At 32.3% G+C, this 288,358-nt stretch overlaps 1 protein-coding gene across 3 annotated transcripts; it reads right to left on the bottom strand.

Annotated features, from left to right (window-relative positions):
- Positions 1-9,316: 9,316 nt before the first annotated feature.
- LOC118182442 (uncharacterized) lies at positions 9,317-127,629 on the bottom strand. Of its 3 annotated transcripts, XM_035351803.2 has the most exons (11): positions 127,481-127,600; positions 118,646-118,718; positions 78,048-78,181; positions 73,901-73,997; positions 53,265-53,320; positions 51,292-51,339; positions 41,228-41,327; positions 32,553-32,601; positions 31,393-31,491; positions 19,019-19,099; positions 9,317-15,792 (listed from the first exon to the last, which is right to left on the bottom strand). In XM_035351803.2, exons 3-11 carry the CDS (start codon positions 78,157-78,159, stop codon positions 14,035-14,037), a joined length of 2,400 nt encoding a protein of 799 aa, XP_035207694.1. In that variant the 5' UTR covers positions 78,160-78,181; positions 118,646-118,718; positions 127,481-127,600; the 3' UTR covers positions 9,317-14,034. The 3 variants fall into 3 exon arrangements, with proteins under 3 accessions (XP_035207694.1, XP_035207687.1, XP_035207678.1); XM_035351796.2 differs by lacking the exon at positions 118,646-118,718 and having other exon boundaries at positions 127,481-127,629; XM_035351787.2 differs by lacking the exons at positions 118,646-118,718; positions 127,481-127,600 and adding an exon at positions 99,807-100,327.
- Between the last annotated feature and the right edge of the window lie 160,729 nt (positions 127,630-288,358).

Consider the following 288,358-nt stretch of genomic DNA (forward strand, 5'->3'; position numbering starts at 1 on the left):
ATGTTTTTGAACCGCTTTATTTTCTACGACGATGTTTTGTACCACGATGTTTTAGAACTGCGATTATTTCTCTTTGCGATGTTTTCTCCCACGATGTTTTGTAGCACGGCGTTTTCGCCTTGCGTTGTTTTCTCCGCGACATTTTCGTCTGCGATGTTTTCGGCTGTAACCGCGCAAATCCGACAAACGCGCGAGTGAAACTGTCAATTTTTTCACTTGTACTGTAATATACTACTGCAGTTTTAGGTCATTAACTTTAATTTCTAATTTTAAGACGTAGAACAATGAGAAAATTTTAAATAAGTAAAAGACGAAATGACAGCGTCACGTGCAAAGCAAGGAAAATGAACGTTTATATTATAAAAATAATGAGTCGAAAAGTTTTGGTTTTTTTTTTTTTTTTTTTTTTCCCGTGTGTGTGTGTGTGTGTGTGTGTGTCTGTATTGCATTATCTTTATCTATTTTCAGATAAATTGTGTAAAATTTTTTATAATTGTAAAATTATTATAATAAAAAATATCAAAACTGCTAAAATTTTTCGCGATCCCCTGCTGCAGGTTCCACGACCCCCTTGGGTGTCCCGATTCACAGGTTAAGAAATTCTGCTCTCAGGCACCCTAAATCTCTGAAGAATTTATACCTGGAAATGATTGTTATGCTTCTTCCTCACAACACTACCTGCCAAATATAGCCCATGGATCAAACAGTAACAGCTACGTTTAAAAAATATTATAAGAGGATAAAAATGACCATCAAGGCAACTAGATAATAATTATAAGAGGACAGTAATGACCATCAAGAAAGGTGGGTATACAATAAGACATGTTTAGAAGAATATAATATATAGAATGCAATAAACAATATTGGAGACTTGTGAGTTGGGAAAAAAAAAAAAAAGAGTCAACAATGAAAGTTTTCTGGAAACAATTATACTCACAAGTGAATTTTAAAATTCTGAAGAAATTCCGGATACTTTCACAGATGAAATAGTTATCCTAATAAAGAAATAAACTTGGGTGTCAATAAAGATGTTAATGAGATGATTGAATCTCATTCAGTACTTCTGTCAAATGAACGCCTAATTGAGCAAGAAGATTTGAAGAAATCATAATCAAAGTGAAGAAGAAGAAACTGATGGATGGTATTTAACTAACTCTTCCCAATTATCAAAAAAAATACACCTAAAAGCGTTTAAACACCTCTAGTGCTTAATAATGTGTATTGATAAATAAATAAATAGTATTTTTTATAAATAAATATTTTAAAACACAATTTTTGAAAGCTTTCTTTTTTTACATCACTCTACTTACGAACATTCAGCATTTACACGCATTTTGAGGGACTAATTTCGTGAGGAAGCCGTTGGCTGCTTTTACACAGGGGCGCGCTTTTGTCGCTTTCCCTCAGATGAAAAAATATTAAAGCACAGCTTTGCTTTCTAATATATCCAGGGCTCCCAGGGCAGATTCCTTTGCCATAATGAGATTTTACCATGTGTTAGTGTCTAAAAACAAATGTTTCTTACCTAGAATATTTTTACGATATATAACATGGATAGCGAAAGTAGCAGACACATACCTTTATTTATATGAGCATGTAAATACATTTATCCCGGCCAACCATTTCTGCCTGCATACTGCTTTTGTTGAATATAGATTGCGTACGTGTAGCACCTAAAGCGTAGAGAGAAAATTCTGTACAGCATTTTGTTTAAAAAACATCAAAAGAGCGAAGCAACTTAAATAAATTTTTAAAGTAAACGCAAAGATGGCAGAGCGACTACAAGTAAGCAACGTAATACTAAATAATAAAATAAAATAAAAATAAAATAAACGATTACTGTAATAAAATTTCACAAACCGAATCTAACAAAATTTCTTCGCTTTTAAAGAACAAAGATAGAAAAGCTAATACGGTGTCAGCTTGTAAATACAACACGATGCATATTACTGGTGAAAATTCAATGCGTTTGCAAAAATGCAAAGATAAAAAAAATAAGGGGAATACCGGAAGCAACTGCAGGTTCAGGTGTAGGCGACAGAAATAATAATAGTCAGCTAGTCTCTCTAATTCCAGGAAGCAGAAGGTAATCGACCGAGGAGAATCAATGCGTAATCTACCCAGTAGAATATGCATCCAGATTGCATACAGTAATTTAAGAACTAGTCAATTAAGGAGCACCTCATATCAAGAAAGCACAGCTCCAAAATATGCGTATAATTTTGGAAATTTTTCGCGTTTGATATTTAAGGCTTGCGTAAATAACGGTTTACGTAAATACTTAAATTTACGGTTATGATATTTTTTCACTTTTTTTTTAGCTCAAAGGGCGTTAGTCCAGAATTATTAATTTCGTTTTGGTATTTTGCGTAGATTCGCTTTAAACGGCGAATCACTTTTCAAATTGTTGCCACCAAATATTAGGACCCTGTATTATATTTAAAGAAATCAAATAATGAAGAATCTGTTTAAATGTATGTAAGTTTCTCGCATTGTGATAAAACAACGGTACCTACAGCCATCAAATTCTGACTAACGTAATCCTCCTCCGCATATGGGCATCTGGAAGCTCTATTTTGGAGTTTGGAATTCGTTTTATTATCGATTTCATATTTTGTAAAACGAATTTTTGACTAGCAAACTCAAGGATTTCAAAGCGAGCAATGGCAACACTGTACGGGGGGGGAACATTTTTATCTCCAGCGCGCGAGACTGTGTGTCGGAAGCTCTAAAGATATGCTCATTTTAAAACTATTCTGCGATATTGCTGTTGAATTGAATTTCATGTTTTAAGTGCAAAGCACATGATATTTAATAAATAAAAGTAACACACAAAACGTTAAAAAAATCCCTTTGGGCGTAATGTAAAATCTAAAAGCTTTCGAATTTTTTATTTCTTTTTGTTTGTTAGCGTTGTTGTTTTTAAATATTTTCATTTGTGTGTGTGTGTTCGTATGAAAGAAATGGTATCCTTGAAAAATAAAATGGCTCTTTCTTCTCTTTCCTGTTGGGGGTAATGTAAAATCTAAAAGCTTTCAGTTTTTTTTTTTTTTTTTTTTTTTTTTTAAGTTAATAAAATTCAGATAATGTCCCTTTTTCTTTAGCTAAGAGTAAAAGTATAAAAGCAGATAAATTTCTTTCTGTATAAATAAGTCGCTGCGTTGATGTTGAGAAAATTCTTGTTCCTTTCAAGAATCAGCATATTAATTTTTACAGATATGTAGTTTATTTCCTTTACTTTTTATTAAGTAAAATACATTGATATATTACAGGTCCGTAGACGATTAGTCACGGCATCCGAAATAGTTATATTAATTTTTCTTTTGCATATCGTAACATATATTATACGAATTCTAAAAAGACTGGAAAGAAATATATGAGTTAAAAACATCTAGTTATATTTTGGCTTTGTACTGTCCCCATATTCATAAACGTAAAAAAATCTGATGTGTACATCACATGACTTCCTTGTACGGAATATTAAATTATACGCATTTTTTCTTGCATTTCATTTAAACTTATTGGATTGAATTAAATCTACTTCGTCGATAACGCATAAACCACAATAGAATAAGTGCACTCTTTAAAATTCACTATATGTGCTTACTATAGCGACACTCTGGCGCTAGGTTCACTTAACAGCGTTATATTTCGTTCATATTATAACTCAGAATGCACAAAATTTATATCATTTGAAGAATTATCTAATCGTTGACACATGTTCCATACTAATACTATAATAAATCTAGAACGATGTATAAAAGAAATTATGCAAACAAAAAGGAAACAGTTTTTCACTGACGATTGAGTATTTCTTATTCAATTAATTCAGTTCTCACTTCGCGACAAGGCACACATAAAAACTCAAAATATTTATATTAAAAATTACGAAGTAAATCTTGAACACTTATTTCCTCGAAAAAATTCCAGAAAGGATTAAGCATGATTTAATTCGCAATAATAAATGAAGGCGTTATCTTTGTTGTTGCGAAGATTAGTCTCTCTAGATCGGCAACAAATCTGCTATTCTGCTGTTTCAAATGTAAACAAATATGTCCGCCGTGTTATTTAAAAATTAAGCTTAATCGCACTTAAACAGCTTTTAAATTGTTGATAATTGTACAAATGTTGCTTGCAGATTTACTAAAGGCATAAAAACCTTAACAAGAAGATAAGAACAACATAATTCAATCATTTTTAAAGCAAAAAATGTACAATTTACAAACATATAAGAGTAAAGAAACTGAGGTTACTGAGCCGGGTAACAGAGTGGAAATATATATAAATATATTTATATATATTTGATGCGGCCGATTGCAACTAAAATACGAGGTGCATATCTACATGTTATAGCAGTTCTATATACAAAATTTCAACGTTCTGAGGCTACTCGTTTTTGAGTTTTGCGACGTATACGTACGTACAGACGCCACGAAATATTCTCTTCAGAATTTATTTTAAAGCAGTTTTATAATTTTTTGAAGGAAAAGAGTCTTTTATTCTGTCCTTACGTACAGATGTCACGCAAAAACACCGTTAAAATGCATTCGATAGCGGTCAAAATGGATATTTTCGTTGAAATATGCTGCTTGAAACAATACTTCCTTTTTTACTTCGTACAAGGAAGTAAAAAGGAAGAGTATGGAAAAAAAATTAGTATCATTTTCCTTTCATACTCATTCATTCATTATTTCTTTGCTTTAATCAAATGCTTAACATTTTTTTTCCGCCTTTGGAAAAACCCTACAACATTGAAAGTTTAATCCGGAATTTTTCATAAATTTAAACTACCTTAATCATTATTTTAACAATCATATAAATCTAAAATTTACTAATTATTTTTAATATATGGAAGAAATTTATGCACACCAACTTGAGGACGAAGAGCAACTTGAGGACGAAGAATAAAATGAAAACAAGTTATAATGCTCCTAACTACTTCGTTTATGCTAAACGTAGAGGAACCTATTGAACTGTGTAGCTTCCTATCGCTGAGTTCAAGTCCAAAGTAGGGTTAAAATACCCTTTTATTCACTCAAAGAAATAATAACACATGGCTCCTTCTCGGGTTTACAGGAAGGCCTCCACTCGGGCTTTAAATCAAAATAAGAAAATAGGAAACTAATCTATCTAATGTTAAACTAAACTGACTTAGCCGAAGCTTGGCACAATTACTTAACGCAGTTGGCCCTTAATTAAATTAGCCGGCTATTATCAACAGGCACTTTCAATACGGCCAAGCGTAGTTGGCTTATAGTAGCCTGATGGCAAACACGTACCATCAAGAACTTCTAAGCTCTTCTACTGAAGTAAGCTGAACCTTCCTTAAGTACTCCTTCTACCTCATTTATATGCAACGTGATAATATAAAACTCATTCTAGTAGAGAATTGTAAGTGAGGAAGAAGAATTTAAAGGAAACGGTTTCAAAATTAAAAATAACTGTTATAAAATTAAAATAAACCTTACAAAGTTTTAGAGAGATTATCTTCTACTATTATCGTTCCATCGGAAAGAAATCTCCTTTTAAGTGGCAACCATGAGAAGTTTGAAAATCCACACCTTTTAAAAGTATTTTAGTGTATTTAAAACACACAGAAATGTTAAATAATAAACACTAAAAAACAAGCTAGTAATTTTTTAAACCCATAGTCGTTTTAATATCAGATATTTAACGCTTTCGTGATTGATTAGTTCATTCATTCAGTTGCCCTTTGCCTTTATGAACGCAGCAATTGAAAAAACCTTTTGGTAAACATTTTTTTTTTTAAACATAATAGAAAAGTTGCCACCTGTTTGAAGAGTCAACATATGGAGCCTGACCTATTTTTTACCTTCAGTAGTATTCCGTGTCTCTAAACAATCATGGTTTTCTAATCTGTTCCCATTTACAGTAGAAGTACATGTTGAAATAAAAGAAAGTATTGACAGCCTGAAGTTAGAAGGAACTCGAACTTATGTTATATACCATAGTTAACAGCCGGTGTAAATGACAGACTTTGGGGTTATCTGAATCCACATAAATATGGCAAACATAACAATGTGAGCGGGGAAAAAAAAAAAAAAAAAAACCTTTAGCACTTGTTAACTTGTTAATACTTTCACATTAATGTTTTCGCATAATCATTCTAAAATCATTTTTTGCGTGAGGTTACATTTAATACGCCATGCTACCAGAGCATTTATTGTACATGCGACTTGTGTTACCATTTCAGAATCTGTAAGATCATTCAGAAGGTTTGACAAATTGCTGCTTCTGTACAGCAGTGGCGTTCATATTTTGTTGACTCACAAAATCGGTAAAATTACAGTTTTCTTTTTGCGAAACCGTTACCGTTACCATCTTCAAAGAAAGTTTTTGGGAATTGGTAACTATTGTAAAGAAAATAAAAATAATAATGTTTTTTGATTACATCTTTCATCGAGCAATTTGAGCCCAAGTTTATGATGTGTAATTATTAATTTATTATTTACAGTTGCTTGGAAACCAGTATCGGTCTGAAATTCCTTTCAAATAGATTGACGCTAGTTCTAAACACCCTTATCAAACTTACGGATGCGAAATGCAATAGGAAAATTTTCCAGGAAACATATTCCTCCAAGAAGTACAAAGAAAGACCTCCTAATAATATACTATATATAAAGCAGAACATTTCCTTGATCGGTTGACCAACGCGAAACAGAGCTGCCAGCTCAATTTTTTCCCCAGGGTTGTAAAATATTGCAGTAACATACATGAAACAGATCTCTAAAAGCAACTACTTTCCAAAAGTTGTAGTTGGAAACCTCTACTTCAAACGAGTGCTGGGAGAAATACGTTTCTCGGTAAAGTTTCTTATTGCATTTTGCGTCGGATAAGGCTATTATTGTTGGCAAAGTGGCTGTCCACTTCATGAGGCATGAGCTGCAAGTAAGCTAGACTAGCTTTTAACCTCTCTTTTAAAGGTTTTTAATCTGCATAACCTTCTGGTCTAAGCGAATGTACATCACGTAAACTATGTAAAAGATACAGAAGTTGTCCAAAATTATGAAAATACCTTAAAAATCGCGAATTATGTATTTAATATGATGAAGGATTTGGTATCGAAAACTGCCCGAATTCTTCTTGAAGTATAAGGTATAGTAGATCTGAATGACAGTAATTGGTATCTTATGCCATTCTTTTAGCGCAGACCATAATGATTCAGCTATATTTAAATCTGCTGATTGTGCAGGCCCTGACAGATGTTAATTTCATGTTCGTTAAACCATTGCTGAATAATTTTGACTTTCGGTGAATATGGCCATAAGCATTTTGAAAAATGCTGTTATCTGCAAAAACCAGTTTCTGCGCCGCTGAATGGATAAGATTGCTTAAAATATTCACATAGTTACAATTATTTATTCTTTCTAGTAAGATTATAAATTAACTATCTGCAAATTACGATATGACTGCATAGCTAAAAGCATAATTAACTGTTACCAGTGATAAACGTAGTTTATGCTACGACGATCATTACGCGTCTATTAAGTGGTTGAAAGCGGTCCAGGGCGTTTCCCAAAGCCCCCTTTAATCTTCGAAAGGGGCTGTAAGACTGGCATCACTTACTATCTTTATCTTTCTCAGACAGAGTTAAAACTAAACTTTCGAATTTTATTGCGTTAAACTGCGCAAAATAAGGTAGTAACTTCACCTGAAACAGCCGGCATTTCTGACCATACATGGTTCCCTTGTATAGCATAACAACGCTCATCCTTACGTGTGACAAAATTTACAGCTAACATTATATAACAGTTATATAAGAAATCCTTCTCCACCCACAGTATTTGCCAAAATTGCTCCTAACAGATTATCACCTCTTCCGCTACCTAAACACCTTCCTGTTCGGTCGGAGGTTTCAGAACCTCAGCCATGTCTGTCAAAGAATTTTTCAGGCTTATAGCCATTACAGTTCTTTAGGCATGTGGTTAACAGTGTGGCGCAGCGGTAGCAGAAATGGCTGAATGCCGAGGGACAAGATCTTATTTCTTCGAGAGCTGAGGGGCACATGCCCCGAACTCCCATATGACCATCTCATAGTTAACCACACATACTCTCGTAGACCCAAACACTGGATGTCACACGCAAACAGTTGAAAGAATTTAGGGGAAGTTTCAAATGGCGTAAGAAAGGCCAACATGGCACCTCACACCACTACCTTGAATCATACTTATTAGAGTTCACGTGGTGGCAATTACTAAAAGAAATGAGTTTTTTTTTTTTCCGAAATGTTTAATTCCATGGCCCTTGTTCAAATTTATATTGTATTTCATTTATAATGTACTTAAAATTTATTAACACTGTTATAATAAAAATGCTTTTTTTTTTTTTTTTTTTTTTTTTTGTGGCCCCCCGTATAACGGAAAAGTACCTTAATTTTAAATCCCTATTAAAATTTCTTTTTCTTGTGTAGACTGTATGTATGTCGGTAACTTCCGGTGATCCTATGCCCTGTCGATTCTATGAATGTAACCCATAATTTGTATCAATAATATTTATGTGTTAAAAATACTGTAGCAATAGGAATCAGCGTAAAATTCCTAAATTCGCAGGACTAGTTTCGAAGATTATATAGAACCTGCTTAGCTTCAGAAAATGACTAAAAAGAAGCATGTGCTCACGCGATAACAACAGATAAAATGTTTGAGAAAGTTCCAGTTAATGAAGAGGAAACAAAACCACTGTCGCCATCTCGTGACAAAAAGTGAAAAGAACTGTGAAATAATTTCTTTAAAAGTTGAAAGTAAAGATGGATTTAAAATAGGACAATCAAGTAGAAACGAATATTTATGAAAGTAAAATGCCTCTAGGAAATCTAATTTACCAACAAAAGATGTTTTTTTGAATAATTTTAGCTGCAGAGAAATAAAAATATGATTTTTTGACCAGCAGTGTTGGCCAATAGAGGATTTTGTTCTTCGACATGTTGTTTTAGTTAATATGGACATCTACTATGTTGAAAAAATTAGAAGAGAGGGCTTCGTAAAAATACGTTTAAGTCTTGCTTCCAATTCTGTAAACGAACTCTGTCGAGAGTGATTGTTTCGACTCAGATGTTCTGCTTTTTGTTAATGTTTTGTGTATGTAAAGATACTGACCTACTAACTTACCTACCGGCCATTTCAAATGCACCAGTCCAACAGCTTTTTGTTTCGCCAGGATATAAAATTCATATAATAAAAATATTGAATTCTTTTCCAGTCTCTAAAACTTGAAATCTTTGTGAAAATAAATGCTTAAAGCAGTAACATAACTTAAGATAAGTGTACAACTAAAAACACACATAGAAAAAAAACAGTTTTTTTTTTAAACAGCACACAATTTTATTTTAAATTTTCTGTACAAATGTTTCATTACAGTAATACATCCAACATTTCCATTGGATACCAAACTGCAATACTTTTTAACAGCAAAATTCAACCGATGAACATAACAGAAAATAATAACACATGACTAAATTTTAACGTATTCATTTTAAGCGATTCGAATTCTAAAATAGCTCATTTTTATATGACAGATGGCATTATATGTACAGTTTATTACAGCAGGTACAGTGTACAATGCGTACGATGAAATTGTGACTGATGTTCTAAGTGAATCTTTGCAAACTTTTCCAGTGGATTTGTATCTCACAAACAGCTATCAGAACGATTAAACTAGGACAAGACCGTGTGGGGGAAAGCATATAGCACTAACTCTTCAATACATTATAGATGATACATTTCAATCGAAGATTTTTTTAATTAGCACATTAAAAAGCAATATATTAGGCGTAAAACAAGATTAAGCATTCTATCTAATTTATAACTTTAACCTTTTAAGGACGGGCTTGGTGAATAAGCAACTCTCTGCTTAGAGCTCTGAGTATTGAGAGTGACTCACTTTGAACTTTGTTATAGACGATGTTTCCGTGCACTTCATACCTACAAAAATTGTAATAAATCTTCGGTAATTTATAGTTTAATTAAAAATAACAATTTGAAATTTGTATTCCATAAAAGTTACAAAATAAGAAAAAAAATTAATTTGAAAAAATGGCACTCAACGGTATCTGCGGCCCACAGCAACCGAACGGTGAACGGGGCTGGCTGCTTGGGCTATTTTGTGGTCTTCTTGTGTAACGTACATACGAGCCGTTTCCCTTAGAAAGTCTTCCACGAAGGCATCCATCCCCTAAGGCAGATACCTCAAAATCCGAAATGTCCAATTAGAAACACGACAGGAGACGTCAAAGAACCTTTAATACCATTTGCTGTGGCAAACGATCTTGGATTTTTATTTTGCCATCTGAGCCAACCTACCAACTGTAAGCTGAAATCTCAAAAATGCTGCGATTAGCTTCATGTTGCTTACAAATATTGTCAAGTCTGATAAGTCTTTACGAGTTGCTGAAAAAGGTTTTAAAAGCCCTCCTGAAAAGGTTAAAAGCCAAAACAGTAAGCTAAAATTAAATTCTGTGATAAAGATAAGCTCTACAAAAGTAAAATGCTACGAGCAATAAAGCACATGTTGTTGATTCGTATAAATTAGTAAGAAAACAAACAAACAAACAAAAAAACAAAAAAAAAAAAAAAACTGAAATGTTTCAGATTTTAAATTACGTCCAAAGGGGCGTTTTTTAACATTTTGTGTGTTACCTTTCTTTATTAAATATCATGTTCCTCGCACTTAAACCATAAGATCCAGTGCAACAGCAATATCGCAAAATAGTTTTAAAACGAGCATATCTTTAGAATTTCCGATACAGAGACTCACGCGCTGGAGATAAAAATGATTTTTCTGCACAACGTTGCCATTGCTCGCTTTGAAATCCTTGAGTTTGTTAATCAAAAATTCGTCAAAGTTTTAAAAAATAGGAAATCGATCATAAAACAAATTTCAAATTTCAAATTTGGTCTTCCACATGCTCATATTCGTTGGAGGATTACGTTATTCAAAATTCGATGACTCTATGTACCGTTGTTTTATCACAATACGAGAAATATACATACATTTATGCAGATTTTTCATTATTTAATTTCTTCAAATATAATGCAGGACTCTAACATTTTGTGGCAACAGTTTGAAAAGTGAACCGACATTTATGAGTCCGACGCAAAATGCCAAAACGAAACTAATAGTCCTTCGGGATTCAAATCCCTTTGGACTAAAAATCTGAAATGTTTCAGATTTTAAATTACGTCCAAAGGGGCGTTTTTTTAACGCTTTGAGTGTTACCTTTATTTATTAAATATCATGTTCTTTGCACTTAAACCATAAAATTCAGTTCAAGAGCAATATCGCAAATTAATGTTAAATTAAGCATATCTTTAGAATTTCCGATATACACAGTCTCGCGAGCTGGAGATAAAAGTTTTTTTTTTTTATATATAACGTTGCCATTTCTCGCTTTTAAAGCATTGAGTTTGTAAATCAAAAATTCGTTAAAGTTTTACAAAATATAAAATCTATAATAAAACAAATTCCAAATTTGGGATTTCAGATGCCCATATTCGCAGTAGGATTTCGTCATTCAAAATTCGATGGCTCTATGTACCATTGTTTTATCACAATGCGAGAAATAGACAATCATTTATGCAGATTTTTCATTATTTAATTTCTTCAAATATAATGCAGGACTCTAACATTTTGTGACAACAGTTTGAAAAGTGAACCGACGTTTATGAGTCCGACGCAAAATCGCAAAACGAAAACAATAGTCCTTCAGGGACAAAGCCCCTTTGGACTAATAATTCTGATCATAAAATAAACTTTTTACTTCAATATTTAAAAAAAAATCATTTCGTTGCTTATCGAGAATAAATTTTTAAATATGAAATATATATTAAATACTTCATTTAATATTTAAAAATTCATTCTCTATAAGTACTGATCACACATTGAAAACTAAATTTAGTTTATTAAGAGAAAAGGAAAACGTTTTACTCAGTCTTAATTTTTGCTTTTTAAAGAATCACATATGAAGATTCTAAATCGCTAAAACAATTGCAGAAAATCGAAATTTTTTGTGGGGGAGGGGACGAAAAAATACTGAAATTTTTGATACGCTCATACGAGAATATTTTACCGTCTCAAAACTTCGAAATTTAAAATTTTAAATTTTTACTAAGCGAATTACAGTTAAATTCAGAACATTAGAAGTAGAATTAAGTGAATTAGAATTTATTAAAACCGATGTTCAGAAATATCCTCTGAGTTACTAAAGTTTTCAGAATTATTCCACGGAAGAAAGTGGTCATAATCTAGTCCTGTTATTTCAAAGTAGCTTAAGTATTTCTAAGGAAAAGCATTTTGAGTGTTTTAAGCGCTCTGTAACTTAAATCACTCACAGTTTATTGCTTGTAAGTTAATTGCATAGACAAAAATTGTGCCAGAGCCATTTATTAGTTTGGAAATACTTTAATCAGGCTGAGCTCGAATTCAAGACCTCATCTCCGCAAACGAAGGATTTCACCAACTCAGCTCTCTGAAATCTCTGACTGGATAATTTATACTTAAAAAAACCATACTCAGACCTGAATGATATTGGAGATTAAGCATCGAAAGAAACAGTTCCGGGAATATTCGCTTTCGGGATTTCTGATTGGTTGATTGACGGGAAAAGCAAATCTTTAAAGGGGAAACTAAACAGGATAAACCTGCTATTGGAAACACATCTTAACCAAACGAAGCATCATTTGTTGGCTTAGAAGTTTCTCTATAATCGCACAATTCTGCAGTTTTTTTTTTTTTTTTTTTTTTTTTTCGAGTAATAGATTACTTAACCTAACTTATACCACACTTTAAGTATAATTTATAAACCTGATAGAAATTTGCAGTTACGCGCATTAAAATAGGGAAAAATGGATTTTTAATTTTGAAAATAAAAAGCAAAAATTGTTTTATCATGTGCAGCAATATCAGTTCAAACTAAATAATCAATTTAATAATTTCAAACTAAATAATCAATAATAAAATAAGAATTTCGTAAAATGTTACAGTTATTACAGTAATATATAAGCATTTCCCTCTTTTTATTTTTTTAATTCTAATTCATACGTGATAAAGATTTAAAATCTTCATTAATTTTGATAATTTATCATAAAAATATAAATAATTTACCACACATTTAAAACATTTTTGATAAACATAACTCAAAATATGAAGCTACAAAAACTTCATTTGTAACATATGCACAAATATTAATACAACATAAAAAACAAAATCAGAATATAAATAACATCAATTTGGAACTAGCTATATTGTACACATAATAAAAACTATAATTTTTTACATCGCAAAAAATTTAATAGATAAAATTTGATTTGATAGCTAAATTATCAAAAAAGAGCAAGATTTTCATGCCAGCGAGAAATTTCTAGCTAAAAAATCAATACACATATATGAATATTTTTTAAAGATGTTTTGTACTCGAACTATTTAATTGAAGTCAACAATTAAAAAATAAATCAAAATCGCGAAATATTTAATTTAATAAGAATTGTATTTGAAATATTAATTGAAATCAACAAATAAAAAAATTTACTTGAACAGTTAAAGAATAATCAAAATACTTAAGTGAGTTTTTTTAAACGAATAATATTTAAGTCAAAAATTAAAATATTTAAGTAAAATCAAAATATTTAAGTGAAATAAAAAATTTTACAGGCTCGAAATACATGAACTTCTTCTTTTTTTTTTTTTTTTTTTTTTTTTTTTTTTTTTTTTTTGGCCCTGATAGCACAAAATATATAGGAGAAATTATTTTCATTTCCAAATCAATAAAAATTTACAAAGGTGATGGGATAGTATAATCAAAGAAGCTTAGTTGGTTCGATGAAGATGTTAACTTTTGCCTAAGAACTAATAAGAAGCAAATCTGAGAGCTTTCAGCTATAGCTAACCAGTTTAGTTGTCTTGATTCGTGATCAACACCAACACATAAGCATGATCTAATAAGCTAGCTTTAGGTACTTGATCATCTTAGAATCATCCTAAGCCGATTCACATTTGTCCTGGAGAAAAGTTAATGCATATTTACATTCTTTGATGATGGTGATGATGATGATGATGATGAAAGCGCTCATGACCACGATCCGGTCTCGGACCTAGATTCCGTATAACAATCTTTGGTATATTGCCATTAGGGTCAGAGTTGATGACAGTCAATGTATTTCCTCGGCACTTAAAATTGCGACTAGTGGTCTCTGGTTTGTTCTTGTACATATTCACATGTGGAAGCACAGCGGGTAACATTTTATAAGACGGATGTTCCGTCCGACAGGGTGTTGTCTGGCGACTGTGTTCTAGCACTGCTGGATTTGCAACCTGTTTGGAACGATGCACAGGTGCGTCGCCTTCATGACACCGTTTCCTACTACAGGTGGACAAGTCCAATACTCCACAGTCACTATTCACATTTGTTGTAGTTGATGAAGAATTGGTGGTAACGGCAATACCATTGCATTTATTTGCCACAACTGTCTTTGTTTCGGTTTCGTTAACAGATGCATTTGTAGAGATAGAAATCGATGGCTGTCGTTCTGAGTCAGGAGTCTTTGGAACCGACTCAGGGGAACCTAAATCTTCATCACCGCACAAAGAACGCGCTTCAGCTCGACTGCTGATATCACTACCTCGACCGCTGTCCACTTCGCCGTCGTCAACGACATCTATTTCCTCATCTTCAGGATCCTCCAATTTCGAATCAGTCTTAGGAGTGATGTCAGGCAGTTTATTCTCGAAATTCTCAGAATCATCTTTGGATATCACGTCCGGTTCCGCAATCACTAATGGTCCTTCAAAAATATCGTTATCCAAATCCATCTTGTCATCGTCAGGGTTACTTTTGGTGTCCTGGTGATTTTCTTCAATTATAGGCCGTTCTTCTTCCACAGGCTTGACAGGCGCAGGTTCCTGCGGTGTGGCACTGTCTTCGTCACTCTCTTTCCTTTCGGCACATTTAGGTTCAGAGGGGACGGATATAACAAGAGGAGCAACACTCTTGATTGAGGCCGACTTCAGTTGGGCAACTTTAGATTCTAATTTGTCACTTGAACCTCTGGATGATTTGGACTTTTTTGAAGAAGATTTCTTAGTTTCTTTGGGCGACATTTGGCGGAGGCACGATTCCAACCGCGAAAATCGCGGTGGCGATAGTTTTAAAGGAGGTACTCGGGGTGGCAATAGATGAGAAGAAATTCTAAAAGGGGGCAAAGTATTTGGGGGCGATTTTTTGATTGAAATACCGGTGTACAACCCATGCGTCACAGTACCAGTCGACACTGTTGTACTCGATGTAGCAAAAGACGTTGAAGTCTTAGTCAAAGGTGCTACAGTCATTACTGCTGGCTTATTTTCAGCACTGGTGCCTGATTTATTCGCACTAGCAGAATGAAATTTAAAAGTTGGTCCCTTCGTTTCCTTCTTATGAGAATTATGTGTGATAGGAGAATTGTCTTTAATATCATCTGCTTCACTCACTGGTGGATTGATCGGAGAAACTTCTGGCTTAGGATCAATTTCAGTTGGTTTTTCCTGGCTGCTTTTGTCTTCACTGACAGTTTCAGGACAAGGAATGCTGTCTTCTTTCTCAGGTATGGAAGGGGTTGTAGGAACTACAGCTTGTGCAGTAGAAATCGCTGTATTTTCCTCCATTGCTACTTCAGATGTGGTGTCCAGCGTCGCTGGAGCTACATTTTCTGTTTCTGATTCTTTAGAAACATATCTATGATGTGTTTTCAATTTTTTCGGAGGTCGTTCGATGATTCTGTAGAAAAACCTCATTGGTCCGCTCTGAAATGGGAAAAAAAGATTTGATTAGCTGTCATATGTTTGCCGAACAACTTATTACTTATTCAGAAGTCAAACAACAAAAATCAGCGTTAATTCACAAAATTTTCACAGGACTAGTTTCGATGGTTTTACCGAACCATCAGCTTCAGCTGCAAAACCGCAAATGAACAAGATAGGAAATAATGTTTAGATAAGATAAGAAAGCCTGGACAAGAATAAGCAAGTGGCGCCATCTGTTGGCGAAACCAGAATTAAAACATAATTTCTCTAAAAGCCGAAGGCAAATTTGGATTGGAATTAGGATCGTTAACTAGAACAGAAAGATTTTTATGAATGTGAAATGCCTCTAGAAAATCCAGTTCTCCAATGGAAGATGTTTTTTGAATAATTTTGGCAGCAGAAAAATTGAAAGTGTGATTTTCGGACCAACAATGTTGAGCAACAGAAGACTTCTGTGTTTCCTTTTTTCTAACATATGCCTCATGTTCTTTGACGCGAAATTTTAAGGCTCTCTTAGTTTGGCCAATGTAAATTAAACCGCACTGGCAAGGAATCCTATAAATACCCCAGGAATTCATATCCGGAATGGGGTCCTTGAGTATAGAAGTTGGAATTTTATTGATTTTATTGAACTTATTACTTATATTACCTATGAGAAAGATACTAAAAATCAATGAAAATTCTAATTAATCAAGGTGAAAGCTAATATTCTATGAGCGGACAATTGAAGATGACGCTAAATGAAAGTTTCTTACATTTATTAGAAAAGAAATCAAAACTAAGAATGCTTTTAAAATGTTAATCATTGTGTTGTCCCCCCCCCGCCCAAACTGTTCACTTTGAATGAATTACTTTACTATTATTCCAGTTACTAAAATGATAAATAGCTGGAAAAGATGTCATTTTTAAACAGATATTTAATGTATATATTTCATCGAATACATTTTATACAAAGTGCATTAATAAACAAAATAAAGTTTAATAAAACATACCGCTCAAACTGTATAAACTTTTAATACTGTAACAATTATTTTGCTATAGTTAGAATAAGAATAATCAAAACAAGTTTTAAATGTAGGCATGAAAAGGTATAAAAGGTCTTTGCTATCAAAATTCTATTATTCTGATTTTGTTACTAACATTTTAGTGCAATGTAGTTACTTTCGTTTTATGAATCTCTTTTAACAAAATCCTCTTAGAAGCGATCCCGATGCCTTTGCTTTTATCTATTCTTTTTATTGCTTCCTTATGAGAAAAACAAAATGCTCTTAAAATTTATCTCCATGCTTTTTCTGCCTTTATCTTTCCTTTCTTTACTTTTATCTGTTGGTGTCTTATGAAAATATGTACATACGCTCCCCACTTTAAGAATTTTCATTTTACGAATTTTCGCAGACAAATCTGTTCTCAAAAAGTGAAACTTGTTTGAAGTCTTTAGTCTCTTTACGGCACTGCCAAGAGGACTGCAGTATTTACCAATTGTGTAAAAAACATCCCTAATGCATGGAAAGATGAAAGAGATGTAAACAATAAGATGTCCGCCAAAAACATCGCGGAGCAAACAGAGCAAGGAGAAAACGTCGTGGTATAAAACATCATGGGAGAAAAGAAAGCGAAGAAAAAATATCGCAATTCTAAAACATCGTGGTACAAAATATCGTGGTCTAATATAATGAGATTCAAAACCTTCGCAGTTTAAAAATATCGTCGTCAAAATATGGTGGTAAAAAATAAAGTACCTACAAATCATCGCATGACGATAACATCGAACACATGCGTTTTCAGGTTTTAAAAGTTGTAAATGCATAATGATTTGGGAGCGGAAAAAGGAAGGAGGGATTCTTTTATTTCTATATTTCATATTTTTTAATGAACTAATAAATTTTGTTGAAAAACTAAGGAGGAAACTTAAGCATTTAAAAATCGAAAATGAAAATAAAATTAATGCATCTTATAGAACTTAATAGAATTTTAAATTGACAGAGTTAATTAACAAAGGTGATTAATAAATTAACCTTTTTTTTTATAAAGTTTTACTCATAATTTTTTTACGAAAAAATAAGAGTCTAAAATTGCTTAGAAAAAAAGAAGATAAATAACTATAACTGCATGAGGTTACCTCTATAGAAATTGCTTAGCTAATTATCGAATTATTTTCTTCCGCATTTGTTAATCTAATATTGTTTTAGTGAAAATTTATATTTTGTTCTGTTACCGTTTATTCTTAAAGTGTCGTTAACATTTTCCTGTATAGCGTGCAATCAATTTTTTAGATGTCGATTTGTTAGTTATGACGAACGTCAGTTACATAATATGCCAATATGAGATTTGAAAAACGCATGTGTTAGATGTTATAATCATGCGATGATTTGTAGGTACTTTATTTTTTACCACCATATTGTCGACGACGATGTTTTTAAACTACGAAGTTTTTGAACCGCTTTATTTTCGACCACGATATTTTCTCATCGCTTTCCTTTCTCCCGCGATGTTTTCGGCTGTAACTTTTACTTCATCAAATTTTTTTTTAAAGTTTAATTTTTTTGAAATAATATTATAAAGTTTCTTAACTAACAAGAAAAGAAACAAAATAATTGCATTTTCACATCGAACAATTTAAGTGTACTAATAACTCTGTAACACAAAAATGAAATAAATTAATTATTTTCTTTTAGAGACTGAGTAGTTACCATATTTCATGCATTATTTTATTTGCGTAAGAGCCGCTCTATGGCCACCCCTATTGTATGCTATCCCTACAGTGATCCTAGGCATTTTCATCTCCTTTTTTGTAATCTCCGTAGAAATTCTGCTTCATTCTAATGCTTTGCGACAGCAATTTTATCCCTCGTTCCGCGATAAAGAAACTTTAAAAAAAAAAAAAAAATGTCCGATTATGCCGGCCTGGTTAATCGGGAGTTGACTGCATTAGCCAGTTCATTGTTCTTTGAAGAAAAATTAGCACAGTTATCAGAAGAATCAGTTTCACTCCATACGTTGACGTTTCATAAATAATAATAATAAATAAATAAATAAAATTAAAAATTAAAAAAGGGAGAGAAAAAATTAAACACTAAATAAAATTTACATCTGTTATATAGTATATTGTTGGGATTTTTTATACGCAATTTCACAAAATACTTAACATAATATGTTTACCTTTTAAAAGTAAATTAATTCTATTTACGCGAGGAAATGCTGCATTTAGAAAATTTTCAAATCTTACCCTTCTCCAAAGAAATATGTATGCTACATCCATTAGAGTATAATCGTCCTGCAGAGATTCCTTATCATACCGCAAATCAACCTGGAAGGGGAAAGAATTCATTCAGTTACTTATTCTTAACAATCGGAAACACAATATATAAAACAGTACATACACATGCAACTATGTTAATGAAAGCTCTTGTCCTTTCTAACAGAATTTTGTACGAACAGTAAAAGTCTGATAGTTGAACTGTAGAGACATTAGGTACTTTTGGAAGCAGGCAAGATGAAAAATTAGCATTTTCTTCGTCGGGAATCGAACCGCAGACCTCTAGAATACGCGCCCAGCGTGCAGACCACCACACCACGAAGGCATGCCAAGGAGGCAGGAGAAAACCTTATATACTCCCCCTTTTAAAGGGCGACTGGGGTTTTTAGAGGACCCATTCGCCAAATCCTGAATGTGGAGAATCATCATCCACCTCCCCTTACCCTTTTAGTTCGGGCGCCACTGTAGAGACGCTAGATTAATTTGAAGCAGGAAAGATGAAAAATGAGCAACGCCTTCGCCGGGAATTGAAACACGGACCTTCGGGAATCGAAACGCGCCCAGCGTGTAGACCACCACACCACGAAGGCATGCCAAGAAGGCGGGAGAAATACCTTATAGAACATGCTCGGGTTTTAGCGATTCAGAATTATCATATATGTCAGATTATCGGTCTAAAATTGTAAAATGCCACAAAACTTCTTTTTTCGCATACTTTAGTGCATTGAATAGATGGGGGTAAATGCCTATAGCAGTGCTTCTCAATCTGTGGTTTTCGAAGCTTGCCCTCGTAGTCCTCTTAGGTTTCCAAACAAATACACAAAATAAAATTCAACTTAACTGCATGTAAATTAACTGTAGTAAACCCTAAAAATTTGGAAATTACACATGGCAAATAATCTATCACTTTTTCTTCAAAGACTAACCATTTTATAAAATTTATTAGGGTTACACTACTTACTGACTTCTCACTCTAATCTTAGCGACAAAAGAGAAATTTACAGCACTATGACTGTGGCGCTTCTTACCAGCGTACATCCAGACACACAATAGCTGTGGAATAATCCACAGGCTCATCCATCTCATTACGATGAGTACCGAGATCAATTTTTAGTTAATAATATAAAGATTATCCAAACTCTAATAGCCTTGAATTACAGAAAACAAATATAAATTTTCTTCTGTTAATTAACTTAATACCAGTATAAAATTAAATGGATTTTAATTAATTGTATTATAAAAATATATTGACAGTAACATATGCTAAACAAATTGCTCTCGAAGAGAACCAGAATAAGGCTGTCCGAAAAACATTCTAATTTATAAATGTGCTGCCCACTTGAAAAAAAGTTTGAGAAGTGTCGGACTATAGTAATTCTCCAAACATATTTTAATTTATTATATTTAATAAGCAAAATTTATTGAAAGTTTATTGATTTTAAAATAGTTTTTGATTATAAATCTGTTCCCAGAAAGTAAGTCTGCTGTGAAGATTTTTCCAAATAAAGTTCGAATGTCTATTTGTTTTATAGATTCTGCTCTCCCCCCCCCAAAAAAAATTATATGAATATTTATCTCTCTAATGTTAATCTCTAATGAAATCTCTCTAATGTTATATTTTGAAATTCCCCCCCGCCAACTTCTTAGATATATTTCATGCTTAAGAGATCGTGGTTGAATCTTCTTCGTCACTTCAATATAGTTCCTTTGTGACTGATGGCTTGAAGGAAGACTTCAAAGCTGTGTTCAATAACTCAAAGTATCGGTTACAGGATCAACAGAATTTCGGGTTTCCTTGATAAAATGTCGCTTCATGACATGTTATCATCAGATCATCAACTTAATAAGCCTTTTGTAATATTTTGTTGTTTGCTTGGTTCCAAGCAACAGCAGTCTGATTCCCCCCCCCCCCGATCTGAACTTGAAAGACATTGATGCTCCAACCAGGGTTTAGTAGTTTTACATAAACGAATTCCTATATTTACATATAAAATTTTGAATGACTTTAATCCATAGTTTAGGCCCACCAGCGGCCGAGCGGTAAAGACGCTGAACACTGGTAGTTCGGTCCGAGGTTCGAATCCCGCGAACGGGCTGGCTGCATGGGCGTTTTCGTGGTTTTCCCCATCTGTTATGTGTATACGAGCCAGTTTCCCTTAAAAAGTCCTCCTCGAAAGGCATCCCTCCCTTTAGGCAGATAGCCCTCGTGTGCTTTGCCATAAATGAATAATCTAATCTAATCCATAGCTTATATTAATGTTATTCATCATCTTATGAACTGTTAAAGTCACACGTTTCCCTTACATTCATTCCCATTACATGTTTCCCTTTAATTTCCTTACCAGTATTTTAAACAAGTTTTGAAAACATTCTAAATAAATAAAGATATATAAACTAAATGATATACGAATGCGAAGTTTTGAACAAAAGACTAACTGAAAATGGGAAAAAAGACGCGAAGAAATTGCAGAGTCATTTTCTTAAAATAAATAAATAAATAAATAAATAAATTTGCTTTAAAATATTCTTGGAAAAAAATTATTCAATATGGTAATTCAAGTAAAGATATGACTTCTTTTTTCAATCTTACGTAACTAGGTAGAGAAATTTGCATTCTTATGATTTTAAAAATACTAACAATTAAAAAATTGTTTAACTCCTTTAAAATATTATTAATTAAATAGTTATTCAAAATATCAATTTTAAATTTATTTTAGCGTAGTTCATATTTTAAACAAACTGAAAGTACGACAATAAAATTAATAATTAGCAATATTAGTAGTAGTAATTAGTAATATCACTAATAAGTTAGTAATATCATAATTGTGCAGCTAAATATGTATGTTTCACATCGTAAATTATTTTTTTTTACGTCTTTCTCATTTATACGTCGTTTGCGAATGGTTCCTTCAAAGACGTATAAACGGTGCTCTATTTACATAATAGGACATAATAAAAATGTGTTTTCTCTCTACATATGTGTATTAACGAAATTTTCTTCATATTCCAGAAGTCCAGAACTCAAATCTTCTAGTTTAGATTTTTCAAAAATGATTTAAGTATAAGAATATTCTAACAATTATAAAAGAAATGTAAGCAATCGTCATTTGCAGAAAAATCTGATATTCCCGAAATTGTAGACAACCCCTAAAATTCGAGAAAGTAAATTGCTGAAACTTGAGGCGCGTGAATGTCCAACCATGTCATCTCGAACCAATACCAATCTTACTATCTTGGAGGGAAAAAAAAAAAAAAAAAAAAAAACATGACACACTTTGTGTTAAGCTTCATATTTACAGACGGCTTTGAAGGTCTGTGATTTGCCATTTCGTCCGAGTTTTTGAGCAAGGCTATCTGCCATTCGAGGTAACAAATGTATTCATTTTTTTAATTATCTAAGGTAGCATGCATTGGGCATTACGCAAGTATCCTAAGTTTTTGGTTTTCCGAGTACCCATATTACGTCGGGATAAACAGCTTCCACCATATAAAAATTTATAGCGAGCATATGTAGCTTAAATCATAAATTTTCGTTGGTGACTGGGGAAATTAATAAATTCACTCATTCAAATTAGAAGCGTGAGTAATTATATAATTGTTCCGTTATGAGTGATGAGTATTCCAGCTGCATGCCTAAAAAAAGCAGCTGCTCTTTAACATTCCACAGCATTCGAAATGGTGCATCTCTGCTTTCCGATTGGCCGGAAGCGGAGGTTTCTCATTCCGATATCGGACCCTGGACCAACGAAGTGGAGGGTCCCGAACGCCAATCATTCCTTTCTAATTGTGGCAGCGGGCCAGTCGGAAGCCGAAATGAGAATACGACGCCTGAAAATATCACCCCCTCCCTTTTTTTTCTTCTTTCTCTCCCGTTCCGACTGGATGGGGGTGCCACTGTGTCACGAGGGCGTGACGACCCTCACTTGCCACATCCATCATGGCCATCCATGGCTGGAAAGCGGGGGGTGGGCGCCATTCGACTTCCGTCAACGGATTCCTTCGGTGGGCCCCCTCGTAGAGTTGGTTTTGGCGTAAAGGGTTGCTGAAACTCTGCGGGTTAGCCATATTTAGATTCTTTTCGCTCGTGCTTTCACAAAAAGAATCTCTTTTTCCTATTTTCAATTCGATACGCATATGAAACTTAGCTGCAAAGAAACGTGTAAACGTAGTATGACTAAAAGCGTCTTTAAAGGAGTCTTTCTGCAATTTTAGCTTGCTATGTCAATAGGCAATGTTGGCCCATATATCTTTCGGCAAAAATGTATTTAAAATTTACATTTGAAGTGTTTTTTCCTTAACGGAAAAAATTCGTCTTTTCTTGCAGCAAAATTGGCAAGGTTATAGGCAACTCATAATGGCACTAATCCAATTCTGTTGGTCACAGATAGGAGCGAGAATTCGGTAAATTTCTCGAGGCGCCGCTGGCTATATGGCGTCGCCTCGTCATTTGGTATGGATGGTCTAAAAACGGAATAACTATTGATCATAACTGTAGGATTCACGCAGCAAAAAACAATAAACTCATTGGAAGAAAAATATTTAATAACACTCTCCTCTCCAAAACATGAAACATAAATTAATGGAAAACATACTAAACCCATCGTCATTAGCTCATTGCAAATTCATGACTTTTCGATCTATTACATCAGAGCATAACAAAATGGAATTTTTATGTCCTAAGACTCCACCGATTTTATAACGATACCCTGTCATAAACACGCCGACACCTATATGCAGACGACTATTTGTCAAGATAAAATCTTTCAGATGGGCGTCCTGCCATCTTGTTGAAGGCAGTATTTTTCGTTATATAACCTGACGTTCATGAGAGTGCCGTCTACCTTTGTGTCTTTATGATTTAAGTGTCTTGATGAACAATGGAAAATGTTCGAAAAGGTGCTATCACTTTTTTTTTTAAACTCACCATGCCAGTCAGACCATCCGCATCCGCTCCTGGTCACAACCGTAGTGTAACCAATTCTTAAAAATTCTAAGGAGTTACAGCGTGGAAGTCGTCGGGTTATGCGGAGAAGCTTCGATTACACTTGTAGTTAAAGCTTGAATTAACTCTGTTTCACTTTGAAAAACGGTTTCCTATTCGAAAGTTGCTAAGCATACTCTTCTAAAATTTGTCGGTAACTACGTAAATAACTGCGTCTACTTTATTGTAAAAGTTTATTACTATTAACTGATTTGCTACCGTATTTACTCGGGTAATAGTTGCACCCCCTTTTTGAAGCAGAAAAAACCGTCAAAAGTGCACAATATTGTGTAGTAGATTATCCCGCATAATAATCGCACCTAGATTTTTTTACAATGAAAAATTGGCAAAAAAAGTGCGACTATTACGTGAGTAAATACAGTAATTATGGCAAATGTACGCGAGGGTATGGCCTTAGATATTTTTAAGACATTTTTAAAGAAAAATGGCTTGTATTCACGTTACATATTAGAAAAAGCATGAAATCTTCATATGATTAGCTCGTTCGCTAGGAATCGAACTCGAGATGGGGGGAAAAAAATTGCGGTTTTATTCACTCTTTCGCTAGAGGGTTTTAACTGTCGTCGGTTTAACGTCGCTGAACTCTTGTCACTACTGTTATTAGATGAATATTCTAAAGAACAATAGTTCTGTAACAAATAATCTGACGCTATAAAGTTTTTCCAATTCTAATCTTCCGATACATTTTTTATTATTTAAGAAGTCTTTTATAAAATATGAGATCTTTTTTATGGAACTATTTACTGTGCTATTTTGAGACAAGTATGCAGCATAAAAAAGAAACGGCAATTCTTTTTTTATTACTGTTTTTTAACTTCTGCCGTTTCTTTTCTATTCCTTTTCATTCATTCTTTTATATCCAAATCTGTTTGAAATCATCGCATATGTGATCGAGATTTTTATACTGAAGAAATACTAAAAGATAAATATCGCTGTGGTGGTATATGATAATAAATCTGAATGTGCATAAAAAGGCAAAGAAAGACTCAGCGGTAAAAAATATCGATTGTCCATTCACATGGGCGGTGGGATTGTTTTCCATTTGCGAACAATGAATTTAACGTGTGCTTTAGAAAATCTACAAGCGGAAAAATAAAATTCTGCAGCTTTCGGAATGAAAGACGTACGGTTATTATCAGATATCAATATTAATCAAGACGTACAGTTATTATCAGATATAAAATCATATTTGTGAGATATGATTTTTGTTTTTCTTTCCCTCATCGAGTGTATTTTAGAATCTCCCCCTCCCAACCCCCCCCCACACACACACAACGGTCCGACACATTTTCCAAATAGCAAATGAATTTCAATTTCTGTAGTGTCTGAGCTAAATTTCAATTTTGAAGTTTTAAAAAAATACCTGAAATTATATGCTTTTGTAAAAAGAAATGCTAACCTGACAAACAAAATGCAAATATTCAAACTTTATTAACATTTCAAACTTAATTATTTTAAAACAAACTTTCAAATTTTAAAAGCATAGCAAGAATTTACAATTATTATTATTATTATTATTATTCATTTAGACTGAAATGCTTCCATTATAGTGACTTAGCGAATTAAAATATTACCAGAAAAATCTCATTATCTGATATTTCAGATTTTCGCCGTGTAGCGGCTGAAGTACACGCAAAACATTAATATTATTATTATGTTGCAAGCTGCATACATTTCGATTGAGTTTGTTTCCCCCCCCCCTCCCATGATCATTTTTGCTGCGAAGTAAAATCTTGAATGCAACATATGGGGAAAAGCACAACAGCTAGTGATGTTCGCCAGAATCGAACACGAGATGAAAATAGCCACCGTTCAGCGTGTTTACTCACTCTGTCACTAGTAACCTTGGCTGTTGTTAAGTTATTAGCTGAATATTCTGAAGAATAATACTTCTTTAACAAATAATCCGAGATATTATCATAGGCTATAAAGTGTTTCCAATTCCAGTCTTTCGCTATTTTTTTAAATGATTAAAAATCCTTTCGTAAGATATGATAATTTTCTTTTCTTTAGTTCCTCACAGCACTGTTACAAGTTCTGTGCAACATAAAAAAGGAAAGCCAAATCATTTCTGCTTCTGTTATTTTTTTCCTAGTCCATTTCTGTTCTATTTTCTATTCTCACATTAATTGAAGGAAACAAATCTTATTTAATAATAACAGAGTTTATTTCGTGGAATACTAACATTCTTTAGTCATTCGCTTTTAAACTTCCAAATAAACTATTAGTAATTCAAATAAGCTATTAGTTTTATTTCAGAGTATCAAATAAGAACAGTGGGCCAAAGGTGACACTTCGCTTCAGGAGCACATTCGATACGGTTGGCCTACGGAGAGAGACTGCTGGGAGCAAAGAGGCTGAAGCAGAATCTGCAGTAAAAATCCCTCCATTTCTACTTAAAGAGAAATCCAAAACTAAAACATGGTATGCGTTCACATTTTTTGAAGGAAAAAAAGGCAATCCTGCAATGTCTGATTACATTATTCTCGGAGTAAGAACCTAATCCTGGGGTAGAAAGCACATGGAAAGAAGTGAAAGTGAACTGGAAAAGAAAACCGGCATCCCCCTCCGCGTGAAATCCAAAAAATCGATACACACGCTTCTCACTTCCCTACAGGAAGTCTCCGTTATTAGGGTCTTAAAAGCGGGGCTGTCAGGTCACGTGACGCCGGAACTCGTCTCTCGGGTACTGTCACCACTCAACGCATATATTGCTCCAACACATCCGTAAAGATAGTGAAATTGGTGTAAAAAAAGGCTTTTCCAAGCACAACTGATACGGTGTTACATCCAGAACGTGGGTGGATTCCAAAGTATGTTCACACGCATGGGGGAAGACGAAGATGAATCGATGTTCCCGAACATGAAGCACCCTGGGTTTTGTAAGATTCGAGAAGTGAAACGTTCTTTTAATACCTAATTTATATTTTATGCATCTTTCTCCAAAAAAAGCTGTAAAGCAGTAATCACAAAGCAGTTTTGAAAGGGAAAAAAATGGGGAGTTGAGAGAAAGCTTCACTATTTACAATTTATGTAATTGGCCAAGAAGTGACATAAAATTAGTCGCTAATAAACACACAAGATATTCATCATTATATATGCCTCTAAACGGAAAATCGCTGGAACCAGTTCAGAAGCGTTAATATGGATTGTCAAATTGAATCTACTAGGAAATGTTGGTAAAGGTCTCCACTTGAATTAACTTTGGAATTCATGGTAGTGGGTTGGTACACTCCAATTTTAACTAATTTTAATGAATTTTCATACTAAGAAATCGTTTACTTTCTTTCTAAATGTCTTCTTCCTTTCTCTTTAAAAGAAAAACAAATATTAAGTAAGATATGCAGCACAAAATCGACTCTGTGTGGGATCGATATCCTCTTTGTTGGCAAAGAATCCCCACAGTGGCCCGAAATTGGTTTCGATGCTGTGCTGACATCGATCTTACGTTAGTATCGATCTTACGCAGCTTCCCTGAAGCGTAACACTTCAGGGAAGAATTTTCACTAATTAGAATTTTCTTTCCCTCTTATGAAACTGTCCTAGTAATAAGATATGTCTAAGTTATGCCAACGTCTACTACATGCCGCTGTTGATTCTATGCAGTATCCATCATAATCCGATGTCGAACCCACATCGCGTCGACCCTATGCAGGATTCTACGACATATCTATCCTAATCCGATGTCGAAACTATGCTGCTTTGATCTTACGCTAGAGTCAATTCTACACTACGTTTATCCTAGTACGGTGTCGGAGTCTTTCAGTGTCCAGCGTGCGTCGCGTCGATACTGTGCCGTTGGTGATTCTTCGATCTACTAGGGTCCGGTGTCGATTCTAGTCCACAGTCAAGCATAAGCTACGTTGGTCCTATGCTGGTGTTCAGTCTACGTTGTGTTGATATTAGTCTGGTGTCCAGCTTTCGCCACTTTGAGTTTTCGCATATTGATCGGTGTTGATTCTATGCCTGCCCATTATAGTTCGGTGTCGATACTCGTCAAACTGATTCTATGCCGGTGTACATTCTGCACTCTGTCGATCCTAGATTTATGCCGAGCCAACGTCCCATCCATTCCTATCTAGATTAGGTTTCTACGTCGTGTCAATCTTATTTCAGGATCGAGAAAACGTCGCGTCGATCCTATATTGGTGTTGATTTTATGCCGTATCCATTCCAGTCTTGTCTCCAGCCTACGCCATGTCGATCGTATACTTTCGTCAATTCTACAGAGTTTGAATCCTATGTCTGCGATGAAGCTTTGAGGATGACAAAAAACAGCATTAATTTTCTTACCCAGTTTTACATCTTTATCAAAATTTCTTTTTAAAACGTCCATCGTCTGCCGGCTTTGATTCAAGCACTGTCGATTCTATGAAATACGGCATTATACGGTCATTTTCCCTTGAGAGTTACGCGGTAACCCCCCACCCACCCAGGTTTCGTATACCTCTGAAAATGCCACGTGCCTTTGAGGATACGCATTATCATGGCTTGAGTTTTTTAACCTGAATACTACAATGCGTACGAGACATATCTGCCTCAAAGGAGGAAGACAATCATAGAGGACCTTTCTAAAGGAAATTGTCTCGTATTCATGTTACACATATGAAAACCAACAACTATGCATACAGCCTCTTCGCCTACAACCGAACCCAGGTCGAACCTCCAGTATTCAGTGGTCCTAACCAGTCGGCGACCTTTATGAGCATCTGCATACAGCAAAGATATGAGAATTTAATCTACATCAATTATTTGACAACCACAGTTTGAGAATCACGAAATAATGAAGAAAATGCTAAGCAGCAACGATGCCATCAAATCAGATTAATCCAGTAACTGCAGCCATGGATAATCATGCCATTGACAAAAAATATTTAGAATGTAAGGATATTAAAAAATATTCAAGAGTCGAAAGTTTCCGTTTTAAAATTGTAACAATACCAAAATCATTATTCCATGTACTGCCATAAAGCAAAATGTACAGGTATGAATACACAGCGCCTTTCATTTATACCTTATTTAGATAATTAAAACATATTCTGCAGAGCAGACCAGATACATGGAACACAGAGGAGTACGCAAATCCTTAATAGCTTGATTTCAGAGTTTTCAAAACAACTGCTTTCTCGTAGTAATCGCAAATGTGGACATAAACACACACGCGCGATCTGGAATTGCTTACGACAAAGCACACAAGAGAAACTCACTCCTGCTCCAAGAAGATTAATTTTCCCAAGGAAGCAATTTCCTTTATGCTTTTTTCTTTAAAGGACTCTGCTTTTAATCACTCTGACTCAATATTATTTACCAAGAAAGGTCAATGAGTGATGAAGTCCGTGACGCAGGGTCTTTCAAAATTCGTTCTGAGGCCAATGAAGCCCGGTTCTGGCAGTTATTTTTTTGAACGAAATGGTTATTCTATACAGAAAGCCCTGACTAAAATGAACTGCGACATTTCGCTATGCAACTAAATCGCAACTATAAACATAAATTTCTGTCATTACTGCAACAACTGTTTCAGCAGTTGCAGTAATGACAGAAATTTATGTTTCAGCAGTTGTTAAAACTGTACTGAATGATTGATGCTTTAGTTTTTCTTCGAAGAGCAAAATATAAAGAGAGCAAAACATGGACAAGCATCTGAGGAACAAATCTCTCTTTCGAAATGTTATCTCTGTGGGACATCACCCTTTTAGTCAAGAAAACTTTAAATAAAATTCAAGCCCAAATAAGGAAGTATTTTATCTGATATCAAAACCTTTCTTTAATTGTCGTATACATTAGCTTCGTTAATTTAGTCGTTTTTCATCTGCTTTCTAACGTGGACCGCTGAATACTGGTAGTTCGATCCAGGTTCGAACCCAAGCAAAAGGGGGGAACGAAAATTACGAAAACCAACCTCGTAGAGGTTACGGGGTTCGTAATTTTTCCTTCGGTAACCAACCAATTTTTATTAGAAAGTCTCCCACAAAGGCATCACTCTCCTTAAGCAGATAATCCTCGTGTGCTTTGCCATCATTCCATTAACCTAACCTTACCTTTCGCTTTTTATTTCATTTCATTGTTTTTAGTTATTCATGTTAAACTGCATTGATTTTAATTTATAATTCTTCTTACTACACTAGTTAATTTATAACAATTTATAAATACTTTTATTTATTCTTTTTTTGCGTATTGTTTCATTTTAATTCTTTTTTATTTATTTTATTTTATTTTCCCTCTTCCATTATGTATTCATTTCTCTTCCATATTCCAGATGGCCTTCCGAGCACTTTTAATTTAGAAATTAAACCCTGCATTCATATGCTTCCATTTTCTACTTCATCATAATTTAATAACAGAAACAAAATCTATTTGGAAATAATTATGTAAAGCACAGTAACATCTCAGTAACAATACCAACGCACACTAAATTAAGTCTTCCCCAGGCCCACCAGTGACCAAGCGGTAAAGTCGCTGAAGACCGGTAGTTCGGTCCGAGGTCCGAATCCCGCGAAAGGGCTGGATGCATGGGCATTTTCGTGCTTTTCCCGACGTGTAACGTGCATTTGATCCAGTTTCCGTTAGAAAGTCCTCCACGAAGGTATCCCTACCCTTAGGCAGATAGCCCTTGAGGCTTTGCCATAATCACATAAATCAAACCAAACCTAAGTTAATTCAAGGATCCGCTATCGGTTTTTTTAAACCAAAATGTAATCTTTGTTAATTTTACTACAAAAATGTAATGACAAAAAAAGTACATTACATGAAAAGGGTCACTGAACTTTTAAGAATCATTAGTTTATTGCTTTCGGATTTGATGTAACTGGATCATTCATTGTAATGGGACTTCTCCTTAACGGTAGCCCGCAACCGAAGTGCTGGTACCTTTGTGCAAATCGAACGCTGTTAATGATAATAATGCTCTGAGGCAAATTTTATAGCCAGTCAGGGTAGCAGTCCTCTTCTGCCGCGTAAAAGTGACCGACCTGCATAAAGGCACTGGCAATTCTGTGGTACCAGCATTTCCGAAAAAACAAGGAAGCTTGATAATTTGCATAACAGTGCGGTCACTTTATGCTAGAACGCTATTTTTCTATGCTAGAACGCTATTAAGTTTTCTACCTATGAGATCACTTACATAAAAAATGCTGCATTTTTATGACAGGCAACTATTACGAAGGCATTCCAATTTAATCTTCATCTTCATCCTTTCATATTTCCAGTTTTATTTATATTTCAAATTTAATTTTAAATTGCTTTGTTCGGATACCTCGGCGATGCAGAGAGTGAAGTTCGGATTAGCAGTATTCTGCTATATAGGCTCAGAGACAAAATAAATAAACTATGAGAATGAACTTACTTCATACGAATTCGGAATTCCATATTTCATTCGGATGAATTTTTTAAGGTGGGCTACGGTCACAGCTGCTGGGCAACGCAGAAATCGCCTTTTTGGCACCTGAGCAGAAAAAAATCGAGAAATTAGTAAACAGTTGGCATCTACAATGTATATATTTCATTAAAAGAAAGAACGAAAAAGAAAAATGAATAGAAATGGTATCTCCATTTATTATATTCTATTATTCTAAGCTTTTTTGGAATTGGAGTTAAATACCAATTTTATTTCAGTATAATATTAGTTTTAATGCTGAAAAAAAAAAAAAAAAAATGAAACATTTCAACGGAAAAAAAAAAAAAAAAAATGTGGAAGAATAAACATGACTAGAGATGAAGAAATTTGGGTTATAATAAATGGTATAACAGAAGCTTAATGGCTGTGTACCCGATATATTTTTACAATTGAGTAGTATACTTTTAATGGATAATTTGATGTTTTTTACATTCCCGATTACGTACAATTAAATTGCGTTGTTGCAAATAAAAACAACTCTTAAATATTAGAACATCTTCTGATAATACGCATTTTTATTTTCTTCTCTGTATTTTCCGTGGACAGTTAGTTCTGTTTTACGCTGACGGTTTGTGACAGTAATTTTTTTATCGTACCTTACTGAAGAAACCTATTTTAGACAAGACTCGGTTAATCCGAAAGCCGGTTAATCGAGATTTCACATTAATTTTGACAATTTTCTGCAATGGTTAATTTCTGGAACTGAAAATTACATCAATTTGTTTCCTTTTTATTTAACTGAAGGGAGAGGCATAGATACGTACTTTAAATTTACAACACAAACTTTTTATTCTTTAATAATTTCTATTTTTTACAGAATAGAAACAGAAAATGTTTATAAATATAAGCAAAGCTGGCTTATCAACCACTTTATGGCATAGTTGTATTCGGTATGATGACTTGATGATGACATTTCTAATCACGGAATTTAAATTAAGTAACGGCATAATTTATGTAATTTCTGTTGACCATCGATATACGGATTGGCCATATTATTTCCCCAAACGATTTTTAACATTAACTGCTACAGAAAATACAGAATAATACAAAGAATAACAAATCAGATCTTCAATAGTAATCCAATTATTTTTAATAAAATTGAAACTTACATTTTCACTAGATTGTTTTGTCGAACTGTCTTGATTTTCATTTTCACTTCTGTTAGGAAAAAAAAATAAAAAAAAAAAAATAAATAAAAATTAAAGCAAATTATGCTGATGAAATATGAAAAAAAAATTTATTCAAACTTGCTTAATTAAAAGTAGTTAATGATTGTAAACTCTACAAAGCAGAAATGGAGTTGAATTTCTCCTGTTACTTTGACTGCACATAAAAATTAAATGATTTCCCCGTACGCTCTGCACATTGCTATAAAATTATTTCCCCACGTATAGTGTGAAAAGGAACCCGTTTCATGAATTTCTTGGCGATGAAATTGATCCCTTTCCCAGTCGGTTTTTGACTTAAGGGAAGAAAAATTAAGTATAAAAGCTTATTTCAGATATGTTGTTCTTGTTGTAACTTATCTCACTTGTCTGCCGGCAACATCAGAACAAGTTCATGAAATTCATCGTGGCAAGGACAAGATGATTGCGCCTGTCGTCGGCGACAGACTTCAGCACCATACAGGTGACAATATGACTTCGCTTAGTTCTGCTCGCAATTTTCATAGAGAGAACCCCGGGGGGACGGGTCCGAGGGTCTCTCACCTCTCTTTCCTTACCATCAACCTCTCGCGAGGACTTTCGGCTCGCCATATATTTAGAGTGCCCCCATGCCGTAAAGACATTATACATTTACAAACATCCATGCCTTCTCCGAAATTTGAACCCGGGCCCTTCGATATCGCAGTAGGCTCCCCTTACCACCTATACCGTCTGGGCGGCTTTTTTTCAGATATTTTAGGAGTAAGTAAAACAATATGAGAAAGTAGTGAATTACGAAAGGCTTTTAAAATATCGAATAGCAATGGAGAATAAAAAGCATAATTTTTAATAAATTTGCCAATGAATACTGTTTATTACTATTATTGCTATTATTATTATTATTGTTATTATTATTATTGCTACTATTATGATTACTGTTGTTTTTGTTATCATTATTTTTTTTATTGTTATCGTTCTTGTCATTATATAGTTCTTCTTCTTCTTCTTATTATTATTATTATTACTACTTTTGTTGTTACTTTATGATTACTGTTGTTGTTTTTGTTATCATTATTTTTTTTATTGTTATCGTTCTTGTCATTATATAGTTCTTCTTCTTCTTCTTATTATTATTATTAGTACTACTTTTGTTGTTACTTTATGATTACTGTTGTTGTTTTTGTTATCATTATTTTTTTTATTGTTATCGTTCTTGTCATTATATAGTTCTTCTTCTTCTTATTATTATTATTATTAGTACTACTTTTGTTGTTACTTTATGATTACTGTTGTTGTTTTTGTTATCATTATTTTTTTTATTGTTATCGTTCTTGTCATTATATAGTTCTTCTTCTTATTATTATTATTATTATTAGTAGTAGTAGTACTACTTTTGTTGTTACTTTATGATTACTCTTGTTGTTTTTGTTATCATTATTTTTTTTATTGTTATCGTTCTTGTCATTATATAGTTCTTCTTCTTATTATTATTAGTACTACTTTTGTTGTTACTTTATGATTACTGTTGTTGCTTTTGTTATCATTATTTTTTTTATTGTTATCGTTCTTGTCATTATATAGTTCTTCTTCTTCTTATTATTATTATTATTAGTACTACTTTTGTTGTTACTTTATGATTACTGTTGTTGTTTTTGTTATCATAATTTTTTTAATGTTATCGTTCTTGTCATTATATAGTTCTTCTTCTTATTATTATTATTATTAGTAGTACTACTTTTGTTGTTACTTTATGATTACTGTTGTTGTTTTTGTTATCATTATTTTTTTATTGTTATCGTTCTTGTCATTATATAGTTCTTCTTATTATTAGTACTACTTTTGTTGTTACTTTATGATTACTGTTGTTGTTTTTGTTATCATTATTTTTTTTATTGTTATCGTTCTAGTCATTATATAGTTCTTCTTCTTCTTCTTATTATTATTATTAGTACTACTTTTGTTGTTACTTTATGATTACTGTTGTTGTTTTTGTTATCATTATTTTTATTATTGTTACTATTCTTATCATTATAGTTGTTCTTCTTATTATTATTGCTGTAATTTTCAGCTGTCTTTCGAAATGTTCAACAGAGTCTCTTGTGAGGTAAAATTTAATTAGTTCAACAAACCAAAATATTTACCTGAAATTACTGAAGTGATCTATCTCTTTAAGAGCTTTCTCTTTTAAGAACAGTCTAATGAACAATATTAAATATAAATAAATTTCAATAGTTAATCAAACTTTACTCTGAAATATTGCTCGCAGACAGGTCGTTAAAATATATTAGTTCAAGAAACGCCGGTTAGGGGACAGCAAACATCGCCTTTCAGTTGCTGTATCTTCCATTATTTTAACATGCATTAGAGAACTGAAAAAGGTAGACTACCAACTTAGCATTATGCGTGATACTAAAGGACTGCCCTGAACATGGCACTGTGTATGCTACTGAAAGATTGAAATAGAGTGACTTTTTACCACGCATTGAAATAAAGCGACTTTTTACAAAAACTTTGTAATTGTTTTCCCCCTTATCAAGGTTTCATGCGATTTTTCCTTCGATGGTCTATCTATCATTATTGTCAACAGACTTAAGGCCTAAAAGACATTAACTCTTTTAACATCGGTGGACAGAGATAATCGTAGCCGTTCAGGGAAGGTAAAGCTGCAGCTGACTCAGCGAAGCCGTCGACTGAATGTCAGTCCGTATTCTCTTCGCTGTGATGGATGGGTTCTTAAACCAGATTGGTATAAAGTTCATCAGTTAGGACATTTACACAAGTTCCTTATACCAGTTTCCGTTACGCATGAAGGTCTAGTTGCTTAGTAACGAAGTTCGGCTTACGCCACTTGTGCCTTGGAAGGTCTTTGCGTAAATGCTCCATAATCTACAAATTTTAAGCCAAAATATTCCTTCAGTACTAATAAGACGTTGAAACTTGGAAAGTTAAATGCTGTTTTCTTCTATTTTATCCTTAGTTTCTGGCAGATACAAGAATTACTTCTACGGATTCTTTAGAATAAAAGGAATTCAAGAAAAATAATATAGAACACAGCATCCCTACTTTCATCAAAGTCAGAAACTGTGCATCAAAAACACAATCTTCCCGTCAAGTACACACTTCACAGATTATGTTGAAAGAAAACTTAGTATTTTTATATTGAAAGGGCTCTCTCATAAACTCTCATTCATTTATTGTGTTTTGAATTTGTCAGCAATAATGGTATTTGCATGTAAATAAAATTTGAAGAACGTATCTACAAGAAACAAGTAGTAACTTAAAAAGTAGCAAACATATAATTATAGGAGACATTTAATTGCACGAATAACGGGTTAAGTTACGTATTATGGCAATACATTCGAAGGCTGTCAGCGCCAGGAAAGATATTTTCATGCAGGGCTTACTATTAACATTAATAAAAGAAAAAAAATCACTTTTGATATCAAAAAATAGAAAATAAAAGACAGATCGATTTCTAAAAATTTATACTGCACAGGTAGTCGTAACATTTCCCACGGATATTTAAGTACATTATTTAATCTTTTTTTAACGATTTTATACTACTTGAATTTTATATCAATAGAAACGCGCTGTAATTTCAAACGTATTAAAAAAACTTGTTACATACAAGGGTGTGAGCTAATCAAAATAATACATAGTGTATGATGTTTATTACGAAAAAAAAAAAAAAAACTGTATGTCATTAGCATTTCCACGAATGTGATCTCCTTGGTCTAAAAACGATCGACTCTAAAGGAGTTACTGATCTTGTGAAGACATGACAAAAATGGTTGGAAAGTTTGCATTTTAGAAATAAACGATGAATACTTTACTTTGAAAAATAGAAAGCTGATTTTCTGGTTAAAAATTGTATTTCTTCATTCTATACTAAGCTCTAAAACGTACATTCCATCAACGATGATTAAATTTATATTTCTTTAGAACTAGAATTCGAAACGTGAGTGAAGTACGATCATATGGCAGACATTATATACCCAAAAAAAATTTATTTATTATTATTATATTAACTAATGCAACATTACCGTGAAATGTCCGACTTGCCGTTATTTAATATTTACTTCTTGAACAAATTTATTAGCAATTAAATTACCTAACTAATCAAGATTTTCAAAAAGCGTTAAATTACTCTTTCATTAAGGAGTGTATTATTTTTAGCAAGGTTTTTCAAAAAGCACCTTAAAAAAATAAAGAATTAAATCGTATTACAAAAGATCTGATTGAAACCATTTACTTGTCAAGTTCCTTTTCAATATATCAGAAAAAAACAGCCTATTTCAAGAAAAACAACAACAAATTTTAAGTGAAATTAAACGTTTTTCACACTTCTCCATTTCCCGTTCGAACAAACCTAACTTTGTTCACCTAATTTGCAGAAGGTCCCCCTGGCTTGGAAAACGAAATTAAAGAAAGTGGCGGAACAAAAAGGGGAAAAAAACCTCTAACCCCCTCTCTTTTGTTCCTTCGCTTAGGAAACAAGAGAAATTTCTATCAATCCATTGCGCGGGAACTACTATAAACAAAACACAGCCAACAAACAATCAACTTCTTAAGCCGGCACCGCAATGGACACGCTTCGCGCAGCAAACACAATCCATCGTTACCATGACAACGCTTGGCGAGAGGCCAAACTAGGATCATTGAAAGAAAAAAAAATTAGCAAAGAAAAAATCTACTAGAAGAGTAAAAAAAGTTCAACTTCCAGTTTTCCGTTTCTTTCTCTGCCCCAACTTTTTTTTTAACTCCTTCCGCTATAGTTTCAAACCATTTTAATTATAATTCCCGGATTTTTCTAATCTGCTATTTGTAGTACTCTTCGTTTTTATATCTTTTCCCATTCTCCTGTTTTTAATTCATTACAAGGAAGATGAGTAAGAAGGGAAAACGCCTAAAAAATTACTTGGAAAAAAAAAGGGGAGGAAAACTATTGGTGATTAAAAAAAAATCTCGCAAAAAATTGGTAACAAATGTTCATTTCATTTCTTTATGAAATCTGAATTTTGGAAAACATAATTAATAATTAATAAATCTTAGGGGTAAAAAGGAAAGAAAGGAAAGCCTGCAGATTTTATATTACGTCCAAAAGGGCTTTTATTTTTTATTTATTTATTTATTTATTTTTTTATTGTTTGATGTGTTATCTTTATTTATTAAATATCACGGTCTTCGCACTTAAAACACATAAAATTGAATTCAACAGCAATATCACAAAATGTTTTAAAACAGAAAAACAGCATATCTTCAGGATTTCCGATACACAGTCTCGTTGGTGATAAAAACGTTTTTTCCGTACAGTGTTGCCATTGCGCGTTTTGAAATCGTTGAGTTTGCTAATCAAAAATTCGTTAAATTTTAACAAAATTTGAAATAGATAATAAAGCTAATTCGAAATTCAAAATTCGGGCTTCCAAGTGCCCATGTTCAGCTGGAAGACTATGTTATTCAAAATCTGATGGCTCTGGGTAGCGTTGTTTTTTCACAATGCCAGAAACATTCATGCAGATTCTTCATTATTTAATTTGTTTAAATATAATACATGGTGATAATATTTGGTGGCAACAGTTTGGAAAACGTGAAGAATTTCTAAAGGAACTTCTAATTAGTGTGCTCAAAAATCATAAAATTCCACATAATTTTATAAAAAAATCAACCCACTGACAGCATTTTTTTTTTTTTTTTTTTTTTTTTTTTTTTTTTTTTTGTCCTTTGTTTGGTTTTGATGAAAGCCACGAGTTCTATTTTCGAAGAAGGAATCCAAACTTTTCCAGCAAGAATATTTGGAGGAATAAATATTTTAGAAGTACATGAACTTCTGTAAATTTCTGATATTTCACCAGATTCCATCTGAATATACTCAATATCATAAATTTAATGGAGGCTCTGATTGAGAACATTTTATCCTAATGGATATTTCGTCACATTTCCCTTAAAATCTGGGAGATCTACTTTGAGATACTTCTATTATACATCTATTTTTGTAGTGTACAGAATAACAGGAAAAATAATAAAAATAGCACATACCGTGTTTACTCGCGTATAGTCTATAGGATTTTGGCTGCCCTGTTCCGAGCACTTAAGCTCACTACAGGTCCACTCTCCCTTTGGGCACGTCGTGGAGGTTCAACCTCCACTAGTACCCTCCAGGAGAGCAGCGCACCACCTGGAGACAGGCCCCAGGCAGCACCGGTCATCAAATGCTCCTACCAGTCGCTTGGGCGAGCCCGTCGCAGCGGGACATTACCCAGCGACCCCGGGGGTTGCCCCCCCCCCGGGTTACTAGAACCACGCTGCGCTAGGACGTGCCAGACTCCGGGGCCGGCCAATAAGTCACCTTTCCCAGAGCCTTCAGAACCACCAAGTTCATAAATTTTATACCCCCGTGGCCGAGACTGCCTAGGTACAGATCCTAACCAGTAGCTTCGCAGAGTTCTCTACGTCGACCCCCGGGGGGGGACTCGCGTATAGTCGCACCTAGACTTTTACAACTGAAAATTGGCAAAAAGAAGTGCGACTCGCGTATAGTCGCACTTCTTTTTGCCAATTTTCAGTTGTAAAAGTCTAGGTGCGACTATTAAGCGAGGTAATCTACTATACAATATTATACACTTTTGACGATGTTTTTCTGCTTCGCTACTGGGGTGCGACTATTACGCAAGTAAGCAGGATACTTTGATTTCATGGTGGAATCTGTAAGCCTTACTTTAAGAAAAATCTGCTTTTATAACGTCCAGAATAGCAGTGTAAAAAGACAGTGCAATTTTGATTTTATGGTGAATCTGGAAATTCTATTTTAAGATACATCTGCTCCTCTAATGTCCAGGCACGGAGCAAAAAAGACAACACAAACTTTGATTTCATGATGTGAAAACTGTACTTACCTCTGCTCCTTTATTGTCCAGAAGTGTAACAAAAGGACAATACAAATTTTGTTTTCCTGGTGGAATCTAGAAGCTCTACTTTTAAGATATCTCTAGTCATCTAGTGCCCAGAATTGCAACAAAGCCAATAAATCGCAAAGCACCAGCATCGCACAAAAAAACAAAACAGCAATAAAAAAGGCAGTACAAACTTTGATTTTATGGTGGAATTTGAAAAACTATATAAAAATCTTTTCTTGGTTTGCTCCTGCGAATGTTGACAAAGGCTGTTGTGAATGTCGACAAGGTACTGAAAAGGTCTTTGATCCAGCTGCACTTCTCAGCTGCTTCAAAGAAATGCTTGTCAGGATGAACAATATGCTGTGATGAATGACCTACGAACATAAACTCCCGGGTCTCGTTCAATTTTGAAGCCATTTTTTTTTCCCCCAGAAAAGCATGTAATGAAGGTGAGCACGTCTCTGAAATCTCCCAGTACACATTCCCCCTTCTGCAGACTGAAATTCAGTGTGATAGCTATAAAACTGTACCCGCTCCAATGTTAGTTTCATAACAGAAGTTCTGTTCAAAATTTTATTTTTAATTTGCCTCCTGAAGCGAAGACTGACATCAACAAAAACAAGCTCTGGAGATTTTTCTTGATTCTCAGACATAATGAATAAATAAATAAATAAATAAATAAAATTAAATAAAAAAAAAATCTGAAATGTTTCAGATTTTAAATTACGTCCAAAGGAGCGTTTTTTAACATTTTGTGTGTTACCTTTCTTTATTAAATATCATGTTCCTCGCACTTAAACCATAAGATCCAGTGCAACTGTAATATCCCAAAATAGTTTTAAAACGAGCATATCTTTAGAATTTCCGATACAGAGACTCACGCGCTGGAGATAAAAATGTTTTTTCTGCACAACGTTGCCATTGCTCGCTTTGAAATCCTTGAGTTTGTTAATCAAAAATTCGTCAAAGTTTTAAAAAATAGGAAATCGATCATAAAACAAATTTCAAATTTCAAATTTGGTCTTCCACATGCTCATATTCGTTGGAGGATTATGTTATTCAAAATTCGATGACTCTATGTACCGTTGTTTTATCACAATACGAGAAATATACATACATTTATGCAGATTTTTCATTATTTAATTTCTTCAAATATAATGCAGGACTCTAACATTTTGTGGCAACAGTTTGAAAAGTGAACCGACATTTATGAGTCCGACGCAAAATGCCAAAACGAAACTAATAGTCCTTCGGGATTCAAATCCCTTTGGACTAAAAATTAAAAAAATACGGAAATTATTCCGTTTTAATCTTTATCCCTATTGAAGCATGATGAGGATATAAAATACAAGCAAGAATTACGAACGGAAAATTGGCCACACTCTTGTTTAACAGGAAGATATTTCAGCTCTTAAAGCGTCAGTTTAAAGATTAGGTAATTTCACAAATTTCCTAATCTTTAAAATTAGGTACAAAGGCAGATGTAGACCGGCACAGATTTTAAATGAAACTATCGATTACGAGGGCGCTCAGACATATAGGTCCCTTTTCATCAAAAGCCACCTCCACCGTTCTCCTAAAAAAGGACTTATATCTGAGTTAAAAATCAGAAGAGTCTTATTCAAAATTTCCGCCAATCTAAGACTATTGCTTTTTTTCCCCATAATTTTAAATTTTACGTTAACGTGGTTCTTTACAGTTAAATATAACTAAGAATGCAAAAGGAAGGTAAAAGGGACTTACCCATATTCCACAGAAAGACTGAAGATCTCGTCTGACGCGTATATGAATTTTTCATCCAGACACTCTCCTCTGTCTTCGGCATCACGTGACTCTTTCAGAGCTGTAAAAAAAATGAAAAATTCCAAAATTCGTAACATTTTTAATTGTACTAACCGTATATTTAATCATATCATTATTTATTCGTCTAAGCAAATATTAATCTAATTATTCTATTATTATTCAATTTATTAATTAAATAACCGTTAGCCTCACTAACTTACAATTAATTACATAGTCTTGCAGAGACATTAGGATTTTTTGGAAGCAGGCAAGATGAAAAATTAGCAACGTTTTCACCGGGAAACGAACCGCGGACCTCTGGAATACGGGCGCAGCGTGCAGACCACTACACCCCGAAGGCATGCCAAGAAAGCGGGAGAAATACCTTATAGCCTAAAGGTATAATTATTAGTCCAGTCGTTTAATTAAAGTCTGAATTTAAAACAAATTATTTCCGCTCAAATTCGAAGGGTTCATTTGGGAGCTCGGATCTTTATTCTGGATTAGTGGTTCCTAAACTGTAGTAATGACCAAGTGGATAAATCCGTCGAACACTGGTAGTTCGATGCGGCTTTGAACCCCGACAAACGAGCTAGCAACATGGGTGTTTTAGAGGTTTTTCTCCACGTGTAACGCAAATACGAGCCAGTTCCCTTAGAAAGTCCTCCATGAAGGCATCTGAGAATCAATCCAATCGCACTGCGTTCGCTAAGCGTTTTGAAATTTCGCTTTATTGTACAATTTAATACATTTTCTTATAAAGTACTGATTATTTTATGCATTTATTAATAATTATTAATTCTGCAAACATTTACTATTATTATTCCATTATTTTCTACCATTTTCCTTTCCCTCTGAAAAATATATACATGTGGATCATGATAAACTGCAACTAAGTTCAAACAGGTCGCGATAAAAAAAGTTTGAAAACCATTGTTCTTCAGGATAAAATTACAGTGAATGCAACATAACTAATTAATTCATTTATTACTGTAATCTTACCGTGTTAGTACCATTGATAATGACAGTGGTTATTATCATATTTATTTAATGTTGAATACACTCCCTACTTTTGAAATTCTCAATAACTTTGCAGGAATTATTTTAATTTCCTAATAGTTATTTTCAAATTTTCTAGCTTTCCTTTATTCTCTTGTTTCCCAGCAGTTGCTAAGTAAGACTGGTACAGAGAAAAAAATAATATAATTACTCTATTACAAGTGTATTTTCACTAACTACAGTATTGTTAACGCAATATATCTCAACGACTCTACGATTGTTCATAAACTTTGATTTAGTTCATTCATGGTGATTATCGCTGTAGTCAACGGTTTGCCATCGATTTTTAAACAACTTACTGAATAGTTACTCAGTTTAAAATTTGTGCTCACACTATTTTTGAATGAAAACACAATGTAGTGAAGCGATGTTTTCAAAATCCAATTTAGATTTTTTTAAATTACTGTTTAAACGATCCCCGCTTTCCATGTCTTCGTTTAATAAACAAACTAAAAATCTCAGAATTTTATTGTTTGCAACATCGGATACAGCGAAAAAAAAATCCTTTAAATGAAACTTGTATGAAATTTTAAACTTAATTTCTAACGTTTTAGCGAGTTTTCGAAAATTGCTCGATTCTTTCGACTATTTGACGTGTATTATTTTAAAATTTCAACATTTAAAAATGTATCGGATAACTACAAAACAAACACTTTTAAAATATGCAATATGTCTTCGTTTAAAATACGAAAATTAAAAAAAAAAAGAATAATTGGGTGATGTTTTACACACACACACACACAAAAAAAAAAAAAAAAAAAAAAAGTCTGAAGCAGAAAGGGGAAAAATCGGTTCTTCCGGCCCTCAGTTGGAAATCAAGGTTAAGCATGCTACTACGTCACAATATTTTTATTGCTTTTCTACAGATTTCTTTGCATTTACAGTTTTATATTATAAATATTAAAGCCTGGGCGCACAAATAACGAAATTTATTACTAAAATTTCACTGTCAAAGGTAAAAGTCGTTATAAATTTATCTTGCTTCTGTTATTCATAGTGTAAAACTGTAGATGAATTCTGTACGCAGAATCATTTAATCTTTTGTTCCCTTGAAACTATATGAGAAATTAATTCCTTCTTAAGTTCGTTAATTATTTCATGAGTTTTTTTTTTTTTTTTTTTAAAAAAAAAAAGCTTATTTTTCAAAAAATATTCCTTTTACCTTACTTTATTCACGATTAAAAATATTACTATGAATGTGAATAGTGAGTCTTGAGGCTGGAACGTAGTTTATAACGAGTCTAATTCATCATATTATTATTACAGTCATTACCTAGTTCATTTGCCTCTACAACATAATTATAGTCATTAGCTTCATATTCTCTACTTCAAACGCATCTGTCATAACACTGTTATAGTTAATAAGCGTATTTCATTCGTATAAATTCATCAAACTGATTATCAAAAATAACTAGATTGCTATACATGGGTAATATAATAATAATTCTTAAGTATCAACGGGGGACATTTGTGCATTGCTCGACGATAATTTGTAATGCGCTTCAAAATAAACGCTGAATGATTAATAACTACTGAATAACATGGCTAAATTAACAAACAACAACAAAAAAAAAAAAAAAAAAAAATCCCAGAACATTTTCCTCCTATCACTTTTGTTTTCCTCATTAGATGGCGTTACAACCACTACTTCCTTTTTAATTCTTTGCACGAAGTAAAGGAAGTACTGTAATCGTTAAAAATTTCAGTTTTCATATTTCAACGGAAATATCCATTTTGACAGCTCCCGAATTCATTTGGACGATTTTTGTATCTGTGCGTGACGTCTGTACGTGAGAACACAATAAAGGACTCCTTTTTCCAAAACGCATTGCAAAATGGATTTAAAGTGGATTCATAAGGAATTTTTATGTGATGTCTGTACCTACATACGTATGTATGTATGTATCTCGCATAATTCAGAAACTATTAGCCGTAGAACGTTGAAATTTTGTATATCGGGCTGCTGTAGCACCTAGTTGTGCACCTCCCTTTTTTATTGCAATGGACAGAACCAAATGTATATAAACCCACCCCTTACCCAGCTTAAAAGTTCTTACCACGCCTTTATTTTCGCAATCGAAGACCGTAGTCATATATTTCAAATTGCAGAAGTTTTTTAAACGACAAGAATATTCATGCTTGGGTGATGCCAAATTTAAAAAATAATAACTTTAATAAAATAACCAAACCTAACTTTTAATGCAGTCTCTCGGTTCATATCTTTGGGAATGTTTTATACTCACTATGAAAAAATTAAATTATAAGAAGTTTGACTCTATACAAAAATTGACCGGGATATTTAATTTCAAAATTTTCAATTTTTGATGTCATTTTCAACTTGCCGTAAGGACTCAGTTAATTAAGTTAAAATAATTCGAGGAAATAAGTTAAAATGAAGCGCAGCAAAAAAGTTTGTATAATTCAATAGGCTGTACAAAAAAGTCATGTGATATCCAAATCAGAATTTTTATTATTAGCACTACTCACATTTTGTTCGCATCAGTTTTCAGATTGTTGCTGCCAAATATTATCGCCATGTGTTATTTGAAAAAAGAAATTAAATAATGAAGCATTTCTATGTATATAGGTATATTCCTCGCAATGTGAAAAAACGACGTCACATAGAACCACAGAATTTTTAATATAGTCCTTCACCGGATCAATGGCACCTCGAAGCTAGAATTTTGAATTCTAAATTTGCTTTTGATTTATGTCATATTTTGTATGAATTTCTGTTTCACAAGCCCAGCGATTTGAAAGTGAGAAGTGGCGGCACTATTCGAAATATGAATAAATATACAGTATTTAACAACTGAAGTCGGTTATAACAAGCATGAGATGACTGGAAAACGTTTCCATGATAACCATTATTCGCTGTTATCCATAATGAGTTAAATATATAAGAGAATTTGCAAGTGTTAAAATATAACTTTTTACCCACTGTAGTTGGGATTTTCTCCTAATCGTTATCCTTATAAACCGAATTCAACTACAATATAAAGTAAAACTCCTTAAACTTTCTTTGTTTCACGCTTAATTATTTATACAATATGCAAGTAAATCTTTCACGAAATCATTCAAAATTTTTTATTCCATTATGTGTAGGCCATTAATTTTATTCCATAGATAAATGGCTAATTTTGCGAGGATGTCGCGGGATTATGCAGTGATAATTCGAGAAAACGTCGCTGTCTTAATATTTACACTAACAATATCGCGATTAAGGATTTACAAGAATGTTTCCAGGGAGAGCCTATAGAAATAAAATAACAGCAAAATTTACTAATTCGCAATTAAATAAACATATATTTCTAATTTAAATTTATTTTTATAAATCACTAAAATTCTGGGAACGTATTCATCTCCATTATTTTATATTAAGATTCTCATTAAATGAACGATTTTTTATGCTTTAAGTTGTACACATTAAGTTTCAAAAAAGGGAGTAAGTTTGTTACAGTAAGTTTCAAAAAAAGGGAGGCATTCAGCATCAAAATTGTTGGCACGAACAAGCAATAGAAGGCGACTTTATGTAACTTCGGGAAACTTACAGGTGAAAAAACTATAGCAAAAAACATCGCCGATAGAAATGCCGCTGAGAAAACAATGCAAGGGCCAAACGGCATCCTAGAAAACATCGTGGGACAAAATAAAGCGTGGGAAAAAACACCGTGGTATAAAAATATGATGGTCGAAAATAAAGTTTTTTTGAATACAAAAGTTTTAAGTGAATTTTTGCGCAATGATTTGTGAGCATAAGAAGAAGCAAAATTTTTACTTTCACATTTCGTATTTTTGTATTAAATAACAATTTTAAATTGAAAAAGCAAGAAGAAATTTAAGCATCCAAAATCTGGAAATTAATAAAAACACTACGTGTAGCTGTTAATATAGCGCATAAAAATATACAATTTAAATATAAAATTTAAATAATATATAATTAAATAAATAATATAAAATAATATAAAATTTAAAGTGCTATTGCTAATCATTGTAAAGACATTATTTAATTAACACTTTTTACAAAGATAATGGATTTTTCATTAGAATATAAAAACGATTCTATTTTTCAGAAAAATGTAGTATAAAAAAATCATGCTATAATTTCTTAAAAACATAGAATAAAGAAGATACTATTAAATACGAAGATAGTCATGTACACGAGTTTACTATTAGCATTAATTTTTACTAATTTACAGATTTTGAATGCTTTTTTGCTTTTTCAGCAAAAATTTATTAGTTAAAAAAAAAAAAAAAGTATTTCATGATGCAGTTATTATACGAAACGTTATTTTTTATGTAAACTCTTTCTTGCAGTTCTGCGGTTTCTTTTACTTTTCATAATTCTTCACTTGAAGGAAAAGCTTTTTACATTACAGTATTAAAAAACTAATATTTTTAATAAGAATTTCTTTAAGAAATTTTTCTTCCGCCATTTTTTTCCCTTCTCAATATTTTCTCACTTTTCCTATTTTCATATCAAAATAAAACCCATCATTCTGAATTAAGCACCTAGTAAGAGCAGACGATTTTTATCCTTATTTTCTTTTCACTACAACCACATTAAAAAAAAAAAAAAAAAAAAATCGTTGAACAGGTTTATCGGATTGTACTCAGCTCTACTCGACTAGCTTCACAAAAGAAAAATACAACCTGCGAACAATGGAATTCTGGATGTTCACGGATAGGCGGCAGGGAAAAGCAGGGATCAATATCAAAGGGGGAGGGTGACATTTTACGAGATATAATGGCTTCCGGACTCAGTACTAAGTAAATAAAAAAAAGATGACAGCGATGAAAAGGGTCCTAAAGTCAGCGGGGGAATTCGAAGGGTAAGAGCACTGTTAAAACCGCGAGAAACGGTCGCCTAGCAACCACGCGGTTGAAGGATATTCGATATCGGCCGAATTCGCAGTTATTTAGGTTATAGGGACGAGGTTATAGACGGTGATGATATAAAGTAGACCCAAAGGGGAAAGTGAATCAATGTGTCGCTTCCGTTTTACTTCTTTTTTCGCTTTCTGCTTCGATTTTAATTTTGCAGCAATTGATCTGTTCATAAAACAGCTTTACCTCTGAAATCTTACGTGCTTATGTTAAGAACTTTGTATAAAAAAAATTGTAAATACAATTTCAGCTCCAGGCATTCGAATTTTTGGGAGGTTTTGGTTCACTTATACGGCGATTTCAAATTCGATTTCAATTTTGGCTGAATTTTTATATCAAAATCTGATCTCTTGGCTTATCCCCGGATAAGCTTATATTCGGAAATGTAAGATAATTAATTATTTTTTCAAAAGCTTTAACAACTGCTTGCTTAAATGTAACAAAAAATATGCAATTACGATTCTGATTATTTTAAAGAATATTAATTTAATTGTAGAAAGAAAAAGGGGACGCAAGTGACAATTTTTATCAAATGAGTTTCCCAAAAATCAAAAATAAACATCTCTTTTCCATTTTGCCACGATCTCTAGGAAGTGGAAATTGGATGAAATTCGAAATAATCACTTCTAGTCTATCTTCTTCCGTTTCTGACTTTTCAAACAGTGTGCAACTTGCATAAAAGTACCATGTCTCAGCATATATCAACATTTATGCAGAATAAAGGTGCTGGCACCTTCATGCTGGGTACCCTCACGAAGGTTTTTGACTTGAACAGTTGTCATAACGATGCTATACCTCAGCTTAACATATCTTTATGAAGACTGATTTTTCATCTGTATGAGACTGCTGGCACCCTTATGCCAGGGCACTCTTATAAAGATTTTTGACTTCTCAAAGTGTTCGACTAGCATAAATGTGACATGTCTAAGCATAAGTTCCTTTACGAAGGCAGTATTTTTATTTTATTTATTCAAAGTTAAAAATTATTTCCATGTGGGTGTTGGTACCTTAATGTCGCAGTACCCTTAGGAAGATTTCTGACTTTTCGAACAGTGCTGGCAGGAAATTTTCAGCTAAAGTATCAAAAGAAGACAAAAAAGGTCGCAAATGACGTCAGATATCACGTGATTTTGTGCCGTCATAGTTACGCATGCTCATATGACCTCTGACGTCATCACAAATTTCGGTAAGATACAGACTGTATTCGATTCTTAGGCGTTTAAGTTACGTATCTTAGCTTTAATGAAAATTTTTAAACTATATTGCTAATTTTCCAGTTGTTTAAATATCCATTCCTTTTGTAATTAATTCTCATTTAATTTAGATTTCTGTTTTTAAATTAATTTGTAAGATATTCCTCAAGTTTAGATTGTTAGAGCTTTCGTACTAAATTTTTTGAGTTGGCAGTTAATTTTTTTAATCCAGTTTTCCGTTCTGAGTGGTGACTTATTTCAGATTCTAATTACTTAAGAAAGCCTTGTTTGTTCTTTCATTGCTAAATTTATTTGTGTTGTTATTTGGAAAAATGCAGTTGCTTTTATTTTTAATTTATTTCTATTCCTTAGCTATATTAGAATCAGGTGAATGAATTTTAGTTCTTTCTCTGTTTCGGTACCCAATATATGGCGCGCAAGCTGCAAGTTCTTTTGTTCGATTCGTCATCACCATAGAACTGAGGGGAAGGGGACTGACTGTCTTAAAAACAAAATTTGTAAAGCACTAAAATCATGAATATTAATTTTAACGTACATAATTCTGTGTTTTACAAAGCATTTTACGATATATATATATATATATAAAAAAAAAAAAAAAAAAATCTTTGAAGTCGCAAAAAGTAGCATAAGAAAATGCTGAAGGTCGCAAAAATTTCGCAAAATCGCAAATACTAAATTTTTAGTAGCACAAGTTTGTCAAAAGTCGCAAATTTGAGAAAAATCGCACGATCTGGCAACACTGTTTTCAAACAGTGTCCGATTTGCATAAAGGTGCCGTGCCTAAACATAAGTCACCTTTATGCAGGCTGCTTTTTCAAAGACAGAAATTTTCTGCACAAGGATGTGAGCACTTTTCTGCCAGGACCTCTTTTCAAACAGTATCAAATTGCATAAAAGTGCCGTGCTTTAACATAAGTCACCTGTATGAAATGTTTTTTTTTTTTTTTTTTTTTTTTTTCCAAAGTAACAAATTATTTGCTTAAAGGTGCCGGGACGCATATTTCACAAGTGCACATCAGCGTAGCCACTGAGGGAGGGGTTTTGAAAATGGACCAATGAGCTTCTATTGCTGTTGTGACGCTAAATCTTCGTGCATGTGAGCGTATGTCGTTTATGTTTTAATGAGTATTTGTTTCGCAGTTATAAATGTGTGGCGTAATAGTAGAAAATCTAGTAGTGCTTTCATTTTGTGAGTTTAATTAATTGCTGACAGTTCACTTTCGCGATATTTTATCACGCATTAATATTTGGATTGATGTTCACGGCATATTATCGCTCTTTACATCAAGAAATCGAGAAAATGACTCCAGCTACAATTAGCCTCGAATAATATGCATTTACCAACACATGTGGATTAAGAGAATTCAAGTATATAGTTTTTTTTTTTTTTTTTTTTTTTTTTTTTTTTTTACTTGAGCTGAAGAGGACTGGAAGTGTGGCAATGAAACCAATGATTTTTATTTCAGTGCTTGCACTCTTTTGATTTTGAATGTGTAAAATTCAGAACACATGTTGTGTATGATCTGATTATATCCATCGTTAACATTAAGATATATGTAAATAAATTGAATATATTCGTTGCGAATAAGATAAATTAATTCTGTTTGAAGAGTAGTTTCTATGCCGACAAGATGTTTAATAGTGAACTGTTTTTAATATAAAATTTTACACACTAAATGTATACGAATGCAAATTAGTAAAGTTCATTTTGAATAAAATTCTACATTGGCTATTATTATAGAACATCTTTTTCATACAAACTGCAAAAAATGGTTGTGACTTCTATTTACACATGTAATTGGTGTAAATATTTTTCACATATGCGTAGTTTTATGTAAAGATAGTATTTGGGCTTAAATGTTTATCACATATTTCTTTCTTCATCTTATTTACCACCTATTAAGTAATATTTTGCTTGGATATTTTTGCGGAGTATCCAACATGTGTTTGTATTTATTTCAAATTCTTTCAATCAGGTATGAAATCTTCACAATTGCTCATATTTTATCTAACTTTGTAATGAAAATTTTCAGAAGAAGTGGGCAATGCTTTAATTATTTTTTTACAGAAAATTGCGTGGCAGAATATTTTCAACCATCTTGCTTAAATCTTAAGGCATGCGAAAGGTCATGTGATATGGCAGAGATATTGGATGTCCATTGGTCCATCCTAGAAACTACTCCCTCGGTGGCTACGCAGATGTGCACTTGTGAAATATGCTGCCGGGACACAGTTACGAAGGTTTCTGATTTTTCGAACAATATCTGACATACATAAAGGTGCCGCATTGTAGCATCAGATCAAAGCACTTTATGCTCAATAAAGGTTGATTTTCAAATAATTATAATTACAGAATAAAGGTTGATTTTTCAAAATTTGAAATTGATCTGCGTAAGGGTGTGGGCACTTTCCTGCCAGAATCCCCTTAAAAGAATTCTGAAATTTCGAATGGTGGCCGACTCATACTTTTACGAGACACAGTATCTTTAAGAAAATTGTTTTTATAAAATTAGAAATTGATCTGATTAAGGGTTAGAACACGATTATGCGCAGGGAGGCCCTTCTTGAAAATTTCTTTCTAAACAGGAGTCGACTTGCATATAGATGTCAGCAACTTTTAGAACGACGGATCGTTATAACAGCATTCCGTCTAGTGTTCCTGTAGTTATTGCTTACTAAAAATTTTCTGCTTCCATAAATTCGTAATGATATAAGCAAAAAATTAAGAAAATAAACTACGAAAATAATGGGAAAATTGCAAGAAAAATAATGACAAGATATTATTCTTACCAACAATGAGGTGATATAAGAATAATATCTTATTGACAAGGTATTATCCTTACTAGATTCTTATATTATTCTTACCTTCAGGTGGTTGAGATGCATAAAGCTCTCTTCGTCTTTTCATCTCATCTAGAATGAAAATTTAATAAGATTCTCGTTTAATTTTCAGTCATGCGCATAATTCTTATTATCAAAATTGGTAAGAAAAACTGGTTTAAAAAAAACTAGTTCAAATTTCTTATTTTTTTTCAAGAAGAATAGTTAAAAAACATTAATAAAAAGATGTGGACTCCTCCCCCAAACAAGTAAAAAATATCCTTATTATTCAAAGCGAAAAGAAAAACGTTCCAGGAAGAGGGAATTAAATGCAAGTCATTATATATGTCTGCAACGTTAAAATAAATAACTAAATAAATAAAATAATGCATCTAGACTTTGCACTTTAAGCATTTAATTGGTAGTAATTTAAAAAGCGCACATGCTATAAATAACAATGTATATTTACACATACACACATAGAAAAATTCGTTTTTAAACATGCATTTAAATATAGTTACGGTAAAGGAGTTTACTAAATGTACTGTAATGTTCATCACTTTTATCTATTAAGCAGTTAACTGTGGCGCTGTCGTTTAAGAGTGCGCACCGTTTTGTGTCGCCAGAATCTAGCCATGACGAGTATATTCGTCAATAACAGAGTAAGTTGCGCTGGTAAGATATTGGATGAAGAAGATGGGTTTATTTTATAAAATTGAAAATTTTATTGCTAATATTTACTTATTTGGTTAACATAAGCATATATTACATATACATATAAAACTAAAAATGTAATAAATTCAATTAAATATTATACATATAAAATGAAGAATTTAAATTCCTGCTGTGGAATTCAACAAAATAGGGTACTATACACAATGGGACTTTGCAAATCGAACACCAGTAACGCGATTCCTTCCTGATCTTACGTTTGTAGCAATGCAAACACCTTCGCGTAAAGTTTCCCCCCCCCCGATGTTCTGGGTATATAATCCGAAACATGATTCCCCCCCCCCTAATTGGCTTATATTAGGTCTAAATGGCCGAGTTTGTGTCGATTTATTTCTTTCAATTGGATACGTTGCAAAAGTGTCTTCAATAAATTTGAGCAAAAAGTTGATACTCGATAATGTTCCATTATATTTTTTTATATATTATGAATGCATTCAGACACATAATGTCTAAGAATGGAGAAATATCTTTTTGTAGTACTTTTAAGAGTGTTTGACATGGATTTGCTTCCACTTCTGCCCTTAGCATGTTGTTGTCGACATGCGCAGAAACGATATTACTTTCCGGTCCCCCTATTATTTCTACGCTCGGCCGTATTTCAGGCCCTTGATAGCTTCGCCGTTTAGTTAGGGTCAAGGGGCCAACTCCTGTAGAATTTTGATAGCTTCGGCTATATCTTTTTGGTTAAGTTTAGTTTAGTATTCTTAAGCCTAAGTAGACGCTTTTCTGTATGCCCCGAGAGAGAACTTTATTCTGAGCAATAAAGGGTAATTAACCCTTCCTGAGTATCTGTTCTTTGTCTACTGAACTAAAGCGATTATTCGCTTACCAGTTTCCAAGGTTCCACACATTTAGCTGTAAATTATAGGTTGGAACATTACAAGTTCATTAAATATGTTACGAATTTTAAATAAAACCTTATAATCCCCCCCCTTTAATTTTTAACATTTACTTTTCTGAACATGGTAGAGGCAACACAAAATTATAGTTTTAGGTGTTTCCTGAATAGCTAAAGCAGATTCATGAGTTCCTTGAAAGGAAAACGTTTGTAGGACCATTGTCCTACAGATAGTTTCTTTACAAACCACTTTACTATAAATAGTTTGTTTATAGACCATTGCAAAAGGAGAAACTATTAAATACAGGGAAATAGTTTAGCTTAAAACTAGCAATATAATAATAACAAATATTTAAATTAGGAACAGAAGGATTCTCTCGCAATTTATGAAAGTTCCCTATAAAAGTCTGTGTAATTTGAAGAAGAAAAAGTAGGCATTTCTACTTACTGTGAAAAAGACCTGGAACCAGTTTGTACACGATATCCTGCAGAGTTTTGTCCGACCTTTAAAAAAAACAGATGAAAAAAAGGAAATTAGATATCATTGCAAGCGACCAATTTCCTCACAGCCATTAAATCATTGAAAAGCTATTTACAAAGTGATTATTAGAGGGGGGAAATATGATGTGTGAAGTGATTTCGTCGAGGAAAATAGTAATTTTCCCGATTGATCGTCGAATGCTATTGATAAGGGTAACATAGATTTCACCGAAGTTTATTAATAAATATGAACATTATTTTGCCCTCAAGTATCAATACGATTAACAATAATAATAAATACACACGCTGACGGGAAAAGGACGAAAAAGTCTGCGTTTGATAACTGTGAAGAGATTCTCGTGAGCTTACAAAGGCTGAACACTTTGATGCATACTTTTCACATTTAGAGGGTTTTTTTTTTAATAATATACTGTGAAGGAGCATCGGAGAATTAGTGAACGGATTACTTAAAGAGTCATTCCTAAACAATAATATATTTTTGGTAAAATTTATATAATAATTTTAAAAATATTAAATTATTAATAATAATTTATTATTACTATTTATCTTTGAAAATTAAATTACTTTTAAAAATTAAGTAATTAAATATATTACTTACTATTTAATGAATATTATTTATTGTTATGATTAATATACTTATTATTCTTATACATTAAGCGTTATTAAATTATTAATAATTATTAAACAATAAATTATAATATAAAAATACTCCAATGATTAGAATAGATTTTTGAAATAATTGTATAAAACGTGTCTGAAATCCCTGGATTTCTTTGATATTCCCTGAAAATGTCGATAGTACTGAAATCTTACAAAACTTCCTTAAAATTGCGAACGTAGTGGCTAAAATTTGCACCGCTGTAAGATTATTACTCTAAACGAGAACAAAACTTTGTATATTTGTGTAATAGAAAGGTGCGCGGATTAAAGAAATGTGTCAAAGTATAATAAAATAAACTTAATATGTCAAAATATAATAAATATGTTATTAAAAAAACTTTTAAAATACATTATATACTCACTTAAGCGTATATAAGAAATACTACAGTTTATCGTATCCACGTAACTACATCGTATTTCTAACTTTTGATGAAATGAATGGGAAAACTCTTAGCCTTCAATTTTCATTTTTAATTTTATGCAGTTTTTCATTTTGTTCAGTATTTATATGGAGCGAAGAATAATCGGTAGAACAGCATTCTGTGTAGCACATTAAAAAGGAACCCGAAATACAGAAGACGAGAGGGAAGAGGAGGAGAAGGAAATTAAAAACTATTCGAAGTTTCATTTTCTTCGGTACGTGGAACAAATGAGCATGGGTCGAAATTAATGAGCTTCTCCCCCCTTCTGCCATTAATTACAGCTTGATTAAACATCCACGATGTCCAATTACTCGTCTCTGCGCTCCCCACCGCGGCGGTATTTACACTGATGGCGACTGGTTATAAGGAAAAGGGATGATTAACTTGGGCGAAACGTACATGTTGCTAAATGACAAAAGACAGGAGTTAAAATCGATTTCGCAGAGCTTACGCACTGAGTAGATAACGCTTGATTCTTTTGTTTTATTTTTATCTTTATAATTTCTTTTATCTTTATTGTATCTTTAGAAATGAATCGAGTTTCTAAATGTTCTCGAATTCTTCACATAAGAAAAGAAGGGGGGGCAACATATTTGGATAGGTTGGTCTAACTGCAAAACTCTCTTGAAAAGGTATTGGCACGTTTCTTTCGAATTTCTATTTGTCCAGCAAGGCACATGGGGTGTTGCCCAATAGCAGCTGAAAGGTGCCAACACCGTTATGGAATTCAGTATCGCGAGCAAAACAGCTCTCATAAAAGCTATTGGGATACCACGTGAATCCTGGTGAAAATTCGCCAACTTGCACAAAGGTACTGGTACTCTTTTTAAGTTGCCCATTCCTCGGCAGCAGACAAGAGTGAAGAAAGTAGCTCTCATCAAGACTACTGGGACACCCACGTGAAGGTCTAAATCATGGCGAGAATTCGTCAACTTGCACAAAGGTACTGGTACCCTTTTCAAGTTGTCTATTCCTCGGCAAGTTCTTTGACATGAAGATATAAATCAGCCGTCACGCATATGAAGTTTATCATGAAGAAAGTAACTCTCATTAAGGCTGCCCGGACATCCACGTGAAGGTCTTGGCAAACAGTTGCCTGCTTCCGCAAAGGTTCGGTATCTTCATAACACTAAATGAAACCCGTGTTGACGGAACTTTTTTTTTTTTTTTTCCTCTTATGCAGTGGAGTAAAGATTCAACAAATATTCATTTGCGACGAGCTAATGACGACGGTTTAAGAAGTTGAGTTTACGAAGTTACCATTAGTTTACCTTCGATTTCTTTTAGAATGCCATTAAATATTTTTCTCCCTATGAGTTTATCGATTTTTGGCGCATGAGTTGTGCAATTATAATTAATATCTTATATTTTATAAACAGTCAATATCGACTTACAAAGCGGCATCACAGGCACCGACGCTTTGAGAAATTTCTCGAATTTCCAATAGCTCCGTCAGCCCTTATAGGAGGGGTAGGATTTTTATTTAATGTTGGACATTTTTAATTAAAGCAAAATTTCAAACCTTTTTAATAAACAACAAATTTAAATCTACACCTATATTTATTTATAAACAAAAAGTATAAAAGTAATTTAGTAAATTAAGTATAATTAAAACTTTTGAACCTTGAGGTTTGTTTCCTCAATACAATTTGATCAAAATACTTGAGTAATAATCCGAATTTTTTACATTTTCCTAAAAACTTTTCTAAATGGAAGCGCAAGTACAGAATAGAGGATTATTTCAAGTGATAAACACTAAAACATGGAATTCTCTTCAGAAAAATTAAGCGTAGCACACAGAACACTCATGAGATAATACTGGTGATCCTGGTGAAATGAAATTGCAACAATCGTATTCATTTTTTATGATCACTTCTATAAACATCAACAAAATTAATATTTCCAAAGTTTAGAGTTAAACCTTTTAACACTGAATTCAGCTCGTTTAAGCTGAAAAAAAAGTTTAGGATGCGAAAGATCTGAATAATGGGAAAAAAAAGCGAAGATTCCAGTTCCCGAATCCTAAATTTCTTTCAAGATTTGTGCTCTATTCCAATCAAGTAGCTACTAATTTTAAATATTATTATAAGTAATCCTAGATTTTAAGAAGAGAAAACAATTACATTCCTAAAAGTATATTAATAAAAACATTTTCAGAAATGTCAGATTTCTTTTCCGATTCTAAGACATCTGCCTCCCTCCCCCCCCTTTCGATAGAAATGCTGTTGAAAAATGGAATGATTTTAGAACTGATGCTGCTTTTATTCTATATTAATGCTTATTTAGAAAAAATAATTTTTTAAATTACTCATTTAAATAGAAATACTGCTGTTTTAAATGTACTGAAGTTGATTAATAAAAAAATATTTGAAAACAGTCTATGCAGTGTTTATTTTTATTTATTTATTTGTTAGGAAATTTTTATTTATTTATTTATTTATTAGTAAATGTTATTAGCAAATTTTATTTTATCTTATTTTCTCCATAAAAGCAAAAGTAATTAAAAAAAAGCAGGGGGGACTGAAGAAACCTCATCTACATGTTTGTTTTTAGGAGTTCGAGAGTTTCATAGCTTCCCAAAATAAAAAGTATTTCCACTTGAGGGGGGATTTTTTTTTTGTAACCCTCAAGTGCAAGCCATCAAATGAAATAAATGAAAAACTACGTCACCTATAATTAAGTTTTTTTCCTTATTAAAAATTGAACAACCTTTATGTGGTATTAATTTGAAATGATTTTTTTTTTTTTTTTTTTTTTTTTTTTTTTTTTTTTTTCTTCCCATGTGACAACACATGGGAGGAAAAGCTAAAATAAGCTGCTCAAAACAGCTTATTTTAAATACAAAATATTATATTCTTTATCTTCGATTTCTGGGAGACTGATTTTAGACGGTAGAGTCTAGAGTTAACTATTTAGCTTAAGTTTAATTTTAGTTTCTTCAACTGAAATCTCCATATTAAAGATCAGTTTGGAAATTTTTTAATCTTATGATTATCCTAATTTTTAATTACTTAAATATTGTTTAAACTTTTATGGTTAATTCTTAGAGATGTTAGATAAAAATCTGATTTCAGATCACAGTCTAATATTTCGAAGACAGTAATATGCTCCGTTACAAACATATAAGCATTAATTATATGGTGTTGTTAAAGTGCGAATGGACTGACCCTGAACACGAGCTTGATTGACACTGAACGTTAGTTCTGCTGTTAATAACGCAAGCAGATAAATACTGTAACGCCAAAATATACTTGGTTGGCTACCGCAACGAAAATATATCAGAATATACTGAATAACATTAATTAATATAAACTAACAACAAAAAGTATCTTGATTTTTGGATATTTTCTATAACAGCTTTTTGTTAAGTCGGTGCTTGGAATTCTGTTCAACAAATTTACCCAGCTTTTACTATCAGAGTCATACAAGGTATGGCGAGTAAGGCGCTTGTCTCATGTAAGAAATGAAAAATAGCCCGAAATTAGAATACAGAAGCCGCCGCTTAATGTGATCTCGGTTAATGTTATCAGTCGGATATTATTATCGAATTATCGAAGTCCCACGCCTTTGTATACGAAATCATGGAAAATGCATCGCTTATTGTTATCAATTAGTCGATTAATGTTATCAAAATATTATAGAATGAATTTTTTAAACTGAAGTAATGTCGCCAAATAAAACATAAATCCCCATATAAGCTCGAAATGAGTACAGAAATTGCCAATTAACAGAGTTACGTCGCCAAGCAAGCTATTATGTCGTCAAGCATTTTGATTTTGATTTACGGCAATATTTAAGTTTCAGAATCGCCTTTTTAAAAAAGACAATAAATAACTGTTTTTAAGCATGCCAGTCATTTTATTAAATAGTGAAAATAAAAGAAGTTGAAGAACTAAACAACGCCCCAACTAACATGAATTGTGAGGAATTTAACAACTCTCTAACTATTGATGAAAAAATTCAAGTTGCAGCATTAGCGTCAGAAGAGATATTCGCCTGTCGCCTTTCCAAAATAAATCCAAGCACATTTTGTGATAAACTGCTTGAAGATGATGAGGAATGAATTTTGAGTGACGAATTTGAAGGTGAGACATAAATTTCCTATAAATGCTGATATAAGGATACCCTGTGAGTATTAAGATTAGGGATACAACATCGGTCAAATAATATCCAGAAACATTTAAAAATATGTACAAGTCATAAATGAACTTTTGCGTAACAATTCCAAACAGTCAACTATTGATGATCAATTTTCTTAATTAAAATGCTGTGAAAATAACTATTTGTAGTGTAACTAAAAAAGTTATAAAGTAATTGAACGAAAAAGCCACTACAAACAAAACCTTCCTCTTTTACAAGACAATATCTAAACTAGTGATAAACAAGCTAGCTAGCTTTGTTCACATCAAGACTATAAAATAAATTTATTCTTTTATAAGACAATTGAACAAATTAACTTTGTTTCCCTTTTACAAAGAAGCTTTTTTTCGATAATAAAACAAATTCCAAATTCGGGATTCCAGATGTCCATATTCGGTGGAGGATTACGTTATTCAAAATTGGATGGCTCTAGGTACTGCTGTTTTATCGCAATGCGAGAAACATAACTACATTTATGAATTCTTCATTATTTAATTTCTTTAAATATAATACAGGGCGATAATATTTGGTGGCAACAATTTAAAAAGTGATTTTAAGACTTTTCAAGTTTTCGACGCAAAATGCCAAAACGAAATTAATAGCTCTTCTGGACTACCGCCCTATGGGATAAAAAAAACGTAATTAAAACAGTAAACACTATTTATAAGAACATGCGCTTTGTTATGAAGCCAAAACTACTCGGGGAGTAGCAAGAAATTGTCCATGATGAAATCATGAATTAAAAAATGTTACACCACATACGCTAAATGAAGTGTATCTGAACTTTGGAATTAAGGCAAATTTACTTTTAGATAAAGAATCCGCATAACATATTGCCCCCTTTTTTACACTCTATGTAATGACAACTCGTAACAAGATTCTTATAAAAGAACTATCGTAGCAAAAAGTCCCTTTTTCTTTAGAACGCAAGCGGTTATAAGCAGTGTCAACTGTACTACCCGAAATATGATTCCTACCGTAAAGCAAGCAGTACAGTTACAGCATACTCATAATGAAATTAAAGTTAATATTCTGATATGTTGGTACTAGGTACTACAACAAATAGTTTTTCCAATTCCTGCTAGATTTTTACAAGTTTTTTTCCTAGTATGATCTTAGCAAACTTGAATTTTAACTGAAAAAATCCTTTACAAAAGCAAAACAAAATAGTTGCAGAGAAGCCTTCATCAGAGACAGCACGCCGTCGAAAGAAAAATGCTCAAAACCCATACGAGTGCATTTTTCTCGTTCAGCAAAGGAACAAACTCAATTTTTCTTTCTGCGAAACTCGAGCGATCTATCAACGTCGTTGAAGGAAGCAAATAAAACGGCAAAGAACCGCGTTTTCAACAATGTGTCGTGCAGAGGAACTGGATGATGGTATTAATCAATACGAAGCTCAGAGAAAATAAGCAAAAAAAGGCCAACATCTGGCAACAATCGAGGCGGATGACGTAAAAGAGTTTCGATCCCTGCCAGTGGTCAATAGGCGAGTGACGTCACGATCGCAGTTTCAATTTTGTACCGGCGCGAGACATGGGAGTGGAACGGGAATAAGACAATTACGGAATGATGAATGGACAGCGATATGAGGTTGGCTAATTGAGCATGAACTTTTACAATGTTGACATCATTTTTTTTCCCTGATTGCATTGCTAAATATCTCATTACAGGCTGAGATGAAATTAAGTTTGTAAATTAATTTTTCAGTCAAGCAATGAAATGAGTTCCAATTTCAAATATTTAATGCTAAGAGCCATACATACTGCTTTCACAGTAATGGGAAGCCAATTGAACGCATTCATCTTGCGCAAACGGCGATGACAATTTTAGCTTTGATGGAGTATCATTCATCATAACAATATTCTCCCTCTCATTACAAAGAAATTAAAGATTAGCATTTCTTAGTAATTGCAAATGCAATGTGCTGTTTTATCTTGTTATTTCGTCTGGTTTTGTTCTTGAGATGTTAACTGCAAACCTTTTTATACTGCATTTCTAATAAAACTACTATTATGGGAATACGTCCCAAAATCGACACTTTGGCACAGAATCCACAAAACACTCAAAAACTAGTTCAGATTCTATGCCCGTATCGATCCTACACAGGTATTAAAAGAATAACAATTTATTGAAATTCTTTCTTTTTTAATTATGCGCCATTCCTATTTACAAGCCTTATCCACGCTATCTGGTGTTGAATGAATGCCGATGTCGATCATGAGATCGACATCGGCATTCATTAACGCCTGCGACGATCTGCAGGTGAAGAATGTGCATTCGTCCTCACATTCATCATTATCGGAATTTTCTTTTTAATCGGGCCGATGGTATGCCAATAACTATAATCTGTTTCTTTAAAATAGGCACTGCAAGACAATTGCAACCCTCCCCTTATTTATGATCGCAACGTGTTTCGTCATAATTGCACAGACGAAATTAGGAGATTTTTAACAAGTTAGAGGATTCGACTTTTTTCCCGCGGCAGTAGCTGACGTGGTTATGATTCATAATTTGGAGGGGAGTGGAAATGGCCTTGAAGGGCTTATTAGAAAGTAACAGACTATAATGTCGGTCGTAAGTTATATCGATTCCATCCGTGTCACTCAGTGTGCGTATGCAGTTTCGATCCCGTACTGTGTCGATTATATAAAGTGTGGATCCTATGAATGTAAAATGCATTTTGTGGCTAATCAGGGGTTCCGAACTGTATGACCGCGGGCACCATGACGCCGTCCGATCGTTTAACGCTTCTGTGCGATCACGACAAAAATGTTTTACATTTCAATAAAATTCTATGTGAAAGTTTCCTCATTTTTAATGAAATAGAAATTGCGTCCAACACAGATACCAACACAAAGCGAAATGCGAAAGAGCGATCTCTTTTTTTATGTGCATGTATTATTAACTCTAGCCAACTATAAATTCCTCTTGAAGAAGTAAATGGTGCCCACCATCCAAGAGATATTCTAGAATGTGCTCTTAGGGATAAAATGGCTGGGGACTCCTGGTATAGAATATCCTAATTAACCAGATGAGTTGCATTGAGGTCACTTCGGAAGACCAAAAAATTTCTCGGAACAAAGGATACAAAGGATAACACCACTTCTCATTCAAATTCATAAAAAAAAAAAAAAAAAAAAAAATCTGAAAGGTTTCAGATTTTAAATAACATCTAAAGGGGCGTTTTTTTAACGTTTTGTGTGTTACCTTTATTTATTAAATATCATGTTCTTTGCACTTAAACCACAAAATTCAGTTCAATAGCGATGTCGCAAAATAATTTTAAAATGAGCCTATCTTTAGAATTTCCGATACACAGTTCTACGCGCTGGAGATAAAAAGGTCTTCTCCCCCCCCCCCGTAGAGTGCTGCCATTGCTCACTTTGAAATCCTTGAGTTTGTTAATCGAAAATTCGTTAAAGTTTTACAAAATATGAAATGGATAATAAAACAAATTTCAAATTTCAAATTTGGTTTTCCACATACCCATAGTCGTAGGAGGATTACGTCATTCAAAATTCAATGGCTCTAGGTACCATTGTTTTATCACAATGCGAGAAATATACATACATTTATACAGATTTTTGATTATTTAATTTCTTTAAATATAATACAGGGCTCTAATATTTGGTGGCAACAGTTTCAAAAGTGATTCGCGGTTTATAGTTTTCAACGCAAAATGTCAGAATGAAATTAATAGTCCTTCAGGGACAAAGCCCCTTTGGACTAAAAAAAATCAATTTAAAGAGTACAGTCTCACTTTTAAGAACTGTTCATAATTTAATGAATTTTAATGTTATACAGGTTGATCAGGAGTATTATGACTTCTGCAGAAGAACTGTTTTTGAAGGCGTTTTGAAGCTCAGAAAGCTCTCGAAACACCTTTAGAAACAATTTCGATTTATGACGGTCTCACTTACGACTACTGGCTTTTATGACTGCCAGGAACTAAAGATTAAAAAAATCCTGTAATTTAAGTTTACTGCCCGCATATGTATAAAACATTACTTTTGTATGCGCAACGCAGAGTGACGTTAAAACGTCGTTGAGCGTACAAAATGCGCTATGTGACCTTTACAGACGCTGATTGTTTTTCATTTTTGCTTGTTATGGTGAACAGTAGAATATTTTGGAGACGTGAAATATCTGCACCGACAAAACTGCTTACTAGAGAAGAATTATCTGAAGCATTTTCTAAAACCGTATCAAGTATTTCAGTTACTCGAAGCCATAGATCAAAACACTAATCGTTTAATCAAAGTTAAGAAACTAATTCGTAAAGCAGTCGAATGTTATCACTGCTTCGCGAATGTTATCCACTGCTTCACTGTGAATACGGTATTATCACGAATCTACACCACCTCTACAGAAATCCTTACCCGCCAGGTTTTATTTTTGCAAACACTGGTCGTAAATATATAGTTCCAGTTACAAAAATGTTTTAAATGAATGAAAGATTCATGTTTTCGTATTTTTAAATTTTTTTTTTTAAAAAAAAAAGGTTAATTTTGTACAAAATACGAAATCTAACTTTTTACACATTCCTCCAGTTTCTATACGTATATTTAGGAAAACTTTGTACACATTATAAAAAATAAAACTCAAAATGTTTGACTCCCATACGGCAAAATCAGACCAAACTATTTTATATTAAAATCCAGAATCATATTAAAGAGCCATACACAAATTGAAGAGCGAAATGTTTCCCTTTGCACGTAATTAAAAATAAACTTTCATTTAGAAAAAAAGATACATGGTGTTAAGAGATCACGTGACGAGCATTTCTCTGCAGATTATTATGAAAAATATTGATCAATATATTTTTAATAAATATTTTTATTCACATAATTTTATAGAATTCTTACTCTAAAAAACACTGGCAGGCTTTGGTACGGGCATGAAGCCAACTTGTAATGGTATTTTATTAATTAAAAATGAAAAATATACGTACTTTTTTATGAAGAATTTTAAAGAAATCTTTTACGATTAATTTCAGATTTTTAAAGAATTTTTTTACGATTATGATTCTAAAACTATAAAACGTCATGAGAATATTTATAACACATTTTAAGACTTTGAAAACTTATAAATTATTTGTCTGAACATTCCTCCGGCCTATATTCGGTTGTAATGAATCTTCCAAATGAATACCAATACTCACTTTTTATTTTTAATTAAATACATTGCTACTAATTTAAAGATAAGGAACATGTTAATTTTATAAAACTGTGTATGTATGCAATTCATATTTACACAAATAAATGGTTTATAAAGTTAACGTAAGTTTTTGCATTCTTAAGCTCATTCTATGTTAAATAAAAGCCTAATTTAAAAACAACAAATATGACTAACAAAGTATATGCTCAATATGACTAACAACATTATAAATCAATAATATTTCATTTATAATGTTGTTAGTCATAAAATTATAAATGAATTATCATTCATTATAATGAATAATAATTATATTATTATAAATATTATCAACATTAATGTTATTAACATCATTATAATTATATTATCAACATCATTCATTTATAATGTTATTAGTCATAAACTGATAATTCATTTATAATTTTATTAGGTAACAAAATCAGAAATGCATGTAAATTCATTTATAATTTTGTTACGTAAACAAAATCATAAATGAAAATAATTAAATAGTAGATAATTTTATAATTTGTAATTTCCATAATTTTGTTATTTGTAATTTTCTCAGACATATTTCATAATCCTGTCAGCCGAATAATTTATTTTGAATTCGTATATATTCTGATCCCCAAAAAAACTTCGGTGACAAAAGATTATTGGCTTATACACGGAAAGATACGGTACAGTTAAAATAATACAGGCGGATATTAAAAATCAATGTTATTAAAGGACCACAAAAAAGAAAGAAGAAAACGTTCTTTTTTATTTCGAAAGCAAGTTACTATCACGCATGCCTGATTTTCCGATTTTGTCGCATAATTATATCAGTCACAGCTAATCACCATTTAATTGCCGACACATAGAATCATTCTGCTTACACAAGACTAAGAATCAAAAAGAAGTCTCCGTAACAAATGATGCATAATAAACAATTCGCGCTCAAAATGGTGTCAATCGGGCCGCAAGCAGAAAAAGTCGCGCACACCCTTTTTGCCGCACATGTCGCCGAATTCACTTTGCCACGTCGCCGGCGGCAGTAGAAGGGGAGGGAGAAAAAGGGAGGGAGGAAAGAGGGGGAGGAGGTGTCCCCAGCTCTGAATGAAACACGTCTCCCGCGTTCTGTCTCAATTAATCAAGGCCAAACCTGCGACAGGTTTCGGCGATAGCTGTTCAGTCGGTACCTTTCTGGGGGAAGTAGATTGTGATGCTATCTGTAAGAGAATCGTTTGGTTGTTCATTAAATTTCGTAACGGCATTATATCATAAATTTATTTAGCGATAAGGTGCAACACTGTAAAAAAGTCGAACAGCAATTTAAGGAAGAAATTTCGTGTCAATTAGAAATAAACGGCCAGGAAAAGCGCCGCAAATCATGCTTATGGGTCCACTTCAACTGAAAAATATTCTTTTTTTTTTTTTTTTTTTTTTTTTTTTTTCAGGACTTTAAATAAAGCCTGTTGCTACCGTCAAAGGAATAAAAAATGCATTTTGTTAAATTACAAATGTTTAGAAAAAATCAATAATTTTTTTAAAAATCGCAGTTTGAAGATTTGCAATTTGGAGAATTTTCCATGAAATATTCGAACTTTTTTTGTATTTTTAAAATTTAAAAACACATTAAAAATTTCAAATTAAAAAGATGGCAGTCTTATCTTCCTATTCATATTTAATCAAATTTCTAAAAGAGTTTTGGATCTAGATTTTGATTGATTGAATTACGGCGAAACACACTAGAGCTATCGGCATACCTTTGTGGAAGACTTTATAACGGTAAAGTAACTCGTATTCCCAATTACACATAGAGAAAGCCATGAAAACATACACGCAGCCAATCCGTTGGCCGGGATTTTCTAAAACAGTTTGAAGCTAAACAATTATAATAGACCTATAAGTTTGAGAAATTAATTTCAATAAATTTGTGATGCAGAACATAAAAATTGAGCATTTAAGACCAGCTTTGAAATTTGCCAATTAGTAGTGCTAAAAGATATTTTAAAAAACAGAGAGAGAGCTGCCTGCAGTAATATCCATTACAAACAGCATCATATGTGGATTAAAGGCTTTTATTCAAATAAATAAATAAATTTAATTGCGCAAATTGTAGCTGCACATCCCCCTTCACTAGATCGCTTACACACGAAGCTCGCAACAAATACTTCTAAAAAATGAAGCGGCAAACGTTCTATTTCACTACAGTAGTGAAAACAAAAACATATTCATCGAGATATTAAAAACATATTCTTCGTACTATTATAGCGAACACTATCCTATCAAAAACGATCTCTGCATAACCAATCTGATCGTAATCCCGTTTACATTCTCGTAGTTGCAAAAATGTCTGGATTCTTCACAAATTCCGTTTCCAAGTTATTTTTTAAAATTCATTGTTCAGTTCTGAAAAATCGTAGTCCATATCTTAGCTCTTGTCAGCCAACTGTTCTCTACGCCACATCACGATCCAGTATCAAAAATTCGAAGACAAAGCATGAAAAAAGGAAACGCGACATAAATGACACTCTACGAGTTTAGGACACAGGGAATACTACCGTTTCCAAATACCTCAGAGCAGCAGCTCTATTATCAACAGTTTCTACTTCAATAAAGCTCACCAGCTGAGGCTGGATCCACCAACCCCGCTTGACGGCATACTGAGCAATAAAGAGGATGCACATTCCTCTTGGCCATCCCCTCCAATGTGGTTCCTGTCAACTATTGTGCGCCTCAGAAGGGGCTGCCCTGACAGCTGTCACTCACGCAATTCAAATTGGCTAAACACCAATGAACACCAATGAATTCACAATGAAGAAACTCTCATAAAATGAACCAGGGATCGCCCAAGACGGATTGTCTACAAATCGGTTTTGCGCGTTTTGTCTCAAAGACCTGAGATTAAAGAGTTGAACAGTTTGCTATCAAGGCAGTATACGTAGATTAACTGTGGCTAGATAGCCTTGAATTTTTCTGATGAAGACGGAATAAAAGGCAAATGTCTACAAATCGGTTTTGCTCGTTTTCTCAAAGACCGGAGATTAAAGAGTTGAACAGTTTGCTATCAAGGCAGTATACGTAGATTAACTGTGGCTAGATAGCCTTGATTTTTTCTGATGAAGACGGAATAAAAGACAAATGTCTACAAAACGGTTTTGCGCGTTTTGTCTCAAAGATCGGAGATTAAAGAGTTGAACAGTTTGCTATCAAGGCAGTATACGTAGATTAACTGTGGCTAGATAGCCTTGAATTTTTCTGATGAAGGTGGAATAAAAGACAAATGTCTACAAATCGGTTTTGCGCGTTTTGTCTCAAAGATCGGAGATTAAAGAGTTGAACAGTTTGCTATCAAGGCAGTATACGTAGATTAACTGTGGCTAGATAGCCTTGAATTTTTCTAATGAAGACGGAATAAAAGACAAATGTCTAGAAATCGGGTTTGCGCGTTTTGTCTCAAAGATCGGAGATTAAAGAGTTGAACAGTTTGATATCAAGGCAGTATACGTAGATTAACTGTGGCTAGATAGCCTTGAATTTTTCTGATGAAGGTGGAATAAAAGACAAATGTCTACAAATCGGTTTTGCGCGTTTTGTCTCAAAGATCGGAGATTAAAGAGTTGAACAGTTTGCTATCAAGGCAGTATACGTAGATTAACTGTGGCTAGATAGCCTTGAATTTTTCTGATGAAGGTGGAATAAAAGACAAATGTCTACAAATCGGTTTTGCGCGTTTTGTCTCAAAGATCGGAGATTAAAGAGTTGAACAGTTTGCTATCAAGGCAGTATACGTAGATTAACTGTGGCTAGATAGCCTTGAATTTTTCTAATGAAGACGGAATAAAAGACAAATGTCTAGAAATCGGGTTTGCGCGTTTTGTCTCAAAGATCGGAGATTAAAGAGTTGAACAGTTTGATATCAAGGCAGTATACGTAGATTAACTGTGGCTAGATAGCCTTGAATTTTTCTGATGAAGGTGGAATAAAAGACAAATGTCTACAAATCGGTTTTGCGCGTTTTGTCTCAAAGATCGGAGATTAAAGAGTTGAACAGTTTGCTATCAAGGCAGTATACGTAGATTAACTGTGGCTAGATAGCCTTGAATTTTTCTGATGAAGGTGGAATAAAAGACAAATGTCTAGAAATCGGTTTTGCGCGTTTTGTCTCAAAGATCGGAGATTAAAGAGTTGAAGAGTTTGCTATCAAGGCAGTATACGTAGATTAACTGTGGCTAGATAGCCTTGAATTTTTCTAATGAAGACGGAATAAAAGACAAATGTCTAGAAATCGGGTTTGCGCGTTTTGTCTCAAAGATCGGAGATTAAAGAGTTGAACAGTTTGCTATCAAGGCAGTATACGTAGATTAACTGTGGCTAGATAGCCTTGAATTTTTCTGATGAAGGTGGAATAAAAGACAAATGTCTACAAATCGGTTTTGCGCGTTTTGTCTCAAAGATCGGAGATTAAAGAGTTGAACAGTTTGCTATCAAGGCAGTATACGTAGATTAACTGTGGCTAGATAGCCTTGAATTTTTCTAATGAAGACGGAATAAAAGACAAATGTCTACAAATCGGTTTTGCGCGTTTTGTCTCAAAGATCGGAGATTAAAGAGTTGAACAGTTTGATATCAAGGCAGTATACGTAGATTAACTGTGGCTAGATAGCCTTGATTTTTTCTGATGAAGACGGAATAAAAGACAAATGTCTACAAATCGGTTTTGCGCGTTTTGTCTCAAAGATCGGAGATTAAAGAGTTGAACAGTTTGATATCAAGGCAGTATACGTAGATTAACTGTGGCTAGATAGCCTTGATTTTTTCTGATGAAGACGGAATAAAAGACAAATGTCTAGAAATCGGTTTTGCGCGTTTTGTCTCAAAGATCGGAGATTAAAGAGTTGAACAGTTGATATCAAGGCAGTATACGTAGATTAACTGTGGCTAGATAGCCTTGATTTTTTCTGATGAAGACGGAATAAAAGACAAATGTCTACAAATCGGTTTTGCGCGTTTTGTCTCAAAGATCGGAGATTAAAGAGTTGAACAGTTTGATATCAAGGCAGTATACGTAGATTAACTGTGGCTAGATAGCCTTGATTTTTTCTGATGAAGACGGAATAAAAGACAAATGTCTACAAATCGGTTTTGCGCGTTTTGTCTCAAAGACCGGAGATTAAAGAGTTGAACAGTTTGCTATCAAGGCAGTATATGTAGATTTGCCTTGGATTTCTGTGATGAAGACGGAGGTGAAATTAGCTGCTGCGAAACAATCTGCTATCAAGGCAGGCTTTTAATGATTACGTAGGTTAATTGTAGTAGGAAACGCCTTGGATGCTGTGTTATGAAAACGGAGGTGAAGGTTATGAAAACGGATGAAACTGCTGCTAAAGTTGGCTATCAAAGCAATCATTTAGTTACTATGCAGTCTCACGTTGAATTTCTATGTACATTTTATGCAGGTAATATTTTGCGCGTGGTTTGATGCATGTAATTACATATTACATAGCAGTTTCTTCTACTTGAACACTAATTTCAATTTCAGTTCAAAATAGATCAGTGCATTCGAGAATGAACATATTTCGCTTGTTTTTGTTAATTATTTTTATCTTTTAGTATGAAAATAACCGAATAATTTATTTAAAATTTTAATTACTTACTTTTTTTCTTAGCACAGCACCCTTCCCAAAAAATTGATAGCGTCATTTATTTTTTTCACTCGAATATTGTAATATTAAAAAATAAAATGCAGGAATTGAATCCAGATAATTAGAAATATAAATAAGTGACGTTAAAGTTCATAAAGAGGATGTTGGACGGAGTGTTAAGTCCCTATCATATATGCTTCCGCTACGCGGGACTGGACGTCGAAAGGGACATTTCTCAAAACCCGCGCATTTCTACGAAACTTACGTAGCTAGGTTACTACTTTCACTTACTAAACAGACTTGAACTCTAAACAGTAATCGATCGCTCAGATTGGGATCGCAAGATCCTTCAGAAGCAGAACTTTCGTCTGGTTGGTTGAGCTCTACCCGGGACAGAGCTGCAGACGGAACATTTTCGGCGAAGTTTCAAAGTATCCCGCGTGGCCGAGATGTCGTTTCCGTAGCTACGCGCTGAGCGCTAGCTTTCATTGGAGCTATTTTTTCTAGGAATCCTCCCGTTTAAACTAATGTTATCAGAATTTTGTTTCTCAGAAAAGATAGATGTCATGTCCCTCGCTAGATGTGATGACCCTTTTACTCGTACATTGTTTGTAATCCCTATATTCTTTGAAAAGAGTGCTTTTCGCCAGAACTTCACAACGAAAGATTACAGTAGCCTCGTTCCCTTCATGAGAAAAAATCTTTAAGTTGTAGAGCCCTTAGGTTATTTTTAAGCAGGAAACGTGAAAAATTTCCAATCCCTTTCCGAGACTCGAAACCCGTGTGTCTCAAATACGCGTCGGGTATGCTTCCAATTAAAGCATGCGGAAAGGAGGGAGAAAATATCTTATATGTTCCCCCTTTTAAAGGGCAACTGATGATTAGGGGATCCAATCGTCAAATCCTCGTGGTGACAAATTACCGTCCACCACATTTTCAGTTCGGGCACCACTTGTAGAGCCATTTGGTTATTTTGATGCAGAAGACGTGAAAATTGTGGAGTGCACTCGCCGGAACACGAAATCTAGAACCCTAGACCTCTCGAATACACGTCGAGTATGCTTCCAGTTACACCACGATCGCATGCGAACATGACTACGCGAGCATTTTCTTGCTATGGACGCTGGCTTATGAACGATATTTAGTTCTTCCAGTTCCCATTCGTGAACATCAAATAACTGTAGTCGCAAATATCGTTACGAATGCCATCAGACATGTGATGACTCCACTCTTAAGAATACTGATCCCTTAACAAACAGAGCATTCCCACGTTGGATGCACAACAAACTTGGTTTGTGTTTTGGCTTTAGCAAACAGCTGAAAACAAGTTTGTCCACACATTTAAACAGTTACTCATAAATTTGCTCATTCGTTGACAAATCTGTGCTGACCTAAAAGATGTCAAGGACCTCTTTAACACCCTCTGGCGAGAGGAAGCGAACAGACGTCAGATTCTCCCTCAGCTTCGACAGAAAAAGTGCTATTATAACATTCTTTTAACAGTCCAGCCGGTATAGTGGTTACTGACTCTGACTGCCGTGGCGATGGGCCCGGGTTCGAAACCCGGAGAAGGGATGCTTGTAACAGTTCATCCTTTCATAGGAGGTAAGACATCAACACATCGTGGGGGATTACAATCCGTCTTACTATATCATATCTTCTGGTAATGATATCTTTCTGTCATAGACCACTGCTCTGTGTAGCTGACATCGGAAAGTAATCTTTGAAAGATATCTGTTTTTTTCTACAACACATAAAATTTCCAAATTCCTCTCTTATTACATCAGTGGCTATCAAATATATACTTTTGACCAACAGCATCTTAATGATAATGGAGATTGTTGACAATCTCCCAGAACACAATTTCAGGGAATTAAAGAGATTCAATGCCATGACATGTTGGCAAATGAATCACTCGTTACAACAATCGCCAGAACTACTGATTCAATCCTGTGTGTATCGCCGCCATCAGACAAAATAAAATAAAATAAAATAAAAAGGTTGAAAGGAGAAAGAAAGAGACAACCTCAAAATTCTTTATTCGCAACTTACTTATCTATATCTCTGTTTATTTCTCTTCATTTCAAACATTTCTTTGAGGACGTCATGTCAAATATAATTTTTAAAATTCAGTAATTGTATTTTATTGTTGTTTTGGAATTTAACAAGCTTGCTTTTAATAAGAGAAACCAAAAATATTTTACACAGAATTTCATAAATGCGCGTTTGTCAAATGCATTCTGATGTGAATGCCTAATTTAAAAAAAAAAAAAAAAAATTACTAACCATGTCGTGTATACCATCTCCTCTAGTTCAAAACACCACGCAAAAACGCAAAATAAGCAAGGTAATAAAAAATATATTCCAAAGCAGTTGAGCGCTTCAGTGCTCACGAAAAGCGTTGGTTGACACTCCGCATCAAATAACTGCTGCCACAGCAATCAAAAAAGATCCTTTAAAACAACAATACTTTTCGTTAGACCGTTACGTTACCACACGTTGAATCTATTACCCATCCCAGCAGAGGCACCAAACATAATTACAGCCGTGTTCGCACCTCCGGTTTCATACTAATAATAGACTACGTTCAAATAGAAAATGGCATCACGAACAATCACAACACTAAAAAAGAAGTAAATAAAAAATGGTTGTCAGAATGCATATCTGATTACAGTGCAAGAGGGGATAATTCATGGCCTAGCATCCGATAATGCGCCACTTGGCTTGATTGAATCCGTATTTGCTCCTGCATAAGCTGTCCATTTTGCTAACCATTAATATAAATCAGGTTGGATTGTTATTCGGGGGGGGGGTTGCTAAAAGGCCGCTCATTTCTGCTGATTTTGTTTTTAAAGGCACAAATGTTTAAGAAAATATGTAGCAAATAAAATGCACAGTCATTTCTACGCTTGATGTAAACTGATCCATGTAGCACTCAACCGTACTTACATAGTGCCTCGTCCTTGTAAATACGAGTATTTCCATCTAGCGATTTAGCGCCAATGATTGTGTACTTTATCGGATAATGCAAGTCGTCAGGGATTTATATTGGCGTATATGCATAGGACAGGTACTGCGTAGAATGTGACCAACGACGATATGCGATTAAGAAGAGTTAGAGACGTATGATCGACACGATAATTTTTTTTTTTTTTTTTTTTTTGTTCCAGAATCATACAATAATGACAAAGAAGAATAATAAACATTTTGTCGATTGCGTAAAATCGTCAAAAACGTACAACAGACTGCACGTAGAATTGACAACAACATAGAATCGACACAGGTAGAAGAGAAGGGGACATTAAAATGTCCCCATTGGTCGTACAGGTATAGTCCCGCGCAGTTCCGTCCCAATTTCGGAGGAGAACAGTCCAAAGGGTGGTTCAAAGGTCTTCCCCTAACCAAAAATAAACCTCTCGCGAGCACTTTCTTGTACTTTCAGTGCTCTCTTGCCGCACAGACGTTATACGCTTACAAACATCCATGCCTTTTCCGGAAGTCGAACGTAGACACATCCATGTGACAATCAGCGTCACTAACCACTACGCCGGCTGGGCGGCAGAATTGACACGCGTATAGGACCGACTCTACTTCCAATCGACACTGTTATAGGATCGACACCATTACAGGAATTAATACCGGCATACAGTAGACGCTGGCACAGCGTAATTATGGCGACGACGCATAATAACGAAGGACAGGATTTGATTAAAATAAATTTTTATGGTACTTGCAGAAGATTGACAACGGTCTAAGATCGAAATCGGTTTTCAAGATTATCGATCCTATGCTAAGTTCTCTACGTATCCACCCAATCATTCGTATTTGGGGGGGGGCGGAGATTAAAATTTGGAATTTGCCATCAATAGAAGATGCTGTGCTCATGTTTAACGTTGTGGAATGTTTCATAATATAGAATCGTGCTACTGGAAAAACTGTAAGAAAATGATCGTAACGCAGTATTGTCACTGAAAACAGATAACAAAAATTGCAATGCAACATTTCTAATTTTTAAAGAAAAAAAGAGAGAGAGAAAAGAGAAAGTTCATTATTTACGGAAATGCAGTTAATCACGATTTATCCTTCAAATTTCTCATTGAAATTATTTATGTAAGGTTAAATTTACTAAGAATGTATTATTCCCAAAAATTTCGTTGAAATTTCAGAAAGTCCAGAAATTTTTCTTAATCATTTCGAAAAATATTCTTATCATCGTAAGTTCAAACGATATTATATCATAATGAATTTTATCTTAAAAAGAAATCTGACGTTTTTCAACACTTTTTACTCAATTTGTAAAGTATTCTGAACATTTTATAATTAATATAAGTATATTTTTAACTACATTATACGCGAAGTCTTGGGAAAATTTCAACCAGAGAAAACTATTCGAATAAAATTTGAACTGCATATACTGTTATTTGTATAAATTTCCCGCTAACAGCTCTTTACAGCTCCTGTAGTGTTGTGTAAAAACAGTCATGAATCCATGAGAATAAAAGCAACGAAACGTTAACTATTTCACATCTGTTTTGTTCAGTTTTCAGAATGGCTGGAAAAAAAGAAAAAGGTCTTACCGAATGTAATGCAAAGGTCTGGACTTGTGAACCTGTACTTCGCAAACAGGACAGTACTTGCTGGTCTCCAAATAGCGGACAATGCAAGCCCTGCAAACTGAAAAGAAAAGCAAAATGGCAATATATTTTTCCTGCTTTTACTGAAGCAGCTTATCAAAATAATAATAAAATGATGATGATGATTACAAATAAATAAAAGATTATATAATGTTGTATGATCTTAAATTCACTTAGTGCGAAATCAAGTTATTCTACTACTTGCGCAATAGCTGCAAAGTAAGTTAATAATAATTTATTTACTAAAGAAGTATTGATTATATTATCTTCTAAGATTAATTTTAGTAGAATTATCTAAAAAGAGTAAATCCATAGTTAGTAAGTTTAATTCCGAGAATTGTTTTAAAGTAACTTGAATGTAAAATGTTTAATGGGGACTTGAATTAAATCATGAATAACAAAATTTCAGTTGTAAAAGGAAATTAAATTGAAAGCAAGTAATTAAATTAAAAGCAAGTAATCATTGCCATTGATCGGAAATTAGTTGACTTTTCAAGGGGAACAAACCATCTCCCATTCAATGAACAATAATTAAGAAATAAATACGAAAGTGTTTCGTCCTTTACTCAAGTAATAAGGCGATGCCAAAGTGGCAATTTAAGTTAGGCCAAATATTTCCGTGAATTGAAGGGAATAATTCATTCTGATTAAGCATTTTCGCTAATTCAGTTTTGAGTGAAAAGCAATTTATGTAGTAAAATTGATAAATTACTTGAGTAATTGTCCCCCTAATTCTGCTGATTTGTGAAGGTGTACTTATTTTAGTGCTATTTTTTTGTGCGTTGAATTTCTTAATGTGAGCTCTATGGTATTTGATTCAAAAGTTAAGATTGTTTTTAGTCTGTCCTATATATTTAATATATCAGGTGCCGCAGGTAATCATGTAAATAGAGTTAAATGTTTTTCATAGAAACTGTTTTTTGGTGTTGCCTGTAGTAGGCATAGCGTTAAATTTGCAAGTTATATATATATAGTTAAAAGAAAATTCCTAGTTCGTACACCAAAAAGTTGCTTAGAGATTGTGGTTCCGTTAACAATAGTTTCGTCTGCATTTCCGTTTAGTTTGTTCTCTTTTCTTTAACTATGTAAATGGGGCTGCGCAACTACTGTCAAGATGACATAAAACAATTATTTAATTAGCTTAAATTAAAACTAAACAGGCAATAAAGTTGAAATATAATCAGATTTTAAAAAATTAATTAATTTCGTGAAATCTACTAAATTAACGTGGAGTGAGTTGGAAAAGCAATTTGTAAAAAAATAAACGTACACAATAATAAATACATAAGGGAAGAAGCTGTATTATCACTGCCAGATTTAAACTTTTCCGAGAGAAGAAAGAATCTAATAACGATATCGCCCCTTTTTCTGACAAAATCAGTTATGTTTCTGTTCCTTCCCAATTAACTGAGGCGCCGAAATCAATTATTTTAAATTATTTGTACCTTTGAAGACGTACATACAATTTAGCACCCACACTATCGCATCTTATACCATCACACCAAAGGCATCTGTAAAACAAAGGCTGATTGGGACGGCTGGCTTTAGCCTCTTCAGCACACGGATACGATGGTCATCTACTCCAAGACTGAAGCAAGATTACAACACCACTCCAGACGACTCTGTCGATATTGTGGGGTTAAAGACGTCGTGTGAGCGTATTCTCGCCGCAGCCAAACGCCATAAAATGGTGGATGGTACCACGGGGGATATGAAGACGCCAGAGCACACTAGATAGCGGACAATGAAGCCGTTCTGACAGTTCAGAATTCTGGATAGTTCAGGGAATTTTTAGAAGAGTGTCTAAATTTTTACTGGATATCTGATTTTTTTTAACACAGTTTATTGAATCTCCGTAAGTAAAACCATATTACACTGCCATGAAATAAAATTACATCTTTCAGAAGAAAACTACTTCCCTAGTAACAGGGAGAAAATGAAAAAGGGTAACAAACGATTATTTATTGATCGTTTTCATGTACCATTTATCTCATTATATGTTACCTTGCAATATATTTCTAGAAAAGGCTGATTTATAAAAGCGGATTAAGCACAGAGACTATTCCAGAATTCCTAACCGCAAAGTTAAAAATCAGATTAGCATTTTACAAGGTAAATTAAGATTTTGAACGCTAAAATAGTACATTAACACTTTATCAGACTCTGTCTTAAGCTCAGTTTTCTTTTCAAGCACTGATCAAGGATTATACTGATTTAGCTCGCAGAATCATTAGGTTTATTTCGGAGAAAAGAACAGGAAAAATCAGCTATGTCCTTGCCAGGATTCGAACTCTCTCATCTTTCCAGTTGCTAGCCGGACGTGCTTTCAGTTACATCGCGATAGCACACGGTGAGGAAGGGGACCCAGTTGTCAAATAATGGTGTTTACGAACTATTTATTGCTCACCATATTTTCGTTTGAGCGCCACTTGTAGCGCGTATTACGAATTAAAATTAATATTTAAAATTTACAGCAATATTTAAATTGATTTTACAGGAAAATCTTAAAGAGAAGAGGAATAGGAAATCTTAAAGAGAAGAGGAATAGGAAATCTTAAAGAAAAGGGGGAGGAGTGTACGAAATAAAATTAAATCCAGTTTTTTAACAGAAGGGAAAACGTTCTATGTAAAAGTCATAATAGGACTTGGATTTAAAAAATTTCCATAATTCTGAGGCAGGGCTAGACTTATCGACTGTGCAATATGTGCATATGCACAAATGGTAAACCTTGGGGAGGGGCGGAAAAGCTGATTTAAGCTAGAAATTAACGTATAATTGGGGAAGGAAACATGTTATTACAGGGCAGTGAAACATGTTATTACAGCGGCAGTGAATTCGTAGGCCGACTCTATCGAAACTGCAAGCGTCTTCCCTAATCCACAGCTTCACAGTCCATTTATATCTACATTATTATTATTATTATTATTATTATTATTATTATTATTATTATTATTATTATTATAAGGGCCCAGCCCCGATCCTCCTAGCCGGCACAAGCCGGCCGTATGATAAAAAAATGGGACTGGCCAGAAAAAAAAATATATATATATATATATAAGAAAAAAACATATAAAGTCCAAAATCTGAGTCTCAATGCCGAATTCCAACTCTATCTTTGTTCGTATTTATAATCTTCATTATTGTCTCTACAAAATCTTTCACATTTGAATAGTTCCTTTTAAAATCTTCCTATATTTAAAACTTCTTATATTTCTCTCTTGCACTCCGGGTAAGCGTACATTCATCGACGAAGTGTCTGGCGTCCTCAAACCTATCACAAATTAAACATTTATCATTATTCTGTAGATGAAACCGATTAAAATAAGCCGGGAAACGTCCATGATTGGTCAGTTACTGATTTATATGAACATTATTTATAATATTCATCTTCTTGTTTAACTTTATATTTTTCATTAACTCTTTCTTTCTTATTAGACGACTCTCAGCAAAAATTCTATTCTGTATAAATCCAGTTTTCCATTTCAGCAATGGTCTTTTTTCTTGAATCTTGGATATGAAAATTATCAGGATATGCATACAAATATTCATAAATTCAAGTATTGAAATAAATTCAGCGGAAGAGATAATTTAAACATGTTCTGTCTGTACGAATAACGCAAACTACATAACACGCAACACGACCATTCTGTAATTCCGGCACAAGAGAAGATTAAAAGTTGGATCAATCACTGATACTAAGAAACTTGAGCTGGTTCGCATCCGGAGTTCCCATTCCCCTCAAATAAGTCCGACGCCTTAATAACAGGCTTTAAGAAGGAAAGTCAATTTACATTCAATCAACGTCCATTTAAAGACGCATCAGAAGTAGAATTTTCAAGCAATGAAATTTCGAGAAATTCTTCTGATTTAAACTCTACATTTCTAGTCTATATTCCGTTCTTTTAAAGCTTTAGAAAAAGTGTGTGATACAAAATAGTCACAAAAATACATTTAGCTTCACAAGAAAGCTACCTTCGTCTGTCGCATAGTAGGTAATTAATTACTTAAAAAAACAAATATTCATAAATTCAAGTATTGAAATAAATTATAGATACAAATACTTAAATAATTAAAAAGAACTATACATACAGGAATGCAGGCATTCCGTAATAGTGGTGGCATCGATGAAATATCCACCGCATAAGATGCAAGACAAGTGCGGGTTCAAGTCCGTTATCTTCAGCCGAGTGGAGCGGAACATAGTTGCTCCCGAAGCACACGACCTGCAACACACATCACACATATAAGATACCAATAAGAATGATTCAAATAAAATTTTCGCATTTTTAATTTGATTTCCGCCGGGTAAATATTCGATAAGAGCCCCAGAAACTACGTCTTTCTGACAAATTCATTGAGGAATTAGAAATTGATCTATATAAAGGTACGGGTACCTTCATTATAGATCAGTTTTATGCTGGAGCAACATTGTAAAGATGCCTGTTTTTTCGATCAGTGGCGGATTTGAAAACTGGTGTAGGCGCCGCTATGGAAACCTTCGTAAAGGCGCTAGCAGTTTATGATAAAGTATTCTTATGAAGATTTCTATCTTTTCGAATAACGGGCAATTTCCAAAAAAGGTGCTGGCAGTTCTATGACGAGGCACCCTGTTTTAACTTGTAGACACCTTTTTGAAAACCGACTACGACCGAAAAGACAGAAACCTTCGTAAGGGTAACCAACATAACGGATCGCACCTTTATGTACATCAGTTTTTAATGTAAGCAACCTTCATAAAGGTGCGGGTAATTTATATCAGGGCATCCTTATGAAGACTTTTGTCTTTCCGAATAGGGGACAGTTTGCAAAAAGGTGGCGGCACTTTTTTTGATGATGCATTTAATGATAATGCTCGGCCGTAAAGGCGCAAACACCTTTTACAAATCGGTTACTCATCGAAAAGACAAAAACCTTCACAACGTGCTCCGGGATAAAGGTACACGCAGCCTTATGTACATCAGTTTCTAACCTGAATAAAGCAACCTTCATAAAGGTTCGGGTACTTCGATGCCCGAGCTCCGCTACGTAAACAGAATTTTCATTTGCTTTACAAATTAGAGTAAAAAACCAAAATTAAATTTTTGCTGAACCAAAAAAGAGCGTGGCATATGATGAAAACAGATACAGCATGAAAGAGGGAACTTCCTAATTCAAAATGAGATTAGGAGACAGAAAATTAATTCAAAACTTTTTATTTTTTAGAGACTATTTGGATTTTCAAAACCGGGAAACAAGAAAAAGTCAGCGCTGTTCCCTCCGGGATTCGAATTTCGGACACTCCGAGGCTAGCTGGACCTGTTTTTCAGTTACATCACGAAGTCCTACAGTAATGAAGAACGCTTTTTACAATTTCACTAGAGTACATCTAAATTTTTTTTAACTATTTATGTCAAAATAGCGATACGCCGAAAAATACAATGATTTCATTTTTATAGTATTTTAACAGGAAGTTAGAGCAATTCGTATTATTTTATATAAAAATTAATATATGTTTCAAAATGCATACAATTCTGATTATCAGAAGCGAAACTCTAAAAACTGTTACACTATTTTTCTTAAAATGCAAGCAAACTTTACCGTAAATACCAACCCAACTGCACAGCGCGCAGAAAATCCGCCTTCGGTTTCTTAAAGGGTAAGTCTAAAACGGCCATCACAATAGCAGTTTTGCATACTGAACAGCAGATAATCAGTACACAAACCGTGCGGAGTAAATCGTCAAACAGTGAAATTCATAGAAGTTCTAAAGAATATTTTGAATAAACTCGGAACCTTAACTTGCCCTACAAAACGATTTGCTCATACAAAGCTTCATCGTTTTGCTTTTTACCTAAATGCACAGTAACCCATTGGAATTAAAATGCGAGTGCAAAAATAAATACTCTTAAATTACTATAGGTATTAATTGTGTAATAACGATTTACTACAAGAACAAGACCATATAACGCATCTTCTTTCTTTTGTATCTAACATAAAACTCATTAAAATTATTGTGAAATTAGTGTAAAGTCTGACACATACGGCAGTTAGTTTTATTTTTGTGGGAATTTTAGAGAATTTGTCTGAAACATCTCGACTTTCCGCGATGGAATAAATCTGTGAATTTCAGATGCTTTCTGATTATTTTTTAAAATTTTTATTACGATTGCTAGGTTATGTTTTGCATTAGAATTACTTTCACATTATTTTACACTAAAACTACAAAGAAAATATACCACACAGTCAACCTATTCCAAAAATGCACCCTCGAAGATTGAATTGAACTGCCGTAAGTTTCGTTGGACTTCTGAAATTCAAGAAAATTCCTCTCTCGAAACTACGCAAAGTCATTCTGGATTATCCGTCTATGCTGAATGATCATTTTAAAAAACATTCTACACAATGAAGAAAGTCTTCGCGTGCACTTTCTTGTTAAATGTTAATTTTGAGCTACAATAACAGTATTTAATATTATTGTACGATTGTTTGGTTTATAAATGTACGTTTTAATTAAAAAATGTGTAATATAGTAATTTTTATTCAGTTACACTCTATTTATTAATTATTTGTACTTTTGCTTCATTTCTGTTGTTTGCCTTATCTTGAAATGTTAACACGAATCCTATAAGGCAAACTTTGAAAGAATTCTTTAGGGTAAATGCCAGGCAACGAATGTTTCACGAATTTTCACTATTTATCTTGTGTTCGCTCCGCGAATTTTTGCACGATAAAATTAGTGCCTTGTTGATGTTTAAGTGCCCGCCGATAAAATTAGTGCCCTGTGATTAGTACCCGCCATGTACTGTAAAACCGGCGAAGCTTTTCCATCTGTAATTGTTAATCAGAAACAGCAACGAATTTGCAGCTATTTACTCATTGAATCATTGTTCTATTACAGCTTAAACACAGCTTTCGATATAAACATGTATAAGATGAGATGTTGCTACAGCGAAAAATCTGAGTTACGCTAGACTTAGAAATCACAACATTTGTTAAGATTCCATTTCAGCTAAACAGGAACTCATCACTTCTCTCATCCCCTTGCACATATTTCTCTGATCCCCCACGAAGCGTAATACACCCTCACCCTCCTCTCTGCCCTCCACCTACTAATTACCGTCTGAAAAGCAGTGAATGAACCGTACGAAAGCTTCCCGCCACTACTCCAGAGACGGCGAGAAAATACTAGAACGATAAGGCGGGAGGGTATGAAAATCTTCTGGCACCTTGCCAGATATGTTCCCCCTCCTCCCCAGCGAGAATGAATACACAGCCTCCCCTTCTACTCGTAAGTGGATTTGGGGAAACTAGCTTTGGGATAGCGAAAGAGCCCAGCAAAGATTGGGGGATTACGTATAAGTACTGTAAATAACGCTGAAAACATCCATTCATTTCTCTGATAGCTATGCGTAAAAGATAACAGTAATGCGTGTTATTATCTTTTACACTCCACTAATAACAACGGACGGGGAATGTATTACAATTTCCAAAGTACTGTACTTAGCATTTCAGTCACGCCGCATTGATGGAAGTAGAATTAAACATCCAAATTCTTAATGACATATGGTGTTTTATTGAAAGTATTTGTATACACGCATTATACATATACCTAACAATAAAAACACTCATGTCGGATGTATCCTTATCTAATCTTATCTTATCTAAATTTTTAAGATATTCATGCAGTACTTCCGAATGTTGCCAGTGAGCCAATTATAATATTGCCAGTGCGCAAAACATGAGGTCTTTTTTATCTTGCACACAGCCTCGAATAAGACAGTTAAATGATTTTCATTCAGTAAAATATAAGGTCTTTATAATATTACACGCTTTTAGTTAGCTAACTTGTGGTATTTATTGCTATATTCAATAGTTTATAAACGATTCTTAACTATTTCCTGACAAACTATGGAGTTCAGATTTTTTTTACGCATATTGTATGTAGATAACAGTACAATAAGGTGAAGCGAATTTTTCAAAACTCGATTTAGATTTTTCTAAAATTTAATGCTTAGACGAGTTTTCGCACGTGACTTCGTTTAATGAACAAACTAAAACTCTCATAATTTTACTGTTTGCCCTATTAGATACACTGAAAAAAAGAAGAAGTTTTTCGAATGAAGTTTGTAAAACATTTTAACTTAATTTCTGATATTTTGGAAAAATCGTTGAATTTCTTCGATCATTTAATGCAACAGAATTGTTAGAAGTAGAAGAATGATTATTCATTGTGGAAAAACTATTTTTCAGTTGAATAATTTGATTGATAGCATGTCATTGAAACTCAAAAGATGAAAATTGAAAACAATAATAATAATAATAATAATAAAATTTTTATAGAATCAGCTTTTATTTAAAAGTCTTATAATTAATGAACTAAAAGCAGAAAAATAATTTTATGATACAGTTTAATGGTAATAAGAGATTAAACAATTCTCTTTACAAAATTCATCTACAATTTTATATTACGAATAATAAAAGTGTGGGCCTCTAAACAACGCAATCTGTTAATCGAATTGTATTTGAAAACGTTACATGCCATTATTTTTATAAAATTATCAAGGGCGCCCTATGTTGTTCGTGATATAAAACTGCAGATAAATTTTGTAAAGAAAATGATTTGATCTCTTATTCCCGTGAAAATATGTGATAAATTATTATTCTCTTTTCAGTTCATTTATTATTTTCCGAGTTTTAAATAAAAGCTTATTTTTTTAAAAACAGTTTTTAATTTTGTCCTTTACATTTAATCAATTTGTAGTCGTTGAACAAACCGTGCCCAGTAAATACATATACTTTTTAATAATTTAAACCTTTTACTCTTTTTGATAAATTGATATAAAGTGAAATACATTTAATTTGTAATATATCAAACTGATAATTATTATGATCATATGCAGCGTTATTATATAATGCTGCAAATATCAAATATCATTTACTTGGTAGCGAAAACCATATGCAAATACTTAATTTAACTCCAATAATAAAAATAATTTTATTGTTTATTCATATCAGTTTATTTCCATGAAACAAAACATTAAACACCTTTTTCTTGAACAAAATTAAACAGTGAAATTTATATTTTATTTGCCTTTATAAATAACACGTTTTCATTTCCGCTAAAATAAAATAAAAAAGTTAATATTATTATTTTATTCATTTTTACTTTTTTACGTAGATCCTAAAATAAAACATATTACCTTCTTTTTATCTGGCACACCATTTGAAATTCAGTGCTGTGCACTCATGAATGACTTTCACTTTTTGTTAAATTTATTATGCTGTAATTTTATGTTCCCCTCCCTCAGATATCTCATTAGACCCACACTAGCACAGCTGTGTCTTCTTTGGACTCGCTTATTTATATTTCCTTTTATCTGGATTCAACAGTAATATTCCATTTTTATTTCAAATCTCTTAAAGAATGAAAATTAAATTATGAAATTACATACGTCGTTGGAGAGTAATAAAAATATATATATTCAGCATCCGTACAGCATAAAAATTATCCGTACATCGAGTCCAAATGAAATGAAATAGATCTGGCCTAATATCAGACGAAAGTACTGCTAAATATTTAATCAGAAATTCCACAATTCGCAAAAGTTACAAATTACGCCACTAAACCAAACCATAAAAACTTGGGACAGACCTGTAAACTCCGTCACACCCCCAATTAACCTACATGGCCAATAAAAGTCCACGTTACAGCTTCAGGACACAACATCCAAGACCGACTTGTAAACAATCCACAGTTCCTCCCTTCCTAGCGACTCGCGGGATCCAACCACATATACCGTGATTTATTTTATGATAGACTCGAAGGGTTCATTGGTGTTTAGCCAACTTGAGATGCGTGAGTGACAGCTGTCAAGGCAGCCTTTTTGATGAAACGCAAAACCTGATGGATTGGAGGATTATGACAAGGAGGAATATATCCTCTCTTCATTGCCCCCCACCAGAATATTTGGAGGAGAAACCCATGTTGCAAATTAAAAGTTATTTAGCAAATAGAACAAGAAATGTACGATTGGAACTAATGGATTTTTATGCAAGTTTCTGTAAATTCATACTTTGGTAACTTTCTTGAAAGATTTTGGAATCAGAAGGCTTTAGAAGTGAAGACACAGGGGCCTTCGGGAGATATTAACATTATTATTCTTGATTATAACAGTAAATAAATTTGCCAGGGAAGTCTTGTGAGTCAGACAAAGACGACAGGTAATCAAAATACAAAGATCAATGTTTCCCATCTTAAATATAGAAAAACTAACGAAGAAATTTGAATCTAGAGTCCTATGAGTTTCAAATAGCAGAGTTAGAAAGCAGCAAACAGTTGCTTTGATTAACTTGACAATATTTTAGTTATAAATTCGTAAGGTATCAATAATGCGAGTTTAGTAGTCTAATGTTATGTATAATAAATAAATATTAAATTTAAAGAAAGGTAAAATATCCTTAAAAATGAAATTATTCACTCTGCTAAATATTAGAATGAACATCCTTTTTTTTTTTTTTTTTTTTTTTTTCCTTTTCCGATTTTTTCCAGAAGGGCTATTAATTTCATTTTCGCATTTTCACTGTAAATGTCTCTTCGGTTTTCAAATTGCTGCCACCAAATATTAGAGCCCTGTATTATATTTAAAGAAATTAAATAATGAAGAATCTGCATAAATGTATACATGTTTCTCGCACTGTGATAAAGCAACGATACCTAGAGCCATCCAATTTTGAATAACATAATCCTCCTGCGAATATAGGCGTCTGGAAGCCCAAGTTTGAAATTTTAATTTGTTTTATCATCGATTTCATATTTTGTAAAACATTAATGAATTTTTGATTAACAAACTCAAGGATTTCAAAGCGAGCAATGGCAGCATTGTACAGAAAAAACATTTTATCTCCAGCGCACGAAACTGTGTATCGGAAGTTCTAGATATGCTCATTTTAAAATCATTTTGCGATACTGCTGTTGAATTCAATTTCATGGTTTAAATTCGAAGAACATAATATTTAATAAATAAAGGTAACACACAAAATGTTTAAAAGAAAAGAAAAAAAAAAAAAGAAAAAAAAAGCCCCTTTGGACGTAATTTAAAATCTGAAAACTTTCAGACATTTTTTTTTACAATTTTTATTATTATTACTATTACTATATGCAGTGGAAACATGATCATCCGAGTTAACTGGGACCATAATCATTTTGCCTTTCTTACATAATGCTTTTAAGTAACGGAAAATTTAAAAATTACCTCGTGCATTATCAGTTAAGAATTACAAAAATACTAACAAAAGAAGACTTTTTAGCTAGTATTTTTGTAACATAGTATGTATTTTTGTAACTATGTATAACTATTAATGTATTATTAACCATTTCTTACGGCTGTGATTCGACGGTCCACTTTTTGACAAATTTGCTTTTCCGACGCTTTACACATTGGACCCATTCTTCGGCCTTATTTCGCCACGTTTTATAATTTTAAAATGATCCTTTTATTTAATTTATTTCTGCATTTTTTGCATGTAAAATCAATCGGTGAGTTTTCGCAAGCATTCGCAAACGGCATTTACGTTTCGGCACGCAAAATTCATTTGCCTGTTGAAAAAAGAATAAATTCACAATTCGAATTATTATTATTATTTAATTTTTTATATAGCTCTGATCTCTAACCCACTGAATAAGTAAGCATTCCCAGCACAAGCAACCAAAAATGTTTTAAAACTGACTTTGCCAGAAATTATTTCTAAATTAGTATGATTCCAGACTACATTAACTTATTGGTAATGGATCTGTCGGCGCCACAAACATATATCCCATATTTAAACATAATTTTACATATTGCAAAACTCGTTACATTAAAGAAACTCAGATCTAGTTTGGCAGCACAGAAATATCCAAAAATTTGACTCGTATACACAATTCCGTTAAAAAGATTAAAAGTCCAGCAAAGCGCTTAATGGTTTGAAGAGGTTAATGATAAGAACAGCCACACAGAAAAACGTTTAGTCCCCCAAAACTAAGCCATTTGCATATGAAATAAGCATTACAACTGCAGCAGACATCTGCAATTATCTTCAGTTCGTGACAGATGGAAAATATAACTGATACTACAGAATTATTTACAGGAAAATATTGTTACACTTTCTAAGTTGCGCATGAGAGGTAATTGGCTTTTCGCCAGGCTAATCGTCCAGATGCAAACATTTCGTGACTAAGCTTTCCGAGTAAGTGCATACATAACACTCGGCTTGTTTTCTGTAAGGGGGGGAAGGCAACATTTTTACTCTCCTCCGAAACAAGACATTTATTTCAAATCTGACGGCAAAGAAGAATTTGCACATTATACGCCAAGAAAAGTTATCATCATCATACTACAGGAATAAATGCACTAAAAACATTATATTCTACAAAAGATGTTACTGCGTTTTAGATCTATTTTGAAGTGGTTTAATCAATGTTTAAAATGCAAATATTTATTATTTGAAATGTTTCGTTTGATGATTCTTCCCCTAGTCTTTAACTCTGCATCGTACTTTCTGTGATAGAAGAGCTTCTTCTAAAAATTCCAGGGTTATCTAAACCATCAACCGTAGTTTGATCTCACTATACTTGGCGATCGATCCCAGGCAAACGGGCTGACTGCATAGTTATTTTCATTATTTCTCCATGTACAATGTGGATCTTAACCAGTTTTCCTTAGAAAGTCCTCCATCTATTCCCATCAATGTACGTATCCGGTCCCTTAAGCCGAGCGCGCATTCTGAACTTCCGATTTCAAGATTGGGGGGCTAAGAGTCATATTGCCAAAGATTGAATTTTTGAAATGGCAAGAAATTTTGGCTTGATTGAATGGCAAGAAATGTCAGAGAGGAATGGCAAAATTGCTGGGATCCTGCGGAAACAGGTTGGCTCACACAGAAGTACTACCCAAAGGTTTCACTAAAGAGACTGAGGGCAGACTCCTTTTGATGGCTGCAACGAATCAAGAGAAATTTATTTCAAGCGTTTCTTCAAAAGAAATGGCCAGTGCGGATGCGGTACTCAAGCAGAGACAGCAGACGCCAAGCACTACATCTATCACTGTCCACTACTTTCAACAATGAAGAAGGAACACCTTTCGAGCTTCGCAACAACGCCGAGAAAGAACTTTTTCTATAATTCCAGATGTGCAACTGGGATAAAAATAATCACGAAATATGTATCGGACAACGAGGAGAAACTAATTGTAGAAAAATGATGAACTATCTGTCTGTAAAACTAGTTCATTCTGTATAACCAAGAAGAATTATAAAGGAGCAACTTTAGACTTTTACCAGTATAGCCATAATGTAGAGAGACGACTTTACATAGTATACAGTTCTTTCATAACATTTAGCTTGTTCATATGCTTGAACCAATAAAGAACCAGTTGGTCCTCAGTTGACGAGGTCAACAGGTCTTTCAGTCAGGGATATTGCTCTGTCCGGCACAATGTCTTAACAGGCCAGTGATAGTAAGCGTATGACCAATCTTTTGTTTCGGCTTACTATTTTGGCAGAGGTGTCAAAATTGCTTCTTCCCCGTAGTGTACTTGATTGAACGAGGCGAGAAAGTCAGTTAGGTAAACCCATGATTCATCGAGGTCACAATTTATTGCTATTTACCTCTTGCTAAGCAGAGTTCATGCACAGCTATCTCAACAACATTTTTTGCGTTCAGCCATATGACTTGGCAAAACCTATTGCATATTTTATTCTTTATCTTTTTAAAACAGTAAACTATTTTTAAACTATAAACTGTATTTCTTAGTTTTTTTTTTTTTTTTTTTTTATTTTGTTTGTTGTTGCTACAAATGAATTTAAAGACTTCGCAATTAATTTCTGGATAATCATGTAGTATGCTATCTATCGCTTTTATTTATTTATTTACTTACCAGATAGCGCCACTAAAACGCTATTTTTAAATTCGAATGTGCGATAAAATGTCGAGAAAAAGAAAGTACAACAACTACAACCAATTTTAGTGCCGCAATCTAAAAAATACATAACTATAATTAACTAACTATAGAATGCATACTACATGATTACCAGCTCTTGCGTAAGCAGATTTTCGGTTGTTACCGAGTTAATTTAGGTTAGTTTACCTGAATATGACCAACATGAACTTTCATAAATAACAATACTTATAATTTTTTAAATTAATTAAAAGAAGAAATTTATTGAACACCGTGTTCTTCATCGTAATGAGAGTTCTGTCCAGATAATATCGTTGTAAGATAGAAAGGTAAAAGTTTGGTTTGATTTATTAATTAGGTTATGGTAGAGCATGCGAAGGCTGCTGCCTAACAGAAAAGGTGCCTTCGCGGAGCATTTTCTAATGGAAACAGCATGCGTGGGGAAACCCACGAAAACACCCATGCAGCCACCCGTCCTTTTGCATTTGAACCCAGGTCAAACTAGCAGTGTTCAAGGAATTTACTCCTCAGCCGTTTGTAGACACGAAAAGAAGGAAGTATCCTGCCAAATAATTTTTGTTTTTGATTGTACTTTGTTATGAATTGTATACTGACAACATCAATATTCCAGTGTCATTTTTCAGTTTCAGTTGTTTGACACTTTCATACGAACACATAAAATGAGCACATGAAGGCCATTTGCCTAAATAAAAGAATGCTTTCATGGATGATTTTCTTAGGAAAGAGGCTCGTACTGATGTATTCATGCATATTCTTACCACAATCCTTTTCGTACGTACCTTTTTCGGATATTCTTTTGGAGTCTTTTTTTTTTTTTTTTTTTTTTTGTATATTAAAGTAATGACTGGCGATTTTTCCTTTTCTGATGAATAATTTTTTGCTCTTTTCATATGCCTATTTTTTAATAGCATCCTCAACGTCTTTTAATTCTGACGCTGTATAAGTCTATCATCCAATTTATTCTGAAAGAAGCAAAATACCCCCCCCCAAAAAAAAAATCTGAATTCTAATCGGAATGTAACATTAATAAGATAACTTAATAAAAATAAGATTATCATATCAGGAACGTATTTGTCGAATTCCCCAGTTTTGTGATTTACCTCACACGCTTAGAATGTTGCAGTATCAAAACGGAGAGATAAAAGATTACAATTTGGAAACGAGTATTACAGCATAACAACGGGCTTGCCTGTCGTAACACAGGGGCCACCCCTGGTTCCCACGACCTACAGGGGTCATCAACGGTGTTTCTCTTGCACCCAACCGGCATCGACCAGACGACTCTGTTCACAAAAGGAGCAGCAAAAGAAAAAGAAAACTTTACTAAGAAAGAAAGTTTTTCTAAAGAGGAAAGCCCTCATAAGATTTGCATTAAAATTATGTTATTTAAATCTTTCGTATGAAAAATCTTACAGCATTTTTCAGGAACTGACTATAATTTCGCTTAAGAAAATACTTTATTTTAAAAAACAAATATAACTAAAATTTTCTTTAGTTTATTTATTTTTTAAACATTTTTATTTTCGTTTTTTTAATAAAATTACTTTATATATTTTAAAGCTGTATTTGCGATTCACTTTAACATCAGAATCTAGGTATAGAAGTTGGAAATTATTAGGGTAATGGAATTATATTACTTTAGAAAGAGTTTTAAATATATAGCGTGGGAGTTTAAATGTTTATGTCTATAATTAAATTTAAAAAAAAAAAAAAAAAAAAAAAAAAAAAAAAACGCCAGCAATATTCCGCATTCGCCTCAGCGTCAAACTGCTATCAAGTGGAATTCTTCTAGCATTCAATATTTAACAGTAATAACTAACATGTAAATTTTATGTGTTCGTATGAAAGTGTCAAACAACTGAAAACTGAAATTGACACTGGAATATTGATGTTGTCAGTATACAATTCATAACAAAGTGCAATCAAAAACAAAAATTATTTGGCAGGATACTTCCTTCTTTTCGTGTCTACAAACGGCTGAGGAGTAAATTCCTTGAACACTGCTAGTTTAACCTGGGTTCAAATGCAAACGGACGGGTGGCTGCATGGGTGTTTTCGTGGGTTTCCCCACGCAAGCTGTTTCCATTAGAAAATGCTCCGCGAAGGCACCTTTTCTGTTAGGCAGCAGCCTTCGCATGCTCTACCATAACCTAATTAATAAATCAAACCAAACTTTTACCTTTCTATCTTACAACGACATTATCTGGACAGAACTCTCATTACGATGAAGAACACAGTGTTCAATAAATTTCTTATTTTAATTAATTAAAAAAATTATAAGTATTGTTATTTATGAAAGTTGAAAGTTCATGTTGGTACACATGTTCTGCATTGCGGCTATATGCTAAAGCTCTTGCAACATTAATGTAATTCATTTTGGCTAAACTGCCGTTTATTTTATTTACATATAACAAATTAGTACGTCTTAATGCAATCCGTGAAGAACTGTTAACACAATAAACGTGTCGTATCAATTTCAAAACTGATCTCTCAAATGGTGCCCATTATATACTCTTAATGAAGTTTTTTACCTTAGAGAGCGGTGGCTGCCTCGAAAGGTACTAATAACTGTACGACGAAAAACCATTATGAAGACATCTCAAATGATATATTGATTGATTTTCGGTATTACATAATTTAAACTTGATTCCCAAGACGCAGTCATTAAAAAAAAAAAAAAAAAAAAAAAATTAAAAAACAAGCAAGAGCCACAAAGGATTCTAATAAATTTTTATTGAATTTTAACTATGACATATTCATGTATGTCAATATATTAATTACAATTTTTATCTTAAAAAAATTATTTAGCAACAGTCGATATAACTATAAAAACTCAGTATTATATTTAGATGCACCAGTTTTATGAAAGTAGTAATCGTGGACAGCCCTTTGAATACAATGAAGCGTCAAATCACAGACGCCTCACTTCACACATAAATCGGCTTACGAACAAATTATATGACAAAAAATGCCTCGGATGACGAACAGTGCCTCGAGTTACGAACATTTAAGTCAACAACATACGATTTTCAAAAGTGTTTTGATGTATACTAATTAACACTCGAAGTACCTTTTTATAGTTTCCATTGTTTGTTGTTGTTGTTACTTATACTCACCTGTCTGACAGTAACATCAGCACAAGCCCGCAAAATTCCGCAAGATGCGCTAGTTTTACGCCTGTCGTTGGCAACAGCCTTAAGCACGTTACAGGTGACAGTGCGATTTAGTTCAGTTCTGCCCCCTCCCAATTTTGATGGAGAGCACCCCAGGGGGCGCGGGTCCGAGGGTCTCCCATGACTCTTCCCTTCTACTAAATCACACGAGAAGACATTTGGCTTGCTGCATATTTAGACTGTTGCCATGCCGCAATGATACTGTTACATTACAAACATCCATGCCTTCTCGGGGATCGAACTCGGGCCCTTCGGCACGTGGCGCTAACCACTATACCGCTTGGGTGCCTTTTCCATTGTTTAACTGTCACTACCAAAACTTGGTAGCCCGAGATTATCGGCCTGGAGGAAATGATAACAGACACAGATTTTGAACGCTTTGACATTTAGACCCTCCCTTTTTTTAAAAATTTATTTATGATATTGTATCTAAAGTTAAAACCAGGGGCTAGAAAGGTAGCAATGAAGACGTGCAGAAGTTCCTAAAGGAGCATTAGCATGTGCTCAGCAAGAAAGAACTTCTACAGTTTCAGAAAAGCAATAAAAAGCGATTAGGGTAAAAATGTCTTAAGAAGAGAAAGAAGAGGGGGGGGGGGATTCTAATTCTCTTATCGCCGCAATTTTGTACAAAATGAGGTCAGATTTTTACATGTCGATACCACTTTGATCCTCGATAAAGCAATAGCAAGCTACATCATAAGCATTTTGAATGTCAACGTACCTTTATTATTTTAGAAAGATTTTAAATCTTAGTTAACAACAAATCCCATTAGTTAATTAACCCCCCCCCAAAAAAAACGGAGGTACATTAAGTCTCAGTCATAGTCGACTAGCGCTTAGAAACAAAGGTAAGGTAAAAGAAGATGACCCCTAAAGACATACCTGGTGTTTCTACGGAAGGCAATTTTCGCATCCAAACAGTAACACATTCTTCATCATTTTCCACTTACGCAGTCCACTCTCCTTTTTACGGGTACAATAAAATTAAATAATCTTTTCGGCTATTTTTATCTGCCATATTTTGTGTTTATGTATTTTTTTATTTTATATTTGCATTTTTGTTTTCCATTGATTTTGGATTATGAGCTAGTGCCAGAATATTGTTGCAAAATTTAAATAAGCGATCATATGTGGTCCAAAACGAATTAATCCAGTTTGCATTAACTACTATGGGACAAATTGTTTAGGTTGACGAAAAGCCTCCAGGAATTACATTCGTGAATCGAGTTTCAATGTAGTTTTATAACACTCGCAGAGATAAACCTACACCTTTCGTCGAAGCACACAGAATACAAACACGATTTTAAAACACAACATGAAAAACGGTTTTAGGTTCAATCTTGATGTAATTTAGGCGGCTTCTGGAGAACTGAATGTGCTGTAGCTTCTACCTTTCAACTGTTGAAACCTGCAGCAAATGAAATATGATACCACTACAGAAAATGAACTCTCTAGAGTAGAAAAGCACAAGAAAGAGAGCATTTTTAGCGTGAGATGCAACTAAATGAGAGGACAGGCAAATGTGACATTTGCGTGATGACAATGTCCCCGGCATGTTCATTCAGATGCTTCGACTTCCTGCACGTTCTAGGGTGGCGGGGGCTCGCAAGGGGTATGGATATCGAAACAGCGGCGCTAAAGTGCTGTGTGGGCCTCGGTGCACTTAGCAGCGCCACACGATATTCGCCCATGTGAAAGGTCATAAATCTTTCACACACACACGCACACCCAGTGCGGATTTCGGGACAGAGATGCCAGGAATACAGATGAGCTTCAGGGTGGCTGCCAGGAGGGATGGGGGAGGGACGAGAGTGGAATACATCCTCTGCAACCATGAGATGTCGTAACACCGGCTCACACGGAAATATTTGCGCGATAAAGACTCAACTGAATTTAGGGATTCTCTCCTTCCCACTACTTTGAAGACAAATTTCATAGTTCATTTCTAGTGCAACTTGAAACCATTTTATGAAATTTTACGAAGACAAAACACAGTATTGTTATTATAATTTTTATCAATGTTCTTGAAATGTGAGAACATCCATTAATTATATACCTACGTGAAATATGATATTACTATAGAGAGTGAAATCATTTACTATAGTAGCAAACAATCACAAAATTTGACAATTTATAATCGATCATAAAACTGCAAATTAAAAAAATTGAATATTAAAAATTTTGAAATTTATAGCATAAAATCACAAAATTGCAATCAAGCTCCATCTTTTCAATTCGCGATGAACCTGTCTTTTCAATTTCAACACCAATATCGCGATATTGTGAAAGACTGAAGCAATCATAAAACAGCGATTCATAGATTTTCCACGAATTGAAATGCACTACATAAGATGCTGTCTACACATAATACCGCTGCTGCATACTACGCGGGCTGGGGTTCGCAGAATGCGAAACAGGTGCGCCGCCAAGCCGTCCAGTAGTTAGTTGCAATGTCGCCACGCTGTAGGAGGCCAGTCAGGGATATTGTCTTGAACAGTCTTCAACCAACTCTTTGTAGACTTTCTACGAACTAAGTCTTGATGGCAGACAGAGGCTGAATTGTATTTAATAATACTTTTAACAGTTGAGAAAGAAATTTCATTATCATTTGCAGAGCCATGGATCCCTTTTTAATTAATAGATCGTCTTGTTCATTACCATCCGCACCGCAGTGGGCAGGGATCCACTGAATTTCTTTCTTTTTGAGCTGTTGCAAATCAATTCTGCATTGTTATACATCTGTAGATGTAGCTGCGGCATCAGAAGCAATAGCTGCCTTCGAGTCATACTATATCACAACCATTACAAAGGTAAAATTTCTAACCATAAGTTGTTGTAGCAGGTGTCTCATCCTAACAGCATCTATCTCACCACCAAAAACATTTCCAAAATGTCCAACAGAAATATAAAATGCGAATAATTCACAAAATATTCTCGCACTATCTTTCGCGAATGGACTGAAAGTGACCCATCGGTGTATATCAGTTAGATTTCGAATACCGAAGTTCCAGAGTCTCCAGTATCATATGGCGCAAGATTTCAGGAGGATGTTCCTTTTCATAGGCTGGGCAGTTAAGTTCCAACTAAGTATTTATCGCTTCATATTGACAAGGATTAGCCGGCCGCACTAAATCCTGTATCTCACCATCTAGACTGAAAGTAGGATAATGTTTCTAGGACTCTCTAGATAAAGACAAGTTTAAATTCCTGGGTCTAGATTGGTATTGTCTCCAAAAATGATCACCAGTTCTTATTAATTTTTCGTATAAAATAGCTGCCCTCTCGCTTATTAAGTCTCAATAGGTTTATTCTCGGCAAAAGAAGCACTGAATCAGTCGGCGTGGTCTTAACAGTGCCAGTAATTAAACGAAATGTATCTGGCTCTGCAAAGCTTCTAGGTTTCTCAAGGACTGCTTAGAAATAGTAATCAGTGGTTTACAGCAATATTAAGGATTAATATAAAGGATATAAAGGATTAAAAAGCTTTATAACTATTGTGTAGAGTTGAGTAAGCACATCCGTAAAGGCAAACACCGAGACGGTCGAGGAGAGACAGAATAATTAATATTATTTTAATTATAAATGCGTAGTTTATTTAAGAAATTAGCGAACTAAAATTCGCTGCTTTAAAAAAATGAAAAAAATATGAAAAAAGTCTTTTCTGTAACACAAATATAAAATTAAAATCAAGAGAATTTACTGGTAGCGTTCCGAATTGAAATCTAAAACTTATTTTTTCACTGCTCATATAATTTCGCGTTCCATTTCTATTTTTTAAAATTTTTATCTGGTATTTTAAGTTTAATTTAATTTGGAAGGCAAGTTTTTAGTTTTAGTTAGTTTATTAATTTACTTAGGTTAGTTTCGGAGTTAATTTAGTTCAACTTCGGAAGCAAATTTTTTAGTCTTTATCAGTCAATTTTTTAGTTTAGTTTTGTAGCAGTTTTTCATTAGTTAAGGGACACTAACACTAAACAGAAAAATATGATTTTCGCAGCAAAAATTATCAAAAATTGTTGAGAAATTCTACACATATTCGATTATGATAATCAAAAAATATATTTGAATATTTTTATCATTAGACTTCGAATGAGGTGTATCGTTTTCATTTGACACATAAAATACTACCCTAACAAATCTGATGAATGAGGAGAACGGAAAGAATCTAAAAGCAGGCCTTAGCATGTATTGCTACAGCAAGGGGAAAAAAAAAAAAAAAAAAAAAGCATCCTTATAATTTATCTTCTACTCGCCCTTCACGTAGTTGGTTCTCAGGATGTTGCCATTTGGCCTAGCATAAGATCTTGAATTGATCTTTCAAATTTAACCTGTCTGTTATTGATTTTAAAATTAAGTTATTTAAAAGTAAAAAGCAGAATTTAATGATATAAACCTTTATTTTATTCTCTTAATAATCTAAGTGATTGTGCTGTAAATTATTTAAAGTTCACCGGAAGTTGTGCTTTAAACAAAAACTTAGTTATTTGCAAGTTCTTTATTCTTGCGCGGGAAATAACTAATAGTAGCATTTCTGTAGCTTAGTTTTAAGTTAGAGTTAGAACTTAATTTTCCATCTCACGATGGAGTAATTTCGAAAGTAAGCTTGAGAGTTACTGAAGTGATAAAAAAATCCTGCGATCGCAAGGAACACGCACTTTTTTCCAGCATAGGAACAACTGAATTAAAAAAAAAAATTAAATATATAGAAATATGATATAAAAAACTATGTTTGTGCAATAAGTACAACAAAAATTAAATAAATTTGAAACTGTACATTTTACATTTATTCAGTACGACACAAAATTAAAAACGCTATATCAATTAAATATTATATATCATATTAAATGTACTTTACAATAATAGAAAAGTGAAAAAATACAACAGAGATTTTTAAAATTTTGTATTTAAATTAATTAATCTATTATTATTATTATTATTATTATTACTATTTGAGTTTTCCTTTACATCATAGATTTGGTATATTAATAACAGACAAGAAATTTGAAAAATTCTAACCATTTATTTTAATTATGACCGCGCAGTTATTTAGGAAATTAATGAATTAAAATTCTCCGCTTTAAAAAATAAATACTATAAAAATTCTTTTATAAATTAAAATAATTTATCAAGCAGAATTCAAAATATAAGTGCATGATTTATTTTTTGACCGAATATTTACTATACATCTGGATTTATTAATTAAATGAATTGTCCAATTAATTTATAAGAACTAGCTGTATTGCTTTTAAATAGCTTAGATTGTTAATCAACAACAAACACAATAAATTCGAAAAATAAATATCTTACATTTTGCCGAATGGCAACAGATTCAAAGAAAAAAGTGAAACAAGGTATTTACAATGGATTACATTTAAAGTGAATTAACGCAAAATTGTGTTTCCAGACTAACAGCCCTTCTGAGCTAATAATTACATGAAATGTTAATTACAATAATAATTACTAAATATATGTGTTAACTATAACAATAATAATTGCATAATTTACCAGTAGAATTCAAAATTGAAATGCATGATTTATTTTTTGACTGAATACTTACTATACGTCTGGGTTTATTAACAATATAATTGTCCATATTATTAACAATACAATTGGGCATACTTAATAATTATATTTCCAACCAGAATTTAATTAATGCATGTTCCTTAATTATAAAAATGGCATTAAAAATGTTTTTAGCCTCATAACATTAAATTATATTGGGCTCACAGGAGAAATCACCATAATAATTGCTCATGGATTATCTCCTAAATTTCATGAAATACTTGCAAATGTATATGAAAATGATTGCAATAAAAATTAAGAACGATAACTCGGTAATATATGTGCTATGATAATAACTACATAATATATGTGCTAATAATAGGAATTATATGTGTTAATAGTAATAACAATGAGCTATATGTAGTAACTATATGGGCTAGCTATATGAGCACTATATAGTAACTATATGAGCTAGCTGTATTAAGTACATAATATATGTACTAACAATAAAAAAATTAAGAAGAAAAAGTTGAAAATAATTTAACGAAGAATAATTAATTTCATTTCAAATAAAAACTGAACGATTCTATATTGTGATTTGCAAACATGGCATTAAAAATATTTCGTTAATTATTATAATGTTGCAAATGTAAATAATTATGAAGTGAATGTATTGTAAATTTTTCGTATTTTAAATTATGTCAGTTAAATAGGTTTAAAGAATCAAATAAGAATTAAATTAATTAGAAATGCTTTTAAATCGCTGTTTATTAAGCAGTTATAATATAGGAGATAAATTCAAAGTCTAATGCTTTGCGCATATGCCAAGTCACAGGAATGATAAATGCATAAACAAGTAACATAACGAAAAGTAATATAACGGTTCAAGTATTTTGGAAATAATTCCGCTAAAAACGCTTTTAAATGAAAATCGATAAATTAAAAATAAATAAATGGGTTACAGAGTTAATTCATTCATCGACTGAATGGCGCTACATCGCAGATCCTACAAAATCTGGCGTTATCTGCCTTTCTACCGACCTAGAATTACGGGAAAAGTTGTATCATCTCCGTATCTCAAGAATATTCACAAAGATTCTTATGGCATCATCTTTTCCCATCATGCTTCAATCTCGCGAACTCTAATTGGTTCACGGCACTGACGTCACGTATAAACACACTACATAGTACACGGCAAGAAAAAGGTTACAACGTTATCGATCTGCCGCTACATTTTTACGCTGGAGTGAGTTGCAGGTATTACTTAATCATTTGACCTTCAAGAATAACTTCCTACGTCATTGCCTGCGGACGCACTGAGGAGACAGACATAAAAAAAACTGTATCTGCATTTTGTTTTAACATTCCGAGATATTTTAGCAGGTATTCTAAAATATTATATTTTCAGCGAAATACCAGCAAAGAAACTATTAGTTAATATTTGAAAGAGATAACCAGGCCACTTAAAATAAAATGCCGTACTTTTTATACCAAATCAAATAATAATATTACGATGTTTTAAATAAATAATATCAAGTACCAATAAATATAAATATTTATACCATTTTTTACAGTTTCTATCAAAATCAGATTCAAAACCACTACTTTTTATTACAACTGACAAAGATTAGAATTCTGTAGATTTTACCAGCTAGGAGTATGAAAATTTTGCCACTTAAGAATTGCATAAAATTTGTCTATCACCGTGACTAGAAATAAAATTTATGTTCTACTAAGAAGATTGTCTGTTTTGTAAATTACTGCAAAATACATTACAAGACGTTGAATAATTTAGGCTGAGCTAATCAGCCTAAATTATTCAACGTCTTAATTATCCTTAAATTTGTAATCGAATTTACAGTTAAAAATACGACATATTTGGAGAATTTAATTGTCATCAATAAATACAATCACAGACGATGTTATCGTTACTTTATTTTAGTCAACATGAAAAAGGCAAAACTGAAACAAAAATAAAATAATAGCAATTAAAATGCCTTAATGTATCTAAACAGTGGAGTGTTTCTCCAATAAATAGTCCCCCCTTTTTTTTATGTTTGACTTTTGTGACACCCCAATGTCACAAAATTGGCCTTATACTGTATTTACTTGCGTAATAGTCGCCCTCCCCCTAATTTGAAGCAGGGAAAAAAATCTTCAAAAGTGTAATAAAAAATAATTAATTAGTTTATTTCATTACTTTAAATTCAATTTACTTTTTAGTCTAATTAAAACGATCTTTCCCCCCAATTCTGAATGATGGATAACACAAAATATAAACAGATCTTTTGCAAATCAAAATATTGTTTCCTAGTTTGGTATTTAGTTTTCATTGCGTGTATGAATTTTACAGAAAGTTTATAAAAATTAGTTTCACTAACGTTCAAATAGTAGCGTTCATTAAGAAAAAGAATGCCTGTATACTTGCTTTAAATTTAAAATGTCTGGGAAAATGTAAAAATTTTAAATTGTATCAAATATACCGAATATAACCAATTTCACGATTCAGTAGTTTTAATTATAAAGTTCATTTCATATATTTTTAATAAATATTATTTTAAAAAATCGTATTTTTAAATTTTAAAACTGAAATTTAATTAATTTTTTATTAAAAAATAATTTTTAATTGTATACTTAAAATCAATATTTACTATTAAACATTGCACTTAATTAAAAAAAATTTATTTCTAAAATAAATAACCGTTAACTGCATTCTTAAATTAATAATCAAATTTTAAAACTTAAATAACATTTAAATTTGTGTTCTTAAACTCCTAACTGTATTGATAAAATAAATAATTGCTATTACTCTTAAAATAAACAATTATTTTAATTAAATTACTATACTATGTAATTAAATACTTAAAAAAAATAATTACAATTATTAACTGCATTCTAAAGATAAATAATTATGAACTGTATTCTTAAAAAATTGTATACTTAAATTATTAATTAAATTTAAAAGCTATATTCTTAACTATTAAAATGTAAACTGAATTAAATTAGTTAGAATTAAATTAGTTAATTTAAAATTTTAAAACTGAAATTTGTATTGAAATAAAATTTAAAATTTTGCTTTCGTTAAAAATGTTTACTATTGCTTTAAATATCTACCTCTTTCTTCTGATTATTATTATATGAAAAATTCGAGAACATTGAGATAAGTCCTATCTGTAACATTTTATTACGATTACTTTGTTTTCCTGCTGGCAACAGAAACAACTATTTTATAAACCTACCTTCTTTTCTCATAATATCCAAACACTACATGCGGGAATTAAATCCATTCCAAAACAAATCCCGTTGAAAGCCGCAGCCGTCAAAACACTCGCAACTCATGAGAGTAAACACACGTTACCGCGAAACACATACACACACACGCACCAATGATTAACTTCCGTTCTGATCTGACACGAGAACACCTGTCATTGCAACTCCACTCGCCGGCACATCGGATGCCAACGGCAAGCTGGCGTACGTCTGCAGTTACAAGAATCCCTCGCAAAACTGCAGAAACAACGGAGACCGCCTTTCTCGGCGGCTTTCCAATTTGGCGAAAATGGTAGGAAAATGTCGCCATCCGCGATATTTCACTCACGTTGGCAAACGTGCTAAAGGTTACTGGAATCAACTGGGAATGTGAATGATAGTTGATATGAGAAGGGAAGAGTCAAGTGGCCGTTGTATGTGTGAGCGGCTCCAATTTTTACTTTGCTTTTTTTAATTCTATTTTTTATCTTATTTTTTTTTTTCGTCGTTGGAGTTTCGTAGAGATGTTTCGCGATGGCAAGGGCACCGGAATCATTAGGCCACTGGAGCGCGGCTCTTTTTTTCATGCCACGTTGCTTTTTTGTCGTTGATTGTTTTGTTATTCTTCTCGGTGAGATTTATTTACAAATCACTGCTCTAACCATCCGCTCTACGGATTTTTCAAGAGGCTGTGCTGCCTCTTTGAACACTGGATGACAATTTATTACTATTGACACTCGCAATAGTAATTAATTAATAATTATAATATTAATACTATTGACACTCGCAAAATACCTTTTGAACTACAAAAAAATTATTGACAATTTTTTTTTTTTTTTTTTTTTTTTTGTAAAATATTTATTGACTCTCTCGAAATCCTCTAGGAACTTGAACAAGTGACGAACTATTACATCTATATTTATTGACTCTTTGAACTAAAAAAAAAAAAAGAATAGAAAAAGAAAAAAAATTTGACAGATTATTATATATATCTTTCCTGATTCTCAGTTTTTGAATTACAAGTTAAATAAAGTAAAATAAAATAAACTACTGATGAATTCCACTAATTGTCTTCATTAAAAACAGTTACGATTAGCTCACTGTTAATTTGAGAATTAAACCTCCAGGAATTGAAGATATAAAACATAGCATCATATAGTTAAAACGAGCTGTTAGCAACAATAATGTTAAATTAGTAAGGCTAGGTTAAGTTACTTGAATATGGCGAAGAACGCTAAGCCTATCTGTTTCAGGGAATGAACGCCTTCGTAGAGGACTTTGTGAGAGAAACTGGTTTGTATTCCCGTTACAGATGGGGAAAATTAACCTTGCAGGGGTCTGTTCGCTTGGGATCAAACCCGGGTTGAACTCCTAATATTCAACATCTTAACCACTCGGCCACTGATATCTAAATTTCTGAATAGTAGAGGAATACTTGCTACGATTGTAGAGACATTAGGTTTTTCGAAATCAGTTATGCCCTCGCCGGGATTTGAACCAGGAACCTTCCAAGTGCTAGTCGGATATGCTATCCACTTTCAGTACGACAGCATGCATAGGGAAATACGATAACTCCTTTCTTTCCCATTTAAAGGTCGACTGGGAAGAGAGGCGAGATCCAGAAGATCAAATCCAAATAGTAACAAATTATCGGTTTAATTTTTACATTTAGACTTTTCGATACCAGAGACTGTGATAAATCAGGTAAGCTTTCGCCCGGATTCGAAACATAGATACTCTAACTGCTAACTTGACAAGATTTACATCCGAAGAATCTGCGTGGGTGAATGCGGGAATTCCTTATACAATATTATTTCATCGTAAATTATAACCACCTACAGAAGCCAAAAAATTATAACCGGCTTTCTTATGAGAGTTTGAACTTGCTTACACTGTTCAAATGTAAGTTGCAAATATTGATCTTTAGTGCTGTTTCTAAGTTAATTTCTTCATTTCAGATTGTGTTTAATTTTCTAATATTTACATCATGGTCCTTCTGTTTTGAATACTGATTTAATTTTCACTACGAAGTGAACTCAATCTTTGAAGTTTAAGGAGCTTTAAAATACAGATAAATTATCAATAGCATTTTTATATTAAAATTCAACAAATATTCTCTATTCGTATAAAGCAAATATAAAATTCTATTCTTAGAATTTATATCTGCTTTTAGAATTTAAATGATATTGTAAATTAGTTCGCAGCAATAATAATAATAATTATTATTATTTCTTTGCAATTAGAATTTCTTAACTAAATTTTAAATTTATATTTGCTTTATACGAATAGAGAATTTTATATTTGTTCTATACGAATAGAGAATATTTGTAAATTCAAATGTCATTCCTTGCAGCAACGGCTACTTTCTTGTGAAACACTTTTGTATTAGTTATAATATGGCTTATACTTTTCTTGTATTTCTTTTAACCTAATTAAAAAAGTTGACAAAGTTAGCTACGAAAAATACTAAAAGCAAAATGCAAGGGATAAAAATACTGATAGCAGACGATTTAACTAGAATTTGGAAGAAGTTTTTAAACATAACAATTAAGTAATTTAATTCTAAGCACACCTTATTCTTGAAAATAAATCAAGTGTACAATCACTAATATTCCGTTCTCCTGTAATTATTCATCTTCATTTTGTCTCGTAAAATGCGTTCTTTTTAATCCCATGTATATTCCTTCATTATTAATAATGATTATTCCTCGGTTTTCGTTTTGAATACTGATATAATTTAGGTAAGCCAATCGGATTAAAGGTGAATTTGAGTTCGTTAACAGTAAGCCACCGTAATCGGGCGAAAGAAAGAGCAGAAAAGAGGCGTGGCCCAAGAAGCGGGCATTGTGAAATCACGTGACCCAGAAATGACGTCATGTATTTAATAGTTTCGCTTGTGGCAACAACGATGTTTTAAGAAGTTTCGTTTTTGATTTTGCGTTAACGATGATTGTTTTAAATTTTGTTAGTGGGGACGACGATTTTATCTTAAACCACGTTTTGAAAGAGATGATATCATTTTTTAATTATTTTTCCTTTATTAATTTAATCAAATAACTGTAATTAATCTATAATTCCTTTATTAGTTTTTAATTGTAATTAATGTATTTAATCTGTAAGTATTTTTGATTGATACAATTATTTGCTCCCTAGACCACGCCCCATTTCTATGACGTTACTTCCGTTACCCGGTTATGGTGGCTTAGCATTTTCGTTAATCCACAGCTGATTTGTAAAAGCTTTATCAAAAAGCTGATAGGCCAGCAAATGCGAAAGCATTGAAGATTCTACTAAATAGTGAAAGCATTTTGCTACATACTCTAATTGAATTTTACCAGTCTGGGAGAAAACGGACAAAATTCAAGAAGAAAAAGGCTTAAAAATATTAATAAGTTGAACTTATGATTACTACATAAACAATAAACTAAAATATCATAAAAATTAAATAATAAAACAAATCAAAAGAATTAAGTGCAGTAATAAAACAAATAAAAAGTGAGTAAATTAGTAACAAATTTTAAAGAAATATCGTGAAAATTAAATGAAATAATAAAACAATTGAAAGCGGAGTAAATTAATAATAAAAAGAAAAGCATCAAAAATAAAAGAAAGGTAAATATTTTGTACGCATTCTTTGATATCAGATAAAACTGTATTTTGGCTTCTAATCTACTTAAAGCTTCCTTAATCAGATACATACATCCTAAAAAAATACTTCATGATTGGATTGCATCTCGGTATGCGGTTCATTTCAAAAATGCTCGAATTTTCTCTCAGATTTTTCTCTTCCGAAGAAAAGTGAGTAATGCATTCATCATCCAATACCAATAAACAGGGCTACGCTAGGAAGTTTCCCTCCCGGTGCAATCTCTGCGGATCCTAAATTTTACTGCCCGGTGAATCCCTAAATTCTAAAAATTTTGGCGCCCCTAAATTCTGCAGCCGATTGAAAAATTATTCTTTAATTATATTCCCTTAAATTCTATAATTTTGCTGCTCGATGCTTCTCTAGATTCCAAAAATTTCATTGGCCCTAAATTCTGCCACCGGCGCGACCGAGCTGTTTGCACCGGTTGTGGCTCCAGCCCTGTTAAAATCATTTACAGCATTAACTGCTCAAGAAAACATTGTGATTAAGTTATACAACAAAGTACGGGAGTTCATCCTATTTGCGACTTCGGCGCAATTCGGAATAATTTCCATCTGAAAACTGAGAAGTACTGGAGCTCCGGCTTAATTAACACTAAAACCATAGATACTGATATTAAAATTTGCCTTAGCTCAAATAAAGGTTTTATCAAAGCATCCGAAATTTTATCGAATAATTTCATCGAACGCTTGAAATATGAAGTCATGTGATGTCATATCAAAGCGACTAGTGCTGCAAGGTCATTCAAATGACATTCGAATAGCAGTAGCGTCGACGAAAAGATGTTCAAAGAAATATCGTAATAAATCTTTCTTTTAATTTTTGCATCGTTGACCTCCTTCCGGAGGTTGGTGGAATATTTTATCAGAAGTACTTTGTCAGGAATAAATGGAAAAGACGTGTTGTGAATACCGCTCACTCCCGACCCAAGGCTGCCAAGGAGGAACAACCTTGCGAATGACCTTGCCGACGACGAAGCGCGTGAGTCGAAATTTGGCAAATTTTTTCCTCCGTAATTTGAATAGAACTTGGACAAAATCCCAACACTTTTTTTCGGGGGGGGGGTGACATGAATTAGGCAGTTTGTCATTGGAAAGTATACAGTTGCTTCTGGAAGATATTTACATCCCATTCACAGTTCGCTTTTAATTTTCAAGGAAACTGAATTGTTAATGATTGCGACAGGGTGTTTTGAAAAATGTACATATATATATATAATTAATATCAACTAAAAATGGCGAACTATCTGAAATGAAAGCACAAATTAAAAACAATTGAAGCAAAAACTTAGAAAACAGAACTTAAAATAAAAAGTAAATAAATAAAAAAATAAAACAATCATTGAACATTAAATAATAATTGATAATTCCTTGGTCTCTGTCAAAGAGCAGTGGAAAGAATTATCACCAAATTATATCTAAATTATATCTGGATGATCCGCAAAAGAAAGTAATGAAAGAAATTCTTTTTTAAATTTAGAATAAAAATAACTTTATAGTTTCTTATTTAATTAGTTTTATTTTAAATTTAAAAAGGAATTTCCTTGATTTTCATACGAATGTAATTCAAAAAAGTGACTATTTGATAATTTTAGTTGATATTAATTTTACAGATTTTATCTCTTGTTTAATTAATTAATTTAGCAAAATTTTACGTAACGTTAATATTATTTATTAATTAAATATTCTTCATTTTTTTATCTTTACCAACCAGATTAAGACTGGATTAAATGGTATGGATAATGGCAAAGCAAAGGAAGGTAATCTAGCTAAGGAGATGGATGTCTTCGAGGAGTATTTTTTAAGGGAGACTGACTTGTTTATATGTAAGGAAAAATCATAATATTTCTATGTAGCCAGCCCGTTTCGTGGATTATGTTAGGACAGGTTAATTGGTTAAAGCAAAACAACTCCAGGGCTATCTGCTTACACGGAAGAAATCATTTCGTGGAGGATTTTAGAAGGGAAACTGGTTCGCATTTCCACTAAAACTTCCATGCAGACATCAGCCTGTTCGGGGTTTGAGCCCGGTTCAAGCTACAGTTTTCAGCGACTTTTTCGTTCGGCCGCTGATAGGCCGCCATTCATCGGAATTAGAGCTCAAGTGGAACTATTAGTGTTTCAGGATTTTACCTCTCGGCCACAAGTGGTTATCAAACTAAGGTTCTTTTTTATTCTGTAGATGTTAATTAATGTGCTTTTGATCTTCGCTCTAAATAAGCTTAATCCTTGATAATTCCTTGGTCTCTGGCACTAGCACTAAAAGGCAGGCACTAGCACTAGCACTAAAAGAACTTGTCATAATTCACGCAATGGAAATATTACATAACTAATTTTGAAAACTATACAGACAGTTACAATTTTAATTGTTGACATATGCTGTTTAATTAAAATTGAACAACATACTCATGCATTTGTTCACTTTTATGATAGTCCTGAAGGATCATATTTAAAAATACATTAATGGCAATGGCAGTTGGGGGGCTCGTCTCTAGCAGGCAGTGTCACTAGTCAGAGATTTCGGATATCAGTGGTTGGCAAATACAGTGCTGCTCAACACCATGCCAGTTAGAATCGAGACATCTAAAAACAGAGTATTTTAGTGTCTCGTATTCTGACTCATCTACCACCAACTTTTCTAAAGAACTTTGATACAGATAAATTTCAAGTGCTTTTATCTCTGTGCCTGCATGTTAAAAGACAATTCGTTACTTAGGATTCGAACTTCAGCCCAACCGGTAAGAATCAACTTAAATAACCTAACTAGTTTGAAGGTATTGCTGCATATTCGTACATATCTGGAAAATTCTAGTAATACTGGAATTATAACACGCAAAAGTGAAGTCTTAGAATGAAAGAAAAGTGGTATATTAGAGATACCTAGTAAGGATTTAATTGATCTTGCAACACTTCAAGGTCTACAAAATCCATTCGCTTAAAACGAGTGGATTAAATTCTAGTAAATTTACTAATATTTAATTTAATTATCTAGTGAATTTATTAGAATTTACTAGATTTGAACTATGCTAACACTTGAATGCACAAAGCGATGGAAATCGGTTTAATTTCTAAACTTTTTAGACATTTTAGAAACTTAGGCTTGCACGGAGTTCGAAATAACTAATCTATACCTTGACGCAGTAGCTACTGAACAGTGCTGTATCTCCTAAATCATGACTTGCATTCTGCATGGTTTGCCTGCTTTTAGAAAGAGGTTTGCGAAACTGATTTTATCTGCGTTACCTGCAAGCATTCATTTGGTTCATTTCCTCTGATGATCAATGCTTTTTCCTCAGCTGTCTGATTACAGTTTAATTGCTCTGAGTTTCCGCAAAATGAGCAAGCAGTGAGCTCAACTAGATCTTAAATAAACCAGGAATACTGCATAAACACCGCATAGAACCGACAATCTAGATTGCCATACCACAAACATCAAACACTGCATTTGCAGTGTACTCCGATGACAAAGTGATCCTTGTTCAAAATGCATTTCTTACTCTAGTCATCCAACATTTGCAAAACCACACCTGAGACCTGGCCAGAATGAGGTCACTATCGATGAAACTGCAGCTATCATATTCACTCGGAAGAAAAATGTTAGCAAAAACCTCAAGTTTCATGAAAATATGCTCCCAATGGGCTAAGCAAGTCCCCTGTTTTGGGATGATCTTCACAAATTCTGTCACATGGATCCCACACATTGCATCTGTTATCCAGAAGTTTCGGTGCGTAAAGCTAAGTAAATTGCTCGAAAAAGCATTCAGTCTTTTGATGAAATAGTTACTCGTTTATAAATCGGTTTAGGATTTTATGCTGTGTTGTAGCTATACAATCTGGGCATATTCTCGTAAAAATAAAATAAAAATTGCGAACTACACAGAATTGCGTTTTGTGGCAAATTATAATCTTTCCTTAGTACGTTTGTAACAACAGAATTCACAAAAGATAAAAAAAGATGCAGTTACGAACATGCAACTATTATTTAGCCAGAAATTTTCGAGGTAAAATTAGTAATTAGAGACTAGAATTTGTAATTACTACTACTACAATTCTGTAAACAGCAGTGAGGCCATTCTTAATCTCCAAACAATTGTTTTACATACGTACCTGTTCATGTCCTGTATTTTTATTATTATTTTCTATTTGTAATTTATTCCATTTCAATTACCTGCGGATGCAATTTGATCACACTCTGTAACACCTTATGTTTTTGTTTTTCACCATTTGTTAATCACTATTCACTAGCTCGGCATCTTTTACTGAATAAACTGTTATGAACTTTGTGTCAACTTTGACATTCTAAACTCATTGCTTACATACTATGCAAGTTATTGATTGATAATAATGTGCATCTGTTTGATTGGGGGGAGGGGAAGCTCGTGCCCAGGCTCGCAGGTTTTAACGCCATTTCTACCGAGGTCCGTGCCGGCAAAGGATTGACAAGGCACCTCAATAGGTTTCAAATCCATGGAAGTACCTTAAAAATAAGTTAATTCTTTCAGTCTTTATTATATGTTGCTGTTGTTGCTGATGCTCACTTGTCTGACGTATAGTCCAAGCCCACGAAATTCCTCGTGGCCAGGAGCGCAAAATTACGCCTGTCGTTGGCAACAGCCTTGAGCACTGTACAGGTCACAGTGCGATTTAGCTCAGTTTATTGATGGAGAGCAACCCGGAGGAACGGTTCCGAGGGTCTCTCACCCCTCTTACCCTACCACCAACTTCAAGAGAAAACTTTCGGCCTTTCGGCTCGCCGTATATTTAGAGTGCCATCATGCCGCACGGACACTATATTCATGCCTTTCTCCGGGATTCGAACCCGGTCCTTTCGGCTCGGTATTCAGCGACGCTGGGCGGCATCTTGATTATATGCTATTGCTAATAAAAATCCTTGGCTACATTACGCAATGTGTCGATCATATGGCATGCACATGTTGATTCTATGAAATGTCTGCCTTACGCCGTGTTGATCTTACGCAATGTCGGTTGTATGCACTATCTGTTCTACGCAGTGTCGGTCCTACGTCCTGCCGATCTTAGCCGCTTCGATCTTACCCAGCGGTATTCAGCGTCGGTCTTTATGCTGTGTCGATCGTATGAAGTGTCGGTTTTATATAGGGTTCCTCTGTCGTAATGGTCTTACGCCATATCGATCCAAAGCAGTATCAGTCATATGTAGAGTCGGTTTTACGCAATCTCAGTCCTATGTCGTGCAGTTCTACAAAGGATCGATACTTTGTTGTGTAATTCTTATGCTACATCCTTCTAATGTGGTGTCAGTCGTATGCAGTGTCGGTTCTAAGTAATGTCGGCCCATTGCTATGTCGGTTTTACGCCGAATCAATCCTGCGCAGCGTCGGTCCTATGTCGTGTCAGTCTTATACAGTGATGAGGTGTTCAGGATAACGATAAATTGGTGTGCGATTGAAAAACCGTTTTACTCCACAGCAATTATTTACTGTTGAAAGAACAATGTACATCCTATGTGGCATAAGCAAAACCTCTTTCCTTAATAATCCAGGAAGACAGGAGAAATTTTTAATTCTATTCTGTGCGTCGTCGTCCGCATCCAGTATAAAATTTAATACTGATAATGAATTTTTTTTAATAGCGAGCAAGCTTCTCTATTTAATATATTTAGTTTTAAATTTTATCGAAATTGTAATAACCTTTTCAATATTTTATACATTTTATATTCATGAAAGAAATATATAAACGTCACAACTTTTAAATTTAAAAAAGCTTTAAATTGAGGTTTAATGTTATTTAATAATGATGATTTAATTTCCTGAATTAAAAATAGTAAATGCTGTTATTTAAGAGGGAGATGAAACATTTGGGTGATTTTTTATAGTTTATTTATTGATTGATTTGAGGCATTCGTGTTTGAGGCATTAGATTACAAGTTTTATTTAAATTTTATTTTATTTTATTCAGACGGTAATTAATATAATAACAATATTTACGCTTTTTATGCTAAAAATTACAGTAACAAATATTCTAGGTTTTAAAACTGAAATGTTTTTTTGAACTGAGTTTTAGATTTTCTAAACACTAAATAGATTTGGATTTATAAGATGCTAATCCAAATTATCCTTTTTATTTAAGAAGAAAACCGGAATATTTTCACTGTTTCCGAATGGTCTACATTTAAGATAAGTTTGACTCGAAGAATTCGAGAATTTTACAATTCCTGTTTAGTTTACATTAGTATTCGTATGTAAATATTTCTTTCTTTACTTATTTTTATTTTTTTTAAATTGAAATTTTTAATTTTAATAAAAAAGCATTGCAAGTAAATATTTTTTCAATTGAAATTTTTGACATACTTTCACGTTTTATGATAGTTTCAGTTGATAAATTGATATCTGATCGAAAGTTATTATTATTATTATTATTATTTCTTTCGATTCTTTCGTTCATAATTCAGAAAATATTCCCTTTTCAATTCCCTTTAATAAATTGTTTCCAAAGCAAAGTTTTAAGTTCTCTCTCTTGCAGAAAAGTGCATTTTGAATGCCGCAATACACCGATAGTTTCATTAATTATCATTACACTAAACATACACAAAACATTAAAATAAATATAGGATGCTTCGAAATTCCAGACGACTGCACCCCGAATTCTCTTCCTTGCCGTCACTCGTTTCCTTTACCATTCGAATCCGCTGGCGGCGTTTCAAGAAAGATCCGTGGGAAGAGGGGCTAATTATAGGAGGGACGAAGAATTCGCAGGGTGTCAGGGGACCCAACAGTTGCATCAACAGGGATGACAAGAGTATTCAAACCGTTGCGAATGGCTCCACCAGCAGGCGATCCGTACGATTACTTTAACAAATATTTGCTTGACCAATATTTGCTTCAGTCTGAAATTCCGAAAATTCTCTGCACAGTAATCTGTCTTCTAATTTAAATTCAAATTAGAAGAGCTTCGAATAACATTAAAATTCTCTGCACAGTAATCCTGTCTTAAATTCAAATTAGAAGACTGAGCTTCAAATAACACAGAGTTTTTAACATAGAAAATTCTCTTCACAGTAATCCTGTATTAAATTCAAATTAGAAAACTTAGCTTCGAATAAAATTAGATTTGTAATGTGAAAAATTCTCTGCACAGGAATCCTATATTAAATTCAAATTAGAAGACTCAGCTTCAAATAACATTAAGTTTTTTATGTAGAAAATTGTCTATGCAGTAATCCTGTATTAAATTCAGATTAAAAGACTGCGCTTCGGATAACATTAAGTTTGTAATGTGGAAAATTCTCTGCACAGGAATCCTGTATTAAATTCAAATTAGAAGACTCAGCTTCGAATAACATTAAGACTTTAATTTGGAAAATTCTCTGCACAGTAATCTTGTATTAAATTCAAATTAGAAGACTCAGCTTCGAATAACATTAAGACTTTAATTTGGAAAATTCTCTGCACAGTAATCTTGTATTAAATTCAAATTAGAAGACTGGGCTTCGAATAACATTGAGTTTGTAATGTGGAAAATCCTCTGCACAGTAATCCTGTGTTATTCAAATTAGAAGACTCAGCTTCGAATGACATTTAGTTTATAACGTGGAAAATTCTCGGCATAGTAATTCTGTATTAAATTCAAATAAGAAAACAACTAAGCATCGAATAATATTAAGTAAGATTTTAATGCGGAAAATTCTCTGCACAGTAATCCTGTATTAAATATAGAAGACTGAGTTTCGAATAACTAACGTTTCGTCAAAGCTGGGGCGTCATTCATTTACGTGATTTATGTCCTTGGCCAATTACGAAATCTGCAATAAAAACAGCTGTTTCATCCTACGCGGAAACCCGCAGCGAAATAATACAGGAACATTTCTTCTTCATTTTCAGCGCATACTTCTTAGTGTTGTTGAAAGCACATGGCATACAATCATAATCTTACTCAAGCATGAAAATTAGGCTAAAGGAAAAGACCGAATAAATGTATGTTGTTAATTCAAAATCTCAGGTTGCTTTTGGAGTAACTAAATTTCGCCTCTTGATTGGATGCTGTCCTGGCGCTTATTAATCTCGAACTGGATTCAATATGCAGCTGATTGTTTAATTTGTACTTCTACATAACTTACGGATATGGTGAACCTCTTCGCATGTGCTTTGTGCTTAATGATTTAATTGTATTGTTCAGAAACATCGAGATCATGGCTTTTTTTAAGCGCTCGCGAATCTTCTAACATTTATACAGCCGCATCCTTAACGATTTTTTCTTTTTAAAATTTAAAATTTAGACATCATATCTCGTTTTAATGAATATTTGTGCCATCAGCGGTTTCGAATTCAGGCAAACCCACAGGCTGCATGGTTGGTTTTTGTGATTTTCGTCATGTGCAACGTGAGTACCAGTTAGTCCCTTTACCTGATTACCTGGACTTACCTGTGATTGGGACCTTAGAAAAACCTCCAAGAAGGTATCCTTCCTCTTAAGCTCTCGCTAACTTTTCTGAATCTTTTCATCTCCTCTTTATAAACTGGCACAAATTTATAAAATTTTCCTTTCCCCATTTTCAATTTTATAAAAGCATTTTTTCCGGAAGCGAGCCAATTGAATGGTCAGGTGAGTTTCTTTCAAAATTCGTGAAATTAAGTAGCGCTATTCGAAACCATTTATTAGAAAGTCCTCCATGAAGGCATCCCTCCCTTTAAGCAGATACTCGTAGTGTACTTTGCCGTAATCTCAATAACCAAACCAATCAAAAGCGTTTTAATTTTTTTTTTATCGTAAAGTGCAAATAATTACGAAATATCGGCAGGCACAAAGAATTATGAGTGTACTGGATAGGATGGATTAAATTATTCAGCAATTCGGTTAGATTAGACTATGGCAAAGCCCATGACGGCCATCTGTCTGAAGAAAAAGATGCTTTCGTGGAAGACATTTTAAGGGAAATTTGCTCATATTCATGTTATACATGGGGAAGAACACCAAAAGGTTCCAAGTAGCGAATTCGTTTGTCAGGATTTGGAACCGGATCAAACTACCACAGTTTAGAGATCTTACCCTCGATCACTGGTGCATAGAAAAGAGTTGCGTCAAAAGATGAAATGAAATTCACAGACAGGCACTTTTCAGATTATATATCTATCGATACAGAATTTATAGACCTTCAAGATACACCATGGTGACAACTCAGCTCGACCATTTGTAAAAATTAAACTCATCTGCATCATAGATATGAAATGTGGAATTAACCGCAACACTTACAGAACCGCAACACTTACAGAAAACTTCTGCGAATTATTAATAAGAATCAATCGAAATCCATACTAGGATCGCTTAGCCAGAATTTTTCCTTCTCTGCGCCGGTTAACTCATGGAAATTCACATTAAAAGTGATACGTAGAATAATACTTTTTTTTGCTGTTGCGGTTAAGTTTATCGAAATACAAATTAAGAACGATTAATAGAATTATTCTTTTTGTTGCGGTTAACTTTAACGAAATCCAAATTATGAATGATTAGTATTCAATTTTTATTGCGGTTAACTTTATCGAAATCCAAATTAAGAATGATTAGTATTCAATTTTTATTGCGGTTAACTTTATCAAAATCCAAATTAAGAATGATTAGTATTCAATTTTTATTGCGGTTAACTTTATCGAAATCCAAATTAAGAATGATTAGTATTCAATTGTTATTGCGGTTAACTTTATGGAAATCCAAATTAAGAATGATTAGTATTCAATTGTTATTGCGGTTAACTTTATGGAAATCCAAATTAAGAATGATTAGTATTCAATTTTTATTGCGGTTAACTTTATCGAAATCCAAATTATGAATGATTAGTATTCAATTTTTATTGCGGTTAACTTTATCGAAATCCAAATTAAGAATGATTAGTACTCAATTGTTATTGCGGTTAACTTTAATGGAATCCAAATTAAGAAAGATTAATAGATTTCTTCTTTTTTCGTTGTGGTTACCTTAATCCAAATTAAAACTGATTCATAGAGTTATTCCTTTCGTTTTTCAGGCTAACTTTATGGAAATTCAAATTAAGAACGATTAATATTCAATTTTTATTGCGGTTAATTTCTTCGAAATCCAAATTACGAAAGTTTAATAGATTCATTCCTTTTTCGTTGTGGTTAACTTAATTCAAAGCAATTGACAGAGTTATTCTTTTTGCGTTTCGACTAACCGCAACTAACTTTTTGCGTTACGAAATTCAAATAAAGAATGATTAATGGATTTATTCCTTTTTGTAGCGGTTAACTTTATCGAAATGAAAATAAAGAACGATTAATATTGAATTTTTATTGTGGTTGACTTTATCCAAACCTTAATTAAGAAAGATTAATAGATTTATTCCGGTTTGTTGCGGTCAGTTTTATTGAAATCCAAATTAACAACGATTAGTATTCATTATTTTATTGCGATTAGCTTTATCGAAATCCAAATTAAGAATTAATTAATATTCAATTTTTAATGCGGTTCAAATATTGAAATCCGAATTAAGAAAGATTAATAAATTTATTAATTTTTTATTGCAGATAACTCAATCCAAATTAAAACCGATTAATAGAATTATACTTTTTGTTGCCACCAAATATTACGGTCCTGTAGTATATTTAAAATTAGTTTTCATTTACAAAGTTCTTGATTGTTAAAATAAGTTTTGCAGTTTTTACTGGCATTATTAGGGTAATTTTTTCCGTTTAAATAGTTCACTTGAAAGAGTTTCTTTTAGATTCTTCAAAACTTCGTTAAGCAGTTCCAGTATGCTTTAAAGTTTTAATGCAAATAAGATAGATCTCCAATTTCTATCCCTTTACTGCTTACTCAAATAATTAATTAAATACAACTACACTAATTAAAAAATTAAATGCATAACCTTACCCCCTATCCGATGTATTAATTTGATAAGTAATTTCTCTTTCAAAATTAATTAAATTATTCATTAGCAAAAACATTTTTCTGCATTGCTTTTCGAATTCGAGCCATTCGAATGTTTCGAACAAAATTACTGTGCCAATTATTATTGTTTCTTCAGTTCTAAAATGTACCTTTTAATTTCAGAAGATAAATAATTAACTCACCGTTAGGAGGGATAATATAATACTTAGGGAAAAAAAAAAAAAAAAAGTCACAATTATGTGGCAAACGCTTTTATTAATCCTCTGCGTTTTATCGGCAACAATAGTACATGTATTTTAATTAGCAATTTGAAAAAAACTAATTAGTAATTAAAAAATTCTGAGATTCTAAAATGTCTTCAGTTTTAAGACACACTCCGTCTTTTAGCGATGTTTAAAAATAAAAAGAGAAAATTTTAGAATCGAAGAAATACTATTCTGTAAAGCTCATCCCTGAAACACGGAATCTACTTCTCAGAATATTATTATTATTTAAACTAAAACACTAACATACTTATAATATTTATAAAAGCTATATTTTTCCTTTAACAAATAAAAGTATAAGTCTATAGTGTCTATAGTTATAATTCTTGTCTGGTATTATAACTCTGATATCATAAATGCGCATTTTATTCATAAAACTAAATATGAATCTAAAAAACTAAAATAACTAAATAAATAAAGAAAGAAAAATAGTAAAATTAAAAAAGCATTCTGTATTGTTCTAGGAAAGAATAATACGTATAAAATGAAAACACATCTCGTAACAAGGATAAGGAAGAACCTTATTACATTTTAATTTAAATATTTGAATTAAAGACTAGACAATATCCAACAATCAATCAAAATTTGAGCTAAATTTGTCAACTTCCGTTCGACTACAGTAAAACTAGTCTTTTTTTTTTTTTTTTTTCCCGCAAAGACGTTGAAAAATGACAAAAGAGAACAATAAATATATGCAAATATTTTTGTTCCTAAGTGTAACGTGCACTTGTTATGCTAATAACACATTACACTCGAATGAAAAGCTTTCAAAATTCTAAACTTCTTTTGATGTGACATAAAAAGAACTGACTCTATATGAATTTATATAAATTATTATATATATTCTATATGAATTATTTTTTTATTCCGTTTAACGCACATATTATATGCATGAGTTGTTAAAAATCTTGATTGATCAGACGATATCTCCTGTTCATGATTTAAATGCATTAACAAATGAAAAACTGCAACTACTTTTTAATGCAGGGTGCAAGAATAATAAATCATTCTGAACATAGATAGCGTACAACATTTAAAAAACTAATATGAATAAATTCTTTTGACCTTTGCCGAAATATTAGCCGGCAGAGCACGTTTATTCGAGTTAAATTCAATCTTATCTCTATAAGTTCTTTGCAATTCAAGGCAACTAAATATTTATTCGCTTTTTGAAATGCGTGATGAAACTATTAATGATTAGGGCTTTTTACTGCTACGCTGGGGGGGGGGAACTCTTGAAGATGAAAGCTTCTGAGTTTTTAATTCAGCTTCTTTTGTAACACAATGATTTTTTAATACACAAATTAAAAAAAACACTGAAATGTTTCAGATTTTAAATTACGTCCAAAGAAACTTTTTTAACGTTTTGTGTGTTACCGTTATTTATTAAATATCATGTTCTACGTACTCAAACTATGAAATTCAGTTATTAATTTTAAAACAAGCATACCTTTAGCATTTCCGATACGCGCTGGAGATTGTTTTTTTTTTTTTTTTTTTTTTTTTTGTCCGTACAGTGTTGCCATTGCTAGCTTTGAAATCGTTTAGTTTTTTGATCAAAAATTCGTTGAAGTGTTACAAAATCTGAAATCGATAATAAAACCAAATTCAAATTCAAATTAGGGCTTCCACATGCCCATATTCTATGGAAAATTACGTTATTCAAATTTTGATGGCTCTAGGTATATCTGTTTTATTACAGCGCGAGGAACAAACAAACATTTATGCAGATTCTTGATTATTTAATTTCTTTAAATATAAGACAGGGCCATAATATATGGTGGCAACGATATGAAAAGTGATATAGCCTTTTAAAGTTTTCAACGCCAAATCGCAAAACAAAAACAATAGTCCTTCAAGGACAAAGCCCCTTTCGAATAAAAGTTAAAGAATTAAAGAAACAGATGAAAATTTCTGCGAATTTCATAAAAATATAAAAATTCCATATTTTTAGAAAGTCTTACATGAAATTATTTTTAATTTATTACTACACAGCTATGTTAATTCACGAAATGCTATCAATTACTGCGGATCACTAGAATTCAGAAGTAATGGCAAATTTAATTAAACAAAGCGAAATATTATGCCAATATGATAATTAATTTAATTGAAATTCATTTATCAATCGCACATGAATATGCTTAATAAGAATGATAATTACCGATTAAAATATCATTTGATTAAATATTTTTTCATCTACATATTAAAATAGCTACTTAAGTACAGAATATTTTCGTTCCTCGAAGAAGAGTGACTAATATCTAATTCTTTCGAAATTCACAGATATTTTAGAAGCCATTAATATCATGCTGAATTTTTCCTTAATTTTATCATGTAAACGGTGTAGTTTTTCTTCTGGTTATGGATATACGGTTCAATAACTTAGAAGATTCATTAACATATCATTATGATACAACAATACATACAATACCTCAACCAGATATGTAAAAAAGAAAATGACACCTACCTTTTTGGTACAATAATCTGGTAACAGGCGTCGAAGACTAGGCTGCAATTAGTTAAAAAAAAAAAAAAAGAAAGAAATCTATATTTTGTTAAATGCGTTTCAAGCAGGAATAAAACATCTCATTTCTTGAATCTTACAAATCTTGAAAAAGATTTGAGATTCTTTGCCTTTTTTCGTAGTTCGAATGTTTCGAATCCTAACCTAAATCCTGTTCAACGTTTTAATTCAAAACTTTGGAAAGACTGGTTTTTACTGGAGTCCAACATTTCAAAAAAGAACGCGACTGCTGCAATTTAAAAGTTCTTAAATCACTGTTATTAACTTCGCGGTTGCTCTGATTGCAAAATTGCAGTTACGCTTTTAATGGATTCGTAAAATAAAAAAAGTTTTTAATTTTTCTGTATTTTTTCAGAAATTTTGGAGTTTTTCTGCATTGACTATTGACTAATTCTCCTCCATTCCTTATACATGATTTCGTTTTTGAAAAAAATCGGACAATTACAAGGTTGCTTAAATACAGGGTGATTCAAAAGTCGCGCAAATCAAATTTTCAAAACCTGGGAAAATCCTAAAATGGATATCAATGGCAAATTATTTCGACGATGACATCCCTACAGTGGTACAAATAATGCATTATTTGAAATTTCAGTCGTAGTTTACGCTGCTAGCTTTAAAAAATGTTTGTTTGTGCAAGATGATGTCGAGCTTTTAAAAAAAAAAAACTAATTTTTATGATTTAGCATCACTTCGCAAATCCTAAATTTGATTGAAAGCATGATTCGAATTGCTGGAAATGATTTGCCAGGCAGAAAATGATTGTCTTGCTAGGTCTAGAAATATTTAAATCTCTTTAAGTCTCTTTAAAAGCTTCTATAACTGCGAAGTAATGTTCAGTCATAAAAATTCGTTCTTTGGGAGATGGGGAATTCATTTCCATTTTCCACCAAAGAAATGGTTTTTAAAGGTAACAGCATTAATTAGAACTGAAATTTCAAGTGTAAGAAGTGTCATCCACCGAAATAATTTGCCATTAATACTGAATCTAGAATTTCTAAAATTTTTGGAATTTTAATGTGCGCGACTTTTGGACCCCCCTGCATTTCTCTGTTAAATTAAATTGACAAAGTGAACTTAAAGATTCAAGAACTTTAATTACCGGCTATATTTATAAATTTCATTTGTATCTTCTTAATAAATTGAGATGCATTTTTAAAAATAGCAGTCTTGAATTTGTGTTTCATTGAACTCTGATTCAAAATTTTGCTTTAATTAGAAACTTTTAACAATAGGTAAACCTTTTTTTTTTTTTTTTTTTTACCTTTGGTAAAAGAAATTTATGAAAAAAAAATTATTTATTTATGAAAGATGGATGCGTGATTCGAAAGATTCGAGAAAATTTACTATTCGCCCTACCTTCTAATTCGAAGTTTTAAAAAGAATGACCATTTAACTTTTGATACAGATTTTCTGCTTTAATATGTGTTACAACTGAAATTAAACTAGAAAATTGGAACTGTACATAAATGTAGTTGCAATTTTGAATATAGACCTTTTTCTCAAATTCACTTACCTTTCTTCAGCTGATATTAGATGTCCACATAGAATGAATGGCTTTTTATCTTCTGTAGAGTCAAGCTTGCATTCTGAAGACGGAAAATTAGTCAGTTATCAGAAGGAATCAATCAATCAGAAGGATTTATAAATTTAAAATTGCATTATATTTAGTTATTGTATTACATGGTAAATGCTTCTTCTGATGCTTCTTCAAATTTTGAATTTCGAATCAGTTTTACTTATTTTTTTTATTTATTTCATATTTTAAGTGAATTTAATGATTTTTTAATTAAAAAACTCAGCAATTTAAAAGCAAAATGTTGCCATTGTTTGCAATAAAACATTTTTATCTTTTGCGAGCCAGTGTGTTGAAATTCGACCGAGCATAAAATATATTCATCTTCCAAATTTAATCAACAAACTCGGCTATTTAAAAGCAATGCATTGAAACTACCGAAAACAAAATACTTATATCGTCCATGTTCCAGTTTGTTGCCATTCGACAAAGCGTACAGCGTACAATATTTAAATTTCAAATTTAATTTGTCTGCTACTAGTTAATAAACTAAGCGATTTAAAAACAACAAACGCAGCTATTAATGATATTTTTTCAACTTTTTAATGTAATTGATTTATGCATTTAAATAAAAATGCATTTATTTGTTCGGTCTAGTTAGACTGGCATACGGAAATTCTTCAGTATTCATTATGTTTATTCCGTTCGCTATATCCTATATCTTGTGAGAATTTCGCTTTAAGCTCATTTTGCATTTTGTTTCGTGGGCTTTGAGAAAGATTCTCCAGGCTTCCTTGCATAGGTAGAAAGAAGAAAGGAATTTTGGTACAGAAAACAATATATATAACGGAATGCTACACCTGAACATTGTGCTTCTTATCATCGAATTCTTCAATGAAAATAAAAACAGTATATAATGAAACGATTGCTACTTTATCAATATGTATTGAAACAGCATACTAAAAAATTATAAATATAGTTGAGAGGTTCTGAAGTAAAGAAATAGGCTAATTCCTATTTCATTTTCCGCTTTTATTTGTTAAACAATAAGACGCTTTTGTTAACTGACAAATAAAATGCTTTAAATCATTTGTTATCATTTCAGACTTTTTCGGAACATAATTAAAATTAGTTGTCACATTAAAGAGATTATGAATGAGGTGCGGTATTCACTACAGCTTCCTGTTTAACTTCTATGGCATTTACATGTTTAGAATCGTTAGACTAGAAAGACTAATTAATGTATTAAAAAAAGCAATATTTATTATTAAAATGATTCAATATTTTTTAAGAAATTACACCAGCTTAACCTAGTGAAATAATACTAATTGCACTCATTAAATCATTACAAATATTTTCTTTGGTACTTACATATTAACGCAACTACCTTGGCGAAATTTGGCGATTTTTTACAGACGAAAAGTTAAAAGTTACTTATCGGGTGTTAGTTGGCGGTTTTCGGGACTTTTTTAAAAGATTCCCAAACTGTCGATATTTATCGTGAGTCCGCAAACAACACCAACATATTAAAAGAAAACAAATTTTAGCAATTTAAATTACAAATTTTAATTATACAATACGGTTTAGGTGATACATAAATAAAATAAAGCCCATTCTTCTTCAAATCCTTCTGTAATTTTTTTTCGCTCTTTCTCTCCCAAAGTTTCAACTTATTTCAACTTAAAAAAATGACAGAACTGCAGAAACTCGGCATCGCGCAAACCTCGGCAACACCGGCTATCTACCGAACGTATCTCCTCGTTATTTATTCCCTTTACAGATTTTGCGGCAAAATTTTGTATTCTAACACAAACAAAAAATTCCACAAACGCTTTTTTTTTAAATTAAGTTTAAGAGGGGGAACAGCATGATTTGTTTGTAAAAACCTGAAACTCGGAATGTAGCAAAAAAAAAAAAAAAAAGGCATATAAAAATGGCGAAGTTGATTTGACTGAAGGATTGTTATGAGTATATGGTTCCCAGAGTTTGGCGCATTCTGAAAATTTGCCGACTTCTACTAAGGTTGTTGCAGTGAAACCTAAGTAAATTTTCTTTTTTATTACAACTAATTTACACGGCTGGTTGCCCAAGCGCGTAGTTTAAGACTTTCAGGCGTAGAGATTCATTTTTAGTTTATCTACTTCGCTACTTTCTCTACGCGAAGTTTTACAAAAATTAGCTTAGATTTGTAAATCATAATAGTAACAAAAAAAGTTTTGTGTATTTTATTTGAAACTACAAATATTTCTAATTTTTCTCTATTTGTCATTAGAATAGTGAACATTCTAAATTTTCTTCCGGATATTTAGGAAGACAGGTAGACAAAAATTTCAAAATAGCATGCGAAAAACAATGATAAAATTTTGTGTTATTATCCGTAGCAACGTATATGCAGATATATACTGACAACAGCAATATATCTTTTACATTCCTTGTGGATCCGTTTCTTGGTTCTCATGAAATCCGGGTTCTACTTCATCGGATTTTTACTCCTGAGATCATTTGAAAACGCAAATTCATTTGTACAGAACAGACTACACTTACTCATCTTCATATTTTATCGAGTCGATAACGTTATCGATTCTAAGATATGTGCGACAGATAAAAATACACATGACTCAGAGGCATATTCTATTTTTAAGAGATATGTTTTTGTTGTATGAAATTATGCTGTGATCGCTCGAAAAGAAAACAACACCAAAGTCCATTTCCAGTTCGATAAAATGCAAATTGTGAGGAACAGTTTTTGTTTATCGGATTTTACTGCACGAAACTTTTACTCTGATTTAAAGCGATGGATAAAAGGGTAACTTGAGTGTTAGATTGGAATTCAATGATTTATCAGAAAGTCTTACATATTACATTACATAGTTAATAGTATATGCTTTACTAAATTTTGTATTTTACACAATTTTAGTACATTAATTTAACAATAAGACATATTAAGAATTGGAATAGTCAACTTCTTAGAATATTAAAAAAGCGAGTATTTTTATGCAAAATAACGATAAAAAATAGCGCACATAAAAATTGCAAAATAGGTATCTATGGCAAATGGCAAATCGTTTCAGTGCATGGCACCTCTATACTGTTACAAGTGACATATCGTTTGAAATTTTAGTTGCGGTTTATGCTGTTAGCTTTAAAAAATATTTGTTTGGTGCAAGATGGAGGTGAGTTTTTAACCAAGAAGAGCGAATTTTTATGACTGAGCATTACTTCGACACGCATTTTTACGGAAAATTTGTTGAAGTATTTAAAATTGCAATCCTCAACTGATATAAAGAAAGGTGAATGAAGAAGAAGAATTCCTATAAGAAAGATGGCAACCTAATCGAATTGATGCGTTGCGAAGTGATCCTCAGTTACGAAAATTCGTTCTGCTTTGGAAAAAAATTTCCATCCTGGCAAACGTTTTTTTAGAGTTTACTGCATAATCTGCAGCTGAAATTTTGAGCGACATCTTGCTTGTAGAATTATAGGGCTATCGTCCATTGAAAGATTTTTCTCAATTTAGAATTCAACCGATTTTGAAAATTTGTTGTGTTGTTGCTATGGCTAATCTGGCTTGTCTAAAATCAGAACAAGTTCTCAAAATTCATCGTGACAAGGAGGCAAGATTACGCCTATCGTTTGCAAGAGACTTGGGAACCATACCGGTGAGATTACGACTTTGCTCAATTCCGCTCCCAGTTTTGAAGAAGGAAGGATCTTCCACCTATCTTCAGCTACATCAACCTCTCCACAGGACTGTCGGATCGCTGCATCTTATTTGTGCCCCCATGCCCCACAGACACTATACGTTTACAAACATCCATGCCTTCTCCGGGATTTAAATCCGGGCGCTTTGGTACGGCAGTCAGATTCACTTATCACTATTCCGGTTGGGCGGCTTTTGAAAATTTAATGTACGCGTCTTTCGGATCCCCTGTCCTAGCAGTATTTATTTATTTATTTATTTATTTACCATCAGATGAGCAGCTGAACCGCCTTCAAGACATTCAGCTTTTATGCTCAACTGATGGAATCATCTACCAACAGTGTTGCTATATATAAAATACAATAAAATTTTAGAATTTTGATGATTACATAATAAAAATTAAATACCAAGAAATAAATATATAAATACATAAATAGATACAATAAATAAAAATTCCTAGCGGTATGTTAATAACTAACTACCCACCCCTAAAAAAGTGTAATTAAGAAATACAGAAATTTTAATTCATTTACTCTATTACACTAATGGCCAACGTATTTTTATACCTTCGAAGACAAATGACAGCTTGGCAATATTTTTCTGCTTAACTGAGACAAAGAATTTTATCTTTTCCGCAGTGAAAACCAAAGCTCCTAATGTTAGGTGTCATTATTTTCTTAGAAACGAATTACATCAGCCGTCATTGCGTCATTATTGCATCATTAACTGTGAAACGAATTATGTTAGCAACATGAAATCATTATTAAGTCATCAACTCTGAAAAAAATTACGTCACCCTTACATAAAACACACAGTGACTTTTTTTTTTATAACACTTTATAGATATTTGGATCTGTTTTCACAAAAAGAAGTGCAAAGTTACACAAAACTAAACTTTCAAATGGCATGAGTCCCTAACCGTGTACAACGACGACAGTTTATTTAAAATATCAACCCTTTTTAGGAGTTTAACATCCGCTGAAATATTTGTGATCGTATACCTTGGAGTCAGGTAAAACTTTATGTACAGTTGTAGATATATAGAGTTGTAGATATAAACTTTTGTAGATATAAAGAGTGGTTCGAAATTATTGAGCGCATTCATGTTAGAACATAATGAGGTGGATTAGTGGATTATTCAGTTATGGCAAAACACATGAGGGCTATCTGCCTAAAGGGAAGGGATGCCTTCTTGGAGGACTTTCTAAGGGAAACTGGCTCGTATACACGTTACACATGGGGAAAACCACGAAAACGCCCATGCAGCCAGCCCGTTCGCGGGATTCGAACCTCGGACCGAACTACCAGTGTTCAGCGTCTTTACCGCTCGGCCGCTGGTGGGCCAGAACATAATGAGGTGCGTACGTGTGTGTTTTCTTGGAAATACAATTTAAAACAATTTTACACAGTAAAATTTTAAACATTAAATAACTTTCGCATGAGGTCTATTTGTGGCACACAATTCAAATGAGAAATGCCCTCAGTAATTTTGGACCAACCCTGTATACTGCATCAATTCAGATAATTGTGATTATTTCATTTCTACTCAACACCGCAACAGCTGGAGATCTTCCTGATCAGCGGTGTTATTAATCAACGTAATATAGAATGCTCATTAAATATATTAAATACAAATAATACGCAATCAAAATTTTTACTGCGGGATAAAATATACGAGATTTAGACAGTTAACGGACTTTAGTATCTTGTCATATCAATTAATAGCCATAAATCAAGTTTGTGTATGGAATAGTTCTCCCATTCTCTTCCCAGTCCAAGTGGAAGGAGCTGAGAATGATGAATTTTTCAAGATTTTGTTCCCAAGGAATGAAACAAACTAGAGTTAATTACAGCATTATCAATAGCTCAAAATTTCCAGCAATATTCAAAATTAGTAAATCTAACAGATACAAACTGAAATATATTTAATATATCCAACAAATAATTTTATGAACAGTTGTAATTTATAAAATATATATCTAACACCGAATAATCTGGCACAGAATCATTTGTTTTTTCTTCTCTTTCCTCTTCCCCTCCCCTAAATATTCCGAAGAAAACCTCTTCCAATGTCTTTATGTTTTCGTAAATGCATTTTGCATCCTACCAAGATCTTCAATCGCCACTTCAAAGAAATATTCGTTGCAAGCCTCATACGCAAGCGATCCATCAAAACAAATGCACAGTTATGTCTGGAATAATTAAGTCTTTTCTTGCTTAAAAAGGCACGCAAGGTCTCCACTTGTCATTAAATGACCCCTCTCCGCCGCCATTTGGATACTTTTAACAGATCATTTTAAACACATGAATTTATTTTCTGCTTCTCTAATTTATAGGGGATTAGTTATTAAACTAGCTGACTAATCGTAATTGCTTGGCTCAAAATTATTTTCAGGCTTTAAGTAAAAAATCTGCACAGATAGATCATATTGCAGTTTCTTTTTAATCTTTTTTTTTTTTTTTTTAATTCTCAACTTCAAATATATAAATAATAGGCTAAAATTCTCAAATTCAGTATTTTTTTTTTTCCCCCTTTAAATAATCTCGTAACTTTTCTATTAGCGATCTCCAGAAAGTTCGTCAAAACATAGTCTCATTACGTACTGGTTCGAATAAAATAAGAACGACTCCCCCCCGGCTTGGACCCGTCATATAAGCTCAGCAAGACTCAGCTACCCTTTAGGCCCATGGCGCCTGAGTCTAGAACCCCAAATTTTATAAGAAACCTTATAGTTAGTTATTTTAGAGTTCGTACGAAATCCCATTTTCCCATCACGAAAACAAGGAAAAGCGGGCGTTAATGCCCTTGAAAAAGCACTTTGAGGTCGATTGCACAACAGCTTAGCCCGGCCTTGATGCGCAGCCTAACGTTTGAATCATAATGACTGACATAACTTGGAAAAAGGTTCCGGCATTTTACGCAAGTCAGCTGTTGTTCAAAAAGACAGAAACCTTTGTAAGGTTGCGCGTACGTAAAATTGTCCGCAATGTTAGGAACATCAGTTTTGAACTTGAAAAAAAGCAACCTTCATTAAAGTGCCGGCACTAATACACAGGATTTTTACCTGCATTATAATCAGAGTAGAAAACTGAAATTTTACTTGAATAGCGGTTTGCCGGCTTGAAAGTGCCCGCACTCTTGTGAAGGTTGCTTTTTTCTCGTTCAAAGCTGATCTTTAAAAGAGTGCCGGCATTTTTGTGCCAGAGATTTCTCATGGACGGTTTCTGCCTTGAAGAACGATGGCCGATTTGCCCAAAGGTGCCGGCACTTTTAAAACAGAGCATCGTTATAAAGCAATCCTCTTACAAATTGCTCTTGACGTATCAGTTTGGGATATTATACTTGGAACAACTCTTCCCTTCTCATTTCAAAAGATTTAGGAAATGCCGCGCCGTCTTGTTCTTGAGACCAATTTATATGCAGAGTAATACCACTTTAATCATTACATTCTTTGTTTAATTAATTAACCACTAGATTTTTCATAAAATGATTTTAGTGGACAAGACGGGTGAATACTGGTCACTTTTCACTAAGATATTTCTTTACGTGTGCTGCACCATAATCAGCTAAATAAACGAATTAATTAAAAAATTCCAGAATTTAGTTTGATAAAATTATAAAACTTATGGTTAATTTACAATTCTAAATGTTTTAATGGATAAAAAAATAAGCAGAGATTTTTATCACACAAGTCCAATTTAAATGCTGTTAATTTTTTATACTTTTATTAATTTAAATTTTATTCATAAACTTAAAAATCAGAAAGTGTTATTTAGAATATTTATAGAAATCGAATTCCTCAGAGATGCTCTTAATTCCGTTTATTTGTTTAATTGTTGTAAATACGGCAAAGATCAAAACGTTTTTTAAAAGTTTAATTCTTTACATCTACATGGATGGTATTCACCATTTAATTTTTTTTTTTTCAAAAATTGCAGCAGTCTCAATTGCTTATAAATAAAATAAATAAATAAAAATTTCTCAACTGAAAGATATGCATTTACCAGATTTGCACTTCCCACAGTTTATTACAAAGCGCAAACGAAAGCGCCCTCTATCCCGCCTTCCTAAAAATCATTTTAAATGCTATAAAATTCGCGATATCGAGCTGATAGGACTTAAAACTATGAAATTACTTACACTGTATTCAGAATCTAGAATGTACACCTAACAGACGATTAAAATGTAAAATCTATTGTGAATAGTTTCATAATTATGTATTTTAAAGAATTTTCACATACACATATGCATAAAAAGAAAGATTTATCTTGATTTTAACTCTTTGAAATAATCCCACATGGTTTATTTTTCATCCCATTTTGATTTTACATACTTCTCTCAACGTTAAAACGACTAGAAATGAAATACGTGGATTTCTTACTATTACCTTGAAAATGCGACTTTTACGAAGTCCCGAATTTAAGTTCGCAGTTACAAAAATTGATGACATATATCCAAAATAAATTTGGATATCAGTATTTCAAAGTATAATTATGCCGTCTATAATAAGAAATAAGGTCTATATACCTATTTTCATTTTCTAAAATCTCTATAAATATAGTACATTTACACCTCAGCCCAAACTGAGACTTTTACCTTATTCGCCGGTCTACAATCACTAGCGAAATTCATAGCAAAATAACATATAAAACTTATACAATTATATTTTACGACACAAAAAAGTTTGGAGAATATACCTTATAAATATTGAGGTTATGGATGCGATAGTTAGTGCACGATTAACTTAAAAATAACGTAATGTCTTAAAGGTTACAAGTAGCGCATAACAACACAGTTTTCACGGTTACGGTTAACACATTCGGAGCAATAAATCAAACGCATTTTAGATAGCGAATACGGGATAGAAATAATAAAACTGACATAGAAACCAGTTATATACAGTTTCATCAAGCTGCCATTGAAAATTTGGAAAAAATTAACCGCACCGTTTGAAATAAACTTATTTTTCTCTTAGCTCTGCAGAGAGGACGAAGCCGCCATGTTGAATTTCACCTCCCGCGACCAGCTGTGCAGGATGTGGCTCGAAAAACATTCTTTAAGCACTAAAAATGTAGCTTTAGCACCCATCGGAGGGTACAGAGAGATACTAGAAAGTTCAAAGAAGGATACATACCTTGTCTGAAGGTCAAGGAAGGTCAAATTGATGCAAAATTCGAGAAATCTGGAGGTCTGTTATTTGTTTGTTGACGATGCACGGCGCCTTCGGTTAGAGTAGGTTGCGGCGTCTGGCTGGTAGCTCTCCTCTCATTGGGCGGCGCGAGTCACGTGAGAAAGTACCCGGATTGCTTTTGTCTGGGCCGCTCCAGCAAATGGTCGAAGGCTCCACGTTGGAAGCTTTAGCTGAAATCAACTGGCTTACATGCATGTGTAAATGCTATGCAAAAAAACTAGTTCCCGTACACTGGCGAGTTTAAGCTTCGACTCGCTCTAAATAGCAACGCTGATGTAGCTGTAGTAGTGGAATTTGTCTTCTAAATTATTGAAAATGACGTTGAAGTTTTTTATCTGCATTATGTTATCGTACTTTAACGGCTTATATTTGAAACAGTAACTTGGATGGAAACAGATTAAATAATGTCTTGTAGATAGGCGATATTTTTCATGAGAACCTTCCGTGTAGTCTCACTGCGCAGAATCTGAAATCCTAAATTGTCATATTTATGTTTTGCTAATTTTAATCAAAGTTTCGTGAGTAATAAATTATGTTACAGCTGCAAAAACAAAATATCACCAGAAAAACGTAATTAAAATTAATTAGTATGCTAGTTGTGTCAGAGATATGTAAGTATAGAACAAACTGATGCATGTAAAATATAGCAGTTTAGCAGCTTATTGTTTTATAATTCATAATTCATACATGCAAAAAAAGCAAAAGTAATAAATTTGTGAAAAAAATTTGTTCCCATTAAAATTTATTACATGTTTTATGGGGTAAAATATTATTCTTAATCTGGAAAAAGTTTAAATAATTTTAAATATTGGTTTCAAAATGAATGTTTTATTTATATCATTTGAAAACGGATTAAAAAATATACAAGCAAAAATGAATAATGAAGAAAGTTTAAGAAATAAATTTTCGAATTATGTAACATAATTAATGGAAAGGGAAAATGCTAGCTTAACATTTAAAATTGTTAAAACTTCAGCAAAAAAGTTTTGTCAGCTTGAGGTAAAGGTACATGTATTAAATTCTTTCAAAATTCGCAGAACTTGGCTGTAAATCTAGCGAAATTTTTAACAAAAGCTACAGTTTCTAATAAATTTCAAAGTTAAATTTTTGAATTATTTTTTAATTAAACTCAATCATAATAAGCGAGAGTAGGATAATAAGAATGAGAAATAACTAGCTAAAATTATTCTAAGATTGAGTTTAAAACACGTAAACAATTAAAATTACTTAAACATAACATAAAACATTAAATTTACCATACTGTAATATAAATTCATGTGAAATGCAGTTAACTTTTGCGGTCCATATGACACAATTTTGGCACATTGGATATGCGTTCGATCTAACGCAATTTTAAAAAGTGAAATCTAAAAAAATTAAGAATTTTAAAAATTACGTTCAGGTAATTAAGTTTATAATAGTTCAGGTAATTAAGGAATGGGACATTTCGAACTTTGAATCTCGAAAATGATTCTTCGAATCGTTGTGCTTTTGTTGTCAGTCGAAGCTTTTAAATTCTAATCTAAAAAATCGTTAAACTATTTAACTCAAAATTTTAGGAAGATTATTTGAATTGAAATCCACTAGCAATCCTCCTTAAGAATATGACTGTCGCAGTTTCAATTTTACCTAGATCAGCAAGATTACCTTGTGTCCTATAAATGTTCAGTGCTTTGATGAATTCTTAAAAGAAAGAACTTTTTGTCTTTTCTTGAAGAAAATTTTGTGCCCGCGTTTATTGTTTATCTAAACTAACTCTTGAAATAATCATCATCTTCTACAGTAGTTTTGATTTAAAAAGATCCTGGAAAAATCTAAAATACTTGAACCGAATTGCTTAAAATTATCTTTTTATCTATTTTCAAAAAAATGAACCTCAAGTTTCAGCAGTTTTAATTACGCCCTTCTTTCACTAAATGTCATTTATATACCCGTGATAAAAAAAAGAGCATCCATTTCATAAAATCACACTTAATAAAATCAATCGCTTATTACCGCAAACGGTTTTTTACGCTTTAGCTTTTTCAAATTTTCAGAAAATAAAGCACATATCTTCTAGTAGAAAAACAGCCATTTTTGAAACTCATCATTGCTTATTTTAAAACGCAGATCGGCGAAAGACTAATTGTCCAATGTTTGAATGTTCAGTGTTAAGATCACTATCTTTCTTGCTAAATTTTATATTAGATTTACCTTTTTCTGTTTGTTAAAGCTCTTTATAGTTCATCTTTTAAACTTACTGAAGATCATAGCTTATTATTGCAGGGATATGTAGTTCAAGCAAACCTAAAATGACGTTTTTGCTGAAAGACAATAATATAAAAGGTTGTAATTTTACTCCCATCGGTCTCTGTACCTGTCAAACATTGTTTGTAGATCTCTTTGTCAGAAGAGGGAAGAATTTCCTTAAGATTAGGAAGATGAATCCTCTGTAGGTGTGTTTCTCAAACTCTTTTTTTTTTCAAGTGAGGATCATTTTTATAAATTATATTTTATGGACCATCTTGCTCTTGTCCCCTTCGAATATAATTTTTTTAGTATATGTTATTACCAATATGATTATATTTCAAAAATGCAAGTAATTAAAATTCATTTAATTGGATATTGTTATTAAGCTAATTAAATTAAACAAGAAACTGTATCAGGTTTTACTAATTCAGGGCTATTAGATTTTGGGTTATCTTCATTTTATTAACTGAAAATTAAAAAAATGTTGCCACTTAAAAAATAATGAAATGGATGAACCTGTCGATTCTTACACTGTTGTTCTGTGTTAGGATGTATGCTGGTAAACTGACTTCTGAAATCCCTACATCTATAAAGTCGATTTTGGTGCTTCGTTTTTATTTGAATGCTGCCTTTCTCGCAAAGATACGTAGAAGCAAACTGAATTATAATTTTTAAAGCATTATTTTACAGTCTACTGTTTCAAGTTTTTACTGGTAATGAGGTCCAGAATTGAATCATACCTTCTTGGTATTTCATTTTAAGTCTGGTGTCATTCGAAAGTTCGGTTAACTGTTCTCTTTCATTCAGTGACAGTTTGTAAATTTCAATATCTCAATATAGAGAATCATGAATTCTTAAAAATTCGCTATATTTACCCCTTGGAAAATAAGTTTCAAACCGTGACCTCAGAATTTCGAGATGCGAACATTATATATTTCGCATAGTTCTTTGCCATAATAACCATATAATTTTCTACTAAAAAAATTCGGCGGTTAGAAACGGTGAAACATTTCAATGTTTAAAACAATTAATGCACATACCAAGTTCCTCTCAAACCCCTTTGTTTTCTCATTCTTCATGTTTCATCATTTAAGGCTTTTCTCATGGACATTGAAAGCAACCAAAGAATTGCTTTGTAGACAAAGATTTCGTTTATTTAGTTTGGAGAATACAACTGAAAAGTATGCCGATGGTACTCAACCAGATATCAACAGCAAAAAATTATGTAAAATTTTCATTAAGTTCATTTATAAGTACCAGGCCATTTTTGGTATTCTAAGAGGACCACGAGGACGACAAAGAGATTTCGAGTACCACAAGCTGAGAAAAGCTACTCTAGAGTTCTTTTCAAACGCGAGATAATAAGGTTATATAAAAATATAACTTCTGCATCTCATCATTTAAGGCTTCCAAGTTCAGAATTTACCCATTGGAATACACGCATTGCGTTCCAAGCGGTTTCTTGGAAAGTTCATGAGTTCTCTCTCGCGTTATCGTACACCATCAAACATTGAATGGAAAGGAAATGGTTGCTGTAGGCTAAAAAAATAACTAAAGAAAGCACTGATACATGACTGTAACAATGAAGTGTGAGACAAACAAAGTATCTTCTCGAACTAAACAATCGACTTAACAGACAAAGTGCAATCTTTCTGCTGGTTAGAAACGTGAGTTCTGAAATTGAACAAATCACTGGAAGGACCATTTTTAAATTTGATTTGCTTTATGTATCTTGCACCACAGTGAATATGCCTACGAGAAAAGATTTAAACCAGAGAGGGGGAGGGAGGAACAGATAAATTGTTAAAGAATGGTTTTGGTTTATTTAAATATGGCAAACCTTTTGCGGACTATCTGTCTCCGCTTATTTGATCACAAATGCTGTAGAATTAACTAAAATGTTAGGACAGAATTCTGTACCAACTAATGGATGGAAAGCGAGCATTACCAAAAAGAACATATAATATGTCTGAAAATGAAACCGCAGCTATTTTAAGTAATTGAAAAAAATAATTTACTACTTTATTGATGTGCAATGTGGATGCAAAAATTAAAACTGCATCATTATCAGCAAAAGCGTAAAGTCTCCCAATTTGAATAAATTCACGAATTTAACTCTAAAATTGCACAGCAACAAGAACTCATGGGTGGCAAAGAGCTTTTTACTGATTTTCTTTTGAAATGGACAAATAATTCAGTGGACAGAAAATTGTAAAACAACTTTACTGCTAAATAAGTGCTACACAACCTTTTAATTTCTTTCTTCGGGGAGGGGTGGAATCTACCATTCGAGCAGAGATAAACGTTTTCAAATGTCATTACAAAAATAGAATCGTTAAAAAACGTTAAATAAAATTTTATTTGTTGAAAATACAATCACTTCGAAGGCCATAGCTAAGTCGATGTCTCTGCTAAAACCACGAATATCACAGTCAACGCATGAGGGGCAGTCTAATAATAAAATGCAGTTAAAAATTGCCATCCAAAATATGGCTTTAATTTAGAAGAAACCTGAGAGGAATTGCAAGCTTTTGCCAACATTTTGGACATCACTGACGGAAGTTATGAAAATTCATTTTTAGACTACGCTGGAAAGTGTTAAAAGAGTTACGGGAAAAGAAAAGCTTAAAAGAAAATCATACGGAAGGAAGTGACTCCGTGGCTAATCTCAATCAAATCTAGAAAACACAAAATTGTAACAGAAACTCTTAAACTGAAAGGTGGTGATCATAAAAGCTATCAGCAGTTTTATAAACATAAATTGAAAAACTCCCGATGAACAGTAAGTAATAAACACAGGCAGATAAATTCTTTGTAAATGTTTAAAATTTCATCAAATACGTAAATATAAAAATAGTTTTGCAAAAGATTAAAAAATAAATTTCAAATTTGCGTAAGTAGTTTCATTTTAGCATTAATTTTTAGTCCAAAGGGGCTTTGTCCCTGAAGAACTATCGTTCTCGTTTTGAGATTTTGCGTTGGTTCACTATAAATGTCCGTTTCACTTTTCAAACTGTTGCCACCAAATGTTAGAGTCCTTCATTACATTTGGAGAAATTAAAAAATTAAAAATCTGCATAAATATATGTATATTTCTCGCATTGTGATAAAACAACGCTACATAGAGCCATCGAATTTTGAATGACGTAATCATCCTACGACTATGGGCACGTGGAACACCAAATTGAAAATTTGGAATTTGCTTTATTATCGACTTCATATTTTGTAAATCTTTAACGAATTTTTGATTAACAAAATCAAGGATTTCAAAGCGAGCAATGGCAACGTTATACAGAAAAAACATTTTTATCTCCAGCGCGTGAGACTGCCCATCGGAAATTCTAAAGGATATACTCAATTTAAAACTATTTTTAGATATTGCTTTTGAATTGAATTTTATGGTTTATGTGCGAAGAACGTGATATTTAATAAATAAAGATAAAAGACGAAATGTTAAAAAAACCGCCCTTTTGGACATAATTTAAAATCTGAAACCTTTCAGATTTTGTTTTTCTTTTATTATTAATTATTATATTAGTTGCTAGTTACATCTTAAAAGACAAGTTTAAAACTGATATCAAAATTTGTAATACTTAAATCACCATATATTAAACTCAATCACATAATAAATTCAAATGGGTTCAGAACAGAAGTGATTTTTATATGTGACGGGTATTATACAGGTGTATTTAACAACAACAGCTATAATAATAATAATAAAGCTTTCACATTTTATACTACACTCAAAGGAATGGGAAAAGATGTATGACGATAACATCGCAGATGTGTGTTTTTCAGGCTTTAAAAGGTGTCAATGTATATTACCATAATGGTTTATGAACGCTAGATGGAATGAGGAATATTTTCATTTATATATTCCATATTTATGAATGAACTGATAGATTTTTGTTAAAAAGAGAAGCAACTTAATCATTCAAAAATTGAATATGAGTAGAAAACGAATGCTACGCATAACAGTTAACAGAATTTTAAACTTATGTAGTTAACTCTCAAAGGCCATTAATTAATTATCTCCCTTATTAAGTTGTAGAAGAGTTTTTCATAAAAAATGTAGTCTAAAAAAGAATATCAGATAAACAAAGTGAAAGATTATTATTTTACGATTGGATAATTAAAAAATTTTAATATAAATAATCTCACGCATTTACTCATCCTATTTTTTTAGCATTTAATATTTTTTTATTAAAAAACTACCAATACAGCTTTATAAAAGAGATTAATTGAATAATGACCTTTAATGTTTATCTGCATAAGTTTAAAATTCCTTTAACTGTTATATTCTTAGCATTGATTTTCTATTAATTTTCAATTTTTGAATGCTTAAGTTTCTTTCTTGCTTTTTTAGGAAATATTTAACAGTTTTTTTAAGGGGGGGGGAATATAATATATACAGGTAAAAATATTCCTCATTGCTTCTAACGCTCCTAAATCATCACGTGACGCGAACACACATTTTGCAACTTTAGCAGATTGAAAACACGTCTGTGATGCTATCTGCTATCGTCATACGAAATGATTTGCAAATGATTTATTTTTTACCGCAATATTTTCTACAACAATGTTTTAAACTGCGATGTTTTTGAACACTTTATTTTCGACAACGATGTTTTATACCACGATGTTTCAGAGCTGCAATGTTGTCTCTTTGCTTTCTTTTGTTTCACGATGTTTTGTACAACGATGTTTTCTTTTTCGTTCTCGATGTTTTCGGCGAAAACCTAATACACAAACCTATTCCCATTTCCTGTTTACTAATTAACTTCCATATAATATGTTTTTTTGCCAAACATTAAAAGCAGTGCTAAATTTTCGATGATACATTATTTAAATTTGTACTTAATTGTAACTATCGAGCTGATTCAATACATTGGTAAATATATAGTCTCAGTTCAGTTCATATAAATAACTGCATTTGAACTATCGATTGAGTTAATATTTTCCAGGTATCAAACTGGATGATTACTTTTATTTGGAAATTCACATCACTACTTAGCAAAAAACTTAACTTGAACACAAAAGAAAAAGTTGAAGGATATACGTTCGCTAGGTAATATATTTCGTAAAGTTGTTTTAATGGAAAGGTTTTAGTCACTAAATGTTATTAAATATTAATACAAAAAATTACAATAATTCCCAAACTATGCGTATCTGTGTTTTGGGGTACCGTAAGTGGCTTATGGCTTATATAAAATATTCTAAAAGCTTCATAGAAATCATGCTTAGTTTACATGGTTTTGGAATCAGACCATCGATGTGCTGCGTTTTGGAACTTTGCTAGAAAGTACATGCAACAGATACAGTAAGACCCCGCTTAACGCGGGGGATACGTTCCATCAAAGTAGAGCGTAATGCGAAACAGCGCTAAACGAGGCTATCTTTACTTGTAAATATTTGGGTTAGGGGAAGATGGCTAGGAAATTGGTTAGGTATTAAATTTAAAAAGTATGTTTTTTTAATAAAAATAAAACCAAACATTTATTTCTTAAAGCCCAAATTAATACCACATTATTATTTCTTGCAAAAATAAAAACAAAATATAAATAACAAAACGAATATTCTTAAAAAAAACAAATAAAATTCTCAGTCAGTCATATTTAGTTAGCCTTCCGCGTTTTCAGTGTTCTGCCTTTTTGTGACAAAAGCATCTAATGTTGTTTGCCTTTTTCTTTTGCGTTGTTCTCTTAAAAGTTCTTCATAAACGGATAGAGCATCTTTAACACCACGCCTTACTTTTGAGCTCCTGTCAAAATTCGGATCATTTTCAATGAATTGATCCATTATTTCATTTATGGTAGACAAACTCCTTTTTACAAACGCCATCGAAAGTTCTTTTTGCTCTTCTTCTGAATCACTGCTGTCAACATTTTTGTTTTCTTCTTGTTCAGTTCCTTGAGCTCATCATTAGAAAGACTAGCCGCTGCTTCTTGAATTATTTCTTCGACATCTTCCACATTTACCCCTTTAAAATATGTCTGTACAATACCGCACCAAACAAGAAACACAAGTACACTCTTTCGGATATGTATTTGAAACCTATCGCTGCATAATATTTCGTGGAATCCCCGTATGCTGCGAGCGATTTCGTGGAATCCCCGGGTTGAAATAAAAGGGCGCTAAGCCGAAACAGCGCTAAACGAAACAGCGTTAAGCGGGGTCTTACTGTACTTTATATTTTGGAAAAAGCACCTGTTAATATATCAACTGGTTTGAAAGTACTATTAGAGAGATGATGTGGACAAGTTTGCATATGTCCGAGACTGTCCCAGAAGCCAAACTCAAGAGAATTTACTTCTGTGGAAGAAAACATTATGGAGCTTGCAACAATGCACTCTTACAGTGAGAACTTAGACTTCTCAACTGTTGAAATTCTTCTGATTCTTCTGAATGGCATTTAAAGGGGAAGGTCCATATATACTGTCATGTTTGTGCAAAACTTGATTTTAGGCGATCACCTGAAAAAAAAAATAAATATAATGAGAAAACTTTTAAAGGAGCTGGAAATGAGGCGGGCATGTCTAGTGTGTTTCCAAGATTTCAAAAGATGTCCGTTCAAAAAAACACTCTTTCCTTTAATTCCAATTCATTAATTCAACAATAAGGTTGTTTTGTTTAAAACATGTAGTTATTTTATGTAATAGAAGCGAATAGTTTCCAAGTTTGACAAGTTTATTTCATTTCTTGTTAGATTTAATAAATGTAGACGCATACAATGCGTCTACATTTACAATAGTATACTAATACGAACTTTGGGTGTTGAAAAATTTCATGCATCAAGAATGGCGCAAACTATACGTATTGGAAAACCACTGTATTATAAAAGAAAGCAAGGAATATGACAAAGGAATTTTTATTCGTTAATGTTTGTAAAAAAAATTATTAATTGAATTTTTTTATCTTAACTTGAGGAATGTGCGAGCAAATTTGTCATGAAACTCTATGGAAAGAAGGTTTTATACTTTTGCATTTTAAACTTCGTAAATTTTTTGTTATTGCTGAACTCTTAGTTGTAATTTAATCCTAAGATTTTAGCATAAGGGGGAAAAAAAAAAGTCTTTTTCTTTTAATGGGGAAAATAACTTTTCATCAGACAGAAGAGAAACAAGAAAATAATTTTTCATCAAGACAGAAGAGAAACGCGTAAACACATTAAGACAGAAGAGAAACACGTGAAACAGGTTCAGGTTCAGGTGGAAATGTAGTGGGACACCCAATGTTTACTATAAGTAATGTAGGTATAGTCCCACTACACTTCGGTTTATTTTTAAAGTAATATTCAAAATAGTACATAGTATAATAAAACACATAGTATAATATAACATAATATAACAGTATAAATAGTATGTCGATATTTTGATTGATATATCTATTAGATATAATTAATTAAGCAAAGCAGTAATAACAATTTGTGAAAAACCAATTTTGGTCTAGAAAACATCTTGCGCAATATGCTGCAAAATAAGTAAAATATAAAAATTGTAGAAAGCTCGCCTAAAAGTTACCAAGAGTTGCTGCTCCAAAAGGTTTAAAACGTTTTCAAAAATTAATACACATGAAAAGCAAATCATTAGACATGTAAAACATAAATAAAATTAAAAAACTGAAAAAGTTAAAAAGTAAGCGGAAAATGGTAAATTAGCCAAATTCGACTTCCAAACAGGCTTTTCAAGGGAAATTTCATTTATTTGAACGTCGAATCAAGCTAACCCCATTACGCGTTTCGCCGAAACAGACAATTGAAACTTTTTCGCTAAAAAAATTTTTTGACAAAGTGTCTTGGAAATTTTAATAGTCTCAATTCTCTGATAGCTATAATAATAGTAGGCTAACAGTCATAATTTATAACAGTTCTTAATAGTTCCTTGAGATAAAGTTTATTATATGAATCTGTATCTTCTTCCTCTTCTTTTTCCCTTTTTTACTATATCATTATTATTGCAAGGGTTTGTTTTTAAGATAATTAGATAATAAAAGTTTTAGATGAATTGCAGCTTCAAAAATGAATTTTGACATTAATTACATTAGTGCTCACATAAATTTTTGCCTATTGAAGATAGATATTTGATTGTATTTTCTATTTTACTTTTTAAATGTTTGTTGGTAATTGCAAAACGAAGGAAGGCATTGTTATTTGAATTAGGTAATTTAATATGAGTTGACTTTGTTAAGGGACATTGAGTAATATAATGGATTGGATCACCTTTATTTCCACATACACATTGCTCAGAGTTAGAGATGTTGAATCTGAAGAAGTATGTGGGAAATAGCCCATGTCCAGTTAAAAAGCGGTTTATATAACCATTGACCATTGTACATGTATCATTTACATGAGGTGCTATTTGATTAAATTGTCTTCCTGTATTTATTGTTGTCCATTCTTCTTCCCACATTTGGAGGCTGATTTTATGTAGATATTTCTTGAGGTATGATTTCGGCCAGGAGATTTTTCTTGAAGGGATATTATTGTTGGTAGTAGCTGATTTGGCTGCTGAATCGGCTTCTTCGTTACCAAGAACTCCGACGTGAGCCTTTATCCAATAAATGTTTGGTGATATTTGAGGATATTGGATAATTTTGTTAAAAATATCTTGAATTATTTCAGATGTGTGTTTGAGATTTTGTAGAGCTAGTATTGCTGATTGACTATCCGAGAAAATATTGATTTTTTGTAAATTGTTATCGATAGAGTATTCTATTGAATTGCGTGTAATTCTGCTTGGAAGATACTATTTTCCTTGGAGAGACGATTTTGGAGAGTTATTTTCTGGGTTTGATCAATTTGTATTATACATGCACAGCCAACTCCTAAGTCCATTTTCGATCCATCTGTATATATTATTGGTGGAGATATATGATTGGTTGGAGGTTTTACTGTGCTATATATTTTAGGATTAGAGGCAGGATGTCTTCTGTAGGGATTGACTGAAATTTCAAAATTGTTTGGATTAAATATTTCATCATGTAATATGCAGGATTTTTTTAATTTGAGAACTGTGGCTTTTGCATGTTCAGTTTGTGCTATGAAGAGGTGCTATTCCTGAAAGTACACATAGGGCAGCATTTGATGTTGTTTTATAACATTTTGTGATCCGGAGAAGGAATGGACGTTGTATGGCTTGCAGTTGTTTTTGTTTCCGAACAGTCATAGGCTGCGCCCAAATTTCTGCACCATATAAGACTATTTTTGTTATTACTGTATTGAACAATATTTTTTGAATATGAGGATTTAGTCCCCAATTTAGTCTTTGGACATAACGTAAGTTGTTTGCTATTTTGTGTGTTTTAGTTCTGATATATTTGAGATGTTCAATCCAGTTGAGGTTTTTGTCAATGATTATGCCTAGAAATTTAAGTTTTGGAACTATTTTTATTCTATTATTTTCTATTGAAAATTTTGGTAGTCGAGTGATTTTTTGAGATTTTTTATAGAAAATTATAGCTTTTGATTTTTCTTCACTTATTGTCAGTTTCAATTTGTTGCATTCAGCAACAAATTGAAACACGTGAAACATAAAATTAGGCAAAGCCTTGTGTTTGGCGTAGATTTTAGTCGGCAGTTTCTTTTTCTCGTGATGAAGGGGAACTTGTACTTGCTTGCCTCGAAATCGAAAAACTCTTAACTAAAATCTACGGCAAACACAAAGTTGTTGCTTCGCCTAACTATTCATTATTACTTTTTAAATGTTTTCTAGCCACAAACTCAGATCAATATTTTAAAACTGATCTAACTAACTTTAAAATAATGATGTTAGTTCTGTAACAGACGGAAATATTAGTGCTGATAAAAATTCAGCATTAATTTTTTTCAGTAACCAAGGAATATTTTGTTTCACAATCATAAAATATGAATTTATTTTCTACTTTTCATAATTGAAATAAAACTAAATTACTTCTTGGCAAGAAAAACATAATGTAAAAACTGCCTGGCAATATTTTCTGGATGTGCACTGTTCGTTAATTCTTGATGAAATATTGTAACTGATAACACTAACACTGCCAGAAAAAACCACCGATCCTAGGACTTTGATAGTCTAACGATGTTTAAGGACTGTTTCGGCAGAAGCCATCTACTATTTGCAACACTCAGCAAAGTTTGCAGTCTTGAGAGGGAAGTCTTGAAGATGCCTTCTGCTTGAAACTGTTTTGTACGATCTCTGCACAAAATCAGCAAGACGGTTAAGGACACAAGGATAAAAGTCATGATAAACTAAATACTGTTACAGATGTAATAAATATACAGATCAAATAACTTTTCTAGCTGTATTTATGCAAGAATGCCTCATGCGACTAAAGCTGTACAAATGAAGATATCGTTATTATATTACTTAGAGATAAAATTCTGACCAAAAAAAAAAAAAACAGTAATATTGAATAAACACTAAACAAAGCTACCAATACAAATACGCTAAATGGAAGAACTGTAAATAAATATATGTAAAAATAATTACATTACTAATATTCATGAGTAAAAATGACTATTACATAAACCTGCTTCGAACAGCTTTTCTACGTAGTAAATAGGATCACAAGAACAGAAGTAAAACAAAAAGTAAAAACAAAATAACTGAAAGCTTTCAGATTTTATATTACGCCCAAAGGGGCGTTTTTATAACGTTTTGTGTGTTACGTTAAAAAATTATTAAATATAATGTTCTTCGCACTTTATCACATAAAATTCAATTCAGCAGCAATATCATAAAATATTTAAAAACAGCCTATCTTTAAAATTTGCAACAGACAGTTTCGCGTGCTGGAGATAAGAATGTTCTTTTCCGTGTTGTGTTGCCATTGCTCATTTTCAAATCGTTGAGTTTGTTGATCAAAAATTCGTTAAAGTTTTACAAAGTATGAAATAGATAATAAACAAATTTGAAATTCAGAATTCGAGTGTCTTTTCGCATGGTTCCATGTTCGGATAGAGGATTACGTTATTCAAAATTTGATGGCTCTAGGTACCGTCGTTTTTTCACAATGCGAGAAACATGCATGCATTCATGCAGATTCTTCATTATTTGTTTAAATATAATACAATGTGATAATATTTGGTGGCAACAATTTAAAAACTGATTCGCTGTTCATAGTGAAACGCCACAAAACCTCCTTTTGAGACTAATAACCCGGAAATTTATGGCATCCGGTTACACTTAAAACCATAAAAGAAATCATGATTCTTCTCCTCTAGGAGTTAACAAAAAGCTGAAGATTCTTATGTATTTGTGATCTATATTGTAAAATGGAAACGGAAAGAAACATGCAAATCTTCTCTTATATATGTAAAAAGAATACTACAAAAAAAAAAAAAAAAAAAAAAAAAAAAAAAAAAAAAAAAAAACCTTTCAAAGATGAAAATGAATGAGAGGTGGCACAATTAATCGGATAATCAATCGATTAATCGATTAAAATTCTATCAATTGATAAGTAATGGAATAAACAAAAAATAAAATCTTTAATCTGCTCAACAAGTAATGTAATTTATAATCGGTTTGAAAAGATACATATTTCCAAACTTCTGAAGAAATATTTATCATATCTTACATAAAACATATCTTATATTAAAGCATGGGCTGAAAAGAAATTTGCGAAAGTTGAGCATATATGTGCGCCATTTTAAAAAGGCCTTGCTCATAAATAATTCAAACCAGCGCTTTTCAATCTGTCTTTTTTATGAATTATAAACGAAGCTACTGCATTGAATCCAACATTCAAATCTCTGCAATGAAATGCACGGGAAAAACAAGATAAAATCTAGCTGCGATCGATGTCGTAAAGAAATAGTTTCAAAAAAAGGGAGAAATTACTCAATATTGAGAGTTTTAAAAGTTTTGAATCAAAACAAAATTTTAAATTTAGTTTAATAAAAAGGAATTTAAGAAGACGATCTTAAAAAATACATGTATATTTAGTAAACAGATACAAATTAAACTTTATTAATGAAGTTTATGACTAAAAAATTTATTCGCTCTCAATGAAATTTGATAGATAAAGGTATTTGAGTAACACATCATAGATTTAGAATCTTTTGAAATTAAAGAAAGTATACAAAGCAAATGATTAGTCCAAGCATTGATATACGTGATTACTAAACGTGGAACGCTTAATTCTAAAACATTGTGGTTACAAAATATCGTCATCGACAATAAAGCGGTTCAAAAACTTCGCAGTTTAAAAACATCGTCGTCGAAAATATGGTGGTAGAAAATAAAGTACCTACAATTCATCGCATAACGATAACATCGCAGACATGCGTTTTTCAGGCTTTAATAATTTTAAATGGATATTAGTAAAATGATCTGTGAGCGCAAGATGGAAAGAAGGATAATTTTTAATTTCAAATTTTTTATTAACTAATAAATTTATAAAAAACAAAACAAGAAATTTAAACAAAAAAGAAATAATTTTCATTATAAGAGCATCAGATTAACAAAAGTGAAGGAAATAATCTCATAATTAACTTAGCAAGGCACGCTAAGAAGGCGGGAGAAATACCTTTATATATCCCCTTCTAAACGGCGACTGGGGATTTTAGGGGAAACAATCGCCAAATCCTGGTGGTGGAGAATCATCATCCACCTCCTTTTAGTTCGGGCGCCACTGTAGAGACATTAGGTTGACTTTGAAAGCAGGAGAGATGAAAAATGAGCAGCGCCTTCGCCGAGACTCGAACCACGTTTCTCTCGAATACCGGCTCTGAGTGCAGAACCACTACACAACGAAGGCACGTTAGGAAGGCGGGAGAAATACCTTATAACGGACATACACACGTTTCGAGAGCATTTGGCCACATTATCTAAAAATATTTAAAAACAGCATACCTTTAGAATTTCCGATAGACAGTCTCGCACACTGGAGATAAAATTTTTTTATTCTGTTCAGTGTGTTGCTACTATTTGCTTGTTCAGTCGTTACGTTTCTTAATAAAAACTCCGTTGAAACAGATAATAAAATAAATACGAAATTTAAGATTCGGGCTTCCTGGTGCCCATATTTGGCTGGAGGACTACGTTATTCAAAATTTGATTGCTTTAGGTAACTTTTTTTTTTTTTTTTTTTTTTTCACAATGCAAAAAATATGCGTACATTCATGCAGATTCTTCATTGTTTAATTTCTTGAAATATAAGAAAGGTCGATATTATTCAGTGGCAACAATTTAAAAAGTGATTCGGACATTTAAAGCGATTCGAGGCAAAATGTCGTTTTGAGACTCATAGCCCTTCTGGGCTAAAAAAAATCGGTATTAATGAAACTATGACCTTTCAAATGCTTCTTAATTAATTAAATATAAATTCTTAAAATAAAATTATTTGCGTAGTTAAAAACGAAATTCATTTATACAAAAAAGGATTTGGATGATGATTTCCGAGATATTTTATTATTTACTGGATCGAAAACGAATTTAAGAAATTATGAATTACACTACAAATATCCGATTTTTATAACTGTGTACATCAACGTAATCCTTACTATTTCTTTTACAGGTTTATCGTTGAAACAATTCGTCTCGACATTACTTGTGATTCTTTCCGCAATAGAATTCTTGGAAAGCTTCTTAGCTTCATCTAGCAGTCCTTAAATAACTTTATCAAAATGCTTTCAAGAGAGTTATAAACATACAGATATGTTTTTCTTCTCGAAACATCTTCATGTGGCAGTGACAATATTTTAGTGCTGTGGTCTTTACAATATACGATGTATATCGTACACAGTAATGGACACCCGACAAAAAAGAACTGATTTAAAATATACCAAAAGCAGTGAGTGCATAGGGAAGTTTATTTATTTTGTTTTTGAGAGACATAGAACTTTGCAGTCAAATAACACATTTCCATGAAATATTTCTTCAGATTTGCTGCCTATTTAAAAATTATTAAGATTTCATCTGAAATCGAAGGAACGAGACAAATGGGAAAAAATAAATAAATAAAAAATAAAAGCTTAGGGAGCGATTCCAAGGATCGGAAATGTATTTCCAAAGCAACTGAATGAACAATATGATAGTTATCACGGTAGAAAAGAAATTTAACTCCTAAGTTTTTATTTGTTAAAATACCGGAACTCTGTTGCAAGTTATATGTTTTCTGCACTTTACAGAAAAGCAGAATCAAATTTCCATTGATTTTATGATTTTTTTTTTTTTTTTTTTTTTTCCAGTGAAATGTAAATTTCGCAGCACTATAACTTCTGGTAAGTTTTTAAGAATATGATTTGGAAGAGCATATTTGTTCTTGCACCAAATTCTGAATTGAAGCCCATAGGCTAAACATTGATTTAATCAATGAGATAACCAACAGCATTTGTCTTACTTTCATGTTCGAATTGGGGAATTTGCCCAGAAGGACTATTAATTTTGTTTTGGCATTTTGCGTCGATTCACTATAAGCGTTGCTTCACTTTCAAATTGTTTCCACCAAATTCTGAATTGAAGCCCATAGGCTAAACATTGATTTAATCAATGAGATAACCAACAGCATTTGTCTTACTTTCATGTTCGAATTGGGGAATTTGCCCAGAAGGACTATTAATTTTGTTTTGGCATTTTGCGTCGATTCACTATAAGCGTTGCTTCACTTTCAAATTGTTTCCACCAAATATTATTGCCCTGTATTATATTTAAAGAAATTTAATAAGAATTTGCATAAATGTATGTAGGTTTCTCGCATTGTGATAAAACAGCGGTACCTAGAGCCATCCAATTTTGAATACCGTAATCCTCCTGCGAATATGGGCATCTGGAAGTCCAAATTTGAAATTTGGAATTTGTTTTATTATCGCTTTTATATTTGTAAAACTTTAACGAATTTTTGATAAACAAACTGAAGAATTTCAAAGCGAGCAATGGCAACGTTGTACAGAAAAATCATTTTTATCTCCAGCGCGCGAGATTGTGTATCGGAAATTCTAAAAATATGCTCATTTTAAAACTGTTTTGCGCTATTTCTCTTTAACTAAATTTTATGGTTTAAGTGGGAAGAACATGATATTTAATAAATAAAGGTAACACACAAGACGTTAAAAAAGAGTCCCTTTGGACTCAATTTATGATCTGAAACCTTTCAGGTTTTTTTTTTTTTTTTTCCTGAAAATAGCTCGTAAATCTGATCACGAAAACGCTAAAAACGAATATCGATGAAAGAGAAACGCATATTTCATTGTCAATTATTTTCTCGCGGCCAAATTTTGAAGCATTCTTTAAAACTGCTCGGATATCAGATTTTACCGCGAATGTCGAATAAACAGTGAATTGCGGATTTCCTTTACTATTTTTTTTAAATTGTTATTGTAATTGTTATATAATTTTTACATTTAAGTAATTTTTATATTGTTTTCCTTTAAAACTTTCTCAAAAATATACTACTCAATAATCCTATTTCAAAATCAAACCTAGAAGACTAAATTGCCCTAAATTTTGAGGGGTTAATGGAATTCATCTCTCTTCAGTAGTGAGAAAGTACCGATTCAGCGCCAGGATCTCAAACTTGCAGGCGGTGCAACTGGTAGGTGGTACGGGGTGCAATATACAAGTAGCCAACTGATAAGATAATATACAAACTTTTTGACAAAAGAGATTATCTTTTATTGATCTTCCAGGGGTAATTATCAAAAATATTAGAATTCTTAGCCTTTGCGGTGTTCGAATATGTTTGTGGTGGTTAATTCCTATATATACATTTAACATCTCTTATTTGCGAATTTAATTGCTTATTCGGCCGACCTTAATTTTAGAGATAAATTTTTAATATCCACCGTATTTTTTAAGCTTTAATTTCCTATATACTCTTAAGTTTATCTTACTTCTTACATCTTCGGTTCATGATGACATTTTCCGTGCATTGAAAATAAGTAATTATATTACTTATTTTTATTGTTTATTTCATTATCTACAGAATTTTGTTCATATAGTTTGTAACCAATGTATTTTAATTTTTAACTTATATTTATAGTATTAAGAGTTTTTATTTATTATATTACTTAATTTTAGATAAAATTTTCAACTTTTTTCAACTTTTTCGCACATTTTTAACGATTGTAATCTTCAATATATTCTAAAATTTGACTTATTTGTTATATTTTACGAGCGTAAATATTCAGATATGTGCTTTCATTAATTACATTATTTAATTTTAGATGCAATATTGAACTTGTTTCGCACGTTTTAACCTTCGTCATTTTTAACATACTCTAATTTTTAAGTTATTTTTTTATATTTTTCCACCAACATTTCTTTCTCTTATAGTTTTCTAAATATTCTTAATTTTAACTTATTTATTGTATTTTACGAGTGTAATAACTTAAATAAGTACTTGTTCTGTATTTAATTTTAGATGTAATTTTTACCTCTTTCGTACATTTTAACCTTTGTAATTTCCAACTTACTTATTTCATACATTTTAAGAACGTAATTATTCAAATACGTACATTTTATTTATCACATTATTTAATTTTAAACTTTTTTTTCGTACATTTAACATTTGTGATTTTCAACGTACTCGTACTTTCAACGTACTCTGATTTTTATCTCATTTTTTATACTTTCTACATGAATTTTATTTAATTTTAAAAGTTCTTTTTTAATTCTTTGATAATTTTACCTTTCCAATAATTTCCATCGCGTTTTTAATTTGATCTTATCTATTATATTTTCTGACATATGCATGACCTTTATTAAATTTTAGGCGTAATTTTTAACTTCTTTCGTACACGTTCATAATTTTCAAACTTACTCTAATTTTTAACTTATGTCCTATTTTTTCTGACGATATACGTGATCTTTATTTAATTTTAGATGCAATTTTCAGCTTTCCTACATTTAACGTTCGTAATTTTCTAACGTACGTTACTTTTAACGTTTCTAACGTTATTTTTAACTTATTTCTTATGATTTCTGACCACGATACATGATATTTACTTAATTTTAGACTTCCTTCGTATTTTTAACGTTCGTAATTTTCAAATGACTCTCATTTTTAACTCATTTCCTGTATTTTCTGACCATCTATATGAACTTTATTTAATTTAGGGTGCTTTTTGCTGCTTTTATATTTTTAATATCTTTAATTTTTTCTGCGTACTCTGAAATTTTCTTAAAATGTTTTACTCATTCATTATAATTTTCGATTACAATAGTCTACCATTACTAATTCTTCTACTTTACTTCATTTAGGCATTATTATTAGCTTTATTTGCTTTTTCAACCTTTATATTTTCCTACATATTCAGATATTTCCTTATAATTTTTAATATCATTTATATTTAAATGCATGGTTTTAAGCTCTTCGATGTTAGTAATATTTAGTTTCGAACCTCAATTACCTTTAAGCTAGCTTGATACATTCCGAAATTTTATAATGATGTCACAGCCTCAAATCCATTCGAAAAAAATACTCAGGATAATATGAAATAGGAAGTAAGTTATAGAAAAGCAACTAATTGCAGGCAAAATTGAATTTAATTAAGTAAATATATAAAACAGAAATAATAAAACACTATCGTTATCCCAAAGAGGTATTAGTTTCAAAAAGCGGCATTTTGCTTCGTTTCACTTTCTGCATTGGTTCACTTTTCAAACTGTTGCCACCAAATATTATCGCAATGTATTATATTTAAAGAAACTAAATAATGAATAATCTGCATGCATGCATGAATATTTCTCGTACTGTGATAAAACAACGGTACCTAGAGTTATCAAATTTTGAATAACATAGTCCTTTAACCGAACATGGGAACTGGGAAGACCGGATTTTGAATTTCGAATTTGTTTTATTACCTATTTCAAATTTTGTAATACTTCAACGAATTTTTGATTAAAAATAATCAACGATTTCAAAGCGAGCAATGGCAACACTGTACGGAAAAAACATTTTCATCTCGAGCGCGCGAGACTGTGTATCGGAAATTTTAAAGATATGCTGTTTTGCTGTTTTTGAATATTTTGTGATATTGCTGTTGAATTGAATTTTATGTGGTTAAAGGTAACACACAAAACTTAAAAAAAAAAAAAAAAAAAAAAAAAAAAAAAAAAAAGAGAGAGAGAGGGCGTAATATAAAATCTGAAAGCTTTTAGATTTTCCTTTATTTTGAATGTCATTTAAAAATATAATTCCTAGTCATAAGAAAAGAACTAACAGAACGAAATGTCGTAAATTTTCAAAATTACCAGCGAAAGTATATAACGTGTATACGCAGTATTTGTTCTTTAAATGTATAAGTCTTAAGAAATTTAAATGATACTTTAAGTTTATTATTCTAACGCATAAAATAATTTAACCTTTCGTAAAATGTAAAAAAATAATGATTGAAAGAAAAGTTAATGAGGAGACTGGAAAGGATGAGGTGTTAAAGTTAATTTGATTTGAATAAAACTGTTAAAAACCTTAAAATCTTTGATGGAAAAGAAAGCTTGCCTTTATAATTTTTTTTTTTTTTTCATTAAACTCGTGACAGAAATAAAAACCGCAATTACGTTGATTTACAGAGATTGAAAACCAGTCATTATTAATTCTTTTAGCATATTTTTAATTGCTTTACTTTTAGCCGATAAATACACAAATACACATTTTGAATGAAACGAGTGAAAGAAAACGAGTTTTCTTACTGTAATGTATGCGAACTCAGTCTCTCAATTACATGAATCCAATGATGAAATTCGTCAGTTAATTAACGTACCAGTTTGAAAGTTGTTGGACAACAATCAACATCAAAGATTACAATAGCTTACAAAAGCATTCTATAGTATACTTTAAGTGAACTTTTTATCATTCTAAGAAATCTATCAGCGGACAAACACTGAAGTTGGCAGCATTACAAAAGATAATTCATCGGATATTATGAGTTTCATATAAACACACTTTTGTTTGTGAATAAACAAAATCTTGTTTCATATAAACGATATTAAACCCAAAACGGCGTTAGCTCGAATGAGCTATAGTCTCGAAAAGGGATTAGGCGGCATATCGCTTTAAATGTCTGAATCACTTTAAAAAAATAGTTGCCACCAAATATTATCGCCCTATGTTCCTTTAAAGCAATTAAATAATGAAGAATCTGCATGAAAGTATGTATATTTCTCGCAATGTGAAAAAATAACGGTACGTACGGCCACCAAATTCTGAATAACGTAATCCTCCACACGAACATGTGCACATGGAAACCCGAATTTTGTATTTCGAATTTCATAAAGCTTTAACGAATTTTTAACAAACTCAACAATTTAAAAGCGAGCAGTGGCAACACTGTACGGATTAAAACATTTTTACCTGCATCGCGCGAGAGTGTGTGTCAAAAATTCTAAAGACTTACTGTTTTTAAAAATTCTGTGATTTTGCTATTCAACTGAATTTTATGGTGTATTTAATTTAATTTAATTACGTCAAAGCACACGAGGGCTATCTGCCTAAGTGAAGGGATGCCTTCGTGGAGGACTTTCTAAGGGAAGCTGGCTCGTATACACGTTACACATGGGGAAAACGGTGTCCGCCGATAACATCGCGGACGAAAACGTTGCGGAGAAAACAACGCAAGGCGAAAACGTCGTGCTACAAAACATCGTGGGAGAAAACATCGCAAAGAGAAAACATCGCAGTTCTAAAACATCGTGCTACCCGTTCGCGGGATTCGAACCTCGGACCGAACTACCAGTGTTCAGCGACTTTACCGCTCGGCCGCTGGTCTGAATTTTATGTAGCGTAAGTGCGAAGAACATGATATTTTACTAATAAAGTTAACACACAAAACGTTAATAATAAAAAGATAGAAAAAAATTTGAAAGCCATCTTACTAAGAAAACTGTACTGATAAACTGAAAAAAGTAGAACAATGCATGCCATCACTTCATCAGGAATTCTAAACACATGCTGCTTTTAAAACTTTTATTATTTTGCTGTTGAATTGTATATGGCGTACGTGCAAAGAAAATGATGTTTAATAATAAAGCTGAAAAGACAAAAATAAATGGATTAGTAGGAGTGAGTTCAACTGCAGACAGGTAGACTCAGCGAAAGCGTGGTAAAACCTTCGCAAACTTTTCGGGTGACCGTTAAAATTTCACTCCTTTCACATTTTTTTACAATTTCCTTTCCCTTTACCCCCCGGTTAATTAATAGGACACTTCATAAATTTGATTTTTAGCCCAAAATGAGCTACTACTCTCGAAAAAAGGATTTTGCGTGGGTTCACTATAAACAGCGAATAACTTTTCGAATTGTTGCCTTGAAATATTATCGTCCAGTATTATTTTTTAAAAAAATAAATAATTAAACATCTGCATGTATGTATGCATGTTACCCTTGCATTGTGGAAAAACGACGCTACCTAGAGCCATCAAATTTTGAATAACCTAACCCTCCACCTGAACATGTGCACCTGGAAGTACGAATTTTAAATTTCAAATCTTAAATGTCATTTTATAGTGTTTAATTCGTCTCTAAATTATTTCTATTAATAAATTAATTTGTAAAAGCAACACTATATTATTTCATTAATCTTATAGAAATGAATCTCTATTTGCTATAATTTCAGTTCTTTAAATTTATTTTGACGGCAGAAAAAAATTAAAAATCAAATTTAAATTAAAAAGGCCAGAAAAATAATTAGTAATGAAGAAATTATGTATAAAATGTTAAGAATCTATATGAAATGTTAAGAAAATGTCCGATTGCTTGCTCAGTATTTATAAGGAAAAAAAACTTTTAGAGTGTCATACTTCAGTTCCGAATTTTAATTCTCATTTCCGAAAAAAATTTCTTTTCAAATGTTGAAGCATTGCAAAGGTTGGTTTATTTAATAATGGCAAAGCACACTAGAGCTAACTGCCTGAAACTGGCTCGTATACACGTTACACATAGGGGAAAACCACGAAAACGCCCATGCAGCCAGCCCGTTCGCGGGATTCGAACCTCGGACCGTCGGTTCGCGGGATTAACGAGTGTTCAGCGACTTTACCGCTCGGCCGCTGGTGGGAAATTAAGCAAACAAAACAAAAAAAGAAACAGTTTTTCACAGACGATTGAGTATTTCTCATTAAATTAATTCAGTTCTCACTTCGCGACAAGGCAAAAATACATAAAAACTCAAAATATCTGTATTAAAAATTACGAAGTTAATCTTAAACACTTATTTCCTCGAAAAAATTCCAGAAAGAATTAAGCATGATTTAATTGGCAATAATAAATGAATGTGTTATCTTTGTTGTTGCGAAGCTAAGTTTCTCTAGATTGGCAACAAATCCACTATCCTGCTGTTTCAAATGTAAACAAGCAATGGCCGCTATCAAAAAAATTATTAGACTTAGCGGCACTCAAACAACTTTAAAATTGTTGATAATTCTAAAAATATTGCATATAGATTTACTAAAAGCATAAAAACCTTAAACGGAAGATAAGAACAACATAATTCAATCATTTTTAAAGCAAAAAATGTACAATTTACAAACATATATAAGTAAAAAAACTGAGATCACTGAGCCGGGTAACAGAGTGGATATATATATAAATATATTTATATACGTTTGGTGCTGCCGATCGCAACCAAAATACGAGGTGCACATCTACATGTTACGGCAGTCCTATATGCAAAATTTCAACGTTCTGAGGCAACTCGTTTTTGAGTTATGGGAGATACGTACGTACGTACATACATTCGTACAGACGCCACGAAAAATTCTCTTCAGAATTCATTTTAAAGCAATTTTATGATTTTTTGGAGGAAAACAGTATTTTATTCTGTCCTTACGTGTAGAAATCACGCAAAAACATTGTTAAATTGCATTCGATAGCGGTCAAAATGGATATTTTCGTTGAAATATGCTGCCTGAAACTTTTCGCGATTACAATACTTCCTTTTTACTTCGTACAAGGAAGTAAAAATCCTATGTGCACACCACATGATTTCCTAAAAATGCCTATTAAATTATACACAGTTATATATATTGTTACGAATTTGGTATTTAAACAGCTAATGTTAGTAGACCTTATAAATTAAATTGTTTATATTCCCCGTGCAATGCAGCGCGTGACGAATATTAAAGGAAAGCTAAGCCGGAAAATTAAAAATACAAGAGCACGTGCATTTAACATTTAATACATAAATATATCTTTTTGATTTCGAGAAAGTGCTAGAAAATTCTTGCGCGCGGTTTAAAATCATATAAAATGGAGGAAAACATCTCAATTCGATTATTAGTTAGTTTGTTGTTGTTTTAAGAGTTTGTTTAGAAAACTGCTCTTGTTGATTGTAGCGAATTCGCGGATTAGCTTTCTTTAGCTGATTTGAATTAACTTCTGTTGGACGTTTGAGTGGTTAAAAGATAACTACTGTGAGATATTTTAATACTGAAAGGATATCTGAGGGAATTTAAGCATTTTGTGATAATAACAAATTTTTATTAATTTTTCATCGGACTTGTGCGTTCATTGCGTAACAAACCCGTACGCACGCAACAATATATATATATAGTATTACAAAAAATGTTTTATTTAAAATCATAATTGTTCAAAGTATTTTCGCACCATATGCTGCTGAAAATTGACCAGTACAGAAAAAAGTTAAGAAATTTAGAACCTACTTTACACAAAGACCCAAAAGAAGTGAAATTCAATATCAATAAATTTCCAAACATCCTATAAATATACAAAATGAGAATTAAAGAAATGGGAAATTAAAACCTAAAAATTAAAAAAAAACCTAGAAAAATATACCAATAACCAGAAAAATAAATAAAGAGAAGGAATTCAATTAAATCTGATGTAGCATTATCAAGAGTAGGATAATACACCAAACTCAATTACAATCTCTCTTCCACTTGTGTGTGTGTGTGTGTGTGTGTGTGATTATGGCAAAGCCTCGAGGGCTATCTGCCTAAGAGGAGGGATGCCTTCGTGGAGGACTTTCTAAGGGAACTGGCTCGTATACACGTTACACATGTGGAAAACCACGAAAACGCCCATGCAGCCAGCCCGTTCGCGGAATTCGAACCTCGGACCAAACTACCAGTGTTCAGCGACCGCTCGGCCGCTGGTGGGCCCCTCTCTTCCACTTGAAAACCCTTGCAAAGAATTATTTAAGGAAACTAAATAATGAAGAATCTACGAGTATGCATGTGGCTCGCATTATGAAAATACAATGGTACCTAAAGCCATCAAATTTTGAATAACGTAGTCCTCCACCCGAATATGGGCACCTGCAAGCCCGAATTTGAAAACTGGAATTTGTTTTATTGTTTGCTTATTATTTTGTAAAACTTTAACGAATTTTTGATTAATAAACTCAACGATTTGAAATCGAGCAGTTGGCAACACTATACGGGAATAACACATTTTTATTCCCAGCGCGCGAGACTGTCTATCGGAAATTTTATATATATGCTGTTTAAAAATATTTTTAGCATAATGTGGCATTAGTCCAAATACTTTCGAAACTTGCATACGTCTGTAAATGGGAAAAAAAGTGCCCTTTTGGGCGTAATATAAAATCTGAGAGCTTTCAGATTTTTGTTTGTTTATGTGTCTTTTTTTCAAAGCAACTTATCTAATATTTCGATGAATCAAATTCGAAAGTCCGATTTATTTTTAAAGAGTTCGAAAATTAATTTTTAATACGTTTCGTCACATTCAAACATTAGTTTTGATTTTTAGAAGAGAATTATGGAAATTCAAATAATTGGTCTTATACAGAAATTTTTTATGTAGATGTATTATTATATCAAAAATATTTCTATTCTTTTTTTTTATCTAACCTAGTGTTAGTATTTGGAAAAGTAATTTAATTAATTAGTATTTGAAAAACTAGTTTAAATTTAAAATTCAGTTAGGCTCAGTTGCATACATATTAAAAATCTGATGTGTACACCACATGACTATTAATATGACTATATACCACTGACTATGAATATTAAATTAAACACATTTTTTCTTGCATTTCATTTAAACTTATTGGATTGAATTAAATCTACTTCGTCCATAGCGCATAAACCACAACAGAATAAATGCACTCCTTAGAATTCACTATATTTGTTTACCATAGCGACACTCTGGCGCTAGGTTCACTTAACAGCGTTATATTTCGTTCATATTATAACTCAGAATGCACAAAATTTATATCATTTGAAGAATTACCTAATCGTTGCCACATATTCTATTCAAATACTATAATAAATCTAGAACGCTGTATAAAAGAAATTAAGCAAACAAAACAAAAAAAAAAAAGAAACAGTTTTTCATAGACGATTGACTATTTCTCATTCAATTAATTCAGTTCTCAGTTCGCGACAAGGCAAAAATACACAAAAACTCAAAATATCTATATTAAAAATTACGAAGTAAATCTTAAACACTTATTTCCTCGAAAAAAATCCAGAAAGGATTAAGCATAATTTAATTCGTAATAATAAATAGAGGAGTTATCTTTGTCGATGCGAAGCTTAGTCTCTCTAGATTTTCAACAAATCTACTATTCTGGTGTTTCAAATGTAAACAAATATGTCCGCCATGTTATTTAAAGATTAGGCTTAACCGCACTTAAACAGCTTTTAAATTGTTGATAATTGTACAAATATTGCTTGCAGATTTACGAAAGGCATAAAAACCTTAACCGAACAACATAATTCAATCATTTTTAAAGCAAAAAATGTACAATATATAGGAGTAAAGAAACTGAGATCACTGAGCCGAGTAACAGAGTGGATATATTTATAAATATATTTATATACGTTTGACGCATCCGATTGAGACCAAAATACGAGGTGCACATCTACATGTTATAGCAGTCGTATATACAAAATTTCAATTTTTGTATCGAGGTGCACATCTACAAAAAATCAAAAATTTCTCGTTTTTGATTATGCGAGATACGTACATACAGACGCCACGAAAAATTTCTGTTCAGAATTCATTTTAAAGCAGTTTTATAATTTTTTTGGAGGAAAAGAGTCTTTTATTATGTCCTTACGTACAGATGTCACGCAAACACATCATTAAATTGCATTCGATAGCGGTCAAAATGGATATTTTCGTTGAAATATGTTACCTGAAACTTTTCGCGATTACAATACTTCCTTCTTACTTCGTGCAAGGAAGTAAAAAAGGAGACATATAATGAAACTCAAGTTATCTGAACTTCGAATGTTCGAATTTTCTTTTTAGAATGAATGAAATGAAACTTGTTTTTAATTTATTTACGTGTTTCATTTTTTCCTAGATTGAAATAATATAAAAATGCCTTATTTTTAGGCATTTTCACAATGTCAGTATTTTAAAGAGCTTATTTTTTCATTGAAATAAAAAAAAATTAATAAATTGGGGTAAGTAAAAAAAAAAATTACTTTTTAAATAATAACTCGCCTTATTTTAAATTACCATTTTCACATTCGAATTCAGAGATATCATTTCAAATTTTATCTTTTAACACTATAAATCAATATAATTATAACTATTTCTAAGCTAGACAACTAACTTAGATCTAGGTAGCTAAATTAGATAACTAACTAGATAACAAAACCAGATATTCTAAACTAGATAAACTAAAATTCTAAACTAGAGAACTAAATTAGATCTAGATTTTTTCTATTTTTGAAGAAGTAATGTTCATAAAATTTGTACTTTTTTTGAACTAAAATGGAACACTGCATTACCTTCGAATTCTTGTGCAAAGGTAATACAGCATATTACTTGAACAGAAAAATAAAAAAAAAAAAAAAAAAAAAAAAAAAAAAGGGGGGGGATTAAAAAAACTAATCTTTTTGAATGGCTGTTCTGAAAAGTAGAGAATACTTTTATAGTACTTAACATTGCAAAATCTCTCCGCGTGTTAATTGTGTAATAATTACTACTCATTTTAAGGTCGAAGGGCTAAAACTATAAAGCCTTTTTAACTAAAAACTTACGAAAAAAGTGAATTACAGTTTAATATAGCATGAATTAGACCTTGTGAGGCTATGTGATATCGTATTTTACGTTCGGTATGTTAACATTTCAAAACATATGCACCTGTTAAGAAACATTATACACTATGATGACATGAATTGATTCCCACGAAGTAACCAACTGTTATTACGTTTTAAATTGATAAACTAGAAGCATTTGTAGCTGATTTTAAAATGTTTCAAAAAAACCTTCTTTTGATATTATTAGATTGGTTTGCGTGCAGGAAATTATTAGTGTAAAATTTTAATCAAAACACTATTAACTAAAGTTACTTTCAATAAAGACAAAACAGTCAAAACAGTTTAAGTATTCAGTTACACGTAGAAAATCTTCTAAGAATCATCAAATTGCAAATATGAGTATGAACAATCTTTTACATATATATAATCGTTCACATAATACCGTAACAGCTTAAATTCTTAGTGACTTATTCGGATTAGTGATTTGTATATAAATCGTGCTTCTAACAAGAATTGATATTAAGTCTTTTCATTACAGATGAGATGAATCATTTTCTCAATGTAATTCGCCAAAAAATACTTAAGTAACAGTCAAAAGGTTTTATGTTTTCGCCGAATCGGTTAAAATCCCAACAATTATAAAGGATGATGGGTTATTTGAAGAATTAACATAGGTAAACATTAGCATGGAATACTTAATTCTTTCCAGAAAATTAAGATTTTAATATTCAGCCCCGCCACGAGATGGTATTAAGGATTCATTTCCACTGAAATCGCAAGTATAATTCTTTTCTTGCAATGAAGCTTCTATTGGACGTCAATATTTTCAAAGTTTTTTGTTAAAATATTTAACTTTTTGCTTAGGTTGAGATTCGAATGAAGAAAAGAGAGCAACGATCTCAAATTTCGGGAAATTCGAGGTTTCAAGGATTCGAATATCACTCTTATTTTTAATAATAATGCAAATAATAATCATCAGATGAAAAATACCCCTAATTGGAGTTTGAAATTTTTATAAACATATATTAATATAAGATTTTTATATCTATTTTATTTATTTATTAGCATCCACAGTACGCAATTATCGATTAAAAGTTACAACTATTTGTAGCAGTAAATAAATCACCAAAAGTTAAAAAATTTTTATATATCCAAATGACTTTTTGAAGTTGCAATACCTGTAGATTAGTACATCATGTAAAAGAAATTATTGCAAATAAACAGAATTATTTTACAGTACAGAACTGTTCTCAAAGAAGCGTCTTTTAAAGCTACATTGATTTGTTGCAAAAACGTACTTACAAGAACTAAAGATACAAAAAAAATCTGAAGAAGTGTTTTTAATGCAGAATATAAGCTAAATGAGAACCTGTTTCAAGATAATTGTAATAAATAAAGCGTAAAATACACTTAAATTTTGCTAAGAGAATAAAACTGCCAATTCTGATTAATTTTGCTTCTGATTCAAGTGAGAATTAAATTACAGGGAAGTTCTGCTTATTATCAGTCCATATAAAGCAGGGGTGGCCAACTTTTTTGTATATAAGATCTATTTTTTATTTTAAAAGTGTGTCGCGATCGACTTGTTGTCATAGGTGTAGTCTAAGGGAAGAGAAGGGTGCAAAATACATACAATGTTTATACACTGTGTTTCAGTCTAAGAAACATTCCAGCGAGGTATGGGTAGGTAAGTCAAATAAATATAATTAAATATATGTTAAATTTTTTTATTATTTTTTAATTACTTAGTTTTAGAGATATAGGCTCATGGAGAAAATAATTTCCAAACCTAAATTTTAATAGCAGCATTCCGTACATGCAGTATCTAAAGAATTTGATTTTCCTACACTTTTTCAAGATAGATTTTTACTAACTTAAAATGTAATTTAATCTTTTTATCTATTGCCATGTATAAGTTGTTGTACTCTTTGTTCGTTAATATGAAAAAGTTGTTATAAAAATGCCCAGTATGCCTGATAATTTGATTTCAATATTTCCCTTTCTCATTTTTTTGGGTCAGGAGAATTTATCATGAAAGAATAACATAGCTTACTTTTTGATATATCAATAGTGATTATCGTAGATAATCTATCAATAGATAATCTATCAATAGCTCGCTGAGTATACCTTGTACTGAAATATAGATATAAGGTTTATCTACCTACGTAAAAAACAACAATAATTATTATTTAAAGATCCCAAAAACTCATGTCAAAGGAAGAAAAAAGAACATAGATAATTATTAACAATATTTATTAATTCAAAGTAGCTACAGATAAAAACAGATTTAGAATTTACTTTGGTGCCTTAACATCAATGGGAAGACTGAGTTTGCATGTTCTTAACCAAGGAATCATAGTTATATGTATATCTTGGTAAAGATAGGGTCCACCAGCGGCCGAGCGGTAAAATCGCTGAACACTGGTAGTTCGGTCAGAGGTTCGAATCCCGCGAACGGTCTGGCTGCATGGGCGTTTTCGTGGTTTTCCCCATGTGTAACGTGTATACAAGCCAGTTAGTCCTCCACGAAGGCATCCCTCCCCTTAGGCAGATAGCCCTAGTGTGCTTTGCCGTATTCTCAATACACCAATACACCTGATAAAGATAATAATAATGAATCTTCAGAATTAGTCAGGATAGAACGTTGTTTAGCCTTCGTTAGTTTAAAGTATGAAAATGCCGATTCGCATAAGTATGCATTCATTATGTAGACCCGAAACAAGGATAGATATATTCGCTACAATTGGTGATTCTGGGATATTTTTCTCGGTTGACATATTTCCAAAGATCTTCTTCAAATTTTCGGGCTTTTAAAATTAATTCAGTTTGTAAAATTGTAATTTCACTTTCTAATGCCTTTTGATCCATATGAAATACGTCTGAAATTTTTTGGCTAAATGCGTTTCACACTTAAATCTGTTTCAAAAGGAAAAGATATGAATTCCACAATTTCTTTAATTTTTTATAAATATAGGAATCTTTTTTTCTGGAATCTTATCTCAAAATCTTCAATTACTTTTTGGATTTCCGCGGCATATTTGTCGATCTTATAGTTAATATTTTAAAGTTTTTGTAGGTTATTTACCATATTTGGAAAATGATCCAGATTGTTTTGTTGTAGATCTTCTATTAGAAAAATCAATTTTGTTTTATGTGCGTCTACGCAGCTGATCATATCAATTACTATTTTATTTTTATATTGTAATTCTAAATTTATATGACTCAATATTGAAGTAAAATCAGTAAGAAAAGCCAAGTCGATAAGCCAAGTTCCATTATTTAAATTTTCACAGTTTCCATCTTGCTTGTGAAGAAAATCTATACTTTCAGGCAATAAATCACGAAATCGCTTCAAACATTTACCTCTGCTTAGTCGAGGCCTACCAGCGGCCGAGCGGTATAGTCGCTGAACACTGGTAGTTCGGTCCGAGGTTCGAATCCCGTGAACGGGCTGGCTGCATGGGCGTTTTCGTGGTTTTCCCCATGTGTAAGGTGTATACGAGCCAGTTTCCCTTAGAAAGTCCTCCACGAAGGCATCCCTCCCCTTAAGCAGATAGCCCTCGAGGCTTTGCCATAATCACACACACACCTCTGCTTAGTCATCTTACATCGGTATGTAGTAATAATTCAAGTTGGACTTCTTCGAGCTGCGGAAGAGACGCCGTTTGAGAGAAGTTCCTCGAATTGAATTAACAATTTTAAAATGCTATATCCATTACCTCTTTTGTGTTTAGTCTCTTTCTAGCTAACACTTGCTGGTGAATTATGCAGTGACAGCTTAAAAAGGCAGGGAATTCATCTTCCTTTTGATATAGGGCTATAAATCCATTTATGCTACCTATCACTGCAGCTGCGCTATCCGTTGTTATTGAAATTAATTTAAAAAGTGGTACTTTCAAATCATTGAGCAAGTTTTTAGAGGCTTTGAATATGTCTACACTTCTAGTCCTTTCCTTCAAAGAAATCATACCCAACAATTCTTCTTTAGATGTAAAATCCTTAGAAACCATACGAACGAAAACAAGTAATTGTGCCGTATCACTTATATCTGTAGATTCATCACACTAAGGGGAAAAACAAGAAACGGATATTAATATCGTTATATAACTGCTCTTTTACATTCCCACTCATCCTTTCAATTCGTCGCATCACTGTGTTTCGAGACAATTGCAGATCTTGAATTGCAGCAACAATTTCACTCTTGTTCTTAAAATCGTTCAAAAGTAAATCTGACATTTCAAAAAAAAATTTTTTTTTTTTTTTTTTTTTTTTTTTTTTTTTTTTTTTTTCAAATTTACCGTCGGAAAATGGCTTACATTTTTTTGCTAAGAGTCGGAATGCCTACTTTGAATGGTGCAGTAGTTGCTGCTTGTGACTTCACCCTTGACTTTTTACAAACGCTTTGTTGATTTGTTAATTGAGTTTTAAGATCCCTCACTTCATGCTTTCTCAGTTCAAAATTTGGTGGATAATCTGTTTGATACTTGTTATGTAAAGCTAAAAAATGTCTCTCCATATTAGATATATTAAACAACAACATTTATCATTCAACACTGTAAAAAAGTACCAATTTTTCATTGAAGTGATAAGTTTTCGATTTCTTCGGTTTACTACTCATGTTCATGGGTATACTAGAATACAAAGAAATATGACAATTTAGAGAATAAATATTGAATTACATATTTTTCTAGAAAATTCAAAACTCATGCACTGCGGCTATTATCTCTACTACATTGAGAGAAATAATAACAATACTGCATACTACGATCGGACACAGCAATAAAAGTGTATTAAAAACTAGTAACGATATATTCAAATTTAACAAGAAGCATGCTAAAATTACAATATATTTATTACGATTTAAATACTGAAATATTAATTTAAATAGAATTATTGTTTTCCTAAATATATTTGTAATACTGTCCCTTATTTTTCTCTCAGTGTAATAATCGCAGTTTAGAGCTTTGTTGCCGAGGACGCTCACTTTTCAAGTAACTAGATATGTAAAAAAAGAAATTTCATTTAAAACAAAGAAGAGGGACTTACATTTTAAACAGAAGAGAAATTGAAACCGAAAGTGGTCACTGAGGCTAAATAATATTGATTAATAACTATACTGTTAATACAAAAGAAAAGGAGCTACCGTATGACGCTACCAAATATTCAAGCTAACTGACTGTGTTCTTCCATGAGTCGAGCCCTAACAGTTGCGTTAACGTATTGCGTCCGGTGACAAGTGTAAAACATAAGTCAAAATGTATTGTGCTGGATGGATGGACATCACAGTGTCAGGCTGTCAGAATTCTGGGAATTTATGACCTCGGTAAATTCCCAGAATACGTTAAACTATTGCTAAAAGGTTTTCTCTTCTACAATCGCTTCAAAATCCATTGTACAGTAAGACCCCGCTTAACGCGGCGGATACGTTCCATCAAAGTAGAGCGTAATGCGAAACAGCGCTAAACGAGGCTATCTTTACATGTAAATATCGGGGTTAGGGGAAGATGGCTAGGAAATTGGTTAGGTATTAAATTTAAAAAGTATGTTTTTTTAATAAAAATAAAACCAAACATTTATTTCTTAAAGCCCAAATTAATACCACATTATTATTTCTTGCAAAAATAAAAACAAAATATAAATAACAAAACGAATATTCTTAAAAAAAACAAATAAAATTTTCAGTCATATTTAGTTAGCCTTCCGCGTTTTCAGTGTTCTGCCTTTTTGTGACAAAAGCATCTAATGTTGTTTGCCTTTTTCTTTTGCGTTGTTCTCTTAAAAGTTCTTCATAAACGGATAGAGCATCTCTAACACCACGCCTTACTTTTGAGCTCCTGTCAATATTCGAATCATTTTCAATGAATTGATCCATTATTTCAGTTATGGTAGACAAACTCCTTTTTACAAACGCCATCGAAAGTTCTAAGTTCTATTTGCTCTTCTTCTGAATCACTGCTGTCAACATTTTTGTTTTCTTCTTGTTCAGTTAATTCCTTGAGCTCATCATTAGAAAGACTAGCCGCTGCTTCTTGAATTATTTCTTTGACATCTTCCACATTTACCCCTTCAAAATATGTCTGTACAATACCGCACCAAACAAGAAATACAAGTACACTCTTTCGGATATGTATTTGAAACCTATCGCTGCATAATATTTCGGGGAATCCCCGTATGCTGCGAGCGATTTCGTGGAATCCCCGGGTTGAAATAAAAGAGCGCTAAATCGAAACAGCGCTAAACGAAACAGCGTTAAGCGGGGTCTTACTGTATACGGAATTCCACTGCCGTTATTGCCAGTGATCGACGATCGATCAAAATTAGCCTAGCGTTCGACTTGTTGGCCTACCTGATATAAAGCGCGAAAAACAGTTTAGGAATTAGAATTGTTTTCTGGTCCTTATAAATAATAAAACTATAAAGAATATAAGAAACTATAAGCTATACTTCAATAGAATGTAACACTTTCTTTTTTTATTTAAATAAGATTTAAGTAGATTAATATCCATATAACGTAATATACTTAATCTACGTTACTACCTGATTTAAATGAGTTAAATAAATGTTATTTATGAACACATTCACTGAACTGCATTGTTACCCCAATGGGGCAATGGCATTTTGCGTCGTCCATTATAAAACGGGGTTTCATTTTTCAAATTATTGCCACCAAATATTAGAGCCTGCATTATATTTAAAGAAATTAAATAATGAAGAATCTGCATGAATGTATGTATGTTTCTAGCATTGTGAAAAAGCAACGGTGCCTAGAAATTTCAGATTTTGAATCTCGTAGTCCTCCACTTGAATATGGTCATCTGGAAGCCCAAATTTGAAATTTGTTTTAATATCGATTTAATGTTTTGTAAAACTTTAACGAATTTTCAATAAATAAACTCAACGATTTCAAAGCGAGCAATGGCATCACTGTATGAAAAAAAAAAAAAAAAAAAAAAAAAAAAAAAAATTCTGTCAAGCTCGAGACTGTGTATCGGAAATTCTAATGACATGCTCATTTTAAATTTATTTTGCGATATTGATATTGAATTGAATTTTATGGTTTAAGTGCGAAGAACATGATATTTAATAAACAAGGACAGCACACAAAACGTTAAAAAACAAAACGCGCCTTTGGGCGTAATATAAAATCTGAGAATCTTCAGATTTTTTTAGTCCAAAGGGATTTGAATCCCGAAGGACTATTAGTTTCGTTTTGGCATTTTGTGTCGGACTCATAAATGTCGGTTCACTTTTCAAACTGTTGCCACAAAATGTTAGAGTCCTGCATTATATTTGAAGAAATTAAATAATGAAAAATCTGCATAAATGTATGTATATTTCTCGTATTGTGATAAAACAACGGTACATAGAGTCATCGAATTTTGAATAACGTAATCCTCCAACGAATATGAGCATGTGGAAGACCAAATTTGAAATTTGAAATTTGTTTTATGATCGATTTCCTATTTTTTATAACTTTGACGAATTTTTGATTAACAAACTCAAGGATTTCAAAGCGAGCAATGGCAACGTTGTGCAGAAAAAACATTTTTATCTCCAGCGCGTGAGTCTCTGTATCGGAAATTCTAAAGATATGCTCGTTTTAAAACTATTTTGCGATATTGCTGTTGCACTGGATCTTATGGTTTAAGTGCGAGGAACATGATATTTAATAAAGAAAGGTAACACACAAAATGTTAAAAAACGCCCCTTTGGACGTAATTTAAAATCTGAAACATTTCAGATTTTTTTTTCTTTTTTTTCTTTTTTTTTTTTTTTTTTGTATTGTTTGTTTTATACAAACAACAATACAACAATTTGAATTGTTATATTAAATTTATCATTTCTCATTTAATAATTTTTATTTAGCTTATATCTTATTTTTCTGTTATAGTAATTTACTTATTATGTAGCTTGCAATCAGTAACAGTTCACGCAGATTTACCATTACTATCTTTATTTTCTCTTATTTTAAGACCTATTATAATTTTTTCATATTTTAAACCTTTTACCCAATTCATATATTTCCTAATCATCCTTAATTTATTTGTTTAATTTCCCGAGCGTAATATTTCATCTATATGTACATTTCACTTAATTTACGCACAAAAGTTTTCTTCTACAGCTTTAACGACAAAGTTGAAATCCTTTACATTTGAATGTGTGTATTTGTTTCTCTTATATTTTTTAATGCTCCTGTATTTTCTACCATGATGCTTAGCTTGGAGACTACGATTGCCTTTGAACGAACCTAATATATTTTAAGTTTGATTGTCTGGAGCGAATCCACAATTTTACGACCTATTCACAGCTTTGTGAACTCATACTATGATGCTTTTCTATTGGTTTCTAATATATACTGCTTCTTAATTTGATATTTTAGTTTCCTTCATTTAGTCATTCCAATTTTTACCTTCTAGATGCACTGAATATACTAATTTTACTTCATCATTCAGCTTCCTTATTACTTACTAATGCCTAAGAGCATCATTTGAGGAAAATTAGCAATCGTCTACATCACACATATAAAGAAATTCATAAAGCTCAAAATTTTCATTACAGAAACTGGGACGAATCACCAGTATTCAACGGCTTTTCTCAATCGGCTACTTTTTTATTACATCAATACACTTTTCTAGCCTGTACTATTATCTCAGTAATTTATTTGGACTTACTCCAATTACAGTTTCGTCCTCTACCCAAATTGAATTTCTTTCTCTTACATTTCATTTTATTCTGTTTGCAAGATTTGTCATTCATATTAATATTTTTCTTAGTTTAAAAAACGAGTACTTAATTATTACTCTTTTTACTTCCTTGTACGAAGCAAAGGAAGTATTGTAATCGCGAAAAATTTCGGGTAGCATATTTCAACGAAAATAGCCATTTTGACCGCTGTCGAATGCAATTTAACAATTTTTTTTTGAGTGACGTCTGTACATAAGGACAGAATAAAATACTCTTTTTCCCCAAACGAATTATAAAACTGATTTGAAATTGAATCAGAAGAGATTTTTTCGTGACTTACGTGCGAACGTATGTATCTCGTATACCTCAAAAACGAATAGCCTCAGCGAGTTGAAATTTTGTATGTGGGATTGCTATAAGATGTAGATGTGTATTTCCCTTTTTGGTTGCAATCGGCCGCACCGATTGTCGTATATAAAAGTATATAAATATATATATATATATACGACTCAGTGAGCTCAGTTTCTTTATTCTTATATGTTTGTAAATTGTGTAATTTTTGTTTTAAAAATGATTGAATTATGTTGTTCTTACCTTCCGCTTAAGGTTTTTATGCCTTTAGTTAATCTGCATGGTATAGTTGTAAAATTATCAACAATTTAAAAATTGTTTAAGTGCGGCTAAGCCTAAACTTTTTTTACGAGAGCAGCCATACATTTTTACAACTTAGCATAGTAGTGGGTTTGTTGCCAATCTAGAGAAACTAAGCTTCCCAACAACAAAGAAACGATTTCTTTTATTATTGCGAATTAAATTATGCTTAATCCATTCTGGTTTTATCATTTAAGTTATTAAATAATCTCATATATTGACTCAGTATAGCGTTCACAACAAATTAAGTCAGTTTCTACGTCTTCAGCATCTTTTTGCCGAGTGAGACCATAAGTAAACTTTCAGTTTTGTGCACCGAAAAATCTGCCTTTTGGCCCGCTGGTCGAACTGCTTGTTTTTGCGTAGAAACTGTAATTTTAATTATAATTTTTTTAAAAAAATTGTTTTAACTGTATTTGTTTTTTTATATTTTTTATATCTTTCAATTTTTAATATATATATTTTGAGGTTTTATGTATTTTTGCCTTGTTGCAAAGTGAGAACTAATTAACTGAATGAGAAATATATCTCTAATTAAATTCGAGGAGATAAGTTTAAAAATGAAAGGCGGGAAAAACTGCTTATAATTTAACATTCCGTACAAGGAAGTCATGTAGTGTACATTGGATTTTATAGAATAAGGTTTGAATATTTCCAAAAACATTACTTGTGTCCAAACACACTTGAAGGCGTAATTGATTTATAATTAAGAACTGACTGTCATGCATTTATTAAACTGTAAACATTCCTCACGATTCCTGGCTGATATGCATCTTTCACAAATACGTATTTCGAAGTCGTTATGTAATATATGTGGGACATTTACTCAATTTAAAAGCGAGCTGCTCTTACAAGGAAGATATTTCAGCTAAGTTATTAAGTGCAACCAACGCTCTGTATTAAATATGCTTAATTACACATATTAAGCACATTCATTTAATATAAAACATGATTTTCACTGGGTACAAATTTTCTATTAATTTGTTTTACTACGCAATGGAAAATTTTAATTTCACAAATGAAAATTGCACTAAATCTTTTTTAAGGAAAGGAATTTCGATGTACAAAAAATAAATTTAATAATTTATTAATAATAATTAATAAATATCATAACTTTTTTCATAACGTCAATTTTCAATAGCTTACTATGTTTTTTGTTTGTTCATACATATATATTATGCTTGATGATGCATTGGTGATTAGATAAGATAAATCTAATCACTATATCTTACCTTAATCTTATATTATCTTAATGTTTAACGTTTAATCACTATATCTTATCTCGTTCATTTGGACTTTTGCAGCTGAGGATGATGGTCCGGTAAAACCATCGAAACTAGTCCTGCTAAAATTTGCAAATATAACGATGATTTTTGTTGTTTTTTGAATTCTAAATTAATACTACCCCTTTTCAGAAGTTTTTTTACTATTCCTTTTCAGATGGAAAACTACTACTCCTTTTCAGAAGTTTATTATTATTATTATTATATATGTATATATATATATTTTTTTTTCAGAAGAAAAGAGCCAAATACTATTTGGTTCATTCAAATTTTCCTATACTGCATCCTATGTTGGTGCAGAATACCCATCTTAGAACTATTTTTTACATATTACTAAGAAGAAAATGTGTAATAATTCCGTTATTCTGTTTCACATACAAAGCTAAGAAATTTACTGTTTTATCCTAATGAGTGTAGAAACAATTAAAAAAAATTACAGGAATTTTGGAGTTATTTACCAGAGTTTACTTGCTAATTACCAAAATGTATGTTATAGTGAGCAATTATAACTACCCGTAGGTGAGTCTTAACAAATCTCTAATTGCAGCAAAATTATCATAAAAAGAAAAACCTGAAGTTCACTTTATCTATTCCTATCAGAATGCTCAAACAAATCACGAATCATTGAACATTTGTAATACTTGAAGTGTATTTAAATCAGTATTTTAGATACATTTAACACTGGTTCAGTAATTTTAATTAATTTTCGACTAAGATTTCTTAAATACATATAAGTTGCATATTATTTGAATAATTCTGAACAATATTGAAAAGAAATATAAAAAATACGCACTACCCATATTATTTCTAAAAAAGTCCCATTGACTAAGAACAAAAAAAGGGAGAGATATTCTTATGATTACTTATCAATTATGAGTAATGAATCATTTTTTTTTAGAAATGTTTCGCCTCCGAAACTGATTTATAATTTCCAGAAAGTCTTTCAAAACATTAATTTTTTTCTCCCATCAAAGCTGAAGTGTTCAACTTTAAATCCATTCTCTCCTCTTCCCCCCAAAAAATTTTCTTAAAAAATAAATAGTGTCATAGTTCCCATTAGAAATAATGGGAAATAAGACGCTATTTATTATCATTACTATTACTATTTATTGTTATTACTATTACTATTTATTATTATTACTATTACTATTTATTATTATTATTACTATTTATATTAGATAAGAAATTTACCATAAAAATAAATAGTGTCCATTCATAACGAGACATATATTTATTAGTTAATAACTTAAAAATATCGATAAACTTATAGGGTTTTCGCCCCGCCTTCTCAGCATGCCTTTCTAGAGTAGTGGTCAGCACGCTCGGCACGTATTCGAGAGGCCCGTGGTGCGCGACCCGGCGAAGGCGTTGCTCATTTTTCATCTCTCCTGTTTCGAAATAACCTAACGGCTCTAAAAACTTTGAATTTGTTTTCGCTAATATAATCATAGCTTTTTCGTGTCTGTTCACAATTTGATACGTCTATCACAGATATTTCAAAAGCTTTCCTAATTGCGTGCTATAAAAGACTTTAATGACATAAATTCAAATAGTAGTCATCAATCTACTAATTTATGTTAATGAAACAAATATTGATTTTATTGTTTCAGATAATTTTTTGTAGAATTAAAATGTTAACACTTTGAAACATTTGAGAATACTTTTTGGATACCGAACGGAAAATCTTATAGCGTTCGATATGAATACATGGAAATTATTCTCAATTTCTGTTCTAGAAATACTACTATATTTCACTTTAGATATTTAATATATTCCATAGCTTTCCTTGCTGGTTCCAAATAGTCTTCTTAGAGAAGCACTCCAGTTCTTTACATAAAATCATACTATTTCAGAAAAACATATCTATCTCATATATTTTTAAGATACTTTTAAGGTTCAATTTCAGTTACTCGTATCGTCAACAGAATTGCTCAGCTTAAGCGTAGACCTAGGATTAGTGACTTAGGTTTAGCTATTCATTGAAGTTATCATTAAATTCGTTGATTTACAATAAAAAAATAAAATGCTGTGCCCTCAAAACATTCAACATGATATTTTAGACATAAAAATTCATAATAAGACTTTATTGATTGTTGAAATAAACATTCGCATCGTAATTGTGATTAGTTTTTTAAAAACTGTTAAGTAAGATTTAACTTCAAAGATAAACCAACTAAAGTCTTTCATGAAATTTTTAAGCTTAATTATATATGGAACTTTAAAATGTAATTATTTATTAAAAAGATGCTTTTCAATATAAATTAGCAAAACAAAGTAAATATTGCATATTTGTTTCTCCCTTTCTTTTCACTTTCTTCTTGCTTTCCTTTTTTTTTTTTTTAATTGCGCAAAGAGGCGTTAGCCGAGAAGGATAATTATCCTCAAAACGGCATTTTTCTGCATAAATGTATGTATGTTTCTCGCATTGTGAAAAAACTACGATACATAGAGCCATAAAATTTTGAATAATGTAGTCCTCCACCCGAATATGGGCACCTGGAAGCGCGAATCTTGAATTCGAATTTGTTTTATTGTCTATTTCATATTTTTTTAAACTTCAAAAATTTTTTATTAGGATTTCATAGCGAGCAGTGGAACTGTGCGGAATAAAATAGTTTTATATCCAGTGCGTGAGACTGTTTATGGGAAATCCTAAAGATATGCTGTTTTTAAATATTTTTAGCCCAAAGGGGCGTTAGCCCAAATGCTCTCGAAACATGTATGTATATGTAAATGAAACATAACTGCCCCTTTAGGCGTAAATATATAATCTGAAAGCTTTGAGAGTTTTAGCCCTAGGGGGCGTTAGCGCCTATTAGTCTCGAAACGACATTTTGCGTCGAATCACTATAAACGGGTGCATTAATCTTCAAAAAATTTTGGGGGGTATAACTATTTATTACATACGCTACTCATGTTTAGATCGAAATTACGAATTTTGTTTCAAAAGCGTATTATCTCATAGTGAGGTAAAAATTCTAGATTCTAAATCTGTTACAAATGTATGGAGGAATGCTAAAAAGTAGCTTTTCTATTCTTTTAAACCTTTTCGCAGTTCAGCGTTCAAATAATTTATTAATTTCATTAAATAATTCTGAAAATTATCTTGCCTGTGGATTTTATTTTACCAAAACGTTATTTTACATAGTAATCGATAATATTGCATCTTTTTCGTAGCCTAATAAATAGCAATAAAACTAACAAAAAGTAATTTAAATACGAATTGGATTCTTAAGTAGTATCGGTTAACTGAAAGACTGGATTGAGACTGTTCAAAAAAACTGATTTTCATTTTAAGAGTGCCCAATTCTTTTTGAATTAATTATAAGCCATTCAAAGAACTAAATCTTTTATTCTTTTGCTTTCATTTTAAATGCAATACTTGCGACCTTTGTTATAAATACAAATTTCAAAGAAATAAAAAAAGATTTAAATCATTTATATTCAAACCACGTCTAACGAATTAAATCTGACAATCTGAAGTACGTGCAGGTGTTTTCAAAAGGCTCGAAATGTTTTGAACTCTCGTCTTCAAGTAATTTGCCTTCATTCTTCACGTGCCATCGAATTCAAAACATGCAGATAGATCCATCAAAACTAGAAATGAATCATCTTACAGTTATCTATCATCATCTTACTGACTAATATCCTAACTGCAGCGACAATTCAAATATTTCAATACGTTATATATCCTGGAAAAACAGAAAGAAAGATGGATGATATACTTAAAGTTCAATACATACTAAATTATTTTATCCATCAAAATAAATGTAACGCTTATCATTCAACAATTAATTCTTTAAGAAGTTTTTTGAAGCAATTATATTTTAACTGCAAATTCAAACAACATAGGAAAACTTTAAAAAGTTGAATTTTCTTACCAGTGTATTGTTTTTGTGATGAAAGTATTTCAAATTTTCGCATCAATGACAGAAGATTACATTTTGACAGATTTTATGCAGTTTGACATTTGGAAACATTTAGTATATAGTTTATTAAATATATCGAACTGACATATTACATTTTCCTTTTGGAATTTATTTAATATTGTTTTTAACAGATTTTAAGCTGAAATATTTTTTAATCAGGATGTTATAAAATTACTGTAAATATTCATATTGTAATGTGTTGCATCAATTATGTCGCATCACAACGTAGGTTATTATGCATTACTTTCTCATTTTCCCGCGATTCTGTTCCTTCAGTTAGAGAGGATTAAGTTTGATAATAAGATTCTGCTAGCAAGTATATTTATTTATATACTGTTAACTTCCGATTAAAAGAATGTAGAATAGCAGGTCTTTTTCTTAAAAAATATATATAAAGTTTATTTATTGTGGAACGAGGGAAAAATGAGCATTACAAACCATCAGCGTGAAACAAAATTGTCTACATAAAATACAAAAATAAAAGTAAACGCTTGGATTAAGAATAGTAATAGCAGATAATATCATAATGATTAAGAGTTTTTTATTTACAACGGTATGTAATTTAATTGTATGTAATCCAGAATATATAAATATTATACAGAAAGAAAATAAAAAAAAATATAACCACTTTCAATGTGCGAGTTTGAATGTCAGTTGACGATGTTGATGTTTTGGTAAATATTTAGTAAAAATAATATAAAATTTAGTTAAAAAAAAGTTTATTTTGTGGAAAATATTTTCATTTTGCCCCCGTTCCCCCCCCTAAAATGTCTGTCAGCTGCTTTCAGAGTGTGCATTCGGCACATATCCAATTTCAGTTTGAGATACATGGTGCAAACGATAAATGATAACAACAAGAGAATATTGCATTTTGGATATGCTATAGCATGCTAGGTTCTTGATTAGATATATCTGTGACATCTGTAGTAAATTTCTCTTTAAACTATATGATTTCTCCATTGAAATAGATTAACACTGAATATTTCAAGTAGAGTTTTGCATTCCAAGAGAAATGCATAAATATAAGTAGCTTTTAAAATTAGATTTGAATATTCCTGATCAGTAAAACACAATCGTTTATGTTCAATTGTACAAAAGTAACAGGAGCTTGGGTTAATACTTTGAACCGAAATATTTACAAACGACAAAAGTACAATAGCTATAGAACTTCATTTGTGCGTAATAAATCATTGACGAAGTATATCTGATACGCGAAAACAAAACAGTATAAGACCTGCAGTATTTTAAAGTTCCGAGTACAGCCCTTTCTACTCTGTTGCAATCAGTATAAAATAGGTGCAATAATTTATTATGGGATAAGTGGTTTTAAATATTTCTTTGTATGAAAGACGCCAAGTGCTGCCTTAAATCTAGATTATGTGACTTCTTGATCCAGTACATTTTTTCATTAAATAAATTATTAAATCATAAATTAATAATCCCTTTAATATAAAATATTGTTATAATTTTTTTATTAAAGAGATGGTAGGTTAAGTGACTGCTGTTTCAAATTAGAACTGTATTTGATTTGCTGCTGTTAATTGAGAGTCACCAGTTTCCTGTTCTAGCACCAAATTAAAGTAGCGGTCTGTTAGCTGTATCATAAGCGAGTTAGCTGTTAGCTGTTAGCTGTATCATAAGCTGTATCATAAGCGATAATATTTAAAACCACTTATCCCATAATAAATTATTGCACCTATTTTATACTGATTGCAACAGAGTAGAAAGGGCTGTACTCGGAACTTTAAAATACTGCAGGTCTTATATCATACTGAGCGCCGCCTGAGATAACCACTGACCTGACTTTGTTGTAAAAGTCTTACAGTGTTAGTAGTCATCCTGGCAGAAGGGAAAATTTCCTCCGTGTAAAAATATACATATAAATATTACATGGGCATACAAGGCCTGTGTATAAGCATAGATATGTTGATTACAATCATTGTCTTGTACAAGTTACATATGATAGATACATAAAATCATGACAGCTATGTGTACATTTAGACATTATATGAATTCATATTTACAATACTTTTACTGAGATAATCAAATTAAACTTGTAATTCATTTACACATTGACTGGATTTTCAATATCATTTAAACTGCTTTACAATATTATTTTTATCAAGTACATATTGTAAGGATCTTAAGTTTTACTAACGTTTATTTTATTTTAAATCTTTACTATCACTTCTTATTTTCTACTTCCGGCCAGAATTATAAGCGTGAAGGAGTTTATGCAAAGTTGTCTGGCGAACGCCAAGTATTTAAGTGTGGCCTTTTTGCCAAGCAGAAGAGAGGAAGCCGTGAGTTCGAAGCAGGCCGCTTACCTTAGAAGTTACGCAGTTGCTACTTTGCCTTCCAGGCCAGAGGTTTTAATCCTCTTGATAAATTAAACGTATTGTAGTGTTCACAGTCTCTGTGCTACATACGCTTTCTGTTATTATAAGGCCAATCTTATTCTAAAGTTAAATTAGAGTTTAGTTTTATTTTGATATCTTTTAAGTTAGACCCCGAGTGGAGGGTCATTGTATTCCGAAGTACGGAAGTCATTGTATATAAAGAAAAAAATAAAGGGTTTTGTATACCCTTCGTCTGTATCCTGTCCACTTACTACAATTAGTGAACATAGCTTTAGTAAGCTCTCTGTTCTAGTCAGGTCATTGTATGTTTCCGAAGAAAGTTAGAAGAAACATTGAACCTGATAGTGGCGCCCGACGAAGAATAACCATGGCCGAGTTTCAAGAAGAACCTGTGCTGCCTGCAGAAACAGCTCAGAATCCAGAAATGCCAGCTGCCGCCCTGGAAGGATTTGGGTATATTGTCCAGACCATGCGCGCTTCGATAAAACCAGAAGCAACGTTTAATGGAAACTCACAGGTAACCAGTTTTTTGGAAAAATTGGATGACCACTTCATGCTCTACCCCGTGCACGAGTTTCAAAAAGTTACCTTAGCTACCAGCGCTTTGAGGGGCCAAGCGCTTAACTGGTTCAAATGTATCGGCAGAAGTCTCTTGGGTCAAGCAGGAAGTCCCACCTATACCTACGAAAATTTCAAGACTGCCCTACTAAAAGCCTTCCCTGTTGTAAGGGATCGTGCGAAATTAGAAACAGAACTGTTCAGTATATATCAACAAAGAATGGAAAACCTCTCCAGGTTTATTTTAAGAAAAATTCACGTTTTCAAGCTCTTGTATGGAAACCGTCCGGATCCTGAAATAATTCAAGTGATTTTGCCGAGGTTACTACCCCAAGTGCAAGACTTTATTGAATTGAGAAATCCGACTACACTGGAAAAATTATTTGAGCTAGCAATCCAGTTTGAAAGTAGAAGAACGGCGGACGTCGAAAGAAGACGCCAATATCAACAGCGAAACCAATTTGGTACGCCAAGACTACAGCAAACTCAAGCACATGGCTACGGAGAAAAAGCGAATCAGTGGGCAAGGAAACCCGAGCATTCAAAAACAGCCGGCGAACGTCGACAGTTCAATAGCAACCCAGAAAAAAAGTCTCAAGGCCAGTGGAGAAAGAAGGAAAGCACCGAAAGAAAAAATAATTTAAACTAAAACGGATTTCTGCTGACGAGAGGGTGCGGAAATCCGAAGGCCACGAAAACCCCTCTTCCTACAAGTTAAATACAGTAATGGTGAAAAATTTAACTCTTCCGAAGATTGAAGTCTTGGTAAATAATATCCCGGCCACCGCACTCCTGGATACCGGCGCGCAGTGTTCCTGTGTGGCAGAAGTCTTTTTTAGAAAGTATTTTCGCAAATACCGCATATATAATGCGGATAATACAACAGTATTAGCGGCGCAAGGAGAACAATGTAAGTGCGTAGGTAAAGTACCTTTGTACATCCGTATCAAGGACGAACAAGTAAAGGTGATGTTTTTTATAGTAAAGAATTTGCAAGCACACTTAATACTAGGAATAGACTTTCTTTCAGACGCACAAGCTACACTGGATTTTAATGAAGCGTCTCTTAAACTGACGATGAAACCAGTGCGTGTAGAAAAGGTTGAACCGCCAAGGGTAAATCTCGACCACCTGCCTAATGACGAGCAAGATAGAATCCGACAAGTGGTAAGTGAATTTGCTTCCTTATTTAGTGATATTCCAGGATTTACCCAGGTTACTAACCATAGTATTGACACCGGAGATGCATTGCCGGTTCGTCAAAAACCATACCGGTATGATAAGAATAAGGAAAAAATTATAGAATGGCATATTACCGATATGCTACGTAAAAAGATCGTAACGCCTATCTCAAGTAGTTATGCTAGTCCGGTGGTTTTATGTAAGAAAAATAATGATTATCCTTTGGAGCATCCAAAAAGGTGGAGATTCGCTATTGATTACCGTAAATTAAATTCCATAACGAAATATCCGGTATATCCGTTACCGATTATAGAAGAAATTTTAAGGAACATAAAATCAACCAAATTTATGACAACTTTAGACTTAACGAATGGTTATTTTCAAATAGGGATCAGGCCTGAGGACGTGCCTAAGACTGCTTTTATAACCAAGTCTGGCACTTATGCATTTTTGCGAATGCCGTTTGGCCTTTCAGGCGCCCCAGCAACATTTCAGCGATGCATGGACATTGTGTTAAGACCTGTTCTCGGAAAGTCCACATTTATCTATTTAGACGATATCATTATTACTAGTGATAATCTAGACCAACATGTACAGGATTTAAGACAGGTGTTTTCTTTATTAAATGAGGCCGGTCTAAAAGTTAATGTCGAAAAATGCAAATTTGCAGCCCCTGAATTAAAATATTTAGGTTACAAAATATCGCAAAAAGGGATCGAGACAGATGAATCAAAAATAATCGCTGTACAAAAGTATCCGACTCCAAACACGGCAAAGAAGCTCTCTTCTTTTCTAGGACTTTGTTCATATTATAGGTCCTTTATAAAAGATTTTGCGGCTATCGCTGAGCCATTGTTAAAATTAAAAAGGAAAAAGGCAAGATTCTCGTGGACGGCCGAAGCCAATAGTGCTTTCGAAAAATTAAAACAAGCATTAACGCAAGCCCCTGTGTTGAAATTTCCTGAAAAGGATGAAAATTTAGAAATTTCAGCGGATGCTTCGGATTATGCGGTAGGAGCGGTACTTTCGCAAAATCAGCAGCCAGTAGCATTTTTTAGCCGAACTTTAAATCAAACACAAAGAAACTATTCCGCGACCGAGAGAGAGGCACTTGCAGTTCTGTTAGCAGTGCAAAAGTTCCGAGTCTATTTTGGAAAGGCGCCGATAACAGTATATTCTGATCATGCGGCGGTAACTAGATTGTACTCTGGAAAAAATTTATCCCCAAGGTTAATAAGATGGGCACTCAAGCTGCAAGAATATAATCTGGTAATCAAGCATACCCCCGGAAAGGAAAATATCGTAGCAGATGCCCTGTCACGAATTAAATTAGACGAACAGGGTAATACCGTAAAAGTTGCAATGCTGACAGCGTGTACAATAAATTCCCGAGAAACTGTAATAACCGAACTGGGTAAGGATCCTGAGTTTGGAAGTATTTATGAGTATTTGAAGGATCCTGAAAATTTTAGCCACCAAGATATTGTGGCGATAAGAAATAGGGCGGCCCATTACGAACTAATAGATGGTCTATTATTTTATACAAAAACTACGAATTCCAACAACGAATTTCGACCTGTTATCCCAGCTAGTCTTAGATTAAATATCCTGCAAGAGCTCCATGACAGCCCTTTAGCTTCTCATGCTGGTATTCGAAAAACTACTCAACGCGTACGCGAGGCAGTCTACTTTCCTGAACTGCAAAAGTTAACAAGGGCGTATGTCCAGTCCTGCCCAACATGTCAAGCCGTTAATTATATTAATTTCCGCCCGGCCGGGTTTCTAAATAGTATTAAATCCGAATTTCCAAATGAAATAATCGGTATCGATTTATTGGGCCCTTTCCCAAAAAGTCAGTTAAACAAAAGTCGCTATCTCCTTGTTATAGTTGATCATTTTAGTAAATGGACCGAAATTGTTCCCTTAAAACGAGCCTCCGCGAAATTAGTTACCGATTCTATTTTAAATAAATATATTTTAAAATACGGGGCGCCCCTAAAAGTTATATCGGATAATGGTCCTCAATTTGTAAGTAATATATTTGAAGACATGTGCCAAAAACTGGGCATACGTCATTTAAAAATGGTCCCGTATCGGCCGCAATCAAATATAGCGGAACGGGTCAACAGAAATATAGTGAAAATTATCCGTAGTTATGTTAAAAATTTTCATAAAAGCTGGGATAACTATGTCAATGAATTTGCTTTCGCCCTTAGGACCGCAAAACATGATACAACGGGCAAAACTCCTGCTGAGTTATTTCTAGGCAGAAAGATTATAACACCGTTAGATAAATTATTTTATGTGCAACAAAGAGCCCCAGAATTTAAAATGGGTGATATAGAAAAACTAATTAAGGAAGCAAAGAAGAATACGGAAGTAGCACAAAGAAAACAGAAGCTCTATTATGATTTGAAACGACGGGGAGTAACTTATAAAGTAGGGGATGAAGTACTAAAAATTAAGCATTCACTTTCTTCAGCACCAGAAGATAAAACTGCCAAATTTTTCCCACGCTTTGAAGGACCATATGTTATAGAAAAAATAACTCACGCTGTTGTAGTATTAAAGGCAAGAAATGGCGAAACCTGTTCCGCAAACATTGACCAGATAAAACCATTCTATGACCGTAATAAAATGCAAATCTTTTCAGATCTTTTGCAGGATCCGGTACGGCAGACACCGCAGGTACAAGTTCCAGAGGTGGGAAAACGACAAGTACAAGGGCAAGCCAATGAGAGACAGAAGCAAGTGAAAAGAAAATTGCCCCGCGGAAAAATTGAAGGTACAAAGAAAAAGAAGTCGTTCCACCGTCCAAAAAACAGAGTTCACGAACACCCCCAGAATGAAGAAGGGAGAAGGACGACGTATGTGGAAAAGACCGGGAGAAAGGACGGCAACTATAACCCGGCTGTGAAACGGAAGATTGACTCATCCGACAGAACTCTCCGCAGCAAAAGTCGCCGAACTGCGGAAGGGCCATCAGCGGCGGAGGAAAAAGTACAAGAAAAATTTGAACGGCCAACAACGAGGTCCAAGCAGGATCACGACAGAAGTTTCCCGGTTCCACCAAGACCAGCTGCCTTCAAACGGCCAAGACCACAAGCAGAGGACAGAAGGAAGATGTTCAAGGGTGGCCGTAGTGGTGAAAAACGGAAGCTTCCAGAGGAAAGCACTGAAGGGCGAGCCCGTACAAGAAGGAGGATCAACCAAGCAACGGTCTGCAGCACCTTTAAAGACTGGGCCCAGAAAAGGATGTCTGAATATTACAAAGATAAGTAAAATTTTGTGTTACTTTACAAACTTAAGTTAATCTTTCATTCTTACTGCAAGTGGCAGATTTGAAGAAGTTTTACCTCATGCGAGGTCTACCTTTATCGCCAAAAGGGCGAGAAATGAGTTGTGACCGATTTTCTTATTATGTTTTTCAATTACTCGCGCGTAAAACTAAAGTTGATGTATAATAGCGTTGTATAAAGACTTAAATATTGTAAAAAGTTATTGTATAAATTTTATTTAAAACATTCTAACAAGAAAGAAGTTTTAGTCTGAAAGACTTTTTGAAATGTAGTATTATTTCAATGTAGAAGGAATTGGCACTTGCTTTGAAAAGAATAGAAGTTAACAATGTACTACTAATGTGTGTTTTCAAATGTGTAAAATTAACGGCGTCTTGATATGTTCTTGTATACATGTGAACTGTTATTTTGAATGTTTAGAAATAACGTGATATGGTAAAAGTGAAAGTAATGTTAAAAATTTGTTATTCGTGTGACTGTAAAGATTAAATCATGGTGAATATGTGTTAAAGGTTGAATGATGTAGTTAGGCTCTCTGACGCTACACTTTAGAGTTAGCCACTTTCAGAATAGTACCTCAGGGTCTAGAGTTGAAATTAGGGTGTGTTAAGAGGTCTCGTATGTTGAATTTTAACACGTTAGTGTTTTGATTGTAGGAGGAAGTGTTGAACACATAGACAGAAACACATTCATGTTTGGTGTTTTTACAACACATGTCAGAGAGCACGGGGAGAGATAATTAAAATAGTCATGAATGAAATAAGAATGTTAAGAAAAGTATATTCTATATGTTATTTACAATGTCATTCTGTAACATTTCATTAAACTAGTTTTCCTTCCAGATCTCTGGAAGGAACCAGAATTGAATAAAGCTCCTGTTTTGATGCAGTACAGATGAAAAAGAAAAAAGATTGTTGTATATTCCGGGAGCTGCTATTGTAACAAATTTCTTTCTTTTAAATTTTTCTAGTTTCTAGCGAAGCATTTTTTGTTAAAGGTTGGCCTCGCGTTAGTTTCTAGAGCTAAAAGTTTTCAACAAGGTCGTTTTAGACCTCAGTTTCAAACTAATTAACTCTGGCGGGAAGTATGTAAGGATCTTAAGTTTTACTAACGTTTATTTTATTTTAAATCTTTACTATCACTTCTTATTTTCTACTTCCGGCCAGAATTATAAGCGTGAAGGAGTTTATGCAAAGTTGTCTGGCGAACGCCAAGTATTTAAGTGTGGCCTTTTTGCCAAGCAGAAGAGAGGAAGCCGTGAGTTCGAAGCAGGCCGCTTACCTTAGAAGTTACGCAGTTGCTACTTTGCCTTCCAGGCCAGAGGTTTTAATCCTCTTGATAAATTAAACGTATTGTAGTGTTCACAGTCTCTGTGCTACATACGCTTTCTGTTATTATAAGGCCAATCTTATTCTAAAGTTAAATTAGAGTTTAGTTTTATTTTGATATCTTTTAAGTTAGACCCCGAGTGGAGGGTCATTGTATTCCGAAGTACGGAAGTCATTGTATATAAAGAAAAAAATAAAGGGTTTTGTATACCCTTCGTCTGTATCCTGTCCACTTACTACAATTAGTGAACATAGCTTTAGTAAGCTCTCTGTTCTAGTCAGGTCATTGTATGTTTCCGAAGAAAGTTAGAAGAAACATTGAACCTGATAATATAAACTGGATAGTAATATGCTTACATTACAATAGTTTTGCTCTTACAGTCCTGTTATTATTCTACGGGGTCAGCTATTTTCCTAGTGTTGATATTCAGTTGTTGTAGTATTTTGAATTGCTATTAAAATTATGCTGCGAAGATACAATTCTCAAGAGAGGAGGAGAATTTCTTAGTATCTTGCTGAGCAAAGCCTGATTACCTCCTCTATTTTAGTTTTCGTCTGCTTGTTGCCGCGGGTATTCTCCGCCCATTGCTGCCAGTATTCACTGCTTGGCATTTTTAAATGCAGTTTATCGGTTTGTGGGCAGTTGAAGAGGAAGTGATCTGCATCACCTACCACACCACATTCACACAAATCTGATGCTCGTATGCCGAATCTCTTAAGGTAATGTGGGAAGGGACCATGGCCAGTGTAGAATTGAGTTTGTGCTCCGCTGTATGTATTAACTGAGCACGTGACTTTTGGAAAGAAAGCGAAGAATACTATCTGAATTTTAAGATGCGGGATATTATAAATATGTATGTTAGCTAACAGAGAGTATAGGAATGAGCTTTGAGCAATCCTAATATAATCAGCATTTTGTATCTAACTCGGCTCAGGCGAAATGCATCCGCTATTATTTATTGTGTTTTTAATGGCGGGGGGGCTTTATTTAATAGCCACCACAAGGCCCCCTACAGGGCCATGCACTACAAGGGTCTAAAGTGGTAGCCATTTTATTATGGAAGCATCTAATAGGCGACTACCCGTTGCCTCCTAGAAGTGACGGACAGTTACAACTATGCGTTCTCCGGGATTCGAACCCGGGTTCATCGCTACAGCAGTCAGGGTCACCAACCTCTATACCGGTTGCGTGGCTGCATCCGCTATTATGGGCACCCATGTTTGATCGTAATCCCAGCGTATCGCAGTTTTAGCGATTTTCGAAGATTATGCATATAATCCAGTGCCATCATATGAATAATACGATTAATTACGCAGCATACCTATAGGTAATATGAGATGTAAACTCCATTGCGGTATAACATAGCATGATGAGCCAACAGAGACGAAATCAAGATTAGCATAGCCTAGCTACTGCCAGCCAAGTTAGGCATAAGAGACGTGAGCAAAACGTGTTAGGTAAGAACTTCATGAAAATGCACAGTCCATCAACTCAGGCAATAAATAATTCTAAATATGTTCGACAGTGCGAGCAAAAGTGCAAAAATGGTTAAAAAAGACCCAGACCTTTTAAACCTCGAAACAGATACAAATAGAACAGCAGTAGGATGTGAAACGCACATATTAAGTAACAGCATGAGATTTCAGGCTTCTTTTGGGCGTTAAGCACTTCTATCTCTTCAACAATTTGATAAAGAACATAAATTTTGTCTGATTTCCTTCCTCAATTTGACTTTTGTGAATTCGAATGATCTAGGTGAGATTTGTGCCAAAGGCTCTACGGAATTCAGCCAGGACTTAAATGAGTTCGGGTATTTCGCTGAAATACCTTCATATGCGGTCAGGTCGTAAATTTACAATCCCTTTTTTCAGGGGGAGAGCAGACAAGGAGCGGACAATCTCGCTCGGGATCTAAAGAAATTGTGGGGGTCGTTTAAACATCTAACTTCTATACATTCAGTTTTATACAGAGGAAAATACAAATTGAATTCTTCGAATGAATGCTATTTTTACAATGAAAATGTATTACTTAACAATAAACTGTAAGATAAATAATATCTTTTTTTAAAGCCATAGGTGTAGAAAGACAGATATTTGTTACACGAATGAATTTGTAGTAAATATTGAGTTTTTCATTTCGAATGCTATGTTCCATGTATGCGAAATAGCTGAGTATGTGAGATAATAGTCATAACCGAATGGCTTTCAAACTTTTCACGGCTAAGGAGTATTTCTCAATTACATTGTGGTCGCTGCTTTTTGGTTAATTTTCTAATGGAATATAAACAAAAATTGTTTTTATTTGAGATTTATGAATAAAATAACGCAAACTAGACTGCAGAAAATTCCTAAGAATGAAGTTAAATAATACTGAGAAATACATTATTGATGCACTTTTGTGTTTTATATGTAGTAGTATTAACTACTACTATAATCCTTAAACGGAATCCTTAAATTATTTATATCTATGTATAGGTATATATAAATGGAACCAAATATAGAACAAGGTATAAAATATCTTTATTATACAATGTTCATTACCATACGTATATTTACGTAATATCAATATAAATAGTTAGTTAGGTTTCGTACATATATAATTTATTTTTATATTTTGTATTTTTTGTATTAGATTCAGTATTGTATACGTATCTGAAGTTTAATTTGTTCTCTTTTTGGGTTACGACTTTAAGTGAGAAAGAATTGTTAGGGCTTTCATAGGGATTACATTATATACAATCAGTTAGGATCTGACCTTTCCTTTCTTTTAATCATTATATATATTGAAATACTACTTAACGAGTATACATAAAATATAGCAGTTTTTTAAGCTACTTATTTATATATCTATTGTTTGGTCTGGTTTGTTTGATTATAGCAAAGCATTCGACGGTTATTTGCCTAAGGGTAAGGGTGCCTCGTGGAGAACTTTCTAAGCAAAACTGACTCTTATGCACGTTACACGCGGGGAAAACCTCGAAAACGCCATTATAGCCATCCCCGTCGATCTGGATTCGAACCCCGGATCGACCTGCCAGAGTTCAATGACTTTACAGCTCAGCCGCTAGTGAGTCACACACACACATCCACACATATACATTAAATAGTATTTACATGTCGTTTATAAAGTATACTTGAGTGCAATTTAAACATAAAGAGTTAGAAAATATTCTACGGAATTACTTCACTTCGTAGACTTTTTGTTAAGCTTCACCATATTTCTTAAAGAGAATATCAATGCTAGTTCCATTTTCAAGCTGTTTATGTACCTTATTTTTCATGCTTTGAATTATATTTAGAAAATTATTTCACTTGGTTATAGCTGAAAATGCAGTTATTTTATTGAAGAATTTAAGGGTAAGAAGAGAATTATGCCCTTTTCTAATTAACTATTCTTGAAGCATTTAAATTTTTTTTAAAAAAGCGCACATTAATACGAATCACTGAACTAAAGTGGTCGACACAGGACAGATGAAAAAAATAAAAGAATTACAAAATATTTCAGAAATTACATAAAACTGCGAATAAACTTATTCGGCACAAGCTCGCTAAATGTAAAACAGATTATACAGTCAGAAAGCTCGCCTTGTCACAGAAATATACTGTTCATCGGGTTTAAAGGTTATTCAGACTAACGTGCGAAGTTCAGTGAGTAACTTGTATTTTCCTTTGAATGTATAAACTAGCCAAAAAAATTGAGCACTTGACAATTAGATGCAAATTTAACAGATGGGAGCACTTGACAATTAGATACAAATTTAACAGATGGGAGCACTTGACAATTAGATACAAATTTAACAGATAGATTGAAGGAACCCTACTGCAACGTACCACTTTGTGTAAGCATTTTCGTGGATTTCCTTAAGGTATGTAAATATGAGCCCATTTTCCTTAGAAAATTCTCCATGAAATCATGCCTAGCCAACCCTCATATGTTTTGCCATATTCAACACAAAATCATTCTTAAGATGATTAATTAATTAATTTTATGTTAGATGATACGAAGCTTTTCAAAAACTAGGATGCTTTCCGTAAACAATTAGTATTAATAAGCGCTGTTCAACTGGAATTGGGTTGGATTATTTGTTTATAGCAGTGCTTTTCAGCCGACTTACATGTACCTGTATGTATTGCTCAGAAGGGGGTGGAAGGAAATTCCTGAACGAAAACAATGTAATAATGAAATGTTAGTAAATAAATAAATATAACTTTTCGTATCGTATGTAATTTGTCTCCATTCTGATACCATGTGCATCATTTATTTCTGATATACTGATACCGAATGAGACCTAAAAACACTTTTTTTAAAAATATATCTCCTCTTATGATCTCTGACAGCTGTTTACTTTCCCCTTCCGTAATTAACGTCAGTCTCCTGCTCTTGACCGCATTTGCCAAGCCACCATTTCGCTAATACTGGAGTTTTTAACATGATTTTGAGGTGTACACCGAAGGATATACCGAGGGGTACCCCGAGGATTTCTTACAAAGGAAACGGGAGACTAGAAGTTAATGTACTCTAAAAAGTTATAACTCAGTTAAAGCTTGTTGTCAAATCTCGGCAATGAAATAAAGATAATGAAATCGTCGCATACTCTAACAGGAAGAGGGAACAGAAATTATTTTTGGATTTCTGTTCTCTGTTAATGTTAGAGTAAGAGAGTCACAAATAAACACTGTCACAAACAATTTTCTTTAAAGATTTAGCTTCATGGGGCAACTTTTTTCCAACCTTTTAGATAATAATCTAAGTTTCCAGACTTCAAGTTCATTCTTTAACATTATTTTAAATTTATTTAAATAAAATTTTTTATTTTTTTTTCCAAAAATTTATTAAAAAAATTTCTATACTAAGTTCTAATGTGATTTAGTTCTAAGTAATTTTAACATAAAAATTCTTAATGCATACATTTATCATGTTATTCAGATTAATATTAAAATAAACATATTTTTTTGCAACTCTCGCTTATATTTGAACTCATAAAACGTGTAAGAAAGTCAACTTATATTTATTTTGTGAAAACATATTAACAAGAAAAAGGTATAGTTAAAAGTTGAATGACTGCTTCAGAATGAAATTTTTACAATTATTTTTTAAAGATTTTTATATAATCTATACGGTACGATTTTTATACAGTGTATATATACTATCAATTCCTTATAAATAAGATTAAATCTAATTGAGCCAGGACTTGACGCTTTCCGCATGCACAAACTTTAATTCACAAAACAAAAACCTTTTACCATGAATCTACAACTAAATTATTGAAAATGAGGGAAAGGAGCATAAAAACTAATTTTGGTTGGTAAAAACATTAATTTTGACAACATCTCGACCACATTATTACAATAAATAAGTAACCAACGGATACGAATGCTGTCACAACACGCAGAATGCGTGACGAATTGCGAACTATCAAGATACCGCAACAAACTTGCCGTCTGTTACACTGTTCTTAGATACAGGTTGAAAAACAATTGCTTGTTATCAGATAATAATGGCAGAAACTCTTGTCCTACCAAAATCCGCAAACAATAAAAGTGGTGTCCCCCTTCCCTCTGTTTTCATTTCTTTCTAGCAAAGTGCCCTGAAGCTTACTGATCAGTCAAATGTGCATTAGGACGTGCGAAAAGAACTGAAAGAAATCTTTCGAGCATAACAACGCCCTTTATAATGGTGCCGACGTCGCAAATGCAACGTAATATTCTCCAGGCTGTTTTCTTTTTCCACAGCATTTTGGCCTTTATTTTATAAAGATTATATTCGTATTAGATTCTCATAATAACAGAAAATTAATTGCAGATTAACGATTAAGTCGATTTCAGATTTATCTTATCCAGTCTTAAGGGAGGGAGAATGTAAGTTACTTTATTGCGGAACGACGGAAAAATTATTATCGCAAACCAAGGTAACCAAATGAACTTATTTTTTACATTAAACTGCTTGAAAATACAGGTAATTTTAATCTGTTTATCGCAAATTTTTAACTGCCCTTTGATTAATCGTGAATTGAATTAACCGTCCTGGTCATCCTGATTTTACTCCGCTAAATATTCACTTAACTGTAGTTGTTATAAAAAATAAAAATTCATTTCTGTAATCGACTAAGATAATGAGACATTGATTTCGCGTTTGCAATGCAAAACAAAACAATAATTTTCAACAACATTTCTCAATAAAACCCGTCTGTTTATAATGCAAAACAAAACAATAATTTTCAACAACATTTCTCAATAAAACCCGTCTGTTTATAATGAAAAACAAAACAAGAATTTTCAACAACATTTCTCAACAAATCCCGTCTGTTTATAATGCAAAGCAAAACAATAATTTTCAAAAGCATTTTTCAATAAATCCCGTCTGTTTATAATGCAAAGCAAAACAATAATTTTCGACAGCATTTCTCAATAAATCCCATCTTTTTATAATGCAAAGGAAAACAATAATTTTCAAAAACATTTTTCAATAAATCTCGTCTGCAGAAAATAAAGAAGACAGAAATTTTTGAATTTTAACGGATGATTTTGCAGCTAACAACCAAAAATATATTCTATAAAAAAGAAAAAATATACAGGGCTTACATTTGTTTTGAACACTTGTATTTTTGAAATTTATCTGCACAGATATTGTACTAAATACTGAAACATAAATTTCAAATTTTTTTCCAATATATTATTTTTTCTCTATTTTAAGCTTTGCTTGTCGTAAAATAAGTATCTTTGTAATAATTTTTTTTCAAAAAGTGTTAAGCAGTAAATCACATAATTCGGACACTCCAAATTTTTGTTGAAATATTTTAGTAGACAATGTTTTCTGCTGTAAATAATACATCACAAGAATTATCTGCATTTGGAAATTTTCACTTTTGTTAGCAAAATATATTAACAGTTCTGAAGTTAACATGGCAAGACACTGCAAATTAACCATCGATTCTGTTATAAATTTAATAATTCCTCTTTTAAAAAAGGGTAAAAAGTATTCGAAATATCTAAAAATCTTTAATGTAAAGCCATCATCTATCTTTGATGTAATTAAACAAAAATTTTGAAAATTGCGTTGATAATGCTCTGAAGATTGGACCACATTTCAAGCTAACATCAAAGAATGATTTATTCTAAAAGAAATTGAACAAGACCGAAAAATTAGTACTGTAAAATGTTCAGCAGATTTAGAAGAACATTTTGCAATAAAGGTTAACCACGGGACTTTTTAGTAATTTAGGACACATGGATACAACGGAAGATCAGCTAGAAATAAATCATTCGTCAACGAGTTCTCAAAATCCATAGTAAGCAAAGTGTTATCATATTAAAACAATGTTATATTTTCAGAAAGATTAAGATTTAATATAATAGGGTCCAACAGACGAATTAACATGTGGCAAAATCCAAATTAAGAACTGCGTTCGTAAAGCTCATTCTTAATTTTATGCACGGATGTAGAGGTATAGTGGTTTGGGGAGGTTAACACCAAATTTCTTATTCCAACGGAATAAGAAATTTATTGGAAGTAATATGAATTAGTAGAAATATGTAAATATTCTTTATGAAAACTCGAATGTATTTGTAGGAAAATTTGGAATGCAAAATGGACTCAAATTTCTTCAGGATAACGGCTCTAAAAATAGAGTCTTTAAATGTTCGTTTCTGGTTATTTATTATACAACTGTTTGTTCTGAAGATACCCAAACTTCTCCATAATCTCCGGACTTAAACCCCCTGTAACATATATGGAGTTAAGTTGGAGAAAGGAATAAGGATATAAATACTATACTTCTTCGAAGGTTCTACTAAAAGTAATTCTTAGGAAGGGGAAAAAAATGGGACATTCTTACACGAAAAGATTAGTTGAATCCGTATCAAAACACTTGAAAAGTGTGATTTTAGCTAAACATTGTCCAACGATGTATTGAATATCCCTTTATTTTCATGTTTTAATTAAATATAAACTGTTTATTCAAAGTGTCCGAATTCGTATGTGAGTTCATTTTCAGAATTTTTTGAATAAATTATTATTTGTCCAAAGGGGCTTTGTCCCTGAGGAACTATTGTTTTCGTTTTGCAATTTTGCGTCGAATCACCCTAGATGTGCGTTTCACATTTCACACTGTTGCCATCAAATATTATCGCCCTGTATTGTATTTGAAGAAATTAAATAATTAAGAATCTGCATAAATGTATGTATGTTTCTCGCATTACGATAAAACATCGAATTTCGAATGACGTAATGCTACTGCAAGTATGGGCATGTGGAAACACAAATTTGAAATCTGGAATTTGTTTTATTATCGATTCCATATTTTGTAAAACTTTAAGGAATTTTTGATTAACACACTTAAGGATTTCAAAGCGAGCAATGGCAACGCTGTACAGAAAAAACATTCTTAGCTCCAACGCGGGAGACTATGTATCGGAAATTCTAAAGATATGCTCAATTTAAAATTATCTTGCGGTATTACTCTTAAACTGAATTTTATGGTTTAAATGCGAAGAACATGATATTTAATAAATAAAGGTAACACACAAAATGTAAAAAAAAAAAAAAAAAAAAAAAAAAAAAAAAAAAAGCCTCTTTAGACTTGATTTAAACATTTCAGATTTTTTTATAATTATTATTATTTTACCAGAGGCATTTTGAATAATCATCTTCTAAACAAACAAGTTTTAAAATAGATGTATTTGTGAAAGAAAAGTAATTTTTCTAATATTTAATTACTGAAATTTGCAAATAAAACTAAAAAATACAAGTACCCGAAAACAAACATAATCCACTGTATAATGATTTTTAATGAACTCACGTACCTTCATTGGGTCTAGCTGGTATAATTTCATAAAAAAATACTTTTTAGAGACATTAGGTATGTTTTGGAAGCAGTCAAGAGGAAAAATTAGCATCCGCCTTCGTCGGGAATCGAACCACGTACCTCTGGAATACCGACCCAGCGTGCAGAACCACTACACCACGAAGGCACGCTAGGAAAGTGGGAGAAATAACATATACGTTAATGATTTTAATAATAAACCTAAAATATGTCTTTTTGATTACACTAATGGAATGACTTGTTACATCTCAATGATTTTAGACTTTAGAAGCAATAGCAATTATTATAATAGCAATATTATGACTTTTAGTGAATACTGCAGTTCATTGAGCCCTTTTTTAATGTGACAATTGAATTTAATTGACCTACGAAATGACCTAGAATGAAGATAAATGGTTTAAGCTTTTTATTTTTCGGTGTACAAAAGCATCTTATTGTTCAACAATAGAACACAGAGTACGAAATGTGAATCAAATTATTTCTTTCCTTCAGATCTTCTTAATTATATTTGTATCGTTTTTGAGGTACTATTGTACTTTTCATTATATATATTATCAGTACTCATATTATTTCAAATATCAAAGATTTCATTTTATTTTGCTTCTCTGTTTATATAAGAAGAATCTGATGATGGTAGACACAATGGTCGTCTCCAGCAATTCATCATACATATTATTTCTGTAGTTAAATTGCTTTTAACTTTCTTGCACGAAGTAAGTATTGTAGCACTAAACTTGTCTCAAGAATTAAAAAAGCGTATTTACACTGTGGTATTCAGGGACGCTTAGAAGTGATATTGGACAATCTCCTGAAATCCAATTAACCCCTGAAATTGCAATAATCGCATTCTTTTTCAATTCAACACTATTACTCAATTATATAATTAAACACTAGTACTAGAGTTCTCAATCAGGGAAGAATCCCCCTACAGGGGAATTTCATACTTTCATGGAAGGAACAAGTGTTAAGCCATTTTATTTAGCTGTTACATATTTGTTGTTGTCCTGTCCATATTACATGGAACAATGGTTGCCTGAGGCTACTCCGAAGACAGGTTAAACTTCTATTTTCCACCCCCAATTTTGAGGGAGAGCACCGCGGGGGGGGGGTCTTAACCGTCTGGGCGACTGTTAAGTATTTAATTTTAAGTTATGAATATAAAAAGCTACTTTTATTCAAGTTTTGGTATTTATCAACATTTTTTATACCTTTATGTTGTTTAATTTACAAAAACATGTTAAACAATAATTTAAATCAAAACAAATGGATATGTGTTTTTCAGTTTAGGAAAGGAGGGGGAATTGTTGTTTCAAAAAAGGTTGAGAACCATGGAGCACCGAGCTAGTAGTAAGTGGCCTAATCGGATGGCGGAAGTGACGTGCTAGAAAAGGGGCGTGGAGTTTGCCACCACAGTATTACAGTCGCGTGACACCCAGGTATGAAATCATCGCCGCCTTTTACTGGACGCCAAAAAACTAATCTTTCCAAAGTTTTACACTTTAATAATTAACTGTTTTTTCTTAGTAAGGATATGAATGGTAACGTAGCTAGAAGGGGCGATAAGTCCCGGGCGGCACCTTTTTGGGTTGGCATTTTACATATAAAACATACAGATATAAATAAGAGCTTATCATACATATCTTCGGGACAGAAAGAAGGACTGGGATTCATTGGATCATAGTGCAGCTCATTGTTATTTGTGTAAAGAAAGCGATGTCTTCGTGGAAGATTAACACTCCATGAAAGGTTTAAAAACTGGGAACTGGCTCATAATGACTTTTTGACATTGGCTTGGCTCGTATTAACACCATTACATGGTGAATACAACGTTATTTATCATATGCTACAAAAAGATAAATCACGAAAAAAAAAAAAAAAAAAACGCATATATAACGAGCTCGTGTATTTGACTTTAGCTGCAAGTGACAGTATTAAGCTCTTTTATCCTCTCGACCAGTAGTGAAGTAAAGAATCACGAGATGCTAAATTGTTACACGAAACTGAATTGAGAGCAAAATTTATTTTATAGTGGACAGCGCATTAAAAAAAATTAGAAAGTTATTTTAAGGACATCATGTTTTTCGTATTTTATTCCAGCTTGAAAAATGAAAAATATAAATCCCAATTAAATTATAAATCTAAAAGAAAGAGTGTGTCTTTCGTTTGTGCTGTGCGTAAGTTACTATTACTACCTAGGGTTACGAAATTTGGTACATAGGTGCATCTAGACAAGAGCCAGTGCACCTCGAAGCGATGTTTTCAAAATTCGAATCAGATTTTTTTTTTTTATTATTTTATCTTTTTTTGATGAAATCGCATCATTTTGAATAGTTTCATTGTTTTAAAAATGTGGTTTTGGCAACAGTTTTTCATTCAATTACATACTGGACTGCTGACTGTTGAAAATCAGCACTGTTGCCACTTGGAAAAATGAGGGCGATAATTCTGTGCAGTTTTTAAATTTAATGTTTCTCTTGGATACTGGACGTTTGTTGAGAGAAGGCAACGGGAAAGTTGGTTAATTTATTTATTAGAATAATTAATATTTGTATTAAGGGATATTGCTTATTTTATTGTAATTTTGTTATATGTAATACTTTTTGTTAGTTTTTTTTTTTTTTTTTTTTTTTTCTTTAACGTTTGTGTTTCCTTCAGGCATTTTCTGGTACATTTAAAAGGCAGACCAAGGCTGGCCGCGTAGCTGCTAGTTATGAATAAGGAAAAGTTAACATTTTATTTAAAAATAAATATAGTGCTTTTAGTTAAGACCAACAAAATATGACCTTCGAATGTCGGAATAAAAGTTTTATTTCAAAATAAATATAGAACTTTTATTTAAAATGAACATAATAGAACCTTAGAATATCGGATTTAGAGTTTTATTATAAAATAAACATACAGCTTTTATTTAAGACCAACATAACAGCACCTTAGAATATCGAAGTTAAAGTTTTATTTCAGAATGAACAGCTTTCATTTAGTTTCCCAAATGTCTGTTATTTAACATATTTGACTATTATTTGACTACGTTTGACATTTTAGAGATTTTTTGTATGCATTGAAAATATGGCTAACAGTTTGCCCCTGAGTGGCAAAAGCTCTCCTTCTGCCACTGATTTCAAAAGGTTCGAATGACGAAAAAAACGTTAAGATCTGATTTTTCAAAATTCGAGGGATCTGAGGGCATCAGTGCCCTATCTTTACTAGAAAATCTGAGAAACAATGTTGCAATGAATAACTGCTGGAATTTTTTGTTATTTCGCTCACGGAAAAAGAAGGGGGAAAATATATTTTACAAAAATAAAAATAATTATTTATTTATTTTAGGGAAAAAAAAACTTATTTTCATTTGTAATAGTTACATTATTTGGGGCAATTTTTCAAAGGTTTTTATCACAGGAAGAAAAATGCTTGACTCCGATGCATTGTCTACGATTTACACATAAAGACAAAGGTTTTTACAAGAGAGATTTTTTTCGCCAACGTTTGTTTTTTCAAAACTTGTCTTATCTGATTTGGCATTTAACACAATAGCATTCTGAGACTCTTGTGTAAAAGAATATGTGAAAGGCCTTTAGGAGAATTCGTGTAACATGAAACACGTTTTTTTTAAGAAAAATTTCTTTAATTAGAAATCAGCTTTCTAGCCTTTTTCATATGCCTTCACACATGAGCTAGTTTTTCTTTCGAATGTAGCCATACAATGTTAGGTTACTTGCTTTTTATTTATTTACATAGTAATACAATAATGCTTACTGCGCAACAGGTACAGTGGTTAGTGACTCTGACTGCTGCACTAAAGAGCCCGGGTTCGAATCCCAGAAAAGGCATGGATGTTTGTAAATGTATAATGTCTGTGCGGAATGCGGCCACTCTAAATATGAGGCGAGACGAAAGTCCTCTTGAGAGGGTTATGGTAGGGAAAGAGAGGTTAGGAGACCGTCGGAACGGTTCCCGCGATGTGGTTTCTTTCAAAATTGGGGGCGGAACTGAGTAAAAGTCTGGTTGTCACCTATATGGTGACTCTTGCCAGCGACAGACATGTATAACTTCTTGCTTGAATGACTTGTGTTGACCTTCATCAGACAAGTGAGTCTGGTAACAACAACACAATAATGCTCAAATGCAAAATGAATAAGTAAAGGAAAATAAATGTGTTAACAATGAAATTAATAAATAAATAAACAAATAAGAAACAATAAACAAACAAATAAATAAAAAATGAAAAATCTGAAAGCATTCATATTTTATATGAAAGCTTTACGCCCAAAGGGACGTTTTGTGTTTTACTTTTATTTATTAAATACCATGTTCTTCGCACTTGAACCATAAAATTCAACAAATACCGCAAAATAATTTTAAAATGAGCATATCTTTAGAATTTCCGCTACACAGTCTCGCGCGCTGGAAATAAAAATGCTTTTTTTTTTATTCCCCGTACAGTGTTGCCATTGTTCGCTTTAAAATTGTTGAGTTTTTTAATCAAAAATTCGTTGAAGTTTAAAAAATATGAAATCTCCACATATAATAAAAGAAAGAGTATGTCTTTGTGTGTCCTTCGTTCCTGTTGCGCGTAAGCTAATGGACCCAGAGCTACGAATTTTGGTATATAGCTGCATCTAGACAAGAGCTAGTGCACCTCGAACAGAATTTTTTTCAAAATTTGAATCAGGGTTTTTTTCATTCAATGCTTTGTATACTGCCCTGCTGACTGTTGAAAATATGAGATAAAATATTTATTGCTTATTTCACTGTTTTTAAGATACTGAAAAGTTTAGCATGATTTCTTTTTGGCAACGGGAAGTTGGTTAATTTATTTATTAGGATATTAATATTTGTATTAAGGGATTTGCTTATTTTCTTTTGATTTTTGAACACGCAGCACCTACATCGCAATCTTCTTATACTGACGCGCATGTGTATCGCGAGGCACAACAGAAAGGATTTCCTTTTTTTAAGCTCTTTCTGTATTAGCTAAAGGCGAAGAGGTTTGTATATTTTGAATTATGTTATCCACATAGCACAATTTTGATTGGTTATTGCTTTCTGATGATAGTTTCATTCCTTTAGAAATCTGGTTTTGGGCAACAGTTTTCATTCATTGCTTTGAATGCTGGACTGGCATTTTTCCGACACATTTAAAAGCCAGACGAAGGCTGGCCGCATAGTGGCAAACAGATAATAAATTCACGATTAGGACTTTCGTGTGCCCGGAGGACTATGTTATTCAAAATTTGATGGCTCTAGGTAGTGTTGTTTTTTCACAGTGCGAGAAACATGCATACGTTCATGCAGCTTCTTCATTATTTAATTTCTTTAAATATAATTTAGGGCGACAATATTCCGTGGTAACAATCTGAAAAGTGATACAGCCGTTTATAGCGATTCGACGCAATATCCTGTTTCGAGAATAATAGCTAATGAACACAAAACATAACAGATAATATTGACATGAATTCCATGTAATGATCCAATATATTAGTTAAAGAAAAAATTAACTATTTTTTTTTTAAATTTGGCTTATTTTAAAGAAGGACCACACTTTTGAAAAAAAAAATATTATTGTAATTAAACACTAGAGCTACACATTTCTTCGAACATATAAAACATTTAACTTCTTATGACCACCATGTATAATAAATAAATAAAATACATTTTACAATGTATGAACACATTTTTCTGTTTTATTTGTCTGTATTCTTATTTCTTAAGGAAAAGGAATGAAGAAGAGAATTAGTTCTTGGGATCATTCGGTATCAGTGTTTCTCATTTTCCACACATTAATCAAAATACACATGCGCTTTAAAATTAGCTGAATCAATTCAAATACAGGTATTCAAACAAGAATACTTCACAAATTCCAGAAAGGATAGGAATGCAAAAAATTTAATTGGTAAATGAGGTAAAGTAAGTATAAAGATCTAAGAAAAGATGCATTCGTGGAGGACATTCTAAGACAAAATTGCTTTATTCTTCGCATGAGCTGCATCTTTCGTTACAGATTAAGCAGACGTTCAGTTTAATTCCTGTATAACTTGGGATTTCATTCGCACTAGTTTGTAATGTAAATTTTTAGAACAGTCTCATACCCGTGTAGGAGAAGTATGCAATACATATATATATATATATATATATATATATACATATATATATAAAAAAAACCGCCAGAATTCCAACAAAGTCTAAGCATCTGAATACGCAAACATGAACAAGAAACGAATATTTTTATTAATATATCTGCATATTCTCCGAATTAGACAAGTCTTGAATCAGTTTTATGAACTGTGCATGAAAAATAATGAAGTATTTTTAATCTTATTTTTGTTTATTCTAAAATCTTCCAGTTTTCAGTACTGTATTCTAACACTTAGGCATAGCTAATATATCAAAGTTGATTCCGTTTTCTGAAGATGCAGGTAGAGAAATATGCTACTCAAAAGACAATTTTTTTTTTTTTTTTGAGACACCCGTCACCATGCGAACGCGATAAATTATTTTTTCGTTGCATTTTAGGAATTCTCTCATAGGTAGCAAAGTTATAACGCACTTCATATACGAACATTTTTAAAGTTTATTGCAATCACTGTTTTCCATTACACAGACTTTAACAAAACATTTCATGTTAATTTACCGTTTCTCATAGAGTTACCCACGCATTTACTTAACTTTAACATAGTTTTCATTTACCATACTGAAAGAGGATAAGAGAGACAATGTAAGGTATATATGTTAACTACACAAATTTACTGTTACTTCTCTCTTTCCATTTTCCTGCCAGAATGCGAATTTTAGCTCACATGTATTTAAGCGAGAGTTTGAGAATGCTTCAGTCAGAGCATGTTCCCCCTGCTGAAGGCCACGTTACTAGCTGATATTCTGCGATAGCATTCCTGCCTACGGCGTTGTTTTAATTGGGCGAATAGTGTGGTCACGATGGTGTAGGTTACAGCTAACTCGTGCATTAACTATTTCTGCATAACCTTTGACTAATTTTTACTTAGTTTAAATTTGAATTCATTACTTTCGATTTCTAGCCATAAATGTTGGCTGAGTTTGTAAGCACCAGGAGTGTCGTCTGCTCAACTTATTTAAGTTCTTAATAAAAGGGTCTTTTACACCCTTAGTATATATCCGTTCGCTTACTTAGACATAGTAATAACTCGCTTCAGAGTCTTGACTTAGTTAAGTTAGCAAAACAAGTGAGACTTTTTTTTAAATGAATATATTTTCTTCGGTATCTTTGAAGTAACCGGCTAAAAATATAATTACCTTATGTTGATTGAACAGACGTTGGTTTTGCTCTTAATTTTTATTACATACAATGGAAGTGCTTGAAGGAAGTCTTTCAACTAGAGAATTAAAATATTGTTACGGATTTTTATTTAGTTAACTATTTTTAGTAGAATTATAATTAAAATGGTTTTATTTGCCCGTGCAATGCAGTGTGTGATAAATTTTAAGAGAAAGCTACGCTGAAAAAGTAAAAGTACAGGAGCACGTGCATTTAATAAATAGATATCTCGTAATTTATGTTTAAATTGAATTAATGCAATTGTGTGTTAGATGTAACTGTAATTCTACTCTTTTGCTTTCCAGCAACCTCGAGAAATTAAGAGAAACTTCTCGTGACTGATTAAAAAGCTTATAAAAGTCGGAGAAAAACATCTCAGTTCAGTTGTTTAGATAACTGTTGTTGTTTATTGCAGCGCATTCGCGGTGAAGTCGGATTAGCTTTCTCTGCGCTTTGGATTGCATTCTATTCAATGTTTTAGTAGTTTAAAATATAGCTACTGATTATATTGCGATTGTTGTATCTTTGAGGAAAAATCCAGCTTTTTGTTATATATCTTGTGATAAGAACAAATTTTATTAACTTTTTATCGGACTTGGGCATTCAATCTATTACGAACCCATACGCACGCAACAATATTTTACCAGTAAGCAAAACTTTTTATTGCTTTTTCAATGAAAGCTGACCGAATTCAATGTATTTTTACTAATTTTGAGTTTTTGTTTGAAACACTATGGATATTTTTTCTACTTTTTGACGATTTTCAAACCACTTTATTTGCTAGTGTAATTTGATACTTTCCCAAATAGTCAACACTTTTGCTAATTTTGCTTCCAAATACATTTTTGTGTCTTATATATGCTCCTTACAATGATTTAACAAATTACAAACGAGTTAGAAAGTAAGTGAATATTTCCGGAAAATTCTGTACGTTTCATTTTGGAAAGTTCACTTGAGTACGTTCATTTTTCAATCCCTTAATGTCCCTTTTCATACATCCCAACTAAATTTTTAGCATAAATCTTAAAATTTTCAGTTTCTAAAGAATTTATTTCCAAATAACTGCAATATCATTCTGTTTTCAAAAAAGATATTTGTTAGGAATTTTCTTATCGATAACCTTTTGAACACTTAGAATATGTTACCGCGTTTTCACTTTTTACATTCTATCGCTGCTAATTATCATATCTTTGGCTATTATCTTGTACCTTCTTATCTTTCTAATATTGCTTTCTAAGAATTTTCATTAAATTGGAAACAAATTTGATAAAATTGTTACATTTGTTAATTTAATCATTTTTATGAGTTTGAAAGATTCATCTTTAATGGAATTTATCTTCGTACATATCTTCCTATATATACTTCGTGTAATTTATCTTCGTTATGAAGATAATGGAATTTATCTTAGTAAATACGAAGTATATTTCGTACTTATCTTCGTATATCATCTTTAATGGAATTTATCTTCGTATACTTTGTATACTGTAAATTTCTCTGACACTGATGTATTCGTATGTAGGAAACAGAAATTTTAACTCACTTCGTACGGACTTTGAATCTTTTCGATAAGTTATCACGATCACTGACTTGTATTACCACAGACTTTAAGAAACATTTTGTACTAATTTCATAAAAGAACATGTCAAAGAAAAAAATTAGTATCTTCATAAGAAACATAAAATTTATTTTAATTTAAATTACTAGGAGAATAAAGATAATTAATTTGTAAATTGTTTCTCTTGTTATAGTACATACTGGTTATTCTTAACAAAACATAATTTAATTGTATATAATCCTAAATATTTAAAGATTCTGCAATAAAAAAAAGTTTTAATCGCTTTTTTTTACGTGCTTTATAACTTAATGGTATCATTCAAATTCTCTTGCAAATATTCTTCTTTAACGCCATTTATAACTTAGTTTCTTTTATTTCTAACAATGTCTATTGATCCGTTATTCATATTACAACTTTCTTGCTATAAATACTGATCTAGGAATTAAATAATGACTGTTGATAAATAAATGAAATTATTAGTCATCAGAGGCTTTTTTTTAGTTCCTAACATGTTACAAACACTTAATATGTTACTATCAATGGCGAAAGCATTTCGAAGCATACAAGACATTCTTATTATACTATGGGGTATTTAAAATATTCAAAAATTATGCCCACTTTTTTAAAAATTTATTCTTTCATGTACGCAACTTAGGGTTAAATTATTCCTTTTGGAGGGAGGCGAGAGTTATAGTGTTTGGTAATAATTAAGGCCATACATTTATCGAATTTCCATACATTTTACTACATGTAAGATTTGGTGAATGCTAGATTTTTCTGTAAACTTCGAATAAATCCAGAAATATCAGATTTTTATCGCATCTTTTATTATTAGAATTGTTTTACCAATTTTATAATTTAATTACTTTTGCAATATTTTTTCGCATAATTTCTGCAAAACTACACTGCAAAGTAATCCTATTCCAAAATCCAATCCTAAACTTTGGATTATTTGTATTATCCTAAGTTTTCTTGAACATCTGGAATACACACACACACACACACAAAAAAAAGTCGTTTTCGGAATTATACAAAGACGATCTCCGATGCTTGTCAATCTCGATAAACAGCCGAACGATCTTTTTTTGAAAGCTCGCTATTTCATTCCAAAAATCTGTGCATACACAATATAACTATCAAAACACTGTCCATTTAAACGGTCATCTTAGCATAGAACACGGTTTTGAGTACTTTTCCAGAATTTGGTCGGTTTGCAAATGCAAATTTCAACTTAAAAAGTGTATATTATAACGCTTATTCGGTTAGGTACTACTAATTTATTATTATGTAGCCATAATTATGTATCAATTTCTGGTAACCATTATTCCCCTAAGAGTTAACCTAAATTCTCGGCTGCGAATTCTTTCGCGAAAATATTTGCACAGTTTTAAGGCCTAAAGTTACGCGAAATTTCTCTGTTTACTCCTGAAGCATCGCACGAACTTTGTCTTTTTTCCCAGTAATTTCAATTATTCTGAAATATAGGCCATATAAATTTGAGTTAACCGAAATATTTACAACATAAAGAGCGCATTTCGAATAATTAAAAAATAATTTGAAAAGTTTCTGACAATAATTTTCACGAAACAGGAAAGGGGGGATTTAACTGTGTTTTTATTTTTACCCTACAAACTAGAAATAACAAAATCTCGAGTTATTTTGCTTTTGCTGGCTACTTACGATAGTTATCTAAAAAGAATATTTTATGCCGTCGGCATGAACCTTGATATTCAGAATTTCGAAAAAACTGAGTTTAAAAATTATTTGATACTTTTATTAACATGATTAGACCCCAAAAATGATAGGTGATTAGACCCAAAGAAAACTGAATTATGCTGCATAATAAATTTGTTTCGCCTTGTCTATGCATCTTGTAAATGCATCTCTGTTTTTTTGACACTGTGTCAAACATTCGAAAGTAAGTTAGAAAATGCGTTTAAGGGGGTTGTTTCTGTTTTTACTTTGAAATTCGAGTTTTTACAAACATTTTTAAACAAACCCTATGCAGAAGTTAACTCTAGGACCAAAGTTATGGTACAAATTATTTTCAAACCTGGTTTCATTACATTTGCATTTCAAGAAATTCCTCATGTTAAATCTCCTAAACTATACATAAAATGCTTCTATACACAGATTTTTACAAATACATAGTCACGTGTGATAAAAAGTTAACTTATTAGAATAATTATCTATCTATATATATTTTTTAATTTTGAGAAAGTAAAGTGCTGACAAGATTTCGAAATAACTTAATTTTTAAATAAGGATTTGATAAAAATGTGATCTTCCCGCTTGCGTAGATGATTTTTTCTGACCTGGATGATTATAATTTCAAGACATTTTCAATTAGCTTAATCATTAGTATCTGTATAAAATGATCAATTATTGGGTTTCTGGTATAAGAACTTTTTGAATTGTAATTAGATTGAAAATCACGTGAAAGTTTCGACTCTTCACTTTTCATTGTTTCAATTACATTTATGATGATTATTTATACAGTAAGTGCTCTTCAAATGTGTAATTATACACACATAGATCTTGAAATTATAAATATGTCTTTGTATTTCTTTATTAAGGAAAAAAATACGTTTGCGAGGTCTAAAGGTAATATATCTTAAGAGAATTAAGATTTCTCAAAACTATAGTTTTCCTGCTTGCTCGCATAATTTCTCTAAAACCGTTTTTGTCAAGTTCAAGAAATTTTGACCAATGGTATAAATTTAATGGGTATAAAATGCTTAATTATTACGCAAGATATTATACTTTCATATTTAATATGTCTGTGATTAATGAACAAACAAAACTATTTCAAAAAAGATGTAGCTCTGAAGAATACTTTTTCTTAATCGCCGATTATGTTAATAAAATTTCATTATATTCGTACAAAATGTGAATTAAAATAGCTAATCCAAACTCAAAATTCGGGCTTCGAGATGGACATACCCGGGGAGTATGTTTCTGTTTCAAATTTCGTGCGTTTAAAAACAATTTGTGTTCAAAATCTGGTGTTTCTATTGCTACCGTTTTTTAACATTCTAAGAAACAAACAAATATACATGCACACATACATGATACTATGAAGCTTCATTCAATATACAATGAAATTTTAAAACTACGGGAACAGTCTTGTATCCATGCAGATACTCGATGTTATATGGCACTGCACGAAGATATTCCTAAACCTCATGTTATGATATGCATGGTAATTTTAAAATGTTGTTAGTGCAAAGGGCAATTTGCCCTGAAGGACTATTAATTTCGTTTTGGCATTTTGCGTCGATTCACGATAAGCATTGTTTCCCTTTTCAAATTGTTGCCACCAAATATTAGAGCTCTGTATTATAGTTAAAGAAATTAAATAATGAAGAATCTGCAGGAATGTATGTTTCTCGCACTGTGATGAAACAACAGTACCTACAGCCATCAAAATGTGAATAATGTAATCTTCCATAGAATACGGACATGCGGAAGCCCTAATTTCAAATTTGTTTTATTATCGATTTCATGTTTTATAACACTTCAACGAATTTTTGATTAACAAACTCAACGATTCCAAAGCGAGCAATGGCAACACTGTACGGGGGGGGGGAATTATCTCCAGCCCGCGAGACTGTATAGGAAATTCTAAAGATATGCTCAGTTTAAAATTATTTTGGGATATTGCTGTTGAAATGAATTTTATGGTTTGAATACGTAGAACATGATATTTAATAAATAAAGGTAACACACAAAATGTTAAAAAAAAAGCCCCTTTGGAGGTTATTTAAAATCTGAAACCCTTCAGATTTTGTAATTTTCTTTAGTTTTTGTTTTCCAGAAATATAAAATTATGCATATGTGTTTTAATTTTAAGGAATCTGTACGATTCCTAATCTATTTATATGTACGAATGTATATGTGTAGACACATATACATTTACTCATATACATACATACGTTCATACATATATAAACTTTTGAATCAGACCCCGATAACAGAAGAATAAGCACGATTTTCTGTATTATTTATTTGTGTGGCTGATAAACCAGAACGGACTTCGCATACTGCAGTTTTTGGGCATAATAAAACATGAACAGGTAATTTCTAAAATCATATATATTCAGTTACTGAAAAATCTCTTATCGGAATTAGCTAGGTCAGTTTGTTGCCGCGTAAGAGATTCTAATTTACCCGAAATTTTCGCCAGTATATTTGAATTAGTTCTGTTTCCGCGATTCTTCTTTCCGCGTTTTTCAAAATTCTTCCTATTTCCGCGAAATCGGACAGTACAGACCTCCTCCCACAGCTCCTCAGGAAATGTCACGATGAGTCATTAAGAACTGGGCAGTTTCTTTGTGAATAAGTTATTCTTCTTCAGGTTGAAGATGTGTCTTAGTTTAGGCTCATCTCGAAATCTTTGGTTCCATTCTATTTGTAATTCTGCTACAATATTAGCTGTTATTTTTGCATTTTATGTTCATCAATTTGGATGTTTTAGACATTACTGAAACTAAAAGGAAAAAAGATCTTTAGCCCTTTATAACGGTTATCAATATCGAACTCGGAATAGAAATAAGGAAAATGTAGTTTATTGGATTTACATAAATAAAAGAATTAAAACTGAAAAGGGACAATTAAGACCAGGACAATTAAGCAGAAGTCGTTTTAGAAGAAAGAACGTCATTTTAGAACTTTTTTTTAGTAAGAATATTTATTCTGAAAGATTTTATTATAACTCACCTATATGCAGAATTTCGGAAGAATAATATTTTTTACTTTAGGAAACGATCTTTTAGCTCATTGCCAAAATAATCGCAGAGTTTGAACATCTCTCTCTTTCCTTTTAAATAGAGTATTAGCTTCATCAAGCAAATATCCGAGATATAGATTTTTTTTAATCTAAATTTTTTTTGCTTCCCTGAATTTCGGGAGAGGCCAATGTCCAGTCAGTTCCCCCCCCCCCACTATGTAACCCCTTTGGGAAGGGGGTAATGAAGACTGATGATATCGTGGAAACAGGAATGTTTTTGACAACCGCGGAAACAGGAAAACACTTCAGATTTATGACGGTTAAACTGGAATGTGAGCTCAGAGGTTGAAAGAATTATTCTAACCATTAATTATTCTAACCGCAAGACCACGTTCATTTCTCGTATTTAGTTATATCGAGTAAAAACGGCCCCCAGTAGCGTTAGATAGGGAATCTGGGAAGTGTTGTACAGAGAGTGTTTACACAATTTTAGAACGGTTTCGGAGCCGTTTAATTAATACTTAAAACGTACAGAATACTTTTTTAAATGTTCGATCTGATACCTTTTTTTTTTTTTTTTTTCCCTGTGTCTCTTCTTTTTCTTTTTTTTTTTTCCCGGGATGGAGGGGACTATAAATCTGCATCGTGATTTCCATGATAGAACTTTCTTTTTTTTAGGTGAAACTTCAGGGTACTTCGCACGAATACACTGAAAAGATATGTATGCAGTACCTGTAGCAGTCTTCCTTTTTTCGAGGAATGCAGTGGTACTTTTCGAAATATGTCATTGCCTTGTCTTGATGAAGTTTCACTTTTTTAAAGTTACTGGGATAGAGAAATGTAATTTCTTCTGTATATATCCGACGTAAAATGTTCTTTTCATAGTACGTTGAGTTGACTACCACTCTCTTCTTATTTTTAATTTCTCACTGTAAAAGAATTCTGCGACAATCATAAACTCCTTGCTGAAACTTTCTTTGAATTAACGGAATCAGTAATGGACTTGTTTGTATTTTCCCCTTCGTTTTCGGTAATAAAGAGATTTTTTTTCTCTCGCTCATTTACGTAAATCTATGCTTCAAGAGTCAGTATCTATTTCCATTTATCACCTGCTAAGTAGTTTTCATACGGGATTCTACAAATTGTTCTGCGTTGAGTCTAATGCGTGGGCAAAAGCTGATGAACATAGTGTTTTTGTAGCCTTTTCTAAGTTCTAAATTTTGTTTTATTATTTTATTTATTGTTGTTATAGATGTCTTTAAAGACTTTGGTACTGATTTCTGCGTCGGCGAGTTTTCTCTTGTTACCAACGATTTAACTTTAGAAACAATTCATACCTTCTTAGGGCATTCGCTTGGTGTCAGAAGTAATGACTTTCCACACGACATTTTGAATAATAATAATAATAATAATAATAATAATAATAATAAATTTAAAAGTAGTACACGATATTTCGCATGCCAAAAATTTTTATTCCAAAACATTTGCTTTTTAAAAATTCTTTATCACAATCGTTCTGAAAATGTTTAATCACCTTCTATAGATAATGCTTTCACTCGAAGAAGAATAAGATCTTATATTTATCTTCGCTATTATGAAAATGCGTTGCTCAATACTCGCTAAGTAATCATTTAAAATGTCCTTTTACCCTGACTTCGTGAAAGAATTTAGCAACAAATGTTACATTACATCACCAATATCACAATAAAATAGTTCTCTAATATTTTAAAATAGACTGACTGAAAAATTGCTAATTGTAGTTCGTCTATGCTCCCTCGTTTGCATAATAAATTATATCTAACAGCTATGATGAGTCTTCTTTCCATGTAGAAATAACGATGCTTTTTCCCTTTCTGATATCCTCCCCAATGGCGGGCACTCGCCTATAACGGCATTGGCCACTCCTAAAGCCAGAAGTGGTGGCTATTTTATTATGGAGGCACCTAATAGGCGGCCCAGTGTTACTTCCTATGAAGGGACAGACAATTTTACATCCATGCCTTCTCCGGGATTCGAGCCCGGGACATTATGTATCGCAGTCAAGCTCCCCTAACCACCATATCGTCTGGGCGGCCCCTTTCTGATAAATAATGTTGCTTATTTTAAGACATTTTAATAGTATACATTTCACAACGTTTTTGAATCATGGCATAGGAATCTTTCTCTTCGGAAAGCTAAAAAAATGTATCTTTCAATAATACAGCTTGTTTACATACGAAATTTTGAAATAAAAACAGATTTAAAAATAGAGGATAACAAGTTGTTGCCAGAAATTTTTATTCTAAAGCATCTGCATTTTTAAATTTTTCATGGAAATCCTTCTAAAAATGTGGAAACACTCTCCGCAGTTGATATATTTACAAAATGTTGCCACTTCGCTTACATTTCGACTCTGCTTCACTGAATCGCAGATAAATGTAGCCTCCTTTATACCGAATCAGCGGATACAGGGGTAAGACTATATTAGCTGACTTGTAAAAATTAGAACACGGAATCTTTAAGCTATAAAGCATCTTATCAATGAAGTATTTAAAGCACTGACATTCAAACTTTGCCAACTCAAGGAACCATATTTGCTTTCCTCTTGCGGAGCCCCTGCTTTTGTCAGCTAAGTCGGTTTTTAAAAAGGACTGGAAATATATCAACGTTGAACTATTTTCCATGGAAATTGAAACTAAATAAATAAGTAAGTCTTTATTTCTAGAGATGAAGAAACTTCGAATCCTACGAATCTCGGAAAAGATTTGAAATCCGTAAACAGGAATCCACGCGCCTTTTTCGTTATTCGAACCTTCCGTAGCCTAATCTAAAAAAAAAAAAAAAAAAAAAAAATATTAAAAGTTTTTACTCGAGAGGTTGCCGAGATTAGTTTTCTTAACATCCAATGAAATTCTTTATTAATAAAAGGACAAAAATATGGCAATTTCAGTAAACTTGGATACCCATTAGCAGCTCGCGGCAGCCATTATGCCATATTCTTATTTTCTGGAAATAATGTAGAGTTTTATGTTTAATGGTCATCTATAATGTATGTTAATCTAAAGAAATAAACTTTCCGCTTTCTTTATATTTGCTTTGATATAAAAAGATTCTAGAAAATGTACAAAACTTGAACTTTTAGTGAAATGGTTTTGTCGCATTATATTAAGGTTTCAGGGTTTTAATTAGGTTCCGTTTTTACTAAATTTTAAAATCTTCTCAATAAATACGTGCATTTTTATAAAAAACTATGATTTCAAATTACTTTTTATTTAGCGCAAATTCTTAATTTTACTTCAATTAAAGGATTTTAATAAACTGTTAAATATAAACTTACCGCTTTCTTTATATTGGCTTTGATATAAAAAGATCCTAGGAAACGTACAAATCTTAAAATTTCAGTGAAATACTTTTGTCAAATTATATTAAGAAAATTATCCGCAAGGTTTCAGTGTTTTAATTTTCACTAAATTTCAAAATCTTCTCAATAAATAGGTGTATTTAAAAAAAAAAAAAAAAAAAAAAAAAACTATATTTTCAATTTGCTTTTTATTTAGCGTAGATTCTCAATTTTGCTTCAGTTAAAAGATTTAATAAACTGTTAAATAAATATTTTTTCTCCTTCTATTTGATATCCTTTTGGGATTTAGATTAGGAAAAATTCAGGAATCATTCCATCAAAAATTAATTCGTAGTAATTTTACACTTTAAATGCATCAGTTTCATATTATTTCAAATGACATTAATGGCAGAAATTAAAGATGTTATTTAAATAAATTACTTGAGGTATTTAATTTTAGAATATGTATATAATATTAGAAAATTCTTCCGAATTTTGATTTTGACTTGCAGACTCCGTAGGGGACTCCTTAGAAGAAGCATCAAGATAATGCTCTAAATTTTAAAGAGCTTTAATTTAAGTAGTTTCAGAGTCCACTAGTAGAGCTGTAAAACGGTTAACTGAACTGAAACTGGTATTTCGATTCTGGTTCAAATAGTGGCGAATGAGCTGACTACATGAAGACAGCGCATCCCTTCGCCGTACATTTGTTTAATCTTTTTTTCTAAGGTTTTCGTGTTCTCCCACGTGTATTATGTCAATACAAAGCAGATTCCTTTAAAAAAATCTTCTACGAAAGCATTCCTGCTTCCTTGTATAGTTTGCCAAAATAAAAATAAAGCAAAAGCAAGCTTGATTTTTCCTACTTCCCATTTCTATTTCATCGTCATCCTTAATATCTTTAATATATAAAAAATCTGATGTGTACACCACATGACTTCCTTGTACGGAATATTAAATTATACGCATTTTTTCTTACATTTCATTTAAACTTATTAGATTGAATTAAACCTACTTCACCGACAGCGCATAAACCACAATAGAATAAATGCATTTTTTAAAATTCACACTGTTTACCATAGCAACACTCCGGCGCTAGGTTTACTTAACAGTATTATATTTCGTTCATATTATAACTATGTCTATGTGTCTATGTCTTATCACTTAATAAGAGGCAATCGACCATTAACGGCCTTTACCAATATATGATACTATCATAACATGAATGCACAAAATTTATATCATTTAAAGAATTATCTAATCGTTGCCACATGTTCTATTCAAATACTATAATAAAGCTAGAACTATGTATAAAAGAAATTAAGCAAATAAAACAAAACAGAAACAGTTTTTCACAGACGATTGAGTATTTCTCATTCAATTAATTCAGTTCTCACTTCGCGGGAAGGCAAAAATACATAAAAACTCAAAATATCTATATTAAAAATTACGAAGTAAATCTCAAACGCTTATTTCCTCGAAAAAATTCCAGAAAGAATTAAGCATGATTTAATTGGCAATAATAAATGAATGCGTTATCTTTGTTGTTGCGAAGCTAAGTTTCTCTAGATTGGCAACAAATCCACTAGTCTCCTGTTTCAAATGTAAACATCAATGGCCGCCATTAAAAACAGGCTTAGCGGCAATTAAACAACTTTAAAATTGCTGATAATTCTAAAAATATTGCACACGGATTTATTAAACGCATAAAATCCTTAACCGGTAGCTAAGAACACCATAATTCAATCATTTTTAAAGCAAAAAATGTACAATTTACAAACATATAAGAGTAAAGAAACTGAGATCACTGAGCCGGGTTTGGTGCTGCCGATTGCAACCAAAATACGAGGTGCACATCTATATGTTATAGCAGTCCTATATACAAAATTTCAACGTTCTGAGGCTACTCGTTTTTGAGTTATGCGAGATACGTACGTACGCACGAACGTTCGTACAGACGCCACGAAAAATTATCTTCAGAATTCATTTTAAAGCAGTTTTATAATTTTTTTGAAGGAAAAGAGTATTTTATTCTGTCCTTACGTACAGATATTACGCAAAAACATCGTTAAATAGCATTCGATAGCGGTTAAAATGGATATTTTCGTTGAAATATGCTGCTTGAAACTTTTCGCGATTACGCTTTTTACTTGGTACAAGGAAGTAAAAACAGCCGTTTAGGCGTAATACAAAATTTCTTTATATTTTTCTTTATATTTAAAGATTTTATTATTATTATTATTAAATGTTATTTCCAATGAATGCAAGTGAATAAAACAAAATTCTTATGTGCCTGTGGCGTGTCACCGAAATACCTGTCACGTGACGTAGGTTAGCCATCCCGGTTGTAAGCCATCAAACTGTAATCAATTTTTTACAATTTACAGTAGAAAAGAAAATGAATCCACACTGCGTATGACCTTGAGGAAGCCGCTGGCAGTTCGTTTGGGTAAACAGCCTTAAAGTTGACACGTAGCCAATAGATTCCGAGATTTAGACTTGTTACGTCATATGTACATGTGGGGAAATTCTCCAATGCGCACTGAAGGCCGTTGCGACATTTAAACGTATCCGTTAGTCAGGGTCACGCGTGTTTGAATGTCCTTTGATAATACTGCAGCGTAATGAAGCTGACAAATATGTCACTGTGCGGATTATAGCATTTTAAAAATAATACTCGTGAATAACTGGAAAAATACATTTTTTTTCTTAGAAAATATAAGTTTATCTCTAAGATTAACCGCTTATTATCCGAATAAAATTACAATTAGAAATTTCCTATTTTAGTAAACATTTTCTGATAAATTATCCCATTATTTTCTGAATTGATTTCATGAAATATTTTATTATTATCAGTGAAAAAGTCCAAAAATAACTAATGCAATATTCGGTTTGTACAGATATTGATTTTACCTCTTGTAAGCATAAAGTTTGCATAAAAGCTGAACGTAGATTTAATTAATTTGTAATGTAAGCAAATGAGCTAGTTGAATGATGATTTTAGTTGATGAATGTTGGAATAATCATATTTAATAAAATAAATTTTAAAAAATTAAATAAATCTGAAAGCTTTTAGATGTTATATTACGCCCAAAGGAGCGTTTTTTTAACGTTTTTTGTGTTACCTTTATTTATTAAATAACATGTTCTTCGCATTTAAACCATAAAATTCAATTCAACAGCAATATCACAAAATATTTAAAAGGAGCATATCTGTAGAATTTCGGATGCACAGTCTCGGGCGCTGGAGACAAAAGTGATTTTTTTTTTTTTCGCATACTTTTGCCATTGCTCGCTCTGAAATCGTTGAGTTTGTTACAAAAGAATTCGTTAAAGTTTTACAAAATATGAAAAAAATAATAATAAAAAAAAATACAAATTCCAAATTTGGGTTTCCAGATGCCAATATTCAAGTGGAGGACTACGTCATTCAAAATTTGATGTCTCTAGGTGCCGTTTTTTTTTCACAATATGAGAAACATACATACATTCATGCAGATTCTTCATTATTAAATTTCTTTAAATATAATGCAGGCCTCTTATATTTGGTGGCAACAATTTGAAAAGTGATTCAGACTTTTATAGTGAATCAACGCAAAATGCCAAAATGAAATTAATAGCCCTTCTCGGCAATTTGCCCGTTTGGACTAGTAAAAAACAAAATCTCTTATTATCTTTCATCGTCAACTGACAACTAAATCAAATCAATTATCTCAGACTGGCGGCCCCGGACGCAACTTTATGCGATCCGCGAGTATATTTCAATTATATTTGTTGCCATTACAGTGTTGCAAAAATTTCAAGATTTTATTTATTTGAAGTCCGAGTTTACATTATTTTCCTTACCATTAAAAACTAACATTAAAAAAAAAAAAAAAAAAAAAAAAAATCTGAAATATTTCAGATTTTAAATTACGTCCAAAGGGGCGTTTTTTAACATTTTGTGTGTTACCTTTCTTTATTAAATATCATGTTCTTCACACTTAAACCATAAATTTCAGTTCAATAGCAATGCCGCAAAATAATTTTAAAATGAGCTTATCTTTAGAATTTCCGATACACAGCTTTTTCATTACATACATTTTTCATTATTTAATTTCTTCAAATATAATGCAGGACTCTAACATTTGGTGGCAACAGTTTGAAAAGTGAAACGGACATTTATAGTGAACCAACGCAAAATCGTAAACCTAAAGCAATAGTCCTTCAGAGACAAAGTCCCTTTGGACTAAAAATCTGAAATGTTAAGATTTTAAATTACGTCTAAAGGGGCGTTTTGTGCATTACCTTTATTTATTAAATATCATGTTCTTTGCACTTAAACCATAAGATCCAGTGCAACAGCAATATCGCAAAATAGTTTTAAAACGAGCATATCTTTAGAATTTCCGATACAGAGACTCACGCGCTGAAGATAAAAATGTTTTTTCTGCACAACGTTGCCATTGCTCGCTTTGAAATCCTTGAGTTTGTTAATCAAAAATTCGTCAAAGTTTTAAAAAATAGGAAATCGATCATAAAACAAATTTCAAATTTCAAATTTGGTCTTCCACATGCTCATATTCGTTGGAGGATTACGTTATTCAAAATTCGATGACTCTATGTACCGTTGTTTTATCACAATACGAGAAATATACATACATTTATGCAGATTTTTCATTATTTAATTTCTTCAAATATAATGCAGGACTCTAACATTTTGTGGCAACAGTTTGAAAAGTGAACCGACATTTATGAGTCCGACGCAAAATGCCAAAACGAAACTAATAGTCCTTCGGGATTCAAATCCCTTTGGACTAATAACGCACTCGAAAGTCTATAAATTGTGTTAATTAATTTACACTGTGATAAAAATCTTATTCAAAGATCAGAAGTTACAGGACCGATTCATTTTTATTCGTACTTGTCAAAAAAGTAAGTTTGCGAATTTTTTGCATTAAGTTGTGTGTGTGTATTTAATTATGGCAAAGCACACGAGGGCTACCTGCCTAAGGGGAGGGATGCCTTCGTGGAGGACTTTCTAAGGGAAACTGGTTCGTATACACGTTACACATGGGGAAAACCACGAAAACGCCCATGCAGCCAGCCCGTTCGCAGGATTCGAACCTCGGACCGAACTACCAGTGTTCAGCGACCTTACCGCTCGGCCGCTGGTGGGCCCTTCTTTTTTTGCATTAAGAATAATCTTTGTGTTTGGGAATATAATTGGATGTGAACAGCACTTTTTTTCACAGCTGAAATTAATAAGAAAAGAATCTGACTTTCCAATGAGCATCTACAATCTGTGGTGAAGATATTTTCTAGTAATTTTTCTCCAGTGCGTGTAGAATAATTTATATACAAAACTTATAATTACTTACCTACAGGCATACGCATTTTAATTTATGTATCGAAGAAAAATTTAATAAATAAAAGAAAGATACTTTAATTGTTATTATTTATTATAACTTTTGTTCCTCTTGTAAAGTTTTTTCCGCAAACAGCAAATTTCCATAATTTATTCATTTTTAAATTTAAAGTAAGTTATTTGATGATTAGTTAACCACGCTAAAATTATTTAAAGGAAATGTAAGTATGAAAATTTGATATTTATCTGTCAATATATTGGACAAGCAACAAGAATGTTCACCAAACATTAGATTTTAGATAGAAAATAAATATAAATTTGAATTTTTTTTTCTTTGCTGTATTACCGTGTTTACTCGCATAATAGTCGCCCTCACGTAATAGTTCCATCCCCATTTTGAAACAGAAAAAAAATCCTCAAAAGTGTACATTACTTAGTAGTGGATTTCCCCCGCATAATAGTAGCACCTAGACTTAATAATAAATAAATAAAGAAAAAGAGAGAGAGAGACTATTACGTGAGTAAATAGGATATTTGTATTATTTATCTATGCTTTGTCAAATGTAAAATTTAGTTTAAATATTTTTTTTTATTTTGTTGATAAAAAAATTCCCTTTGAGGAATAAATAAATAATAAAACCTGAAAGCTTTCAGATTTTATATTAAACGCAAACGGGAGTGTTTTTCATTTACAGACACATACACGTTTCGAGAGGATTTGGCCTAAAAATATTTGAAAACTGCATACCTTTAAAATTTTCGACAGACAGTCTCTCGCGCTGGACGTAAAAATGCTTTATTCAGTGTTGCCACTACTCGCTTTGAAATCGTTGAGTTTCTTAATCAAAAATTCGTTAAAGTTTTACAAAAGAGGAAATAGACAATAAAACAAATTCGAAATTCAAGGTTCGAGCTTCCAGGTGTCCATATTCGGGTGGAAGACTACGTTATTAAGAATTTCATGGCTCTAAGTATCGCTTTTTTATCACAATGCGAGAACATTCATGCAGATTCTTCATTATTTAATTTCTTTAAATATAATACAGGGCTATAATATTTGGCGGGAATAATTTGAAAAATGATGCAGCCGTTTATAGTTCAACGTAAAATGCTGTTTCGAGACTTCTGGGCTAACGCCTCCTTGGACTAAAAAAAGATCTGGCACGTCAGCACTTTTTAGATCATGCATTCAGCCCGCATTCAATCTGAATTTTGGACCATTGCACTAGCTAATTATATATCACCTTGTTAAGAAATACTTGATCCTTTCATTTATAAATTTCATTATGTATTTTTATAATTCATAATTAGTATTTTAAATAATTCAGCCATTTGATTTTTCTTCCTAATTGCTATCAGAAGTGGCTTATAAACATACATTTTGTTTAAATTTGACCTTGTAAATCTACGTAGAAATCATGCAAAGAAATTAATTAATACAACTGTAATTAAAATTGGTAAAAAATTTAATATTTTGTTTGCAAAATGCTGAGAGAGTGCAATCATTGAGTGAAATTTGAGAAAATGGGATATTAAAAATTAACATACACTTTCAAACACTGAGAACTCAAATGGGACAGCTTTAGAGTTTAGGATTTTTTACACGTTCCTCTTAACATGATAGGGCTTGGGCGAATTCAGTCTTTCTCATAAGGTGCACTTTTATCAACTTCTTTCAGGGAAAACGAATCTGTATAATCATAAAATAGGCTTAATGTGAGAATCGACGAAATAAAATTGAATTTCGCTTATTAGAAACAATTTAGTGAAAATGAAAATTTGAGAGTAATTTATAGTTAAGTTAGTATAAGAATAATAACCATAATCTGAGAGCTTTCAAATTGCATAAAATAATTGTTAAGCTTACTATTAATATTAGGCTATAAATCTGACACAAATTACTGCATCGATTATTCGTTCTTGATGAGTTCAGTTGCATTTTTCGCAATAATACATTTTGATCCCCTTTTTGACCACCAGCACACTTCTCACGAACCCACACTTAACACAAGCATTGAATCATGTCTTCCTTGAAGTCATCACAACGGATAGCATAGAACCATGAATCCTCGTTAGAATTTATACACCTGTTTACTGAAGGAAATAAAATTTAGCCTTTAGTATCTTCTTCGGTCCAGAAGTTTGGGGTCGTCTTTTCATATAAGTGCCTCATTTCCCCCCCCCTTTTTTTTTCCAGGTTCTTCCAGGAACTGCTTGTATAAGCTACTTCTTATCGGGATTGATTTTTGTGCTTTGAGTGATCCTTTTCCAATTGAGAATTTAGTTGGAATCGGAGAGATTTCACTCAAAGAAACTTTAACTTTTGACAACAATGTTGATACATCAACTGGAAGCGTTTCTGATTCTATTCCACTGGTGGTTGTTACAGAATTTTTCTCTCTGGAGTTTGCATGTCATGTGATATTCAACTTGTAAAAGCATTTAGGCTTGTGTCAGGATCTTCTACAACAGGAGCCTTATTTGTTCCAAACTGGATTGCTGCAACAAAATGCGAATCTTGAAATACATCTCTGCCAACTGGGCAAACCGTCACCACTGGAATAACAAGGCCTCCCTTCTGCTTCGAGTGACATCCTAAAAGGGGAACCAGTAGTCATAACAAACCGTCACGGCTGTTCTGGTAGTAAAGAGCAAGCATGCTTGAAGTTTCAGCGGGAGATTTGTATATTGCATGAAAATTTATAAAAAATTTTAAAATATTTTATTTGCTAATAATCTGTTGAAGAATGGTTTATACTTGTTGTATTCCTAACTGCAGAGGAAATTACCCAGTTACTGAAAAAGTCCAGTTGTTTTCGTTTCCCAAATCGGATCCGTTGTGCAGAAAATGGTTACATTCTATTCACCGGCAGAATTTCACCTCATGAAAACATTCTAAGGTATGTACAATCAATTTATATAATTAGGCCTTATTGTTGTATGTTTAATAGTGATTAAACTTCTATATCTGTTAGTGATTAAACTTCTATATCTGTTATTGATTAAACTTACTTTGAATTCTATAAAATGTGAAATTAATTGCGCTGATACATAGTGATGTGTATTAATTCTGTTCTAATCAATGTGATTAATTCTAAAGCATTTAAATCTGCAATGAAATGTAGTGAGATATAAATTAAAGTATAACATTTAAATTAATAAGTAAGAACTTCCTAAACCTTTCTACAATATCAGCTGAATTTCAGTATATGTATTGGAATGATGTGTATATACTGGGATATGTATTGGAGTACTAGGTAGCCGAATTCTAGCTAGCATTTTCCAGGTTCCTAAATGTATCTCTGAATGGAAATCTAACATAATGCAAGGAAACCTGCATTTTCATTTTACATTAAAATTTTTGGTAAGATTTTCTTATGAATCTACAGTGGTAGTCGACATTGAATTTTTCATACTTTTTAGGTTTGTGAAAAACATTTTGTCGAATCAGGCATTGAAATAGAAGTCGACAATTTCGATAAGAAAAAAGGAACTTCAATATGAATATGTTTTATTCGTCCAAGGCTTCGAAAGGATGCTGTACCTTCAAAACTGCCTGGTTTCCGGAAATATTTATCAGGTAAATCTTCAACTTCAAGAGAGATTGCTGATGATAGAAGAGTTCGAATCGATAGAAACAATGTACAGCTCGCATTTGCTGCAAGCCTAACCAATAAGGAAATTTATAACTCCCCCCCCCCGAAAAAAAGTACTTTTACTCGTTTTCTAAATTTTTATCGTACATAAAATCTGAGTATGTTCCTGATTCTTGAACAGTTATTTTCAAAGAAGATAAAGTTCTTTTTCTTATTATTGATACTGAGTCTGTACCAACTATTGAAGCTTCAGTAGTGGTGGCAGAAAATTTAATGTGTCATATTTTTATTGATAAATCAGAATTAAAAATAATAGATAAGGAAATGTTTCCTAAAGTAATAAATAATACAAATAGGTCTTTTTTTTAAGTTAAAATTTTGTATTGAATATTTCTAAACCACAAAATGAAAATTAGTTTCCAATGTTATAAAAACAGCTATTTCTCTATTGAAAACTGTTAATAATGATGATGGTGATAAACAGCAAACTGTAACAATGCAGAACAACTGTCGAATCTTATTTGTAAGACGCATGCGTTATTCATCACGTATGTATTTTTTCTTTGTTATTTTATACTCTATTTCTACCCATGCATATAAATTTTTTTGAAGTTCATGCAGTATCATTCTGCCACATTCAAGAACAATTTACAGAATATGTTCTGGATTTAATACTAATTCCATTAAAGAGCAGTGTGATGAAAATTTCTTGTCTTTCAGAAAACAAAAAGCAAATGGATTGAATTCAGAAGACCTTATAATTACATTAATATTGGATGAAATACACATAAAACCATACATAGATTATAAGGGAGGAAATGTTGTTGGTATGGCATATAACAGTGATAGTGTTGCAAATACATCATATGTATTCACGATGCAAAGTTTATTATCATCACATAAAGAAGTTGTACATACTGCTCATTAAAAGAATCCAAACTGAAGATTTTTTTTTTCAGCTTTAAGGAAAAAAACAATAATTGGTTTACGCAGTTTAGGATTTAAAGTAGTGTGTGTAGTCAGTAATAATAATGCTACAAACAGAATGTCTTTTTATTCTTCTCCACACCAGTTAAGTATTGTTTATCAACACTTATGCAATAAAAGTGATCCTTTTTTTATCATCAATTCGGTTCATATCTTTAAAGTATAAAAAATAACTGTTTGAATCAGAAAATTGTGAACAAGCATTTTATAATCCTCATTTTCATGATTTTTATTTTAAATCACTAAATCATTTTTGCCTCATTTGTCTCATTCAAATCACTAAAACAGTTTTATGAAATTGAATCAAATTCTTTAGTAAAATATTCCTTTCTGTTTGTAGCATTATTATCACTGATTACACACACTAATTTAAATCCTAAACTACGTAAACCAATTATTGTTGCCCTTAAAATTACTCAACCCATCAAATTTGAAGAAACAAAATGTCAAACTTGTTAACAGTATTTTTAACAATTATATTATTGTTGTCTTTTCTACTATTGGTAAGGAGAATCATATTTTAAATTATGCCAGCACTGCCAGTTTCATAAAACTGATTTATAACTGATAGAATATTGTCAATGTTAAAACAACTTTGAAAGGTTAAATGATCCACTGCAAATGCCAATAATTGCAATGCCTGATAATTCTTTGAATGAAAAGTTTCTAGAAAGATTTCTCTTAATGGTTAGATATTTGGAAAGCTTTCACAATCGGGACTTTTACTAAAAAAAAAAAAAAAAAAAAAAAAAAAAACACATTTAGCTGTTTCTCACACCACACATGGGTTATGAGAATATCTAAATATTGTTTTTCTAAGTTAAATACTTCCTTCCGGAAAAGATACAAACAGATGCATTAGAACGGGGATTTAGTAAATATCGGATGCTTTCTGGTTCTTAATACCTAATATCAATACGACAAATTTTTGAAAGTGAATCAAAATTAAGAATGCAAAATTTCCAGTCTTTGTTTTTGAGATCAATAGCACATGGTGACATTTTAATCGATTGTATTGGAGCAGACTGTGTTACAGATAATATCCCAAAAGCTTTAGACTTATGCTCAGAGTTTAATATTAATATTTCTGAAAGTGATTTTTAAAATATTCAGAATGTGTTACCAGTCTTAACTTATATATCTGGTTATTGTTTATATATGACTTTAAAGTCATATATAAACAATCAAATGTAATTCCTTCTGTAAATTAATTGTCCTTGACAGAAATCTAAAATTAAGTGCAAATTATAATTTTATAAGAAATTTAGACAGAAATAAATTACTCTTCCCATCACCAGACTGCAGTAATTTGTAATTATATCGAAATACAAAAATTATTGGGCGAAGAAAATAAAAAAGTGTTTTTGAGGTAAAATAATCAAAGAAATATCGTTATAGAATTAACGTCTACTCTTACTGATGAATACAATTTTTTCTTAGTCGACGAAGCTTGCGATAATGGTCATTCTAATAAGACTTTATTAAATATAATTTTGAAAACATCTACAAATTAAAAAAAATATTGTACTAAAAAAATGATCAAATGCCTGTAACAAAAAAGCGAAAACTGCAAACTGTGCGTTTTAATAATAATTAAAATTTGCATACATACCCATTTTCTATGATAATGGCTGTTTTTAAAATGAACATATACTAATGCTAATATCAGTTATGAATTCATTATCTGTGTATTAATATATATGTTTCTTGTTTGATGAGAAATAAGAGTATTATTATTGCAGAATCTCAAAATGTTATATGGTTTTCCCTATGTGTAACGTGTATATGAGCCAGTTTCCCTTAAAAAGTCCTCGACGAAGGCATCCCTCCCTTAAGGCAGATAGCCCTCGAGTGCTTTGCCTTAATCTAATAAACCAAACCATAAACCAAACCCAAAATTTTATATATTTCATCCCATATATAAATTGCTGTTATATTTGCTGAAAATTTATATCATTTTGTATAACTACTGATTAAAGGAAATTGTATGCATTGTTTTTAAAACACTTAAATATCAAGCTATGCAGATTATGCATTTTATAAATGAAACACATTTTTATGCCATTATTTTTTGCATGTAAAGTGTGAGGAATAATGATTGTGAAAACTGTATGATCTATATTACATATATATATATATATAATCTAATTATTATTCATTGTGCTGTGCAGTGCATTAAATAAATTATTATTAAAGAAAATAGTATTTTTTTATTATCTATGTAGATTAAGACATTTTCTATGATTCTTAAACACTTAAAAATTTTTAAAGTAGTTTTGTAGTAACTTTTCATAGTGTACGATTAGAATTTGTTTTTGTTTAATTATGAACTGATCATGAGTCTAATATTCAAACTTCCAAACTGGATTAATTAAATTATACTTATGTCTAGTTACTAATTATTATGCTGAAAACCTGCAACGTTTTGACTAAATAATGCTTGAACGGAAACATATATGAGGATCAAGCTATGAAAATAAACTTTTTTTTTTTTTTACTGAATCATGGAATATTTTCTATGCTATAGTTTGCTTATCAAAGCCATGTATTGCAAAAAATACTGTGAATTATTTAAAAGCAACTTAAAATATAAAAGTTAATTTATAGTAATTCATTGGAAAGAAACTTCAATAAATGCCTGAAATAGTATCAGAATCAAATAAATTTAGTGTGAAAACAATGTGATGAAAATTGAAATGTAAAGGACATTTTAAATACCTAGAATTTTCAAAAATCTTAAATGCATAATTTTAGTTACCATACTTAAAAATAGCTTATAAATACTTTTGCATTGAAATATATCATGAATGCATTTGTTAGCTTTTTCTCAATGCAATTTCTATTCAACTGGTTTCAAAACAATCAATTTTACTGCTTTTAATAGGATCAGTTTTATATGTCATGTTCTGTAGACAAGAAAAATAAACAAAATTGCCATTTTAAATTATTTTATGAGCAGCCTAATAAAGCTTTCTGTAAACGTTTATCAGTACCAAAATGCATTCACCATTCTGTTATGAAGCTTATAAATTTAATGTGGAAACAATTTAATAAAAATTAACAAAATAAAATCTGAAAGGTTTCAGATTTTAAATTACGTCCCAAAGGTACGTTTTTTAACGATTTGTGTGTACCTTTATTTATTAAATACCATGCTCTAGGTACTTAAACAATAAATTCAGTTCAAGAGCAATATCGCAAAATAATTTTAAATTGAGCATATCTTTAGAATTTCCGACACAGAGTCTCGTGCTCTGGAGATAAATCTTTTTTTTTTTTTTTTTTTTTTTGTACAGAGTTGCCATTGTTCGCTTTGAAATCGTTTAGTTTGTTAATCAAAAATTCGTTGAAGTGCTACAAAATATGAAATCGATAATTAAACAAATTCCAAATTTGGGCTTCCAGTTGCCCATATCCGCAGTAGGATTACGTCATTCAAAATTGGATGGCTCTAGGTACCGTTGTTTTATCCCAATGCGAGAAGCATGCATACATTCATGCAGATTCTTCATTATTTAATTTCTTTAAATATAATACAGGGATCTAATATTTGGTGGCAACAATTTCAAAAGTTATTCGCCGTTTATAGTTTTAACGCAAAATTCCAAAATGAAAATAGTCCTTCAGGGCAAATTTGGCCTTTTTTTTTTTTTTTTTTTTTCCTTTGAGAACATACAGACTCCCCGTGCACCACATATGTACAACACGGGGCTTACAGAAGTAAGTTAATTAGAACATTAAATAAAGCGAACAAAAGCAGAGAACAGCAGTCTGGACTTCACGAAAACAGATAAGTTCACTGGCCAAGTCACTCCGAACATTTTCAAATCGTTCTGTAAGCATAATCTAGGGCCATCAAATGTAGGGCACGAGAAAATCAAATGTTCCACATCCTGAGGAACTCTTTTTGAACATTCACATAAATTGTTTGATCGTAGATTAAAACGAAACAGATAACTTGCAAATTTACCGTGACCAGATAAAAACTGAGACACTTTAAAATTTAACGAGAGGAAAGACTCGGAATTCAGTCTATGGCAAATAGAAGGAAGGAACTTTTTGGTGACTTCCGCATTACAAGATGAAATGTATTCCTCATTCCACATAGCTAAAAGCTTTTTATAATGAAAGGACTTCCAATAACTCTTTGGAATGCTAATGTTGATATCAATGGGTAAATTTAAGGCATCTTTAGCTAAGAAATCAGCTCTTTCATTTCCGTAGAAACAATGATGAGCACGCACATAAGCAAAGCAGATATCAATACCTCTAATTACTAAAAATGCAAGGGACATTTTAAATACCCAAAATTTCAAAGATCATAAACGCATGAAAACTGAATGTACAAAATTTCTTTTAGTTACATACTTGAAAACTGACTTATAAATGCTTTTGCATTGTAATATATATCATTTCATTATTCACTAGCTTTTCCTCAGTTCTCTATCATTGCTCTGGTTTCAACAGAATAAATTTTACATCCTGTGTCATATTCTGTAGACAAATGTAAAGCAGGAATGTCACTTACCATTACATTTCATATACTGCTAACCTAACCTTACTTACATTTCTTATTCTAGACAATAACTTATAAATGTTTTCACGTTATTATTCTATTTATTAGTTCCTTCTGAATTCAATATAATTTATTGTATATGCTATGTAAACACGCATAACACACGGTGCATCACCTTATATTATATTTCAAATGTTGCTAATCTCTTGTCAGTATACCACTACTTCATTTATTAGCTTTTACCGAATTATCAAATGCTGTACACAAAAATTATTCACAATACATCCCTTATTATTATACTGCTAACCTATTTTTACTTAAATTTCACGTGTTATTGCCTAAAAATTTGTTACTTTAGTTATTCTATATAGCAATGTAAATAAAATATTAAGTAAGGTAAATAAATATATATCAAAACTGATATTTATTAAATTTTATACAGCTTCTAATTTTGATTACGTCATCATTTTCAATATATTTTAATAGTTAAGGAAAATGTTATAATGAAATCAGTAAAACATATTTCTGTTATTCTGTATAACATTTCACATAAAAAATACGTGAATTTGTAATTTCGAATTTGTAAGTCAAAATATAAGTAATTAAATATCTATGCTTTCCATGTCATCACCACCATAATGTAACACTTGCTTTGGGTAATATATCGCTTGCAGTTTTTTCTAATTATGATTATGTCGACAGACGTAGGTTTGTTTCATTTACAACTCACAGGATGCATATGTTTTGATTTAGATATCGCGGATTTTAAACATAAACCCAACGAACTTCGTTACGGAGCTAATGTAAGCAAAGTTGAAAGCAGAAGTTCTTATAATTGAAGACAAAAAATAATATACATTTTGCTGTATCTTACAGTAAAAAACAAAATGAATTTGTTGGCTGACATGGTGAAAAAGGGTGTGGAAACCACAATGTGCCGGTCCTTTGAATGCCCTTGAAATGTTCATGCCAAAAGCGGAAATTCACCGCAGTTTATTTTTTTTTTAATGTATACATACATCACTTACATTATTTTTGGGAATAAAAAATTAAATTTCGAATTTTTGAAGAAAATTCGCTCTGGGAAGAAACTGCAAGCGCGTTTTCCCCTTTACCTAGTTGACTTCACGTATTATTTCGGTGGTGACAAGTGTTGCCAGAAAGTTTTCAACTAAAGTAGCAAAAATAGACTCAAAAATTCGCAAAAAGTCGCAAATGACGTCAGAGATCCCGTGATTTTTGTGACGTCATAGTTACTTCGATCCTTAGTCGTTTTAATTACGTATATTAGCTTTAACGAAAATTTTAAAACTTCATTTCTTATTTTCAATTGCTTAAATGTGCATTTCTTTTGTAATTAATTCTCATTTAATTTAGATTTCTGTTTTTAAATTAATTTGTAAGATATTCCTCACGTTCAAATTGCTACTAACGCTTTCGTTTTAAATTTTTTGAGTTGGCAGTTAAGTTTTTTAACATCAATTTTTTTTCCTTAATTGTGAACATTTTAATTGAGGAATGCTTTTCAGTGAGTTTTCTGTTCTGGGTGGTGTACTTATTTCAGATTCTGATTACATAAGAATGCCTTGTTTGTTCTCTCACTGGTAAATTTATTTGCGCTGTTATTTAGAAAAATGCAGTTGCTTTCATTTTTAAGTCATTTATATTCATTAGTTCTTAACAATATTATAATCAGGAGGATGAATTTTATTTCTTTCTCTGTTTGGGTACCCAATATATGGCACGCAATCTCAAGTTCTTCTGTTCGATTCGTTATTATCGTAGAATTGAGGGGGAGGGAAGACTGTCTTGAAAAACAAAATTTATAGAGCACTAAAATTATGAATAATAGTATTAAAGTACATAATTCTGTGTTTTAAAAAGTATTTTACGATATATTAAAAAAAATCTTTGAAGTTGCAAAGACTGCCAAACTCCCGTTTCAGCAAAACAATCATTGCCGTTCCTACTGCTGCTGCTGGTTCATATATGCTTTCCCAAACAACCTTGCTATATGGAATTGCGTGACAACTTCTAATTTCTCTTCTCTTCGTCTCTGTCTTAGAAATTTCTCCATTTCATTGATGTAATAACGTTTTATTGATGTAACTGATATACATGTTATGCTTCAACTCAAAATTTTAGCCTCGATGTGGTTTCCAAGAGTCCTTTATTCTGTCCTTACATACAGATGTCACGCAAAAACATCGTTAAATTGCGTTCGATAGCGGTCAAAATGGATATTTTCGTCGAAATATGATACCCGAAATTTTTCGCGATTACAATACTTTTTCTTTACTTCGTACAAGGAAGTAATTAGAAGAAAAGTACAAAAATCTTACTTTCTCGTAAAGCAACCTTGATTGAGCGTGGATCTACTCCATGTCAAGATGACGATTTCCAAACTTCACGTAGTCCTAAACAGTCCAACAGCTAGCGCCTAGTGACAATAACTAGAATATGAAGGAGATGACTCAACGAAGGAGCGTCCCATCGATAGCAACCTTACTCTAATTATCTCGTGGTTTTATGTTTTTGGCTTTTGAATTTCTCAGACATTTATTTTACACACACAAACCGTTGTCTAGTTTTCATACAGAGTGATTGATTTTTCTCGGGTAGTAATGTTATAACAATTTGCATGTTTTGTACCACAGTTTCTAAAAATATCACAGAAGTTTAATGTGTAAATTTCATCAAATTAAAAAAAAAAAAAAAAAAAAAAAAAAAAAATGAAAAAAGAAGAAGATTTTGTGTAAAACTGCTGTGGAACGAAATCTGAATTACTACATCAGCTTCATTTTCTCGTGTATTTGTGGTTACATAACCATACAAAGTGATTGGTTATTTGGGTTAATAGTGCTATAATAATTTATATATTTTCTACGGCAGTTCCACAAAAATATCACGTTAATTTTTGATGCGTAAATTTCATGAAATTAAGAACAGTTGTATTTTGTACAAATCTGCCGTGGAATGGAATCTGTATTACTATATCAGTTTCCTTTTCTGGTGTATTTTCATTACATAATTATACAAAGTGACTGATTTTCTTGGATAATAATGTTATTATAATTTGAATTTTTGCACAGTTCCATAAAAATATCTCAGTAGTTTTATGTGTAAATTCCATCAGATTGCGCTCACCAGCGGTCGAGCGGTAAAAACTTGTAACAGGCTGGTTGCATGCATATTTTCATGGTTTTTTTTCATGTGTAAAATGTATACGAGCCAGTTTCTCTTAGAAAAGTCCTTCACGAAGTCATCCTTCCCTTCAGGTAGAGAGCTCTCGATTTCTTTGCCATATCCAAAATAAGCCAAATAATTAGATTAAAAACAAATGTGTTTATACAAAACTTCTGCGGAATGGAATCTGTATTACTGTATAAGTTTCATTTTCTTGCGTATTTTCATTACATGATCATACACAGTGACTCATTTCTCATGTATTTCCATTGTATAGGATTTACTCATAATATTACTGGATTTCTAGGATCGTGTATGCCTAGAAGAGTTTCATCAAGTATCCTAATTATGCGTTTTAAACAAAAAGTTTATTTGGGATATTAAACAAAAAGCTACAGAATGTACATTCGGTTTTGAATTGGTTTACTTGGTTGTGGCAAGACACACTGGGGCTATGTGCCTAAGGGTAGGGATACGTTCGTCGAGAACTTTCTAAAGGAAACTGGTTTCCATACACGTCACACATACTGAAAACCATGTAAACGCCCATGCAGCCAGCCCATTCGCCTGGAATCGAACCCAGGTCGAAACTACCAGTGTTCAGCGATTTTACCGCTCGGTCGCTGGGGAGCGAATTTACATTCGGACATATTTTAAAATAATGCAAAATGAACTCCTTAAATTACAAAAATTAATAAATGTGTTTATACAAAAGGAAGCAAACTCTTTGGGATGACTCAGGAAGTCTTTTAAAATCCTCCTTAAAGTTCTGAATTTAATTCTAAAAATCTGAAGGATACAACGGAATCTTCAGATTTGAAATTACGTCCAAAGGGACGTATTTTTAAAGTTTTGTGTGTTACCTTTATTTATTAATATTATGTTCTTTGCACGTAAAACATAAAATTCAATTCAACAGCAATGTCGCAAAATAATTTTAAAACATATATCTTTAGAATTTCCGATATACAGTTCCGCGCGCTGGAGGTAATTTTTTTCAACCCGTACAGTGTTGCTATTGCTGGCTTTTAAATCGTTGAGTTTGTTAATCAAAAATTCGTTGAAGTTTTTCAAAATATGAAATCGATAATAGAATAAATTCCAAATTTCAAATTTTCGCTTTCAGATGCCCATATTCGCAATAGGATCACGTCATACAAAATTGGATGGCTCCAGGTAGCGTTATTTTATTACAATGCGAGAAACATACATACACTTATGCCGATTCTTCATTATTTAATTTCTTCAAGTATAATACAGGGCGATAGTATTTTGTGGCAACGATTTGAAAAGTGATTTGCCGTTTATTGTGATTCGACGCAAAATCGCAAAACAATAGTCCTTCAGGGACAAAGCTCCTTTGGACTAATAACATCAATACATTTAGTTAAGAGAAAACTTAATTTGCGTTTTTAATAAATTTCCTCATATGATTTTTAAAAAAATCAAACTAATTGCATGCTGTCATTTTTTACGAAAAGATACAACTTGAAATATGCAACCCTATTCCAGTGCTCTTTTAGAAACTTTTTGTATCCTTTTTCTTCAGAGATCTAATAATCAGGTTTCTCCAGTTTCCTTTTATTAAAATTCTATCCTTTTTCTTTAGAATTCTGGCGAAAATTTGTTTTTATTCTATTTAGAATGCGAATCACTTAGTTTTTATTATTACTTGGCCGCTTGATTCTGAAAGTGAAAGTAATATTCTGTAAGTCAGAAGTTCAATAATATTCTTATTTACATCCTTATTTCTTTAATTTACACTGTCACACTACATATGCAACTAAAAAACATCATTAGTAAAAATTTAACCTTAGAAAACACTGAAATTTTATCTTCATGTATCACTTTTCAAATTGTTCCCAATAAATGTCACCTCCCTGTATTTATTTAAAGAAACTAAGTAATGAAGAACTTGCCTGAATGTATGTATGTTTCTCGCACTGTGAAAAAGCAACGGTACCTAGAGCCACGGAATGTTGAATAACGTAGTTCTTCACCCAAATGGGCACCTGGAAGTTTGAATTTTGAATTTCGAATTTGTTTTATTATCTATTTCCTATTTTGTAAAACTTTAACGAATTTGTAGTTAAAATACTCCACTAGTATTTCAAAGCGAGCAGTGGCAGCAATGTACGGAATAAAACATTTTTATTTCCAGCGCATGAAACTGTCTATCGGAAATTCTAAGATGTGCTATTTTTAAATATTTTTAAACCCAAAGGAGCGTTAACCCAAATGCTCTTGAAACGTGTATGTGTCTGTAAATTAAAAAAATTAATTAAATTAAAAAAAAACGCCCGTTTGGGCGTAATATAAAATCTGAAAGCTTTCTGATTTTATATATATATATACATTCCAGATTTCTTACATGCATTCTTACGAGATATCAGTTTTCGTTTTTTTCAGTTCTGTTGCTTTTTTGCGCGCAATGACCACTCGATCACGCTAGTTATTAACAACAAAAGATTCGTAGAAGAAGCATCAAGATAGTGCTCTAAATTTTAAAGAGCTTTAATTAAAGTAGTTTCAGAGTCCACTAGTAGAGCTATAAAACGGTTAACTGAACTGAAACTGGTAGTTCGATTCTGGTTCAAATAGTAGCGAATGAGCTGACTACATGAAGACAGTGCATCCCTTCGCCGTACATTTGTTTAAGCTTTTTTTCGTAAAGTTTTCATGTTCTCCCACGTGTATTATGTCAATACAAAGCAGATTCCTTTAAAAAAATCTTCTACGAAAGCATTCCTGCTTCATTGTATAGTTTGTCAAAATAAAAATAAAGCAAAAGCATGCTTGATTTTTCCTACTTCCCATTTCTATTTCATCCTCATCCTTAATATCTTTAATATATAAAAAATCTGATGTGTACACCTCATGACTTCCTTGTACGGAATATTAAATTATACGCATTTTTTCTTACATTTCATTTAAACTTATTAGATTGAATTAAACCTACAAATTGTATGTAGATTGAATTAAACCTACAAATTGTGGTTTATGCGCCGACAGCGCATAAACCACAATAGAATAAATGCATTCTTTAAAATTCACACTGTTTACCATAGCAACACTCTGGCGCTAGGTTTACTTAACAGTATTATATTTTGTTCATATTATAACTATGTCTATGTGTCTGTGCCTTATCACTTAATAAGAGGCAATCGACCATTAACGGCCTTTACCAATATATGATACTATCATAACATGAATGCACAAAATTTATATCATTTAAAGAATTATCTAATCGTTGCCACATGTTCTATTTAAATACTATAATAAAGCTAGAACTATGTACGAAAGAAATTAAGCAAACAAAACAAAAAAGAAACAGTTTTTCACAGACGATTGAGTATTTCTCATTCAATTAATTCGGTTCTCATCGCGACAAGGCAAAAATACATAAAAACTCAAAATATCTGTATTAAAATTACGAAGTAAATCTTAAACGCTTATTTCCTCGAAAAAATTCCAGAAAGAATTAAGCATGATTTAATTGGCAATAGTAAATGAATGCGTTATCTTTGTTGTTGCGAAGCTAAGTTTCTCTAGATTGGCAACAAATCCACTGGTCTCCTGTTTCAAATGTAAACATCAATGGCCGCCATTAAAAACAGGCTTAGCGGCAATTAAACAACTTTAAAATTGCTGATAATTCTAAAAATATTGCACACACATTTACTAAAGGCATAAAATACTTAACCGAAAGATAAAAACAACATAATTCAATCATTTTTAAAGCAAAAAATGTACAATTTACAAACATCTAAGAGTAAAGAAACTGAGATCACCGAGCCGGGTAATAGAGTGGATACATATATAAATATATTTATATACGTTTGATGCGGCCTATTGCAACCAAAATACGAGGTGCACATCTACATGTTATAGCAGTCTTATATAGAAAATTTCAATGTTCTGAGGCTTCTCATTTTTGAGTTATGCGTGATACGTTCGTACGCACGTACGTACATACGTTCGTACAGACGCCACGAAAAATTCTCTTCAGAATTCATTTTAAAGCAGTTTTTTGGTTGTTTTGGAGGAAAAGAGTCTTTTATTCTGTCCTTACGTACAGATATCACGCAAAAACATCGTTAAATTGCATTCGAAAGCGGTCAAAGTGGATATTTTCGTTGAAATATGCTGCCTGAAGCTTTTCGCGATTACAATACTTCCTTTTTATTTCGTACAAGGAAGTAAAAATCAATCACTATTGAGTGAATTTGGGAATATTATTAATTTATGACGTACTCTTTCTAATGTTAGAACATTTTCCAAACGATTTTTGATACTTTAAACTGTTTTCTTCAAACAGCTTTCTTTCAACTGGTTTCCATTTCAGTTCTGCTGTATATATGAGGTAAAGAAAATGCCAAGTAAAACTCGGACTTTAATCTGCAATAGCTAAGCATCTTATATAATTTGGTTGTTTCCACTTTCTAACCTAAAAATTGTAACATGCGTGTAAAACATCTCTCTGAAAGTGTCGAGCTCATGACGCATAAACTTACATAATGTGGACAATAATAATGTTAAATTTTGCAAACCGAGAACTTATTTGACCAATAGAAATAAAACGAAACTAAAACACTAACATCAGCTTTATTATCTGCTCATTTCTTCTCAGCTTCTGTGTCTTGGTATCCTGTTATTCCCTGCTTTTCCTTCTTTCTTTAAATATGTTCAAATAATGTGAAAAATACGAATGTTACCGATGAAGAGCAGGTTCGAACTTTGCGCCAATAAATCGGTAGTACAGTTTCGAAAATACATTTACCTGAATCTCCTGAGAAAATCGACAAGTCATAAAAAAAAACTTCGTCAAGGTCTGTCAGAAGCATATTTACTCATATTTCGCGTTCTAGTCGCGTTTAACAATTTATATGTTGTTGGACTCAGAATTGAAAGATCCACAATTCTGTACAAGATGCAAAATACGCGGCCAGAAGTGTAATTAGAAACAAAATAAATACTAAAACTATTACATTAATAACAACAAATTAATAAATAAAGCAACTGCAATTTTACAACAATACACAAAAAACAATACAATCAAAGTGTTTCAATATTTACAAAAATTTACAATACATATGTGAAGGGAACGGACTATATTCATGACAAAATATTAATTAGGTTTTGATCTGCATAGGTTAATATTAACTTACTTTTTAGAAAATTTCTTAAAAAATTGTCTTTTAAGTGCTATAGCTTTTAATGCGATGAGGCTATAAATAAAAGAATAGTTAATTTCTTGCAGAAATTCGCTGTAATCGCAATGGAATTTACAAAATATTAAAATACTGATTTCCTTTAGACTTACTGTGCTTTGCATTTGTATTAATTTTTTGTTATGCTTCCCTAAATTTTTCATGCTCGTGTTTTTGCCTGTTTAAGATACTAAATGACTGATTTAAATGAGGAAATTTCATTCTTGTAGCATTTTGAAACAGAGTCAAAAATTACACGCATTCTTGCTTCTTACATAATGTCCTTTATAGATGAGTGCCTCTGATGTCTGCTTCCCCAAATATTTTGCATGAATGAAAAATGGATCTTGCATTCGAAAAATAAAAGAATTGAATTACTTCGGCGCTACTCATTCGCCTAATTCTACATTACTCAGAATTAAAAAAAAAAAAAAAAAAAAAAAAAATGTTTTTAGGAAATTTCTTTCTTGGAAGATAAAAAAGAAAAACATTTCTTTTCATATATGGCTTAAAGATCCGTGACAAAAACAAGTCTTAAAACAAAAAATTGAAAAGTGATTCAACGCTTTTAGGGATTTGACACAAAATGCCGTTTCAAAATTTATAGCTCTTCTGGGCTAAAAAAAAAAAAAGAAAGAAAAAATAATAATTGAAAAAAGTTAAAAATTTGATTAATACTCTTTATAATTAAAAAAAAAAGAAAAGAAAAGGAAAATCAAAAGAAATCTGAAAGTTTTCAGATTTTGTATTTCGCCCAAAGGGGCGTTTTTTTCATTTACACACACATACATGTTTCGAGATTAGAGAGCATTTGGGCCAACGTCCATTAGTGTCTTCAATAGAAAGTCTTACTGGCTGGAGATAAAAGTCATTTTTTCCATGCAGTGTTGCCATTGCTCGCTTTGAAATGGTTGAGTTTTTGTATTCAAAAATTCGTTAAAGTTTTATAAAATATGAAATAGATAATAAAACAAGTTCGTTTTTCAAAGTTCTGGCTTCCAGGTGCTCATACGTTATTCAAAATTTGATGGCTCTAGATACCGCTGTTTTTTCGCATAGCGAGAAACATACATACATTCATGTAGATCCTTCATTACGTAATTTCTTTAGATATAATACAGGGCGATATTATTTGGTGGCAACAATATCAACAAGTGATTCAAAGCTTTTAGTGATTCGAAGAAAAATGCCGCTTCGAGACTTCAGTGCTGAAACCTCTTTGGGCTAAAAATGATAAGCGTATATTCAGAATGAAATATTTAATATCTTGAAAAGATATGTATATCGAAGAATAACTACTTATGGCAAAAAATAAAAAAAGGCTTAATAAAAACATAAATAAAAAAATCTGAAATGTTTCAGATTTTAAATTACGTCCAAAGGGGCGTTTTTTTTAACATTTTGTGTGTTACCTTTCTTTATTAAATATCATGTTCCTCGCACTTAAACCATAAGATCCAGTGCAACAGCAATATCGCAAAATAGTTTTAAAACGAGCATATCTTTAGAATTTCCGATACAGAGACTCACGCGCTGGAGATAAAAATGTTTTTTCTGCACAACGTTGCCATTGCTCGCTTTGAAATCCTTGAGTTTGTTAATCAAAAATTCGTCAAAGTTTTAAAAAATAGGAAATCGATCATAAAACAAATTTCAAATTTCAAATTTGGTCTTCCACATGCTCATATTCGTTGGAGGATTACGTTATTCAAAATTCGATGACTCTATGTACCGTTGTTTTATCACAATACGAGAAATATACATACATTTATGCAGATTTTTCATTATTTAATTTCTTCAAATATAATGAAGGACTCTAACATTTTGTGGCAACAGTTTGAAAAGTGAACCGACATTTATGAGTCCGACGCAAAATGCCAAAACGAAACTAATAGTCCTTCGGGATTCAAATCCCTTTGGACTAAGAATTAGCAAAATATTTTTCAGGCAGTGTAAGGAAAAAAAATTAGTAAAGTAATGCATTCTATGGGCATAAACATGAAAAAATGTAATTTAAAATGTTACTGTTGTTTGGGGGCGATAATTACGTATGACGATTTTGAACAGCAAAGGAGAATACTTGATGTAAGGGAATAAAAGTTTTTAATTGGTACTTTCCTCAGCCTTTAAGAGAAGAGATGATCTAGGCATGTCAACCTATAGCAAGATGAGATAGCAGGTGATAATTTGAGAATGATAACTGCTGCGTGGCAATCCGGTCTATTTCGGTATCATATGTCCATGAGTCCATGAGTCCATCATAAGTCCATGAGTACTTGCCTACGAATCGATGCATTGCTTCATAGTAGCGGAGATTTGAAAATCACATTCATAGTGGCCAAGACTGGAAATCCTACATTCTAAAGGTTTTCTTTCCTGTCTTCAACAGCTACATTCCACATCAGAATTTCATGCATCACAACGTCGCACCACGAGGGAGAGAACCACAGCTACAGCTACGACGATAACTCACTGACACCAGGATAAACCACAAGGACTGTAGCCATAGAGATAGGCCACAAGGATGATAACCACACGGATAGCCACATCAGGACGATACGGAACTTCGACTTCTACAAGCAATTAAACAGCTCTGCATTTCTCTTGATTTCTCAGCACTGCAAGGGGTATGCAAATTTCCCAACAGTTGTAAAACTGATTATTTAAAAAGCTGCTAGCCCAAACAGGGTGTTAGTCTCGAAAAGCTATTTGGCATTTTATCACTTTGCTATGCATGTATACTTTAATAGTCCAAAGGGACAATTTGCCCAGAAGGAATTTTAATTTCGTTTTCGCATTTTGCGTTGTTTCACTATAAATGTTGGTTCACTTTTCAAATTGTCGTCACGAAATATTAGAACCTTGTATTATATTTAAAGAAATTAAATAATGAAGAATCTGCATAAATGTATGTATGTTTCTCGCACTCTGATAAAAAAACGGTACCTAGAACCGTCGAACTTTGAACGACGTAATCCTACTGCGAATATGGACATCTGAAAGCCCAAATATGGAATTTGGAATTTGTTTTATTATCTATTTCATACTTTATAAAGCATTTATGAGTTTTTGATTAAAAACCGGAATGATTTCAAAGCGATCAATGTCAACACTGTACGAAAAACATTTTTTTTATCTCCGGCGCGAGATTGTGTATCGGAAATTCTAAACATATGCTCATTTTAAAATTATTTTGCGATATTGCTGTTGAATCGAGTTTTATGGTTTAAGAGCGAAGAACATATTTAATAAATAAAAGTAACACACAAAACGTTAAAAAAAGGCCCTTCGGGCGTAATGTGAAATCTGAAAACTTTCAGGTTTTTTTCACTTTTCATTCAAGTGTGTTGCCATTTTTCAAAATGCAAAATATTTATCTTTCAAGTTTAATCTGTCTGCTATTGACGAACAGAGTAAGCTATTTAAAATCAACAGATGCAGTTCTTAATATTATTTATTTTTAATTTCTAATACGTTTGATTTAACTAAAAATGCATTTAATTTATGATATAGTTAATAAAAAACATTAAATATTTTTATAGAAATAAATTATATATTTTTCCTTTTTCAAGTATATAGAAAACATTCTCATGTTAATCTAACTACCTATTCATCTCGTATCCTATAAAATGTTTCGCGGTTCCATCAGGGCCATCACTATCGATAATCTATGCTGTTTAATCATATTAAACTTTAAAAACGATCTTTAAAATTTAAATTTCCTTAGGGCGAACTTTACCCTTTCAGGTAGCTTTTAATTTTTATTATTCTATTCGTGAAGTATGATTTGCACTGCGACGAAATTTTGTTAAAAAATTCCTAAATACCAAGACCTGAAATATATCCTTTACTTGAAAAATTACATTGGTGACCCTTCAAAAATCAGCAGACAAATAAAAGAATCCAAACTCTGCAAATTTGAGCCTGACAGTTTCAAAGGTGCAATTAGGTTTTCTTCGGTCGTGTCATGTTTTGACGTAAAGTATTATATTTCGGCTCAGGTAACCAAATTATTTTTATTGCATTTCGTGATGTATTTACTTATTTTATTTAAATTACAGCGTTGTGCTTGAGGACATTTTTCTGTGTTCGGGTTTATTCATTCTTAATATAAACAGTATAATGCTTATTTAGTAATTTTAGTTTGTTATTTTACATTATTTATTGTTAAAAATTTTTTTATTAAATACCCTTCTTTCTTTCTCCTCTCGTTCCCTACTCTCAGAAGCAAAATTTTTTTAACATTGCACTTTTCAGTTAATTTTAGGTAGAGCAGAATACGAAAGGATTCATATTATCTACCATGTAAAAATGAACATACGAAATAGGGCAGAATTAGGTGATTCATCTGTTTGTGGGGTTCCAACCTTTATCTAACAGCTAAGTGTGTAGGAACCTCGTGAACAGGTAAGCAAATATTCGCTTTAGTTAAGGAACAGATACTTAAAACTCAAGAAGGGTTAATTACCCTTTATTTCTCAAAATCGGCTCCTTTCTCAAACAAACAGCAGCAAACGTACAGCAAAGCTTAAACTCAAGAGTAATAAGAAGTAAAACGTAACTAATGCTTAACTAAAAAGATATAGAGCCGAAGTTATCAAAATTCTGAGTAGTTGGCCCCTAAATATCAACTAGACAGGCAAAAGCTATCAAGGGCTTTAAATACGGCCGAGCGTAGTAACAGCTTAGAGTGTAGTCACAAGGCAAACGCGTGCTAGTCAGAATCTCTGACTTTCTGACGAAGTCAGTAGAACTTCGTATTTTAAATACCGCTCTTACTCATTTGCATTAACCACGATTCTGAAAACACACTCTGGTAGGAAATTGTAAGCTGAAATAAGTTGGGATAGGAACGTAGCTTTAACTAAAGATAACTGTTGAAAACTTAGGACAAACCTGGCATGTTTATTAAGAAATTTTTCATGTCCATAGGTAATACAATTGAAAAAAGGAATTATAGTCCTTCACGAATTAGTTAGAGCTTTAAGAGAAAATATTGTTGCGTGCGTACGGGTTCGTTACGAAATGAATGCACAAGTCCGATGAAAAATGAACAAAAATTTATTATTATCACAACAAATATGCTTAAATTTCCTAAAATATTCGTGCAGTATTACAATATCTCACAGTAGTTATCTTTTAACTACTCAAACGTTCAAGAGAACTTAATTCAAAACAGCTAGAGAAAGCTAATCTGCGAATTCGCTACAGTCAACATGAGCAGTTTTCTAAACAAACTCTTAAAACAACAACAAAGTAACTAATCATCAAATTGAGAGGTTTTTCCTTCTTTTTATATGATTTTAAATCGCGCGCAAGAAATTTCTGGAATTTTCTCGAAATCAAAAAGATACATTTATTTGTGAAATGCTAAATGCACGTGCTCTCGTATTTTTAATTTTCCGACTTAGCTTTCCTTTAATATTCGTCACGCGCTGCACTGCACGGGGAATATAAACAATTTAATTTATAATTCAACTAACATTAGCTATTTAAATACCAAATCCGTAACAATATTAATAAAAAATAATTCAAGAAAAGATGTTAAGTATCTCATAAAATCCTTTCAGGTGTCTGGTGTTACTAGAAAATGCAATCGAATAGGCATGTTTCTGAACTACGCAATTAACAATTTAATATTGCCAAAAATTAAATTCAAATAAGCAGATTCCTATAATATTTATATAGTTCATTAATGTAGTTCAATTCCTATATGACTAAAACCATTACCCATTCCAACCTAGCTGCAAAGTAAACAGATTTAACACCGGCTACAATAATGTAAATATATTATTATTTTATCTAACGGTAATAAAACTGTTTGTTGTGGTATAAAATAACACAATATTTTCTTTTACATTCTTTTAGCTTACGATAACAAAATTATATCTTGCGTTATACAATAATATATCATTTTCCGTTATATTATTGTAAACTATGGTAAATTCCTTTTAATTAATTTATTTTTCATTATAAATATAAGGGCTAGATACATTACGTGGTTAGCATAAGGATTGGAAAATTAGGCGTACGCACATCTCTTGAAAACGCACTGCCGGCTTTCATATTAAAATTCTCCCGATATATGAATCCCTAGCGGCCTATTCACTCAACCAATCGAATTGAAATTTCAGATATTGTTATTTGAATATATGCGCTCGAGATTGTGATAGTTTAACCCGATAGAGATCTTACGTTTACGGCTACAGTGAAAACATTTCGAATAGCCTTCTTTTTTTTTCCCGCAGATTGATCAGCGCACTGAAAAATCATGAAATGACTTTCGAACGATATGCACATAATGAAAACTGCCAGCGTCAAACATTTGCAAACAAGAAATGATCATCATTCCTCATGGTTCCTTATCAGATATGATGAAGGAAGCAAGTGACCGTTGCGGGTATTATAGACGGATGAGGCGCATTTCTCCTTTAACTGGGAACCTAAATTCCAAGAACTGTCTAAGAGTTCCTACATCAATACTTCTCTGAAATTTGCTTTTATTACATATATATATATATATGTAATATTTTCAGTAGATCGACATTGGAAATGAAGAAGCTTAGCAATCTGGTCACATCGGAGTCCGGGTGTGGTCGTGGCGGAGTGGAAAATATCAGAATTGAAGACACAGAAGAATTTTAACTTTATAGCTTCATATCTTTATTCAATGCAAATGGCAGATAGTTATTCTTTAAAATTCTCCAAAACTACATATCCAATAACGATTTAAATTAAAAATAAGGTTAAATTTAAGCTTTCAACTTCATAACTATTCTAACAAAGGGAAGAAGAAGCGACAGAGGACGGCAAGGTCTTATGGCAGCGATGGCAGGTTGCAGTCTCATGAAAAGTGGAGCGAACTCTTCATTTATAGCAGCGGTTACGTAACATGCCCGAATGTTCTCGAAAGCACTGGTCTACAGGAAAGATCCTGAAACTGTAGAAAGCTACTTAGAGGTCGCCTGTTCGCGTAGAGCAGAGCCATCGTATTTTTTATATTTTACACATATATATATGTGTGTGTGTGTAATTATAATAAATTTTAATATATATATTATAATTTTGATTATAACTCTGCAGATCCACTACCAAAGAAAACATTGAAACAGAAGAATTGCGATGCACTGATTTAGTAACTGCTTTTTATTGAGAAAATTACTAATGAATTTGAAGATATGTATCTAATAACAATAAAAACCCGAGAAAATATTTTATTCGTTATGAAATAATATAAAAGAACGCGTAGCATTTATAAATGTGGAAAAAAGATCTTGCATGTAAAGAGACAAAAATATATTTTAATAAGCGTTTTCTTAATAATTTCGAAAGCATTCGCTGAATTATTGAAATAACCTTCTAGATCTGTTAAGCACACCATCAGTAGCATCTTCAGCAACTCTCCATCATGCTTTCTAAATTGAATGCTTAATATTTTGCAGACGTCTAAATCTAAGTTTAATAGAATACGATTTAAGAAATTTAAAAAAAAATTCCTTTCATGAATCCATAATATACTGAAGTGTAAAATTCGAAGTGAATACGACATATTGGAATAACTTCAAGAACAGAAAAGCTAATTCAAATGGCTCCAAGGCCATGCGAATATTAACATATTACATGCTACCAGCTGCGTAGACAGAAATGTAATCATTCTATAAAGATAAGAAATGTGGTGAACCATTTATTGAAAGCTCTTTCATATTCCAAATCAGGTATGCATGATGAATTCACTGCAATAGATTAATAATTATCTTCCCTTTTCCGCAGAGATTGATTTGCTAATGTAGAAAGAAATGCTACTGAGAATTCTTTAATTTATTCAGAACCTAGTGATGGAATACATTTTAAAATTTCTCCAGTCAGGTGGGAAAATATATTTAACATAAAATCGTTTTAATTAAAACAAAATTAACATCTGTGTTTAATAAAGTAAATTTAAGAACAAAATGTAAATAATTTTTTCAAAATGAACATATATTTATCAAAAGCGCAACGCGAGTGTAGAGGAGATTTCTTTTACATTAACGCAGCTAAACACTAAACATTAGAACTTTTAGTTTTTTAAAGAAAGTTAAGAGTCTTACATTCGGGATGACCACAATGTGATCGATTGATGATCAGGTCTATTGAATTTGCAACAATAGTCCATCATTTTTAATGATGTTTCATATCAAAAACCAGTATTTCAAAAGTTTTGAGTTCAAATAGTTAATTGATTTTTTGGTTAGGATTCAAAGAATTTGAATGAGAAGTTTTCGAATCTCGAATTTTTTTTTAACATCCGTGAAATTCGAGGATTCGAATTTCTGATTTCTGTTTAGAATATAAAATACCGTATATTTCCGCATGTAACCGAGAATTTTGAGGAAATGTTTCATTGCTGAAGTTTGGGAGTTTGTTTATATACGAGTTCAAAATCGTGGTGTAAGTGGAAACACACTTGATACGTTATTCGGGATGTCTTGCAATTCGAATTCCGGTGAGGGCACTGACACTTTTCACGTTCTGCATCGATCTAACCTAATGACTCTACAACGACGCCCAAGCTAAACAAACGATGGACTATAATTCGTCACCACCAGAATTTGATGTCGAAGCATCCGCATCCCCACTCGTCCTTTAAAAAAATGGGGGGGGGGTGTAAATAAAATGTTTTCACCGTCCTTTCCATGCCTTCGTAGCATAACTGGAAACATTCTCATGCGTATTCTGGAGGTCGAGAGTTCGAACCCCGAAGAGGATGTTGTATATAATAAAAAATCCCGTAAAAAGGAATGACGTAGATTAACGTGGGGACTACATGGGCTATATGGGGGGGGGCACTGTCTTCCACCTCCGTAATGTTCAAGAGACCGATGTGACATTACAAGCATATTAAATATTTCATACAAGAAATCAAGAGCAACATTTGCAATGCGTGGAAACGCTTTGCCTGGTATGAAACACTGAATGTGTTAAGGGAGAGCAGCTGCCATTTTCAGGTGCGGGCCGCCGACATTATGGCAACTGCCTATTCTTCTCCAACATAGAACTAGTGGTTTCTAGTTTCTAACACAATCTATGAATGATCTGTTTCAAAGAGAGCATCGTGAACCAAAGTGGGCCCTGAAACGTCTTTTTGTAGTCACCAAGCTCTTCATTTCTTAAAATCATTACAACTTTCTCCACCTTTTCAGTAACCAAATGGCCACAATCCGCCATCTTGCAAACTACTGTTTTGCAACAAGTTGAGAGTCTGATACTGAGTTCTCTTGAGTCTGATACTGACTGACCGGATTTTCTACGAAAGCATTTTAAACGATCCCTTTATAATAATAGAAATTTCATGGAATGATTGAATGGTAGGCTATTTCGTGCGCTACTCTGTTCACGAGCTACTCGTATATGGTTGGATTTGTAGGTAGATTTCAAACTCGTTTTATACATGAATATTCAGTACCTTTCGGATTTTAGACTGATCGGCTTAAAAATGAATAGGTTTATATCCGTAAGTATACGGTACTTCAAATTCTTATCGAAATTTGACATTTTGGTTGTCACTTTAATACATATCTGATAGTCTCAGCGGGTTACAGAGTGATCATTTTAGAGAATATTATTGTAATTATCAAGACTGATGTTTACTCATGTTGTCAGAAATACTGAGCATTTTCAGAAGTGATCGTCTCAGGAAGATGGTCGCTGGTGAAGTTTCCAGCTGATAATAGTAATAATAAATATAAATAAAAAGTGTGAGTTAATGTGAAAAGCTGGTTTATTTCAGTTTGATGCCGGAAAAAGTAAAGAAGTTTTCATTTATTGATTAGTGTTATAGAATTGCGTGACGGAGACGTCTAAATAATTGTGCCATTCATGCTATTTATTGTATGAAGTTTTCCTGCTTATATTTTAGAATTTTACAAACCTCAATTCATTATTTCCCCAATCATATTTGATGAAAAGGAAATGATGATTTAATAACACGGGTGTGATTGCTGATACCGTGACATAAAAAGGAATAAACATTTCAATGAATAAAGCGGCAGTGACTCGTTGAACAATAGGTGTTTAAATAGATGTTCTCGTGACATCATAATTTGCTTCTGTCAGTTGCCTTACTTTAATTACGTGTCATCATATAATGATTTATTTAAAAATAATTTTTGTTCATGAATAAATTTCCTGTTTCTTTTTGCGATAGTTAATGATTTCGTTTTCCTGCTGAACTAAATGTTTAAATGATTTATTTATTTTGGATTTCAGTTTAAAATAATAGTGGCCAGCAATATTTTCAGCATATTATTGCTTAATACCGGTGGAGTTTTAAGTTTGGGTGTTGAATGTTCCTGTTTATAAATATCACTAAAACGTAAAAATTAGGTAAATAATTGAGAATTGTTTAACCATGGCACGAATTCTAAATTTTCTTGAATTCGAATCCTAAGATGTTTTCGAATCACAAATATCTCTTACTGATTTATACACCGACAAACAAGTAGACTCTAATTTGACAACTCTGAATTTAAGAGATGTTCTCTCTTAATTTGTTATTAATTTGAAGGAGAATTTGCGTTTAACTGAAAACAAATTTAGCAATACAGTTTTTAAAAACAGGCTTCCATTTATTAAAAAGTTAAATTACAATTTGGGAAATGAAGTAAATATTTAAAACTCTCAGATCTTGAAACTCATTTTTTCAATTTGACAAAAATCTGAAAGAAAAAAAAAAGAACTACAAAATTTGAAAAGCATTAGTACAGACATAGAAATTAAACTGAGTATTAATTCGAATATTTTCACTTTTTCAGAATCAATTAAATCAAAGCATATGCAGAGAAGCGAAGTATTTTAAGAATGACTAACAGATAAACCTGGTATAAGGTATTTTCCCCCTCCTTTTCCATATGCCTTCGTCATGTAATTGGAAGCTTACTCGACGCGTATTTGAGAGGTCCAGGGTTCGAATCCTGGCGAAGGCACTGCGCATTTTTCACGTCTACTGCTTTAAAATAATAATAATAATGTCTGTACAATGGCGACCGGTGATGGACGGTAATTCGTCACCACCAGGATTTGGCGATTATGTCCTTTAATCTGCAATCGCCCTTTAAAAGAGGGAGTATATAAGGCATTTTCTCCCTCCTTTCGCATCCGTTTGTAGTGTAATTGGAAGCACTTTCGACATGTATTCGAGAGGTCCAGGGTTCGAGTCCTGGAGAGAGCTCTACACATTTTGCTCTCTACTGCTTTAACAAAAAAGAAAAAAGAAAAAAAAAAAAAAAAGACTCTGCAGTTGAATACTGAATTTTCTGCACAAAGTTTAGAATGGGGTATTTTAAGAATTCACCAAACATGAAATTTTAGTGGACGCTTAATGGAATTAATGGTTGCGTTAATAAAACTAAATATTCCAAAGTTTGATGCCGTGAAGTGGATGCTTAATGGAACTAATGGTTGGCATTAATGGTTGCTTAATGAAACTGATGGTTGACTGATTATTATAATAGTTAGTACTGTTAGCTGCTATACCGTTGGAAAGGAATTTGAATCCTGGAAAGCCCTTTTATGTTTGTAAGTACATAATGTCTGTGTTCCATTGGAGCACTTAAAACTATAAGGAGCAGAAAGTCTTCACAATTCGCTTGATGGCAGGAAAAGAAAGATAAGAGATCCTCGGATCTGCCCTCTGGGATGTTCCCTATCAAAAGTAGGATGGAATGTAGTTTAAAATCTTTACACTAAATTAATTTTTACTCGCAAATTCGTAAAATCGGTAGCTCGTGTTAAAACTCGAATGTGCAAAATCGGTCGTCCCCTGTACTGCACCTTGAGCAATATGCTATGCTTGCTAATGAGATACCTAAAGGATCATTGTATATTGATTATTCCCGTAGAATGCATGAAGTTGCAAGTGTACTGCCATTTGAGGCAACGGAAACATTCCAAAATTTTTAATTAAAATATTTATTGATGCCTAAGATTAGGATTCGAAGGATAATGCCCCATTCCTATTCTTGTGTTTAAGTCTCGCTATACTAGATATTTACTAATGTACTAATTATAAAATTATTTACATAAACTATGTATGCACACAATGACACTGTTTTTCAGTCCTGTTTAATGTGAGTCTAACCCAATCCTTAAGTTCCTGGTTTAGGAGGGCTTCTAGTTCTTCCGGGAGGGGGCACAGTTTTTGGGATACACATCTGGTGGCGGATTTTTCTTGTGAAAAATAATTATGTTCGGGTTAGTGAGCTACAGGAGAAGTACAAAGGAGGATTGGAATTTATTGGATTATGTCAAAACGCATTATAGTTATCCGTTTAGCTTTAGAAAATTGTCTTAAAGAATACTATTTTAAAAAACCCGCAGGTAAACTTCTTTAGAATCCTTTTAAATTGCGGCCTAGTTTTGTATTACAAAAATTTAGATATAGCTTCTATAGAGACACATATGTAAGTATTCCATAGTATTTGTGCAGTAATTTGAGAAGAATCTGTAAAGGTTTTACGTATAAAATCTTATATAAAATACATCGAATTAAATAATATACTTTTATTGAAAATATCAGACTCGCTTTGTAGAAAATTGGATGATTATTTTTTAGAATTCTGAACAAGATTTTTTTTGCTTTAATTTTCTAAAAAAACGAATTACATTGTCATTCTTTAATAGAAATTTTTAATCTAAATTTCGAAATGATTAAGACATGGAGGGTGAGCTAATAAAATCTTTTGGAACACATGGTAATTTTTTTCCAAATAAAAAATTTCAATATGTTTTGATTTCAAAAATATTTAAATGAAAATAAATGCATTTCAGCTAATAGCTAGATTTAATTAAAATTAAAAAACACTTCTCTTATCAGAGGTGCATACATTTGCTATATATAAAAGCATTCATTTCAAGAATTAAAATTTTATAATTACAACGTCAATTTAACCTTTTAAATTGATTTCATAATTTAAATTCTTTTTATGCTTTTACAATATTTAATTTTTGCATTATATAAATAACACTGTATAAAAATTTGCTCAAAGTGTTAAATTTACATAAAGCTAAAAACTTTAAGCTAGAGGGAGGGAAGCAAGAATTTCCATTAAAAAATGATTCAACACTTGTGAAAAAAAGTATTTTATTTTTGCTCTATAGTCACCTACAATGTACCAGAAATTGAACATTTGCTTTGATAACAATTAAAAAACTCTTCAGTTTTGTATAGAACATCATTCTGTGAAGGCTTCAGAAAATGTGTGCACGATTTTGCAAAAACAGCAGTTCTATAGTATTCTGTTTTAAGACAGCTTTATGAAATTTCTGTAGAATTTTATAGCATTTCTGTAATAGGATTGATTACAAAGTTCTGTAGGAATTTCTATAGAGCTCTATCGGCATCTGTAAAAATCTTTTGTAAAGTGTTCAGAAGTATGGAGTATTAAATCTGGGAACTAGCTTCTATTCACATTACGAAACTGGCACTAGTTCGTATTCTATTAAATAGGATAAATGAAGTAAAAAGCTCTTGTAATCAGCCTGTTTTGGGCATCTAACCTTGGGTCGTAGTAGGAGTATTCTGTGGTCTTGTCTACTCAATCATTGGTGGATTAAGAATAACGAGATGCAGAGTTTTCACACGAATCGAATTGAAGACGCAGTGCGATTTCAACAGCATCATGTTCTTGTTACGCTCTCCTTACTCCACTGAAACGTTTGAATGAAAAATACGAGTACATGTTACATTATTATGATAATGATAGGACTGAGAAAACAAAATATCAGTTTTATTTCTGGTACTGTTTTAAAAGACGAATCAGAGAGAAAGAAGGACAGTAAATTTATGAACTTCGAAGTTTATTATAAAACACTAACTCTAGAACATTGTTTCAAATATCCTAAAATCGTTATCAATCGTGAAAGCTATTACTGGCTGCGCGTTGAAAGAAAAATGTCCGGGAATCTTCGCTTTCGGGACACCTAATTGGTTGATTTATGCGAAAATCAGTTTTTTCGTGAAAACCTCATTAGTTTTCCCGCCGTATAGAAGTACAAGCGAAACATTTACGTCTGCGTCGCAAAATCCCTCATACATATCCTTTCCAGGGAGCTGTTTCGACAAGAAATAATCCTCCCGTTTGAACCAATGTTGAAGACATTCCTTTATTGGAAAAGTTTTCTCTAGCGTCACGCGCTGCTAGATATAATTAACTTATAACACTTTTGAAAAATTTTCTCTCAGTTGCTGTGTGAATGTTAGAGACAAATCGATTAAAAACCTTCTAAGGTCTAAAAATGAGTAGCTTGCATTTGAGAAAACTTGCAGTGCTAGAACAGCGGTGGCTTGGCAAATGCGGTCAAGAGCAGGAGACTGACGTTAATTACGGAAGGGGAAAATAAACGGCTGTGTTAGGGATCATAAAGGAAGATCTATTTTAAAAGAAAAGTGTTTTTAGGTCTCATTCAGTATCAGTATATCAGGAATATATATCGCTCGCTGGAGATAAAAATGTTTTTTTTTTTCGTACAGTGTTGCCATTGCTCGCTTTGAAATCGCTGAGTTTGTTAATCAAAAATTCGTTGAAGTGTTATAAAACATGAATTCGATAATAAAACAAATTTTAAATTCAAATTAGGGCTTTCATACGCTGATATTCTATGGAAGATTACGTTATTCAAATTTTGATGGTTCTAGGTACCGTCGTTTTATCATAAGCGAGAAACATACATACATTCATGCAGACTTTTCATTATTTAATTTCTTTAAATATAATGCAGGGCGATAATATTTGGTGGCAACAATTTGAAAAGTGATTCGCCGTTTATATTTTCAACGAAAATGCCAAAATGAAATTAATAACCCTTCTGGGCAAATTGTCACTTTGGACTAATAATGTATTCTACTAAAAGCGATGAGCTGATGCCTAGCAGTAAGGGTTTGTAATCAAGAATATATTTTGCAGATGCATTATATTACTTGCAAGTATTTCATTAACTGATAACGTTAAATTTTGAAATTTCATATAAACTAGAAAAGGGATATAAAAATCTGGAAATATATTATTTTTAAATAAACATTCAATTTATGTGTAGAGAGCTGCAAATACTTCACTCAGTTGTTGTCTCAGAGCTGTAATTTTATTGGGGGGGGGGAACTAGGAAATTCCACTAGTTAAGTAATGGAAAATCGAGAAAATTTTGTGATTGAGGAGCAAAACGCTTTTTTCTGGGAACGGAGGTGGTCTATACCAGAAACGAAGCAATAACACAGATAACTAGCATGTAACTAAATAAAATATTATACATTTTTTTTTAAATTACAAATTTACATTTATTAATCAATTCAAGAAATGCATACAAAAGCATTAAAGTCAAGATTGTTTAATTTGACGGTATTTTTAGACATTATGCTGCTGTTTCTTCGTTAAGAAGTTCGTTTTTAAAAAGGTACCCTTTTTCATCGAAATCGTCGGCACTGATACGAAATGAAGGACGATTTATACTATACCTCAATTTCCTGGCCTGTAAGACGCGCAGTGGTTTATCAGGTTAAAACTTGCGAAAAATACTTACACAGAAAAGGATTAAGTACCTATTTTAATGATAAACACTTTATACAACGAAAGCGGAACTGTTGCATTAAAAAATTAGAAAATACATCAGCCTTTCTTAGAATCCCAGAAATTCGTCATCACTGTTACTAAAATCTTTCCACCTAGTGCATTGCTAATTCTACACTTTTTAAAAGATTTGTTGTAGGATAAAATTGAATAATAGGATAAATGTATTTTTCAGTATTAACTTCATTCTGAAGAGTTTTCTGCAGTCTTGTTTGCATTATTTTATTCACAAGTCTCAAATTAAAAACAATTTAATGTTTATATGTCATTAGAAAATTAACCAAAAAGCAGCGACTACAATGTAATTGAAAAACAGTCCTTAGACGTGAAAAGGTTGGAGGCTATTTGGGTTAAGACTATTTTCTCAGATTCTCAGCTACTTCGCATACATGGAACATAGCATTCAAAATGAAAAATTCAATATTTACTACAAATTCATTGGTATAACAAATATCTGTACTCCTACTTTAAAAAAAGATGTTATTTGCCTTACACTTTATAGTTCAATAATACATTTTCATTGTACAAAATTGCATTCATTCGAAGAATTCAATTTGTATTTTCCTCTGTATAAAAACTGAATGTAGAGAAGTTAGATGTTTAAACGACCCCCACATTTTCTCAAGACCACGATCAAGATTATCCCCTCCTTTTCAGCCCCCGCCGTGAAAAAAGGGGTTCTAAATTTACGACCTGACCGCATATGAGGTGATTTCAGAACAGCAACTGGTGTGATAAAGCAAACTTTTAGAATAGCGTCGTTGATTTGTTAATAGAAAAACAAATAGAATAGCACTTTAGACCACTGGAATTAAAATTTTTATTTCAAAAATAAACAGAGATTTTAGTTATGTCCCTATAAGTTGTTTTAATATTTTGTATATCTTTTGGTATGTATTATAGAGGCAACAAAATCTCTGGCTACGCCAGTGCTACTTGACAGCTCCCTTATAATTATCTTTATGTATAAGTAGAGCATTTTTTGTATACATTTGTTAAAATAAAAAGTAAAACAAATGTAGCTTCATATTAAATTGTGTAACGAAATATGCGTGAGATTCGCTGGACGTTCGGTGTGTGCAAATGACCTAATTCGAAGCACCAGTTAGATAATGCATGTGCAACTGAACACAGAAAGTTGATTTGCAAAACTATAATCTTAGAGCAATGATTAAGTAATGTTTCAAGAGTTAAGTTAATTAACTAGTTTTATTTTAATTTTAGCCCCGCCCTTTTTTTCTCTCACCGCCTGTCAACCTTTCCCCCTTTTAACTCTGAATAAAAAGTTAGCTTTTTAAAGCATCTGGTAATTGGAGTCTTTATTTTGCAAAATAAATGTAAGGAACTGAAACGAAAATTTTCTATAGTCTTTATTTTATTATTATTATTATTTTTTTTACCGTTTTTGTGTGCTAATTTTTATGCTTGGATTTCAAACTTCTAAAAACAACGCCAGCGTGGTAAAATAATGAATTGGCTGAGAACTGGGTAAAGTGATAGTGATATTCTTTAGTTCAAGTAGACCTGAACGCTTAGTTGAGATGAATCGATAACGCAGTTTCCCTATGGAGGGTTTTAAGCCATCAAATTGGCATCCCATAAATGCCCAGAAGTTGGAGAATACCTTAATGTAGTGGCTCCCGTCACAAATGTCAGAAGAAAATTTTAAAACTGTCGAAGTTTTTGTTTTGTTGTAGAGACTTAAGCATATTAATAAACTTATTAAACAAGGTTCATATTTAGAAAAAAAGATGCGAAAATAAGTAAAAGTGTCTTTTTTACTTCCTTGTACAAAGTAACTTTTTATTCCAAAACTGAATGTAAAATGGATTCAAAATCGATTTTTTCGGGATATCTGTAGGTACGTACGTACATATATATCTCGGATAACTCAATACCTCTTACCCGTAGGATGTTGAAATTTTGTATATGGGACTGCTATGCCATCTAGTTGTGCACTTCTCTTTTTATTGCAATCGACAGCAGCAAAAGTGCATACACACACATATTATCTATCTATCTATCTATCTATATATATATATATGTAATAGTAGATTCCATAGTAGAACGCAGGCGGTGGAATCCTTAATGAACAGTGAGAATTTTGATGTCGTAGAATGCTAAAACTCCGATCCACAATGAATAAGAAATTTGGCAGTCAAGGTAGATTTAATTCAATTTTTACTTCGGTAAACATGTTGCGGCCACAAACAAGTTGGCACATTAAATGTGCCCATTCCAAAAAGCTTACATTTTAGATAAATTTGCAGTAAGATAGAAGGAGCAGACGGGCAGCAGCACAACTAGGCCAAAGCATTAAAAGCAAGTGAATGCATTTTGATTGGATAGTTAATATTTCTGTAAAATTATTATTGGCTGCTTGAGTTTTAGTTATATTTACATCATCAGAATTACGTAAGAATCATATGACATGGATTAATCTCGAAATGACGCAGTACAGAGAGATTACTATTTTTAGAACTGAGAAGAGAAATTTACGTTGCTAATTTAATCTGTTACATATTCTTGATTTTTCTTACATATATATACACTTTTGGTACATAACTAAATACAAAATTTCATGTACACATCCCTAATCCAGCTTTGGTAGAGATAATTTGCTTACGGTTTGTAATGTGGGACCAAGTTCACTATATAAGACATTTTTCGTTATGAGAAATGTTCCTTGGGTGAAATACAGTTGGATAGGGTGACACACGCGGTCTTGAGAAAATGTTGGATAGGTGTCTATCTACAAATTGGAATTAGCAACCCAGCCAGAATACACTTGTGGGCGTATGACACACCTATAGAGTTATAAAGCGTTCACGCGAGAGCTTTGAGCGGTACAAGTGGCATTATTCGAACTTCGTTTGCTAGGCAACCAGACCTTGCTGCATCACAGAAACTGGTTTAAAGATTTTGTCTAAATGTTCTTACTTCTCAACTTTATACCTGATACAAGAAACGACCAGCCACAGCGAAGTAAAGATGAACTGACATCCGGGTGATGATCTATCTCTCTATCAATTGCACATTCATACATACGCAGCTTTCCGTTCTTTCATTAGCTACGACATAACCCTGTTCCACAGATATGAACAGGGTTAGTAACTTTTGCGCCTTAAGATTAGAACAATAATGACGGCTGGACCACCGTGTGAAAGCTTCTTTAAGAGTAAGTAATTAAATTAGCATGCTATAGACTAGGGGTCAATAATATATGCAATAATTATAAACATTAATTTCAGTCTAAATTTAATATTTAATTAATTTTATGATTTAAATTGATTTCACACTTTTACAATATTTAAATTTTGCGTTATAATATTTAATGTTATAATGCAAAGTTAGTATAACGTTTAATTATTATTATATTTTAGTTGTGCATTATAACAGGGGGTCTTCAACCAGTGGCCTGCTGAAGGCATTTTAGTGGCCCCACATTTAAATTTGATGAAAAATTGAAGAATTTTAAGAAATTTTGATTTCAGGAAATGCCTAGTCAGCTTTTTGTCGGGGGGGGGAACTCTTATGTTTGATACTTAAAACATTTTATTGACATACCTGATGCTATTTCAGATAAAAATTTCTGAAAATGACGAATTTTTCAAAAATTTCACTTTATCGTGTATAATTTTAAAAATACAAAATTTGACTAGGCATAAAATCTCATTTCCATAAAAGGGGAGATTCTTATGTCTAACAGGTTTGCAACAGATATCAATCTTTGGTCAATTACTTCGCCACGTGCCACTACTATAGAGCGGAGGGAGAGTAAATTAACATAATTCTATTTCTGCTAATGCTGCAATCAGTTGTCAAAGGGAACTGTGATCCTAAGCATCCTATTTGGTTTGGTGATAAGCAGATTTTCTACAGTTGAATTTAAGCTAGGTTACTCACGCTCATCCACATTCTAAAATTCAAAAGTGTTTATGATCTTTGAATGAGTACACAATGGCAAGCTGTGATAACAGAAAAAGAAAAGTTGAAGGAAAAGTGCGATTTTTTTCAAGAAAAGTGGTCAGATCTTTATTTTTTTCTTGTACATAAGGATAAGGCAGTTTGGCTTATTTGCAACGACAGTGTAGCTGTGATGAAGAAATACAATATTAAGAGACATAATGATACTAAGCACAGTGAGAAATATTCTACACTAGAAGGTCATTTTCGAAGTGATAAGGTGAGTTAATTAAAATCAAAACGAAACTTTCAGCAGTCTTTTTTCACCACAGCGAATAAAGAATCTGAAAATAGTGTTGTGTTAGTTACATGATAGCAGAAAAAATTGCTAAGCGTGGAAAACTCTTTGTTGATAGAGAATTTGTAAAAGAATGTTTTTAGAGTGCACTTGATGTGTTTTATCCATCACAGGCACAAAGCATATCGAATATCAGCTTGTCTGGTGTGACAGTACTGAGACGCATAGAGGATCTCGCAACAGATATATTCAGTAAATTAAAAACCAAATGCCAAAAAAATTGAGTTTTATTCTGTAGCGATGGATGAATCAACAGATGCAACAGATACTGCACAAGTAGCCATTTTTATTTGTGGCGTTGATAGAGACTTCAAAATTATACAGGAATTAGCCAGTGTCGTTGCACTTAAAAGTACAACACGAGGAACAGTATTCGAGTCCACAAAATTTGGATAAATGTGAGTATGTGAGTTGGACTTCAATAATATGTCTGCTATAACTACGGATGGTGCTAAATCTATGACTGGAGAGAAAACAGGAGTAACAACATTACTCAAATCTGATGTGAAGGCAAGTGTAAATAATACTATGATGACTTTCCACTGCATCATCTACCAAGAAAATTTGTGCAAGGAGCCCATCTTAAATTTAAACATGTGATGAATGTTGTGGTAAATGTGTTTAATTTCATTCGGTCTAAAGGGCTTAATCACAGGCAATTTCAAGAGTTCTTGAGTGATTTGGAAGCTGATTATGCTAATGTGTATTACGCGGAAGTACGTTGGTTGAGCCTAGGAAAGATGCTTCAGCGCCTGCTTTCTTTGAAGAGAGAAGTTCAACAATTCATGAAAATCTAAAGGGAAATCTATTCGCGAGTTCAGTGATGAGAAATGGCTGAGAGGCTTTGCTTTTCTTGTCAATATTACAGGTCATCTCAATGATTTGAACTACCGCTTACTGGGAAAAGATCTACTTGTTCATAATCTTTATTACTTTGTGAAAGCTTTTGAAACAAAATTAATCCTGTGGGAAAGTCAGTTGCTAGAGAAGAATTCCACTCACTTCTCAAAGTTGATGTGAAGAACTCTAGAAGAGGAATTCAAATAATTATGTATATTATGTATTATTTCAAATTTTAAAAAGGAATTCAGAAGCAGATTTTCCGATTCGCGTGAAAATGAAGATTTTATCAGAATGTTCTCCTGGCCATTTTCAATAGACGTTGTAAGTATTTCACCTGAACTTTAATTAGAATTTATAGATTTACAGTGTGACTCTGCAGTAAAATGCAAGTTTCTTGAAAATCCTACATTAATTGATTTTTATTCGAAGTACGTGACCGAAGACAAGTATCCACGAATTCGTAAACATGCACTCTTTATGTCTTCTATCCTTGGCAGTACCTACATATGTGAACAGCTTTAAAGTAAAATGAAAATCCTAAAATAAAAAACAAGAACACAGCTGACAGAAAGACATTTAGAGGAAACTTTGTGAATTGCAAAAACAAAGAGTGAACCGGATATTGAAGCTTGAATTAAGCAAAAAGAACGTCAAATTCCACATTAAAACTAAAGTAACTACCATCTCCCAGCCAGTAAAGCAAGTTTTTTTTTTTTTTTTTTAATCGTAAATGCATTTTGTAACATCGTTCTGTACAATTATCTTTATACTCCCCCCCCCCCCCGTAATTAAAAATACTTGCAAAACCTTTTCATTTCATTTCATTTAATTAATTGACATTTTGGAATTAATGTATATATTATATATGTACAAATGTGTAACTTTATCTCTTCGCTCAGAATCAATTATAGTTTTGCAAAACAAACCTTATTTTTTTATATAAATTTCCTGACTACACTATTTTTTTGACAGACATGTAGCCCGCGGATCTTTGTGAATTTATTGATGTGGCTCTCGGGCGTGAAAGGTTGAAGACCCCTAATCTAATGAATAAAGCAATAGTTTCCTTCCTCTTAAACACGTAAAGGGGTTATCACATTTAGAGACGTTCACCGTTGAGAAACGAGATTCTGGTAGAATTGGTTTAAACGGGAGGATTCCTAGAAAAAAAAAATCTTTGCTGTAAACGATGTCCCGGCTACGCGGGATATTTTAAAACTTGGCCGAAAATATTCCGTCTGCTGCTCTATCCCGGGTAGAGATCAACCAATCAGACGAAAGTTCTGCTTTTGAAGGATCATACGATCCTAATCTAAGCGATAATCGATAACTGCTTGGCGTTCAAGTCTGTCTAGTAAGTGAAAATGGTAACCTAGATACGTAGGTTTCGTGGAAATGTGCGGGTTCTGACAAATGTCCCTTTCGACGTCTAGTCCCGCTTAGCGGAAGCATATGCGATAGGAACTTAAGTTTCATCCACTTGAACTCAAGTTACTTCCACGACTACAGTCACAGTCATCACTGCCTCTATTGCTGTCAGTACGGTGCTGTCTTCCCACTTTAGAAAGTGACACTATAATACTACATACTGTATTTATTCAGAAGTAAAACCCACTGCTTTTCTTTTAACATTTGATAAGGTCTTATAAACGAGAATTTTAATAAATGAAATTGCTAAGGATCTTATTAAAGAGAAGTACCGTATTTTCCGGGGTATAACGGGCATTTATAATTTCAAGTTATACATTTTAATTTTTAGGTATAGTCTCTGTATAACGGGCACCCAATTCTTCACGAAGAACACTTAAAGATACATATGCAATGCACTTATCTTTTGACGTCACTTATTGGAAGATTTGTCCTAGCCTTACGAGCAATGTGTACGGAACTGACAAACGATAAGGGGAACAATATGTGTGTGAGTTAAATACTTAAGGGAGTCAATATACCTGCAAAGAGGGTGCATTGTATTCAGTGCAAGTGTCTCAAGAATACTGTTGTAGGATTTCGAGAAAAGGGGAATATAATCTGGAATAAGAATGCTCTTCCAACCGGAAAGAATTCGCGGAATTATGATTCAGATATTTTCTCTTTCTGTGGTCATTTGAAGCCGCGATTTTGAAGTGAACATCGAAAATTTTAATTAAAATGCGATTGGTCTAGCGTTCCTTTTAGTAGTAAATATGGCTCCTGCCAAACGAAACAGCACAGTGCTGGTTTTAAACGCAAAGTCATTCAGTTTGCGAAAGAAAATGCAAATCGTCCTGCAGCGAGGATGTTTGGTGTTGGTGAGAAATGGAACAGATGATTATTATTTATTTATGGATCAGAGTAACAGTGATGATGAAGACGAAACAGAAATCGATGATGTGGCCGAAGACATAATGGAAGACGGACAGGACGAACTTTTCATACTATTCGATAATGAAAAGTGCTTAAAATTCAAAAAGGTATGTCATTTCTTTTAAATAAACATCTGAATACACGCAAAAATATAGCTTTTTTAAGCTTTTTTCCATATTTTTTACATGTCAGTTTTTGTCCGGCGTTTAACGCGCAACCTTTTCATCATATTTTTCATCATATTTTTCATCATAATTTTCATCATATTTTTCATCATAATTTTCATCATATTTTTGGTGTTAAGTGCGCGTTTTTGGCTTTTGAATTTTGGATTAGGATTTTGGATAAAAACTCTAACGATTTCTAGGAAGATCAGGCGTAGTTCCGTTTTCTTCAGAAAACAAAAGTGTTTTTACTCATGAAAAAGACAGACCTGGTGTGTAATCCCTTTGAAAATCAATGGCTCAACCTGATTGACTGTCGCTTTTGCTTATAAGGTTGCTGGGACGGGAAGACGAGAGGGTAAGCATTTCTTGAAACTTTCTAGGAAAATTACCTGTAGGGCTTCGAAAATGCGTTCTCTGACAACTTCCACAGTGTCTCCATTTTGGTGAGAGATCACCAAATGTCGCCCTTAGGAGGGATTTTTGACATGTCTTCGGTTGACTTGGAACTAAGCTTATAATTCAAATATAATAGTCCAACCATAATTAAAAGATTTGAAATACAATTTACGAAATAGACCTATGCAAAAAACTAAAAGGATAAAAAACTGAATATAATATCCCCAAAATAGTAAATAAATAAAAAAAAGCTTTCAGATTTTATATTTCTTCCAAAGGGGCGTTTTTTTAACGTTTTGTGTGTTACCTTTATTTATTAAACATCATGTTCTTCTCCATTAAACCATAAAATTCAATTCAACAGCAATATCGCAAAATAATTTTAAAATGAGTCTATCTTTAGAATTTGCGATACACAGTCTCGCTGCAGATAATTTTTTTTTTTTTTTTTTTTCATACAGTGTTGCCATTGCTCGCTTTGAAATCGTTGAGTTTGTTCATCAAAAGTTCGTTAAAGTGTTACAAAATATGAAATCAATAATAAAACAAATTCCAAATTTGAGCTTCGAGATGCCCATATTCGGTGGAAGATTACGTTATTCAAAATTTGGTGGCTGTAGGTACCGTTGCTTTATCACAATGCGAGAAACATACATACCATTTATGTAGATTCTTCATTATTTAATTTCTTTAAATATAACACAGGGCGATAATATTTGGTGGCAGCAATTTGAAAAGTGGAACGGACATTTAAAGTTTTGAACGCAAAACGCCAAAACGAAATAATAGCCCTTCTGGGCTAACGTCCTTTGGGTTAATAAATAAGCATAAAATTAGTCTGTAAAGTACACTATATAAATAAATAATAAATGAATAAACACGTGAATGCAAAAATTTATTAAAAAATAGAATTGAAGGAAGATATTTACAAAAGAGTGCGAAGATGTCCTTCAGAAAAATCCCTACGTGTTAACACATTCACAACTCATAGAGTTTAATTTTATTTTAAATTGGAAAAAAAAAAAAAAAAATGAAAAATTGCAGTGGGTTTGCACACAGCATGCGGTCTTACCATATGATTCAATGTAAATTATTTTCCTACTATCTGGTTTGTATTTATTTATTTATTTTTACTATGTTTGAAATTCAAAACCATCATACAATGCAGCAGATTAAAGTAAGTAGTGGATATTGAGGTTAAAGTGTAATGGAAACAGGTGACGAAAATCACGCGGAGGGCCCCGAGCGGAATTTTAATTTTAAGCAGGTTTATGTCACGAATTCTTTGCACTTTTCTTCACTCTTTTAGTAATCACGCACCATTTGTTGGTTCGTTTTTTGTTTCTTCTGTTCTATTGTGAAAAATAAGTACTTTTGAGAAACAAAATGAGGGCTTCCAAATTGAAATGAGAAAATGGATTGTATTCAAGTTAAAGCGAACTGTATTTTAGTGAACTTATTTACAGTGTGCGCTTGTAAAATTTTAGTAATAAAATCTTATAAAATCGAAAATTGAAGAAAATAACACTCTTGTTTCTTAACCTTCAAATACGCAACATTTTGTAAGTCTATACAACACTTGGCATGTTAATACAGCTGCTTTTAGAACTTCATTGAAGTAATCTTTTAGAATATTCTTTAAGTCTCTGGTTACGGATTTCTGATCTTTGTAAGTCTATACAACACTTGGCATGTTCATTGAGCTGCTTTTAGAACTTCGTTGAACTCATCTTTTAGAATATTGTTTAAGTCTCTGGTTACGGATTTCTGAATTTCTTTAGTTGTATTTCATTAATGTCTCTCGAGGTGAGACTTGTGAAGACGAAAAAGGGGAGACGAAAAATTTGTCTGCATGTGTCGAATCTTCTGAATAGGAAGGATGGTTGAGAGGGACACTTAGCTTGACGAAAATGAAATTTTGTGATTGCGCATTGGCGTGCAAAGGAAACACCAGACGTTCAGTAATTTGTTTCAGATTATTTCATTCTACTACACTGAATTATCTTTAGAAATCTGCCCATTACGTCTTTAGAAAACTTGGAATTCACCATCTGTTCCTTATGAATCATTCCTTTAAAGACTTAAGTAAATGATCTTCATTTGAAATTTCTGAAAAAAGGTCGGAAGACGAAAGTTCTCCAATTCAAGCGAAACCTTACGAAAACGTCTTATAGAATTCGATTAAAAAAAATATAATGTCAGACATCTTCAGAATCCTTCAGAATTCTGACGCGATTTCCTGTAATTTCAGAGCGATTCTGACGCGATTTCAGAGGTCTTTTATAGAAAGCTATGAAATTTTAGATGCAGCTTCTATAAAAAAATATGTACAGGAATTCTATAGAGATATGCGTAGAGATTTTGCAAAGATTCTATGAAAATTATATTGAGTCCCACATACAAAGTCTTATAGAATCTGTATTAAATTAAATAACAGAACTCTATTCGGATGAAATTTATAGAAAATTGGGTCCTAATTCTAAAGAATTCTAAAAGTTCCCTTGCTTTAATTTTGTATAAAAGATGCCATAACAGCTTTTGGTTGGCTTGGTTTGGTTTGTATATTTATGGGAAAGCACTCGAGAGCTAGCTGCATAAGGGAAGGGATGCCTTCGTGTAAGACCTTTTTAAGGGAAACTGGCTAGTATACACGCATAGTAGCTTGTTAATTGAGTAACGCCAGTTAATGTGATTTTGGAAATTACGGTATATTTAATAGTAGATATAAAATTTTCATGCTACAATTTCGATCTATCTATGTGCTGTTTTATTCAATCTTACGTGAACCTTTTTTCCAGATCAAAGCTCCTCTTCAAATTTTTTTTATGCTTTTCATTTGTTTAAAATCATCAACTGTTGAAACGTCTTATCATTTACATCAACTTTTCGAAAATAAAGAATAAATAAATAAACACGTAAGTAAAAATTAAGATGCATTTATTGCAGTTTGAAGCACAGAATACTGCTGTTATTGGTTTCCATCCATCTTCATTTGTCATCATGACAGTCATTATTATAACAGTCTTTATCGGCTTTTTCCTTTACTTCGCTAGTATCAGTTTCTAAGAAGACTTTGAGTTTAGATATTTCTTCCACTTGGAGACAAAGGAACAGCACATGAGCACTGTTACGCTATAACTATTTAGATAAATACATGCGAATTTATATTTTCGGTAAACTGTTTTTGAAAAGTTGATTACAATTATTTGGATAAATGCATACGATTTCATATTTTTGAGAAACTGTTTTTGAAAAGTAATTTGCAATTATTTGAATGGATACATATGCTATATATTTTCCGTAAACTGTTTTTCAAAAGTAAACTATAATTATTTCGATAAATACATTTGGAAATTCGATAATTATTTTTGCAAATTCATTTGTAGCTATTTAGATAAATGCATGTGAATATAGATTTTCACTAAACCGTTTTTGCAAATTAAATTACAGTTACAGTGCAAACCCTCTCAACCGGCAGTAACGGGACTTCACCGAATCCGGATAAGAGATTCTTCCGGGTAATTGAATAGTACAAATTTCTAGAACTTATTTATTCACGTTTTGGGATCACATATGTTGAAACAGCAGCCTGCAAAGTCCGTCGATCTTGGGTTTTTTTTTTTTTTTTTTTTTTTTTTTTTTTGATTTGGAGACTACATTTAAATAAATAATATCGAAAATCGTATTTAAAATTAAAACACATGCATGCATAATTCATTTTATATAAAATGAATAAATAAATATATGAGTAACAATTTAAAATTATCATATTTTTGTCACATAAAAGCTACGTATTTCTTTGTGCTGTGCAAAATAGCTGAATATTATTGCTTTGCAAAATAATCGAATGTTTGCGTACTTACGAGATTATCGCTGTAGTTTTAAAAATTTGTTACGTATACAATGAAGTTTCATAACATCATACACTGACACAGATGAACATTATTCGGCAAATCTTACGGAAATCTGGAATCTTTCGTTAATTTCTCCTCATCTCCTTTCTTTTCCCAGTACATGTCCAATTACTTCGTCATTATCTTGAAAGATTGAGATAGAAACAGAATTGTCTACATCCACAAAAACCTGTGTCCCCTCTTCAGTAACACTAACCTTGAACATCCAACGTTTTAAAGCGAAGAGAGTCTTCAGACTTCTCGTCTACGAACATGATCACGGACGTAAAATAATGTTTTTTATATCTTTCCAAGTAAGAGAGAAATTTAGCCTCTTTCTATGTGAATTATTTCTAAAAATCATGGACATTATTTTCAAAGTTCATATATCAACACATAAAAAGAGATCGGTAATTCATCCTTATATTCTAGATAATTCCTTTAGCTATCTGTTGGATAAGGCTTGTTATGATGGGTGGCAAAAACATAGCATACATGATTGTTAGCCCATTACGTATACTTTTTATCTCAAATTTCGGATTTAATTTTAGACTTTCAAAAATGCCGTTATTTTGATATTACCGGTTAACTTGGTCCCGGTTACGAGAAATTTTATTGTACTTAGATATATGCATTTGAATTTATATTTCTGGTAAATTGTTTTTAAAAATCAAATTGCAATTACTTTGACTATTTTGTCTCAAACTAGCGTCTCGCGGGACGTATGCGACCTCCGAAGCAATTTTAAATGGCCCGAGAATACATTTTGCCTAAATTAGTTACTATTAGTAAGAAAAGAATTTGAAGAAAAAGTTTAGGTTTAAGCGATTTGGAGCCATTTTACGTTATTTCCATTACCATTAAAAACAAACATGAGTAATGCCAAAGAAAGTATATGGATAAATGGCACTAATTAATTTATACATGACACTTAGCCGACAGGACATTTAGCAGACACGGACAGTTAGCCGACAGGACATTTGGCTGACACAGAGAGTTAGCTGTCAGGACATTTAGAGCTACGGGACACTTACCTGTCAAGACATTTTAGTCAACAGGTTACTAAGCCGACAGTGATGTTTAACTGACACGTACCCAAAAATTATTTAAACTATGAATTACAAAATTTCTCGTCTACTCCACAAGTTCAATATATAAGCCATTTTTTCAACCTATCAGTAAAATTCATTTTTCGATTCTTAAAGATCTCATATGTGCTATTAATTATTGTGTTAATTTAGCATTGTTTGATATGTATCGTGCTGTTTGGTGTACATTGGCCAAATTGAAATAGCGCTGAAATTTCTCGAAAATGAATAAAACAAAACCTTAAAGAATATTTTACTTCTAAATTAAACATTATGCACTAGTTTAGGGCTATAAACATTCACCTAAGTAAGTATTTTAAGCAAGAGGCGTGGTTAATAAAATAATACAGAATTTTTTTAATATTTTTTCAAGATTTGAAGATGAGATTTGATAATTTTTTCGCATTTGTATAAGGTTAAATAACCTCAGTTATGAACTTTTGCAATAACTTTGTTTGGCAACGCATTTATTTGTGAACAGTTCTTTTGGCAGATGAAAATTAATGAAAAAGGAATCCAATTCGCGATGAAGATAGTTCTTAGTAATTTTACTAAAAGGTTATAAAATTTATCCAAGTCGAAACGCCATAAAGTCTTATAGCTGGATGTAGATATAGAAAAGTTTATTGTTACTTGCATACAAGTACATATATATTCTTTCGTATGTATCAAAAGAAACATTTGGTAAATAAAATAAGCAGAATTAATTTTTATTATTTATTCTCATGTTCTGTTTCACTTGAAACGTTTTCGTAATTTGCTTATTTTTAGTTTGAATAAGGTATTTAGTGAATAAATCACCAAAATAGAATTATTTGCAATATCAGTCTCGAAAATTTAATATCTAGCTGGCAATAATTTTGAATTATAAAGTGTAAATCAGTAGAAATTTCTTGCAAGTGCCCCAACCTTTAGGTTTCAGAACAGAAAATAAATATCATAAATTGGAATTTTTCACTTACACGTGTTATATCGAAGTTAAATGGTACATACAAGTTACTATATACGAATTTAACATAGCAATTTCCAGCCCGAGATTGATACGAAAAGTATCAATGGAAATTTTTGTTCGAAGGGAGACGGAAAATAAAAGCTGATGAGTGTTCATATTTGTGTTCAGAATTACAATGTCTGCATTGCTTTGCCTTTCGAATGTGTGTGCGTGTGTGGGTCGGAAAAGAATTGTTCCCTTTTTATGAGTTGTTATTTTGCTCACTCACAGTGTTCGTCACCACGGTCAAAATTTTGTCATTGACTTTTTAAACTACTTCTTTGAAAAGCAGTTGAGCTCAAATTTTGCACACACACTTTTTGTGAATGACAATGCAAGTGATGAAGAATTTTTTTTTTTTTTTTAGCCCAAAGGGCCAATTTGCCCAAAAGAGTTATTAATATCGTTTTGTCATTTTGCATTGGTTCACTATAAACAGCTTTTTACTTTTCAGATTGTTGCCACCAAATATTAGAGCCCTGCATTATATTTAAAGAAATTAAGTAATGAAGAATCTATATGAATGTATGAATGTTTCTCGCACTGTAAAAAAAAACAACGGCAACTAGAGACATCAAAGTTTAAATAACGTAGTCCCCCACTCGAATATGGGCATCTGGAAGCCCAAATTCTACCGATATGCTATTTTTAAAATTATTTTGCTATATTGCTGTTGAATTGAATTTTATGGTTTAAGTGTGAAGAACATGATATTTAATAAATAAAGGTAACACGCAAAATATTAAAAATCGCCCCTTTGGGCGTAATAAAAAATCTGAAAGCTTTCATATTTTTTTTTAATTTTATTTTATTCTATTTATTTATTTATTTTTGCACATATCATTGTTTAAAGAAAAAACTTGAAATCTCTTAATTGTATTGTTTGGACTATCAGATATAGCCGAAAAACATGTTTTAAATGAAACTTACATGAATTTTTTATTATTATTTATGAGTTTATAATTTTTTGGCAAATGTTCGAATATCACTTAACATTGAGATTAAAAAATGTGATTATCCATTTCTGAAAAACGATTTTTCACTTCAATAATTTGATTGACAACGTGCCATTGAGATTAAAAGATGGAAATAAAATAAAATAAAGTAAACGTATAAAATAACAATTAAAAAAATCTGAAGGCTTTAAGATTTTGTATTACAACCAAATGTGCGTTTTTTAAACATTTTGTGTGTTACATTTATGTATTAAATATCATGTTCTTCGCACTTAAACCATAAAATTCAGTTCAACAACAATATCACAAACTAATTTAAAAAGAGCATATCTGTAAAATTTCCGATACACAGTATTTCCGCTCTGGAGATAAAAACTTCCCCCCCCCGTACAGTATTGCCATTGCTCGTTTTGAAATCGTTGCTTTTGTTAATCAGAAATTCGTTAAAGGTTACAAACTATGAAATAGCTAATAAAACAAATTCCAAATTTTGGCTTCCAGATGCCCATATTGCAATAGAGACGTACATTATTCAAAATTTGACGGCTCTAAGTTGCACCGTTGTTTTTTCACAATGCGAGAATGCATACGTTCACGCAGACTCTTCATTATTTAATTTCTTTAAATATAATGCAGGGCTTTAATATTTGGAGGCAACAATCTGAAAAGTGAAACGCCGTTTATAGTGAACCAGAGCAAAATGTCAAAACGAAATTAATAGCCCTTCTGGGAGAATTGCCTTTGGGCTAAAAAGAATAGTTATAAAAGAAACTTTTATTTAAAACTAGAAAAAATAAATAAATAAATAAATAAAAGGGAAAAAAAAACTTAGCAGGTATCTTGATGGGAGTAAGAGATTAAATAATTCTGTTTGCAGAATTCATCCACAATTTCATTTCACAAATAATAAAAACGTGAAAGCCCAAATAACGAAATCTTTTAATCAAATTGCGTTGCCAAAAATACAAGACTTTTATAAAAATATACTTTTGTAAATACAAAAATATTTATAAATTTAATTAGGGCTTCTCACGCTTTTATTATGCTTGATGAATTTTTTAAAGAGAATTATTTAATCTCTTGTTCCTATTAAACTATGCGATAAATTATTTTCCTTCTTTTATTTCATGAGTTTTAAAGAAAAACTTATTTTATAAAAACTCCTTTTTTTTTTTTTTTTTTTTTTATTTTTCTAAATTCATCCCTATACAACATTCCATTTATCTCATCCACTTTCTTTTGTACTTGCACGGTAAAAATTCAGTTTTCGTCTTTTTTTAATCTCTTAAATATTGTATTTATTATTTCTTTCTTAGATTTAATAATTTCAGTTATGATTTTGAGTTATGAACATGCGCACAAAGTATTTTTGTGAAGATTAATTAAACAATTATCTTTCGTCTGGTAAAGGATAAATACACTTTACATTAATACCTTTGCGAAAAATAGTTTCAGTTTACAAACATTTAGGAGAACGAATGGCGCTTAGGAATGAATTAAATTTGTGAACTAAAGTTTCGCTGTATTAGAAAAATTTTAAGATTTAAAAAAAATATATATATAATATAATTTAATTTGAGAAAAATATTTAATAGAAAAAGCATATTAAGTAAACATCTGCTTCAAAGATTATATTGTTACGAATTTTGTACTTAGGTAGAGAATTCTAATCGTCATTCCACCCTCGTTCCAGTAATTTCGAGAAGCAGAATGTACTAGAAATATCTCGCGAGCTGTTGAAAACTATAAAAGGCCGGAGAGACAGAGCATCTCAGTTCAGTCGCTTAGTTATTGCTGTTGCGAGTTGCTTAGTTCCGCATGTAGTTTGAAGTATAACTACTGATTATACTGTGTAATATTGTGAACATTTGCACGAATATATCTGAGGAAAATTCCAGAGTTCTGATATATTTCTTTTGATAAGAATAAATTTTATTTACCTATTATCGGACTTGAGCATTCAATCTATCACGAATCCATACGCACGCAACAATATTATAGTATTATAATCAAAGATAAAAAATTATATTGCAATCTTTGAAGCAGATTTGTGATTTATGATTTCAGTTTAATATATGTAAAACTTTTGGCATTAATTTCCGAAATCCAATATATCCGTAAAAAAAAAAAAAAAAAAAAAAAAAAAAAAAAAAAATCACGGCAGCCTAAAATTATCTGTTTACTAAAAATTTTTTCATTACGCAAAGCATTACGTACTCGGGACACGCAATTTTTATCAGCGCTTTTTTTTTACTTAAACATAAAACGACTTTTATAACGCTGTTTTATTGCGTTTCCAGCTATGTAAGGAAAAAAAAAAAAAAAAACTCCTAAAAGAAGATAAAAAGAAGGAAACAGAAGAGTGTAAAGCTCGTTGAGAATGTTTGACCGTGAGAAACAAATATTTGGCAATTCTCTTTAAAAATATCTCAGCCTTGAGTAGCTAAAGAAGAAATGATCGCCAACCTTGGCGGATTTTTTCCTCCTCCCATTCTTGATTTCTTTATGCTGTTTCTTCCCCCTTCTGCTTTTGTTGGTGCTTTTTATCGCACTGCGCACACGCGAGACACGTGCGATTTATTTTCCGCTGACTGAACGCAAAAAGAAAAAGGTTTGTTAAAACTTTTCCTTGAACGCTACAAATTGTTTGAAATAACAAAATTTGGGTAACAATTGCTCCGATTGGTGCTTATTTATCATATAAATTATTATATTTCTTTGCAGAAGTTATTTTACTATAGTTTTTATTTCTGCTCTAGTCGACGAAAACAAAATGCGTGGAATTTAAAATATGTTACTCAAAATCTATTTGACGTGCCAAACTGATTCAGCTGTTACGTTACGTTAAGTAATAAAAAGGCGCAAACGCATGCCTTTGTAAAGGACTAGTTTAGGAAAACTCGCCCGTATTCAGTTACACATTGGAAAAATTACGCAAAAATGTCCAGTTGCATTGATTAAGGAAACACACAGGAAGCCGCACAGACGGTATAGTGGTTATTGAAGCCTACTGGCGAAACCGAATGACCCGGGTTCGAATCCTGGAGAAGGCATGGATGTTTGTTGCAAATGCAGAGCATCTTTGCGGCATGGGGGCACTCTAAATATATGGACAGCCGCGAACATCCTCTCGAGAGGTTAGTGATAGCGGAGAAGGGGTGGGAGACCCTCGGAACCGTCCCTCCGGAGTGCTCTCCATCAAAATGGGGGGGGGGGGCGGAACTGAGCGAAGTCGCACTGTCACCTGTATGCTCAAGGCTCTTGCCAACGACAGGCGCATTCCTGCTCTCCTTCCCACGATGAATTCCGTGGACTTGCTCTGATGTTGCTATCAGACAAGTGAGATAAATCACAACACTACCACCAACAAAACACACGAAGGAGAGCTATCTGCCTAAAGGTAATAAAGTGCTAGGAGTGCTTTGTTTATTAGATTACGGCAAAGTACACTAGGCTTATCTGTCTAAGAGTGAGGATGTCTTCGTGGAGGAACTTTATAAGAAAAACGAGTTCGTATACACGTTACACATGGGAAAAAACACGAAAACGGCCATGCAACCAACCTGTTAGCTGGGGTTCCAACGCCGGAACGAACTAGTGTCCATCGACTTTTACCGCTCGGCCGCTGATGGGCTGGTGACTTGCTTGTATGATGTTACGTAAGTAGAAAAACAAGGAAACAGCCATGCCACTAGCGCGTTCGCCATGATTTGAGCCCAGATTGAATTACCAATGTTCAGCAGTCACATCCAACTGGCCACCGCTGGAACGAAAACGTCCAAACATTTAGCTTGTTTGTCGAGGACCCGGATCAAACTACCAGCGTTCAGCGGTATTCCGCTGGGTCGCTGCTGCATGCGCCATTAGCAGACCTAAAAACTGCATTTGATCTCTTTTTATATTTATACTAACAACTACTACAAATTTTAATATCTCAATCACTTTTATTCTTTTTGATATCTTTGATTTTTAATTTGTTCGATAGACGGCATTACGGAACTATTATCCGCACCTCGAGTTTTAACTTTAAAACTCTTTGTAAAGATGTAGGCTTTTGGTATGTGATGTCTGAAACTTATACCTGACGGTCATTTAAAAATTTTGTTGTAAGAGTTATTATAAAAAAACGTTTGATTTATTTAGCTATTAATAATTAATTAAATGCTATATTTATTGAATTCATTAAGGACGGTAATAGTAATTTATACAAATTGATATTCGGATTATTTTTTAATGAATTGTTAAGCATTTTTGATCTTGCTTTCAGCATGCAACCGAGGTGCTACTTTAATGGCTGATCTGTTACTTAGCATTTCATGTTATAAGGCTTCTCGATATGTGCCACAGTTTCGGATCTTGATGCAGTTATTGCATAAAATCTTTTTAAAAACGCAATTCAAAAATTACAGCTCCAGAAAAAATAATTAAATACATAAAAATATGATCAAGGAAATTCTTAGTATTAAACGGAAGTTAGACTTGTAGTTTTAAAAATGGATCCTGCTGAAACCACAGACACAACCGCATTCAAAATTTTATTTTAGGGTCAAAATATTATAAAATGGAAATTTCTGAAATTATAAAATGGAATTCAGCAAAATTATTGCGATTGAACTGCCATGCTAATAAGTATGTTACTTACCGTGTGGCATCACGGTAAACTATGAACTCAGACTCATTGTTTGCGTAGTAAAGTGCAGTTTATACATCGTTTTATTAATAAATACCTTTAGGAATTCATCAGTAGAATAAAGTTTCGATTTATTCCTATTTATGTTAATAGCAAAATATTTCATTTACATGACATATAAATCCGGTTATAAGTTTTTTTCCTTAATTTACCATATCGAAGTTTTTTCGAAGCTTAAATCTGATTGCTAAAGTCATTTCTTTCTTTCGATAACATATGGAAGTTATACATTGGGCTAGGAAAGGGATTTGGGATATCTCAGATTTGATCCGCGCTCAAATCTAGCTAGCGAATGGAATGCAGCTTGATTGAAGACATAGTAGAATGGGCAATGAAGTCTCTTATTCAGACATGTTTCCAGATTGGAGACGCTTCACTACTGCGATGTTTGGTAAGGATATTTTCACTGAACTATTATTTGCCCTTTGCGTTTTTAATGCTTAAGTTTCAAAATCAGGAGACACATGAAGATACCTTTTACTTCCTTGTACGAAGTAAAAGAAGTATTGCAATCGCGAAAAATTTCGGGTATCATTTTCAAAGAATATATTCATTTTGACTGCTTTTAAATGCAATTGAACGATGTTTTTGAGTGACATCTGCACGTAAGGATGGAATAAAGGATTCTTTTCCTCAAAACGGATTGTAAAATGGATTGAGGAGAGAGTGTTTCGTGACACATGTACGTAAGTATGTACGTACGTATGTATGTATCTAGCATAACTCAAAAACGAGTAGCTTCAGAACATTGAAATTTTGTATATAAGACTACTATAACATGTAGTTGTGCATTTCCCTTTTAGGTTGCAATCGTATATAAAAGTATATATATATTCAAAAATAAAATAATTAAAAGTAAATTCAAAAGCCTAAAACTCGCGCTAAAGCTGCAAAGTAATAAATCAAGAATTCATAATAATTTATAATACGAAATCTTTCCATATATCCATATATCCAAGAAACACAAATTAAATTTAAAACCATAAAAGAAAAAAAAATTAGAATGTAAAAGCATTTTAAAAGTAATTTCAACTCTTGTTTATAAATCGGCTAAGAAAAGTCTTTAATCGCAAAAATGCAAGACCAAAAGTAAATTTTAAATATTGAATAAGCAGCTATTGTCGTTGATCGCAGATTAATCGACTTATCAATGGGATTAACCAATCTACCTTTAATTAACAACAACTAAATTAAGAGAGTGTTTCATATATATATAACCTTTGCTACTCGGCTGTGCGAGCTCAGTTTTTTTTTTTTTTTTTTTTTTTTGGTAAATTATGCATTTTTTGCTTTAAAAGTGATTGAATTATGTTGTTGTTTTCTTCCGGTTAAGATTTTTATGCCTTTAGTTAACCTGCATGCAATAGTTGTAGAATTATCAACAATTTAAAAGCTGTTTATAAGTGAGGCTAAGCCTAATTTTATTACCATAGCAGCCATATTTGTTTACATTTGAAACTTAGCAGGTGTCAGTTTCTGCACTTTCAGTATCTTTTTACCGAGTGGAACCAAAAGTAAACTTTCAGTTTTGTGCACCGAAACAAATCTACTTCTAACATATATCAGTTTGACCGAATTGCTTAGAAGCTTTCATTTTAATTGCAAACATTGTTTTTAATTGTTTTAACTGTATTTGTAATGGTGCTTTACGTTTTTTCAAATCTTTCAATTTTTATGACGATAATTTGAGTTTTTATGTATTTTTGCTTTGCCGCGAAGTGAAAACTGAATTCACTGAATGAGAAATATAACTCCAATTAATTTGAGGAAATAAGTTTAAATGAAATGTAGCAAAAAAATTTGTATTATTTAATAGGCCGTCAAGGAAATCATGTGTTGTCCATATCAGACTTTTTTATTAAAAAAAAATCAAAATTTGCATCTATGATAAAATCTGACACAGAGTATTGATAAATTGAAATAAAGATGTGGTCTATATCCTTTTCATATTAAGTTTTAGCCAGTTTTAATTTTTATGATTTTAGAAATGAAATATTTAAAATTTTTATAATACTGGTAATATTTTAAATAAATTAAAATCAGAATGATAGAATTAATTTGCATAATAACATAGCACTGAAATTTCATGGCTATCGTATTTTTAAACTGAAATTTCGATTATATATCCTTCTGACTTATATCTCTTTTACGAGCGGCTCCTTGAGAGACATACCGAACGCGTGCACACAGTTTTGGGATTAATGTTTCTTTAACAAATTCCAGGAAACCTACCAAATGGTCATCGGCAGCATTTGTTATAAACATATATCAGTTTGCTTTTCCTAAAATATATTCTGCTTACGAACAAAATTTTCTGCAATTAATCGTCTGCTTTGATTCAGAGAACATCTGCTGATGTGGATTAGAAAGCTGAGCAAATGATTTGATGCAAATTGGCTGACATTTATCCACATTTTTCAAACAAATTGTGATTGAAGTCGAAATTTAAACTTGGTGCTTTGCTTCTGATCCTGCGATAAAACGCAGCCATCTGCATGAGTTGGAAAAGGTTCATCACGGGTAGAGAAACTTCAATTTCAGAAATCTCAGGTAAACACATGTTAGTGATCAGGTTTGGATGGGATTTCTTTCGCTAGCGTGGCAATTTACATAAAGTTACAGGCATATTTTTACAAGTTCGCCAAGACACTGGGGTGCTCCGGCATAAAGACACAAAGGTGCTGGCACCCTTATGAAGTTCAATTTGAAATGGGAAGACAACAGCCTTCATCAAATTGCCGGAATCCCAAGTTGCCCTCTTTATTTTAGTGAACAGCCCTCGACTCCCGAAAGGTGCTAGTATCATTATATTTCTTCCGCTTTCTTAGCGTGCCTTCGTGGTGTAGTGGTCTGCATGTTAGGCGCGTATTCCAGAGGTCTGTGGTTCGATTCTCGGCGAAGGCGTTGCTCATTTTTTATGACTCCTGCTTTCAAAAAAATACTTAATGCCTCTACATCATTATGAAATTGCTCCTCTTTTATGCTATCGCGTAAAGAATTAGCTTCAACAGTTATGAGTCTGAGACGAACCAACAACGATGGGGTTAAAACGTTGAATTTGAAACATTTGATTTTTAACCCAAAATGGCTACCAAAATGGGGTTAAAACGTTGAATTTGAAATATTTGATTTTTAACCCAAAATGGCTACAAAATACGTCATTTCACTTTTCATTCGAGTTGTTGTTAAGCAAAATTTAAGCTATTTATCTCTCAAATTGAACCGCTTTATCGTGGAATAACAAGCTAAATTACTTAAAAGAAATAGATACTGTTCTTAAGAATATTCGTTTCTTACTTTTGAATCGGATTTAATTAAATAATAAAACATTTAATTCATGATCGATCCAATTAAAAATATTCAGTATTTTCGCAGGATAACATTATATATTCTTTTATAATTGACTTCCTATTTTGTAAACTTTTAAGGAATTTTTGATCAAGAAACTCAACGATTTGAAAGCGAGCAATGGCAACACTGCACAGAATAAAACATTTTTATCACCAGCGTGCGAGACTGCCTGTCAGAAATTCTAAAGCTATGCTGTTTTTAAATATTTTGTGATTTTGCTGTTGAATTTAATTTTATGTAGTGTAAGTGCGAAGAAGGTGATAATTAATAAATAAAGCTAACACACAAAACATTAGTAATAAAAAGACAAAAAAAAGTTTCGTAAGTCATCTTACTAAAACTGAACATTGATATAATGAACTAAGAAAAGGAAAAAAAATAGAAAAGTGTTATGCCGACATTTAATACTGCATCAGGTATTCTAAACATATGCAGATATTCTTCTTTTAAAACTTTGTGATCTTGATGTTGAACTGTATATGGCGCAAGTGCGAAAAAAAACGGTGCTTAATAATAAAGCTAAAAAAAAAAAAAAGAAAAAAAAAAGGGGGGGGAGAGAAAAGGTTAGCAGGAGTGAATGCAATTGGGAGACTGCGAGTCCAGCAAAAAAGTAAAAAATGTTAACACACCCTTTTAAGCAACGATTAAAATCCGAAATCTTTCAGACCTTTTTTTTTTTTTTCTCTTTCTTTCATTTTTTTTTTTTTTTTTTAGTCCAAAGGGGCTTTGTCCCTGAGGGACTATTGTTTTTGTTTTGTCATTTTGCGTTGAAAACTTTAAGAGGCTGTATCACTTTTCAAATCGTCGCCACCATATATTATCGCCCTGTCTTATAGTTAAAGAAATTAAATAATAAATAATCTGCGTAAATGTATGTATGTTTCTCGCATTATGATTAAATAACGATACCTAGAGCCATCAAAATTTAAATAATGTAATCTTCCATTGAATATGGACATGTGGAAGCCCTAATTTGAATTAAAAATTTGTTTTATTATCGATTTCGGATTCTCTAACACTTCAACGAATTTTTGATTAAAAAAACTAAGCGATTTCAAAGCGAGCAATGGCAACACTGTACGAAAAAAAAAATTATCTCCAGCGCGCGAGACTCTGTATCGGAAATTCTAAGGATATGCTCATTTTAGCATTAATTTGCGATATTACTGTTGAACTGAATTTTATAGTTTGAATACGTAAAACATGATATTTAATAAATAAAGGTATTACACAAATCGTTAAAAAAAGCCCCTTTGGACGTAATTTAAAATCTGAAACCTTTCAGACTTTTTTTGAGTGTCATTAAATTAGTTTCTTCTGGCTGTATTATTTTATATGTTGCTTAAGTGGTATACAATTATGATTAATATCCCAGCCGCTTTTAAACCATGTCAGGTAACGAAGTGAGCCGGTGTCAAAGAGAGTATCAGAATCACGGTTGGCCCCATCTCCTTTTGTAGGTGATCATTTAGAATGGAAAAGCCTAATTCATAAAGACTTTGCTCCTGAGGAGAAGGCAATTTCGTATATGATAAAAATGTAATTGACAGACTTCTGAAGAGAGTTCAGGGTGTTAGGCTAGAAAATGCTCAATGGAATGACTGGTTACCTGCTGCATGTCAGTCTTGCATCACACAGTTCTGTTCAGATAAGTTCACAATTCTCAACCACCAGATGCGGCACAAATCGCTTTGTCGTCCCTAAAGACTTTCTTGATTGTTGGAGTTTAAGAACACTTAAGAAATAACTAAGAATCATTAGTTTAATAACACTAAAGAAATTCAGAATACTTAAGTAGAATATTCTGAGAGAAGAGTTCTACGAAAGAAGCAAACAATTGAATGAACATGTCAAGTACATTATAGACTTCTAAAAAATTAGGTTACGACATGGCTTATGGAATTCTATCAAAAAAATCCTGTGTTAAACTTCTTATGCCCTTATTTTCCATAAACAAAGTCAGAGATCTTCGATAGAATTCTATAAAATTTTAGAAATAGCTGGAAATTCCATAGAGATATGTGCAGATATTCTATAGAGATCTGAACAAGGATTATGTAAAGTGGTTTTTATGGGCCCCAAATAAAAAATCTTATATAATATGTATAAGGTATTTCTCCCACCTTCTTGGCGTGTCTTCGTGGTGTAGTGATTCTGCACGCTGGCCCGGTATTCCAGATGTCCGTGGTTCGATTCCTGGCGAAGGCGGTTGCTAATTTTTCATCTCTCCGGATTTTCCAATTAACCTAATGTCTCTATATGTGTGTGCAATTAAAGATGTGTAAGAATTCTGCTGAAAATACCAGATCCAATAGTTTATAGAAAACTGGTGTCCATAATTCAAAAGAATTCTAAATCCAGCAAACTTGCTTTAATTTCTTATAAAAGAGCCTATGGAGGCTTTTGAATATATAAAAGTGTTAAAATAATCTAGAAATTTCCTTTGGGAATCAAAAATTACTAAAGAATTTGCATAGAGAATAAAAACTTTTGGAATAGATAACAGTTCCCCCCCCCGGTAAAAAATTTCAATACAGTTCAATATATTTTTCAAATTTTTGCCACCTAATATTATCGCTCTGTGTGATATTTAAAGAAATTAAATAATGAAGAATTTGCATAAATGTATATATGTTTCTCTCACTGTGATAAAACAACGGTAATTAGAACCATCCAATTTTGAATAACATAATCCTCCACCGAATATGGGCGTCTGGAAGCCCTAATTTAGAATTTGGAATTTGTTTTGTTATCGATTTCATATTTTTAACACTTCAACGAATTTTTAATTAAAAAACTCAACGATTTCAAAATGAGCAGTGGCAACACTGTACGGGGTGGGGGAAATTATCTCCAGCGCGTGAGTCTGTGTATCGGAAATTCTAAACTTATGCTCATTTTAAAATTATTTTGGTATATTGCTGTTGAATTGAATTTTATGGTTTAAGTGCGAAGGACATAATATTTAAAAAAATAAAGGTAACACACAAAACATTAAAAAAAAAAAAAAAAAGAAAAGAAAAGAAAATCTTTGAGCGTAATGTAAAATATGAAAGCTTTCAGATTTTTTTTAATTGTATTATCAAGCAATAATGTACAAAAAAATTGCGACATATATTACATAAATGTAGAAGGTAAAAAACGTTCAGTTGGGAAATAAAGATAAAAGTTTTGATTAAAAATGATATAATTCTTATTTTTTTAAAAAAGTGCTTATTTTTACTTTTCTCTGTCCCTTATAGCAACATCAGAAATTTTAAATTTGCTTTGACAGCAGTGCAGATTCCTATAGAATACCATTCTACAAAGACTATATAAAGTTTGTATATGGTTTTTGAGAAGCAAAAGTTCTATAGAATTGTGATCTGTGAAGGCCTTTTAAAATTTCTTTAGAATTTTATAAAGAAGCGTTTCTACAGATGATTACCTATAAAGTTCGTTGGAAGTACTGAAAGCTAAGAAGTAAGAATATTATGTACTTTAGCTTCCGATTTTATACGAACTTAGATGCAATCTATGTAAATGCAGGTAATAAGCTGTAAGTATCCCTCAAACCAGGGGAAGGAATCTGAAAGGTTTGAGATTTTAAATTACGTCCAAAGGGGCGTTTTTTTAACGTTTTGTGTGTTACCTTTTATTCGTTTTGTTTACCCGTTTTGTGGACGTATTTAATAAATATCATGTTATTTGCACTTAAACCATAAATTTAAGTTCAAGAGCAATATCGCAAAATAATTTTAAATTGAACATATCATTAGAATTTTCAACGCGCTGGAGATAAAAATGTTTTTCTGTACAACGTTGCCATCGCTCGCTTGGAAATCCTTGAATGAAAATAATGAAAAATCCATTAAAGTTTTACAAAATATGAAATCGATAATGACACAAATTTCAAATTTGAACTTTCAGATGCCCATATTCGCAGTAGGATTACGTCATTCAAAATTGGATGGCTCTAGGTACACTTGTTTTATCACAATGCCAGAAACATACATACATTTATGCAGATTCTTCATTATTTAATTTCTTCAAATATAATAAAGGGGATAGTATTTGGTGGCAACGATTTGAAAAGTGATATAGCCTTTTAAAATCTTCAACGCAAAATCGCAAAACGGAAACAATAGTTTTTCAGGAAGAAAGCCCATTTGGACAAAAAAAAAAAAAAATCAAAACAAATAGGGAACATTTAGACAGGCTCTTGATAAGTTTCGTGTGTCTTAATTCATTAGAAGAATTAAATTGCAGATAATACAGTATTGAAATATTACACAACTTGAAGATAAGCCGCTATTTCTCTTAAAGAGTTGAGGCAAGATATCCTCTCACGAAAGTGTTCTAGGCAGTGAGTTGACCGCATCTTCCACAAAGACGATCGATAAATTAACCCTAAAGCTGCGATGGAAATGGACGCCGCTCGGGAGAAAAGCAATCCCATAATCCTAGCCGAAAGAAAGGACTACCATTTTGCTTTTGTTTCTGCCTAAATGTTGAATGTTCTAAACAAAACTGCGCATTCAATGTTGCCATTTTGTTTTTCCCGATCATTAAAATGGAAACTTATTGAAACAATCATTGTTATCAGGGTATAAAATACGTTATACTTCGTTATTTCGATGTTCTAATTTGATTATTGTTTACTAGTTTATTGTAGTAATTGCAAAATTTCTAGAGAATAATTTTGATAAATAAAGAATAAAAAAAAAAGTATAGAATTATTTAATAGTAATCTTAGAAGGGGAAAGTGTAGTATCCACAGCGCTTGATTTATATTTGCTTATTTAAAGATCACAATGTTTGCAGCTGTCAATGATGGAAACGAAGGAATCATGTTTGTAATAAGTTTATTATAAAAAATTAAAACTAAGTTTTCCGTACAGTTAACGCCGAAGAATCTTGACTGCCCAAGATAACGCGGATCGATACCATCCCGAATAACCAAAAAATCGTTGATAACGGAAGGCAGCAATTATTTCGAAATAAATGCTAGTGATACAAAACATTTCGTGGTTGCAGTTTCATTTGTAGTCTCGTTTCGCCCTTTTGTGAAAGTGAAACTAAGTAAAAAAAAAAAAATATGTATTAAAAAACATAAAATCACTTGGTTTCAGTAGCACTTAAAAAAAAAAAAAAATACATTTATAGCGAACGACATTTAAAGTGAATCAACGCAAAATGTGTTTCGAGAATGATAGCATTTTCGAACTAAAAATAAAAAATTCTAAAAGGATTCAGATTTTAATGGCTGTCCAAGAGGGCTCTTTTAAATTAATAGAAATAATAATTTAAAATTTAATATGTTTTATGAACAAAAACTTTCAATTGCAAACAGGAGAAAGAGCGAAATTATAGTCTCTATAAAAGTCAGTGGTACCAGATAATACGTAAGAAAGCAGCAAAAGAGATGCACAGCCCATTAATTTTATTTAAATGCTAATGTCTGTTAATAATTACAGATGCCAATTTCCAATAGTATTTGAAATAATTTTAATTATTAAAAATTATTTCTTTCCAAATAGTTGTCAAAGTTACTGAAAATACAACGAGTGTTAAAAGATTAATTCATGTCCTTGGCATGTTTTAGATCAAAAATACTACCTATTGTTAAAAAAACTATAAAGTTTAATTAAAAGCTATACAGGCTATTTCACTTAATAAAATTATAATGCCAAAAAGGCTAATTTTGCTACCAAAATTAACAATTAACAACCGGAAAAAAAAAAAAAAAAAAAAATCCGAAAGCTTTCAGATTTTACATCGCGCCCAAAGGGGCGTTTTCTTAACGTTTTGTGAGTTACCTTTATTTATTAAATATCATGTTTTTCGCACTTAAACCTAAAATTCAGTTCAACAGCAATATTGCAAAATAATTTTAAAGTAAGCATATCTTCAGAATTTCCGATACACAGCCACGCGCGCTGGAGATAAAAATGTTTCCCCCCCCCCCAGTACAGTATTGGCATTGCTCGCTTAGAAATCTTTGAATTTATTAATCAAAAATTCTTTAAAGTGTTACAAAATATGAAACAGATAATAAAACAAATTTCAAATTTTGGCTTCCAGATGCCCATATTCCGGTGAAAACGCTCGTTATTCAAAATTTGAGGACTCTAGGTACCGCCGTTTTCCTACAATGCGAGAAACATACATGCCTTTATGCAGATTCTTCATTATTTAATTTCTTTAAATATAAGACAGAGCTGAAATATTTGGTGGCATTAATTTAAAAAGTGAACGGACATTTAAAGTTTTCAACGCAAAGTTAACGAAAATGCCAAAACGAAATTAATAAACCTTCTGGGCTAAAAAACATCTGAAAGTTTTCAGATTTTATATTACGCTCAAAGGAGGTTTTTTTTTTAACGTTTTGTGTGTTACCTTTATTTATTAAATATCATGTTCTTCGCACTTAAACCATAAAATTCAATTCAACGGCAATATCACAAAATAATTTAAAAGGAGCATATCTTTAGAATTTCAGAATACATTGTAGAGACAGGTATTTTTTGAAAGCAGGAAAGTTGAAAAATTAACAAACGCCTTCGCGGGAAATCAAACCGCGGACCTCTGGAATACCAGCCCAGTGTACATCCCACCACACCACGAAGTCACGCCAAGCTGGTGGGAGAAATACCTTGCATACTACCCCTTTTAAAGGGCGTCTGGGGTTTTTAGGGCACCCAATCGCCAAATCCTGGATGGGGAGAAATCACGATTTACCACCCTTTTAGTTCGGGAGCCAATGTAGAGATATTAGGTATTTTTTGGAAGCAGGAAAGATGAAAATTAACAAGTCCTTCGCCAGGAATCGAACCGCGAACCAGTCTCGCAGGCTGGAGATTTTTTTTCCGTACAGAGTTGCCATTGCTCGCTTTGAAATCGTTGAGTTTCTTTATCAAAATCTCATAAATACTTTACAAAATAATAAATTGCTTCCATATTTAAAAGGCTGGATATATTAATATTACGGAGTTTCCTGGCTAGAGTATATATTATGTATAATACTCTAAAGAGTAATCATGTAACAGTTCGTATAATTATTATATAATTGCTAAATATTCACTTATGCTTTGAAATCTCTAATTTTTGATTTTTTTATTAATTTTATAGTTTGAAACTTTAAAATTCATACATATATAGCAGAAAATGGAAGTACTTAATTTAATGTTTAATATATTTTCATTTTTATACTAAAAGTTTCTATAAACAAGCTAATGCAAGATAAAGTGCACTGTTTTGCATAAAACAAGAAAGAAATTAAATTCCTAATGCATGAAAATTCAAATATTAGTAAAACTTTTATCAGTAAGCGACCTTCCCTCCTCATGTGGGAGCAAAATATGCACATGTTTGCTACTGCCTGTTCTTTTCAGAAATAAATTGCGTTACTAGAAATCCTACTTTTATTGCTTTAAAATAAGTAATTAGATCCATGTTTATAGTTACGGTATTTAAATCTGTGAATTACTTTTCCATGAGAAATTTTCCCAGTATGTTTCTGAATATTACGATGAAAAAAAAAATCGCTTAAAGAAAACAGAAGTTCCATTAAAACAAGTGAGATTGAAAAAAAAATGTTTTTCTCTAAATTACAGTTCTTGTCCTAAATATTTGTCTTGAACAAAATTATTTCGTGAAGAAAAGCTGGGGGGGGGAAGGGAGAGAAGGGAAAATGCGCAAATTGAAGCAGCAATATTTGGAAGCATTGCAGAACAGCAAGAATATTAATAGAAATACAGTTAAAAACAGCAGTTTGAGTGAGCTTTTGCCACGACGATAAAATGTTAAGGAACCTGGAGATTTAACAGTTGTAATTAAAGAAAAATAATGTATTTTTCCTCCAGATAAGCACAGAATCTGTTCCTCTTATTTCTGATGTATCAGTTGTTATTCACAAGCATCTGGAAGTAAAAGCATATTTTAAAGATATTCCATTAACAAAAATTAGTAACTATGAATTTCCTTTAAATTAAATATTATTAATGTGCATAGTTTCTGTTCATTTAAAGAAGTTGCAGAAATTAAGGGTGATTACAATGAAAAGAGCTTTAAAAATTTATTATTCGAATCTCTATAAATGAGAAAACCTGAACACAAAAAGAAAGTAATTCAGTTTTTATTTGAGCAGTTATCATTACCCCTTTTGCGTAAAAATAATAATAAACATAGATCTGACCTGTTAATATTATCAAGTTCAATGTTTTCAGTTTCTCCACATTGCTATAAATTTTTACGAAATAGTGCATATGTAATTTTGCCATCCTTCTCTATTGAAATCTTTCTGTATTCAAATTCTATACTGAAATCTATATATATTGAAAAGCTTGTGGTCTGAGTATAATGTTGATCCTAAAGTGGAGCAAACAGCTGAAAATTTCTTGAATTATACTAAGTAAAAAATCCGCTTTTTAGACGAAAATGATAAATATATCACTTTAATAGTTGATGAAATTTATTTTAAGACTTTTTTTAGATTCCAAAGATATACCGAATATTACTGGCATACAATTGTGAAAAAGCTGCTAATTCTGTTTTTGTTTTTATGCTGCAGACTATTATATCTTCATATAAAGATGTTACAAATACTGTCCCAGTAAAAGCACTATCACCACAGTATTTGCATGCATAAAGAAAATCAGAAAAGGTTTAGAAAGATTAGATTTTCGACCAATAAGTATTGCTACGTGTTGCAAATTTTCATATTTTGCCAATCCTTTGCCTAATTAGTATTGTATACCAACATCAGACTGATCCTAACTGACAGTGTTCATGTACTTCATATGTGTTCTCTAAAATTGGCTTAATCAAATAATTTAGGACAATGCATGCGTATATAAAATTAGTTTAACAAAAACTTTCGAGCTTATAAATTTATCCTGTTGAAATTTAAAAGCTTCTAGCTTCCTTAAAAAATACTTCCATATATCCTTTCTGTATATTTATTTACAGTTAATTGTTGCGAATATTATAAATATGGGGGGGGGATTCCAGCTTTGCATTAGTTTTACATATTTTAAGTGAACTGTCACTTTAAAGCGTTATTTAGTCATGCTGCTGATATAAGAGCATACAAAAATTAATAATTTACAATGTATTTTTATTTATATAGGAAGAATATGCTTTCGGTATTATATACGCGAATAAACTGAAAATATATATTGTCATATCCGTATATATGAGCATATATCTGTCTTTATATACATATATCACTAGAAGAAACTATCATGTTAGTAAAACATTAAAAACACATATACTTTTATTGGAGAAAGTGGGTGACCAACAATGATTGTTAGCCGCTAGTCTGGGACGTCATGATCTGGTGGCTGTGCGTGGCTGTGCTTCTGTTTAAATAGGTATTGCCTATTCACTCTAGTCTTATTTTCAATAGAAAAGCAATTTTATCTTTAAGAGGAAAAAAATACCAATTTTTTTGAGATATTGAAAGGTATTGTAGTACATCTTTAATTCGCAACAATGTGGTCTTGTATTTATGATCTTCAGTGTAATGTAAAGAATTTCTGATAGTAAATGAAAACAATAACACCACTTTAAAAAGTTAAAATGTGAAAGTTTTCTTGCCAACTTAAAGCGGAATAAATACAGTTTTAGTGACAGAATACTCAGGGGTTATAAAATAGGTAATGAATTGAATTGAATTGACTCCGTCGATAGATAGATACGCACATAAACACATTATAGAATAAATGAAATCACTCTTTGAAATTTACCATGTTTATTTAACATAGCGACACCCAGCCGCTTCTCTCAGAACGTTACATCTCAAATTTTCAGAAAAGAATGTACAATATTATCTATCACTGATGAATTATCAAATTGTTGCCAGATGTTCGATACAAATACTGTAATAAAAACTAAAACGATGCATAACCGAAATTAAACAAATAAAAAAAGAATTTTTCGCAGACGATCAGCGTCGCTTACAAATAGGGCATATGCGCCGCTCTTAAACATTTCGTCTGTCCGAGACCGGTATTTTTTGACCTAGTATTAATGAAATAATGAGGAAACGTTTCCAGTACTAAGAAAATTAGTTCAAATAACGATTTATTAATAAAACATACATCTCAATAACAAAACTCTTTTATATCCGTACAAGTATTAGTAAGTTGCTTTCAAAACAGCTTCAAAAAATTAAGTAAGTCTGCTTAATTTCAATTGCATCTCTTCACAGGAGGATGAAATAATCCGAGTTTTATTACAAGAACAAAACTACCACGGCAAAATTTTTATTTTTCTTAAAACGGAAACGGATCTTACGAATGAATCATGCAGTATTTGCTTTATGGCAGCTGATGTCTGAACACCTGAAGCTACTTAAGTTTCTATTTGGAGCAAAATTTGTAGAACTATAAAAACGTACGTTTTCGACTAGATCTTTTTATAAATAAGTCCTTTTAGCAGATAACTTTTTAGATAGATAAGTTTTCCGACATGAATTTTTGCATTAGTTTGGTTAAATTTAGGACTAAATTTAACAAACAGAATGATGCGAATTATAAAAAAAATAATAATAATAAAGTCCATTAATTAAAAAATTCATAAAAGTTTTACAAAATATGAAATAAGTAATAAAACTAATTCCAAATTCCAAGTTTGGGCTTCCAATTCCCATATTCGGGTGGAGGATTACGTTATTCAAAATTTGATGGCTCTAGATACCGATGTTTCATCCGAATGCGAGAAACATACATACATGCATGCAGATTCTTCATTATTTAATTTCTTTAAATATTGTTATGAATTTTGTATTTACATAGATAATTTTAGTAGAAATATAATTAAAATTGTTGTATTTCCCCATGCAATGCAGCGCGAGACAAATTTCAAGCGAAAGCTATGTCGGAAAAGTAAGAATACAGGAGCGCGTGCATTTAACATTGAGTAAATTGTTATCTCGGTAATTTGTATTGAAACTGAATAAATGTAATTGGCCACTATAGTAGGTGTAACTGTTATTCCATCCTCTTATTGTTTTCCATAAATCTCGAGAAGCAGAAAGTACTAGAAATTTCTCGCGATCGGTTGAAAACTATAAAGGCCCGGAGAGAGAGCATCTAGAGTTCAGCAAGTACAGTAGAACCTCGAGATACGAGCACCTCGAGATACGAGAAATTCGAGATACGAGGAAAGTATGAGCGCAAAATTCGTCTCTAAAATATGAGAATTGACTCGAGTAACCAGCAATGAGCCAGGCTGTGGGTATGCGTGGCGCCATTTCCCGATCCTGCTCGACTAGGGCAATCCCTTCGTCAGGTAACTCAGTGTTGTTCTTTGATCTATATGTTTGTGCTTTTGTAAAATAATTGTCTTTTACATTTAACGTGAAAATAATTGTTTCACGATGCCTCCCAAGAAGATTGTTGCCTCAGATAGTGCTGCAAAGAAAAAGAAGGAAGCCATGGCCATTGAAATTAAGAAAGAAATCATAGATAAACATAAGAGAGTAATAGAAAGGAGAGTAGGTGTAAAGAGTTACGGAATTCGCGAAGACTTAACGACTGTTCGACATCGACGATCGGCACGATTCTGAAGAGTAAGGAAGAAATTAAGAAATTTGATGTGGCCAAAGGAGTTACCCTTATTGCCAAGCATCGCCTAAAACTGCTAGGAGATGTTTAGAAGCTGTTCTCGGTGTGGATTTAACGAGAAGCATTAAGGTTAAGTTAAAAGGCGATTCGGTGTCGGAAGCAATCATAAACTACGATTATATTTCTTGCCAGTGTTATTTATTAGAAATATTGATTTTTATGTTGATATTTTTGGGTTGGGGAACGGATTAACTGGGTTTCCATTACTTTCAATGGGGATGTTTGTTTCTAGATACAAAAAATTCGCTATATGAGGTCAATGCTGGGACGAATTAAACTCGTATCTCGAAGTTCTACTGTATATGCACAAGACCAACGAGATATTCTTCCCAAAATGCACTGGATTGCTGCCACATGATGCATTTCAACTTATTATTTTAAAAGAAGCTCGTAATCTGCGACCTAATACTGCATTCCTCCTAACAGACAGTTGGGATTTTCCTACGTAGTTTTTGTGTTTATTTTAAACTCGCAAAGTTAAGCAGCAAACTTCACAGCCTCTACTACTATGAATTTCCTAACTTTGTCTGGACTATTAACTCAGCTCTGTAGTTGCATGACATGACAGATGAAGATTACCTCCACTCAATATTAATCATTTTATGTAATATTAATGAAATTTTGTGTCTTTCATTTAACTTTAATAGATAAGGACCCAGCCAATCCGATATCACCACTTGCTCACGTGACCATGGTCACTTCCCCTTCTTACACGTTCGACAGTTCGTCTTGCACTTAGCTTAGGCATCAGTCTACCTCCAGGCCCACAGTGGAACATCACTTCAAGACAGTCGGAACACATCTTGCATTGCTTGCACAACAATCGCGGCATATCAACGGTAGTTGGAGTCTGAGTTCAGTTGCTTAGAGTTATTGTTGTTATAAGTTGTTTAGTTCCGCCTGAACTGAGATATTCGAATTGCATTTCTCTTTAGATACGCTTTGCATTGCGTATCTAAAGAGATATATTCTGTGTTTTAACGTTTTTAGTAGTTTGAAGTATAACTACTGATTATACTGCGGAATATTGTGAACAATTATACGAATATCTCTGAGGAAAATTCGAAAGTTCTAATATGTTTCTTTTGATAAGAATAAGTTTATTAACCTAGCATTGGAATTACGCATTCAGTCTATTACGAACCCGTACGCGCGCAACAATATAATACAGAGAGATAATATTTGATGACAACAATTTGAAAAGTTATTCAAGGCATTTAAGGGGACTCATACACCTTAAACCCCTCATGATCTTCGAATATGTGACTGTTGCAAGAATTGGGATATTTTATTTATTTGAAAAGCAATTACTTCCAACTTTTTACAACTGACTATAATATAGCTGTTTTCGAAACTAGTAACCAGAAAGTTTGCGTTGCCACAACTATTTTTGTAATTTAATCCTCTTTGTGACAAAATATTTCGCCGTGTTTCCACCTTGCCCGCATGATATTTTAAAAATGGCTAATGGTACATACTTGAAATTTGATAGAATTCTTTATATGGGCATTATTTTGAACTGAACCAACAATCTGATAAATATTTTAATATTGAAAAATTTTATGGACGAAAACATTACAAATTTTGTTAATAAAATACACTTTATAAACTCAACTCAAAATAAAATAAAAATTGAACATGAAATTTTTAGAATTTTAGGTTCACAGTAAAAAACTATATATTAAATATGGAATTAAATTATGAAACAGAATGTTTTAAACTGTGCGCGCAAGTTGGAAACATGACGAAAAATGTTTTCACAAAGTGGATTAAATTATAAAAATATTTGTGGCAACACAAACTTTCTGATGACTATTTCAGAAAGCAGCTTATGCAGTCAGCTGTAAAAAGTTGGTAGTAATTGCTTTTAAAATAAATAAGTTATCCCAATTCTTGCAACAGTCAACTATTCGAACATCTTATGGGTTTTAAGGTGTATGAGTCCCCTTAAGTTTTCTATCCAAAATGCCAAAACGAAATTAATAGCCCTTTTGGGCAAAATTGTCCCTTTGGGCTAATAATGAATAATCTTCGTGTATCTTCGTATTGTGGGAAAACGACAAATACACTCCATCCGAACATGTGCACCTCAAAACGAAACCCGAATTTTGAATTTATTTGTTATTTTGCAATTTTAATGGAATTAATAGAAAGGGACAAATGACAACACCGTTGGAAATAAAACATTTTTATTTTTAGCATCCCAGACTATTGCCATTCAGTATATAGCATATATAACAGTTCCCATACTGGGAAGGCATAAAAATACTTCTCTTTCAAGTTGGATCAAATAATTCGGCTGTTTGAAAGCAATGTGTTGCCACCTGCCTTCACTCTTATTACTCTTATTTTCCACTCTCCAGCATGTGGCCATTCAGTAAAATCTAAGATATTTAACTTTCGGTTGTTGAGTAACAAGCTAAGCGACTTAAAAGCAATAAAGATAGTTATTAATAATTTTTCTACTTTTTAATGTGATTTATTCAAATAAAAATGCATTAAAATCGTGAGATACCTAATAGGAAATATTAAATATTTTTATGAAATTACACTAACTGGACTCGTTAAAATCATTTTATGCTTTTTCTTCTTTATGATAACTGTTTTATATAAGAACATATACTACTTTGAATTTCTGGGAAATAGTCTCCTGCTCTGAGGTAACAACAGTCAGATATAATAAATAAGCAGAGGAATGTTTAAAGAACAATAAAATTTTTCTTTGTAGGAAATGCTGCAAAATGTCGCTTTAAAATGTGCCTAATTATTGCAGAAGATACCGGGTACTCGTGTTTATGCTGTGTTTTCAGAATTTAAATTTCGTAAAGACTTGTTTTTGCAACATGTACCCTTATGGGGGAGACATAAAGTAAGTCCGGATGGATTATTGCTTTATATAATATAATTTTATTATGAAGAGAAAGACTGAGAAGGCTTTTCCGAGAAGGGATTTTAAAATGAGAATATTAAATTTACTTTTGAGCTTGGCAAAATGAGCCCTAAAAGTGAGTTTTTGATCAAGTACGATGCCAAGGTATGTGACTTCTTACTTCCAGTGCTCCAGTGTATTTCGTTTTCAACTAAAGTGGGAGTAGATAGTAAAACCAGCGACTGATTTTACAGAAATAGAATCGAATTTGATTTGTTAACATTAATTGATTTTCTTCAGTCTGATATTCTTCAGTTAAGGATTATGCCTTTAGTAATCTGCACGCAATAGCTGTTGAATTTCCAACTATTTAAAAGGGGCGCTAGGTTTAATGAGGCTGCCATTTGTTTACATTTGAAACTCTTACTAGAATAGCGAATTCAGCCAGATAGTGCACTAGTTTCAGTGTCTTTTTGCCCAGTGGGACCGAAAGTTAACTTTCAGTTTTGCGCACTGAAATTTAGTCTTCTTGCCCGTTGGCCGAATTGCTTGTTTTGCCATGCTTCTAGCAAAATAAGATATTGGGTAAGTAAGTACTTTGAAATGTTTGTTCTGGGTCAGAATAGCTGCATCTTCGGCAAAGAGCGCTAATTGAATAATAGAATGATATGGTATGTCACCAGTATAATAATTCAATAAAGGCCTCAGAACTGAACATTGGGGCACACCTGCTTCAATCGATATCTGGGACAAGTATAGATTTCCAGTGCGGACGCTGAACGAAAAAGCAAGAATAATTGGAATTAGACTATCTGCAAATTTCAGTTTGATTAAATTATAAATAGTGCCAGACTATAGTGCCAGACTCAGTGAAATGCCTTTGCGACATCAAGACAGACCGCGCCTATGGGCAGTTTGTTATTGAAACCTTCAGTAATTGTGTTGACATGCAAAGGAGTTGTTGTATAGTGTTATGTTTTGACAATACAAATTGCTTGTGTAGAAGAAAGGAAGAAGGTGGTGTAGGGGTTTGAATGTAGTTGATTGTGCCTTTTTTCTTCAGTTTTAGAAAGCAAGCTAAGTAAGCTAATGGGTCGATAATTTGGAAGGAGAGTGCTATTTTCATAGGTTTAAGAAAAGTAATTATAATTGCATGTTTCCAACAACTAGGAAAGTAAGAGAGTTTGAAAAAGGGTTAATAATTTTTGTAATGCCGGTGATACCTTTTAGCTGAAAGTTTTTTAAAGGTAGTTTTTTTTTCTTTTATCCTGCCCACAAGATGTACGAATTTTGAGTTTCCAAATAATGTTCTGTACTGAAGAAACTGGGACAACAAAGGAAAATTTGTCGGTGAACGAGTGTACATACAATTCAGAATTGTTATAACTATTTTAGGCCGCTGGTAGCGCGTACAGCTTAATTTTCAAGAAATAATACAGTGACAATTAAAAACACGTGTTTTGGCGACCCCTAACACTCTATATCGGGAATTCCAAAGATATGCTGTTTTAAAATATTTTGTGATTTTGCTGTTGAATTTTATGGGGTGTAAGCGCGAAGAAAGTGGTGCTTATCAATAAAGATAACTAAGGGATGAAATTATTAGCAAGCTAATTGTATTAGCAGCAACGAGTGCAAGAGCAGTTTGGTAACCAGCGATGCTTGCTCACCGAGGGCATAAAAAACCTTAATAAACCCTCTGGTTCGAATTTAAAACCTGAATCCTTTCAGATTTTCTTTTTTAAATTTAAAACTTTTTAAATTTTATTTATTTATTTATTTTTTTAAAATGGAAATGGAACAAGTGAAGCATTTCTAACTCAAAGCATAATTGTTGTATTTCTATAGAACGTACTGCGCTCAATGATGAAGTAATCGCCCTGAGCTCTTAGTGATAAAAAAAACGAAGAAAGAGATTAGTTCCGTGCCTTCAAATGGTAAGCCGATTAATCATGTATCATTCATTCTATGCACGTGGACCGTGCTGAGCTATACGTTTCCTTTTGTGTCAAAAAGCAACAAAGTTAAGTTGCAAAGTAATCCTCTTAACTGAATGCTAACACTATAGTTCACTTTTAGGTGTTAAAATTATATGCTTTTCATCCTTCTGAGAAGCTCATTTTTATGCAGAAATACCAGTCTATCAATATTTTTGTGTCAGAATCTGAAAGCAATAGTAAATATAAATTTAATAAATTTTTGTGAGTAGGTCAACAATGACTTTATCATGGGGCGAATTTCTGGAAGTTTTGAAAAATCTCATAATATTTATATTTCACAAATATTAGTTTTTTTTTTTTTTTTTTTTTTTTTTTTTGAGTCGAATAAATCCGCGTGTTTTTGGATTTCTCCGAAAAGGAAGTATTGCAATCGCGAAAAATATCGGGTATCATATTTGAACGAAAATACCCATTTTGATCGCTCTCGGGAACATCCATTTAAACTATTACTTTATTATGTGACATTTGTACGCGTTATTTATGTGACATCTGTACGTAGGGACAGAATAAATAATTCTTTTTTTCCAAAACGGATTTCAAATGGATTCAGGATGAGATTTTTTTCCTGTACGTACGTAGGCATGTATGTATTTCGCATAACTCAAAAAAGAATAGCCGTAGAACGGCGAAACCTTGTATACAGGACTGCTATAACATCTAATTGCGCATCTCTTTTTTTCGCTGCAATCGACAGCAGCAAGCATGTAGATATAAATATTTCCCCTCTGTTACTCGGCTCGGTGGGATCAATTTTTTTTATTCCTATATGTTGGTAAATTGTGTATTTTTTGCTTTAAAAGTGATTGAATTAGGTTGTTCTTGCATTCCGGTTCAGATTTTTATGCCTTTAGTTAATCTGCATGCAATATTTGTAGAATTATCAACAATTTAAAAGTGGCGCTAGGTTTCATGTAACTCGAAATTTACATACTTTTCTAATTCTTAGTAGAACAGTAAACTAAGTCAGATGGTGCACCAATTTAAAAAAAAAAAAAAAAGTTTACCTTCAATCTTGTGCACCGGAAATTTTGTCTTCCTGTCCGCTAGCCGAATTGCTGGTTTTGGAGAAAAACTGCCATTTTAACCCCCCCCCCCCCCATTTTTTTTCAACTTCGCATTTGGTGCCTAGGTTTTTCTAAATTTCATAATTTTTAATGAAGATGCTTGAGTTTTTATGTATTTTCGTCTTGCCGCGAAGTGAGAAATGAATTGATTGAATAAGAAATATATCTCTAATGAAATTCGAGGAAATAGGTTTAACTGCAGTGCAGCAAAAATTTAATGTAATTTAATAGGCTATGCAAGGAAGTCATATGTTACATCACATCAGATATTTTTTAATTTATAGTATACGCTTATAGAAGAGTTTAAGAAAAAAAATTCAAGTTTTGTCTACACAGATTCAAATTCATTTTCTGTTTATTTCGAGCAATACCTCATGTCAGGAGCCTTCAAATTCTTCATATTAGGAGCACAGTAATTAACCATTTTCTACAGATACAGTTTTTACACTATTACTTAAAATTTCTTGAAATTCTAATCAGTCAATTCAGACGAAAAAAAAAAAAAAAAAAAGAATGGAAAAAAAAATCTGAAATGTTTCAGATTTTAAATTATGTCCAAAGGGGCGTTTTTTAACATTTTGTGTGTTACCTTTCTTTATTAAATATCATATTCTTCGCACTTAAACCATAAGATCCAGTTCAACAGCAATATCTCAAAATAGTTTTAAAATGAGCATATCTTTAGAATTTCCCATACAGAGACTCACGCGCTGCAGATAAGAAATGTTTTTTTCTGCACAACCGTTGCCATTGCTCGCTTTGAAACCCTTGAGTTTGTTAATCAAAAATTCGTTAAAGTTTTACAAAATAGGAAATCGATAATAAAACAAATTCCAAATTTCAAATTTTGTCTTCCACATGCTAATATTCGTTGGAGGATTACGTCATTCAAAATTCAATGGCTCTATGTAGCGTTATTTTATCACAATGCGAGAAATATACATATATTTATGCAGATTTTTCATTATTTAATTTTTTTAAATATAATGCAAGACTCTGACATTTTGTGGCAACAGTTTGAAAAGTGAACCGACATTTATAGGAGTCCGTCACAAAATGCCAAAACGAAAGTAATAGTCCATCGGGACTCAAATCCCTTTGGACTAAAAAAAAAAAAAAAAAATCTGAAATGTTTCAGATTTTAAATTACGTCCAAAGGGGCGTTTTTTAACATTTTGTGTGTTACCTTTATTAAATATCATGTTCCTCGCACTTAAACCATAAGATCCAGTGCAACAGCAATATCGCAAAATAGTTTTAAAACGAGCATATCTTTAGAATTTCCGATACAGAGACTCACGCGCTAGAGATAGAAATGTTTTTTCTGCACAACTTTGCCATTGCTCGCTTTGAAATCCTTGAGTTTGTTAATCAAAAATTCGTCAAAGTTTTAAAAAATAGGAAATCGATCATAAAACAAATTTCAAATTTCAAATTTGGTCTTCCACATGCTCATATTCGTTGGAGGATTACGTTATTCAAAATTCGATGACTCTATGTACCGTTGTTTTATCACAATACGAGAAATATACATACATTTATGCAGATTTTTCATTATTTAATTTCTTCAAATATAATGCAGGACTCTAACATTTTGTGGCAACAGTTTGAAAAGTGAACCGACATTTATGAGTCCGACGCAAAATGCCAAAACGAAACTAATAGTCCTTCGGGATTCAAATCCCTTTGGACTAAAAAAAATTTCATGAAAACTGAAAAAAGAAATTACACTGAAATCTGCTTACACATTACTTATTAAAAATTAATAAGTAATGTGTAAGTAGATTTCAGTACTCACACATTACTTATTAAAAATTAATAAATTTATAGATAGTTATGCTAAAAACGTAACTTTTCTATCACACGTCTACAGTTGTCAGCTTTTATACAATTGTACACAGAAGCGTTTTACGTGTACTTCAAGGATTTAATACGAAGAAATTTTTCAAATAAAACTGCAGACAAACCAGCTGGTACTTAAATGACAAAAGTTTTGAACTATTTTTTACCGTTCCAAAGCGAATTTTTCATAGCGTTTGCTTTAAAATGGATGGCGGAAATCAGATTTTTATATAAAAATATATATATTTTTAGGGGTTCTTTAAAGATGTCGGATTCCTTAAGAACGTGATAAATAATGAAGAAAATCTGGCTTTGTACAAGACAATGTACAAAAATATTGTCCAGTTCTATCATAATCTCAATCTAAAATAACGGTTTCGAAAATTCTATTACTGAAAAAGGCCGCCCAACGGGGATAGTGTTTAGCGACGCTGAACTGCCGTACCAAAGGGCCCGAGTTCGAATCCCGGAGAAGGCATGGATGTTTGTAAATTTATAGTATCTATGTGGCATGGGGGTACTCTAAATATACGGCGAGAGGAAAGTCCTCTCGAAAGTTTGGTGGTAGGGGAAGAGGGATGGGAGACCCTCGGAACTCTCCATCAAAATTGGGGGCGGAGCTGAGCAAAGTCGTACTGTCACCTGTGTGGTGCTTCAGGCTGTTGCCAACGACAAGGGCAATCTTGCACTCCCTGCCACGATGAATTTCGTGGGTTTGTTCTGATGACGTCACTGTCAGACAAGTGAGATAACAAGTGATGACAAAAACAATTACTTAAAAAAATTCAGATTTTAATTCAAACTGTGTAAATATAGTTTTTATTAGTTACCTACTAGCTATTTGTATCATTGCTAATTTTTGCTATACATGCCCTATCCCGGAAAATGTAAATCTTCAACCGTAAAAATTTTAGTACAAATCCTAATCTGTGAAAATTCCTTGAATTCCAACTGCGCGACTGGCAGCGAATTTTGCAATTCTTAGTACAAATCCTAATCTGCGAAAATTTCGTGAATTCCATGGTATCAACTGCGCGACTGCCCAGTGACTTTTGCCATTTTTTTCCCTCAGGTAAAATTACTGTTCTATTTATTTGAAAGACAATGATTTTTTTTATGCGGCATACTTGTTTTCCATGAGCAGCCTAGTATTTCATGAAATATATTAAGATAATATTACTCATTTCTTGTATGTATGGTGGAAACGAGACAATTTCTCTTAAAAAGTCTTCCACGAAGCATCCCTTCCTTCAGGCAGACATGGCGTGCTTTGCCGTAATCAAATAAATGAGAACAAATCAAGCCATTGCTCGCATACGTGCTTAAATCCCATTTTTATGTATTTTTATACTAAATTACTCATCAATGATATTTAAGTTATCAGGAGTTTTAGAGCAGAATTTCTTGAATATTGTAAATAAATGTATTCATCGCTGAAATAAGTTTAAAAAATTGAGGATATAAAACTAATTAGCATTAACGAAATTTCTAACAGATAGATTTAAAAAAAATATATGCAACGCTACATTTTAATTCCATATGCATAAAAGAATAATTAAATTTTGTATCTATATATTCATATTCGCTGAGCGTTGGTTATAAAGAAGTTAAATTTTATGCATCTTTTTGCGCATTGAATAGAGCAGAATTAAATTCCCCTCATTATATTTTTTTCCGCATTTAGTAAATAATTCTATATATTGCGTTTTCTCCGTGTTGGAGTTTGCAGTGAATTTCATTGCATCTTTAATAAAAAATTTATAAATTTTGTACATTTCCTTATCATTTTTACTTCCATGTACGAAGTCAAGGAAGCTCTGTAATGACGAAAATTTTCAAATAATTGACGAAAATATCAATTTTCATCGCTCTCGAACCCATTTGAACGATGGTTTTGCTCGCTATCTGTACGTACGGACAGAATAAAAAAACTCTTTTTTAGAATGTTGAACTTTTCGTAGAACGTTGAAATATATACACGCATATATATATATATATATATACGTGTATATATATACGTAAATATATATATATATATACCTTAAAACAATTTTTGGAATTAAACTTACTATGTATTCACTATTTTTAGATAATTTTCTACTAAAATTAATCTTAGAAGATAATATAATCAATATTTTTTTAGTAAATAAATTATTATTAAATTTATATATATAATTTATTTACTAAAAAATATTGATTATATTATCTCCTAAGATTAATTTTAGTAGCTTGCTTTATTTCTTTTTGCAATTGAAATTTTGTTATTCATGATTTAATTCAAGTCCCCGTTAAATATTTTTAGCAATTTACATTCAAGTTAAATTTAAAACAATTTTTGGAAGACTTACTATGGATTCACTCTTTTAATAACTGCTTTAATTGTATTTGGTGTTTTATATTTTTCTGCATTTTACAGTTTTTAATGAAGATGTTTTGAGTTTTTATGTATTTTTGCCTTGGCGAGAAGTGAGAACTGAATTAATTGAATTAGAAATATATCTCCAATTAAACTCGAGGAAATAAATTTAAATGAAGTGCAGCAAAAAATATGTATAATTTAATAGGCCGTACAAGGAACTCACGTGGTGTTCACATCCGATTCTTTTTAAGAAGAATTAAACTCTGAACTGCATTTTATTTGATATTGATTTGAGAAAAAACAAAATTGATTTGAGAAAAGTTATTCCTAATGCATTTTCATTAAGAATGGATCAGAAAGAATGAAATCTGTAGCATTAAATAAAATCCAATTTGAGAAGTGCTATATTGGCCACTCTGTTTATTATCTTTCAGTAAACTATCCATTGGTCATTTTAGTGTTTCGTAAAGTACTGCAGAAATTTATAAAATCCATATAATTTCTTTGATCAAAAACATATAATACTAAGGATGTGTTGTAACGAGAAAT

Source organism: Stegodyphus dumicola, chromosome 7 (assembly GCF_044657685.1).
Source record: "Stegodyphus dumicola isolate Sdum_Otavi_A_Nest chromosome 7, ASM4465768v1".
NCBI classification, from domain to species: Eukaryota; Metazoa; Arthropoda; class Arachnida; order Araneae; family Eresidae; genus Stegodyphus; species Stegodyphus dumicola.

Bases quoted from the DNA above. Each gene is read 5' to 3' on its own strand.
- LOC118182442 (XM_035351796.2), bottom strand. From the start codon at position 78,159: ATGTTCCGCTCCACTCGGCTGAAGATAACGGACTTGAACCCGCACTTG. The intron at 53,321-73,900 runs GTAAGACCTTTT...TTTTTTTTAAAG, and splicing joins AGACCTTTGCATTACATTCG to GTCGGACAAAACTCTGCAGG. The intron at 15,793-19,018 runs GTAAGATTTGAA...TTCCCATTTCAG, and splicing joins ACATATTTCTTTGGAGAAGG to AGCGGACCAATGAGGTTTTT.